Consider the following 287037-nt stretch of genomic DNA (forward strand, 5'->3'; position numbering starts at 1 on the left):
TATTCTTCTACATAGGGGCAGTATTATAGTAGCTAAATTCTTGTACATAGGGGGCAGTATTATAGTAGTTAAATTCTTCTACATAGGGGGCACTATTATAGTAGTTAAATTCTTCTACATAGGGGGCACTATTATAGTAGTTATATCCTTGTACATAGCGGGCAGTATTATAGTAGTTATATTCCTGTACATAGGGAGCAGTATTATAGTAGTTATATTCTTGTACATAGGGGCCGTATTATAGTAGTTATATTCTTGTACATAGGGGGCAGTATTAGAGTAGTTATATTCTTGTACATAGGTGACAGTATTATAGTAGTTATATTCTTGTACATAGGGGGCAGTATTATAGTAGTTATATTCTTGTACATAGGGGGCAGTATTATAGTAGTTATATTCTTGTACATAGGGGGCAGTATTATAGCAGTTATATTCTTGTACATAGGGGCAGTATTATAGTAGTTATATTCTTGTACATAGGAGCAGTATTATAGTAGTTATATTCTTGTACATAGGAGCAGTATTATAGTAGTTATATTCTAGTACATAGGGGGCAGTATTATAGTAGTTATATTCTTGTACATAAGGGGCGGTATTATAGTAGTTATATTCTTGTACATAGTGGACAGTATTATAGTAGTTATGTTCTTGTACATAGTGAGCAGTATTATAGTAGTTATATTCTTGTACATAAGGGGCAGTATTATAGTAGTTATATTCTTGTACATAGGAGCGGTATTATAGTAGTTCCTGTACATAGCAGAAAGTATTATAGTAGTTATATTCTTGTACATAGGGGGAAGTATTATAGCAGTTATATTCTTGTACATAGGGGGCAGTATTACAGTAGTTATATTCTTGTACATAGGGGGCAGTATTATAGTAGTTATATTTTTTGCACATAGGGGGCAGTATTATAGTAGTTAAAGTCATGTACATAGGAGCAGTATTATAGTAGTTATATTTTTGAACATAGGGGGCAGTATTATAGTTGTTATATTCTTATACATAGGGGGCAGTATTATAGTAGTTGTATTCTTGTACATAGGGGCAGTATTATAGTAGTTGCATTCTTGTACATAAGAGGCGGTATTATAGTAGTTATATTCTTGTACATAGTGGACAGTATTATAGTAGTTCTGTTCTTGTACATAGTGATCAGTATTATAGTAGTTCTGTTCTTGTACATAGTGATCAGTATTATAGTAGTTATATTCTTGTACATAGGGGGCAGTATTATAGTAGTTATATTCTTGTACATAGGAGGTAGTATTATAGTAGTTATATTCTTGTACATAGGAGCAGTATTATAGTAGTTCCTGTACATAGCGGGAAGTATTATAGTAGTTATATTCTTGTACATAGGGGGCAGTATTATAGTAGTTATATCCTTTTACATAGTGAGCAGTATTATAGTAGTTATATTCTTGTACATAGGAGGCAGTAGTGTAGTAGTTATATTCTTGTACATAGGGGGGGCAGTATTATAATAGTTACATAGGAGCTGCAGAATAAGTTTGCGCTATACAAATAAAGATTATTTTTATAGTTATATTCTTGTACATACTGTAGAAGCAGTATTATAGGAGTTATATTATAGTACATAGGGGGGCAGTATTATAGTAGTTATATTCCTGTACATAGGGAGCAGTATTATAGTAGTTATATTCTTGTACATAGGGGCCGTATTATAGTAGTTATATTCTTGTACATAGGGGGCAGTATTAGAGTAGTTATATTCTTGTACATAGGTGACAGTATTATAGTAGTTATATTCTTGTACATAGGGGGCAGTATTATAGTAGTTATATTCTTGTACATAGGGGGCAGTATTATAGCAGTTATATTCTTGTACATAGGGGCAGTATTATAGTAGTTATATTCTTGTACATAGGAGCAGTATTATAGTAGTTATATTCTTGTACATAGGAGCAGTATTATAGTAGTTATATTCTAGTACATAGGGGGCAGTATTATAGTAGTTATATTCTTGTACATAAGGGGCGGTATTATAGTAGTTATATTCTTGTACATAGTGGACAGTATTATAGTAGTTATGTTCTTGTACATAGTGAGCAGTATTATAGTAGTTATATTCTTGTACATAAGGGGCAGTATTATAGTAGTTATATTCTTGTACATAGGAGCGGTATTATAGTAGTTCCTGTACATAGCAGAAAGTATTATAGTAGTTATATTCTTGTACATAGGGGGAAGTATTATAGCAGTTATATTCTTGTACATAGGGGGCAGTATTACAGTAGTTATATTCTTGTACATAGGGGGCAGTATTATAGTAGTTATATTTTTTGCACATAGGGGGCAGTATTATAGTAGTTAAAGTCATGTACATAGGAGCAGTATTATAGTAGTTATATTTTTGAACATAGGGGGCAGTATTATAGTTGTTATATTCTTATACATAGGGGGCAGTATTATAGTAGTTGTATTCTTGTACATAGGGGCAGTATTATAGTAGTTGCATTCTTGTACATAAGAGGCGGTATTATAGTAGTTATATTCTTGTACATAGTGGACAGTATTATAGTAGTTCTGTTCTTGTACATAGTGATCAGTATTATAGTAGTTCTGTTCTTGTACATAGTGATCAGTATTATAGTAGTTATATTCTTGTACATAGGGGGCAGTATTATAGTAGTTATATTCTTGTACATAGGAGGTAGTATTATAGTAGTTATATTCTTGTACATAGGAGCAGTATTATAGTAGTTCCTGTACATAGCGGGAAGTATTATAGTAGTTATATTCTTGTACATAGGAGGTAGTATTATAGTAGTTATATTCTTGTACATAGGAGCAGTATTATAGTAGTTCCTGTACATAGCGGGAAGTATTATAGTAGTTATATTCTTGTACATAGGGGGCAGTATTATAGTAGTTATATCCTTTTACATAGTGAGCAGTATTATAGTAGTTATATTCTTGTACATAGGAGGCAGTAGTGTAGTAGTTATATTCTTGTACATAGGGGGGGCAGTATTATAATAGTTACATAGGAGCTGCAGAATAAGTTTGCGCTATACAAATAAAGATTATTTTTATAGTTATATTCTTGTACATACTGTAGAAGCAGTATTATAGGAGTTATATTATAGTACATAGGGGGGCAGTATTATAGTAGTTATATTTTTTGCACATGGGGCAGTATTATTGTAGTAGTAATCTTGTACATAGGGGGCAGTATTATAGTAGCTATATTCTTGTTCATAGGGGGGAGTATTGTAGTTATATTCTTTTACATAGGGGGAAGTTTTAAAGTAGTTATATTCTTGTACATAGGGGGAAGTTTTATATTAGTTATATTCTTGTACATAGGGGGCAGTATTCTAGTAGTTGTATTCTTGTACACAGGGGGCAGTATTATAGTAGTTACATTCTTGTACATAGGGGGCAGTATTATAGTAGTTATATTCTTGTACATAGGGGGCAGTATTATAGTAGTTATATTCATGTACATAGGGGGCAGTATTATAGTAGTTATATTCATGTACATAGGGGGCAGTATTATAGTAGTTATATTCATGTACATAGAGGCAGTATTATAGTAGTTCTTGCACATATGAGCAGTATTATAGTAGTTATATTCTTGTACATAGGTGGCAGTACTATAGTAGTTATATTCTTGTACATAGGAGGCAGTATTATAGTAGTTATATTCTTGTACATAGGGGGCAGTATTATAGTAGTTATAGTCTTGTACATAGGTGGCGGTATTATAGTAGTTATATTCTTGTACATAGGAGGCAGTATTATAGTAGTTATATTCCTATGCATAGGGGGCAGTATTATAGTAGTTGTATTCTTGTACATAGGGGGCAGTATTATAGTAGTTATATTCGTGTACATAGGGGGCAGTATTATAGTAGTTCTTGCACATAGGAGCAGTATTATAGTAGTTACATTCTTGTACATAGGAACAGTATTATAGTAGTTATATTCTTGTACATAGTGGGCAGTACTATAGTAGTTATATTCATGTACATAGGGGGCAGTAATATAGTAGTTATATTCTTGTACATAGGGGGAAGTATAATAGTAGTTATATTTTTGTACATAGGAGGCAGTATTATAGTAGTTATACTCTTGTACATAGGTGGCAGTATTATAGTAGTTATATTCTTGTACATAGGAGGCAGTATTATAGTAGTTATATTCTTGTACATAGGAGGCAGTATTATAGTAGTTATATTCCTATGCATAGGGGGCAGTATTATAGTAGTTGTATTCTTGTACATAGGGGGCAGTGTTATAGTAGTTATATTCGTGTACATAGGGGGCAGTATTATAGTAGTTCTTGCACATAGGAGCAGTATTATAGTAGTTATATTCTTGTACATAGGTGGCAGTACTATAGTAGTTATATTCTTGTACATAGGTGGAAGTATTATAGTAGTTATATTCTTGTACATAGAAGGCAGTATTATAGTAGTTATATTCTTGTACATAGGGTACAGTATTATAGTAGTTATATTCTCGTACATAGGGGCAGTATTATAGTAGTTATATTCTTGTACATAGGAGGCAGTATTATAGTAGTTATAGTCTTGTATATAGGTGGCGGTATTATAGTAGTTATATTCTTGTACATAGGAGGCAGTATTATAGTAGTTATATTCCTATGCATAGGGGGCAGTATTATAGTAGTTGTATTCTTGTACATAGGGGGCAGTATTATAGTAGCTATATTCGTGTACTTAGGGGGCAGTATTATAGTAGTTCGTGCACATAGGAGCAGTATTATAGTAGTTACATTCTTGTACATAGGAACAGTATTATAGTAGTTATATTCTTGTACATAGTGGGCAGTACTATAGTAGTTATATTCTTGTACATAGGGGGCAGTAATATAGTAGTTATATTCTTGTACATAGGGGGAAGTATAATAGTAGTTATATTCTTGTACATAGGGGGAAGTATAATAGTAGTTATATTCTTGTACATAGGGGGAAGTATAATAGTAGTTATATTCTTGTACATAGGAGGCAGTATTATAGTAGTTATACTCTTGTACATAGGTGGCAGTATTATAGTAGTTATATTCTTGTACATAGGAGGCAGTATTATAGTAGTTATATTCCTATGCATGGGGGCAGTATTATAGTAGTTATATTCTTGTACATAGGGGGCAGTATTATAGTAGTTATATTCTTGTACATAGGGGCAGTATTATAGTAGTTACATTCTTGTACATAGGAACAGTATTATAGTAGTTATATTCTTGTACATAGTGGGCAGTACTATAGTAGTTATATTCATGTACATAGGGGGCAGTAATATAGTAGTTATATTCTTGTACATAAGGGGAAGTATAATAGTAGTTATATTCTTGTACATAGGAGGCAGTATTAGGAAGTTCTTGTACATAGGAACAGTTTTATAGTAGTTATATTCTTGTACATAGGGGGTAGTATTATAGTAGTTATATTCTTGTACATAGGGGCAGTATTATAGTACTAATAGTCTTGTACATAGGGGGCAGTATTATAGTAGTTATATACTTATACATAGGGGGTAGTATTATAGTAGTTATATTTTTGTACATAGGGGCAGTATTATAGTACTAATAGTCTTGTACATAGGGGGCAGTATTATAGTAGTTATATACTTATACATAGGGGGTAGTATTATAGTAGTTATATTCTTGTACATAGGGGCAGTATTATAGTACTAATAGCCTTGTACATAGGAGGCAGTATTGTAGTAGTTATATTTTTTTACATAGGGGCAGTTTTATAGTAGTAATATTCTTGTACATAGGGAGCAGTATTATAGTAGTTATATTCTTGTACATAGGAGTTAGTATTATAGTCGCTATATACTTGTAAATAGGAGCAGTATTGTAGTTGTTTTTTTTTGTTGTACATAGAGGTCACTGTTGCTGTCTATCTTGCTTTTGGGCTGTCGGATATTTATTCCCCCATTTAGGCCACCAATACTTGTAGGAGGGCAACTAGTGGATGTAGGCAATTGTCCCCCTTACATCCGTCTGTCCAGATTAATTCCTTCCTCCATGCAGCTGTATTTATGTACTCAGCTTGTGTCTGTATTTATGTTATGAGCTTGGTTCTGGTACTGTATATATGCACGGAGGTTGTTTCTGCTGCTTAATTTATGTACTGGGCCTGGTTTTCGTGCTGTATAAACACGTTTCTGGTAGTATATTTTATGAGCTTGGCTCTGGTACTGTATTGATGTACTGAACTTGTTTCTGATGTTTGGTTCTGGTGTGAGTATGCTGCTATCTTAATGCTCTCTGAAAAAGCAGAATACTGTCTTTCAGTGCAATCTTTCTCTATATACACACACATATATATGCATGTATGTATATATGTATGAAATGCACAGAGTGCCATCTAGCCTACCGCCATAGGACTGTTTCTGACAGCTAATGCCTCACATTTCTGACTGATACATTTTGCTTGCAGTGATACATTTTACCAAACTTTCATATGACGCATTCAGCTCTCAGAGGATTGACTGGACTGGATACAAATGTAACATAAACTTACCTGGGATAAGGACTCATGTCCGCGGTCGGGTCGGATTTCACGTGCGGGAGCCCGCAGCGGAATCTAACCCTGCCCGCAGCCAAGGACCCTACATACTTGTGCAGGTAGGTGGCATCTGCACTGACCTCTGTACTTCCGGGTTTTCTGTACTTCGGATGGTCCGCACGGCTCACCGTCGAACATGCGAGTATTGATGTTTTTTTTTTTAAATCTCCAGCTCTCCTCCGGGAACTGCGGCCCGTCTGCAGTGTCAGCTGCAGGCCAACCGTGGATCGAACGGCTTCCACTGATTTCAATGGAAGCCGTCTATGTGGGAATCGCACTGAAATGGATCGTGCTGCGATTTATTTTGCAGACCAAAAGACCCGCAAAACAAATCCGCATGCTTTAATTCATTTGCGGATGCCCATGCTTCCCTATGGGCGGCTTGATTTGCTGATCATCCCCACAGGTGCCCCACGCGAATTCCGCAATTCAAAATCGCCCGTAGACATTGGACGTAAGTGATGGTATTAACAGGTTTTGAGCCTCTGAATGTAAACAAGAATATTCCCCTTCACTGACTGCCAGCAAATACTTTTTATATGGTGAGGAATTAAGGGAAACGTCCCACATTTATCAAAACTTTCATCATTTTAATTAGTTCCTAAGTTATTGACATACAGTATGTGGCAATAAATTTATGACTGCCCATTTCTCCTGTGATTAATCTGGCACAGCATACATCTCAACCACTACCTCGCACCTTGGATAAAATGACGGCACTTTTTCTATGTGTGCAGATTTACGACTTTTTTCAAACATTGTATTTTCATAAATGTATCTCTAAGTCCTGACGAGGCAGCGAGCCACGCCCACTTTTCACTCCATTGAATGGTGAGCATGCATGTTTCCAATGTCACTAAGACGCCCATAGGCCTGCCAATAAATGGAGATAGGATCAATGCAAGAATTGATCCAACTGATGATAATGTACTCCAGATTAGAAGATCTAACATGTCTCTCTGTAACTAGCCGAGCAGCACAGCTATAAACCAAGGAGCCATCAAGCATAGCAATTCAGACCCCCGTCACACATGTGCCCCCTTCCTCACACTGTCAAGAGCAGAGTCATTCTACACCCCCTCCTATTCTCAGGTGCCCCGTTCAGAATCAAGAACCCCTTTTTAGGTAGGGCACCAATGCTATGTGCTGACCAACCACTATGGTAATCAATACCAAAACCCAAGTACTTGCCAAAAGCAACAACCCTGAACGGATCTCTTAAAAATAAACTTTTATTAATCATATGGAAAATTTCACCTCAAAGAAACCTTAAAAAAAGAAAGAACAGATATGCTATGGCAGCCAGAAAAACTTACTGTATAGACTTAAAGATTCTGTACATATAAACTACCTGCCTCACTAAATACATTAGGTGTATATATACTTCATGAGGAACGGTGGAGCTCACTCCACCGACTCCAACGCAATGGCTTATGCGCACTGAGCCATAGAAACCAATATGACCATGTGACCTAGTGCATATATGACACTAGTCACTGACTGCTAGCAGTTGTACTAATATATAGTGAAAGCACCACAATCAGTACTAAGGAGATAAATGCCTACCGCATCGATCTGAAGCTAAAACGTAGCACTAGAGCTCCCCTGACATGTTTCACCAGACAACTGGCATCCTCAGGGCTACATGGAGCTATAGATGTAGCACCCGGCCGTAACAGACATGTATATCAGTAAGAGGCAGGATCAGTATAACTTCTATGGTGTCTACTCTGTTATATTATATATCAGTCAATGATTGAGGGCAATGCTCATACATCCAAACACTGTGATTGCTTTATGTGTCTTCCGTCTGCATTAATATACACCCCCCAGGATAGGTCATCAGTAGTTGATCAGCTGGTTCTGCCACCTAGGATATCCTCTGATCAGCTGTTCGCTAGCTTGGTGCGCTCATGTACTGACCTGATTTCTACAGGAAGCAGACAGCTGCGTTCTTACCACAGTGGCCAGGCTTAGTATTGCAAGCATGTTCACATTCACTTTAATGCCTGTAATACCAAGTCTGGCCACTGCAGTGGGAATGGAGCTATCTGCTATCTGCTATCCTACAGAAATCAGCTCAGTGTACACACATATCAACCCACAGAACAGCTTACTGGTGAGGATCCCAGCAGCAGACCTTTGCCAATTTACTATTGATGACCTATTCTGAGGATGGACCAGGAAACTTTTACAACTGCCCTTTAAAAAGCCTCTGTCATCACCTTTGAGCCCCATAAACTACATTAAGGGGCTGAAAGGTGAGGGGATGGGAATCCAGAAATCTGTTTTTTATACTCACTGCGTCCCCCATTCCAGATTTGCTCCTGAGAAATTAGGTATCACTGAAAGGACCATTCATTATAAAACAGAACTTTTAATATCCTTATTGTAAAATAGCGTGTCCACGTATAGAATTCTTCCTTTGAGTGACCGAAGCCACACACAGATTAAATGGTTCAACGACTTCTCATATGTTTTTGACCTTCAAGTTGTCAGGAAAAAACGATTTTTTATTATTTTTCTTCTTATTCATTCAGCCTGTCACGTAGTGATGCATTAATCGTCGTTACTGACACATGCAGAACACTAAGCCTGTCCTGTCATTGGTTGAGCAGCTCACATCATTCTATTACTACATTCACTTCTTGTGGAGGATCATCTCCACTTTCTAGTGATGTAGATACTGTAGGGTGGTATATTGTATATGTACTTCAGACTGTATATATATTAGCTAGAAGTACAATTGTCAGTGTATCATATAAGTTCAGTTATAAGGCTGAGTTCACACAGCGCGGATTTGCCGCGGAACTTCGCTGCGGCAGATCCGCTTGCAGCCGCTAAGCCCGGGATTAGTCAGCCAGGTGGACGAGATTTGTCAAAAATCTCATTCACACAAGGTGGACAATCCGTCGCGGCAAAGCCGGCACTGCGACGCGGATTCCCAGTGTGCAGCATGTCAATTCTTTTTTTTTCCATTGCAGCCTCACTCCTCTCCATATGGGAGAGAGAGCCAGCCGCAATGGAAAAGCATGCGGCGAAGACGCCCAAAAACCCGCGGCTAAGTGCCGGGGGCTTTGAAGCTGCACTGGAAATCTCAAGGTTTTTCGCTGCGGCAAAACCGCAAGATTTCCGTGGGAACCCAGCCTAAGAATTTGCGATTGTAGAATCAACACATTACAGCCTCTGTGGTTGTCCCACATACATTGGTGACCTCGGTCAGAATTAAAAGCCCCTCGGGTTCCCAAATTGTGTGTGGTATATGACAGTGACTTTACTTGTAGTGCCTCGGATAAAGCAGGCTATTGTGTAATATTTCGAACATTCATCTGGTCTGGAAATAATGACCATATTTTCAGACCAGAGCAGATGAGTGGTTAGAACATGAGCTCATACTTATTATTGCTCATTTATTTATGCCATGTTATCTTATACTATGACCCCCATGATATATGCATCAGATTCAATGATAGCCTTTATTGCCTCTGGGCTCTCACTATCACTTATACGTCACCTAAATATTAGACCTAGGTCTGAGCTATTCCCTATGGGGTATGTTGTGCTTGATATGTAGCCTGTATTGTCTAAGCCCTATGAAGGCTGTTACTCAATTACCTCTCTATCTCATTAGCATCAGATGTCTGTTTGTGACCCTTTCTAAACTGCCAGTTGTATCAGAGGAGCTTTGATATAATCTTTCCCAAAGGGCTCTTTCCCACGAGCGTATATCAGCTTGCTGTTTTCACGGTCGGCCGATATACGCTGTGATCTGATGCCTTGGATTCCAAGGCATCAGATCACATGGCCATATTCCCGCGACGTAAAAGCACCCGGTTGGCCAATATAGCGTTGGGTGTTTTTACGTCAGGCCCAAAAGATAGTCCTGGAACTATCTTTTGGGCCAGAATGTCAGCCGCTGCATGGCTTCCTATGGGAACCAATGACAGCGGCCGGAGAAGGGAGGTGGGAGGGAGTTTAGCAGCGTGACTGCTAAACTCCCTCCCTCTTCTCTCCTCCCCTCCGGCTGATTGCAATGGGAGGGGGCGGGACGGGGGGAAAGTTAAGCGCCACCCCATCCTGCCTCCTCCCATTGCTGGCAGCGGACAATGGTTGGGACAGGGGCGGAGCTAATCTCCTGCTCTCTTCCCGCCCCTTGTCCAAAGCCAGCAATGGGAGGAGGCAGGACGGGGCGGCACTTAGCTCTACCCCCTCCCATTGTAATCAGCCAGAGGAGGTGAGCCGGCAAGGGAGAGGGAAGGGTAAGGGGTAACGGCATGGCGGCCTCGGCGTATATGTGCCGAGGCCCATGACATCTGAACAGGCACACAAATGTTACATTTGTGCACCTGTTCACGAGTGTTTACACCTCACATCGGAGCGTATATCCGCGAGCCGTAAAAACGGCGGCCAATATACGCTTGTGTGAAAGAGGCTTCACTCCCCTTCCCCACATCATCAGTATTGAGGAATACCCCCCATCAAGCACCACAATCAGTACTGAGGAGATAAATGCCTACCACATCGATCTGAAGCTAAAACATAGAGCTCCCCCGACATGTTTCGCCAGACAACTGGCATCCTCAGGGGTACATGGAGCTATAGATGTAGCACCCGGCTGTAACAGACATGTATATCAGTAAGAAGCAGGATCAGTATCATCCCCATCATAACTTCTATGGTGTCTATATTATATATTGGCCAATGATTCAGGGCAATGCTGATACATCCAAACACTGTGATTGGTTTATGTGTCTTCCGTCTGCATTAATATACACCCCCCAGGATAGGTTATCAGTAGTTGATCAGCAGTTTCTGCTACCTAGGATATCCTCTGATCAGCTGTTCGCTAGCTTGGTGCGCTAATGTTCTGACCTGATTTCTACAGGAAGCAGACAGCTGCGCTCTTACCACAGTGGCCAGGCTTGGTATTGCAGGAAAAGTTCCCATTCACTACAATGCCTGTAATACCAGGCCTGGCCACTGCAGTGGGAATAGAGCTATCTGCTTCCTGCAGAAATCAGCTCAGTGTACACACATATCAACCCACAGAGCAGCTTACTGGTGAGGATCCCATGCAGCAGACCTTTGCCAATTTATTATTGATGACCTATCCTGAGGATAGACCATGAAACGTTTACAACTGCCCTTTAAAAAGCCTCTGTCATCACCTTTGAGCCCCATAAACTACATTAAGGGGCTCAAAGGTGAGAGTATGGGGATCCAGGAAGCTGCTTTTTATACTCACTGTGTCCCCCATTCCAGTGATTTGTTCCTGAGAAATTAGTGAATGTGCACAGCCTTGTGAAAAGAGTCACCAGGTGTGCGCACGCTGGATTGGGGCGACACAGGGAGTATGAAAAGAAACTGCCTGTTCCCTCAGCTTTGAGCCTCATAACATTGTGTATGGGGCTCAAAGGTGATGGCAGAGGCCCTTTAAAGGGGTTTTCCAGGCATTAAATGAAAATTGTGAAAATGCTAAAATTTAGAAGGCACAGCTAAGTATTGGCATCCTGTACCTGTTATCTGCTGCTCTGGGCCTTCTTCTTTGTCCAACAGACTACTACCTACAACTTCCAACATGCATAGAGCTGGTCTCCCGGCCACAGCTCCGCCCACAGCTCACAGGTCCTGCAACTTACTAGGACCAACCCCCCTCTCTCTGAGCATGCCCAAGAAAGTCTGCTGAAGCAAGCAGACCGGACATTCCTGCACTCTCAACTCTACATGGGTAATACAGTGCAGTGCTTCTGTCCTCCCATCATGCACTGCTCACAAGATGTTGATGGCTATGGACAGGGGAGAAAGTAGCAAATACAGACAAGATGTCAGAGGAAGTGGAGATAATTTTCAGGTGGAGGGTCACGTGACAGATACAAAAGGATGAAAGTAGCTAGACCCGATACAGTGACCCAATCACAAAGTGACTTATTGTCATGATGTACATTAGATTTTAAAATGTTGGTGTGTACCCAGAATACCCCTTTAGGGCGCCCACCCACTGGCGATTTTTTTTCCCTACGAAATTCGCAGCATTTTTTTCTCTGCAGGGGTCTATGGGACTTGTAATGTTAAAATCGCGATTGCGCAAAATCGCAATTTACCGCGAAATCGCGATTTTGCGCGATCGCGATTTTAACATTACAAGTCCCATAAACCCCTGCAGAGAAAAAAATGCTGCGAAATTCGCAGGGAAAAAAAAACGCCAGTGGGTGGGCGCCCTTAAGCTGTTCATACACCTTCATTAGCTATCGGTGGAACAAGCGGCCATTTCTCCGTACTCCCTCACAGACATGAACGCTCGGTTTGGCCAACGCTTCATGTGCTTTCCATGGCGGTGGCATATCTCCATAGGAACAAAAAGATCAGAAGTTGAAATTCAGTGTGCTTGATCCTTCTTTTCACCAACATCGTCTGTCGGGAAAAGTTAGGAAGCCCCCACACACATGCAGTAGTCGTTCATTCTTTTTGAAATCAGTGGGTTCAAACGACTTTTGCCTAATGTATATGAGAGGCCTTTGATTAGAACTTGCCTCAGGGGTAGCAGCTGATATCCCTTTCTCATTATACATCAGCTGCCCATTGTGTGTGTACCTTCATTTGCTATTTAGATGCTTCCCTCTGCACCATATATAATGACCCCTAGTATTGGCCCTAGTGCCTCTGCCTGCAGCATGCTGTATGTCTACCTGTCACCTGCAGCTGGCTGTCATGTTGTATTCTGTGTGCTGGCTCCTGTGTGTTCAGCCTCAATCCTCTTCATTCTAATTCTTATTTGTGTCTCCTCCTCTGCGCCCCCTCCTTACACCCCCTTTCTTGTTCTCCTCCTCTCTCCTCTCCCCTCCTCCCTTCCTCTCTCCATCTCTCTCCTCCTCTGTCACAGCTGTAGATCTCTGCTCTTCTTCTCCTGGGTTTCTGTGCTAATTATGTGAGTCCTGGGGGGTTGCTTGGTGGAGAGAAGCTCAGAGAGAAGCCAAGGCTCAGAGCATCTCAGGGACCAGGGCGGATGGGATGTGACCAGCTGGATTCTGGATACCGTGGATGGAGCCTCACACAGTGTATGTACATGGTGGGATCTGTCCAGGGGCGACGGCTGCTGTGTGCTGGGATTATCCGCTCAGGAGTTCTTTGTATAGAGGATGGAGACTTTGTTTCTATTGTTAGTGCTATAGAGAGCCAGTAGGATACATTGTACCCAGGTGTCACTTATACATTGTATCCAGGCAGGAACTACTATATGCATTGTGTCAAGGTAGGACTGATACATTGTATCCATTCAGGACTTATAAATTTATTCTGCACTTATCCAGGTGTAACGAATACATTGTATCCAGGGGTATGTTATATTATTGATATAGGATGTGTACATTGTATCCAGGGGTTGTTATGTTATTGATATACGATGTATATGTTGTACGCATGGATATCTTATCTACCGTATACATATAGGATATTCAGATTGTATCTAAGTGAATGTGTATGTTGTATTTAGGGGTATGTTATGCATATGGTATTTATACAGAATGTATACTTTGTATCCAGGTGTTATTTGCACATAATATCTAGCAGTTATACAATTTGTCAAGGTAGGACTGTGAAATGATCCCCAGCACCTATGTATTCTATCCAGGTGCACGTTATATACTTACAGTGGACATTTAGGATGCATAAATACATTGCATGCTGTATCCAAGTGTAACAAATACATTGTATCCAGGGGTTTGTTATGGTATTGATATAGGATGTATACGTTATATCCAGGGATATCTTATCCATACAGGATGCATAAATTCTGTCTAAGTGTAATGTGTATGTTGTATCTAGCGGTATGTTATGCATATGTTGTTTATACAGGATATAGACATTGTATCCAGGTGTTATTTACACATAACATCCAACAATTATACAATGTATCAGGGTAGGACTGTGCAATGATCCCCAGCACCTATGTATTCTATCCATGGGCATGTTATATACTTACAGTAGACATTTAGGATGCATACATTGCATGCTGTATCAGGTGTATATGATGTCTCTCATCCATGTAAGATACCTACATTGTATCCAGGTGTCATGTATATATTCTATTCAGCAATATACAATATATCATGCAAGGACAATGTATTCAGCACTTATACTGTGCAGCACTGATATGTTGTATCCAGGTCTCATGTGTACATGGTATCCATGTAAGGGTCATACATTATGGCCATATCCATCACATTGTATCATGCTGTCACTTGTACTTTGACATATACATTGCATTCACCTTGTTCCAGCACACCTACATAGTGTCCAGGTTTGTGCAGTTGTGTGTGCTATGTACTTACTCTGGACTGTGAGTGCAAATAGGATTATATTTACAGACGGACAAAACTGGGACACAGTACTAAATGTATTGTCCCTGTCAATAGCTGTGACACAGGAGCTTTGTATAGAAGAGAGTGCAGAACTGCAAGATGCTGTGCAGGTGGACAGTGCTGCTACTTGTTACCTGTGCAGGGGGCTCTTATTGCATGCACACAATGTTATATATAGCGCTCTGCAGTGTATTAGCTATATCGCGTGGCTTGCTAGATGCCAGGTTGTGTATGGAATCATTGCACTGGATTATATGGGGACCCTGGTATGATCTCCACCCACCCTGTATTTATATTTGTGCATGCAATACTTTGTAGATTGTCTGCAGCACATTCCCCCCACAGGTCTATGGATTATTACTCTAAGCTCCCAGGGCTGTTATATAATGTTATATCATTAATAGGCAAGTGGGCGTTTAGTCCTGACAATGTGTTATTGTGTTGTGGAGTTGTAGGGAGGTTTGCAGATTGAATGTGGATGCAAATGTGTGTTGGTGGGGTGACTGTGTGAGAAGTTCTTCGATGGTGTATATATGTGTATGTTGGGGGGGTGACACACCTATCTATGGGGATGATATATATATATATAACACAATATATATATATATATATATATATATATATATATATATATATATATATATATATAATGCATCCAGTTATGTTATTAGCTGATGTATTCTTTTGCTTATAGTCCAAATGTCAATGAGCAGAGCCATAGTCTGAGCGCAGGGCGGATATGATTTGAGGGTGTTTTCTTGTCTTTATACCTGTCATCCGGTTTACCGTGAATATATGATTCCCAGATTACCGCTAGCTCGGCTTATGTAATATACATAGCAGAGGTGAATATTGCAGGGTTGGGGGTGTACAGTTTTGGTAGGGTGTGTATTTATGGGGGTGTGGTCTTATTATGGGTTTGGGATAATTGTATGGGCTGAATGCACTTTGATGTTTACTGTATATATGTCATGTTATGCATCTCTATATGTATTTTTTTAAGCTGGTCATAGATGTACGACGATCCTTGTAATATGCATGTTCTACAGCAGAAATCTGCAGTCTGTTTGTTTGAGAGTGCTAGGGGGGAACCACAAGATTCTTTTCTGGGGTCTCCCACTTACAGAATATTATGTCATTTTGGATATAATGGCATATACTATAGCCCACAGAGCTAGCACTCTTGTCTCTCTGGGGTGATCTATTGCGGTCTTACATAAGTGCTCATGTTCTGGTATCTACCGTGTGATGTATAATGCATGAGAGACACACTGTAGATGGGGTAATCACCGGGGCCTACGAACAGGATGGAGAAATGATGGACGTGATTGAGTATTGAACTATTTGGAGTAGCTGGGATACAAGTTTGATCTACCAGACATTGATTGATTGAGCCGAGCCTACGTTGCTTGTTATCTGAAGAGTTTTGCATTGACTTATTGCAATGGATTGTCATTTAGTCACTCCTGCTGTGACCAACTGGCCCTGTCTGAGTGTGATTAAAGCTGTATCCTGTGCACCTAGCCTAGCAGCCCCGTATCCACCGTAATCACCTAGTTATATGGTAAGCTGCCCGAGCTGCTTGCTCCAATTTATATAAAATGGGATTTTTTAGTAGCTGGGCTTCAATGGCGATTTGGGACTAAATGGAATCAGAGTGTCTTCATTATAGCTAAGTGCAGTGCACCCCTAATAGAACTAAAATCGGTATACATCCACTATCACTGAAATCACTGTACCCTCAGTACCGCAACCCCACTATCCATGGAAACACTGTACCTCCAGCATAACTGAAAGTACTGCATCCCTACTATCACTGAAATCACTGTACCCTCAGTACCGCAACCCCACTATCCATGGAAACACTGTACCTCCAGCATAACTGGAAGTACTGCATCCTTACTATCACAGGAATCACTGTACCCCACTATTGCTGGCATCACTGTACCCCACTATTGCTGGCATCACTGTACCCCACTATTGCTGGCATCACTGTACCCCACTATTGCTGGCATCACTGTACCCCACTATTGCTGACATCACTGTACCCCACTATCGCTGGAACACTGTACCCCACTATTGGTGGAATCAGGTCGGTTTCACACAAGCATATTATGACTGCACTCCTGTATTCAGGAGCTCACAATCTTATCCCCCCATCACGCAGAGTGATGTGCCGTAAGGCCCATTTACACTGAAAGAATCGCTCAAAAATCACTCAAACGACAGTTTTGAGCGATCATCTTTGCATAACTCTAAGTAGCAAATTAGCTACTTAAGAGTTAATGCAGGTGGAGCAGGACACTACTGTGATAGCTCTGAGAACAAAGCAGCTGCTTTGTATATGCAAACAGCTGCATTGTTCTCAGAGCTTTCAGCTGATGTCCTGCTGAGAACTGCCAGTGGGATACCAGCAGAAAGAATATTATCAGTGCTGCCCACTGAGAAAATCAACACGCGGTGCTGATAAGAGTCATTGGTGATTTCTAGCTTGCATAGTGCATGAACAGTGCATGATTACTGCGTGTTTAGACACAACAACTATCGCTCAAAAGTTGGCTTTTGAGCAAATTTTTAGCGATAATCATTGTGTTTTCATAGGCCTTTAAATTGTCCCTGACCCCAGGAGCTCACAATCCTATCTCCCTTTCTCACACAGTATCACTCCCATCATCGCTGACCCAAGAAGCTCACAAACTAATCTCCCTTTCTCATGCAATGTATCACTCCCTTCATCCTTAAAGGGCCCACTTACACATGATTATCTCTCAAAATGTATTCCAACAAACGAATTGGAGCGATAATCGTTCAATGTAAATGCACAAAAGGAAAAAAAAATGACACTCACTTAACCTTCGCAGCTGGTTAAACTGATTTTTCAGTCAACTTAAAAAACATTGTTGGCTCCCTGGCTTCTCGTTCCATGAAAATGCTCCCTGCTCAGCGCTTCCCATAGGAGGTGAAGCGCTAAGTGAGAAGTGGATGAGAAGCCCGCGATCCAGCAGCAAGTCTCTCTGTGTAAATGCTCTGCTTGAGCGCTGACGACCTTAGCTGTGACATCCGCGCTTGTGCAGTCCTTTGAAAGACTGTTGGCCCATGTAAATGTCCATTTCCCCAGGAGCTCACAATCCAATCTCCCTATCACACAGTATGTATCACTTCCATCATCCCTGACCCCTGGAGCTCACTCTAATCTCCCTATCACACAGTATGTATCACTTCCATCATCCCTGACCGCAGGAGCTCAAACTCTAGTACCCCTATCACACAGTAAGTATCACTCCCATCATCCATGATCCCAGGAGCTCACACTCTAATCTCAATATCACACAGTATGTATCACTCCCATCATCCCTGACCCCAGGAGCTCACAATCTAATCTCCCTATCACACAGTATGTATCACTTCCATCATCCCTGACCCCAGGAGTTCACACTCTAATCTCCCTATCACACAGTATGTATCACTCCCATCATCCCTGACCCCAGGAGCTCACAATCTAACCTCCATATCTCACACAGTATGCATCACTCCCATCATCCCTGACCCCAGGAGCTCACAATCTAACAGTTTGTTTTTGGCCTATGCATGGAAACCCACAAGAACACTAGAAGAACATACAAAATCCATGTAGCTGTGGCCCCTGGTGGGCATTGAAGCCAGAACCCCAGTACTATAATACTAGCATTTCATACCGCTCATCTCTTACACCCACAGCATCTTCTGCTCACTCGTTACAATGTGTCACCTTTGTGCATCACATCAAATATAGCCCACTCATTCCTTCCACGCCCCCTGTGCCCCTCGTGCCAGCTGTTCATTTTCATGCTGACATTATTACGTAATAAGGTGACGCTGCTATATAAAGTCCGGGCCTGAGACACGCTGCTGGTACCGGGGGTGCTTAAAGGGCTATACACACTGGCATGTGTTCATCTGTAAAACGCACATGTTTTTATATAGAAAAATGGATGGAAAATAGCATTTCACAGATCCAAAGACTATAATGGGTTAAACATAGTCAAGCTATGTATACGTTTAACTCCGTTTAGCCGAGCGTACGTCTCTGCAGCTTTTTTTTGTGGGATTAGACAGCACAGCCTACTACGTTTTTCTGTCCTGCCCCCCAAAAAACGTATTCTTTCTTTTTAACATTACAGTCAATGAAAAATGGATGGAAACGCCGCCTTACCGTATGTGTTTGTATTGATGAAAAATGTATATGTGGTCCTTATAAAACAGATCAAAACACATAGTACACATAGGGTTTTAAAAACCCTATAAATGAAACGTACACGAAAGTGCCAGTGTGTACGGCCCCCTATACAGTCATGGGGGCGGCGATTCGTCAGCTCCGATTTCATTCACCAGATTGAATTTATAATGCGCAATATAGAAAACCCCTCCATAATCTGACGACAAGCGGTTTGCCATGAGGGTGCAAGAGCAGTGCCATGTTGTAGATAAGAGGGGGCGAGGGCCGAGGATGAGAGAGGTCTTTATACAGAATCATTTATTCTTTCGTCTTCGCTGCCGTACATCAAGGCTGGGGATTTGCAGGTGAAATGGAAAACGCTCCTGCTCTGCATGTCTGCCCCCCCGGGTAATGCTATTATACAACTCGGTCGCCATGTAGAAAGTGCCGGATACAATCCTCAGCGCTCCATTACAAGCTAACAGGGGACTGATCCGATACGAGGTAACAAGGTAATGAAACCAGTCACAAATCCCTAACAAGAGAGAGAGAGTTCAGCTCCTCCGCTCCATTACAAGCCACTAACGCAATAAACCACAGGAGGTAACGCTACCCTAACAGGATGATGACACAGGAGCGTCCCCCATAAATCATCTGGATCCCCATGGGAATGTATCAAGCAACACAGCTGGAAACCTTCAAGGTGGACACAGACCCCCCAATCCTTTTCTCCAATACATAGGGGCACCCCTACCATGAGGCAACCTGAGCCTACTGCCTCAGGGGGTGGGCTGCAGGGCCTCAGAGGAGCAACGGCAGGTAAGTCACTGGTCGGGCTGGTATTTTATTTAATAATTGCCAGCTATGAGGCAGCGGGGCAGCAACCCGGCAAGCATTTCACTTACTGGGTCTGTAGCTCCGGTAGGGCCACCATTGCTGTCATTAGTCTGTGACCAATGACCTCTTCCCCCAGCATCTGCGTTCCTGTGCGCAGCAAAGACGACAGGTAGAGAGATCAGGGGTCACAGACTGATAATAGCAGCAGTGCTGTTGAACTGGAGCTACAGATGGAGGAAGTGAAATGCTTGTCGGGTTGCTGACCGGCTGGAGGTCCACTAAGGGAGTCACTATTACTACTGGGGTCACTAAGGGGGGCACTTATACTACTCAGGTCACTATGGGGGAAGTCGCTATTACTATTGGAGCTATTAAGTGGGTCACTATTGCTACTGGGGCCACTAAGAAGGGCACTTAGTATTGGGGCCACTATGGGGTCACTATTACTCAGTCATTTCGGACAAGTCTATATGGTTCAAATAGGTGTTGGGTATCTTGTATATTAGCATTTTCATTGCCGTAATAGTTCTTTTTTTTTTTTTTGTGGGGGCGGAGGGGGGCACCATTTTCACACTTCAACTCAGGCTGCAGAAAGGCTTGGGGCACCCCTGCAAGTACGGTGGTTAAACCGACCAATCGCTTCTCTCCGACCGTCCCTTCCAACAAATGTGGATTATACTCTTTCCAAGACAAACGTTTAACAAGTCTCATTTTCCCAAGGGCTAAGGACTAGAGATGAGCGAACGTACTCGGTAAGGGCGATTTCGCAATCGAGCACCACGATTTTCGAGTACTTCACTACTCGGGTGAAAAGTACTCGGGTGCGCCGGGGGTGAGCGGGGGGTTGCAGCGGGGAGTGGGGGAGAGAGGGAGAGAGAGGGGTCTCCCCCCTGTTCCCCACTGCTACCCCCCACTCCCCTCTGCAACCCCCCACCCCACAGCGCACCAGAGTACTTTTCACCCGAGTAGGTAAGTACTCGAAAATCGCGGTGCTCGATTGCGAAATCGCCCTTACCGAGTACGTTCGCTCATCTCTACTAAGGACCTGTTAGCAAGATTTACAGCCTTGCGTCCCTGGAGATGGCGACCGGAGGTTTTAGGGAATTGCAATGTCAATCTGTAAAAAAAGGAGAAGAAAAAGGGAGATTACAAGGCGTTTGCATATGATGGCCTGCTGCAGGATCGCGCCCATGCTGCCTCCTGGCTCTGTCCGTTTAATCAAGCGTTTGTGTCGTCCTTTTCACTTGAATAAAGATAGCTGATTGCAAAGTGGCCAAAACAGCGGCGAGGACGCACCCGGGGACGCTGGAGCAGCTGCTTCTGAGAGGCATCTCTGCATCACCCTGGACTTCACTGCCACACGGCACAATAGCTGGTGGCAAAGAGGAGAGTGAGAACTACAGACAGCCGGGGATGTGCCGTGCCCAGAAGTCATCTGATGGAGGGGCAATAAACTAACGGCCCCTGGGACTTTTAGAGGATTCACATACCTCCTAACTTTTGAACAATGACAAGAGGGATTTGTTTTGTGGCACGCATAGCAGCAAATTGTTTTATGTTAGGCCACAACCCTTTTACTGTAATCCAAGAACTTTGTGCTCCCTCATACCATAGTAACATTACCCCTCAATGTTCCCCTCACAGTCAACATGCCCCCCCCCAGTAATAATGCGCCTCTTTGCCCCCCAGTAATTATGGCCCCCCCATGCTCCCTGCAGAAATAATGTCGCTATATATCCCCCTCAGTAATAATGTCCTTACATGCTTCCCTCAGTAATAATGCCCCCCCTCCCCGCATAACCCTCTCAGTAATAATGCCCCTGTATGTCCCCTCAGTAATAATGTCCCTACTTGCCTATATGTCCCCTCCCCAAAAATTTCCTTACTGCCCCCCAGTAATAATGCCCCCATATCCCCCTCTCAGTAATAATGTCCCAACATGCCCACTCAGTAATAGTATCCCTATATGCCTCTATCAGTAATAATGTCCTTACATGCTCCCCTCAGTAATAATAATTCCCCTCCTCCCCCACATGCCCCTTCATTAATAATGCCCTTGTATTTCCCCCCAGTAATAATGTCCCTACTTACCCCCCTCAATTATAATGCCTTTGTATTCATTCCTCAGGAATAATTTCCCTAATTGTCCCCCTCAGTAATATTGCCCCTGTATGTCCCCTTCAGTAATAATGTCCTAACATGCCCCCTCAATAATAATATAACTACATGCCTCCCTCAGCAATAATGTCCCCTTGTATTCTCTACTCAGTAATAATGCCCCAACGTTCTCCCTTCACTAATAATACCCCAACATTCTCCCTTCAGTAATAATACCCCAACACGACCCCTCAGTAATAATGTTCCTACATGTCCCCTTCAGTAATAAAGCCCCTATATGCTACACTCAGTAATAATGCCCCAATATTCCCCATCAGTAATAATGTTCCCGTTTTCCCCCCTCAGTAATAATGCCCCCTGTATGCCCCACTCAGTAATAATGCCCCAACATTCCCCCTCAGTAATAATGCCACAACATACCCCCTTCAGTAATAATACCCCAACATACCCCCTTAGTAATACTGTTCCTACATGCCTCCCTCAGTAATAATGTCCCCTGTATGCCCCCTTCAGTAATAATGCCCCAACATTCCCCTTCAGTAATAGCCTCCCAACATACCCTCTTCAGTAATAATGCCTCAACATACCCGCTGAGTAATAATGCCCCAACATTCCCCCTCAGTAATAATGTTCCTACATGCCTCCCTCAGTAATAATGCCCCAACATTCCCCTTCAGTAATAGCATCCCAACATACCCTCTTCAGTAATAATGCCTCAACATACCAGCTCAGTAATAATGCCCCCTCAGTAATAATGTTCCTACATGCCTCCCTCAGTAATAATGCCCCCTGTATGCCCCCCTCAGTGATAATGTTCCTGTTTTCCCCCTCTTCAGTAATAATGCCTTAACATACCCGCTGAGTAATAATGCCCCAACATTCCCCCTCAGTAATAATGCCCCAACATTCCCCCTCAGTAATAATGCCACCTCAGTAATAATGTTCCTACATGCCCCACTCAGTAATAATGTTCCTACATGCCCCACTCAGTAATAATGCCCCAACATTCCCCCTCAGTAATAATGTTCCTACATTCCTCCCTCAGTAATAATGCCCCCTGTATGCCCCCCTCAGTGATAATGCCCCCTGTCTGCCCCCCCCCCCGTCAGTAATAATACCCCGACATTCCCCTTCAGTAATAGTGCCCCAACATACCCTCTTTAGTAATAATGCCCCAACATGCCCCCTCAGTAATAATGTTCCTACATGCTCCCCTCAGTAATAACACCCCGACGTTGCCCCTCAGTGCCTCTGCAGTGCTCCCTCAGTAATAATACCCCCTGTATGCCTCCCTCAGTAATAATGCCCCCTGTATGCCCCCCTCAGTAATAATGCCCCGTCTGCCCCCCCCCCTCACTAATAGTGCCCCAACATACCCTCTTCAGTAATAATGTCCCAACATGTCACTTCAGTAGTAATGTTCCTACATGCTCCCCTCAGTAATAACAACCCGACATTGCCCCTCAGTGCCTCTGCGGTGCTCCCTCAGTAATAACACCCCTGCTTTGTATGCCCCCTCATTAGTAATACTGCCCTCTTTTACATTGTAAATAAAAATATGTGCCTATACTCGCCTCTTTTGCTTCCCTCGCCTCTCCATCTCTCACGCACATGTTTGCGCTACCTGGAAGTGAGGGCCCGGAGGGGCATGGACTGGAAAAAAAGGAGTATAAACTGTTTTTTATTGTACTCCATTACGGGCCACTAATGTGGAACGTGTCTCCTGCCTTCCAGGATGGTGGGACCTTCCCAGAATCCAGGACTGTCCCACTAAATCAAAGGGAAAAACACATTAGGTACTGCAATTTTACGAGGGACTTGCCTTGGGGTCAAACAGGTACATCTGTATAGGAGGTGCAGCGGTAAGCCTGGTGCCCCCCAGCCACATAGGACATGGTAAATGGGGGCCTCTTACAGCTTTGGCATTGGGACCGAGCAGTTTCATAGTACGCCTTTATGGTCATGTACATCTTCTATCCTACATAGGGTGGACAAGAAGGTTGGGTGCAGGCAGGCTCCTATTGTGGATGGGAAGGGGCAGAAGTGGTGAACAGGGGTCTTATTACTATGGGCCCCCACTTCTCTTCTGGGTACACCCCTTACATAAGCTATAGTAATACAATGGGGTTAACTGAGAACAGTACTTTCCAAAAATGGTGCAAAATTAGCGCACACAGTATATGTATCCATAAGCCGTCACTTATCTGCTGTCACATTGTGTTACTTTTGCACCAAAATAGTGTAGATAATTTGCACAACAAAGCAAAATTTGTACCCTCCCTGGCAGTAAAATCTTTACCTTCCTCTTTGCCATCCTTGTCCTGAAACCCTCTGTGCTCTGAGGCTTCATGTGCCTCACTCAGCTGATCTGCCTGGTTAGTTGGAGGTAAGTAGTAGTCACATCATTGTGCAGTAGTGGTGGTCATGGTGGGTATTGATCAGCTAGTAGCAGTGCACTAGTGCAGAGTTGTTTTTACAATCTCTGCTGCCCCCTAGTGGTTTGCAGAATAAACCAGCTTTTGGGGAGGGGGCAGCTGCATTGCACAAATGAGCAACACAGGCAGAGGACAGGGACATAGTATTTGTGGTTGCAAAGGTTGCAATTGCAGCTGGTCATCCAAGACTGTGAGGTCCACAGGGCTGGTGATGCAGAAATGAGGGGGGTGCAGAAGTGACAGTCACAACCAGCTGCTTCTGGTGGGGTCCAAAGACCACTTGCCACAGTAGTGCTGAACATATGAGGCACAGATTTACATCAAGGGCTTCAGCTGCATTTCTGCACAGCACCCCCTATTGGGCATGAGAAGTATGACTAGGAGTTGTGGAGGCTCAGTAACATATCCATGCAAAGTACAGTCATTGTCAGAACCAATCCCTCCCCTAGAAGTTATTGGATGGAATGAAACTTTCTCTGTGTGATTGTAACGTTGATATTAGTAAGTGATTACAGTATCAGAGCAAAAGGGGCATTTATTGTGGAGAACTGACCCCTTGAAAGGAGTCTAATACCCTGTTGTACCGCCTCTAGCTTAGATACAAAATGTGGTACAGGCGGGCATGAAGGCTCTAATACCCTGTTGTACCACCTCCAGCTTGGATACAAGATGTGATACAGGCAGGCATGGAGGCTGTAATACCCTGTTGTACCACCTCTAGCTTGGATACAAGATGTGATGCGGGCGGGCATACGGGCTCTAGTACCCTGATGTACCGCTTCTAGCTTGGATACAAGATGTGATACGGGCGGGCATGGAGGCTCTAGTACCCTGTTGTACCACCTCCAGCTTGGATACAAGATGCGATACTGCAGGCATGGAGGCTCTAGTACCCCTTTTGTACCACCTCTAGCTTGGATAAAAGATGTGAAACGGGCGGGCATGGAGGTTCTATTACCCTGTTGCCCCGCCCCTAGCTTAGATACAAGATGTGATACAGGTGGGCATGGAGGTTCTATTACCCTGTTGTCCCACCTCTAGCTTGGATACAAGATGTGATACAGGTGGGCATGGAGGCTCTAGTACCCTGCTGTACCACCTTGAACTTGGATACAAGATGTGATACAGGCGGGCATGGAGGCTCTAGTACCCCTTTGTACCACCTCTAGCTTGAATACAAGATGTAATATGGGGGCTTTAGTACCCTCTTGTACCACCTCTAGCTTGGATACAAGATGTGTTACAGGCATCATGGAGGCTCTAGTGCCCTGTTGCGCTGCCTCTAGCTTGAAAACAAGATGTGATACGGGCAGGTATGGAGGATATAGTACCCTGTTGTACCACCTCTAGCTTGGATACAAGATGTGTTACAGGCATTATGGAAGCTTTAGTGCCCTGTTGGGATGGCTCTAGCTTGGGTACAAGGTGTGGTACGGGCAGGTATGGAGGCTATATTACCCTGTTGTACAGCCTCTAGCTTAGATTTAAGATGTGATATGGGGGGCATAGAGGCTCTAGTACCCTGTTGTACCACCTCCAGCTTGGATACAAGATGTGATACAGGTGGGCATGGAGGTTCTAGTACTCTGTTGTACTGCCTTTAGCATGGCTACAAGATGTGATATGGGTGGGCATGGAGGTTCTAGTACCCCTTTGTACCGCCTCTGGCTTGGATACAAGATGTGAAATGGGGGCTTTAGTACCATGTTATACCATCTCTAGCTTGGATACAAGATGTGTTACAGGTATCATGGAGGCTCTAGTACCCTGTTAGGCCAGCTCTTGCTTGGATACAGGATGGGATACGAGGGCATCCTGTTGTACCACCTTTAGCTTGGATACAAGATGTAGTACGGGCAGGCACGGAGGCTCTAGTATCCTGTTGTACCGCCTCTAGCTGGGATACAAGATGTGGCATGGGTAGGCATAGAGGTTCTAGTACCGCTTTGTACTACCTCTAGCTTGTATATATGTTGTGATACGGATGTGTATGAAAGCTCCAGTACATTGTTGTACCGCCTCTATCTTGGATACAAGATGTGATACAGGGGGGCATGAAGGCTCTAGTGCTCTCTTGGGTCGGCTCTAGCATGGATACAGTATGTGATTCGGGTGGGCATAGAGGCGCTAGTAACCTGTTGTATCTCCTCTAGCTTGGATACAAGATGTGATGCAGGGGGCATGGAGGCTCTACTACCCTGTTGTACAACCTCTAGCTTGGATAGACAGGCATCATGGAGCTCTAATGCCCTGTTGGACCAGCTCTTGCTTGGATACAGGATGTGATATGGGCAGGCATGGAGCCTCTAGCACTCTGCAATGCCGCCTCTAGCTTGGATACAAGATGTGATACGGGCGGGCATGCGGGCTCTAGTACCCCGTTGTACCGCCTCTGGCTTGGATAAAAGATGTGGTACAGGCAGGTATGGAGGCTCCAGTACCCTGTTGTACAACCTCTGGCTTGGATACAAGATGTGATACAGGCGGGCATGGAGGCTCTAGTACCCTGCTGTACCACCACGAGCTTGGATACAAGATGTTGTACGTGTGGGCATGGAGGCTCTAGTACCCTGTTGTACCGCCTCTAAGTTGGAAACAAGATGTGATGCGGGTGGGCATAGAGACATACAGGTTCCTTATGATATCTTGTGGCATATCGCTCCACACTTGCTGTAACTGAGCCTCTAGATCATGCAAACTTGTAGGTTGTCAAAATCCGCATCCCAGATGGTCCCATGCATGTTCTATTGGCGATAAAAAATTCTACATTGGCCAGACTTAGTATTGCAGGCAATGAAGTGAATGGGAACTTTGCCTGTATTACCAAGCCTGGCCACTGCAATGGGAATGGAACTGTCTGCTTCCTGCAGAAATCGTCTCAGTACAGGAACACAATTGCCTGGTGAATAGCTAATCAGTGGAGATCCTGGGCCAATCGACTATTGATGCTCTATCCTGACCATAGAACATCAGTACTTTACAAGTGGACAACCGCTTTAAGGATAATATAGCCAGTAAGGTTCTGGTTGGCAGACTGAGAGGGTATTAGTGTATCTTGACGCCCCTGGAAGTACTGGTGAAGCCAAGATACGAGGTGTTTGACAGGGGGTTGACACCCCCTCTTCGTGATTGGCTGCAGACCATTGTCCCCTTTCTCGGGCTCACAGGTTCAGTTTTTTTTTCCCTGCGCTGACTGTAGCAGGCGTCACAGCCTCCCCTTTTTCGCCGTAACAGAATTTGCTGCTGGGCCAACTGTCACCTCCGCTGCCTTGGAGCCGACCGCTGTGACTCTCCCTGGCGACCCTTCCTCCACCCTTTCACGCTGTGAGTGTAGGGGAGCCGCTGGAGGACAGCAAGTGCAAAGGTGAGTATTGTTTCCTCCCCGCGCTGCGGCTGCTATCGGCGCTGCAGCTCTCACCGTTCCGTGCGTCTAAAGTCATGAGCGCTCACCGCTCAGGCCCACAGAACAGCTTTCTGAACGCTGCCGGTCACCGCTCCTACGCAGAGCAGTGCTGCAGAGTGCAGCCCGACCGCTCTCCCCTTCCTCCACAGCCTCGTCCGCTGACCACCACCGCTCATAAGTCCCGACCGCCACCTCTCAACTTCCACCACGGCGGACGGCGGTGGCTACAGGACCTGTGAGGAGTCATCCGGACAGTCAATCAGTAACAGGGGGCGTCAACCCCTTGTCAAACTCCCTGTAACTTAGCACCACCTGTACTTCTGGTGGCGTCAAGATACACTAATACCAACTGAGAGGCCACTGATATGAGTTGGAGAGATGCACTGTTTCTCCTTGTGGAGAGTGCCAGTGGACATAGTAAGTCCTATAACCCATGCATTGATCCTTGGGAAAAAGGTATGCAAACAAAGGATTGGAAATATGTCTCCACAGCGCCACCTATTGAAAGTCAGCTTCACTATATAATCATTGTCAGACCTTTTAACAAGCTTTGCAACATGACCAGAATATAAACCAAACTAGAGTTTTCTCCAGAATGAAAAGATAACCACCCACAGACAGACTATTTTAGCGTTCTTGCTCCTCATTAGTCCAGACAGGGTGTTGGTAAAAGTCCACTGATGTGAGTCAGCAGGGTATACCATTTGTCCTTGTGGAGACTGTCATTTAATATAGGGAGTCTTATAAGCCATAAAATGCTTCCTGGGAAAAAATATAGACAAAAAAGAAGATTTAAATATGCCTCCACAGTGCCACCTATTGTAAGGTAGGTTCCCTACAAAGTCAGTGTCTGGCCTAATAGACCTTGCATCACGACTAGGGATGTAAGCTAAGCCAGCATCTTCTCTGGAAAGCAAAAGGCACTCATAAAGATAGCCTTTTTGGAGTTCTTGCCCCCTCAGCAGTGCAGAATAGGGTTATGGTAGGCTGAGTAAGAGGCCATTGATGTAAGTTAGGAGGGGGGAGGGTAATGTTGCTCCTTGTAGAGACCATTAGTTGGAGTAGTGAGTCTTATAAGCCATTCAATGCTTCCTGGGAAAAAAGTTATGTAAATAGGAGATTGAAAAATGTCTACACAGCCCATCTATTGGAAGGTAGCTACCCTATAAGGTAAATGGGTTGTGCCAAGATATAAAGTTATCCCTAATGCTGTAGCCTCTATCAGTGAACATTATAGTAATAGTGACCCCCTTAGTGGCCCCAATAATAATAGTCCCCCTCTTTGTGTCCACCCCACACCACCAATCACACCATAAAGTACTTTAACTCAGTCTCTAGCTCCGGTACAACCGCTGACCCGTTCACCTGGTGTCTGTGCTGATATGCAGTAATGCAGACTCCTGGGGGAGGGGTCAGATTCTCTGATTAAATAAGCAGGGGCCGGACTAGAGCTGAAGAGTTAGTTGAAGTAGTTCATGGTGAGGTTGCTGCCTGGCCGTGTTCACTGCTAACAATTTTTACCGGCCATTAATATTGCTAATAAAAAAATAAATACTGACACCAGCCTTTGGATTTAATTACCGACTGGGAGGGTGATTTACTGACCAGGCGGCAATCTTACCAAGTAGTTGAACTCCCACCAATCATAAAGTTATACTATATCAACAGTACTTTATATCTTGGCGTGACCTCCTTAATGTCACTGTCAAGGCATATTTCCATCTTGTATTTGCCTGAAGGAAGACAAAAGCCACACTCCTGCTGCTGGTGCCGTCATCTGATGATGTCATCAGTCCTAGTCATTGGTTACAATATTTCAATCGTTCTACTTACACTATATTGAGAAAAGTATGTGGACACGCACAAAAGGTGATGAAACTGGATTTTATTCCCATTCCCGGTGTTGGGCTGCTTTTGGACTTGATGACTGCAATAACCCTTCTAGGCTGCTTTACACCAAATTCCCATAGATGTGTGGAGGGATTTGTCTCCATTTCTCGAGGAGAGCTTCAGATAGTGATGGGTCTGTTGGAGGTGCACGGATACAGCATTCTAGTTTGTCCCGCGTGAAGGGTCTGAGATGGACTTTGAGTTTGCCAATCAAGTTTGCCAATGTTCTGCTTCTCAACACTGCGTGCTGTATGACATGGTGCTCAGTCATGTTGGTAGAGACACGGAGCTGTACCTAAGTATTGCCACAAGGTTGGTGATGTCACTTTGTTCAGAGTGTCTCTGTGCCCATTGGTGTTGAGGGTGGACTTCACTATAACCAATGGCCTGAGTCCTTCCCAGCAGAAACACCCCCCACCATAACAGAACCTCCTCCAAACTTCACTGTTGGGACGATGATGTAGAAACCGCTCTCCAGGTAACCACCACACCCAAGTGCAGCCATCCGATTGGAAGATGGTGTACTGTGATTCAGCTGTCCACAACACTTGCTTCCACTCACTTACAGTCCGACGCTCCGAGCCCTATCACAGGCGCCGCTGTGCAGTCACTGCTGTGATATTGTGTGCAGCCACTCGTCCATGGTAACCCTTCACATGCAGGTCCCTACTGATGATTCTGGTGCTAATGGATGGTCCAATGTCCTGTGAGACCTCCTGACGAGGGCAGACGATGTGTGTGATGCCCTCACAGCTGGTACAAGGCTTCGTTGTCCACGTTCTGTCAGTCTACGGGGTCTCCCTAAACGTGGCTACACCGCACACACCAGAGGCCTTCCATCTCCCAATAACATGGCTAGCAGTGGACTCTGGAAGGTCCCAGAGCACTGTGATGTCCCATACTGATTGGTTGGAGACATCCCACCACGAGACCCCGTTGTCAGCTCTACACCTGGGAGCATCTGATGGTTTCTGTACTTGGATATGATGTTTGATCCTCTCCTTTATACCTAATGCTCACACATCACCGGTCTGATGGGGCCAATACAGTGTATGCGGATTGGCCTGTAGGACGTACAAACCAGTAACGATGTCTTCCTCCACGGTCTAGTGCTACACTCTTCTGACTAAATAGTTAATCATCCTGGTTAGAGCCGACCGTCAGCGTCATTAAACAACTTTCTTCAAGATCCCTGAATCAGCGACAAACTGAGAAAAAAAACATCAGGCGGAACTGTTTAGCTCATTGGTAGTCTCAGTGTGCCGGGAAATGTGTTTTGCTGGCCTTATCTGTCGTCTGTAGCTTTGGGGTCTGCCACGGGCTTAATGCATAGTGTAAATATAGATTTTGCTTCCGCTGCCTCCATATGCTGTGGAGATCTCCAGGGGGTATTCGGGATATACGGTAGGTTTCATGGCGCGGTTCTGGAGGCCTCATCATCTTCTGTAGGCTCATCTTCTGTCATAACTTTGGGGTGCGCTCTGCCGGAGAACGATCCGGACAATCTTCTGCCTTCATCGGAAATTGCAATAAATTTGCAGCTCAAACTAGAATTTTTTTTCCCGTTCCGAGAAAAACATGAAACGTCTGCAGAAGCGAACATGCGGCTCCTTAATCTTAAGAGAGGGAGAGCGGGAGGAGGGAGGGTGGTAATGGATAGAGGCATGATGAAAGGATAAAGAAGAAGAGAGACAAGGAGATGAGAATGCAATACAGGATGGAGAAGAAAAGGCCCGTGTTAGATGGACCTGCGATACAAGCGCCGTCGCAGTGAAGCGTATTCGCGCAGCCTCCAGGTGTGCGCAGCTTAATAGGATAATGTGGGATTTGTGATGCTTTGCTGGGGATGAGACCGCCATGATGTTCTCCAGATGTTCCCGACAATAATTAGGTCTTGTGGAGATAATATCCGGTCGGTCAGAAAGACGTGTGATGCGGCTAGCGGCCATTGTGATGATGAAGACGTGCTGAGATCAAACGATTGCAATGACTATGCCTGAGTGATGTGCGGCGGCGGAAATGTCTCCGGCGTTCACCTGTCACTTCTCAAATATAAAGGAATTAGGAAACCATGGCGCCTTTCTTCCAAATAAAACAGCGCCACACCTGTCCGTCTGTTATGCCTTGTATTGCAGTTCGTTTGCATTGAGATTAATGGGACTGAGCTGTAATAGCGAACACAGCCTAAACATGAATGGACTGCTATTTAATTGGCGCCGTTTACATGGCGCAATAGATTCTGGCGCGGATTCCATGCCCGAAGCTGTGCTAGTTTAGCATTCAATTGAATGCTTTGAAATTCCACGCCATAGTTCATACAGCGCCGAATTTTGCACAAGCGGATTCTGAAAGTTGCGTCATGTAAAAAAAAAAATTGACAGGTAAATTTTTGACACATTTTCTGTACAAAATCCGTGCAGAAACTGCGCCAATCACCTGCATGAAGATTTGCGTCTGAGGTTAAGGGTATGTTCACACGGTGCATTGCACCACGGAATCTTCTGTAAGGGATCCGCCTGTAAAGCTGCGGCAGATATCTGCAGACGATCTGCCATCGTTTTTGGCGCGAACTCGCCTGTGGATTTAGCCCTGTCAATGAGCAAAATTCTTGTGCCCAACTACGACACATTTCCTCACCTATCTGCATGAAAACATATCAGAAATTCTGCAAGCAGATTTCACTCGTTAATTGCGTTCCGCAGCGTGTGAGCATACCCAAAATCCGTACGTGGATCTGACTTTTCAATCCGTAGCAGAACTCTGAGGTCCAGTCGTGGATTTCTGCAACGGATTGAAGTCTCAGATCCACATCAGAAAAAATGATACCATGACAATGAAATGTAAGGGTATGCTCACATTAGGGATGTTCATACTATTTTGGCGCGTATTGTGGCCCCTAGTCTGCTCCAAACTATGTGCCGAAATACGCTTACAACAAGCGTACCATTGATCTGTAATGGGAAACGGTGTCCCTGTCTTGACGTGTATTTAAAATACGTGTCGCGGAAAAAAAGAAAGGGACACGTCACATCTATTTGTCATGTTTGGTGACGGATTTTGGCTTAACAATCAATGGAACTTCAAAATACGCGGCAAAATGAGTGTCGCCGTGTTTGAACGCATATGTTCGCCTTAAAAGCGAGAGTTCACCAGGGCGTATTTTTACATAGACCGCCATCAAATATGCCGTGTGAACAAAAATGGATTTTGTGGAGGAAAAAACTGCTGCAGAATTGCGTTGAAATCCGTATGTATTGCTTTTGGATTCTGACACAGATTTGGGTGCGAATTTCTCTCTGCGATTTGAAGAGGTGAAAAAATTGCGCTGAAAATCCCTACCACTAATTAACAGTTTGCAGATTTAAAGTCTGCACTGCCTGCCACCCCCGCTACAGGTTCCGCACACGTTTTTCTGCCTAACATGAAGAAATTTAATAAAGAGGATTTTTGATAAACAAAAAAATTGGTGCAGTGAGAGGGCGCGGTAAAAAATAAAAAAGTGAGCGGCTCCCCTACAGTGGCTGCTCTCCAGCTGGTCTCTGTTTACATTGTCTGCAGCTGTAACTTGATTGTTTACATGACAGCTGCAGCCAAAGGCCCGAAACGCGGCGTCATCAGTGATGTCTCCAAAACAAGCCGGGGCCCCTAGAACAGAAGCGCCGGTTTACGGGACATCCCTGGCTGACCGAAGGGGCCATATATTTAGCTTTATAATCCTTGTTTTATTTTCAAAAATTGCAATCAAAATTCTGCTGGTTGTTAATGGAAACAGTCAGCAAGCCTGCGGACAGACACAGCCACAACAGACTAGATGAGCTGCTACCATGCAGGAGAAGAGTTATGTTTTCCTACATCACATGATTATATACAGCCTGGTGTAAAGACAACATTTCCCAGAATGCAAATCATCATGACAAGCAGGGAATGCTGGGAGATTTTAGCTTTGAAGATGCAGAGTCGAGACTGCAACTCTATAGTATAATACAGGATGTAACTCAGGATCAATATAGGATAAGTAATGTATGTACACAGTGACTCCACCAGCAGAATAGTGAGTGCAGCTCTGGAGTATAATACAGGGTGTCACTCAGGATCAGTACAGGATAAGTAATGTATGTACACAGTGACTCCACCAGCAGAATAGTGAGTGCAGCTCTGGAGTATAATACCGGATGTAACTCAGGATCAGTACAGGATAAGTAATATATGTACACAGCGACTCCCTCCACCAGCAGAATAGTGAGTGCAGCTCTGGAGTATAATACAGGATGTAACTCAGGATCAGTACAGGATAAGTAATGTATGTACACAGTGACTCCACCAGCAGAATAGTGAGTGCAGCTCTGGAGTATAATACAGGATGTAAATCAGATTCTGCGATATGATGTATAAATCTACAAGTGAAGTGTAATACGGTAGTTATGACATAGACGTGCGACGTTCTAACTGTGAACATTGCTTCCTCCCATACGCTGATACTTTTGAGTACTCTGCAGTGTTTCTGTATCACATGGGGTCATGATGCAATGTTGCGCCACTCTCGCTCTCCGCTCTCCCTTTTTGCACCCAATGGTGGATATCTTGATGTCCCAGTCTCTCTATGTGGTCCACAAGGATGTGATATTCCTGAGACATAGGAGTGAGGTCTCCAGCAGTGTGTGATCCGGCACTGCGTATGCTAACCAGTCAGAGACTGGAAGGTTCTCCATGGGGTTAGTGTTTCTGTGCTGCAGGCTCCCTCCAGATCATCTCTCTATTCCTCCTATATCATGTGATGTAAATTTAGATTCCTGTGCCCCAGAATATCCTGTCCGCTGACAGGCGTGCGGCGCTGGAGGCGGTTCTCACAGTCGAAATATATAACGTACAGAATGTGACTAGATGAGCTGTTGTCTCCTTTCTACAAGCCGTTATCTGCAGCGTCAGCACATTCTGCCATGCCGCACCTCACATTGAAATGATTGGAAACCCCAAGTGGGGGGATTTGCATTGCGCGCCCGCAGGGGGCACGAGGGCTGCTACGTCGCCGGTTCTGCTCCTGAGGACTAGGAGCAGCACCCTGTAGATAGCCAGCAGGGTATTCACTCCAACACTGCATCTACACCGAGCGATTAGCGTTCAAACTAGCAAAACTGAACAGTAATTGTTTAGATTGAACGCGAGCCAACGACTGAACGACGAGCGAGAATCATGAGCTTCCTGTTCCTCATTCAGCTTCCGCCGGCATAAAGATCAGCGCCGGCTCGTTCACTTGTCGGGCAGTGTAAACACCGATCGTTCGCATACGGATGCAGAGCGCTGAATGATCAGTCAACAAGAACTGCATGATTCTCGTTGCAGATGGGCAGCCAGAGGGCAGGCGAGCTGCTGATGACGTCACCAGGTTGCTTGCTCGGGCAAACGAGAATCGGGAGATTCCTGGTTCGTGTAAAAGGGCCATTAAGCCCAACGTTCACAGAAGGAAAAGGGGGCGATCTTTCAATGCTGAGCCACGCCTCTAATCTCACCCAATCCTGCCCAGACCCCTTAGTGCCACCACACAGTAAAGATCCCCCCTTAGTACCTCCACCCAGAAGAAGTGGGGATACTTACAGTACAGGATAAGTAATGTATGTACACAGTGGCTCCACCAGCAGAATAGTGAGTGCAGCTCTGAAGTATAATACAGAATACGTAATGTATGTGCACGGTGACTGCACCAGCAGAATAGTGAGTGCAGCTCTGGAGCATAATACAGGATGGAACTCAGGATCAGTACAGGATAAGTAATGTATGTACAAAGTGACTCCACCAGCAGAATAGTGAGTGCAGCTCTGGAGCATAATACAGGATGGAACTCAGGATCAGAACAGGATAAGTAATGTGTGTACACAGTGACTCCACCAGCAGAATAGCGAGTGCAGCTCTGAAGTATAATACAGAATACGTAATGTATGTGCACGGTGACTGCACCAGCAGAATAGTGAGTGCAGCTCTGGAGCATAATACAGGATGGAACTCAGGATCAGTACAGGATAAGTAATGTGTGTACACAGTGACTCCATCAGCAGAATAGTGAGTGCAGCTCTGGAGTATAATACAGGATGGAACTCAGGATCAGTACAGGATAAGTAATTTATGTACACGATGACTACGCCAGCAGAATAGTGAGTGCAGCTCTGGAGATGATATCATATTTGTAAGTGATAACGTGGTGTCAGTAGGTGCAGATGCCCTTTCAGGACATGTAACAGGTGCAGTTTGACAGCACTTTACTGGGAATAATCTGCTTCTTGTCTAGAATCCTCTTCTCCTCCTTCCCTGGAGTGGATGAGTGAAGCAATCCTCTCCTGACAGTCTTGCAGAGCATAAGCCCGGTATTATTAGGCTCTCACCGTCTCAGGACAGAGCACACGTCTTCTTCAATTCTGCTTTCCTTCCATTGAGGTAAATGTCATATATTATGGATCAAGAAACAGAAAATGAATATAATTGCCACAAATGTTCGTACTGGATATAAAGCGGAGATTGTAGAAGTGTATACTGCGCGCGAGACGCCGGTCCTGCGAGGATGGTGTTGTCTGAAATGGATATCTCAGGGCTCCAGATTATTAAGTGCTGAGTTTGGGAGGATCTTTAATGCTGAGAGTGTTCCTTAGACTTTAACCCTTCATTGTTGGAGGGGTTCTATTCACTACGCATGTCATTGGAGGGGATAAGTGATAATTATGGGGTGGGAAGGATATTTTTATAGGTTATAATACACAATGCAATAGCCCCAGGAAACATAGCCCTCCTTGTAGCTATATAAACTAGGTGACAACCAATATGTCTGCCGTTACAGCTCCTACCGCAGTTGTCACATTTCCTGAAGTGCATTGCTTCAGCGTCCTTCTCTTTGCCTTTGAAATGGATGTGTTGCAAAGGTCCATCATATAATCCACTCCCCAAATGTCCATCATATAATCCACTCCCCAAATGTCCATCATATAATCCACTCCCCAAATGTCCATCATATAATCCACTCCCCAAATGTCCATCATATAATCCACTCCCCAAATGTCCATCATATAATCCACTCCCTAAATGTCCAGCATATAATCCACTCCCTAAATGTCCAACATATAATCCATCCCCCAAATATCCAACATATAATACACCTCTCCCCTTAACTGCCCAACAAATAATTCACACCAAACTGCCCAGGATGCAATCCACTCCCAGTTGCTCAGGATATAATCCACCCCGACTGCCCAGTATATAATCCACCCACCAGCTACCCAACCCCAAATCCATCCCCAAAGTGTCCACCATATAATCCACCCCTCAACAGTCCAGGATGTAATACATCGTCCAACTACCCAGAATATAATCCAGCCTCCCCAAACTACCCAGGAAAAAATACACCCCCCCCCCAACTGCCCCACCTAAAATTCATCCCCCAAATTTCCAACATACAATCTCTACCCCCACATGTCTAATATACAGTATACCCCGCAACTGCCCAGGACATAACCCCTGCTCCCACCAACTGCCCAGCGTATAAACCACACCCCAATATCTAACATATAATGCCCCACTAACTCTCTTCCTCCCTCTCACAGCGGGAAGTCACAGCACCAGGTTAAGCACCAGTGAAACTGTAGCTGCGCCCAGTCATGTCCTTCATACAGGGCTCAAGCTACCCACAATAAGGAGTTACCAGACATTTCCACACTGATAAGAGAAGATGTGGTTTTGATTGAGCGGAGGGGGGACGAGGGGTCCAACGGCATCCATTAAATTGTTTCACAAGTCTCAGAAGTCCTGTCGAATCCAAATACTGAATGCCATAAATGCTTGCTCGTCCCATTCAGTGCGTTCACTGACCTACACAGCTGCCTCCCTGCTAGTCCTTCTCCCTTTAAGATTGTCCCATATGTATGGGGTAATGTAGCAGAGCTGGGCGCCTGGCGAGGAATAGTAATCATTGCATGCAGGCTGCGTGTGGCGATAAATTTTGGAGACAGTCACTTCTGGGATGCGGGGATTCTCTACAAGCATCTGTATATCACACAGACCTAATTAGGAAGGGAAGACGGCAGCAACAAGCACTGCATACATGGAGCGAAAATCCGCACGCCAGCAACTGTGTATCACTGCACCAGGCAGAGGGACAGGGGTCATGTTGGGGGTTGTAGTACTCTGTGTATAGAGTATAATAGAAGTATATTATGGTCATGTCCAGTGGTCGGTCATGTTGGGGGTTGTAGTGCTCTGTGTATAGAGAGTAATAGAAGTGTATTAGGGTCATATCCAGTGGTCGGTCATGTTGGGGGTTGTAGTACTCTATGTATAGAGTATAATAGAAGTGTATTATGGTCATGTCCAGTGGTCGGTCATGTTGGGGGTTGTAGTACTCTGTGTATAGAGTATAATAGAAGTGTATTATGGTCATGTCCGGTGGTCGGTCATGTTGGGGGTTGTAGTACTCTATGTATAGAGTATAATAGAAGTGTATTATGGTCATGTCCAGTGGTCAGTCATGTTGGGGGTTGTAGTGCTCTGTGTATAGAGTATAATAGAAGTGTATTATGGTCATGTCCGGTGGTCGGTCATGTTGGAGGTTGTAGTACTCTGTATATAGAGTATAATAGAAGTGTATTAGGGTCATGTCCAGTGGTCGGTCATGTTGGGGGTTGTAGTTCTCTGTGTATAGAGTATAATAGAAGTGTATTATGGTCATATCCAGTGGTCGGTCATGTTGGGGGTTGTAGTTCTCTGTGTATAGAGTATAATAGAAGTGTATTATGGTCATGTCCAGTGGTCGCTCATGTTGGGGGTTGTAGTGCTCTATGTATAGAGTATAATAGAAGTGTATTGGGGCCATGTCCAGTGGTCGGCCATGTTGGGGGTTGTAGTGCTCTATGTATAGACTATAATAGAAGTGTATTATGGTCATGTCCAGTGATCGGTCATGTTGGGGGTTGTAGTACTCTGTGTATAGAGTATAATAGAAGTGTATTAGGGCCATGTCCGGTGGTCGGTCATGTTGGGGGCTGTAGTACTCTGTGTATAGAGTATAATAGAAATGTATTAGAGTCATGCTCAGTGATCAGTCATGTTGGGGGTTGTAGTGATCGATCTAGGTATAGAGTATCATAGAAGTGTATTAGGGTCATGTCCAGTGATTGGTCATGTTGGGGGTTGTAGTTCTCTGTGTATAGAGTATAATAGAAGTATATTATGGTCATGTCCAGTGGTCGGTCATGTTGGGGGTTGTAGTGCTTCATGTATAGAGTATAATAGAAGTATATTATGGTCATATCCAGTGGTCGGTCATGTTGGGGGTTGTAGTGCTCTATGTATAGAGTATAATAGAAGTGTATTATGGTCATGTCCAGTGGTCGGTCATGTTGGGGGTTGTAGTGCTCTGTGTATAGAGTATAATAGAAGTGTATTAGGGTCATGTCCAGTGGTCGCTCATGTTGGGGGTTGTAGTACTCTGTGTATAGAGTATAATAGAAGTGTATTAGGGCCATGTCCAGTGGTCGGTCATGTTGGGGGTTGTAGTACTCTGTGTATAGAGTATAAGAGAAGTGTATTATGGTCATGTCCAGTGGTCGGTCATGTTGGGGGTTGTAGTACTCTGTGTATAGAGTATCATAGAAGTGTATTAGGATCATGTCCAGTGGTCGGTCATGTTGGGGGTTGTAGTACTCTGTGTATAGAGTATCATAGAAGTGTATTAGGGTCATGTCCAGTGATCGGTCATGTTGGGGGTTGTAGTACTCTGCGTATAGAGTATAATATAAGTGTATTAGAGTCATATCCAGTGGTCAGTCATGTTGGGGGTTGTAGTTCTCTGTGTATAGAGTATAATAGAAGTGTATTAGGGTCATGTCCAGTGGGCGCTCATGTTGGGGGTTGTAGTGCTCTGTGTATAGAGTATAATAGAAGTATATTAGGGCCATGTCCTGTGGTCGGTCATGTTGGGGGTTGTAGTGCTCTATGTATAGAGTATAATAGAAGTGTATTATGGCCATGTCCAGTGGTCGGTCATGTTGGGGGTTGTAGTACTCTGTGTATAGAGTATAATAGAAGTGTATTAGGGTCATGTCCAGCGGTCGGTCATGTTGGGGGTTGTAGTTCTCTGTGTACAGTATATTGCATAATTGTATTTTAGGATCATGTCCAGCGGGGGTTGTAGTGTTTTTTAAATACAGCGCACGCAAAAGGTATCTTCTGGTCATTTGTAGCGTTGTATGTCACGAGCGGCCAGGCAATAAAATCTGGCTGATTTTTGCAAAATCAGATTAGATCATCCCGATCTGATTTTTAGTAAAAATTGCCAATATCTTGGCTCTCTGCTTTGAGCAAAAGGGACACGTTGGGGGTTGTTGGCTGCTTCCTCACAGGTTTGAATCTGATCTTTATGGGGATTTGAACCTGCGACCTCCGCACCGTAGGGCAGCAGTGCTAACCACTGGGCAGCTGCCATCGCTACATCCACTGCTTTTCAAGGAACATTTTGGAAACCAAATTAGAGAACTCAATTTTTTACTCCTATTGAATGGATGTCGGAATCGCGAGTCCTAATTCACAATTATTTCTTAAAATCGGGTCGTCCCTCCCAACCTGATTATTTAATAATCACTGAAAACCAGTCATCTTACCTCCTCTTTTAGGTCTCCGTAAATCTGATCGCAGGTTTTGACTCGCGCCCCTCCTCCTCGCTGTCGCTGCAAAGTATTTTGAACGCCATTTGTCCCCTCTCAGCCTGATTGACATTCTCAGCTCTGTTGCAGTTAGTCATTAATCAATTGGCGCTGTCAATCACCAGCCTGACACGACGGGTGCGGGAGAAGCGGCGTTCAAGCTGCCAGACAGCGTCTGTGGTTTTTCCTGGCAGCCATTAGCAACATGGGAACAACAGAAAACCGTTAGCCGTCAGCCCGATGTGTAAGTAAAGGAACATTACAGACAGGCGAATACAAGGAACTTCGCTTGTCTCCCATCGTGGACGGATTCAACCTCAGGTCTCAAGGGGGCGCTACTCATCACTTCCTTATACCATGAACTGGAACTCGTGTCATTGGGAGTAACTAATGGACCGCTCCTGTGTTATCTTAATAAAGCTTCATTATTGTACAACAAAAACTTCTGTAACTTTGTAACATATTTTAGAAGATCTCTGCTTGCTGTCAGTGAATGAAAAACATACATTATTTATATTCAGAGGCTGACCGCCTGTTCTGACCTAAACCTGCTCACACCAGTGCATGCAAAAGTGTATGGGTATTATGTAGGCAGCTATGCACCTGCTATGGAGGCACTAGAGATAGCGATAGTTACGCATACTTGCCAACATTTGTGGGATAGTCTTGAAGAGACTCTGTCAGCCCTGTAAACTAGTGTTATGAGCACCTAGAAGAAGGGGCGCTAAGTCAGAAGCGATCATTCGTATATTACCTTCCACTGTGCGCCCACAAACCTGCCACGTGCTGCGACGTGCGGCCTGCTGATCATAAAGGAGAGGACTAGTCGCCGGATGAAAGTACTAAAGTCAGGCTGCATTTACACGGATGATATTCTTATGCGCGACGCACAAATCTCGCATGGATATACAAGCTATTATTTGCAATGGCTGTATTTACAAATGCGATTTTTCTCTCACAGCGACGCAGCAAGAGAAAAAAAATCGCAGCATGGTCTATTTTTCTGGAATTCCTCTATTTTCTATGGGAGAGTTTAAAAAATCGCAGCGCACTTGTATGTTCATGCGAGTTCTATGCAATGTTTACATTTTCCTATTGCGACAACATGCGATTTTCACGCACATGAAAAACATGCATGAAAATCGTATATTCCGCAATGTGATGTGATGCGTTTTTATCGCAAAACGTGTCGCCCTCACAGGCCAAATCGCAGGGTTGAGTTTGATTTTGATCCGAAAAGCTGGCACTTGCCCGTGTAATTGCAGCCGTACACGTCCAGCTCTCGGCGCCCCCTCTCCTGTGTATCCATTATGTTAGCTTACGGAGAATCAACCTTGGATTTTCTGTGCGAACTGTCCGTCCGTAAAATCTGCAACCTTTACAGCAGCAGCAAAGGGGATGACTTAATTTCCTAAATCTCGTTCAGGAGGTGCGGAAAAAGTCATGTCCAAAATCCAGTGCAAATCCCCCCCATGGGGCCTTCTACATTACGTCCCCCGTTGCCTCATATCTTCCTCTACCAGGCCTTATGTTTGACTCTAGGGACCTCACACAGAGACCGCACATGCCGTAATGCTGTGGCAGAACATTCCAACTCATGTGAAAAGTCCATACGGCTGGTTTCACATGGGCGAGAAAATTGCGTGATTTTCTGGCGATCCGAAACACAGAATTATGAAACCCCTGCTTTTCAATGGTTTTGCGATGCGTTTTTACTAGAGATGAGCGAGCGTACTCGGAAAAGCACTACTCGCTCGAGTAATTTGCTTTATCCGAGTATCGCTGTGCTCGTCCCTGAAGATTCGGGTGCCGGCACGGAGCGGGGAGCTGCAGGGGAGAGCGGGGAGGAACGGAGGGGAGATCTTTCTCTCCCTCTCTCCCGCCCGCTCTCCCCTGCTCCCCGCTGCGACTCACCTGTCAGCCGCAGCGGCACCCGAATCTTCAGGGACGAGCACAGCGATACTCGGATAAAGCAAATTAGTCGAGCGAGTAGTGCTTTTCCGAGTACGCTCGCTCATCTCTAGTTTTTACCATTAGACACTCCTATTGTTTTTCTTGCGAGAGAATCGCAAGAAGCAGCGATGTTTTTGTCAGAAAAAACAGTGCTGATGCTCAAAAATCACAGGAAAAAAGACGCGACATTGCCGCGATTTTCTCACAGTGATATCGCAATCGCCCGTGTGAAACTAGCCTGAGGCTACATGCACACAGACAATGAAAAAGTTTCGCCTGAGATTCTCGGACTTCCCGTCTGTTATGCTGAAGACCGCACATCGACATGTGCATATAAAATTAGTTGCCAATTTCTGTCACCGATGTAAGATTTTTACCGGCGCAATTTTTTCACACAGCTACAATAGTTGCGTATATACGGCTGTGTGAATAAGGCCTGAGGGAGTGTGCAATTCACGCAGCTATTAGTTGCGCAAAAAAAATCGCAGCTAGCACTGCAGAAAATCGTCTGAACTGACCATTTTCTGCAGTGCTAGTTGCGAGGGTCAGAGCCGTTCACACGGCTAGGACTGACCGAAAAGATGCGCTGCTGGAGAGAGTCCCCGGGAAAACCTCCTTTATCTCTCTCTCTCTCTCTAGTGAAGGGAAGCCCCACCACAGAGATGAAGGGGGTTCCCCCAGGGCTTCCCTTCATCGCCAGGGAACTCCTTTCATCTCAGCGCAATGATGGGGTTCTCCTGCAGGGGAGATGGAGGGATCCCTCCATCTCCCCTCCAGGGGAACCTTGGCAGCGTGCTGCTAGGGAATCCCTTATGCTCTCTTTGCCGGCCCGCTCCCATAGTCTCCCATAAGAGCCTATGCAGGCTTCTGCCCTTTGCGCACTAAGGATAGGTCAGGTCCTATCTTTTCACACAGCACGGAATTTCAGTCGCTCATATCTTATCTTTTTAGGTACAATTTTATTATTATTATTTTTTTTTTAAAGAGCAAAAATTCTTTCATCTGAACGCCTCTATAGGAAATTACCGTATGTGAATGAGGCCTAAGGCCGCTCTCACCATGTGTTCAAAAAACGCTACATTAGAAATCACAGCATTTTACTGCAATTTTGAGCAGTATTTTTGAACACATGTTACAGCATTTGACAGCGTTTTTTTTTAATGCAACTCATCATTGTGATGGGTGATGAAGAGCGTTTAAAGTGCTAAAACGCGCAAAAAAGAGCAGACTGTGCCCGAAAACCATGGCATTAGAAACACCGCGTTTCAGTGCAAGTCTGTGAGGCCCCATTGCAATCAATGGAGGCATTTCACTACGATTTGCGCAACTTTTGAAACGCCACGCTGATCGCGATAAAATGCGGGCTTGTGGGAGCAACTTTACTCGAGCACTTGTGTAATAATACCCTAAAGCCTCATTCACATGGGCATATTATGAGCTCAACCCCATTGATTTGCATTGATTTGCATTACGTGCGTGAAAAAAAATGTCCTGATTTTGTCCGCATTATGCACTTAAATAGCCCATTAAAGTCAATGGGATTGTGTAAATGCACAGTGAATATACATGATATATGCGCATTCCCTACGGATTAATACATGTAAGGGCGGATTTAGGCGAACGTGGTTTTCTTTCATTATGTGGCATAACGGGACAAAACAAAACCACTGATATTAATAGAATTTCAGTACTTTCGTCTTCACTAGCTCTTTTCTCGGCCATTCATTGTAGAGCTGAGAACAGATCGGGCCCGCTCTATCGTTTCCGTATATAGTGAATACATCGTTTAGAAAACATCGTGCGGCCGCTATATTCCCATGTTTTTTTTCTTCAATCTCCTACGCTCTGGTGCATAGTTTGGAAAGCCAGCAAAGGGAAAAATTCCCCTCGTTCAGGCGCAACTATGCTCCGTGCCGGCGAGCGTAGTAGCGCCTGAGCTCGTCTGAAACCACCTTAAGGGCTTAAACACATGGACATGTTTTAGGTCGGTTATGGAGCATGAAAATCATGGCCGCATAACGGGCCCAAACAAAAATATTGATGGTTTTGTTTCAATGAGTGGGATCCTCGCGCGTTAAAGATAGGGCAGGACTTATCTTCCCTCATTTAAAAAAAAACTTGCACGCACTAATGCGGAGTTTGAATAGTCCGAAAAAAAAAAATACAGTTCATGCGCTAATACGCTCCATAGGGGCGAACGTACTAGCACATTCGCCCATGTGTTTTTGCCCTAAATCAATGGGGACTTCTTGCACTTTTTTTACATGCACATAAAATACGCAATGAATTCACATGCAAATAAGAGCAATACGAACAGTTTCGGCCCGTGAAAATGCTGCATATGTCACGGACCGAAACCGAATGCAGCCGTGTGAATGAGCCATATCTAACCCTCATATCTGCCCCATCCCTGCAGATGCCTCATGGCTCATTCTTACCTGTGCTTAAAGTGGACTCTCAATTGCACCTCACACTAAGAGCGTATTTGCGCTGCGCGTTGTGCGCAATACTCAGAGAATAGAATCCATTGATGTCATTCTCATTAACGTTTTTTTTTTGCACATGACTGAAATTTCAGTTGCGTGCAAAAAAATAGGACCTGCTCTATATTTCTGCGAACTTGCGCACCACAGAGCCTCATGGGCGGTACACTAATGCACGTGAAAATGCACAATACTCTGCGCAGTTACGTGGGGTGGGTCGCACGCACATATGAACAAGTCCTGCGTGCACAAAAACGTACAGTGCTATGCGCAGGCACACACGCAAATCAACCCAGTTCACTGCGCAAATATGTTACACTGAAGCAAGCGTATTTGCTCATATATCTGTCTCAAGCCGCCCTTAGGGTTCGTTCACACAGACGTATACATTTTTGCGTGGGATTAAGTGCGACATATTTGCACTATGAATTACTTTTTTTTTGCGCGTATATCAAGGTACAGAACTTTTTGCAAACGCAGGGCATGTTCATTTGTGCGCAGAAGATGGAGAGGCCATGAATTAAATGGCTATGAGTTCTAGATATGTTATTTTTTTTATGGAATTGCGCAGTATTTCACAAATCCCGTTGCACGCTGCATGTGCATTTGCACCCCCCACAGACTTCTATGGGGTCTTTTGGTGCGCAATATGTGCAGAAAGATAGAGCATGTTCTATTTCTTTGCGTGCATGTGGAACGCGTGCGCAAAATCCCTTTGACATCAATGGGTTCTACTCTCTGCGTATTGTGTGCATAAATTTTACACGCACAAATACGCCCATGTGAAGGAGTCCTTACCTGGACTTCTGTTTACCTACACCTGTGCCTCAGTGTCACATCTACTTTATGTTTGACTCTCGCCAGTGCCTCATTCTTGCATGTGCCTCAGTGTCATCATCGCCTACTAGCCAAGTTACGGTCTCAGCCACATGAGGACGGCGTTTACCGCCTGACGGAGGATGCTCGTCAGACCGTTGTGCAGTGGCGTTAGGCCCATCGCTGCGGCATGTCCGTGTACAGATACAGATCGCCCGGCGTGTTCCCAGCAGAGATCTCTACAAATGACGGAGTATCACATTTCAATTGATCCGAGGATCTCCTAACCTAACATCGATATGTGGGGGCTGTGATATCTCCAGCGGAGGCCGCCGTTCACTCACGCTCCTCGCTGGATTGACATATTAGGTACTGTGGCGGATCCGGGTCACCGCCGTAGCGAGATCGATGATTGCTTTATTGAGGACAAGCCTCTCTGGGGATGCGGGGCGGGATCGATAGCATAAGACGCAGCCTCGCCTTCCGTTGTGTGAATTGCTGATCTCTAAACTTGCCGCTTCTCTCCCACAGATAAAAGCGTAAGGTTGCCGCAGATCCGAGAGACGTCCGACCCCACAAAGTGAGGATGAGGTTGCTATGGAAACTGCTGGCGCTTCGCTGGTTCGTGTGTCTTGCAGGTAACACATCCTTTCACGTTTCGTGGTGTTCTAACCCTCAGTCCTTCACAGGGAATTCATGTCCCACTGCAGGGGCCAATTAGAGAACGGCTTGTCTCGCACTGCGCTCACTCGCTGACGTCTGTTCCCTCAGTGTGTGGGGGGGTGGATTCTGGGAGCTGACTCGTATTTCTCTGTTCATGTTTTTGCACCTCTGATCTCGTCCTGGTAATTCTGTCCTTGATGTCAGGTAGCGTCCGCAGGGACCATGCGTGATATCTGTATTGATGCTTATACCTGTAGTAAATGTAGTGGAAATCATCTCCCTGTGCACCGAAGTTCTGCAGTGCTACTACTTACAGTCAATCTGAATGAGCTGAGCTGCAGTGTAAAGTATGGGGGAAGGATTGGGTAGCAGGCTGAGCCCCTGAAGAGATAGGAAAGGAATTACTGAATAATCTGAGGCTCGAAAGTATGACTCCCAACCAGCCTTGAGATGAGGTCATTGAGGGTCAATAAAGAGCTCTATAACTGTAAGGGGGTCACTGAGGGGCACTATTACTGTGAAGGAGGCACTTTGGGGCTCTATTCTTGTGAGGGGGACACTGACGGGCACTATTACTGTGAGAGGGTTACTGAGGGGCTCTGTTGTTGTGAGGGGGTCACTAAGGGGCACTATTACTGTGAGGGGGACGCTATTCGGGACTCAATTCTTCTAAGGAGGATACGGGGGGCACTTTTGCTGTGGGAGGGTCACTGAGGAGCTCTGTTGTGAGGGAGGCACTGAGGGACGCTATTTCTGTAAGGAGGTCACTGAGGGGCACTATTAATGTGATGGCACCATAGAGAGACATTATTACTGTGACAAGGATACTTTGGCAATGCAGATAAGTTGGAGTCGAAACAGCAAACATCTTCCAGAGACAGGAACCTATATAGATGGTCAAGCTCACATCCTAACTCCTCTTTAAAGTCCCCTAGAGTTCTCGCTTCCACTCCTAAACCAGGGGAGATGATTACACCAAGTAAGGAGGCCTGTCCACGGCCGCAACAGAATATCACTAGCGATACTCGGCTGCGGGGGATGAGGGGGAGCACTGTAAGGTCTCTGCGATGAGCCTATCTAATTGATGGGCTCACCGCGGAGAATTCCGGAATGCCGCTATTTTAATCACGCAAGTGGAGAATCGCTATGATCCTCCACTCGTGGACGTCGGGCTGCGCTTTCCATAGTTATCCTTTGGAAAGCGCGTCATGCGAGCTCCGCGGGCGATTTATCACCGCGGATCTCGCTATGACATCTCGCCCGTGGACAGCCAGCCTTAGGCTGAGCCCAAGACCCCAATGCTGACCAACTGTACTTTCCTGAATATGCCCTTCAGATAAGGATTTAATGCCTATAGCCCAGACCATTTTTCTTATTTCCGCTGATACGCAGCTATAATGCATCACTCACAGTACCGACCGCAGATTTGCGCCTGATAAAAGGAATTCCAGCCGACCTCTCTAAGTAATTTGTCTGAGCTCTCAGTCTCATCCCTCCTGCTCCACTCTAATTTATTTATTACCACAAACTGGCACACAGTCAGCTGATGGGCACTGCCCAGACAGTAATACAGTCAGCAACCCGAGCTGCAGAGGAACTAATAGTCTTAATAACATTTATAATATTCAGACTTCATCCATAAGAAAATAGAGAAGAAGCGCCAGAAGCATTTGAAATAATCTATTAAAACCATATTTTATCTATACTGGCAATATTATAGGAGTCATATTCTTGTACATAGGGCGCAGTATTATAGTAGTTATATTCTTGTACATAGGAGCAGTATTATAGTAGTTATATTATCGTACATAGGAGGCAGTATTATAGTAGTTATATTCTTGTACATAGGAGCAGTGTTATAGTAGTTATATTCTTGTACATAGTGGGCAGTATTATAGTAGTTATATTCTTGTACATAGGGCGCAGTATTATAGTAGTTATATTCTTGTACATATGAGCAGTATTATAGTAGTTATATTCTTGTACATAGGGGGCAGTATTATAGTAGTTATATTCTAGTACATAGGAGGCAGTATTACAGTAGCTGTATTCTTGTACATAGGAGGCAATATTATAGTAGTTATATTCTTGTACATAGGGAGCAGTATTATAGTAGTTATATTCTTGTACATAGGAGGCAGTATTATAGTAGTCATATTATTGTACATAGGGGGCAGTATTATACTAGTTACATTCTTGTACATAGGGAGCAGTATTATAGTAGTTATATTCTTGTACATAGGGCGCAGTATTATAGTAGTTATTTTCTTGTACATAGGGAGCAGTATTATAGTAGTTGCATTCTTGTACATAGGGGGTAGTATTATATTAGTTATACTCTTGTACATAGGAGGCAGTATTATAGTAGTTATACTCTTGTACATAGGAGGCAGTATTATAGTGATTATATTCTTGTACATAGGAGGTAGTATTATAGTAGTTATATTCTTGTACATAGGGGGACAGTATTATAGTGGTTATATTCTTGTACATAGTAGGCAGTATTATAGCAGTTATACTCTTGTATATAGGAGGCAGTATTAGAGTAGTTATATTCTTGTACATAGGGGGCAATATTATAGTAGCTATATTCTTGTACATAGGGGGCAGTATTATAGCAGTTATACTCTTATATATAGGAGGCAGTATTATAGTAGTTATATTCTTGTACATAGGGGGCAATATTATAGTAGCTATATTCTTGTACATAGGGGGCAGTATTATAGTAGTTATATTTTTGGACATAGGGGGCAGTATTATAGTAGTTATATTCTTGTACTTAGGGGATAGTACTATAGTAGTTATATTCTTGTACATAGGAGGCAGTATTATAGTAGGTATATTCTTGTACATAGGGGGACAGTATTATAGTAGTTATATTTTTGTACAAAGGGGGACAGTATTATAGTAGTTATATTCTTGTGCATAGGGGGTAGTATTATAGTAGTTGTATTCTTGTACATAGGAGGCAGTATTATAGTAGTTATACTCTTGTACATAGTAGGCAGTATTATAGTAGTTATATTCTTGTACATAGGGGGCAGTAATATAGTAGTTATATTCTTGTACATAAGGGGCAGTATTATAGTAGTTATATTCTTGTACATAGGAGCAGTATTATAGTAGTTATATTCTTGTACATAGGAGGCTGTAATATAGTAGTACTATTCTTGTACATAGGTGGCAGTATTATAGTAGTTATATTCTTGTACATAGGGGGCAGTATTATAGTAGTTATATTCTTGTACATAGACACAGTATTATAGTAGTTATATTCTTGTACATAGGGGGCAGTATTACAGTAATTATACTCTTGTACATAGACACAGTATTATAGTAGTTATATTCTTGTATATAGGGGCATTATTATAGTAGTTATATTCTTGTACATAGGGGGCAGTATTATAGTAGTTATATTCTTGTACATAGGGTGCAGTATTAGTATAGTTATATTCTTGTACATAGGGAGCAATATTATAGTAGTTATATTCTTGTACATAAGGGTCAGTATTATAGTAGTTATATTCTTGTACATGGGAGCAGTATTATAGTAGTTATATTCTTGTACATAAGGGGCAGTATTATAGTAGTTATATTCTTGTACATAGGAGCAGTATTATAGAAGTAATATTCTTGTACATAAGGGGCAGTATTATAGTATTTATATTCTCGTACATAGGGGGACAGTATTATAGTAGTTATTTTCTTGTATATAAGGGGCAGTATTATAGTAGTTATATTCTTGTACATAGGGGCAGTATTATAGTAGTTATATTCTTGTACATAGGGGCATTATTATAGTAGTTATATTCTTGTATATAAGGAGCAGTATTATAGTAGTTATATTCTTGTACATAGGGGGCAGTATTATAGTAGTTATATTCTTCTACATACGGAGCAGTATTATAGTAGTTATATTCTTGGACATAGGGGGCAGTATTATAGTAGTTATATTCTTGTACATGGGGGGGCAGTATTACAGTATTTATTTTCTTGTACATAGAAGGCAGTATTATAATAGTTACATTCTTGTACATAGAAGGCAGTAGTTTACTAGTTATATTCTTGTACATACGGGGCAGAATTATAGCAGTTAATTTCTTGTGCATAGGGGCAGTATTATAGTAGTTATATTCTTGTGCATAGGGGGCACTACTATAGTAGTTAACTGTATTCTTGTACATAGGGGGCAGTATTGTAGTAGTTATATTCTTGTAAATAGGGGGCAGTATTACACTAGTTATACTCTTGTACATAGAAACAGTATTATAGTAGTTATATTCTTCTACATAGGGGACAATATTATAGTAGTTATATTCTTGTACATAGGAACATTATTACAGTAGTTGAATTCTTGTACATAGGGAGCAGTATTATACTAGTTATATTCTTGTACATAGGGGAGCAGTATTATAGTAGTTATATTCTTGTACATGGGGGGCAGTATTATAGTAGTTATATTCTTGTACATAGAGAGCAGTATTATAGTAGTTACATTCTTGTATATAGGGGGTAGTATTATAGTAGTTATATTCTTGTACATAGGAGGCAGTATTATAGTAGTTATATTCTTGTACATAGGAAGCAGTATTATAATAGTTATATTCTTGTACATAGGAGGCAGTATTATAGTGGTTATATTCTTCTACATAGGGGACAGTATTATAGTAGTTATATTCTTGTACATAGGAACATTATTACAGTAGTTGAATTCTTGTACAGAGGGGGCAGTATTATAGTAGTTATATTCTTGTACATAGGGAGCAGTATTATAGTAGTTATATTCTTGTACATTGGAGGCAGTATTATAGTAGTTATATTCTTGTACATAGGGGGTAGTATTATAGTAGTTATATCCTTGCACATAGGGGGCAGTATTATAGTAGTTATATTCTTGTACATAGGAGGCAGTATTATAGTAGTTATATTCTTGTACATAGGGGGCAGTATTATAGTAGTTATACTCTTGGACATAGGGGCAGTATTATAGTAGTTATATTCTTGTACATAGGGGGCAGTATTATAGTAGTTATATTCTTGTACATAGGGACAGTATTATAGTAGTTATATTCTTGTACATAGCGGGCAGTATTATAGTAGTTATATTCTTGTACAAAGGGGGACAGTATTATAGTAGTTATATTCTTGTGCATAGGGGGTAGTATTATAGTAGTTGTATTCTTGTACATAGGAGCAGTATTATAGTAATTATATTCTTGTACATAGCGGGCAGTATTATAGTAGTTATATTCTTGTACATAGGGGGGCAGTATTATAGTAGTTATATTCTTGTACATATTGGGCAGTTTTATATTAGCTTTATTCTTGTACATAGGGGGCAGTATTATAGTAGGTATATTTTTGCATATAATCATGATAGTGTTGAATTACATGTTGATATAACAGATGTTCTGATTTGTGCAAGGAAAAATTTGAAGCACTTGGATTGAGGTGAAGGGGAGGAGATAAAGATTAGATATTAGAAAACACTTTTTGACAGTGAGGGTGATCAATGAGTGGAACAGGTTAACACGGGAGGTGGTGAGATGTCATTCAATTGAAATCTTCAAACAGAGGCTTGACAGACATCTATCTGGGATGATTTAGTGAATACTGCACTTAGCAGGGGGTTGGACCCAATGACCCTGGAGGTCTCTTCTAATTCTTCTATTTTATGATTACATTGTGTTGTATGCTGTAGTTACATCTGGTCCTGCAGTCCAGTCACAATTCTACTGCTGTACACTTAGCCTACATGGCCTCAGTGTGGCCTCTTGCTTTTGCATTGTGGTAGAGCGGATATGGTATTGTTAAATTCCAAATAGCAGCAAGCACAATTTAAATGCAGCTCTGGATGTAACTGGAGTACAAGCTACATATGTGTGTAAAACCCATTCCTATGATGCAGTGTTGTCGGCTTGTGTATTATACAGGCCTCGCTATACAGTACTGCGGTATTAGGGGTGTAAATATGAGCAGTGCTGATGGAGATCACAAGGCAGCCATAGAATCGTGAGTGCATCTTTCGATGTGAATGAAGTATAACCTATTTATCATATACAAGATTTGATTGGAAATCAGTGCTGAGAGTGGGAATCCAGGGCATTCTGGTACTTGTACACCCGCGTAGCGTGCAGTACATGACTAATAAATTCATTATGATTCTTTAACCCCCTTTAAATAGTATTTTCCTATTTGAGATATTTTACAGGGAAATGAGGATGAAAACTATACATTTATAAGACACGTGCAATATTTAAGATATGTTACGGCAGAATCCTTCAGGGCTTAATTAATCGCCGTCCCTGACTATCGCACCGCACGGAGCGAGCCCTTTGTTTATCTCACTGGAGTTAATGGGGTTTGATGAATAATTCCCTTTTATGTGTATATTACATGGGTGAGGTAAGAGACCTGCATGTAACCCGTGTACAAGTTCCCCCATCTGCTACTACAAAGCAAATTGTCGGATTGTTCGTCGGTAATTTGCTGGCAGACGGCGCTGGTGCCCTCTATTTCAGAAAACGTTGTTATCCTGTCTGTCACATATTATCTACTGGCGACAGCCGGCTACAATTACAGAACTTGTCCACTCGCTTCATTCTATTTCATCCAGTTAGTGAATTAGATTTTATAAATCAGGTTTATTATTTGTTGCTGTTTTTTCTCTTGACTGCTGAAAAGTTACATTTTAACTTCGATGCCATTTAAAGGGACAGCGCCTTTCCATCAGATTGTAAATATCAGCATGTCCACATAAAGTTACTCAGATTTTTTTTCTGTCTCTGTAACTTTAGGTCCTCAGTTTGTCCTCTTCTCAGATTGATGCAAATGCTTTAAAGCTGGATGACACCTTTATAGTCTGGGTACTGTTCTAACTAAAACGGGCAAAGCAGAATTGCGAGAAATAAATATTAATGTACAGCGCCATAGTAATTATCTATAAGTCACCCAGATATACAGGACCATCCAGGTGCAGTGAAGCTAATTGTTTACTTCTCTGGTGGTCTCAGACAGTGTACCTGGTGATCTAGGGTAATGATAGGGTAAATACCGATATCCCAAGTGGTTTGTGCAGCTAAATGAGTTAATTCCAGGAGCTATGGTTGTATTCAACGATGGAGCAGTACCTGGTGGTCTTAGGTGGTGAAGGGGTTATTGTAAGGATCTTTGGTAGTCTATAGCAGTCTAATGCTTACAATCCATAGTGGTCTTAAGCAGTGAAGTGGTTAGTGTCAGTAAACCATGTGATCTAGAGTAATAATAGGGTTAATGTCAATATTCCAGGTGATCAAGGGAAGTAAAGGTGCAATTTCAATGTCCATGGTAGTCTTGGGTAGTGTAGGGGTTATTGTCAGAATCAATGTTTTCTATTGCAGTTTAATGGTTAATATTAAGATTCCTGGTGGTCTAGGGCAGTGATTGGAGTTCATATCAGTACACCTGGTGATTTAGTGTAATAGTAGGGTTAAGTTGGTAGTCCAGGTGGTCTTGGGCTGTAAAGAGTTTAATGTCACTATGCATGGTGGTATTGGGTTCTGAAGGGGTTATTGTAGTGATTCCTGGTGGTTTATAGCAGTCTAATGCTTGATCTTAAGATTCTTGAAGGTCCAAGGCAGTGAAGGGGTTAATATCAGTGTATTTAGTGATCTAGGTTAATGATAGGGTTAATATCAATTTTCTAGATGGTCTAAGTAAGTAAAAGTGTTAATTATGGTAGCCATGGTGGTCTTGGGCAGTGAATGGTTTAATGTCAGTATGTCTGGTGGTCTTGGGGGGTGAAGGGTATTGTAACAATTCAAATTTTCTATGGCACTCTAATTGTTGATATTAAGCTTCTTGGTGGTCTTGGGCAATGTTTGGGGTTAATATCAGTATACCTAGTAATCTAGGGTAATGATAGGGTTACTGTTAGTATTTCATGTGGTCTGGAACAGTAAGCAGGTTAATTCCAACATCCATGACGCTCTTGGGCAGTGAAGGATTTAAGCCTGTTTCACACGGGCAACAAATTGTGCGATTTTCTCACAGTGCAACAGTGCGACAAATTGCATGTATGTGAAGCCCAGCTTTCCTATGGATTCCTTCATATTAGCGATGTTGTGTAGCATGCGACATTGCGAGACAAAAAAAAATTGCGGGTTGCTAGTTATGCCTGCGACTTGCAATGTTTTGTAGCCCATGTTTCCCTATGGAGCCTTTCTGCCTGTTGCATAGCATTGCATGAAAACACAGTTTTCTTGCGGTGCGATACAACTTTTGCAGTAGGAAATCCTATTGTATAAGCCCTAAAATAAGCTGCAGCTGCATAAAAAAAATCACATACATCACCTGAGAGGCGCTGCCTAGCTCTGGCATACATCTCCTGGAGCTCCCCAACACTTGCTTGAAGTCCTCTGGCACTGCTTCCTGGTCAGGATTTTGAAAAACCCTGCCTCCAGGAAGCGCTTCCTTTGATTGGCTGAGCGCAGCGGCTCATCCAATCAGAGCCAGTGCTCCATGAACCAATAACAGCCATTCAATGAATGTCTGTTCAGTGAATGGCTGTGATTGGACAGCATGTCTTAGGTGATGTATGTGGGGGGGGGGGGGTTTCTGCGGCTAAGGCTTATTTTCGGGGTAGGGCTTATATTTCTGGCCCGCGTCCAATGAAAATCCCAACAAAAGAGCAAAGAGAGGGTTAATATCAGTACACTTGGTAATCTAGGGCAATGATAGGGTATTGCACAAACCGATAATGAAAAAAATGCAGTATTTTGAAAATTTGCAATGACTAAGGCTGGCTGATAAATCGCCCGCGGACCTCACATGACACGCTTTCCATAGCAGAACTATGGAAAGCGCAGCCCGACGTCCACGAGCGGAGAATTGCTATGATTCCGCCTCGGCCATGGACAGGGGGCCTTAGAGCCATGATTATATGGCTTGAAACATGTTAGCGTTTCTGTTTTATCCTCTGCTTGCCGCTGCATTATCTTTTAGAAGATCCTATAAAAGCTACATTTTATTTATGGGAGTGTTGGAAGTCTTGCTTTTCCTGTGGCCTGTTCACATCAATATTTCAGGTGGTCTAGAGAAGTAAAGGGGTTAATTCTGGTAGCTATTGTGGTTTAGAGCAGCAATGGGTTTAACAGTATGTTTGGTGATTTGGGGTAATTATAGGATTAAAGTTAATATTCCAGGTGGCCTGGGGCAGAAAATGGATGATTTCCATTATTCATAGTGTTCTTGGGCAGTGAAGGGTTTAATGTTAGTAAGTCTGGTGATCTTGGGCAGTGAAGGGGTTATTTTAAAATGGCAGTCTAATGGATGATATTAAAATTCCTGGTGGTATAGAGCAGTGATTAGGGTTAATATCAGTATACCTGGTGATGAAGGGTGATGATAGGGTTAAAGTGTTCTTGGGCAGTGAAAGATTTGCGGCGTCAAAAAATTGCGACCATGTGAAGAATGATTTTGGGGTGCGTAAAAAAATTGCGCTAGAAAAAAGACCATTTTCGGTCTTGCCCTATCTTTTGCTGAGATACACAGGAAGCTCCAATAGACTTCTATGGAGGTGGGAAAAAAAGGTAAGGGGAGGGAGTTTAGCTTTGTCCAACACTGGAATAAGTAGACAGCTGGCTCTATTGAAGCATTAGCAGTCATTCCAAGGATTTCTGCCGACTGTGGGATTTCTGCGCTGCAGCGTTGTTGTTTTTTTGCTGATACGCCGCAGCCGCCCCTGTGAATGAATGAGAAAACGCTAAGATCGGGACTTGATGGTTGCTATTCTTCATTAATGCAATTTTTAGTCGCGATCGGCCGAGCGTAAAAACTCATACAGTCAAAGTGAAAGAGGCCTTAAGGTCATGAATGGGCGTTCATTAGAAGGCTTGTTCACTCAGTCATTGCCCTGAGTAAACAGGACAGGGATTAGCCTGCAAATAAGCAAGCGCTCATGCTAGCAATAGGGATTAAAGGGAATGAAGAATGAACAATTGTTCATCCACCAATACAGTGTGGTTGGCCTATGTGAAGAAGAGTAAAACGAGCACAAATCTTGGCTCTTGTAAAAGCACCTTTAGTAGAGGTTGTTAATTTTGCAATACTAGATAACTCCTTTAAAATTATTATGTTGTGTGATCTCCTGATGTCATCATGGGTGTGGTCTGCTGTCATTGAGCATGATGTCATTGTGGGTGTTGTTGGAACGTTCTTGGCTGGTATCTAACACATTACTCTACACCTCTTGCGGGTCTGCTGTAATTAAGCTCCACCTCTAGCTAACTTCTACTGCCTACATGACTTCAGCCATATGAGGTAGAAAAGTGTCACTGTTCCTTTAAGACCATCTTCATTTCCTTCACATTTGTCCTGGGGTGATGGATCTAACATGGAAACACGCGGTTATAGATGAGAATATAAACCGAGAAAATCAACACAGAGAAATATTATTAAGACCATCAATCAGCAAACGAGATTAAATCCAATGAAATATTTATCATCCTCTAGCCCTTTAAATAGTATGCAAATTGATCGGGCAGGTGTCTGAATAATTGATAACTATGATAAATATTCTAAACAGCTGATTAAAGTCACAGCTTAGGAAAAGATGAGGAGTATACGGTATATACTGGTGGGATACAGGCTCATTCTTAGCACCGCTGGTACATGTGCTATAGGGGCAGTCTATGTGGCTTCTAAGGACTCCCCTAGGGATGACCATGCTCCCCTTCCTCATGGGCGGGGTGATGGCTCCTACAGATGCCTCCGCATTGCATATTTTGTATTTCAGCCGCACTTCAGTAGCGGTGAGCGATTCCAGCGACCTCATTGGTTGTTGGGTACACCCCCCCCCCCCCTTTGGAGATGTGCACGAGTGGGCGGCCCGTTAAATGAGCAGGGTCCCGTGAACTAGTACTCGTGCACATCTCCAAAGTGGGGTGTGTGCCCAACAACCAATGAGGTCGCTGGAATCGTTCAGCACTACTTCGCTACTAAAGTGCGGCTGAAATACAATATATGCCTCCGCATTAGCAAGCAGAGGAAATGGGGTACAGGCCTGGAGATCGCAGCATCCTGGGGGTGTGAAAAGGGGGACTAGTAGCACCAGGACATGGCTGTATTTTCTGTCCCCCTTTGACTACAGCCAATTCCAAATTTGGAAATAATTTTGTAAAACAGAATGCTTTCACGCAGGACAGAATATTCTGCAATGGCATTGCAGAATATGCTGTCCCAGAATTCCAAACGAAATCCGCACAACTGCATTTCAGCGCATTTTACTGTACTTTCTGTGCATCCGGGACCCTTTACATCGGACACACCCACACCATCAATGAAAAGACTATGCAGCCTAATTAGTCCCCGGTGTTAGCAATTTTTCCGCGAAATTCAGTTCATTCTACAATTTCGCAGGGGTCTGGTACGCATTTGGCATCCCCCATAGACTCCTATGCGGCCATAGGTGCACAAATGTGGACACAAATAGAGCATATTGTGGGGTAAGCGAAGGTGTAACTGCATTAATTGCAAGCAATGGGTTCTGTTCTCATAAATAAAAGTGAGCAAATGGCTTATCTGAAGCTACCCTCACTTAAATGGACAAGAAAATTGTGTGTGTATGCATTTATCGGAGCTAAAAGTTTGAAAAGTTATACAATATATTATATATAGCCCAAAACGGCGTCATTTAAAAAAATCCAAAAAAATGCGGCATCACGAAGTACCAAATTAGGCCACATCCTTAAGGGGTTAATGAATATGCCCCTCCCCCACCTGCCGTATGGGGTCCATACAACATTCCAGCCGGTGGATACAAACAAGAATGTTTCTTCTCTCTGATAATCCTGACGTGTCGCTTCCTGTGTCCATCATGTATCACTTCTTCATGCTATTAATTGCACATCCTTGCGTCGCCCTCGGATCGTCGCAGTCCGTCTCGTCCCGCCCCTCGCTGCGTTCCGGAATCCAATCGGTAATAATCATCTTGACATAAATTTTAATCAAGAAATTGCTTGTTCAGCCGAATGCAAGGACGACTCCATTTTAGGGTATTTTATACTTTGTGACCTAGAAATATCTGAAGATGGGAATTAATAAGATACTCGACCATTAGCCGAGTGAAGAACGCAGAGGACCGAAGGATTATGGGAAGAGTCTTCAAGGGTCACGAAGGTTTGGAGTAGAACATATGAATTACTGATTTAATAGCTGCGCTTCCAGTGATTGCCAGAGTTTACATCTGATGATTATTAATGCCGGCCGCATAGAACTGACCGTCGCCACTCGTAAATGGCAGCACAACATTTGCCCTTTAGGATGGAAAACGCACTTAACGGTTAATAAGTGACGTTCTGTTCCGAGCAAAATCAGGGGAAGGAAGACAAGACTATCAAAATGTTGATTAATGAAACGTCTCTCTGAATTTGGTGCCAGATTTCAAGAGTTCACATTTAAAGGGCACGTCCATTTCTGTGCGGCGAACGCAATGTTAAGACATTCTGTACAATGAATGGCCCCCATCTAGTAGCGCGTTGGACTCCTATGACCTTCAGAACCACAGCGATTCATCGTGGCATAGATTTCACTAGGTGATGAAATTGTATCGGCCCCTGCGGACAGGAAACTTCTTGTAGTTGCTGAGGATTAGATGGAGGTGCTGACATGTTCTGACCAGCTGACAGGAAGGGGTCATCGATTCATGCTGCTTGTGCCAAATTCTGACCTCCCATCAGCACGGGGCAACAGAAATCTGGATCCATCTGACCAGGTGATGTTTTTCCGCTGCTCAGTGATGCAGTTTTTGCGCTCTTTTTCCTGCTGGAGTTTCTTCTTACTGCTTCTCTTAGAGACAATGGCGCTGGAACTAGTCATCTGCCGTTATAGCCCATCTGTGCTAATGAATGGCGAGATGTGTGCTCGTACACATTAGTTTTAGCACCAGCATTGTATTCAGCTGTTCTTGACTGTGCAGCACCGGCTGGTCAGAATGATTCCGGACATCCTCCTCTGACCCCTTTCGGTAACAAATTGTTACCGTCCACAGGATCCCCTTTTGCAGAATATTTTTCCTCAATCATGCCTTTCTTGGTGTACTCTACACTCTCTTACACGAGAAAATCCTACGCGGTTGGCAGTGACATCCTGTCTAGTACCGATGACCAGGCCTTGTTGGAAGTCGCTCAATTCCTGACATCCTCCTCTGACCTCTTTCATTAACAAGTTGCTTCCATCCACAGAATCCCCTTTTGCGGGATTTTTTTCCTCTATCACACCATTCTCAGTATATTCTCAACTTTAGACTTCATTTACACGAGCGCATAAACGGCGACACATTTTTTTCACCCGACCGATATACACGACCATCTGAGGCATTGGTTTTCCTTGCATCTGTTCACATGGGCGAATATACGTTGAGTAAAAATGTCGTACCGTGAAAAATGGAACATGCACGACCAAAATACGCGCCAACGCATATACGCTGGACAAAAAGATAGTTCTGGAACTGGGAACAAAGCTTACAGGTGCCTCTATGTAGGCATTGGAAGGCATCCCGAGGATTTTTGCAGAGCGGGGGTTTTCCGGGGTGCAACGTATTTATTTGCTAAAAGTCACGCTCACAGTCGCCTGAATGGATGAGAAAACTCTGGCCGTGATTGCAGAAAATCGTCGATTCATGCCAACAAACGACGTGGACGATCTCTGCCCACCCACCAAATCAAACAAAATTGGTCTGGTGGCTTACTTATCACCATTGCTTTTTTATCTCACACACTTCCATGTAATTTTGCGCTAATCGCTGGTAGAATGCGATGGTACATTTGTTGCTGTCATATGACTGCTTGGCCCTGACGCTTTTTAAAGTGCACTGTCTATGTATTTACGAGGCGCCAGTAATACATTCTGATATACTGCGCCATTCTTCGCTGTTCTGTTCCAACCAATGAGTTCACCACAAAATTGAACAGGAGATCGTTTTCAGAAATGGTTGCTCGTTACTGATCGGTGAACCCAAAAATAATTGATCGTCGCCAACAATCCTGTGATAATCCGCCATGCCCTGCAATAATTGTTGCATATATTGCTGCATATATTATCTGTGCTGGTCCTTGGCATCCTCTCGTTGCACCAACGGCGCTTCTGTCCATCGCGGTTGACGCCAGACGTGGTACAGGTGCAGTTTTATACAGAGCGCGTTGTTCCTTTTCATGTTGTTAGAGCAAATTAGTTTGTAATTAGATTTATATAGCAGATAATCTCATTTACATATCCAATTAATTCCTTCTCTTCTAATTTGCTGAGGTTGAATTTATATTAGCGCTTAAAAAAAGATAGAAATTATGAAGAGACTAAAATTTCCGGAATCTGCTTTATTTTCGGAATCCTCATTAATTTACATTGGAGGCTTATCGGATTCTATCAGGTCACTCATTTAGCTCTTTTGGAATCCTAGTTGAACTTTAAATGAGACGTTAAACTCTGCTACATCTGTGTGTTTGCCGCACCCCTACACAGTGGATGATAGCGCCCCCTTTCCAGTGAAGGGTTGACTTCTTGAATCCATGTACAGTAGTTACAGTTCCATTTTCCTGGTCCTGTTCATGGTCTTTCCACATCAAAACAACACGTCCCAACGGTGATGGGTAGAGGTAACGCAACCTCTGGGGTGCAATTACATTCTGTGCATGCCCCAGAGAGGTGGGGGAGTTGCATCCTACACAGGTGACACTTCTCATAAATGTTGCATCAGTCTCCAGGTTACATTCTTATACCAGAACATTACATACAAAATACAGTATAATGTAAAAGATCATGTAATAAAGCAGTGTCACCAGATCATACAGTGTAGCAAATCATACAATTTAACATGTGACCAAACAATATCATATAGCACAGAGTCACCCGATCATACAATGTAGAGGATCATTCATATATAACTGACACATCAGATCATACAAAGTAGTAACGTGAGAAAATTGTACAATGTAGCAGTGTCACTGGATGATATAATGCAGATCATACAATGTAGCGGATCATTCAATATAACTGACACACCAGATCATATAAAGCAGATCATACAATGCAAGAGATCATACAATTCATTTGTGTAACCAGATATTATAATACAGCAGATCATATAACACAGATGATCATACAATGTAGCCGTGTCATGTGACCAGACAATATCCTATAGCAGAGGCACCAGATCATACAATGTAGCCGTGTCACCAGGTCATACAGTGTAACATATCACTTAGTCTAGCAAATCATACAGTTTTACATGTGACCAGACAATATCCTATAGCAGAGGCACCAGATCATACAATGTAGTAGCATCACAAAATCATAGAATGTAGCAGTGTCACCAGATCACATAATGCAGTAGATCATACAATTTAGTAGTGTCACTAAATGGCATAACGTAGTAGTGTTAACAGATCATGTAATGTAATAGACTGTACAATATGTACAATACAGTATTGTCCACAAATCATATAATGTAGCAAATCATATAATTTAACGGGGCTGCTAGGACACTAAAGGATTAAGCCAATCGGGAGCTTGGGGTTCCTGTTGTCAAACCCCTAGCTTCCGGTGGCATCAAGATACAATAATACCCGTGTAGGCTGTAGGGCAGTGGGGACACTGCAAACAAACTGCGAGGACAGCGCTGTGTGATGGTCTGGCTGGCATGGAGGGTTGGTTTCAGTGTTGGGGTTAATTCTGAAACCACCCGTAAGCGTAACTCTCCATCCCAGCATTAACTAAATCCTCACGCTGCTAGGACCTTAAAGGCTTGAGCCAATTGGGAGCGAGGGGTGTGACGGGCATTCCTGCTGTCAAACCCCTAGCTTCCGGTGGCCTCAAGATACAATAATACCATTTAACAGTGTGACCATATCAGATAACATAAATCATATGCCATGCAATGTAGCAGGGTATCACCACAAAATACAACGTAACAATTCAGACAGTACAATCTTGCAACGTCACCAGATTACACAATGTACGAGATCATACAGTATAGTACAGTGTCACCAGATCATATAATGCAGCACATGATGCAATGTAGCAGATCATGCAGTGTCACCAGATTATGCAATGTAGCAGTGTCACCAGATCATATAATACAGCAGATCATACAGTGTCACCAGATCATATAATACAGCAGATCATACAGTGTCACCAGATCATACAGTGTCACCAGATCATACAGTGTCACCAGATTATGCAATGTAGCAGTGTCACCAGATCATATAATACAGCAGATCATAATACAGCAGATCATACAGTGTCACCAGATTATGCAATGTAGCAGTGTCACCAGATCATATAATACAGCAGATCATACAATGTAGCAGTGTCACTAGATCATATAATACAGCAGATCATACAATGTAGCAGATCATATAATACAGCAGATCATACAATGTAGCAGATCATATAATACAGCAGATCATACAATGTAGCAGATGCTATCTGAATTCCATGTGTATTCCACCCCCTCCCCCCTATGGTTCTGGGCCCTGCAGCTGTCTGCACCTCTGCTTCTGTCAGTGACTTGAAATACTGTTCATCCTGAGCATTCCAACTCATATAAGACTTTATTAAAGACTGCGGGTAGAGGAGTAGGTGACAGCATGCACACAGTAATGAACTCAAGGGGTCAAAGTATCCCAGAAGCAGCTGGGCAGACCAGTGAACGGCTTCTGGGGGATAACCTGCCTATTACTTCCAAGTCATGTTTTATTCTATGGGCCCTTTAATAGCTGTTATACTTGTCAGCCGTGTTCTTGTACCATCAGGAATATTCATTCCTGGGGCATAGCTATAATGGGTGCAGAAAGTGTCATCACACCTGGGCCCCCGGAGCCTTAGGGGGCTCATAGGGTGTCTCTCCCCCCATATAAGGAGATTAGTGCTATAAGTGAGGCATTATAGTTGGGGGGCCCTTTTACAGATTTTGCACCGGGTCCCAGCAGCTACAGGCTACACCTCCCATCGTACTGCATTGTAACACAACCCTCTCTGGGTACCATTGTATCTAGCGCTGCACACACCATGCCCTATAGGATGCGATGACGTTATCTGAAGATGGGGCCCCCCCATTAACCTATCGAGTGGATGCAGCTATAGCGGGGAGCTCTGCGGCGCTCGGCTCCTTCTGTATTCATTTATTCAGCAGGACTGATACTTCAGGCCGCCTTGTTAGTAAGATGCTTTTGCATATTTATTGAGAGTTTGGCCCCATCCAGCAATCCTCTGCAGCTGCCTTGGCCTCCTCAAGATAAAGGTCAGGCCAGAGGAAACGCTTCGCCTCGTACGGTGCTGATAACAGCACCAAATACGGAAACCACTTACTGAAAATCCACTTTGGCGCGAGCGTCCTGCCCGCCGCTATATTCTGTAACTATTTACCTGAAACGCTTTCATCTATTACTTATTCATGGAGACTGGAGTGTAAATGGCACCCTGGAGTGCGCCCGCCTGACCCCTCATACCCAGCAGTAATCAAACAGACAAATTATACTCGCTTTATTGCCCTTCTAAAGAAAACTACCTCATAGAAGAGCGGGCTGTCGCATTAAAGGAATATGCACCTATAAGATCTGTGCTCGTATCCTGTCACCCAGAAGTAGTGGCTGCAGGATCCCGTCGCGTCATGGCGGCCATTCTTGTTAAACGTAACCAGTATATGGTGGAAAGCTGGAAACGGGAGATGAATTACGGAAGTGCAAACACACAGATGACAGCAGGAAATTGAATCGGTGTCTATGACGGGGGTGACATAAAGCCACTGCAAATGGGATTTATTAGCATGACATATTTTGGTCCTACAGATGTGATAATTTGGGGGGGGGATTTCATCTACACTTTTCAAAAGCCATAACTTTTTTATTTTTCCATCTACATGGCCATATGAGGGCTGTTTTTTGCTTGTTTTTTATCCAGCTGAAAAAAGCATTGTTCATCACCAATATGCTTGAGGATGGTTGGGAGAAGTTGCTCCTGGATGGTTAAGAGAAGCTGCTCCTGGACAGTTAGGAGAAGTTGCTCCTGGACGGTTAGAAGAAGTTGCTCCTGGATGGTTGAGAGAAGTTGCTCCCAGACAGTTGGGAGAAGTTGCTGCTGGACGGTTAGGAGAAGTTACTCTTGGACAGTTGGGAGAAGCCGCTCCTGGAAGGTTGAGAGAAGTTGCTCCTGGACGGTTGGGAAAAGTTGCTCCCGGATGGTTGGGAGAAGTTGCTCCCGGACGGTTGGGAGAAGTTGCTCCCGGACGGTTGGGAGAAGTTGCTCCCGGGCGGTTGGGAGAAGTTGCTCCCGGGCGGTTGGGGGAAGTTGCTCCCGGACGGTTGGGAGAAGTTGCTCCCGGACGGTTGGGGGACGTTGCTCCCGGACGGTTGGGAGAAGTTGCTCCCGGACGGTTGGGAGAAGTTGCTCCCGGACGGTTGGGAGAAGTTGCTCCCGGACGGTTGGGAGAAGTTGCTCCCGGACGGTTGGGGGACGTTGCTCCCGGACGGTTGGGGGACGTTGCTCCCGGACGGTTGGGAGAAATTGCTCCCAGGCGGTTGGGAGAAGTTGCACCCGGACGGTTGGGGAAAGTTGCTCCCGGACGGTTGGGAGAAGTTGCTCCCAGACAGTTGGGGGACGTTGCTCCCGGACGGTTGGGAGAAATTGCTCCCAGGCGGTTGGGAGAAGTTGCTCCCGGACGGTTGGGAGAAGTTGCTCCCGGACGGTTGGGGGACGTTGCTCCCGGACGGTTGGGGGACGTTGCTCCCGGACGGTTGGGGGAAGTTGCTCCCGGACGGTTGTGGGAAGTTGCTCCCGGACGGTTGTGGGAAGTTGCTCCCGGACGGTTGGGAGAAGTTGCTCCCGGACGGTTGGGGGAAGTTGCTCCCGGACGGTTGGGGGAAGTTGCTCCCGGACGGTTGGGGGAAGTTGCTCCCGGACGGTTGGGAGAAATTGCTCCCAGGCGGTTGGGAGAAGTTGCACCCGGACGGTTGGGGAAAGTTGCTCCCGGACGGTTGGGAGAAGTTGCTCCCGGACAGTTGGGGGACGTTGCTCCCGGACGGTTGGGAGAAATTGCTCCCAGGCGGTTGGGAGAAGTTGCTCCCGGACGGTTGGGAGAAGTTGCTCCCGGACAGTTGGGGGACGTTGCTCCCGGACGGTTGGGAGAAATTGCTCCCAGGCGGTTGGGAGAAGTTGCTCCCGGACTGTTGGGGGAAGTTGCTCCCGAACGGTTGGGGGAAGTTGCTCCCGGACGGTTGGGGGAAGTTGCTCCCGGACGGTTGGGGGAAGTTGCTCCCGGACGGTTGGGGGAAGTTGCTCCCGGACGGTTGGGGGAAGTTGCTCCCGGACGGTTGGGGGAAGTTGCTCCCGGACGGTTGGGAGAAGTTGCTCCCGGACGGTTGGGAGAAGTTGCTCCTGGAGGAGGTTTAGATGCCATTCTCTATTCATGGCAGTGTTCTTAGGCTGTGAGTGAGCCCACTCCCCTGGATGACAAGAGACCCCACACATGAATGGTTTCAGGATGCTTTGCTGCTGGCATGACACAGGACTCGTGGTAGCGCTCACCTTCTCTTCTCCAAACAATCATTCTTCCGGATGTCCCAAACAGTCTGAAGGGGCTTCATCAGAGAAAATACCTTTCCCCCAGACCTCCGCAGTCCGATCCCTGTACTACCTTCAGAATATCAGTCTGTCTTTGATGGGGGGTTTTTGTTGCCCTCCTTAGGGGCTCACTCACACAATCATATGTGCCCCATGTAAAACACACAGTGTGCAGCAAATATGCACGTACATGTGTATTTTACACATGCGTATGTTAAATCCCCATAACCTATACTGGGTTGTATTACACGCGTAATACACACCAAAATAGGAAATGCAGGGTTTTTTCACATCCGTGAGATGTGAGTGGCCCAATGCAAATCAATGGGCTTTTTGCACCATTAATTACATGCATGAAAAATATGTGCTTAATATGTGAGTGACATACGCCTCTGTGAACAACTGAAACCGGACAGCCTCGAAAAGCCTTCGCCTCACTGGGTGCAGGTGCACTGACACTTTCCTGCTGCCATTCCTGAGAGGGCTCTTGTCATCCAGGGGAGTGGGCTCACTCACAGCCTAAGAACACTGCCATGAATAAAGAATGGCATCTAAACCTCCTCCAAGAGCAACTTCTCCCAACCATCCAGGAGCAACTTCTCCCAACCATCCAGGAGCAACTTCTCCCAACCATCCAGGAGCAACTTCCCCCAACCATCCAGGAGCAACTTCCCCCAACCGTCCAGGAGCAACTTCCCCCAACCGTCCAGGAGCAACTTCCCCCAACCGTCCAGGAGAAACTTCTCCCAACCGTCCAGGAGCAACTTCTCCCAACCGTCCAGGAGCAACTTCTCCCAACCGTCCAGGAGCAACTTCTCCCAACCGTCCGGGAGCAACTTCTGCCAACCGTCTGGGAGCAACTTCTGCCAACCGTCCAGGAGCAACTTTTCCCAACTATCCGGGAGCAACTTCTCTCAACCGTCCGGAAACAATTTGGTGATAAACAATGCTTTTTCCAGCATGATGGAGCACTGTGTCACAAGGCAAAAGTGATAACGAAGTGGCTCAGTGAACAGAACATTAACATTTTGGCTCCAAGGCCAGAAAACTCCTCGGATCTCAGTCCCATTGTGAATCTGTGGTTAATCCTCAAAAAGCAGGCGGACAAACGAAAACGCAAAAATTGTAACTAACTCCAATCACTGATTAGGACGAATGGGCTGTCATCACTCAGGATTTGACCCAGAAGCTGATATCCAGCCTCTCAGAGCAAACCGCAGTAGGACTGAAAAATAATGGTCAACAGTGTAATTTTGGGTTTTCTATAAACTTGATGTATTTCTCAATAAATATGTAAAAACATATGAAATACTTATGATTGTTCTTCAGTAACCATAGAAACATCTGACTGAGGCTACAATCACACAGGGGCGAGGACAATGCCAGGCCGAGTTTCTCGACTATGTGCGATTTTTCACAGCGATGCGAAGAGTTTTTGATTTAAAAAAATCGCATTGCATCACTTCTGTGAAATGGCGATCCTCACGCGTGTGATAGGATCGCGAGTGTTTCCCATTGACTTCAATGGGAAACATCACATTGCACTCGCATGCACATCACACAGCATGGGAACACCATGCAATACGTTTTAACGTCCCATTAAAAACAATGGGGGAGACGTTCCGAGGGAACGCCCAAAGATGAAGCGTGCAGCGATGCTGTGAGAAAAAAATCCCCTGTGCGTGCATCTCTTAAAAAGAATGGGTGTCATGTCTGTGCAAGTCTTATATGCATTGCATCGCACAAAACTCGCGCGAGAATATTGTTCGTGTTAATAAGCCCTAAAAGAGCTAGAAACACTGAACCAGAGAAGTGCGTGAGAACCAAAATTTGCATCAGTCTCAAAATGTTTGGCCACAACTTTATATGTCACCTGTACCATGGTGATCTGGGGTGCAGATAGCGGGGCACTTGGTGATACCCCTGCAACAGGGGGGCACACTGTGCTTTATGGTTTTCTATGTGAGCGTGTACTTGGGAGTTACAGTTGTTTTTGCATTGTCTCCACAGATGAGTTGGCTCTGCAGGGTCCGGTCTTCACTCAAGAGCCGGCAAATCTCGTCTTTCCTTTAGATTCTGAGGACAGGACATTGAGGCTGGTCTGCGAGGCACATGGTCACCCGAAGCCCGCCACGCGGTAGGTGCACGAATACTGTGTGTGACAATAGAACTTCAGGCCAGCGCCACATGGCGACTTTGTACTGATGATTCATTCTTAGGTGCAAGTGGATCATGTGAGGCTACTAGTTCATATTTTGAGTCATGAGACCACCGGGGTCTCCATTCACTTCTCTTGGAGTGCTGGAGTGAGTCATCCATAGCCGCACAGAAATGTGACATCCCGATGTCTCTATGTCACAGATCTACAAAGGACAACTCATTGTATGCCTGTAGATGCTCAACACAAGCAGGCATAGAGTATCAATTCTTCACCATTTCCGGAATCTCTGCTTGCTGTTAGTAAATGGAACATTCTTCTTTCCATCCAGAGGCTAAAAACACCCTGCCTAATACTTCTCACAGCTGATGTTTTGTTACAGTGTTAGACAATCCTCTGTGGACTCCAGACTGTCACGTTTGCTGCACTGATACATTGTAACAACTATTAGGACAGGAGAGATTTGTGCTGCTGATGTGTTCATCTTACAGAAGATTGCCCAGACCGATACTTCTCAGGGTACAGATACTTCTTCTGAGGGTTTGTTACAATGTATTAGGTCTATACAGGTTTTCGATCTCTGGATAGTAAGAAAAATATTTCTATTCACTGATAGCAAGCAGAGATCATAATAGTGAAAGAGGAGTATTGATTGACCTGGATGCCAGAAATCTGACATGCAACAAAACTGCAGCTTTTTGGTAATTTACCCCGCACATACATTGGGCAGGGCCTGGCTTTATGGAGTGAGGCTGGGCGCATCTCATCACATTTACTATGATCGCCACCAGAAACTGGCATAGTTTATAGCAAGAAAGCGTGTGCTGGTCCTCCTCTGGCACACGGATGTGTCACCTGATGTCATGTATTATGAGGCTTACACTTCTCCATACATTGGCTGCTCATCGCCGGGCACTGCCTGTATGTACACCGGAGCGTGAACCGCTGATCTAAGGGAATAAGCCCCCAAGTATTTTATGGCGCATGTTGCACACGTCTCTGCTGTGTATCGGCATCTGATGTTTGTATCGGCCCCTCTCTTTGTAGGTGGAGAGTGAACGGGACGCTTCTGGATGAGGCGCAGGATTACCGCTACCGCGTGCTGGACAGAAGTTTAATCATCAGTAACCCGGATCGGGTGCGGGATGTCGGCACCTTCCAGTGTGACGCTACCAACTCTCTGGGGACCATCCTCAGCCGGGAGGCTTTCCTGCAGTTTGCTTGTGAGTCCTAAAACTAAATCCTGGTGGCATGTATATTATATGTGACATGTGTAATATGTGTCCTGGCACACATATATGTGACACATGTATGAGTGTCTTGACACATGTATAATATGTCCGGACACGTGTATAACATAACACGTGTATAATGTGTCCCCGCATTTGTATACTATATAACACATGTACAATGTGTCCTGACACCTGTATAATACGTAACACATGTATAGTACTGACATGTATATAATATGCCAAATGTGTATGTGTCCTGACATGTGTACAGTATAGCATGAGACACGTGCATACTGTATGTCCTGACATTTTTACGTGACTGATGGATAATATATGTCATGACAAGTGTATATGTCTTGTGACACGTGTATCATATTTGACACATATATAATGTGTTCTGAGATGTGTGTGTCCTAACATGTGTATGTGACATTTATATAATATGTCACATATGTATGTATCCTCACATGTGTACAGTATATGTGACACGTGTATAGTGTATCTCCTGATGTGTGACATGTATGATAGGTGTTCTGACGCTTGTATAATATGACACAAGTATTTTATTTCCTGACATGCATATGTCACATGCATGTATCGTGATATTTGACATGTTAGAAAATACAGTATACACATGTGACACGTATAATATGTGTCCTGACACTTGTATAATATGTGACACATGTAAATGCATCCTGAGATGTGACATGTTTATAATATGTGTCCTGACATGTATAATATGTAACACATATATAACGTGTCCTGCTCACATGTGCAGTGACATGGAGGAATATTACAGGAGACTAAGCCTGAAAGAGTTCTTCCATAACACAGAGGACACAGGACCTCCAAGCACACAAACACAGGAGAAATTTGGGCCAGGAAGAAGTCTGATTGGACGCCCCCTCCTGGCCGCAATCCCACTTTGGATAAATATATAGACTCCTTTAGACATGAGGTGCAATCTACTATACTGGACAAGCAGAAAAAGGCAGTATTTAATATCAATATGCAAGAAAGAAGGGCCATCTATGCACTTAAAGACAACAAGGAAATCACCATTAAACCGGCAGATAAGGGTGGTGCTATAGTCCTCATGAATATATCAGACTACACAAAAGAAGCAGACAGGCAGCTGATGGACACCAGACACTACACCAAACTGGATCAAGACCCGACTCAGAAATATGTGAGGGAATTAAGAAGGGTCATGAGAAGTCTGTGTGTGGGCTCCACAAGACTTTTGGACTTGATACCGGAGAACCCCAAGGTTGGAGTATTCTATATGCTTCCGAAACGACACAAAGCTGGCAACCCAGGAAGGCCGATTATCTCAGGGGGGGAACCCTCACTGAAAAAAATCTCAGGATAGGTGGAAGGTGTCCTCAAACCACTGGTGAGGAATACAACTAGCTACTCACAGGACACCACGGACCTACTGAACAAACTATTAACTGTAGGTCCCCTCCCAGATGGCGCAATCCTGGCCACCATGGATGTGGAATGCTTATACTCCAACATACCACATGAAGATGGACTGACTGCCTGCCAGGCACATCTTGATGCCAATAGAGTTGCCTCTGAATCGGTGTTACAACTCACAAGGTTCATCCTCACACACAATTATTTCTCCTTTGATAACGAGATATTTCTGCAACTCACGGGAACTGCCATGGGCAGTAAAATGGCACCGCAGTATACCAACCTTTTCATAGCGAAACTGCAGAGTGACTTTCTGGCCTCTTGCCCCGACAAACCATTGGCCTACTTCCGCTACATTGATGGCATCATAATCATCTGGACCAACATCGAAAAAGAACTAGTAAAATGAGAGATTCAATGCATTCCACCCCACCATAAACCTGACATTAAGCTACGTGTATACAGTAATCAACTTTTTGGACACCACCATAAAACTTTTGAACAACTCAATACAGACATCCCTATACCGAAAACCGATTGATCGGCCCACATACCTCAGATGGGACAGTTTCCATCCTAAACACATCAAAAAGTCCATTGTCTACAGCCAGACCATCAGATACAACCGGATCTGCTCCAACCCAACAGCATCTATACCATCGTAAAAGGACATTATTAAATCAGGGCTACCATCCCACCTCAATTGATGACCAAATCACCAGAGCCACCAGGATACCCAGAAATCAACTACTTCAATACAAGGAGAAGGAAAGAAACAATCGTGTGCCTCTAGTAGTGACCTACAATCCGCAACTAGAGGTACTAAGGAAAACCGCAAAGAAACTCCACCATACCCTACACAAGGATGACCGTCTGAAAACCATATTCCCGGACCCTCCGCTCATGTGTTACAGGCAACCTCCTAATTTGAGGAACTGTATAATCAGCAGTGCATTGCCCTCTGACACACAAAAAGGAACTTATCTCCGTAAGGTAAGGAGCTGCAAGACCTGCTCACATATACTGACTGCGGCCAGGATACGGATCCCCAACACACAGCAGGACTATATTCACATGTTCCACGGGACATGTTCCCAGGGACATTCACATGTTCCACATCGGATATTGTGTACCTGATCCTGTGCAGTGAATGGCCTGTTGAGGGGCTTTATATCAGGACAAAAACTGAGAGCAAGGATGAGATCTCATCGCCACTCAATTACAGAGGGAAAGACTGAACTATCTGTGCAAAACATTTTTGTGGTCATGGACACAGCATAGAGCAAATCAGCGTTATCAAACTAAAGGGCAATTTCAAGTCGCAGCATCACAGAAGAATTTGGGAGTACAAATTTATGGCCATGTTTGATACCCTCAAGAATGTAATGAACTTCAGCCTGATATTCTTGCATAAGTGGAAAGTATGAAAGGTCTGAAGGAGGACAAGAGGGATGTCTTCCTCCAAATCATTATTTTAAACTTCATAAAAATTCAGAACTTGACTTGTAATAATGTTGCCATCCAATGGGTGGTGCTGCATCTCCTTCCATGTGCAGGTTGAAGGAGAGATAAGACACATCATAAAACTGTCACATTCCTGAGCTCAGTGGACTGATTAAGTATTTATGTCTCAGCTCAGTTTGTCTGTTTTAAGTTTTGAGTGCAAAACAGTCTCAAATTTCTGTGTGTGATCATTTGTATTTCAATCCAGAGGGGTGTCCTCTCTGCATTTGTGTATTATATACATGCCCCATCCAAACCAGTTCTATTTTAGCTAGAGGAAGGATTGATAGAAGATCCGAAAGCTTGCTGTAACATCATGTCTTTTTGTTAGCCATTAAAAGGTATCATATCTACAAGATTACTTGGTTTCTCTCACTCAGAGCAATAACACTCTGCTCACATGTGTGATATGATGTTGTGGAAACAAACTAGATAAGTCACATAAATTTTCTTATCTCTACCCCTCTGAGTGTCAATTTAAAAACAAGTTGAGCTTCTCTTGATCATAATGTATGCTGTAGTCACATCCAGAGCTGCATTCATAAATCTGCTGGTTTCCAATTGAATTCAGGCTGCAGAACGTCATATACCACCACTACCTCCTGCTGGTTCAGTGTCTGCACAGGACATGTTCTACTGCAGTGTATTGTGGGAGATAGAATGTTTAATGCTAAGCACTGAAAACTATTGTAGAATACATCCCATAATGCAGTGCAGCCGTGTGCAGCGCATAATGAGATCTCAGCTAAGCTGTTTGTGGTATGTTTGGTTGCACAGAACTGGTGCCAGCTAGTAAGACTGTGGCTGCAGCTCTGGATGTGACTGGAGAATAAGCCATTCATTAGCCAAGTACATAGGAATGAAGCCGGTGAATGAGGATGGCTGAGGAGTCGGATTGTTGCGGCATTTGTCTCCTCGCTGCCAGAACAGGAGTTGCTAGGAGACCTGTAAGAAGTCCGCGATTACTCCGTGCCCCCCCCCCCCACTCCTGCGCTCCTTCCGCCACCCCCTCTGGATTGGTGCTAATTAAATGATCAGCGTGTTTTTGTGTTCGGGTCAATTAATTAGAAAGCTTTTGTTACAGTGACAATCACACTACATTGTGGCATCATTTAACATCAACAGATCAAGTGAGAAGGACATGGCGGCCTCTGTCCTCTCCCGCTGCGACACCACGCCGGCGCCCCCAAAACTAGCCCACCCCAACCTGCACCCCTCTGTCACAAGTGAGATGTCACATCGGGAGAGACTGCGACCTAACATGACGTAGATGGCAGGATGCAGCGTGACAGCTGGTGAGACCGCCAAAGAGACATCAGCACATAGAGTACAAGGAAGAGTTGGCAGGACACAGAGTGAGAGGCAGAGACATCAGCACATAGAGCGCAAGAAAGAGACAGCAGAGCATAGAGTGACTGCTAGAGGTACCACTAAAGAGACATCAGCTCATAGAACACAAGGAAGAGATGGCAGAGCACAGAGTGACAGCTAGAGATACTGCCAAAGAGACACCTGCACATAGAGCACCAGAAAGAGATGGCAGAGTTTGGAGTGACAGCTGGAAATACTGCCAAAGAGACATCAGCACACAGAACACAAGAAAGAGACAGCAGAGCATAAAGTGACAGCTGGAGATGCCATAGAAACCAATCACAGCACAGCTTTCATTTTACTTCAGCAGTATAAGAAATTAAAGCTGAGCTCTGATTGGTTGCTAATGCTTATACTGCTGAGGTAAAATGAAAGCTGCACTGTGATTGGTTGCTAGGGGCAACAAAGGCAGATTTTCATTTAGACAGCTTTCATAGGGGTGTGGTGCTGAGCTAATTTTCCATGGCCCATCCTGTATAGGAGCCTAGTATATAGAATGTATATAGAGACTGCAGACATTGTGAGTGTATATATGAGGAGAAAGTGCAGTGTATAGAGGCAGCAGACATGACTATATATGACCATAGTATATACGACGTATACGGAAACAGTAGGCATATAGCTGTGTATGTGAGAAGAGATTGCAGTATATAGAGACAGAAGACATATGCTTGTATATAAGAGCACCGTACATAGAGACAGCAAACATATGACTATACTGTATATGGCACTGTATATAAAATGTATATTGAGACAGCAGTCATGTGACATATAAACTATATATGAGCCAAGTATATAGAAAATATATAGCACTGTATATAGAGGCAGCAGATATGACTATATATATATATGTATGTATATATATATATATGAGAAGAGAGTACAGTATATAGGATGTATATAGAGAGAGTTACTTATGACTGTATATGTAAGTGTAGTATGTAGAGACAGCAGATGTGACTGTATATATAATTATAAGCACAGTATATAGACAGCAGGCATATGACTATATATGATTGCAGTAAATGGAGACAGCAGAAATGACTGTAAATATAAATGCAGTATAGAGAGACAGCAGACGTGACAGTATATATAATTATAATTACAGTATATAGAAAGCAGGCATATAACTATATAGGCTTGCAGTACATGGAGACAGCAGATGTGACTGTATATAAAAGCGCAGTATATAGACAGCAGGCATATGACTATATGACAGCAGATGTGACTGTATATATAAGCGCAGTTTATAGACAGCAGGCATATGACTATATATGACAGCAAACGTGACTGTATATAACAGCACAGTATATAGACAGCAGGCATATTACTATATATGACAGCAGACGTGACTGTATATAAAAGCGCAGTATATAGACAGCAGGCATATGACTATATATGACAGCAAACGTGACTGTATATAAAAGCACAGTATATAGACAGCAGGCATATGACTATATATGACAGCAAACGTGACTGTATATAACAGCACAGTATATAGACAGCAGGCATATGACTATATATGACAGCAAATGTGACTGTATATAAAAGCACAGTATATAGACAGCAGGCATATGACTATATATGACAGCAGACGTGACTGTATATATAAGCGCAGTATATAGACAGCAGGCATATGACTATATATGACAGCAAACATGACTGTATATAACAGCACAGTATATAGACAGCAGGCATGTGACTATATATGACAGCAAACATGACTGTATATAACAGCACAGTATATAGACAGCAGGCATATGACTATATATGACAGCAAACATGACTGTATATAACAGCACAGTATATAGACAGCAGGCATATGACTATATATGACAGCAGACGTGACTGTATATAAAAGCACAGTATATAGACAGCAGGCATATGACTATATATGACAGCAGACGTGACTGTATATAAAAGCACAGTATATAGACAGCAGGCATATTACTATATATGACAGCAAACGTGACTGTATATAACAGCACAGTATATAGACAGCAGGCATATGACTATATAGGACAGCAGACGTGACTGTATATAAAAGCGCAGTATATAGACAGCAGGCATATTACTATATATGACAGCAGACGTGACTGTATATAAAAGCACAGTATATAGACAGCAGGCATATGACTATATATGACAGCAGACGTGGCTGTATATAAAAGCGCAGTATATAGACAGCAGGCATATGACTATATGACAGCAGATGTGACTGTATATATAAGCGCAGTATATAGACAGCAGGCATATGACTATATATGACAGCAAACATGACTGTATATAACAGCACAGTATATAGACAGCAGGCATATGACTATATATGACAGCAAACATGACTGTATATAACAGCACAGTATATAGACAGCAGGCATATGACTATATATGACAGCAGACGTGACTGTATATAAAAGCACAGTATATAGACAGCAGGCATATGACTATATATGACAGCAGACGTGACTGTATATAAAAGCACAGTATATAGACAGCAGGCATATGACTATATATGACAGCAGACGTGACTGTATATAAAAGCACAGTATATAGACAGCAGGCATATGACTATATATGACAGCAGACGTGACTGTATATATAAGCGCAGTATATAGACAGCAGGCATATGACTTTATATGACAGCAAACGTGACTGTATATAAAAGCACAGTATATAGACGGCAGGCATATGACTATATATGACAGCAGATGTGACTGTATATATAAGCGCAGTATATAGACAGCAGGCATATGACTATATATGACAGCAGACGTGACTGTATATATAAGCGCAGTATATAGACAGCAGCCATATGACTATATATGACAGCAGACGTGACTGTATATAAAAGCACAGTATATAGACAGCAGGCATATGACTATATATGACAGCAGACGTGACTGTATATATAAGCACAGTATATAGACAGCAGGCATATGACTATATATGACAGCAAACGTGACTGTATATAAAAGCACAGTATATAGACAGCAGGCATATGACTATATATGACAGCAGACGTGACTGTATATAAAAGCACAGTATATAGACAGCAGGCATATGACTATATATGACAGCAGACGTGACTGTATATAAAAGCACAGTATATAGACAGCAGGCATATGACTATATATGACAGCAGACGTGACTGTATATAAAAGCGCAGTATATAGACAGCAGGCATATGACTATATATGACAGCAGACGTGACTGTATATATAAGCGCAGTATATAGACAGCAGGTATATGACTTTATATGACAGCAAACGTGACTGTATATAAAAGCACAGTATATAGACGGCAGGCATATGACTATATATGACAGCAGATGTGACTGTATATATAAGCGCAGTATATAGACAGCAGGCATATGACTATATATGACAGCAAACGTGACTATATATAAAAGCACAGTATATAGACAGCAGGCATATGACTATATATGACAGCAGACGTGACTGTATATAAAAGCGCAGTATATAGACAGCAGGCATATGACTATATATGACAGCAGACGTGACTGTATATAAAAGCGCAGTATATAGACAGCAGGCATATGACTATATATGACAGCAGATGTGACTGTATATATAAGCGCAGTATATAGACAGCAGGCATATGACTATATATGACAGCAGACGTGACTGTATATATAAGCGCAGTATATAGACAGCAGGCATATGACTATATATGACAGCAGACGTGACTGTATATATAAGCACAGTATATAGACAGCAGGCATATGACTATATATGACAGCAAACGTGACTGTATATAAAAGCGCAGTATATAGACGGCAGGCATATGACTATATATGACAGCAGACGTGACTGTATATATAAGCGCAGTATATAGACAGCAGGCATATGACTATATATGACAGCAGACGTGACTGTATATATAAGCGCAGTATATAGACAGCAGGCATATGACTATATATGACAGCAGACGTGACTGTATATATAAGCGCAGTATATAGACAGCAGGCATATGACTATATATGACAGCAGACGTGACTGTATACCGGTATATAAGCGCAGTATATAGACATCATGCATAAGACTAGATCTGGACTAGATCTACATGGAGACAGCAGGTGCAGCAGGACGCCCAGAGGTTGTAATTTCGGAGCGATCCCGCTGACATTGCATTGTTCCTCATTAAATATACATATAATAAATGTAAAGGTCGGAGGGGGCGGTGTTCCCCGTCGCCTCATTCCTCATGGCGGCGTCACCTGTGTGCTCCTCGTGTATTAGCGCATAAGTCATTACAATTCTGTGTCATCAGTCCCGTCCACGAATCCCGTCCGTCTCCCACGGATGATTACCCCCACCGCGGCTCCCACCACAATCATGTTTCACATTGAGCCTGGAGCCATTTCGGCCCCAACACAGATTGTGAGACCAGAAAACGCAGTGCAGCCCGGCAGTCTCCTAATCTGATGGAAGTCTATATGCGTTGCGTCGTCACTCATAAGTTACCGTGACCTGCAGATCGCAAATACCCCAACCTTGTACCACCATAATACTGCCCCCTATGGAGAAGAATCTGAACAGTTAGGTGGAGGTTGTTATCCTTTGACATGAGTCCACCATGTAATGGTATGATGTCCGCCGTCCGTGTTCTCTACGTCCTGCACATGTGATGCTCATCGTGTCACCATTTAACCCCTAAATCTGTGAATGTTTCCTTCCACAGATCTTGATTCATTCCAGACCAGACCCCGCAGTACGGTGTATGTACGGGAGGGACAGGGGATGGTGCTGCTGTGCGGACCACCTGCTCATTCTGGAGGTGACTATTATATTCGTTACTTATGGGAAACTGCCCTCTGCTGGTCATTCTTTGAATTATCGACTGTCACAGGCAGAGCCGCATCTTCAAGCTGCAGCTGCACAGAGCCACCAGCTTCCTGATGTCTAGTCTGAAGGCTAAGCCTGCTATTACACAATCACTAGCACTCACGCTTTCCCCACAATTGCTGGGATGGAAGCACAAGTGCGGCCTGGCAATTAGGGTGCGGGCAGACGAGCGTAGGGGTATTTACGTTCGCACGAGCGCAACGTATAATCGCCCGAGCGATCGTTTTTCACCGATCACGACCAGAGCTAGAAAGCGTATTTTCGTTTGTTCCTACTTTGCAAACGGTCTTTTCGGCGATCGAATATGCGTTGGCGCGTAATTCTGGTCGCATATGTTCCGTTTTTTTTCGAATTGCCGTTTTTACGCGCCGTAAAATCGCCCATGTGAACGAATACATTCGAAACCATTGCCTCAGATGGTCACGTATATACGTTTGGTCGCAAAAACGCGCCGTTTATGCGCTCGTCTGCCCGCACCCTTAGCGCTACAACATGAGCATTAACGGCACTCCTTTAATAGCAGCCGTAAGGTGGGACTGATATCAAGTGGTTCGAATTATACTCTCTCATGCCTATAAAACGCCCTAATCTATAGTCAACTCCCTCGTTTACTTAGAGCTTCAGGTTCTCACTGCTTTTTAAGATCTCTGCTTGCCTGTTTGTTACAATGTATCAGTGCAGGTAACATGTATCAGTGTGGAGTCCAATAGATTATGTAGACTGGATACAATTGTAGCAAACCCTCAGCTGTGAAAAGTATTGGGTCTGTCTGGGTTTTCACACCGTGGATATGAAGATTAAAGTTCTGATGGACTGACAACAAGCAGAGATCTTGAATGATATATTAGAAACTACACAAATCTTTCTCAGGTCCTGATAGTTTATTACAATGTATAAATGCAGGTCACAGTATCAGTCTACAGAGGATTGTCTAGACGGGATACATTGTAGTAAGCTATGAGCCAGACAAGGTTTTTGACCTATTGATGTAAAAAAAAAATGCATTCACTGACAGCAAGCAGGGATGTTGAAAATTTGTCAACAAGTTCCTGAATTCAGCTTCACTTGCATTGCACTCCTGAGATCGTCATATTATGTGCGTAGCAGCTGCACTGTGTCTATGGTGGTGTTATGTAATATATGGGGCCTGCATTGTGTCACTGGTAGTATGATGTTATATATGGGCTTACATTGTCTCACTGGTAGTAAGATATTATACATGGGGCCTACACTGTGCCTATGGTGGTGTTATGTTATATATGGGGCCTGCATTGTGTCACTGGCAGCATGATGTTATATATGGACCTACATTGTCTCACTGGTAGTATGATGTTATATATGGGGCCTGTATTGTGTCACTGGTAGTATGATATTATATATGGGGCCTGCATTGTGTCATTGGTAGCATGATGTTATATATGGACCTACATTGTCCCACTGGTAGCATGATGTTATATATGGGGCCTACATTGTGTCATTGGTAGTATGATATTATATATGGGGCCTGCATTGTGTCATTGGTAGCATGATGTTATATATGGACCTACATTGTCCCACTGGTAGTATGATGTTATATATGGGGCCTGTATTGTGTCATTGGTAGCATGATGTTATATATGGACCTACATTGTGTCACTGGTAGTATGATGTTATATATGGGGCCTGTATTGTGTCATTGGTAGTATGATGTTATAGATGGACCTACATTGTGTCACTGGTAGTATGATGTTATATATGGGGCCTACACTGTGCCTATGGTGGTGTTATGTAATATATGGGGCCTGCATTGTGTCACTGGTAGTATGATGTTATATATGGGCTTACATTGTCTCACTGGTAGTAAGATATTATACATGGGGCCTACACTGTGCCTATGGTGGTGTTATGTTATATATGGGGCCTGCATTGTGTCACTGGTAGTATGATGTTATATACGGGCTTACATTGTCTCACTTGTAGTATGATGTTATATATGGGGCCTGCATTGTGTCACTGGTAGTATGATGTTATATACGGGCTTACATTGTCTCACTTGTAGTATGATGTTATATATGGGGCCTGCATTGTCTCACTGGTAGTATGATGTTATATATGGGGCCTGCATTGTCTCACTGGTAGTATGATGTTATATATGGGGCCTGCATTGTTTCACTGGTAGTATGATGTTATATATGGGGCCTGCATTGTTTCACTGGTAGTATGATGTTTTATATGGGGCCTGCATTGTCTCACTGGTAGTATGATGTTATATATGGGCCTGCATTGTCTCACTGGTAGTATGATGTTATATATGGGGCCTGTATTGTCTCACTGGTAGTATGATGTTATATATGGGGCCTGTATTGTCTCACTGGTAGTATGATGTTATATATGGGGCCTGTATTGTCTCACTGGTAGTATGATGTTATATATGGGCCTGCATTGTCTCACTGGTAGTATGATGTTATATATGGGGCCTGCATTGTCTCACTGGTAGTATGATGTTATATATGGGGCCTGCATTGTCTCACTGGTAGTATGATGTTATATATGGGGCCTGCATTGTCTCACTGGTAGTATGATGTTATATATGGGGCCTGCATTGTCTCACTGGTAGTATGATGTTATATATGGGGCCTGCATTGTCTCACTTGTAGTATGATGTTATATATGGGCTTACATTGTCTCACTGGTAGTATGATGTTATATATGGGCCTGCATTGTGTCAGTGGTAGTATGATGTTATATATGGGCCTGCATTGTGTCACTGGTAGTATGATGTTATATATGGGCCTGCATTGTGTCACTGGTAGTATGATGTTATATATGGGCCTGCATTGTGTCACTGGTAGTATGATGTTATATATGGGCCTGCATTGTGTCACTGGTAGTATGATGTTATATATGGGCCTGCATTGTGTCACTGGTAGTATGATGTTATATATGGGCTTACATTGTCTCACTGATAGTATGATATTATATATGGGGCCTGCACTGTGCCTATGGTGGTGTTATGTTATTTATGGGGCCTGCATTGTGTCACTGGTAGCATGATGTTATATATGGGCTTACATTGTCTCACTAGTAGTATGATGTTATATATGGACCTACATTGTCTCACTGGTAGTATGATGTTATATATGGGGCCTGCATTGTGTCACTGGTAGTATGATGTTATATATGGGGCCTGCATTGTGTCACTGGTAGTATGATGTTATATATGGGGCCTGTATTGTGTCACTGGTAGCATGATGTTATATATGGGCTTACATTGTCTCACTAGTAGTATGATGTTATATATGGACCTACATTGTCTCACTGGTAGTATGATGTTATATATGGGGCCTGCATTGTCTCACTGGTAGTATGATGTTATATATGGGCATACATTGTCTCACTGGTAGTATGATGTTATATATGGGGCCTGCATTGTGCCTATGGTGGTGGTGTTATATATGGGTCCTGCATTGCGTCACTGGTACGGTAGTATGATATTATATATGGGGCCTGCATTGTGCCACTGGTAGTATGATGTTATATATGGAACTACATTGTCTCACTGGTAGTATGATGTTATATATGGGCCTGCATTGTGTCACTGGCAGTACGATATTATACATGGTGCCTGCATTGTTCTCCTGGTGGTGCCATAGTATTATATATGGCACCTGCATTGTGTCCCTAGTCATGCCATGTTAGGTAAGGTACCTGTATTACGCCCCTGGTAATGCCATGGTATATATGGTGCCTGTATTCTGCCCCTGGTAGTATGATGTTATATATAGCACCTGAATTGTACATATAGTGGCATCAAGTTATATTCGTTGCCTGCTTTGTACTCCTGGCAGTGCCACATTAGTATATACATAACACCTGTATTGAGGTTATTACCAGTATTCTCTTCTTGGCACAGAGCTGGTCTACGCCTGGATCTTTAATGAGTACCCACCCTTCGTACAGCAAGACAACCGTAGATTCGTGTCACAAGTCACCGGGAATCTCTACATCGCCAAGGTGGAACCACCTGATGCGGGAAATTACACCTGTGTGGTGACAAACACAGTGACGAACACACGAGAGCTAGGACCGAGCACACCACTAACACTCCGGACTGACGGTACATGACAAGAAGCAGTCAGCTCAAAATGGCATAAAGAATCTTTTAATTCTGCTTTATCCCTTAAAGGCGGTGTCCAGTGCAAAGGGGTCTGTTACCCAGGATCTCCACCCATCAGCTGTTTACCGGTCAGTGCAGTCATACTTCAGTGGCCAGACTTGGTATTGCAGGCCATCCACTTCAGTGGGAACTTTGCCTGTAATACCAAGCCCGGCCACTGCAGTGGGAACAGAGCTGTCTGGTTTCTGCAAAATTCAGCTCAGTGTATGAGTGCACTGGCCCAGTGAACAGCTCATCAGCAGAGGACCCTAACGGCAGACCCCCACTGATCTGCAATTGATGGGCCATCCTAAGGCTAGTCCATCAGTAGTTTACAACTCAACAACCACTTTAAGTTTTGACTGTAAGTAGTAAGTTGTGACTTGGTGAATCACTGTCTTCTTGTGTTCCTCCTACAGGAGTGATGGGGGAATATGAGCCGAAAATCGAAGTGCATTTTCCCGAATCTGTCGCCTCAGCAAAGGGCTCCACTGTCAAGCTAGAATGTTTCGCTCTGGGGAAGTAAGTCACAATGTATCCAAGTCACAATGTATCCAAGTCACAATGTATCCAAGTCACAATGTATCCAAGTCACAATGTATCCAAGTCACTGTATGCAAGTTACAATGTATCCAAGTTGCAAGGTATCCAAAACTTGCAAATTCTGTGCGATTACAAGATGTATTGTTTTCAATATTTTGATTTGCACGAGCCGCACCTGGCAGTCTCAGGCACAACTTGTTATCGGCCATATAACTATGGCCTCACAATGTATCCGGGCTGTGATTACATTGTAATCTGAGCAATTTTGAAATTTGAATCTTAAAGAAATGTAAATCGGGAGCAGGAGGGGAGGAGTTCTTCACCTGTCTCTTAATCTACACTGACTGGCTCTTTTATTAGAGTCCCCAAGTCCTTTGTTAGAGCCCCTGGTCATTTCACAATTTGCGCTTCCCTGTATGGAAATTCTCCCCGTAACCCTGGAGCGCAGCATAAAATCACGTGACAAGTTTTCCGTGGATCAGTTTCAGTCCGAATCCACATTAGATGGGAAAATCCAGCGATCTGTGCGACTTCTAACGAGGTCTAGGCATCGCTGCTAGGGGATTTCTGCTTGGGGATTTCTCATGTAACAGTGCAGAGAATTAATCGAGAATGAAGTGACTGCGGAAAGACATCCAGCGAAAAGGGATCCTGTTGACGGAAACAACTTGTCACTGAAAGGGGTCAGAGGAGGATGTCAGGAATCACTCTGATGAACAGGCACTTCACAGTCAGGAGCAGCTGAAAACAACACTGGTGCCCCAACTAACATGTTCAAATGTACAACTCAACGTTCTTTAGTATGGATGGGCTATAATGACAAGACCAGTTCCACCGCCATTGTGTCTAGGAGAAAGAGAAAGGTGAGAGTCCAGCGGGCAAAAGAGCGCAAATCTTGTATCACTGAGAAGCGGAAAAACATCACCTGGTCAGATGGATCCAGATTTCTGTTGCACCGTGCTGATGGGAGGTCAGAATTTGGCACAAGCAGCATGAATCGATGACCCCTTCCTGTCAGCTGGTCAGAACATGTCATCACCTCCATCTAATCTGCAGCAACTTCAAGAAGCTTCCTGTCCGCAGGGGCCGATATTCGTACAGAACGATTTAATCACCTATTGGAATCTATGCCACTATGAATTGCTGCAGTTCTGAAGGCCAGCGGAGGTCCAACGTGCTACTAGATGGGGGCCAGCAGTTTAACAGATGACGCTGCAGCACACCGGCTTTCCGTAGATCCTGCATGGTATTTACATGCATATCATTCTAAAGCAAGACCCTCTTTATATACTGTTCCTACTATGTTAAGGAGTGTCAGTCTCCACTGCAGTTTTGGTATTATATTCATGAACCAAAAAACTCAGGCTGTGCACAGGAACATCATTATAGAGTACTGAGCATGAATGGATGTTCGGTTCGAGTGTCAGTTGACAACTTGTTTTCCACTTATCACTCTGCAGATTGCACAAAGAAACTTCCAGTAATCGCAGGAAACAGAATGGATTCTCACTGCTGATAAGTTCAGCTGCTGGCTCCAACCTAAGTGAAACATGAAATCGCCTCGAGCTGAAAAACGGAAAATGTCACCAGATGTTTACTGTTTTCTTCACTGTTAAATTCATTTCTGTGTTTTGGGGTCCAATCAGTCATTTTCTTCACGTTTATAGTAACAAGACGCAAAATCCGTAAATAAGTTTTGTCTGTTCCGGAGAAAGCTAAGTGGCAACCAACATGGCTGCCATTTCAGCTTCCGCAGGAGTTGTCCGCTCTCGTCAAGAGTGAAATCGCCACATTATGGTGTTTCCCAAATCACTGAGCATTTGCTATCAGGATTCGGGAAAGTTGGGTGACACTTTGTGGTGTAGTGGTCGTCCTATTGGCTGTCACCTGTATCTTCGTCTGTAATGTCAACTTTATACCTTTTCTCCCATAGTCCAGTCCCAACAATCACCTGGAGGAGGGCGGACGGTAAAGCCATATCCCGTAAAGTGCGACGCCATCGTTCCAGCGGCGTTCTGGAGATCCCTAACTTCCAGCAGGAAGACGCAGGACCATATGAGTGTGTGGCGGAGAATACGCGGGGGAAGAACATGGTGCGAGGGCAGCTCACATACTTTGGTATGATGGGGGCATAATAGCAGAATCTGCACCGTCGCGACACGTTATCTACTGACCGATCACCGTATATAGCGTCCTGGAGTCATCCTCTACTGGGCTTAGAATGCCATCTATTCCTGGAAAAGATGGGGGACAACCAAAATGGTCACCAAAAGAGTTATCACCCAACTTTTCCAGATGTGGGAATGGTAAATCTTGTGGTGATAGTAGGGACATGACACGGAATAAGGACATATTTAGAGAACAAGGAGTTAATGGCCACCGTATCCACTGTCACCCACTTTCCCAAAAGGCCAATATAATGGGCAAATAGCGGATGATGACTCAAGAATGCTGGGAGATTTCCTCAGTGGTTTCCACCATATCAGGAGGGTTTGGGGGATCTGAGAATTCTGGGGGATACTGGGAGGTTCTAGGGGTTCTATGGATAGTGAGAATTCTTGGGGTCCCTGGTGTTTTAGAAGGTATGTAAATTGTCAAGATTCTGGGAGTCCCTGGAATTTTGGGGGTTCTGTGGTTTGTAGAGATTGTGAGGATTCTGTGGATTGTTAGGGTTCTAGTTGTCCCAAGGACTGTGGTCAATTGTGGGGATTCTGGGGATCCCAGGAATTGTGTGAGTTCTGTGGATTGTGAGAATTCCAAGGGTCCCAGGGATCTGTGGATTGTGTGGATTTTAGGGTTTCTGTGGATTGTTAGGGTTATCTGAATTTGGGGAATTTTGAGAGTTCTAGTGGTCCCAGGGATTTGGGGGTTCTGTGGATTGTGGGGATTTGGGGGTTCTGTGGATTGTGTGGATCTGGGTGGTTCTGTGGATTGTCTGGGTTCTGTGGATTGTGGGGATTTTGAGAGTTCTGAGGGTACCAGGAATTGTGAGGGTCCTGTGGATTGTGGGAATTTTGTGGATTCTGGGGGTGTTGAGGATTTCTGGAGGTTCAGTGGATTGTTGGGATTAGGTGTCTGTCGATTGTTGGAGTTATGTGGGTAGTAGGGTACTCGTAGATTATAGGGATTCTGAGGGTGCCAGGAATTTTGGGGGGTTATGTGAATTATGGCGGTTCTGTTGATAGTGCGGATTCTGGGGGTCCCGGGAATTTTAGGAAGTTCTGTAGATTGCAGTGATTTTTGGCACTTTGTGGATTAAGGTGGGTCTGGTGGTCCCGGGGATTCTGGGTATTGTGTGGATTGCGGGGGATCTCACAGATACATTTTTTGGTTGAAATGAAAATAAATGTTTATTTGTGACACCGCTGTAAACCAGTACCTTTTTTCTGCAGCTCCTCCCGCTTGGGTTCAAAAAATCAACGACGCTCATATTGCAATTGAAGAAAATGTACTACTAGAATGTAAAGCCAGCGGGCGTCCAAAACCAACATACGCCTGGCTGAAAAACGGACAACGTCTGCAGAGTAAGGTAAGGACTGGGAGCAAGGGAGAGTAGACTGTATCATAAACAGTATCATAGACTTAGATACAGTATCAGCAAGGATTAAGGCCCATTAGATAGGACGCATGTCGGACAAACGATGCCTGACACTCATTCCTGTGTGTGTCCCCACTCTCGTGTTGTCGCACGGGAGCTAGAAGTGCTGGCTCGCTTACAGAGCGGCCAGCAGGGGGGCAGGTAGGCTGCAGGAGATTTCACTCCTCTCGTTCCCCCGCCCCTCTCCATTGACTTAACATAGCGGCTTCACAATACTGAACAGCTGCTATTTACACTGAACGATCATCATTCAGCTCATCATCCGTCATTTATGCAGCATTAAAGATGGACGATGAGCTCATTGTTCAGTGTAAATAGCGGCCGTTCAGTATTGAATGGCCACTATGTTAAGTCAACGGAGAGGGGCGGGGGAAAAATGTGGGAGGAAATCTTCTGCAGCCGCCCCACTGTGAGCCTGCGATACTAGCTCCCGTGCAGCAGCACGGGAGCGAGTATGTGCAGGGACGAGTGTCGGGCATTGTTTGCCCAACAGTCGTCCCGTCTAAATGGGCAATTAGATACAACAGCTCAGAAGACAATATCCCCTAAAATAGGATTAGATACAGCGGTTCAGCAGACAGTATCACACAGGACAGTATTAGATACAGCAGCTCAGTAGAGAGTATCACACATGATAGGATTAGGCCGCTTTCATATCTGTGTCAGAACCTATGGCTGGAGGTTCTATCACAGACGCAACTGAAAATACCAGAAGAAAGAGTGCTACATGCAGTGCTTGTTCTTCCGACCAAAAGCCAGACAGCTTGGCGGAAAATGGATGGTCCCATTATAGTCAATGGGGTCCGCCTGGAGCTGTTTGGTTCTGTCCAGAGACTGATTCATTCAGCCGCGGGAAATCTCCTTTCCTGCTCCCCAAATAGAGCAGGAAATCAGAATCCCGAATGCAGATGTGAAAACACCCTTAGATACAGTGGCTCAGCAGACAGTATCACACATGGTAAGATTAGATATACAGCTCAGCAGACAGTATCACACAGGATAGGCTTAGATCTAGTGTCTCAGCTTACAGTATACTGTTGCTCAGTCTTCTTTCTTCCTCAGGGCCGTCTTCAGATTGAGCACGGGGGTCTCACCATCACCTCTGTGAACAGCTCAGACTCAGGAATGTATCAGTGCTTGGCAGAAAACAAACATGGGACCATTTACTCCAGCGCCGAGCTGCGGGTGATCGGTGAGGACACGTCATATGTGGCATGGATTACAAATAATAGGACTTGTTCCATATCGGAACCCTTCCGACAAGCGTCCCATAATAATCTGTTTGGGCTAAGAAGGGACTGTAATGGGGTTCTGGGTCAGGCCTCTGCCAGCTCCACATCACTTCCTGCATTCTACAAAGTTTTCAACAGTATATGATGAGCAATGGAAGCTGCGGACCACAAAAGAGTAGGGGGAGCCACTCTGGTGCACTGGTCACAGGAGGTTAAGAATTGCTGGGGTCTGAAAATTCCCCAAAGCCTCACCTAAGCTACCTTTTATGGTTTGCAGGTGCAAAGTAGTGAAGTCCTTTGCTGGCATTGCAATGGAGGGAACTTTGCATAAGTTTAAACATCTCCAACCTGAGCTGGAGATCATGGCTTCATGTGCCCCATAACACCACCATCGGCTGCCACCGTGATATCTGTACCCCTGATTTAGCCCCTACAACCTTGTATCTTCTCATTTCAGCGGTCAGTCCGGACTTCTCTTCCGCCTTTGTTAGAAGAGTGACCTTAGGTAAAGTCGGGGGCTTCGTCCTCATCGAGTGCAAACCTAGAGCTTCCCCTAAACCCACCATCAGCTGGAAGAAAGGAAGGGACATGGTACGGCTAAGCTCCAGGTGAGTGCAGTGATGACTGGATGATACATTGTACCCTATTTGATTTTTTTTAACCCCCTCTACCAAATACCAGACTCCGCTATAAGATCACCATGAATGTGGCTGCCCATAAAAGACTGGTGAATGGTTCTCATGAAGTGAACATTTAGAAAGCTGCTGGTGCCCTGGAAGTCCTGGACCTCTTTCAACCTATACGAGAAGTAACTTCTATCTCTGGTGGCTTCCATAATTTTCTGCAATGAAGTAGGCAAGGAGCCTCAGTGCACAGGATGCCGTCCATGCTCCACCGTCAGCAGACACCCACATGGTTCACTTACTTTCTCATGACTTTTCTTCTCTCGCTCTTTTCTCCAGTTTCCAGCTCAGAGGTCATTGCTCAACTTTCTCTTGATTTTCTAGAATTTCGATGTTCACTTGTAACTTGCTTTGTGCCATCTGCTGCTTTAATGTTACCATCTGCTGCAACAAGTCTGCAAATATCTGCACAGGAGCCACATCTCAGAGGCTTCATCACTGTATAACATCCTCTCCTCAGCCGCCCTTCAGATATGGGCCCCATCCAATGGATATCAGCTCCACAACCCAAAGTCACCGCAGGTCAGGACATTATGTGCTTTCAGAAGTAGACGTACAACCCTCATCTGTGAGCTCCAGTGATCTGGGGGAGCCACCCCCACCCTCCCAAAATAAATCCCAGTATATAAAGTATAAGCACTAAAAATCCTACTCAGTGCTTAAAAAAAGTATTCACCCCTCTGACTTGTTAAATTTTATAATGACCTCGAATCACAGTGGACTTCATTTGACTTTTTCCTGACTTTATTCAACATTCGTGACTGTTATTAAACACCAAATCACCAAATGCAAAAGTATTCATCCCCTTCAACTCAATGTTTAGTAGAAGCCTCTACGGCTTGTCATGTTTTATAATGATAGTGACTGACAGTGGACTGCTTTTATGGACTGCATTTAACTCTCTTTGACATTGATCAACAGTCATGGCTATTATTAAGCACAAAACACCTAAAGGCAAAAGTATTCATCCCCTTCAACTCAATATTTGGAAGAAATATCGTTGTGTAATTACCTTGACTGGAATTGGACATCATTTGACTCTCCTGCATATTCTCTGCATATTCTTACAGCTCCCATAGACTCGAGCGGTTTCGGTCTATAATATGGACCAAAATAGGACCTGCTGCAATTTTTGAATACCCCAATGCAAGCCTATGGGGCTTCAGCACTGCGTATTATGCGCACAAAATACACTCACGTCAGTGTGCCCTCATTGAACATAAAATGCAAAAGTATCCACCCATTTGCCATGTTTGTTTCTATAATGACAATAGACAATACACAGTGGACGTCAGTCCATGACTATTTTAAGCACCAAGTTTGAACTTTTTTGTTTCTTTAATAAATTGGACTCTCTCTGACACTGATCACTTTGATTAAACACCAAGTAACTGAGTGCAAATGTATTCACCCCCTCCAGCTCAATATGTAATAGAGGCATCTGTGGCTGTAAAGGCCCTTTTGCATGCAACGAACATCGCTCCAAATTCATTCAATCGCCCACAGATGAGCGATAATCATTGCGTGTAAACGTGCACTTTTTGCCTGAACAACGATTTTATGGTGAGCTTAAAATCCATCGTTCAGCAGCAGAAAGATAAAGCATCTCTCAACAGCCCGCATGCTGTGTTCTCATCAGGAGCCAGGAGATTACATTGTATTCTGCCAGCAGCCCCAACCAGAACAATGGAACGGTGTGGGGAGCCCAGCCCAAATGCTGGGCTCTGCAAACAGCTCCCAGAGGCCCTTTTGCATGCAAATGAAGATGATTAAGTAGTAATGGAGATTAGTGTCCATTAACACTTTATGCAAAATGATCACTAAAACTTTAAATCTTTCAATCGTTTGAAAGATTGTCTTTGCGTGTAAACAGGCCTTAAAGTGCTAAAGGGGTTCTGGGTTAGAAAATCTAATGCCAAATCCCTTATGGAGAATACAAGGTTAATATGAAGGGGGGGGGTCCTGTTTAGAACAGAGAGCAGCAACAAAGACCGTCTTTTACTGGAGGATACAAAACCTTTGTGCATTACAGAGATAGCCCATTGATTACAATGGGAATTGTGCAATTCTTCATCTCTCCTGTGGGGGCGCTGCAGGGAAATTGAACACCTGCTCTCATAGTCCCACACAGATCACAACTGATCACTGGACAATACAAAAGCAAATGGAAGAGGATGGACTACTTTGAATGTCGGCCACATAAGCAGAGATTGCTCTGATTTTGGAGTCTCATACAAGTTGTTTTGTTTCACCGTAGCGAATGAACGCCGCAAGACGAGAGATTGGAAAAGACAGAAATAAAATGGAATAAAAAACAGCGATTTCCCATCTGATACGCAGCGTCTGGAGCCATCCGAGTCTGACGAGGACATATTATCCGCAGATGATACAGGATTTCATACTCAGGAAGAAATTGCGTGCTTTCGCCAGGAACTTAATGGCGTTTATTTACAAGCGGTCCGCAGCTGTGACATGGAATAGAGTCGGCGCAGCCGCTGCTGGGATTTGGCCGGGAATGAATGTCGCCTAATGTCTGTCTTTTTAACGCAGCTATTTCAGGCTCATTAGAGGCTCTCAGAGAATGTTAGTTTAAAGCGCATTTCCTGAAGCTCCTCGCCAAACGAATCCAACGCCGTCCGTAACTCTTATCAACCAAATGAGTGACTGAATGTTCATAGACTGCGCAGTTAATGAAAACGTAAGGGCGCTGGCCTGTACTTCAAGCACAGTGCTCAACGGGCTCTGCTGCTTGAGAATGAACATATCATGCTGGTTTTGGCGTGAATCGTCACACTTAAAGTGAACAGTGCCTAATTATCGGATCTCAGATTCTGCTGATTAGTGATGATGTGTCTTTATAAGTGGCGGAGCACCATTCTTCTGATACACAGCTCCAAATCCTCTGCGAGATGCATGATAAAATTCTGTCTATCTACCACCACCACTAGGGGGAGCTTACAGTTAGGAGATTTATACAGTCACCGCTATGGGGAGCTCACTGTATGCAGATACATACAGCTATCTTTAGAGATCGTTCACTGTATACAGAATATATACAGTCACCACTAGGACGAGCTCACCGTATACAGTATATACCATCACTACTAGCAAGAGCTCATTGTATACAGATATATACAGTCAGAACTAGTGGTAAATCACTGTATATAGCTTTATACAAGCACCACTTGGGGAGATCAATTTTAACAGATATATACAGCCACCACTAGGGGGAGCTCACTGTATACAAAAATACACAGTCACTACTAGGGGGGCTCAGTGTATACAGTTATATACAGCCACCACCAGTGAGAGCTCATAGTATACACATATATACAGCCACCACTGGGGAGAGCTCCCTGTATGTAGATAGATACAGCCACCACTAGAGAGAGTTCACTGTATACAGAATATATACAGTCACCACTAGGAGGAGCTAACTGTATACAGATCTATATAGCCACCATTGGTGGAGAACACTGTATACAGACATATACAGCCACCACTAGGGAGAGCTCACTGAATACAGATATATACAGCCACCACTAGGAGGAGCTCACTGTATACAGATATATACAGCTACTACTAGGAGGAGCTTACTGTATACAGATATATACAGCCACCACTAGGAGGAGCTCACTATATACAGCCACCACTAGAGAGAGTTCACTGTATACAAAATATATATACAGTCACCACTAGGAGCATCTCACTGTATACAGATATATACAACCGCCATTGTTGAACAACACTGTATACAAATATATACAGCCACCACTAGGGAGAACTCACTACATAAAGATATATACAGCCACCACTAGGAGGAGCTCTCTATATACAGCAACCATTGGTGGAGAATACTATATAAAGATACATACAGCCGCCACTAGGGAGAGCTCACAGTTCACAGATATATACAATCATTACTAGGGAGAACTCATTGCATGCATATATATACAGCTACTACTAGTGGGAACTCACTGTATATATATTTATACAGCTACCACTAGGTGGAGCTCATTGTATATAAATATATACAGGCAGCACTAGGGGAGCTCAATGTATACAGATATATACAGCCACCACTAGGGGGAGCTCAGTGTATACAGAAATACAAAGTCACCGCTATGGGAAGCCCAGTGTATACAGGTATATACAGTCAACATTAGAGGGAGTTCACTGTATACAGATATATAAAGCCACCACTAGTGGAAACTTACTGCATATAGATATATACAGCTACCACAAAGGAGAGCTCATTGTATATAGATATACACAGGCACAACTAGGGGGAGCTTGTTGTATACAGATATTTATACACAGCCACCACTAGGAGGAGCTAAATTTATACAGATATATACAGCCACCACTAGGGGGTGCTCACTGCATATAGAAATAAACAGTCACCACTAGGGGGAGCTCAGTGTGTGTGTGTATATATATATATATATATAGCCACCACTAGGGAGAGCTCACTGTATGCACATATATACAGCCACTACTAGGGAGAGCTACCTGTACGTAGATATATACAGCCACCACTAGACAGAGTTCACTGTATACAGAATATATACAGGCACCACTAGGATGAGCTCACTGTATACAGATATATACAGCCACCACTAGGGAGAGTTCACAGCACACAGATATATACAATGACTACTAGGGAGCGCACATTGTATGCAGATATATAAAGCTACCACTAGTGGGAACTCGCTGTATATAGATTTATACAGCTACCACTAGGTGAAGCTCATTGTATATAGATATGTACAGGAACCACTAGAGGGAGCTCAATGTATACAGATATATACAGCCACCACTAAGGGAAGCTCACTGTCCACAGAAATACACAGTCACCACTATGGGAAGCTCAGTGTATACAGGTATATACAGCCAACATTAGAAAGAAGTTCACTGTAATCAGATATATACAAGTACCACTATGGAGAGCTTACTGTATACAGATATATACAGCCACCACTAGTGGAAACTCACTGTATATAGATATATACAGCTACCACTAGGGGGAGCTTATTGTATATAGATGTATACAGGCACAACTAGGGGGTGCTCCTTGTATATAGATATTTATGCACAGCCACCACTAGGGGGAGCTGACTGTATACAGATATATACAGCCACCAGTAGGAGACTTCGCAGCAAATGCAAACATCATACAGTACAAATTTGTATACAGCGAGCTCCCCCTAGTGGTGGCTGCAGGCTAACAGAATGTTATACATTGATCTGACCTTGGTAAACCCACATCAGAGCAGTCTCGTGGCTCTGGACACCACATCTGGACAGTCACTTTCAGGCTCACATTTGTCTGTTCTTGTAGGATCTCAGTCTTGGATGACGGCAGCTTGAAGATTTCCAACCTCACCAAAGCAGATGCTGGGAGTTATACTTGTACGGCCACCAACCACTTCGGGACCGCCAGCAGCACCGGGACTCTGGTGGTGAAGGGTAAGCGACATTTTACTTTTTTTCATACCTTTTGGCTGAATTCACACGGCCGTCTGCGGTTCATATATCTGTTTCCCATGTCCGTTAAATGCAGGTCAGAAGCAGTAGATGGCGCTGTAGAGGTATTTTTCCATCTTTCTTAATTTCGATAAAATCAAGCGCTCGCTGGAGTGACGCTACTTGCTGGTTTGTCCATTCTGACTGTCTGCACTGCTTAGGTTGATTTCAGACAGATAGTTAACCCCTTAGTGACACGGCCTATTTTGGACCTAATGACACAACAATTTTGGGGGGATTTTCATCTCCATTTTTCAAAAGCCGTAACTTTTTGTATTTTTCCATCGGCATGGCCGCATGAGGGCTTGTTTTTTGCATTACGAGCTGTAAATGTTATTGGTACCATTTTTGGTAAACCTGTTGTATTGCATAAGTTTTATTAATTTTCTTGGACACCAGTTAAAGAAAACACATACATTTTGCCATTGTTTTTTATGGTTAATTGTGCAGCATAAATTATGTGATAATTTTTTTTCTGCAAGTTAGTAGGATTACAACAATACCAAAAAATTTTAGGTTTTTCCACTTTTGTGCAAAAATAATTCCTTTTTATTACCATATTTTTCGGCGTATAAGACGACCTCTTAACCCTGAAAAATCTGCTCTGCTGTCGGGGGTCATCTTTTCCGCCAGGTATACAGTGTCCCAAAAGAAAAGAAAAAAAACAATACTCACCTCCCACGGCGCTGCTGCAGGCTGTCGCTCCCTCGTGCACTCTGGCAGAGCATTGCTTTCTGCAAGCGTGGCTTGAATGCCCCGCCTCCAGAAAGCTAATGCTCTGATTGGCTAACTTTATCATTATCGCTTATCATAGCAATCCCAGGCCATAGCAGACCCGGTTGCCATTGTCTGGTGTCCAATTGCCCTCCATGGCTATATTGCGGAGAGCCGTTGGTGTCACAGAGGGAGCATTGACTTCATTCACCGCGTATTATGCACGGTCATGGACATGAGCCCCAACAGTGGGGATCAGTGTTTTCACCAATCCCCGCTGTTGCAGTGGGAAACCATCTGTCAGTCACAGCCATCTCCCGCTGCAGATGGTGCAAGTTTAGCTTGTATGTCCATTCACAGCAACTGCCTCTCATCCAGGACGTACATTTATGTCCTGGGGAAGGAAGGGGTTAAAAACTCTTATGCGTCATGCTCGCAGATAAAGGATATTTTTTCCATCGTCCTGCGTTCTGTGTGGTGCACATATGCGTTCTGTTTTTTTCTTGTTTCATTTTCATACATCATCAGCTTTTTGGTATGTCTGCATGAAAAAAAACGGGTGCGTGAATCGGCACATTATGGGTCGGCGCGATGTCAGGGTGTAGTGCGCTGTAGACTCATACAGACTGAAAATACGCTCGTGGGAATTCAGCTTTTGGTGTTGCTATTTATTGTCATTATTAAGACGTAAAGGGGCTGTCCACTTTGGACATCTCTATTTGAAGAGTCCTCCCATTGATCCAAGGCTGTCCTGCTGCAGGGACCCTCAGAGATCAGCTCTACTCTCTGGGAGAATCCAGCAACGATCTCCCTGCAGCCCCCCCAAAGGTGAAATTCAGTATTGCACAGTTTGCATTGAAACCAATAGTCTGTCCATGTAATGCTCGAGAGTGTCAGGTCCTCCAAAGCAAGAGACGCTCTTTGTAGCCACTCTTCACTCCGCCTCCACAGTCTCCCGTGACATTGCTGTCTCTGTCTGTTCCTCAGATCCCACGCAGGTTTTGGTGCCTCCTTCCAGCATGGATGTCACCGTAGGAGAGAGCATTGTTCTGCCTTGTCAGGTCTCCCACGACCATTCGCTGGACATCTCCTTCTCCTGGGTCTTCAATGGACAACTTATTGACTTCCAGAAAGACGGAGAACATTTTGAACGAGTCGGAGGAGTAAGTATGACTCCATCCAAAATTGTCAGTGACCCACCCACATTGTGTGCTGTGGTCTCTGAGAATGTGTGGCCGAGATAGTTCACCTCTCATCACTTCTGCGCAGTAGTTGTGGCCTTAGAGACGTTTTCGACTGTCTTTGATGTTCTTAAATCGCTCTTATCATTTCCTTCTTGTTTTCTACCTTTCCACAGCAAGACTCCGCCGGTGACTTAATGATAAGGAGCATCCAACTGAAGCATGCTGGGAAATACATCTGTCTGGTCCACACCAGTGTAGATAAACTGTCTGCAGGAGCGGATCTCATTGTCAGAGGTACATGCAGCGTTCACTTGCTATGGACAGTCAATGTAACTACTTTTAAAGGGGAACTCCACCCAGAAATCAAACACTCAACTTTGTTCAGACTTTTCAGTTCTCTCTTGTTCCCTCCACCATTCTTATAGTATATTCAGGGGTCCCCTACACAGCTGAAATCTGGGAGTTAATAGCCTGAATCTGCATACTTTGCAGGACCCCCAGGACCACCAGATGCTCTCACAGTGGAGGAGATCACAGACACCACAGCTCAGTTATCCTGGATGCCGGGAGTGGACAATCACAGCCCCATCACCATGTATGTCGTACAGGCTCGGACCCCATTCTCAGTGGGATGGCAGGCGGTCAGCACAGGTGAGGGGGCACTTCCTGAATACCTTGTGTCTGTGATGCCCCTGATTAACGGACCTATGTCATTATGAATTACTTGTGATTATGTAAAGAGCCACTCACTCTAAGGGCTTATTCAGATGACCGTATATCGGCCAGGTTTTCACGCCCGGCCGATATACGGTGTCCCTCTCTGCAGGGGGAAGAGGCTGGAAGAGTCGGGAGCAGTGCTCTGAGCTCCCGCCCCTATTCGCCCCTCGGCACTATTTGCAATAGAAGGGGGCTGGGCGGAGCTAAGGTCTGCGGCTTAGCCCCGCGTCCTCCCATTGCAACTAGCGCCGAGGTGCGGAGAGGGGGCGGGAGCTCAGTGCACTGCTCTCGGCTCTTCCAGCCTCTTACCCCTGCAGAGAGGGACACCGTATATCGGCCGGGCGTGAAAACCCAGCCGATATACGGTCGTCTGAAGCCAGCCTATAGTCCAGAGCTTATAATAGTGCAGTTCTATTATAAGGCTAAGTTCACACAGAGCGGATTTGCCGTGTAAGTCTCGTGGTTTTGCCGCAACAAAAAAAGTGAGATTTCTGTGGGATAAGCGCAGCTCCAAAACCCGCGGCACTTAGCCGTGTGTTTTGGAGTGGCTTCGCCGCATGTTTTTTCGGCTGGCTCTCTCAAAGAGAGGAGCGAGACCGCAACGAGAAAAAAAAAAGAATGGACATGCTGCGTCCCGGAAATGCGCGCCGGCTTTGCCGCGATGGATTGTCTGCCCCGTGTTGATGAGATTTTGGACAACTCTCGTCCACATGGCTGCCTAATCAGGGAATCCTGTGTGAACCCAGCCTAATAGGAGCGACTGATATAACACATATAATGTAAATATCTCTGGAGGTTATAGCAGTGCTGAACACACGTTTTAGGCAGCTGTGTTAAAAATGCTGCAGAGAAAGAATGCTTTCACAAATAGAAGTGCTATATTTTATTTTTGTCCATTAACAAAATGCAAAGTGACCGAACCAAAAGAGAAATGTCAATCCCGTCAACATTTTGGGTGAGCACCTGTACCTTCAGGACAGCATCAGTTCTTCTGGGTACAGTTGCACATAGGTTTTCCTAGGATTATAGTCAGATGTATGATTAACCAATTCTACCAAGCAGGTGATAATGATCATCACTTTCCTATGTAGGTTGAATCACAGTCATTAACTAAAAAGAGACGAGAAGGGGTAGGGGTGGAGCTCCTGTAGCTTATAGGGTTAATATTCCTTATAAGAAATGGAGGGAGGTGCTACCTGTCCACTAACGCCAACCATATACATAGAGCATAGTGTGTAGACTGAGAGGAGGAAGAAAAAATGTGGACTTGATTGGTGCAACTTTCCCAAATATTTCAATGAGTATTATAAAAACCATATCTAAAATATCGAAAAATGTACAGAACCTTTAGTGTATGAGTTTTCCTATAATAAATACAAGAGATATTCTATTCCTTGAATAAATAAAAAATATTTTAGATATGTTTTTTATCAATAATGTAATCTATTAATAATTATTACACATCTTTCCCTTTGTAGTATTTTCAGACCTATGCATTTTACCCTATCCACATCATGCTGGCTCTGTTTTTATATCAGGCTGTTTATACTGTTCCCTACTAGTTGTGTTAATTGTCTTTTATAATGACTTTTGATTTTCTTTTACATTCATTTTATATTTACATATCCAAAGTTATATGTCATTTTTGCTTTGTCTTTTTTTCCTGCTATATATCATACTCTTACCTAGTTCTTACTTGTATAACTATATTCAGTGCTCCTCAATCATTTCTGAAGAAGGGATGTATTCCCAGAAAGCGTTATATTGGCTTTTTTTTACATTTATTCATAAAAGAAGAACCAGGTATAATACTCATTGAAATATTTGTGAGAGTTACGCCAATCAAGTCCACAATTTTTTTTCTTCATCCTCCCAGTCATTAACTGAAACAGAAACAGCTTTATAGAAAGCTTAAAACTGAGTGAGGAACAGGCAGACTCTGCTACAAAGGTGAGGTTGTGGAAGACCGTTTCACTTCACAGATCTTACACCGTGGCAGGATGGAGCCCAGCAACAAGATACAAGGTAGATATACTGCATCAGCAAGTTCTCTCCCAAGCAAAGATTTCACAGAAGACTGGGGTTTCAGGATGTGCTGCTCAAGATCTTTTGAAGAAACACAAAGACATTGGCAACTTTGAGGACCATAAATGTAGTGGTAATCTAAGGAAACTGTGCAGCAGATGAGACACGTCATGCTTACTTCTCTTTTGAAATCAGAAGATATCCAGCAGTGCCATGAGCTCAGAACCAGCAGAAACCAGTAAGACCCGGGTACATCCATGTACTGTTCGGAGGAGTATGGCCAGAAGTGGTTGTCATGGAAGAATTGCATCCAAAAAGCCAAACCTTCCACGTAGAAACAAGGCCAATGCCTCAGCTATGCATGCATAGAACTGGAGTACAGAAAAATGTCAGCAGGTGCTCCGGACTGACGAGTCACAATGTGAAAATTTTTTCCTGAAGGGCTGGAGAGCAGTGCAATAATGAGTGTTTGCAGGCAGTAGGTAAGCATGGTGGCAAGCGGTACAATGAGTGTCTACGGGTAGCAGGGAAGCATGGTGGAGAGCGTTACAATAATGAGTGTCTGCGGGCAGCAGGGAAATATGGTGGAGAGAGGTACAATAATGAATGTCTGCAGGAAACAGTGAAGCATGGTAGAGAGCGGTACAATAATGAGTGTCTGCAGGCAGCAGTGAAGCATGGTGGAGAGCAGTACAATAATGAGTGTCTGCAGGCAGCAGTGAAGCATGGTGGAGAGCGGTACAATAATGAGTGTCTGCAAGCAGCAGTGAAGCATGGTGGAGAGCTGTACAATAATGAGTGTCTGTAGGCAGCAGTGAAGCATGGTGGAGAGCAGTACAATGAGTGTCTGTAGGCAGCGGGGAAGCATGGTACAATAATGAGTGTCCTCTATGCTGAGAAATACAGGCAAATACTTACCCACCATGTAATACCATCAGGGAGGCGTCTGATTGGCCCCAAATTTATTCTGCAGCAGGACAACGACCCCAAACATCCAGCCAATGTCAATCAGTACTATCTTCAGTGTAAAGAAGAACAAAGGAGCCCTGGAAGTGATGATATGGTTCCCCCACAGAGCCCTGATCTCAACATCATCCAGCCTGTCTGGGATTACATGAAGAATCAGAAGGATCTGAGAAGGTCGACATCCACAGAAAATCTGTCCTTAGTTCTACATGATGTTGGGAATTATGTGCAAGTGTACCTAGAAGAACTGATATGGTCCTAAACGTAAAATACTGATGGGATTACATTTCTCTTTTGTTCAGTCACTTTGTATCTTGTTAATTGACTAAAATAAACTATTAACTCTTCTATTTCTGGAAGCATTCTTACTGCGCAGCATTTTTTCCACACCTGCCTAAAACATTTGCACAGTGCTTTATATCAGTACTGGAGCATTATAAGAGGAGTGGCTGATATCAGGGAACAATAGATTAAATCACTTTCATCTAGGATATGTCTATGTGTTATTTTAGTGCCGGAGATTGTGGACGGACGATCCTTCACAGCCACAGTGGTCGGTCTGAGTCCGTGGGTGGAGTATGAGTTCCGTGTTATCGCCATCAACCAGATTGGTATCGGAGAGCCAAGCCCCCCCTCTGACAAGCGGAGAACAGAAGAAGCTCGTGAGTAATCTTACATTACAAGCAGTAGATGAGCAGTGCAGGATGTTGTTTCCCACTGGTCACGGACTACACGGGTTCATTATAGGAGTATAATTGACGGCTACATAGCAAATGCACATTGTGTAATGCCAGAGGCTGCTGATGCATGCTGGGAACTGTCCATTCCTGGCAGACAGTGAGCCACAGGTCAATTCAAGCCGGTCTGGAGTTTGTCTTTGATGTCTGTCTAAATGTAGCGCCACAATGGAGGCGATGACCTTAGAGCAGGCGGTAACATCTGCAGATCTATAAGAAATTGCTCCAACTGAAATACCGAAACACTGTGCTCCTCACCTCTGCTTAATCTGCATCATTGCTACATCCTTGCAGATTTCCACTGTTGTTTATGGTACGTGTCTCTTGCCTAGATTGAATATTGTGCATATTTTGTGCATCTTTGGTGCACTTTCCCCCATTCAGTATCATCCCCCACTTCTATGTCCAGTTTTGTTCACTGTTGTTTATGTAAGCGAGCCATAAAACCTCTGGGCAGGTCACTGGCTAGTTACTTAATGAACCTAATTAAACTAGTCCCTCCCAGCTGTTGGCTGTTGCGTGGTTTTAAAAGTAGTTTTTATTCACTGACACGCATGTGTTCCTGGATGAAGTGTGATCGGGATCAAGTATACTTTTATGCAGTTCGACATGGCAGTTCAACAGGGCAAGAAGCAGGTATGCCGTATACATTGTCCAAAAACTCTGCATTTTCTGACCACCACTAGTACTGTAGTCTCTATGCTTATATTTACTGTTTTCTACCAAACCTACCTCCAACACCCTCCACTGGTGCATTCTATCCATATCAGCTGCTCTCTCCTTTCTTCACCCATGCACAGCACACACACACTCTTTACTTTTCTAAGACACCTCAACCCCCCTGAAGCCACAGTGAAACATAACAATCGCCCTCATAAATCCCCTACCCACCTGCTCACCCTCGCTATCCCGCTGCTACTAGCAGCAGGGGACATTTCTCCCAATCCGGACCCACCCTCCAGTGCCCCTAACTATTACTCCCCACCTGCCCCACTGAGACATCCTTCTAGCCCAACCAATAGCCCCTGCATTTCCTCCCCGGTTTCCTTTCAATGTGCGCTCTGGAACTGCCAGTCAGCATGCAACAAGCTCCCCACCATCTATGACTTTTTCACTGGCAAATCCCTAAACCTGCTAGCTCTAACAGAAACGTGGATACAGCAGTCCGACGTGGCCTCTTACAATGGCTTGCAGGCCCCCCCCCCCCTTCCCCCAAGACAGGTATGGTAGAGGAGTAGGTGCTTTTCTCCCCCGCAATGCACCTTCCAGCTTTCCTCGCCCGGTACCCTCACTCACTTTACCATCATTCAAAGTACATGCCTTTCCGTCCGCTGTCCATGCAAGTAGCCGTTATCTACCGCCCCCCAGGTGCTCCCCGCCTGTTTCTGGATCACTTTGCCGCCTGCCTCCCCCACTTCCTCTCCTGTGAAATCCCAACCCTCACCCTATAAGGCTTTAACATCCCCACCAAGGACCCCATCTCCCCATCTGCCTCTTAGCTTCTATCGCTCACCTCCTCACTTGGTCTCTCACAACGCACAGCCTCTCTAACTCACAGGGATGGAAACACTCTTGATCTGGTCTTCCTCTGTCTCTGCTCTACTTCCAACTTCACTAACTCCCCTCTTCTGCTCTCGGACCATAACCTCCTCTCTTTCTCTGTCAAGCTTCCTAGTATCTCCCCAGACCTACTACCTACCCTACTTACAGGAACCATCAAGCTGTTTACACCCAGGACTTTGCTGAGTCCCTACACTCTTCTCTGTCCCCTATCTCTCTCCTTTCCTGCCCCAATCGGTTGCCGCACATTACAACACCACTTTCAAACATGCCCTGGATGAAGCGACACCAGCCATGACCCAAGCCATCCAGTGCAGACCGCGGCAACCATGGCTCACGCCTCAATCGTGCTTCATTCAGCAGTGCTCTAGATGTGCTGAACGGCTGTGGAAAAGGTCACAAATGTCCGCAGACTTTCTCCACTTCAAATTCGTGCTCAGAACCTACAACCTAACCCTCCACCATGCCACACAAGTCTACTTCACCTCTGTCGTCTCCTCACTATCCCACAACCCTAAAACACTCTTCTCAGCCCAAAATTGCAGCCCCAGTGATGGATCTCAGTGCTGAAGAGCTGTCTGCTTACTTAAAAAAAAAATCTACAACATCCGTAAGGAAACAACCTCCCAATCCCAGACTAGCCCTGACCCTAGTCTCCTCAATACTGCATCTAGCCCCTGCTCACTGTCTGTACTCAGACCAACAACAGAGGAAGAAGTCTCCAGATTGCTTTCCTCTGCTTGCCCCACCACCTGCGCTAGCGACCCTCTCCCCTCACACCTCCTCAGGTCCCTCTCCCTGGTAGTTATCTCCAACCTCATCACTATGCTCAACCTCTCTTTGACCTCTGGCATCTTTTCTTCCTCATTCAAACATGCTATCATATCCCCACTGCTAAATAAACCAACTTGACTCGACTGATGCTTCCAACTACCAACCCATCTGACATCTCCCCTTCATCTTCAAACTACTAGATCACCTGGTTTACTCCCGCCTTGTAAGCTATCTATCAGAAAACTCTCTTCCTGATCCCCTACAGTCCAGTTTCTGCCCCCTACACTCGACAGAAACCGCCTTGACTAAAGTGTCAAATGACCTCCTGAAGGTAAAATCGAGGGAGTACTACACCCTACTGATCCTGCTCGATCTCTCTGCAGCATTTGACACTGTTGACCACAAACTCTATTGGACTAAAGGACACTGCTCTCACCTGGTTCTCCTCCTACCTTTCTGACCGCTCTTTCAGCGTCTCCTTTGCTAAATCTACCTCCCCTCCTCTTCCCCTTGCTGTTGGGGTCCGCCAGGGCTCGGTCCTCATCCCCCTCCTCTTCTTCATCTACACAGCCCCTATTGGACAGACCATCAGGAGATTTGGCTTTCATTACCACCTCTATGCTGAGGACACCTAGCTATACACCTCTTCCCGTGACATCACAACACCATTCCTTCAGAACGCCATCGACTGTCTGTCTGCTGTCTCTAACACTATATCCTCTCTCTACCTAAAACTAAACCTCTCTAAAACTAAACTACTGGTGTTTCCACCCTCCACCAACGGACCTCATCTTGACATCTCCATCTCCGTGTGTAGCACCACCATAACTCCCAGACGGCACGCCCGCTGCCTTAGGGTCATATTCGATTGCAATCTCTCCCCCTATATCCAATCTGTGGCCCAAACATGTCAGCTGCACCTCAAGAACATCACAAGAATCCACCCGTTTCTCACCGTGGACACGCTAAAAACGCTACCTGTTGCCCTCATCCACTCTCGGCTTGATTATTGCAACTTGCTGCTGATCGGCCTCCCCTGCACCAGACTCTACCCTCTCCAATCTATCCTGAAAGCGGCAGCCAGGCTCATCTTCCTGTCCAGCCGCTACTCGGACGCCTCTGCCCTGTGGCTGTCACTGCATTGGCTGCAAGTTAAATACAGAATTCAATTAAAACTCAGCACCTTCATCCACAAAGCCCTCCACAGCACTGGGCCGCCCTATATTGCCTCCCTCATCTCAATCGATCACCCAGCCCGTGTCCTCCGCTCTGCAAACAAAATCAGACTAATTCCCCTTTTAATTCAAACCTCTCTTTCCCGCCTCCAAGACTTCTCCAGAGCAGCACCAGTCCTCTGGAACGCGCTACCCCAAGCTATCTGGGCAATCTATGACACACAAAACTTCAGGCGTGCTTTATAAACGCACCTCTTCAAGGAGGCATACCGTATCTCCTAAACCAAACCCCTCTGTACTCCACCTGATAACATGCTCCTTGTCCTACTGACTGCAATCCCTGCTAGCCGTAATCAACCACCCCCTGCAGTCATACTGATTCAGCCACTATATGGCCTGACCGTTGTCTATGTGTATAGAGTCCCTCACTCTCCACCTCGCCATACCGTGCACATCTCCAGCCCCTTTACCTTCTGTATCACCCCATTACTTGTAGTATGTAAGCTTGTTGGAGCAGAACCCTTACACCTACTGTTTCCATCAATTGATTATTTCATATAACCATGGTTTTGCTTTTATGACTTGTAAGCCCTGCGGAATATGTTGGCGCTATATAAATAAAGTTTATTCTTAATAAATCACTGAACATGGTGAAACCCGCTGACGTTCTCCTTGCACAACACAAAGCAGGTGTGAATGCAAAAGTCTAGATACCTGTGCTATTACAAAGTAAACACCTCACCCCCAGGACAATTCTGAGAATAGTTCATTGTACACAGAAGGGACTGCAGCACAAACCAATAAATAAAGCAGTGGCCGCAATATCAGATCTGACCACAAGATGGCAACCACGTTTAATCATATATATATATATATATATATATATATATATATATATATATATATATATATATATATATATATATATATATATATATATATATATAATATAATATAAAAGCGAAGGCCCTCACGCACTCGCCACTAATGTTCTAGCTTCCCGGGGTCGTATAAACATGCAATTTGGCACGAGCATTCTTTAGGTCCAAAATCGGAAAAGTAAAGGGGTCACAACTGGATTATTCAATGCTATGTGCAACAGTAAGTGCACCCCTATGTAATGTAACTTCCCAGTGTCGTACAATCGTAAAATTTGGCACAACAATCTAAATGACCTCTATGTATATATACTGAGGAGAATATACTGAAAGGCTGTAAAGTACATAAGGAAGCGGCCATAGACTGCAGGGATGGAGCATGTCTTTAAGGCTAAGAAGGGGCTGCAACTTCTAGTCTGAGATTAAATTTGAATAAGAAGGGGTATTACCTTTAAGGGTAAAAAGTGAGGATAGTGGGAGGGGTGGCACATTCTGCAGAGGGACATCGGTACATGCAGTCTGAGGAGAATCTAATTCTCCTCAATGTGTATACATATTTTATTCCTCGGTTTCCCTGAAGTAACCATGACTTCATGAAAATTTTCCATGCGAACAACAGGTAAACACCTGGACCAAATTAACTCGATATCAGCTAGTATATCTATAAAGTAGTGCTGAGCAAATTTAGAACAGATTTTGTTAAAAGTTTAGTTCAACATGATCCTGAACCTTGCGCAGTTTGTTCTCCTTATTTCTTTTCCTTTTTTCTTATTTTAGTTGGTTCTGCCAAAACAAACAAGGGAAAAGAATCTTTTCCTTCTTATTTTCCTTCTTCTTTTCTTCATTTTCTTTCCTTCCTCTTCTTCCTCCTAGATGACCTAAGAGTCTTTTATGGGTCTTGCATACAGTTATATACCAGTTTTAGGTGTATTGATGACATTCTGGTCCAGTTCAAACTAAATCGGACCGACCTGAACCTTTTTCCGAAATTTGGTGAACCAGCTGAACCGAACTTTTCAGAAGTTCACTCATGACTATCTATACATGTAATAGGCACAGCTGCTCCAGGAACAAGGGGACTCCCAGAGGGGACCTGAGATCTACTGCAGCCACAATGCAATTCACCTTTTCACTGCAGCTAAAATGAAGTTTGAAAGGCACCGGCTAAAAACTGCAAACGCCCAATAGTTTCATTAGAAGTCAATGATCCCTAATATTGCTTGTGGTTGAAAGATGGTCCTGGCTGTGAGACCCAATCAAAATCCCTACTATACTCTCACAGGCAGAATGTAGTACAGTGCCGTGAATAAAGTATTTGCCCCCTTCCTGGTGCTCTTTGCTTGCAGATCTGCCACACTGTATGGGTGTCATTATGAACCCATATCGCACAGAACATACAAAGGAGATGTAATATTATTCAGGCTGTGGCCACTGTACTATAACTCTCATTCTCACTTGTCCTGCTCTTTCCTCCCTGACAGTTCCTGAGGTGACGCCAGCTAACGTCAGCGGTGGTGGCGGGAGTAAGAGTGAACTGGTCATCACATGGGAGGTGAGGGATGTCTTCTGATCTGTTAGTTTGGAGTCAGTTTGTACCTGAGATTTAGATGCAGTGACCCCCCTATTTATCTGAGTGCCATATGGTTTTATACTGGAGGCGAATTACAAGGACAAAAAGTGGATCCCTCCAGTTGCCACCTTGGACCCTGGCACTGTGATGGTCTATTGCTAGCAGGCTGATATGCATAGACAGTTCCTATAAATGTTAGGCATTCCCATGAATAACACATCCCAGTATTCACACATCATACCCTATATTCCCCTAAGCCCCATATTCCCGCCATATATTTCCTCTGGGACCCGTATTGTCCGAGATATTACCCCTGAGGCCTATATGTCCCCCATATATTCCTCCTGGAACCCATATTCCCCCATATATTTTCTGTGGTGCCCATATTCTACCATTTATCATTGGGGTACATATTCCCTTCCATATTCCCTCGACATATTTGCCCTAATGCCCATATTCCCACCATATATTCCCCCTGAAGACTATATTTCTCCCATATATTCCCAATGAGGCCCATATTTCCCTCATATATTCCGCCTGAGGCACATATTCCCAAAATGTATTTCCCTGGAACCCATATATCCCCTACATATTTAATCTGGGGCACATATACTATGAATTATTATAGTTCTGAGTGCATCTATAGACTGACCTGTGGAGCAGGATCTGAGGTTTTGTACACATTACTCCATGTTATCTGACCATAACTTTCCAGCCTGTACCAGAAGAATTCCAGAATGGTGGAGGGTTTGGCTACGTGGTGGCGTTCCGGCCTTTTGGAACGATTAGCTGGATGCAGACAGTGGTGGCGTCAGCAGATTCCTCCCGCTACACTTATCGGAACGAGAGTCTTCCGTCTTTCTCTCCTTATGAAGTGAAGGTTGGAGTGTTCAACAACAGAGGAGAGGGACCCTTCAGCCCCCTGACCGTGGTGTACACAGCTGAGGAAGGTAGGAGCCTGGACATATGGCGAGAGCTGCTCTGTGATTGGGGGACTGCTGCTGGGTGTATCGTTATATTATATCAGTTACAGCATGCTGAATTATACTATATATGCTGTACACTCATTGTCAGTAACATCCCTCTCCTAGGAGTGTGTGTAATATATATATATATATATATACCTATTGTCAAAAAAAGTCAAGCCCCTAGAAGAAGTTGGCGGAGTGGAATGAAACTTTCTCTGTGTGATTGTAACGTTGATATAAGTGATTACAATATCGGCAAAAGGGTCATTTATTGTGGAAAACTGACCCGTTTTAAGGAGGCTCTAGTACCCTGTTGAACCGCCCCTAGCTTGAATACAAGATGTGATACGGGTGGGCATGGAGGCTCTAGTACCCTGTTGTACCGCCTCTAGCTTGGATACAAGATGTGATACGGGCGGGCATGAAGGCTCTAGTACCCTGTTGTACCTCCTCTAGCTTGGATACAAGTTGTGATACGGGGAGGGTGTTTGAAACCCTGTTGTACCGCCTCTAGCATGGATACTTGGATAGAAGATGTGATACAGGGGGCAGGGAGGCTCTAATACCCTGTTGTACTGCCTCTAGCTTGGATATAAGATGTGATACAGGTCGGCATGGAGGCTCTAGTACCCTGTTGTACAGCCTCTAGCTTGGATACAAGATGTGATAAGGGCGGGCATGGAGACATACAGGTTCTGTATGGTATCCTGCGCCATATTGCTCCACATTTGCTGCAACTGAGCCTGTAGATTGTGCAAACTCATAAGCTGTAGAAGTCGGCATCCCAGATGGCCCCATAAATATTCTTTCGGTAATAAATCTGGTGATCGGGCAGCCACGGAGGTGTGACAATGTTGTCAAGGCATTCCTGTGACGTCCTTGTGTGTGCGGCCGAGCATTATCCTGCTGGAAATGCCTCTTGGAAGCCATGAGAGGAACACATGTGGCTGCAGGATGTCCTGAACATATCACTGAGCTGTTATTGTCCCTCGTACCACTACTAGGGGTGACCGACTGTCGTATGCGATGCCCCCCCAGACCATCACACTGGCAGTGGGGGCAGGATTGAAGTGCTCACCCCTGGGTTTGCAGACATGAACACGACCATCATCAGCATCCAAACTAAACCTGGATTCATTGCAGAAGACAACTTGGCTCCACTCTGTAGTAATCCGATTTCATCATTCACGGCTCCACTGCAATCAGAGACGATGGTGGGCGTCAAAGGCTGTACATGTTATGGGAGCTGGGAGACCAAATGTCCTTCAGCCAAGTGCCTGGAAATGGTTTCAACAGACACAGGGCTGTAATGACTGTGCCACCTGTCTTTGGATAGCGGACAACAAAACAGTTGGAGCTGCTGGTGCTGGTCGGGCAATCAGATGATCCTCTCTACTGGTGGTCTGTCGGGGGTCCTGAGCCCGGTCACCTTGTGTGCCCTCACCCATCCACTGGTCCCAATATCTCCTAACAGTCTGGACAGAACAGCCCAGTGGGGGACAATTCATCGATACGACCATTCAGCTTCTCACATCCCAATAATGCGCCCCTCTCAGACTCTGGTAACGGGGTGACATCTCTTCTCTGCGTTGTAGAGGTGTCTAGTGGCCAACAAGCTCTACACAAGCTGAAGAAGAGGTCACTACACACAAGGAGCCTCCGAGAGCCTTTTATAGGCCAAGGGGGAACCACTTTTAGGGCCTCAGGTGACAAGACCGTTGATCTAATCACCACAACTCTAATCACTTGTACATCTGCCTGAGATGGAACTGCAGGATGAGTTTTGCTGCAAAACAGCAACTTCTAGGGTGGTGATTGTTTTTGACAAAGAGCGTGTAGTAACCCGGAACCACAGTTTGAAAACTGTCTAAAAGGAAATCTCTTTTTGTTGCCAACCAATCACAGCGCAGCTTTCATTTCTTATATTGCAGAGGTAAAATGAAAACTGCGCTGTGATTGGTTGCTATGAGCAACGAACAGATTTTCTTTTAGACAGCTTTTATAGGAGTGTGGTGCTGGGCTAATTTTTCGTGGCCATCCTGTATTATTGCTTATGTCATATTAGAATCTAATATTGTAATACATTATATTATATCATTAAACACTGAATGGCCCTTTTTAGAGCCCCTGGTTCTCTCACAATTGGCGCTTCCATGTATGGAAATTATCCCTGTGACCTCGTAGTGCGGCATAAAATCACGTGACACGTTTTCCATGGATCAGTTTCAGTGTGAATCCACATTAGATGGGAAAATCCAGCGATTTGGGCGACTTCCAACGAGGCCTGGTCATCGGGGCTAGACTAGCTGGGCTTCACTGCCAACCTTGTGGGGTTTTCTCTTGAAACAGCAGTGTGGAGAGTATACAGACAATGGCATCATCGAGGAAAGGGGATTCAGAAAAAGAGGATCATATGGATGGAAACAACTCATCACCAAAAAAGGGCAGAGGAGGATGTCAGGAATCGTTCTGACCAACAGGCACTGTACAGTCAGCCAAATAGTTGGAGCGTTCCAATGTACCGAATGCACAACTTGCCGTTCCCTGTCACAGATGGGCTATAACCACAGATGACCAGTTCCAGCACCATTGTGTGCAAGAGAAACAGAAAGATGAGACCCCAGCGGGCAAAAGAGCGCAAAACTTGTATCACTGAGCAGCAGAAAAACATTTCCTGGTCAGATGGATCCAGATTTCTGTTGCATCGTGCTGATGGGAAGGAATTTGGCACAAGCAGCATGAATTAATGACCCCTCCCTATCAGCTGGTCAGAACATGTCAGCACCTCCACCTAATCTGCACCAGCTGCAAGAAGCTTCCTGTCCACAGGGGCCGATATTTCTGCAGAACGATTTTCTCACGTAGTGGAACCAATCATGACAAGTTTACTACAGTTCTGAATGTAAAGAGAAGCCCAAAGCGCTATTAGATGGGGGGCTCTAATAAAGGGGCCGTTCAGTGTATCTTGCATTGTATTATTATATGGCTATGCTATAATATATCTTCTGCACCACAGAGCCAGGTCGGGCCCCGGCCGGTGTCTTCGCTCGGAGTCTCACCGCTTGGGACATTGAGGTTTCTTGGATTGGGGTACCTGGGACTCTCAGCAAGGGCAGGATACAGGGTTATGAGGTGAGGATTTGCCACCTTACATTATACAGTCAGTAAATAAATTGTTGCTTTGTGTTATCGTTATCATTTGTGTTTTAGGTTCGTTACTGGAAACAAAACGAGAAAGAACAAAGTGCCCGTAAACTGCGGACTCTGGGGAACCAAACCTCAACCAAACTGACGCATCTACAAGGGCACACATTGTATTACCTGAATGTACGGGCATACAACAGCGCGGGCACCGGCCCCGCCAGTCCTACGGTTAATGTGACAACCAGGAAGCCACGTGAGTGCCCATCCTCATAGTGACATATAACTTGTACAGTGTTGCTCCATGTGTAACGCCATTATTACCGCCTGCGGTCTTTGATTGCGCTCGCCATGCTGACTTCTCGTCTTCTCACTTTAGCTCCAAGTCAACCTCCGGGAAACATCACGTGGAACTCATCAAACTCCAAGATCATCCTGAACTGGGACCAGGTGACAGCGCAGGAGGACGAGTCTGAGGTTAAGGGGTACAGGGTGAGTGTCGAGCTCAGCGCCGTCCTCTCCGTTGTTGGAACGAATGTTCAGTGCATGACATATCCATCTATCTGCAGGTTTTCTACCGGTGGAACAGACAGGGAGGAGCCGCCCTAATCGAGACCAATCAGACGTCTGTCGAGCTGTCGTTGCCGTATGACGAAGATTACATCATCGAGATCCGACCAATCAGTGATGGAGGAGAAGGCAGCAGCAGCGAGCCGATCCGTATCCCTCGGATATCCAGTGAGTGGGCGGTGAGAACTAAAACACAATAACGATTAGGACAAGTAAACCCAAAGCTGAAGTCCAATCCCTCCCCTACTCACCTCTTGTCAGAATGTAAAGGTCACAGATTTTGGCGCATTCTTTTTTTGTGCAAAAATTTGTGGCTTTTTCATTTTTAGGGTATATTCACACGGGCGGGTTTTTTTCTTGCTCGCACTATTCATCCTATTTAAAAAATTGCATGTGTGAATAAAACCATTTAAAATACTATGCTGAATTTCCATCCTATTTTTTTTTCTTTTTTGTTTCAAAAATTGGATGAAAAAAATAGTTTGTGTGAATATACCCCTACTTGACATTTTTCCCCAAAAGTGGGTGGGGTTTCCTGAGAAGGCGTGTCCCACCATTGGCCAACTGATTAATTATTATTTTCACCACAAATTGGCACAATTCTACACCAAATAATAGTTGATGTAGACTTGATTGTCTGTCGCACAGACTGGTAAAAGATTTGCCAGATTTATTAAGTGACCGCATGCAAACAGCGCACTGATCCGTTACAGTCAATGCGCCTGTACAGATTTCTTTTTTTACACAGACCGTAATCGCAGCATGTCCTATTCCCATTCAAGTTAATGGGTGGGGGGAAAAATGGAACACATATGGAGAACATCCTCCTTTTATCACTGATTGTTGCTAAGGAATTCTAAATTAAATATACTGGGTCTCCTTCAGTTTTTTTTTGCGCATGGGAAAAAGAAAACTGAAGATACACCGAAGACACAAGAAACATATAGATGTTACACAGAAATTCACGAACCAGAATTAGACATGCTTGTGTGAATAAGGTTTCAGCTCCGTTTTAGAACAGGGACACTGGGATTCAAATCAACCAATTAGATGTCTTTTTCATTGTCTCACCGAAGCTCTAAAAATAAAAGCTGGTTCCTGATTAGTTACTATGAAGCTCAATGAACTTATGATAGAGGAGTGCTGCAAAGGAAGGCACTGTTGTCACGTGGATTCAGAGATGGACATTCCTCTCACAGGAGACATTAATGGTTCTTTTACATGGGCCAAATTCTCAGAGAGATGTACCATAGATTAGCTCCGATGAAGGTGGAGTCATACCTGAACCAGATGACAAATCAAGTTCTGACTTTGAAGATGATACAAGACCAAACTTTTTTTTTTAGGAGGAGATGAATGATTTGGTAAGAGACTTGAATCTTCCCAAAGATGCCGCTGAGTTACTCGGTTCAAGTCTCAAAAGTAGGAAATTATTATTGCCATGAGTGTCTTTTTCATGGTTCAGACATCATGAAAAGGAGTTCGTTCCTTACTTTGCCCAGGAGAACAAGTTGGTTTATTGCATCAATGTCGAAGGTTTGATGGGTCAATTCAAAATTCAATATGATTCAACGCAATGGCGTCTTTTCATAGATTCTTCAAAAAGAAGTCTCAAAGCAGTTTTGCTCCACAACGGCGTTTTTTACGCTTCCATCCCTTTAGCTCATTCCGTACACTTGAAGGAAACCTACAAGAACTTGGAATTGGTTCTTCGTGAACTTAAATATGAAGACCATGGTTGGCAAGTGTGTGGGGATTTAAAGGTCTTGTGCATGCTGCTCAGGCAACAAGCTGGATATACCACATACCCTTGTTTTCTGTGCCTATGGGACAGTCGAGACTGACAAAATCACTGGACCAAGAAGAGTTGGCAGCCGAGGGTGCTCACAGTCGGTCAAAAAAATGTCCTCCGATAAACTTTGGTACCTCCACATAAAGTTCTTCTACCACCTCTCCATATACAATTGGGATTGATGAAGCAATTCGTGAAATCATTTCCAAGAGATGAAGAATGCTTCATATATTTGGTCACCAAGTTTCCAGGCCTCTCGGAGGCAAAATTGAAGGAAGGTGTGTTACTGGGACCATACATTAGAAGGCTTATAGCTGATCAAGAGTTTGTCAATACCATGACGGATTCTCAAAAAGAAGGTGGATTGCATTTAAAGAGATCGTAGAGAAATGTTTAGGCAATAAGAAAGATCCTAACTACAAAAAGAACGTCGGATGAATGGTGAAAGCATTTCAAGCTTTAGGTTGCCTGATGAGTTTGAAAGTGCATTTCCTTCAATCCCACCTTGACTACTTTCCTGAAAATTTTGGAGCTGTCAGTGAAGAACAAGGTGAACGATTTCACCAGGACATTAAAGAGATGGAAAGAAGACACCAGGAAAAATGGGGCATTACAATGATGGCAGACCACTGCTGGAGGCTTCAGAGAGACATTCCAGATGCTACTCACAAGCGTAAATGTACCAAGAGAAGCCTCACAGGGATGAAGGAACCATTTTAGTGTGTTTTAGTGGCTCATTTCAGTTCAAAAATGATTTTCATGTAAAATTTGTAATTAAAAACTAATTGTATAAGTCTATTTTCATTTATTTTGAGGTATTGCCTTATTTAATATAGATAACTAAATTGTCAGGAAACGTGATATCCTATCACAAAACGAAGGTCATTTTCGGATTCAGCGTACCGAAAAATATAAAAATTATGTGGAAAAACCAAAACAGCTCTTAAAAATTTTTTTTTTGCAGACCTATGTAATTAGACCTTGTATACTAAGGGCTTCTTCACACACGTGTTCAGTTTCGGTCCACAAAATACACGGTGTTTTCACGGACCAAACGTGTATATTCCCTGCGTTTTGCAGGTTTTTTGTGCGCATGTTCACTGCATTTTTCAGACATGCAAAAAAAACCCAAGAAGGTAGCATTGATTTCATTGATATTATTGTCTGATTCATATTCACTGCGTATTTACGCAGTCCCATTGATTGTAATTGGCTGTTTCGGTCCATAATAGGGACCAGAACAGGACATGCTGTGATTATTATGCTCATGGAAAACGCTAGCAAATCAACGGTGTTTCAGCAATCCTTATCACATGCATAACAAATATGCACGTAATACAGAGGATATGTACGCCAGTGTAAATTAGCTCTTATCGGGATGCGCATACTTCTCAATAAATTAAGCACATCACTGGCCGCACCGTGTCAGTTTCAGCCGAATCCGCACCTATTACCTTCTGGCATGGATATATTTTATGTCAGTTTCTGGTATAAATTATAGTGAAAGTGCTGGTCTGTGACTGGCCATGCCCCCCTACCATTAAGCTCCACCCATATCACAGGAACTTTCCTACAAAATGGGTAGAGCTTAATGGTAGGGGGCATGGCCATCCACAGAGGTGGTGTAAAACCTCAAAAGTTGCAGAACTGATGCACAAAGATTGCAACTTTTTGATGACACAATAGAGGCGCAAGTCAATTTATGAATTCCCTCACCACCCACCAAAGTGTCACAAAATGCCTAAAGCACATAATAAATGTGGTTTAAAGCCCATAAGATAGTTTTTCGCTGCATCTGCAATAATACATTTGTCCGTTATGTTAGTAAAGCTTTAATCATCCTCTTCAGGTCCTCACCCATTTGCCCCTCTTGTTTTTCTGTTTCCAGATGCCTACGCGCAGGGATCAGGTGCTTCCACGTCAAACGCCTGCACCTTATCCGCCATCAGCACCTTAATGATCTCCCTCACTGCGCGCTCCAGCTTATGACCTCGAGCTTCTTAAGACTCCTAGAGACTCACATCTGAGTCTCATACAGTGGACCAGGAATATCCTCCACAGACGATGGCTCCTTATGGAATATCCTGAGATTGCCCTCAGCTTTTGAGCTTCCTCCTCTCCCTACGGGGAGGATTTTATGCACTGACGACATCTGGAATACGATGTTACCAAAGCAGTTTACATGCCGTATATGCATATTTTTTATTCTTAATATCTAGTGTTTTATAGAGTTTTTTAAGGTTAACATGATGTAGATATCTACGTTTTTTGCTGTAAAATGCTGCAGGTGTCTCATACAACTCTCTTCTCTCCTTCCTTCATCACCCAGGACTAGAATATTTTATATACTGTCTCTTTATATTTCACATCTCCTTGATCCAAGGCGTCATGACCATAAAGCGACGCCTGCTCACGGATCAGACCCAGTGGGCTGCAGAACATCATGGGGGTCAAAGCTTGTCAGTAAAATGGTTTCTCCCAGGCAAAAAGTTACAAATCGTTACTTATAGCTGGATATATAATAAACCAGGACCATGGAAAACCTTTAGTGTCAGCCATTCCATCACTTTGGCTGCACAAGATACAGGTTTTGAGTTATGTAGGAATATTTCTTCAGATAAGTGCCCGGTTTCCAAAACTTGATAAATAGGATGGTACAAAAAGACAGAGAGCAAAAGGCCTTGATGAAAAGCAGACTATAGAGGGGAAACAGCTGTTCTCACCTTGGTGGACGGGGATTAAGCAGTTACAGACACCTCAAGACAATCTGGTTAAGGGGGTAGAAAGAGTTCAAGGTCTTCGAGAGAAGGTGCAACCTGATTTGTTATTTAGCATGACTACATTATGGATGGTGGGAAGGGTTCCTGAACTTCTTTAGAAGCAAGATCCTCTTTGGTTATTAATAATGAGTAAATATTCAGATTATGGATGGTGGGAATTGTTTCCAGTCTTCTAGAGAAGGTGGATTATCCATGGTTATGGATCATGAGCTAGATTCAGATTACCGATGGTGGGAAGAGTTTCCTATCTACTAAATAAGGTGGATCATCACTGATTAAGGAGATTGGATAGATATGGTATTCAGAATTTAGATGGTGGAAAGAGTTTCTAATCACCTTTAGAAGGTGGACCATCTTTGGTTATGGATAATGAGTAGATATTCAGATTATGGATGGAGCGAAAAGTTTCTGGACTCAGAAAAAATGGTTCATCTTTCATTTTGGATCATAAGTAATATTTAAATTATGGATGGTAAAAAGAGTTTTCGAACTAGTTTAGAAGGTGGATCATTTTTAGTTAAGGGTATTGGATAGATAGAGTATGTATAGTATAGATGGTGGAAAGAGTTTTCCGTCAGTTATAGAAGGTGGTCATCTTCGGTTACGGGTAATGAGTAGATATTCAGAATATGAATGGTGAGACGAGTTCCTGCACTTCTATAGAAGTTGAACCATCCATAGTTAAGGGTATTGGATAAATATTCCGATTAGATGAGAAGAGTTTCCAGGCTCCTACAGAAGGTGGAACCTTGTTGGTTATGGATGAGTAGATATTCAGATTATGTCTGGTGGGAAGAGTTCTTGGTCTGCTGTCAAAGGTGGATCCTCTTTGGTTAAGTGGATTGTATAGTCATATTATACATGGTGGAAAGAGCCTCCTGTAGGACGATCATCTTTGGTTATGAACAATGAGTAGATATTCAGATTATGGATGGTTAGAATGTTTTGCAGTCTCCTATGGACGATGGATAGTCTTTGGTTATGGATGTTAGAAAGAGTTTACGATCTACTGTTGAAGGTGGATCATCTTTGGTTAAGGAGATCAGATAGCTATGGTATGTAGAGTGTAGATGGTGAAAAGAATTTCTGGTCAGTTATAGAGGGTGGTCATTTTTGGTTATGGATAATAAGTAGATAATTCAGATTATGGCTGGTGAGACGAGTTCCTGCACTCCTATAGAAGGTGGATCCTTTTTGGTTAAGGAGATTAGATAAATATTCAGATTATAGGTGGTGGAAAGAATCTCCTATAGGAGGCGGATCATGTTATGGATTGTGGGGCATGTTTCTGGTTACTTATATAGAAGGTGGATCATCCTGTTACATTCATGCAGGTCGTGAAACAGCAAACTACACAGACACATCTCAAATAAGGGCTGAAAAGGAAAAAATATGCACTTGAACGCACACCAACAAAATACATAAACTGAACATGCATACAAACAACTACAAAGACAACAAATGACAAAATACTTACCAAAGTGCTACAACACCCAGACAGATGGAAATATCTAATAAGTTAGTATGTCCAAGGTATTGGTTTGTATTTTGGACAGAATACGTAAGCTCACAAGCCCACGTCAAGAGTCCTCATTGGCTTGTGAGTCCCTACTCTAACAAGACAACTAAAACCACAAAAAGGAAACCCTGCCTACAAGCAGGGCGATCGTCCCAATAGAGATTGACCCACACTGGAACCCAGGGGCCTGGCTCACCCTAGAAAGTAACAGGCACGAACACCAGTCAGTGGAAATATAACATACACACTGAAACAGGACAGTTCACACCTAGTGTAGTCAACAGCTACAGACATACACAGAACAAGACCCTATTCACAACAAGTGTAGTCCACACCTTCAGATGTACACTGAACAGGACCTTTTTCACACCAAGTGTAGTTCACACCTTCAGATATACACTGAACAAGTCATTTATCACACCTAGTGTAGTCCACACCTTCAGACATACACTGAACAAGTCATTGTTAACACCTAGTGTTGTCCACATCTTCAGACATACACAGAACAGGACTTTGTTCACACCTGAAGTATGCTTCACCTCATTGACAGAGGGAAAACCCCACTTAGAACCTCATGCATGCATAAAAAACAGCGAGAAAAGTTAAAGGGTAAACCCCACAAACCGAGAACGGGTAAAGAGCGTCAGACATCATTTAAATGTAAAATAAACATTTTGTCAGATATCAGCAACTTGACAATGTACAGGACATCAAATATCTGGAGGCCGCACCTGATAAAAGGGAAGGGAGAAGGGGCCCGCAGAACATGCAGACAGGGAGATCAGGTGTCTAGACCATCTTTAGGGAAGGTGGGGAAAGCAACTCAAAGTACAACGTGAATGACACCAAACACTGAGAGAGAATGAGATAATAGATAAATGACCAGCACCCTCTAGTAAGAAGGGATGGTATTTATGTCCACAGGCCGATGGCAATTGGCTGACTGAAAAACTCCACACCATCAGCCAGCCACATCAACCACACCTACAGCAGTGTGCTCCTGGAAACCCATAGAACTACAGGTCCCAGGAGCACAAGCTGACACATCTGTAGTTAAGGGTATTGGATAAATATTCAGATTATGAATGGTGAGAAGAGTTCCTGCACTCCTATAAAAGTGGATCCTCTTTGGTTATGGATGCATAGATATTAGGATTATGGATGGTGAGAAGAGCTCACAGGCTCCTATGGAAAGTGGATCCTCTTTGGAAATAGATAAATAGATATTCAGATTATGCTTAGTGGGAAGAATTCCTGGTCTGCTGTCACAGGTAATTCCTCTTTGATTAAGCGGATTGGATAGTTGTATAATAGATGGTGGAAAAGGTCTGCTATAGAAGGTGGAGCAACTTTGGTTATGGATTGTGAGAGATAAGATTTCAGTAGAATCCTTGATTATGGTTTGTAGGAAATGTTATGGATCCCATATAGAAGACAGGCGATTTCTATCTAGAGTGCCTGATCCCTTGTGGACAGTCAGTCCTCATATTTTTTGGACAAAAACTAGATATTCTACTTATTTGAGAGTGGAAGAGGCCCTGAAACCCTAAAGAAATTGGACACTCTATTCTTGAGTAGATATTCTCATTTATGGATGGTAGAAAGTGTTCCTGACCAACTATGGAAGGTCAGCCCTCTTCTGCCTTGGATAATAAGTAGACATGGGAAGAAGTCTTGATCTCCTATAGAAGATGCATTCTCTTCTTTTATGGTCAGTGAATATGACTGGTGAGAACAGTTCCCAAGGCGTACAGTCCTGCATCGAAACTAAGTAGATATTCCGAAGAATAAAAAGTCCTGCTGGACAATTAGTAGACATTCCAATATTTTAGGACCTTTGATTAGATATTGAAGCTTCTTTGGGCAATGAATGGAGAATAATTCCTAGCTGTAGCTTCGAAGCAAAGATTCCAATCTTTATAGAGTTTGGGAACAAGGGTTCAACTCCTAGCATTGACAATGAGTAGACAGGACCTCCACCATAAGCATTGGTCATCTGCAGCTCTGACCAGCCACGGGAACCATATACAATGTCATTACTATCAGCTACTTCCAGCACTGTATGTTGGGTTTAGACTAACCAATATGACACCACTTGACTGACGTGGAGAGTACTTTATGTTTTATGACGAACAAAAAAAATTGACCTGCCTACAAAGAGACAACGGGGTGCAGAGCCTCCAGTATGTTTATATAATACCTTAAGTTATGAATGTTCTTAATTATCTAAGTGGAAAAAAATAATCTATAAATATATATATATATATTGCAGAGAGTGTATAAAGCTTCCTACAGGGACTATGATGTATGATATACCTAGAACGTTCTCATAGGATACCTAGAACTTATACAGAAATGACTGTACCTAGATCTATTTTTAGCAATCATACGAAGAGGGTGAACGTATAATATGGAGAGTGCCTGGTCAGCCCATTGATACCATTTCATATCATCAAATTTAAAGAACACTGAAAACTCAGGGTCTTTTGTTATGAGCAGAAGTAGTGCCGGAAACGGGCGGAGCTGGGTGGCAGCTGCGTCGTCTTCCGCTGGCACCATTATCATTGTATCACCTATTATGATCTAGATCTAGGTGCAGGGTGATTGTAAGATGATAAATGACAGAGATTAAATGTGAAATGTATTTTTTTTGCCTTTTTTGAGTGCGGTTTAGGTTATGGTCTACAGGCTGCTGCAGACAAGTGTCTTAGTTGTGGTTTTCTAAGCTCAATGCAATCAGTTGGAAGATCCGGGAAGTTTACCAAGAACTGAACAGATCGTGGGATACAGTAACCATAAGAAATGTCCTTACATGAGCAAGGACTCTGTACATTTAGTAAGTGACCATCTAAGGGTTGAGGAGCAACTGGATCGATGGGTGATCAACGACGATGGACGCAAAGTGGCACAGATGAAAATAAGCTTTTTTTCTTAAATTCTGTCTTTCATTTCTAAAGTTGCACTTAAAGAAACATCTGACACATCCGAACCATCTATGGGATTTCAAAAATATACTTGACCGGATGGTAGAATAATTCTGAAGAAACGATTACTGGCCAAGGTCCATGCACTTTTTTGATAATTTCAAAGATGTTCTTATGTTCATTGGAAGTAATTAATAAATTGTTTGGCTGCCTTCACTGAACCGCGGCTGAGGTGTCCATGAGCAAAGACCCCAGTTATTACAGTGCACCTGTTACCAATGGAACTGAAGGCGGGCACATTTTTGGCAACTTTGGTTCAAAAAGGTGGCCTTTTCTGCTTGTATGTAACAGGTGTGTATTCAGATGTTGTACATCAAGGGGATTGTATGGCACTTGGCTCCATCAAGGGTACAGTTGCATTGACCCAGAGTCATAAGCAGACAATCCCCCCTTCCAGTTTTCTTCCTTTTTGGTTGGGTGCTCTGCCCCCTTCCCTTCCAACCCATCAACCTGGGGTCCTGTAGCACCTGAATACGTCCCGCTCTCTTGGGGGCATATATCACAGGAGGCTGTTGTATATTCCATCTTTGCAATAGGACTTTGTTTCACGTAGTTTGTAATCTTGATTCAGCGGCTTATCAGAGGAATCTTCAGAGCAGAGATTTCCTCTGTCTGTCTCCTGTCCGCTCGGAGGGATACAGCGAGAGGCGAGTTCTGAATGTGCGTTTCAGCTGACATTACGTTACTGCTGTGAGGAGCCTTGTCATACATTTGTGGATACTGAACTGTGGAGATACAGGGTTGCAATAAACTCTGTGGGAAAGGCTAGGGGTTGTTCTATATATAATACAATATAAAGCACATACTAATTAAAGGCACTTTATTTTTTTACCTCTGATCTCGCGCTCTGGAGATTCGTCTTCTGACACAATTTTGCTTTTTTTTGTGATTCTGTTTACAAATATCCAGTATGCAACTTTTTTCTTAAGGTATCTGTACAGAACCATGTCTGCCATGCGGTTAATTAAAATTCTGTTCCTAAGGCTCTGTGTCACACAAAGTAATTGGTGATTTATTTCCTGTCTGTCGACACAAATCAAAATGTGGTATCCTTAAAAGGGCATCAACTGTAAGCAGAGTCCAGAGACTGGGTGGTTACATCTTCGCACACATCATGGAAAGTGACTTTAAGGGGTGCATTTACACCCAGCAACTGCTATTGAGCGCTGCCGCCGCTGGTCAAGTGCTGTGGAGGTGGTCTGCCTGTCACAGGGGCAAAGATGGCAGCGCTCAGTAGCAGTTGCTGGTATCGGTGTTCGCTGCGTTCTTGGTGCTGTCAGGGAGTGCTCAGGATTTGGAGGTGAGAGAGTGTCGTTATGTGCAGGTAGAAATCAGCGGTGAATCTGCAGCTGAATCCAAGTCAAAATCCTCACAAATTGTGCAGATTTTGATGCAGAAATGCTGTGGATTTTCAACCATTGATAATTCACACTATTTCTGCTATGTGTGAACGTAGCCCAAGTCTGGTTCATGGTCACTCTATTTTTGCTGCACCTGTGTTTGCTACAGTTTACCGGTAAATGACCGGCCCATTCGGTATTCATGTCTGGAGGTCATTGCTCGTAATTCTAATGTCTGGAATTTTGCTTTTGGGTACGTTCTCAGCTTAGATACAATAAACCACTGTACTGACCAATGAGAATACAGCATACTAATTCCATCCTATATCATTGATGCAAGGGCTTATCTCATTGGATGACTAACCATGCTTCCAGTAGTAATATTGACTCTGGTAGGGGTCCTAGGATTAATAGTGACCCCCATAGCAGCTCTTATAGTAATAGTGACCCCCATACTGGACCTCTAGCTAGGCAGCAACCCCACAAGGAGTGCATTCACTCTGCCCACAGCTCTGGTTGGGCAGCCGCTTCATTGTCATCAGAGGCTGTGAGCTATCTGTGTGCAGGAATATATCAGTCTGGAGTCCGGGATGTTACAAAGTATCAGTGCAGGTAACATGTATCAGTGTGGAGTCCGGGATGTTACAATGTATCAGTGCAGGTAACATGTATCAGTGTGGAGTCCGGGATGTTACAATGTATCAGTGCAGGTAACATGTATCAGTTTGGAGTCCGGGATGTTACAATGTATCAGTGCAGGTAACATGTATCAGTGTGGAGTCCGGGATGTTACAATGTATCAGTGCAGGTAACATGTATCAGTGTGGAGTCAGGATGTTACAATGTATCAGTGCAGGTAACATGTATCAGTGTGGAGTCCGGGATGTTACAATGTATCAGTGCAGGTAACATGTATCAGTGTGGAGTCCAGGATGTTATAATGTATCAGTGCAGGTAACATGTATTAGTGTGGAGTCCGGGATGTTACAATGTATCAGTGCAGGTAACATGTATTAGTGTGGAGTCCGGGATGTTACAATGTATCAGTGCAGGTAACATGTATTAGTGTGGAGTCCGGGATGTTACAATGTATCAGTGCAGGTAACATGTATCAGTGTGGAGTCCGGGATGTTACAATGTATCAGTGCAGGTGACATGTATCAGTGTGGAGTCTGGGATGTTACAATGTATCAGTGCAGGTAACATGTATCAGTGTGGAGTCCGGGATGTTACAATGTATCAGTGCAGGTAACATGTATCAGTGTGGACTCCGGGATGTTACAATGTATCAGTGCAGGTAACATGTATCAGTGTGGAGTCTGGGATGTTACAATGTATCAGTGCAGGTAACATGTATCAGTGTGGAGTCCGGGATGTTATAATGTATCAGTGCAGGTAACATGTATCAGTGTGGAGTCCGGGATGTTACAATGTATCAGTGCAGGTAACATGTATCAGTGTGGAGTCCTGGATGTTACAATGTATCAGTGCAGGTAACATGTATCAGTGTGGGGTCCAGGATGTTACAATGTATCAGTGCAGGTAACATGTTTCAGTGTGGAGTCCGGGATGTTACAATGTATCAGTGCAGGTAACATGTATCAGTATGGAATCCGGGATGTTACAATGTATCAGTGTGGAGTCCGGGATGTTACAATGTATCAGTGCAGGTTACATGTATCAGTGTGGAGTCCGGGATGTTACAATGTATCAGTGCAGGTAACATGTATCAGTGTGGAGTCCGGGATGTTACAATGTATCAGTGCAGGTAACATGTATCAGGGTGAAGTCCGGGATGTTACAATGTATCAGTGCAGGTAACATGTATCAGTGTGGAGTCCGGGATGTTACAATGTATCAGTGCAGGTAACATGTATCAGTGTGGAGTCCGGGATGTTACAATGTATCAGTGCAGGTAACATGTATCAGTGTGGAGTACAGGATGTTACAATGTATCAGTGCAGGTAACATGTTTCAGTGTGGAGTCCGGGCTGTTACAATGTATCAGTGTGGAGTCCGGGATGTTACAATGTATCAGTGCAGGTAACCTGTATCAGTGTGGAGTCCGGGATGTTACAATGTATCAGGGCAGGTAACATGTATCAGTCCGGGATGTTACAATGTATCAGTGCAGGTAACATGTATCAGTGTGGAGTCTGGGATGTTACAATGTATCAGTGCAGGTAACATGTATCAGTGTGGAATCCGGGATGTTACAATGTATCAGTGCAGGTAACATGTATCAGTGTGGAGTCCGGGATGTTACAGTGTATCAGTGCAGGTAACATGTATCAGTGTGGAGTCCGGGATGTTACAGTGTATCAGTGCAGGTAACATGTATCAGTGTGGAGTCCGGGATGTTACAATGTATCAGTGCAGGTAACATGTATCAGTGTGGAGTCTGGGATGTTACAATGTATCAGTGCAGGTAACATGTATCAGTGTGGAGTCCAGGATGTTACAATGTATCAGTGCAGGTAACTTGTATCAGTGTGGAGTCCGGGATGTTACAATGTATCAGTGCAGGTAACATGTATCAGTGTGGAGTCCGGGATGTTATAATGTATCAGTGCAGGTAACATGTATCTGTGTGGAGTCCGGGATGTTACAATGTATCAGTGCAGGTAACATGTATCAGTGTGGAGTCTGGGATGTTACAATGTATCAGTGCAGGTAACATGTATCAGTGTGAGGTCCAGTATTAGAGGATTGCCTGCCTCAGTTTTAATCTTTATTTATACAATGAGAAATAGAAAAAGCACAAAATTTACATAGAAAAAAAATACACAATACAACTACAAGAAACTCATAATAAGAGCACAGCTGATAAAACACCACAGATTTGTGCTCCCGTCACAGCTTGTTATGATTTTCATGGCTTCTATATTTTTTTTTTTCATTCCGAAAATGTTTTGTAATTTAGTTGCAACGAAAGATGAGCCAGAACATCATCGGTTGCCAGGACAGGCACGTGAAGAGGGCTCAGGAGCCAAGTCTGCTTTATACATGGAGGGTGTCAGCTATGTGAAACAGTTGACGTCTTCCTTCAACGGCTTTGATCATAGCCATCTCGAATCGTGGCTGTTTAACCACTTAGATGCAGCACTCCATGCTGAGCAGAGTATCTAAGCCGTCATCTAGGGTCTTTATTGCTTCATCATCTCCCACGGTATATGACTGTGGAGTGCCGATGGGTTTTTATGGCAACCAGGGACCTAGCGATGGCCCCCAGGCTGGCCATGTAACATAGTCACATAGTATGTTAGGCTGAATGACTAATGTCCATCTAGTTCAGCCTGTTTCAACCCCCCCCCCCAATCCCTTTCCCTGTTGTTCCAGAGGAAGGCAAAAAAACCCAAGCAGCCATTTAGCTCATTTGAAGTAAAAAAAATTCCTTCTTGACTCCACGATGGCAGCCAGAGTAATCCCTGGGTCAATATTTGAGATCAACAACCCCACTGGTGACCTAATGTCCATATCCTGTAATATCATAGCGCTCTAGAAAGGCATCTAGTCCCTCTTAAATTCTTCTACTGTTTTTGCCATCACTACATCCTCGGGAAGAGAGTTCCACAGTCTCTCTGCTCTTAGAGTAAAGAACCCCCTTCTGTGTTGGTGATGAAACCTGCTTTCTTCTAGACGTAGCGGATGCCCTCTTGTTACCGTCGCAGTCCTGGGTATAAACAGATCATGGCAGAGATCCTTGTATTGTCCCCTAATGCATTTATACATAGTTATTCGGTCGCCTCTTAACCATCTTTTTTTCCAGGGTAAATAATCCCAATTTTGATAGCCTCTCTGGGTATTCTAGTCCTCTCATTCCGTTTATTAATTTAGTTGCCCGTCTTTGAACCCCCTCAAGCACTGCAATGTCTTTCCTGAGCACCAGTGTCCAGAACTGTGCGCAGTATTCCATGTGAGGCCTGACAAGTGTCTTATATAATGGAAGGATAATGTTCTCGTCCCTCGCCCCTATACCTCTTTTAATGCACCCCAAGACTTTATGTGCTTTTGCAGCAGCTGATTGGCATTGGTTGCTCCAGTTAAGCCTACAGTCCACTAGTACCCCCAAGTCTTTTTCCATATCACATTTCCCTAGCAGTACCCCATTTAGTGTATATTGGTGACATCCGTTTCTCCTGCCCATGTGCATAACCTTACATTTATCAACATTGAACTTCATTTGCCATTTTTCTGCCCAAGCCCCCCAGCTTATCCAGGTCCGTTTGTAGCCGCACATTGTCCTCTTTTGTATTAATTGTCTTATATAATTTTGTGTCATCTGCAAATATTGATATTTTACTGTGCAGCCCCTCTATCAGGTCGGTGATAAATATATTGAACAGAATGGGGCCTAATACTGAACCCTGTGGCACCCCACTAGTGACTGTGGTCCATTTATTACCACCCTCTGCTTTCTATCTCTGAGTCAGTTCTTTACCCACTTACACACGTTTTCACCCAATCCGAGCTGTCTCATTTTATATATCAGCCTATTATGGGGCACGGTGTCAAATGCTTTAGAGAAGTCCAGATATACAAGATCAATAGACTCTCCCAGGTCCAGCCTAGAGCTTACTTCATCGTAGAGGCTGATCAGATTAGTCTCACGTGATCGACCCCTCATGAACCCATGCTGGTGCGGAGTTACTCCGTTGTTCTCCATGAGGTATTCTAGGATGGCGTCTCTCAGAAACCCCTCAAATAATTTTCCAATTATTGAAGTGATGCCTCTTGTAAATGTATTGATGCCTCTTAAAGACTTTGTGTTATAAGGTTATCCCCTATCCTCAAGATGGGAGGTAACTTTAGGATCAATGGGGTCCAACCTCCAGAATCCTTATTGATCCTGACAATGGAGGTCCCAAAGGTCCCCACATGAACTTAGCTATAGCCACATTGTGTATGTGTGCTGCCACTCCATTCATATAAACAGCAGCATCAGAAATTGCTGAGTATGAACGCCTGGCAATCTGCAGCCCTCTTATTGAAATGAATGGAGTGGCGTCATGCATGCATGGGGACCTGCAGAACACATGTTCAAAGGATTGGTAGGGATCCCACTTTTATCTCTGGAGCCATTTAAAGCCCCTTGTGTATGCGGAAAAAATACACAATATGGTTCACCTGTAACTGCTAATTGTATAGTGCTGTGAAGAAATGTCATCTGCAGTTCTTCAGCGTGTTCATGAAAACTTGATGAAACATTTAACCATATTCATCTGTCAGAATGGTGGAGACATCGAACACATCATGTAAGGCACTTTGTGAAGCCTTCCCTCGCTTAACTCCTAGACAAATAAAGATAGGGCAAAACTGACACTTCTGAATTAATTCTAGCCAAAATGGATACATCACACTTGTTTGCTATTGGTATAACGTGAGCTGAATTTAACTTGATGGAGTTCAAAATGGCTGCCGAAAAAGTCTCCTCCACGAAAAAAATGCAGTCCCCCCCCCAATTAATACTTGGACACCTTAGAAGTCAATTACACCAGTAAAACTTCATGTGTCCAGTATTGCTGTATGATGTGCAAGCAATCACAAGTTCAAGTTCCCTATGCGACTGAAAAAAACCCATAATTTTTAAAAATATAAAGTAAAAACAAACTTAAAAACTAAAACAAATTTGGTATCACTGTGTCCGTAAAAGTTTAAACTATTAAAACATTGCACTTTTTACCCCATACAGTGAACATAAAATAAATAAAAATACACAATTGTGGAATTGCAAGTTTTGGGGTCTCCTTGTCCCCTAAGAAAATTTAATAAAACATGAATAAAAAATGAAAAAAAAACTCATATGTATCCTAAAATCACACCAATAGAAAGTACAGCTCACCTCATGAAAGAACAAGCCTACACAGCACTATCAATGGAAGAATAATAAAGCTTTGGGGATCAGAAGATGTCGGCAGAAAGCAAATTTTTTTAGGGGAAAAGGGTTTAACAAACAAATGCATTTTACTCGCAGCAGTGGGACCAGAAATCACTATATTAAAATGTTACCTTCAATACTGTAATAAGATTAAAACTCAATGTAATAAAGTGCATCTACAGGAAATGACACCAGATATCAAAACCCGAGCAAGTAGCCAATGTGTAAATGTCACAAATAAATAGCAAATCTAATAAATATGTCACAACATTGGAATGTTTTACAGTGGACGGTTAGCCATCGAGAGGTGGGGTCGCTCTTTTCAGAGCGGGTGCTCTACACGTAGGCAGTGCGAAGTAGGCTAAGACTAGCAAGAGAGCAACTGACTGACAGTCACTCTAAAGCATTGATGCAGCTAAGCCGTGAATAGTAGTACAGTCCCCTGGATGCTGGTATCCTGTGTCTATTATCATTGCATTTTCCCCGAATATCTGTTGTTTGCTATTTAGTATTCCTATGTTGTGGCATAGTTATTAGATTTGCTATTTCGCAGTTTGTGTTGAGACATTTATCACGTTGGCTCTTTGGTCTGGTTTTGCCATCTGGTGTTCTTTCCTAAATAAGCATTTTTTTACGTTGAGTTTTAAACATCTGCTTATGAAAGGTTACCTTTTCATATAGGGATTTTCGGTCATGCTGCTGCTAGTAATATTCTATAAGTACCAAAGCAGAGGTAAAACTTCTAAATTCTGTTTTTGTACTGACCCATTGGCCTCATGCCCACGGCCGGGTCGGTTTCTGACTGGAATCAGACCTGGTACCCTCCACAGACCCTATACTCACCCCCCTGGATCCATTGCGAGTGCCTTGGCTTGCGGGCCGGTGCACAATGCAGCACATTACGTGCCGGTGCTGGGCAGTGATGTGGATTCTGGTGACACTTCCGCGGTGCTCACAGCAGAAGTATCACGGGACAGACAGCGTCTATTGACTGCAATGGAAGCCGTTCGCGGATTTTATGCACAAATTAGAACATGCTGCGATTCTCCCCCACAGGGGTAAATCGCAGTTGATTTCCGCTTGTGGGCAGGAAAGAATCGTTTAGCATGGCATGTCTAGGGATGGACATTGCAGCGGAATTCACAGCGGTTGCCTGATCGCCAATTACGCAGCAATAATCCGTCCGTGGGCATTCGGCCATAGAATAAGGTGTCCATGCCGCTTTTACCACAACGCTGTACAACTAAACCTAAACAATGGCACAATTGCAGGTTTTTTTCCATTTTACCCCATTTTATGTAAAAATGAAAAAAATATCACATTATACTGTACATTAAATGTTACAATTGAAAACTACAACTTGTCCCGCAAAACAAACAAACCAACAATCGCTATGTTGATGGAAAAGTAGAAAAAAAATTATGGCTCTTGGAAGTCAGGAATGAAAAAACTGAAACGAGAAACCAAAAAATGTTAGATCCTCAAGGGGTTAAGTCACAAATTTCCCAGTGTATGAACTTAGTCTGTAACATGACAATTTTCTAGTCACTTATCCACTGGGGGCGCTGCTGAAGCACAATTTAGTTCCATGCCAGCTGCTCCACCACTGCAGCTCCTGGCATCGCCTCAGTGCACCCAGACTATTTTTGACTGGCGCAGCGTGTCAGGATCCAAAATCATAGAGGTTTATGAGATCCGCTGGAGGAATAATCTCCGAGGTGTCCATAATCGGAGCACGTCTTATACTTGTCTGGCTCTACCACCTCCTCGATGTAACTGATGATTTCTTCGTTGCTCCAGGAGCTGCAGTGCATCAGAGCCTGGAAGACAGAACAGAAGAGACAGGTCAATGTAAAAGCCTTGGTAACCAATTAGTGGGGTCGTCACATGAACCCCTTCTCCTATTTAAGCCCGCCTCACGATCACATGATCGGCCAGTTACCCTGCAGCGGGCATGACAGAGGAAAATCTCCTGCAGTGTCACTCTGCTTTCCCAGACCCCTGAGCAGTGCAACACGCTACAATGTAACAGAAGAGCAGATATACAGTATATTACACTGACTGATACCTGGCTCTGCACATTCTGGAAAGCCTCCTTCAGATCATTCTTGGGTTTTGGAATCTGTGGAAATATATGTCCCCAAAACCTGCGAGAAGAAAAGTGATTAAGTCATATGAAGCGCCTTACATCAATAGTATATGATTAGAGTAAAGAGTGACGGCTCTCAAAGCAAACCCCAAATACACAGCTGACTAAAAAAAACAATATAAAATAAAAATATATTTCATTAAAATACCAGAAAAAACTAACACTGGAGTCGTAACCACCGCGGGGCCATCGCTGGACACACAACATCCGGCATCTAGGCGTCATTGGAACATAGAGTATTTTGTACATATGTATTATGACACAAATAGATGCCAGAGGTTTCTGCTCTCGGCTTGAATGCCCCGCTTCCAGAAAGCTAATGCTATGATTAGCTAACTTAGTCTGGCGTTAGCCAATCACAGCCATTCAATGACGTCATGAAGGTCTTTCCTGATAGAAACGTTGTCTGGCTGCAGCATATGCTCTATACCCTCTATGTACCGCTCAGCATTGATAGCGGTTTTCGAGATGGTTAAGCTGCCCATACAGTAGGCACTAATACAACCCCATGCCAACAAAGATGCAGGCTTTTGAACTGTACGCTGATAACAAGCTGAATGTTCCCTCTCCCCCTGAGTCCACAGGACACGGCATCCATGTTTTTTAAGAAGAATTTCCAATTATGATTCATCTGACCACAGACCAGTTTTTCATTTTGCCTCCGTCTATTGTAAATGAGCTTTGGCCCAGAGAAGACGCCGGCGTTCCTCGATTGTATTGATATATGGCTTCTTCTTTGCATGATACAGCTTTAGCTTGCATTTGTGCATTGGCGAACTGTGTCCGCACACAATGATTTCTGGGAGTATTCCTGAGCCCATACAGTGATTTGCATTACAGAATCAAGCCTGTTTATAATGCAGTGATACCTGAGGGCTGTAGATCTTGAGCATCCAATGTTGACCATCTGCCTTGTCCCTTGTGCACATGAAGGTCTCCAGCTTCTCTGAATCCTTTGATTATATTATGTACTGTAGATGGTGGGATATTGAAAGTCTACATAATTTTACATCGAGGAGCATTTATCTGAAATTGTTCAACAATTTTCAGATGCAGTTTTTCCCAGATTGGCGACCCTCTGACCATCTTTGCTTCTGAGAGACTCTGCCTCTCTAACATGCTCTTTTTAAACACGGTCACATGACTTAGTAAAAAACTGACCCTCCAGCTGTTTTCATTAGCACCACCTACTTTTGCAGCCTTTTGTTACCCTGTCCCAGCTTTTCTGAGATGTGTTGCTGCCATCAATTTCTAAATGAGTAATGAATAAAATAAAACAATTTCTACCTTTCCCCTTCGTATATGTTCTATTGTCAATAAAATATGGTTAGATGAGATTTTCAAATCATTACATTCTTTTTTCATTTAGAATTTACACGGCGGCCCTCATTTTAAGCTGCTGTGTATAAAAATATATGGTATAACTGGGTCTGATATAATTTCACGGTACTATTATAGCCTCTCCCAGCCTCTCCCACTGACATGGATGGCAATACTCTCGATCTGGTCTTCCTCCGACTCTGCTCTGCTCCGCTCTCCAGCTTTCTGACTATAACCTCCTCTCTTTCTCTGTCACGTTCCCTAACATCTCTCCAGACCCACCTACCTACCGTACCTACAGGAACCTTAAGGCTATTCACACCCAGGACTTTGCTGTGTCCCCTATCTCTTTCCTCTCCTGCCCCTCCTGGCTGCCGCTCACTACAGCACTGCTCTCAAACATGCCCTGGATGAAGCAGCACCCCTGTGACCCAAGCCATCCAATGTAGACCGTGGCAACCTTGGCTCACACCTCAAACTCGTTTTATCCGGCGGTGCTCGAGAAGTGCTGAACGGCTGTGGAGAAAGTCGCAAACGTCCGCGGACTTTCTCCACTACAAATGCATGCTCAGAGCCTACAACCTCGCCCTCCACCATGCCAAACAAGTCTACTTCACCTCTCTCATTTCCTCACTATCGCACAACCCTAAACGGCTCTTTGATACTTTTCACTCCCTTCTCAACCCTAAACCGCAGCCCCCGGTGACGGATCTCAGTGCTGAAGAGCTGGCTGCTTACTTCAAAAAGAAAATTGATGACATCTGTCAGGAAATAACTTCCCAATCCCAGACTAGCCCTGACCCTAGTCTTGTCAGCACTGCATCTAGCTCCTGCTCACTGTCTGTACTCAGACCAACGACAGAGTAAGAAGTCTCCAAATTGCTTTCCTCTGCTCGCCCCACCACCTGCGCTAGTGACCCTCTCCCCAGTGGTTATCTCCCATCTCACCACTATATTCAATCTCTCTCTGACCTCTGGCATCTTTCCACCTTCTTTTAAACACTCCATCATATCCCCACTGCTAAAGAAGTCGACTCTTGACGCAACCGATGCTGCCAACTACCAACCCATCTCTAATCTCCCCTTCATCTCCAAACTACTAGAATGCCTGATTTACTCTTACCTTGTAAGCTATATATCAGAAAACTTTCTTCTTGGCCCTCTACAGTCTGGTTTCTGACCCCTACACTCGACACAAACTGCCCTTACAAGGGTGTCAAACGACCTCCTGACAGCCAAATCGAGTGGCGATTACTCCCTACTGATCCTCCTCGACTTCTCTGCAGCATTCAACACTGTTGACCACAAACTCCTCCTCGGTATGCTTCGCTCCATCGGCCTAAAGGACACTGCCCTCTCCTGGTTTTCTTCCTACCTATCTGACTGCTCCTTCAGAGTCTGCTTTGCTGGCTCTACCTCCCCTCCTCTTCCCTTTGCTGTTGGGGTCTCCCAGGGATCGGTCCTCGGCCCCCTCCTTTTCTTCATCTCACAGCCCCTATTGGACCAACCATCAGGAGATTTGGCCTCCAATACCACCTCTACGCTGACTACACCCAGCTATATACCTCTTCCTGTGACATCTCTTCACCTTTCCTCCAAAACATCACCGACTGTCTGTCCGATGTCTTTAACACTATGTCCTCTCTCTACCTAAAATTAAACCTCTCTAAAACTGACCTACTGGTGTTTCCGCCCTCCACTAACCAACCTCCTCCTGACATCTCCATCTCAGTGTGTGGCGCCACCATAACTCCTATACAGCATGCCCGCTGCCTTGGGGTCATATTCCACGCCAATCTCTTCTTTATCCCCTACATCCAATCTCTGGCCTGAACATGTCAGCTGCATCTCAAAAGCATCGCAAGAATCTGCTCTTTTCTCACCATGGACACGCTAAAAATGCTCACTGTTGCCACTCTTGTGCCTCTGCCATGTGCCGGTCACTGCACTGGCTGCCAGTTAAATACAGAATTCAATTTAAATTGACTACCTTCATCCATAAAGTGCCACCCTACATTGCCTCCCTCATCTCAATCCATCACCCAGCCTGGGTCCTCCACTCTGCTAACGAAACCAGATTGAGCACCCTTTCAATTTGAGCCTCTCATTCCCGCCTTCAAGAGTTCTCCAGAGCAGCACCGGTCCTCTGTAACGCACTACCAAAGGCTATCCGGGCAATCATGGACTTACAAAACTTCAGGTGTGTTCTAAAAACGTACCCCTCAGGGAGGCATACCATATTCCCTAAACAAACCCCTCTGTACTCCGCCTGATAACATGCTCCCTGACCTATTGACTGCAATCCCTGCTAGCCACCATCAACTGCCCCAGGAGTCATACCGATCCTGCCGTCACACGGCTAAATGTCTGACCTAGGGTTGGGACATCGACACAAAAATATCGATAGTCGATAGTATCAACTATTGCTGAACAAACTATCGATTAATGTAAAATATCGGTGGAAAACTATCGATATTTTGATATATCGACTTTTTTAAATGCTGTATAAAAATAAAACAGGTCTAGGCTTAATAAAGCAACAATCAACAAAATTATAGTTTTCTTTAAAAACTTTAAACTGTTGAATGTATTATTAACTTATAACTATTAATAACAGGAAAATATATTAAAGATACAAATAAAAATAAAAAATTACAGATGAAACATATAATAAAATTAGGTCTATGAAAAGAAGATTTTTATAATTGGCCCCAATAATCGTTATCTAATGAGCCAGGAAATATTAATTTGCTGGCATGCTCTCCCTTCGAAATGCTCCTTCGAGCAGACAGAATTTCACCAGCTTTTGAAAACATTCTTTCTGCAGGAACCGAAGTAGCAACTACAGAAAGATGTTTTCTACCAAGCTGGTACAAATTGGAGTAGGGTGGACATATTTCCCTCCATATTTTATGGTTCAATATATATTTTATTGAATATACATCAAAAATACAGAATACTGCAAAATTGAATTACGGATATCTCTATCAACAGGACAAAGAGTAAACGGATTCAAAAGGGCACCTTAAGGTGTCCGGTGATTCTTATCATCTTTCGTTTGAACATCAACAGCTCTCCTTTCTGGGAAATCCCAGAACGGCTTCAGACAATGAGTGTCTTAGGCGTTGTTGGCAAATTAAAACTAGGTACCAAACTCTTATTTTCTTGTGCCTGAATGTATGTCTCAGGTACGGGGGGATCAAAAAGATAAGTCCACCCGAGTCCCGAGACACATATCTTGTCAATACTGCTACCTTGTTTGGTGCACAGAGAGGAGAGAAGAGGAGAGAAAGAGAAGCGAAGAAAAAGAGGAAGATAAGATGAGAGAGAGGGAAAGGGAGGTAGGGCACTGGAGGTGGAGAGGGGGGTTAGGGTATGTGTTAGGTAGGAACAGGGAACAAGGGGGGACCACTAACGGCTCTTGAGAAGGAAAAAAGAAAAAAAAAATAGGGCTTTTCAGCCCGGGGGTGGCGACCCAAGTGTGGGCTTCATCCAAGGTAGTGTCACAAATTGATTGTATTTATTGTATTTAAGGCGGTATTACGCCATTCACCAACCACGAGTCGAAAATAGCAGAGGAACAAAAGTTAATCCAAGTCGCCCATGTAGAGTAGTGGCTAGCAAATTTAGTGTAGTCTCTAGCTCTCAGTTCTTCCATATATCTAATGTCGTCCATGGCTTTTACCCACATTAAACGCGTAGGGGTCGTCGTAGTGTTCCACAACTGTGGTATCACCTGTCTCACTGCTAGGAGAAAGAATCTAAGCAGCCCCTTCTTGATCGAGGCTATAGGGCCTGGAATGGCGGAAAGGAGGGCAATCTCTGGGGAGAAAGAGACCTCCACAGCGGAAAGTTTGTTATATAGTGTGTTTACCTCGTTCCATAAAGGGCAGGACCACCAGATGTGTAACATCGATCCTAGGTTATTTAGGCATCTCCAGCAAGCACTACTAACATTTGGATACATCTTGGCTAGGTGTGCCGGAGTGCAATACCACCTAGATAGGATTTTGTAGTTCAGTTCATGGTGTCTGCCTGAGATGGACATCTTATGAGCCAAGACAAGAGATCTGGACCAGTCGCTTTCTTCAAGGTGCCGGTCCAGCTCCCTCTCCCAGCTTCTCTTAAAACTCACCCCGCCGTCTAGCGCCTCCCCGGTCACCAATATGTCATAGACCGGGGAGATCTACCCTTTCATTTCAGGGGATGTAGCGCACATATCCTCAAAAGTGGTGGACTGTCGCGTGACCTCCGAGAGCCGGTCTTGTCAGTGGATAAAGTGGCTTAGCTGTAAATATTGGAACCACACATCGGCTACTGGTCCCCCCTCTCCCAACAGTGTTTCCAGTGGTTTAATTCCACCCATTGTGGTGACGTCTCTAATTCTGGGGACGGGAATCCCGGTCCTGCCTAAGAGGGGCAGGCCTTGTGAACCCAATGGGAAGTCCGGGTTACCTACCAGAGGTGTCTAGGGGCCGGGCACCGAGATTCGGCCTTCTTTTACTGCGAAGCCATCCCATTACTTCAGGATAGTCTCCAGGAACAGGGAAACCACAATCCCTCGTTGTCCGAGGCCCGTCTTAGCCAAAACACGCCTTGCACTTTAAAAGGGCTGAGTCTTGCTCAAGTTTCACCCATCGTTTCGATGATCTCCTGAGCATTAAGTCCAGTACGCACTTACTCAATGCTGATCTATGGTATTTAGCGAGGTCGGGAAGCCCCACCCCTCCCACCCTTTTTTGGGGGGGGGTTAAGATTTTATAGCTCAGCCTGGATCTTGTTCTATTCCATACAAATTTCACTACAGCTCTTCGAAGGCGTGTGAAAAAGCTTTTTGGTGCCTGAATCGGTAAGGTCTGGAATAGATAGAGAAACCTGGGAAGGGTGTTCATTTTTATCGCGTTAATCCTGCCAAACCACGACAGGGTCAGGGATCGCCACTTCACCAGGTCCCTCCCCAACGAGGAGCAGAGGGGCCCGTGGTTTAGACTGAACAAGTCCTCCAACTTGGTGGAGATATTGATACCCAGGTATTTGATATGGTTGTCTTTCCATTTCAGAGGGAATCTAGATTTTGGGAGGGTGACTTCCGGGGCAGGAAGGGTTCTATTTAGAATTTCTAATTTGTTTATGTTTATTTTAAAGTTGGTAAATTGGCTATATGTTTTGAATTCCTGTAATATAGCTGGGAGGCTAGTTTGGGGGCTAGTCAGGTAAACGAGTAGGTCGTCCGCGAACGACGCTATTTTGTGCTCTGAGCATGGAGTTGGGAAGCCTTTTATGTCTGGATTCTGTTTTATGGCGTTTGCAAGGGACTCCATGACTAAGACATAAAGGGTGGGTGACAGGGGGAAACCCTGCCTCGTGCCATTGCCAATGTCTGTCGGGGATGAAAGTCTGCCATTGACTTGTATTCGTGCGGTGGGGCCATTATACAGTGCCAAAATCCAACTTCATAGCCCAAGCCCCAGACCCACTTTTTGGAGGTTGGCATTTAAGAGGTTCCAGTCCACTCGATCAGATTCCTTTTCGGCATCCACCGAAAGAAGGCATAGGGGAGTTCCCTCCCGCTGGGCCCTTCCAATCAGCGACAAGGTCTTTATGGTATTGTCACGCGCCTCTCGGCCCGAGACAAACCCCACTTGATCTCTATGAATTAGCCCTGGCACAAGGGGTTGCAATCAGGAAGCGATGATTTTTGCAAAGATTTTGGTGTCTGCCCTCCATATTTTAAAGGAATAGTCCCCTAAACGACCTGGGGGTGGGGCATATTTAAGTACAAAGAAAGTTTTGATGGTATGTGGGCATGATCTGTGTGTGTGTGTTTGTGGGGCTGCGTGACTTGCATTTTTTAAAGTTGCCGCTGAGGGACCAACGGTCTCCATGGCAACTTGTAAACAATGCAGGGCCTGGTAACGCGAACGCAGTGCCCCGAACGCAATTGTAATTGCATTAGATGGGTCTCCTATCTTTTTTATGGGCACTGCGTTCGCATTAGATGCTGAACACACGACATGTCGTGTCTCCTTTTCTGGATGCAACCTTCGTGCGTTCAGCGCAGCCCACTTAGAAAGCATTGCCCACAGCCATCGCGTTAGACGCAAGCGTTCAGAGCCTGCGTCTAACGCGATGAACAAACAAATGTGGAAAAGGCGCCTAAGACCCCACTTCTTCTGAGAGTCATTCTGCCTGGAGCAAACCTCATTGGTGACAAAGAGTCACCTCACACTTCCCAAAAGTTTCTAGAACTTGTTTATAAGTTCATTAGTGCCGCGAGCAAAACTACATCCTGTACCAACAGAAAGGGAAGGGCGAAATGTAAAGAAAGAACATCTGGTCACCGGACAACAAGACACGTTACTACTAGAGATGAGCGAACACCAAAATGTTCGGGTGTTCGTTATTCGTAACGAACTTCCCGTGATGCTCGAGGGTTCGTTTCGAACAACGAACCCCATTGAAGTCAATGGGCGACCGGAACATTTTTGTATTTCGCCGATGCTCGCTAAGGTTTTCATGTGTGAAAATCTGGGCAATTCAGGAAAGTGATGGGAATGACACAGTGACGGATAGGGCAGGCGAGGGGCTACATGGTGGGCTGCATCTCAAGTTCACAGGTCCCACTATTAAGCCACAATAGCGGCAAGAGTGCCCCCCCCCCCCCCCCCCCCACTGTCAGCATAAAGATCGTCCTCCTCTGGCACAGCTGTAACAGCTGTAGCAGAGAAGAACGATGTTTGCCCATTGAATTCAATGGAACCGGCAATACAGCCGACTCCACTGAATGCAATGGGCTGCCGGCGATCGCAGGATGAATGGTCGGAAAGGGGTTAAATATATAACCCCTTTCCTGCAATTCATCCAGAAATGTGTTACACTAAAAATATATACCGGCGTATAAGGCGACCGGGCGTATAAGACGACCCCCCAACTGTCACCTTATACGCCGGTAATACAGTGGAGCAAAGAATAAAAAGCATTACTTACGTTTTTAGATGATCTGCGGCGCTCCTGCAGGCTGTCACTCCCTCCTGGTCCACGGCAGACAAGCTTTCTCCACGAAAGACTTTAAATCCCTGCCTCCAGAAGCACATGTGCCTTCAGCCAATCACAGCCAATGACAATGATGTCATTGAATGGCTGTGATTGGCTGTGTTTCTGGAGGCGGGGATTTCAAGCCTTGAAATCCCCGCCTCCAGAAACACAGCCAATCACAGCCATTCAATGACATCATTGTCATTGGCTGTGATTGGCTGAAGGCACATGTGCTTCTGGAGGCAGGGATTTAAAGTCTTTCGTGGAGAAAGCTTGTCTGCCGTGGACCAGGAGGGAGTGACAGCCTGCAGGAGCACCGCAGATCATCTAAAAACGTAAGTAATGCTTTTTATTCTTTGCTCCACTGTATTACCGGCGTATAAGGTGACAGTTGGGGGGTCGTCTTATACGCCCCGTCGCCTTAAACGCCGGTATATATTTTTAGTGTAACACATTTCTGGATGAATTGCAGGAAAGGGGTTATATATTTAACCCCTTTCCGACCATTCATCCTGCGATCGCCGGCAGCCCATTGCATTCAGTGGAGTCGGCTGTATTGCCGGTTCCATTGAATTCAATGGGCAAACATCGTTCTTCTCTGCTACAGCTGTTACAGCTGTGCCAGAGAAGAAGGATTTGTCTTCTATATGTTCTCAATGGGGTCAGCGCTGCTGCCGCTGGCCCCATTGAGCGCATATAGAATGCATCCATAGCGAGCAGCGGGAGGGGCAGACTTTCATATCAGGCGGACACCTTATCTCCCCAGCCACTCACAGCAGGGGGGTGGTATAGGGCTTAAACGTTGCAGGGGGAAGTTGTAATGCCTTCCCTGTCTTTATATTGGCCAAAAAAAAGCGCTAACGTCTCAGGGAAGAAAGTTTAATTTACCAGAACACCGCATGGTGTTCGTTACGAATAACGAACATCCCGAACACCCTAATATTCGCACGAATAGCAAGCTCGGACGAACGCGTTCGCTCATCTCTAGTTACTACTTTACAAAAATCGGTATTATATCGCCTTAAACTATCGATGTTACCGATATATCGGACTTAACAATATCGATGAAAAGTATCGCCAAATCATTAGCGATATATCGTTATTTCGATATATTGGTTTTCGATGTCCCAACCATATCTGACTATTGTCTATGTGTATAACATCGCTCACTCTCCACCTCGCCATACCGTGCACATCTCCAGCCCCTTTACCTTCTGTATCACCCCATTACTTGTAGTATGTAAGCTCGTTGGAGCAGGACCCGCACCCCTATTGTTTCCATTAACCGATTACTATGTAACCGCGGTTCTGTAATTTTTGTATTTTTTGTCTTTCTGTATTCCCCCCTGTCTATGTAAGCGCTGCGGAAGATGTTGGCGTTATACAAATAAAGTTATTATTATTATAGCACATTATTATGATCATTATTATTCTACAGGTATATCTACTTACCTAACACACAGAAGAAATACAATGATGCATGTAACAATGACACAGACTGACACAATGATCCCAAGATAATCACTGCTGTCAATACCTAAGGGAATCAGAAAAAACTTGATATTACTTTGAGTTTTCGTGGCTGTGGTATGCTTACACTAGTTCAATAGGGGTTCACTAGCAATATGCTTTTTTTATATACTTTATTAAGCAATATGATTGCCATAAAAGATTACACGTTTCATATCAAGAAGCTGCTTATCACAGACTTCTAATATCTTACTGTTATCTATGATCCTTATACCTTCCCCAATCTGTATAATTTCCGTCCACTGACTACGTTTGTCAGGCCAACATGGCTTCTGTCCAACTGCTCTCACACGGACGAGCTGTGTACTAGACACTTTATGCAGGTCCTCATTTATGTAGCTGGTATTCACTATTGTAACCTGCCACGAAAATCAGAAAAAAAGATTATTACACGCTTTGTATTATGCCATTTCTGTTTTAATAAACTATTTGTAATTTTAAAGAACAAAATTAGACCACTAAATACTAGAATATAACTACTATAATACTGCCTCCTATGTACAAGAATATAGTTACTATAATACTGCCCCCTATGTAAAGGAATTTAACTACTATAATACTGCCCCTATGTACAAGAATATAACTGCTATAATACTGCTCTCTATGTACAAGAATATAACTACTATAATATTGCCCCTACGTACAAGAATATAACTACTATAATACTGCTCCCTATGTATAAGAATATAACTACTATAATACTGTCCCCAATGTACAAGAATATAACTACTATAATACTGCTCCCTATGTACAAGAATATAACTACTATATTACTGCCCCTATGTACAGGAATATAACTAATATAATACTGCCCCCTATGTATAAGAATAGAACTACTATAATACTGCCTCCCCAATGTACAAGAATATAACTACTATAATACTGCTCCCTATGTACAAGAATATAACTACTATATTACTGCCCCTATGTACAGGAATATAACTAATATAATACTGCCCCCTATGTATAAGAATAGAACTACTATAATACTGCCTCCCCAATGTACAAGAATATAACTACTATAATACTACCCTCTATGTAAAAGAATATAACTACTATAATACTGCTCCTAAGTACAAGAATATAACTACTATAATACTGCTCCTATCTACAAGAATATAACTACTATAATACTGCCCCCTATGTACAAGAATATAACTACTATAATACTGCTTCCTATCTACAAGAATACAACTACTATAATACTGCCTCCTATGTACAAGAATATAACTACTATAATACTGCTCCTATGTACAGGAATATAACTACTATAATACTGCCTCCTATGTACAAGAATATAACTACTATAATACTACTCCTATGTACAGGAATATAACTACTATAATACTGCCTTCTATGTACAATAATATAACTACTATAATACTGCCCCTATGTACAAGAATATAACTACTATAATACCGCTCCCTATGTATAAGAATATAACTACTATAATACTGTCCCCTATGTACAAGAATATAACTACTATAATACTGTCCCCAACGTACAAGAATATAACTACTATAATACTGCTCCCTATGTACAAGAATATAACTACTATATTACTGCCCCTATGTACAGGAATATAACTACTATAATACTGCTCCTAAGTACAAGAATATAACTACTATAATACTGCTCCTATCTACAAGAATATAACTACTATAATACTGCCCCCTATGTACAAGAATATAACTACTATAATACTGCTTCCTATCTACAAGAATACAACTACTATAATACTGCCTCCTATGTACAAGAATATAACTACTATAATACTGCTCCTATGTACAAGAATATAACTACTATAATACTGTCCCCCATGTACAAGAATATAACTACTATAATACTGCTTCCTATCTACAAGAATATAACTACTATAATACTGCCTCCTATGTACAGGAATATAACTACTATAATACTGCTCCTATGTACAGGAATATAACTACTATAATACTGCCTCCTATGTACAAGAATATAACTACTATAATACTACTCCTATGTACAGGAATATAACTACTATAATACTGCCTCCTATGTACAATAATATAACTACCATAATACTGCCCCCTATGTACAAGAATATAACTACTATAATACTGCCCCATATGTACAAGAATATAACTACTATAATACCGCTCCCTATGTATAAGAACATAACTACTATAATACTGTCCCCTATGTACAAGAATATAACTACTATAATACTGTCCCCAATGTACAAGAATATAACTACTATAATACTGCTCCCTATGTACAAGAATATAACTACTATATTACTGCCCCTATGTACAGGAATATAACTAATATAATACTGCCCCCTATGTATAAGAATATAACTACTATAATACTGTCCCCTATGTACAAGAATATAACTACTATAATACTACTCCTATGTACAGGAATATAACTACTATAATACTGCCTCCTATGTACAATAATATAACTACTATAATACTGCCCCCTATGTACAAGAATATAACTACTATATTACTGCCCCTATGTACAGGAATATAACTAATATAATACTGCCCCCTATGTATAAGAATAGAACTACTATAATACTGCCTCCCCAATGTACAAGAATATAACTACTATAATACTGCTCCCTATGTACAAGAATATAACTACTATATTACTGCCCCTATGTACAGGAATATAACTAATATAATACTGCCCCCTATGTATAAGAATAGAACTACTATAATACTGCCTCCCCAATGTACAAGAATATAACTACTATAATACTACCCTCTATGTAAAAGAATATAACTACTATAATACTGCTCCTAAGTACAAGAATATAACTACTATAATACTGCTCCTATCTACAAGAATATAACTACTATAATACTGCCCCCTATGTACAAGAATATAACTACTATAATACTGCTTCCTATCTACAAGAATACAACTACTATAATACTGCCTCCTATGTACAAGAATATAACTACTATAATACTGCTCCTATGTACAGGAATATAACTACTATAATACTGCCTCCTATGTACAAGAATATAACTACTATAATACTACTCCTATGTACAGGAATATAACTACTATAATACTGCCTTCTATGTACAATAATATAACTACTATAATACTGCCCCTATGTACAAGAATATAACTACTATAATACCGCTCCCTATGTATAAGAATATAACTACTATAATACTGTCCCCTATGTACAAGAATATAACTACTATAATACTGTCCCCAACGTACAAGAATATAACTACTATAATACTGCTCCCTATGTACAAGAATATAACTACTATATTACTGCCCCTATGTACAGGAATATAACTACTATAATACTGCTCCTAAGTACAAGAATATAACTACTATAATACTGCTCCTATCTACAAGAATATAACTACTATAATACTGCCCCCTATGTACAAGAATATAACTACTATAATACTGCTTCCTATCTACAAGAATACAACTACTATAATACTGCCTCCTATGTACAAGAATATAACTACTATAATACTGCTCCTATGTACAAGAATATAACTACTATAATACTGTCCCCCATGTACAAGAATATAACTACTATAATACTGCTTCCTATCTACAAGAATATAACTACTATAATACTGCCTCCTATGTACAGGAATATAACTACTATAATACTGCTCCTATGTACAGGAATATAACTACTATAATACTGCCTCCTATGTACAAGAATATAACTACTATAATACTACTCCTATGTACAGGAATATAACTACTATAATACTGCCTCCTATGTACAATAATATAACTACCATAATACTGCCCCCTATGTACAAGAATATAACTACTATAATACTGCCCCATATGTACAAGAATATAACTACTATAATACCGCTCCCTATGTATAAGAACATAACTACTATAATACTGTCCCCTATGTACAAGAATATAACTACTATAATACTGTCCCCAATGTACAAGAATATAACTACTATAATACTGCTCCCTATGTACAAGAATATAACTACTATATTACTGCCCCTATGTACAGGAATATAACTACTATAATACTGCCCCCTATGTATAAGAATATAACTACTATAATACTGTCCCCTATGTACAAGAATATAACTACTATAATACTACTCCTATGTACAGGAATATAACTACTATAATACTGCCTCCTATGTACAATAATATAACTACTATAATACTGCCCCCTATGTACAAGAATATAACTACTATAATACTGCCCCATATGTACAAGAATATAACTACTATAATACCGCTCCCTATGTATAAGAATATAACTACTATAATACTGTCCCCTATGTACAAGAATATAACTACTATAATACTGTCCCCAATGTACAAGAATATAACTACTATAATACTGCTCCCTATGTACAAGAATATAACTACTATATTACTGCCCCTATGTACAAGAATATAACTACTATAATACCGCTCCCTATGTATAAGAATATAACTACTATAATACTGTCCCCTATGTACAAGAATATAACTACTATAATACTGTCCCCAATGTACAAGAATATAACTACTATAATACTGCTCCCTATGTACAAGAATATAACTACTATATTACTGCCCCTATGTACAGGAATATAACTAATATAATACTGCCCCCTATGTATAAGAATAGAACTACTATAATACTGCCTCCCCAATGTACAAGAATATAACTACTATAATACTACCCTCTATGTACAAGAATATAACTACTATAATACTGCTCCTAAGTACAAGAATATAACTACTATAATACTGCTCCTATCTACAAGAATATAACTACTATAATACTGCCCCCTATGTACAAGAATATAACTACTATAATACTGCTTCCTATCTACAAGAATACAACTACTATAATACTGCCTCCTATGTACAAGAATATAACTGCTATAATACTGCTCCTATGTACAAGAATATAACTACTATAATACTGCCCCCCATGTACAAGAATATAACTACTATAATACTGCTTCCTATCTACAAGAATATAACTACTATAATACTGCCTCCTATGTACAGGAATATAACTACTATAATACTGCTCCTATGTACAGGAATATAACTACAATAATACTGCCTCCTATGTACAAGAATATAACTACTATAATACTACTCCTATGTACAGGAATATAACTACTATAATACTGCCTCCTATGTACAATAATATAACTACTATAATACTGCCCCCTATGTACAAGAATATAACTACTATAATACTGCCCCATATGTACAAGAATATAACTACTATAATACCGCTCCCTATGTATAAGAGTATAACTACTATAATACTGTCCCCTATGTACAAGAATATAACTACTATAATACTGTCCCCAATGTACAAGAATATAACTACTATAATACTGCTCCCTATGTACAAGAATATAACTACTATATTACTGCCCCTATGTACAGGAATATAACTAATATAATACTGCCCCATATGTATAAGAATAGAACTACTATAATACTGCCTCCCCGATGTACAAGAATATAACTACTATAATACTACCCTCTATGTACAAGAATATAACTACTATAATACTGCTCCTAAGTACAAGAATATAACTACTATAATACTGCTCCTATCTACAAGAATATAACTACTATAATACTGCCCCCTATGTACAAGAATATAACTACTATAATACTGCTTCCTATCTACAAGAATACAACTACTATAATACTGCCTCCTATGTACAAGAATATAACTACTATAATACTGCTCCTATGTACAAGAATATAACTACTATAATACTGCCCCCCATGTACAAGAATATAACTACTATAATACTGCTTCCTATCTACAAGAATATAACTACTATAATACTGCCTCCTATGTACAAGAATATAACTACTATAATACTACTCCTATGTACAGGAATATAACTACTATAATACTGCCTCCTATGTACAATAATATAACTACTATAATACTGCCCCTATGTACAAGAATATAACTACTATAATACCGCTCCCTATGTATAAGAATATAACTACTATAATACTGTCCCCTATGTACAAGAATATAACTACTATAATACTGTCCCCAATGTACAAGAATATAACTACTATAATACTGCTCCCTATGTACAAGAATATAACTACTATATTACTGCCCCTATGTACAGGAATATAACTAATATAATACTGCCCCCTATGTATAAGAATAGAACTACTATAATACTGCCTCCCCAATGTACAAGAATATAACTACTATAATACTACCCTCTATGTACAAGAATATAACTACTATAATACTGCTCCTAAGTACAAGAATATAACTACTATAATACTGCTCCTATCTACAAGAATATAACTACTATAATACTGCCCCCTATGTACAAGAATATAACTACTATAATACTGCTTCCTATCTACAAGAATACAACTACTATAATACTGCCTCCTATGTACAAGAATATAACTACTATAATACTGCTCCTATGTACAAGAATATAACTACTATAATACTGCCCCCCATGTACAAGAATATAACTACTATAATACTGCTTCCTATCTACAAGAATATAACTACTATAATACTGTCCCATATGTTTAAGAATATAACTACTATAATACTGCCTCCTATGTACAAGAATATAACTACTATAATACTGCATCTATGTACAAGGATATAACTACTATAATACTGCCTACTACGTACAAGAATATAACTACTATAATACTGCCCCTATGTACAAGAATATAACTACTATAATACTGTCCCCTAAGTACAAGAATATATCTACTATAATACTGCCTACTAAGTACAAGAATATAACTACTATAATACTGCTCCTATGTACAAGAATATAACTACTATAATACTGCCCCTATGTACAAGAATATAACTACTATAATACTGCCCCCTATGTACAAGAATATATCTACTATAATACTGCCCCCTATGTACAAGAAAGTAACTACTATAATACTGCCCCCTATGTACAAGAATATAACTACTATAATACTGCCCCCTATGTACAAGAATATAACTACTATAATACTGCTGCTATGTACAAGAATATAACTACTATAATACTGCTCCTATGTCCAAGAATATAACTACTTTAATACTTCCCCCTATATACAAGAATATATTCTATAATACTGCCTCCTATGTACAAAAATATAACTGTTATAATACTGCTCCTTTGTACAACTTTAATATTTCCATGTTATTCGCCAGCTTTGATTTTTTTAAAAATATACCGTATAATTTCTGCTCTTGGACTGGATATTGACTTCGTACTGGAAGCATATGTCTGACAATATCTGGATGGGCTTTATCCAGTGTAAGCCGTTGACGCCCAGTGTCAGGTTCTGGACGGGTGGCACGATTTCTGGAATGAGAAGAGATTTTGAATTACGTGACGCTAGTGTCACTTCCGTCTCTTGGGATCTGTGATACAACAGATGATCTCATTCTCTCTTTGTATGTTGTGTGAGCAGGTTCTGTGTTTGGTTGCTGCAAGAAAGGTTTATGTCTTGTGGTTTTGTTTGGTTGTGTCGCTGGACTCCTGGTTAGTGTAGGGACTAGCGGTATAGTCTGGAGCCATGAAGTGGCCCGCTAGCTTCCATATTTTGATCAAAATGTCAACTAATACCTGGTATTTATTGCATTAACATCTGCTATTGGTTTTAGGGTCTTGTCTATCTGTCTGATCCCCCTGTCCACTGGTTGTTGGATGCCCGGTTCTTGTTCTGTATGTCTAACCATCCGCTGGTGTGCAGACGGTCGATCTGTAGCCTGTCCCCTTTGTCCATGGTAGGTGGATTTTAGGGCTTTGTTTTGTCAGTTTGTTCCTTGGTTGCAGTACTCTGGTTCCCCTCGGACCCCTGTCCAGTCCTCGCGGAAGATAGTGGGGTCGTCCCTTTGGAGACGAGTGCTTCGCTGCGAGGTGGGCTCAGTCTGAAGGATTCAGACTGCCCTGCTCTGTCCAAGTCGTGTTCGCAGTTTACCTTTTGTTTCGGTTCCCTGTGTGTATGTACCTGTGTTTTAGGCTTTCTCCTGCTGTATGTCCTGTACTAGGCCCATATGGATAAGTCCTATGAGACGTTGTGTCAGTAGGGAGGGTTGCCATCTTTTCTCCTCTGGGCTTGTGCACTTTTCCTTGCAGACTTCTGTGACTGAGGCCGGTTGTGTAAGGCGCAGTGGACCTGTTTATAGGTGCACCATTTGTTACTCATCCCTATTTGCCATTTTTGCCTCGGTGTCGGGTCCTTTTTAGATAAATCCTGTACACGTGCGTTGTTTGGAGGAGTTGCAAAACTTTTTTATGCCTTAGGGGTCCAGTGGCCCCCTTTTTTTTTAAAGGGTAGGTACTGTTAGGGTTGTGCTGTGCTGGAATCTGTTTCCCTCAGTGTATCTAGCAGCACAGCTCCACAGGTGGTTAATTTAGCTGGCTGGGTGTGGTTTGCTCAGGTTAGCCAATCCCCAGGGTCTATGCTCATATATATACACCAGCTCCTTTCAGTGTCTGCTGAGTGTCCAGGGTGAGAAGTCATGTTTCCTTGGCTATGCTGCCTTCTGTGTAAATTGTGTCTTGTTGCCTTTTCTCTGCAGCTTTTGGTGTGATTGGTGTATCATAGGTATGCAAATCTCGCTTTAGTTGTCTTGGTAGTGTAGGGACCCACTCAACAACGTGGAGCCTTGCAGTGGCTTGCGGGTTTAAGTATCTTGGCCAGTATATGAACCAATAACTCATACTTATTATAGCAATTCCATCTGCTTATGCATGTGGGGATGCTTGGTGAGCGTCTTAGTTATTGTCAGTCTCTGTTAGGTCCGTGATCACTTACCTTTCGAGAAGATAGGGAGAGGTGCTAATCTGTGATAGTTCACCTGGTGCTCCCTATCAATCTGGGTCACGTTCATGTAGGCCCGATACTCACTTGCCTATGCGAACGTAACATAGTGCTCCCCAGTTTTTAAAGAGGGGCATTATGTTGTATGGTATGTTGCACTATGTTGTATGGTATGTTGCATTGTGTTGCACTGTGTTGCATTATGTTGTATGGTGTGTTGCACTGTGTTGCACTATGTTGTATGGTATGTTGCACTATGTTGCATTGTGTTGCACTATGTTGCATGGTATGTTGCATTGTGTTGCACTATGTTGCATGGTATGTTGCATTGTGTTGCACTATGTTGCATGGTATGTTGCATTGTGTTGCACTATGTTGCATTGTGTTGAACTATGTTGCATGGTATGTTGCATTGTGTTACACTATATTGCATTGTATTGAACTATGTTGCATTATGTTGTATGGTATGTTGCATTATGTTGTACGGTATGTTGCATTGTGTTGCATTATATTGTACGGTAAGTTGCATTGTGTTGCATTATATTGTACGGTAAGTTGCATTGTGTTGCACTAAGTTGCATTATGCTGTGTTGCACTATGTTGTATGGTATGTTGCATTGTGTTGCACTGTGTTGCACTATGTTGTATGGTATGTTGCATTGTGTTGCATTATATTGTACGGTAAGTTGCATTGTGTTGCATTATATTGTACGGTAAGTTGCATTGTGTTGCACTAAGTTGCATTATGCTGTGTTGCACTATGTTGTATGGTATGTTGCATTGTGTTGCACTGTGTTGCACTATGTTGTATGGTATGTTGCATTGTGTTGCACTGTGTTGCATTATGTTGTATGGTGTGTTGCACTGTGTTGCATTATGTTGTATGGTATGTTGCATTATATTGTACGGTAAGTTGCATTGTGTTGCATTATATTGTACGGTAAGTTGCATTGTGTTGCACTAAGTTGCATTATGCTGTGTTGCACTATGTTGCATTGTGTTGCACTGTGTTGCACTATGTTGTATGGTATGTTGCATTGTGTTGCACTGTGTTGCATTATGTTGTATGGTGTGTTGCACTGTGTTGCATTATGTTGTATGGTATGTTGCATTATATTGTACGGTAAGTTGCATTGTGTTGCATTATATTGTACGGTAAGTTGCATTGTGTTGCACTAAGTTGCATTATGCTGTGTTGCACTATGTTGTATGGTATGTTGCATTGTGTTGCACTGTGTTGCACTATGTTGTATGGTATGTTGCATTGTGTTGCACTGTGTTGCATTATGTTGTATGGTGTGTTGCACTGTGTTGCATTATGTTGTATGGTATGTTGCATTATATTGTACGGTAAGTTGCATTGTGTTGCATTATATTGTACGGTAAGTTGCATTGTGTTGCACTAAGTTGCATTATGCTGTGTTGCACTATGTTGTATGGTATGTTGCATTGTGTTGCATTGTGTTGCACTGTGTTGCACTATGTTGTATGGTATGTTGCATTGTGTTGCACTGTGTTGCATTATGTTGTATGGTGTGTTGCACTGTGTTGCACTATGTTGTATGGTATGTTGCATTGTGTTGCACTGTGTTGCATTATGTTGTATGGTGTGTTGCACTAAGTTGCATCATGTTGTATGGTATGTTGCATTATATTGTACGGTAAGTTGCATTGTGTTGCACTATGTTGCATGGTATGTTGCATTGTGTTGCACTATGTTGCATTGTGTTGCACTATGTTGCATTATGTTGTATGGTATGTTGCATTGTGTTGCACTATGTTGCATTGTGTTGCACTATGTTGCATTGTGTTGCACTATATTGCATTGTATTGAACTATGTTGCATTATGTTGTATGGTATGTTGCATTATGTTGTACGGTATGTTGCATTGTGTTGCATTATATTGTACGGTAAGTTGCATTGTGTTGCATTATATTGTACGGTAAGTTGCATTATGCTGTGTTGCACTATGTTGTATGGTATGTTGCATTGTGTTGCACTGTGTTGCATTATGTTGTATGGTGTGTTGCATTATATTGTACGGTAAGTTGCATTGTGTTGCACTATGTTGTATGGTATGTTGCATTGTGTTGCACTATGGTGCATTGTTGTATGGTATGTTGCATTGTGTTGTATGTAGAGATGAGCGAACGTGTTCGGCTCCGCCCCTTTTCGCCCGAACACCGAACTTTGCGAGCAATTCCGTGCTCGGGCGAAAAAAGTTCGGGGGTCGCCGTGGCAGCGCGGGGGGGTGCGGCGGGGAGTGGGGGGAGAGGGAGAGAGAGAGGGCTCCCCCCTGTTCCTCGCTGCTGCCGCCCGCGCCGCCGCGCCTCTCCCCGCCCCCCGGCGCCCCTCGAATCTTTACGCGCGGACACTGAGGTCCTCGGTAAAGCCGGTGTCCGGGTGCGTAAGTGTTCGTTAAGAACACGTTCGCTCATCTCTAGTTGTATGGTATGTTGCATTGTGTTGTATCGTATGTTGCATTGTGTCCATTGGTAGGCAGACATTAGGGTTTTGCTTGGTCTGTTCTGTTCCTATGCTATTCACAGTATGGTTCTGTTCTGTCCGTAAGTCCTGTTCGCAGTTTACCTTTTGCTTTGGTTTCCTGTGTGTATGTACCTGTGTTTTAGACCCTCTACTTCTCTACGTCCTGTACTGTCAGGGAGCTGGAGTCCGGGTAACTGGAAGTCCCTGAAACTACCTGCAACCCCTGTCGCTACCTACTTGCCCCCCTAGGCTAGGCCCTAGGACGACAACTGGGCGACAGTCTCTAGACTCGCTAGGGATGCGGGGCAAGAGTCAGACACACAGACAAATACAGGTAAACACAAAGGCAGGTCAGGAAATCCGAGTTGGCAACAGAAGAGAACGAGGTACAAGGGGTCAGGCGAAGGCAAAGTCAGGTCTGAAGCAAGCCAGTCCAAAACAGGGAATCTAATACAGGTAACGCAGGTGTAGCTGGAGACCAAACATACACTGGCAAGGTCAGAAGGAAACTGAGCAGTTTAAATGCTGTCAGAAATCCCACCTCAGCAACTGATTGGGGCGGGGAGCCTGACAGCAGCAGGACCCAATCAAGGACGCCAGGAGTGAACAGTCCCCAGTGCCAGCTAAAGTCAGGCAGCGACAGAAGGAATGTGCCCGGTTGTCATAGCAATGGAGAAGCGGTGTGGGTCGGTAATCCGCTGCGTTACCAGCAACCCAGCTAATTAGGCGCACAGGAGCGCGAGCCCAGAGCTGGTGTACTGGATCACAGCGGCCAGGAGAGGTCTCCTCTGCGCCGCACCCCCGTAGCCCGGGTAATAGGACCAGTGGTGCGGGCAAGGAGACCCCCAAAGCTGCCGGACCTGACATGTACTAGGCCCATATCAATAAGTCCTATGCAGCGTTGTGTCAGTAGGGATGGTTGCCATCTTTTCCCCTCTGGGCTGTGCACTCTTTTTGCAGACTTCTGTGACTAAGGCCGTTCTGTAAGGCCCCTTTTTAAAAGGGGCAGTATTGTCATGTCTGTCTCCTGGGGTCTGTGGTACTAGAAATGATCTGCAGCTTTCCTGCTCAGGTGTGGGGGATTGCACTGGCTAGTTGTGTGTCAGCCAGCTAGCCAATCACTCTGGATCAGTACACATAAGAGCTGTCTTCCCAGGTGTGGTCAGCTAGCTCTGTTCCCATTCTCTCTGTGTGTGCGCGGTGTGAGCAGGTTCTGTGTTTGGTTGGTTGTGTCTGGACTCCTGATTAGTGTAGGGACTAGCAGTATAGCCAAGAGGTCGTAATGTGGCCCGCTAGCTTCCAAATTTTTATCAAAATGTCAACTAATGCTTGGCATTTATAGCTTTAACATCTGCTATTAGTGTTTGCGAATTTACTGCTGTATGGTGTGGTTTTGGCTCTGTGTGTTTTCTTATTCTGTCCAGTAGTCTCTGTCGGTGGTGGCATGTGTTTATGTCATATCCAGGGTGCGTGGGTTCCTAGGAGCAGCTAGGGCCCAGATCCGAAGACCGCTGTTAGGGTGATGTTCCCGCTCAAGTAGGTTTGTGTCACTAGTAGAAGATGGGGAGAGGTGCTAATCTGTGGTAGTTCACCCGCTGTTCCCTATCCTTCTGGAACACGTTCATGTGGGCCCAGTGCTCACTTGCCCGCATGAACATAACAGCTAGCTGGTCACATGATCTCCTCTATAGATCTGAGGATGTACAGGTTTGAGGACAGGATTAGCAGCTGCATGTTGGGCTTTATGTTTGTATGTGCAGTGTGGCTCCCCGGTCTGTGTCGAATTTTGTACTCATTTCTCACCTATGGCAGTCTTGTCGAATATCTTCTCCATTGCTTTAATCTTTTGGCTCTTGCTTGTCCCATTGATGTGCACCAGAATATTTTGGGCGCTGGTAATGGAGATAGCACTGGAGAGAATGTGGCACCCGGTTTCTCTCCGCCCCCCGGGTTCTATGGTGTAGTTCTGGCATCTCTCAACCACGCCTTCAAATCTGCACAAGACCAAGCAGTATAATGTCACAAACACGGAAAAGAATGTGTCCCCTTACATAATTCTCTGGTCTGTGTGTCATGTCTGTTCTCTCAGAATATTTGTAAGACTCCCAGAAATGGAAGACGGGCATCGTTATGAGGGTAGTATGGTGCAGATGTCACTATTAGGAGTGAACGGTGGCTGGCACTGGTATCAAGACCCCACTGTATTTCTGTCACTGTTATTGTGGCACTGTGGCAGGCACGGTTCATGAGGATCCTGAATTTGTCACTGTTTTGGGTCCACTTTGGCTGTCACTGTTATGGGACTACTATCACTTTTCACATATGGAGATACTGCTGCTGGTATTGTTATGAGGGCACTGTTAAGGGACTACTATCACTATGGAAGACACTATTACTGCTAGGACCACTATGGCAGACACTTATGCGGTGCCTGAACGGAGGCTGGCCATTGCAGGTGAGACCTTGGGCTTCTCAAGGTGGTTGTCATGGGTGGCTCTGTGATCTTTCCCCAACAATGGTGGAATGTGACCCAGCTCGGTCGCGCAGCGCAAAAAGAACAGGCAGATGTAAACGATAGTGAACAGTTCTTACAGTGTTGTCACGTGATGCCAGTACCTCTTTTTAAGTAAATGGTTACTCGCTGTTAAATGAAAGAGCCCACAGACAAAGACAGTTTTTTAAAACCAGAGGTACACGGTGTTCTTTACTAGCAGAATCCAACCTTTGATTTTCCAGCAACAAAGCAAATGGACGGTTTCAGACATAACACTTCTGGCAGGCTTCTTTCTGATTCCCTTCTGTTACATACACACACTTTTCTCTAGGAGGCACTTTCCTTCCCGATTCTAGGTGCCCTCAGTCCAAGTTATCTGATAGCAGGAGCCATCACACCAGAGGGGAGATATCCCATGGCAAATGAGATAGGCCCACGGCTCTGCACAGGCAGAAGCAAAACCAAGCTTCAGCCCTCCTGCTGACACGTCCTCCTCCACCGATTACATCTCTGCCCACTCCTTCTCTCTCTCTAGACTCTGCCTCCCAACTACTCCTAAACTCCCACGAGACCACACACAAATTAGGTGAGACAGGGTTGCCACGACACAGCTTGTTAGCACCTACATAGAACACAGATACACACAAGACAGTTTACGCAAAACGGACCTACACCTACTCTAAAGACGCCCCAACTCTGGGCCACTACACTTATCACTGGTGACACTATGGGGGACACTATTAGTACTGGGGACAGTATTCATACTGGGATCACTATAAGGGTCATTATAAATACTTTGGTCCCTGTGTGGGACACTTTTACTTCTGGAGCCACAAGAAGGGTCATTAATAATACTTGGACTACGATGTGGGGGACTGTTACTATTGTGGCCATTATGGGGGACACTATTACTATTGTGGCCACTGGGGGAATAATTATTAAAACTGGGACCATTACGGGGATCATTATAAATAGTGGAGCCACTATGAGGAAAGGAGGGTTGGACTATTACTACTGGGGCCACTATGGGAGTCACTATTAATACTGGGACCACTAAGGTGGGCAATATTACTACTAGAGTTGGGCAAACGTACTCTTCTGAGCTTGATGCTCGTTCAAATATTAGCATACTCGATTGTGCTCGCTACTCGAGCGAGCATCACACCGTGTTCGACCCCGCCTCAGGTTTTGGCCCCTCCCCGCTGTGACGTGTCAGCTTTTGCCCCTCCCCGCTGCGACGCAGTGCACGTAAACGGCAATTTTTTTGGCTGGCAGGCAGAGGGGGAGATAGGGGGAGAGAGAGAGACGAACTTAAAAAAAAGAAAAGAAAAGCTCGGGACCCGGCGTCCCACATACAAAAATGCTTGAGTCTCCCATTGTAGTTAATGGGGTTAGTTACTCGAGTAGAGCTTTCGAATTTTACGAAAAGCTTGACTCGAATAACGAGGACCCGAGCATTTGGGTGCTCGCTCATCTCTAATTACTACTTGGGTTACGATTACTACTGAGGCCGCTATAGGGACAGTATTATTACTATTGGACATTGTACCGCACTACCCGCACCTCAGGGCACTGCTCTATTCTCTAATATACATGTTTAGTTTTGCAACTTTATTTCTGTAGATTTGTATCCAGTGACTACAATCCCCAACATCTAATCACAGCTGATGGGACTGCTGTGTACCTGTAATATAGGTTATACTCTGTGTCCGCTGGAGCCGCGTTCCCAGGGACCCAATTACAGCTGAGCAAACTTTTTTCTAACGCCCAAAACTCGATCTGACAGGATACATTGGAGGCTGCTGTTCCTTCAGCTCCTGAAAAGCAAATTACAGACATCATCACATGCTAGGAGAAGGAGGGGCCACTGTCTTAACCCCTTCAAGCCAGAGATTTTTCATTTTTTTATCTTATTTTTTTTTGTCCCCACCTTCCAAGAGTCATAATGTTTTAGCTTTTCCATTGACATAACTGTCTGAGGGCTCGTTTTTTGCAGGACGAGTTATATTTATGGTGGTACAATGTAATGTACCATATAATATGCAGAAAAACTTTAGCAAATTTTTTTAGTGGGCAGCAATTAAGAAAAATGCAATTGCAACATTTTATTTGGGTGGGGGTGGGTGAGGTTAGTTTTTACAGCGTTCACGGTGCCATGAAAATGACATATGAATTTTCTTCTATGGATCAGTACGATTACCGTGACACCAAATTTATATGGTTTTCTAATATTTTATAAAGTTTTTGTCTATTTTCAAAAAGTAAATAACAGTTTTCCTTAAACAATTGTTTTCCATCACCATATTCTGAGACCCGTAACTTTTTTTTTTTTGATTGGGCTGTGTAAGGGCCCGATATTTTGCAGGCTAAGCTGTAGTTATTATTATTACCATTTCTGGAAAGATACAACCTTTTGATTGCTTATCACCTTAATATTTTGGGACCCGGTATATCAAAAAAAAAAAAAAAATTATAGAAATCGCCATTCTGGCATTCCATCTTTTTATTTAACTTTTATGGCCTTTACTAGGCGGAATAAATATTATGAAGTTTTAATAGTTTTGACTTTTGTGTACACAGCATTACCAAATATGTGGGGCTTTTACCAGTTTAGTTTTTTTATGGGAAAGGATTTGTTTTTACTTTTTAATGTTTTTTATTTTTTTAATTGGAAAAAACTTTCTTAAATCTTTTTTGACACTTTTGGGGTTCCCACAGCAAACTTACTTGCGATTATTTGATCGTTTGTACTATATATTGCAGTACTTCAGTATTGTAGCTTCTAGTGATTTTTGGTGTCGCTTGCCATCGGCAGGGCTTAATAGCCATCTATCTGTGGCAGCCCTAGGAGCCTTCAGTAGGCTGCAGGCTGCCATGCTAGCCAATCGACACTCCTCAATCACACTGCGAGGTCCATCCCCTCCCGCTGACTGTTTAGACGTGCCTAGACCCTTAACTGCCATGATCAGAGCTAACTCTGATCACAGCGGTTACCAATGGCTGTCAGCTGTCAGTAATATCTGACAGGCACCAGGTATGAAACGGACTCAGCTCCCGAGCTCGCTCAACACACACTTCAGGAACGCAGGATAGTTTATGCGTTTGGAGATCCTGAAGAGGTTAAATGACATTAGCAATATTTTATGTCAAACACTTTGTGCTGCAGCAAAATATGCAACCAATTTGCAACTGTAGTCATAGGATGTTTAGAACAGATTTTAGCCACCGAAACCCTGCATCTTTTACACATGGAAAATGTGATTGTTACCAGCAAGAGAAACCAAGTCATCTTGTGGATATGATACCTTTTAATGGCTAACAAAAATACATGATGTTATAGCGAGCTTGCAAACTAATGCAGGGTTCTTCTTCAGGCTTAAATGAAATAGATCCGAAGAGGCATGAATATTTACATACACTTATAATGCACATACTTATGACAAGGCACAGTATTACATAAGTATGTGTGTCATAAGTGTGTGTGTATATATATATATATATATACACACACACACACACATGCACATGCCTCTTCGCATCTATTTCATTTAAGCCACACTTTGCTCTACTCCACGGAAAATTCTCTTCTCATTCTCTTTCAAACCGGGTACATATTGATCATGTGTTGACTATTGCTACTCACCTGAATACGGCAGGAGAGATACAGATGACCGATTGAGCTCACTAGCTTTTGGAAAATCACTGTCTTCAGGGTCATCTATATATGAAGCCACATGAGCGGTGAAACCTCCGTGCAACTCCACCATAAATTGCGTGTAATTCTTATGAGTCTACAAGATAACAGGCAAGTACAAGAGTAAGTGTTAGGCGCCCTGTCCACGGGCGAGGCGCTGGGGAGTAGAGGGGAGAACTATCAGTTTTCAGTGGTGAGCCGATTATCTGACAGATAGGCTCACCATGGAGAATTGCAGCATGCCACGATTTGAGTCCTGCGAGCAATGCTAGGGAAAGCATGCACTGTGTTACTCGCGGGCGGATTTTCACTGTGAGTAATGCAATGCACTATCGCCCGTTGACAGGAGCCCTAACTAACCAGTCATTTATATGTGACTAGGTATAACCTGGGTATACTCTATATGTACAGCTGGTATAAGTTACACATCTCCTGTATATAGTGATATGGAGCATGCTGGTATAACCTGGGTATCTGCTATATGTACAGCTGGTATAAGTTACACATCACCTGTATATAGAGATATGGAGCATGCTGGTATAACCTGGGTTTTTCCTGCATATAATACATACAGTTGGTATGAATCTCACCTCAAAATTCTCTGACTTTTCCGAAGTGTTGTAGGATATGTTGTATTTTATGGATTTGTTTTGAGGGGCGATTTGGTGTTTCCAGGTTAGAAGAACGTCACCCAGTATGGGGACAGCAATGTGCAAATTCTCTGGTGGCTGAATCTCATCTAAAAATTAGAAATAGATGTTCAGTACAAGCCCTGACAGACAGAGGGCAGCAGAAGGTTTATATGTGTCCCTTACACAACCCCCCTGTAGTCTATGACCCAATTTGGACATTAAACATACAATCCATATTGAATCCACAGCAGATTTTGGTGCAGAAATGCTGCAGATTTGTCACGTATTTGCATTGCAAAGGTTGAAATATGCAGCATAAATTGACATACTGCATAGCATCGCAGGTTCAAGTCCCCAACAGCGACATCATTTTTTTAGTTTTTTTTAAATAATTAAAGAAAAACTTGTGTACTTTTTCCCCCTTTGTTTAAAACAAGTGAATTAAAAAAATGTGTTTTGCATCGCCAAATCCATAATGACCCGCGCAATAAATTGAACACATCTTTTATTCCTCAAACCAAACGTTAATAATAAAGGATCCAAAATGTGTATTTTTCATTATGCCTCACATAAAAACACAATAAAAGTTATCAAGAAAGTGTTATGTACCCCAAAATGGTACCAATAAAAACTACAACTCATCACGCAAAAAGCAAGCCCTCGGACAGCTCCAGCCATTAAAAAATAAAGTTCAGTGTTTTAAAAAATTATATATAATTTTGGCATAGTCGTAATGCTCTACCAAAAAATTAATAAAATTTATGCAATACATTATATGTACCCTAAAACAATACCCATAAAAACTACAGCTCAGCACGTAAACAAAATCCCTCACACAGGTAAGTTGACGGAAAAACACTAAAAAATTATGGCTTTTGAAAAGTAGAGATGAAAATCTCCAAAAATTGTCGCATCCCTAGTAGAGATGAGCGAACGTACTCGGTAAGGGCGATTTCGCAATCGCGCACCGCGATTTTCGAGTACTTTACTACTCGGGTGAAAAGTACTCGGGGTCGCCGGGGGCAGGGGGAGGCGCGGCGGAGTGGGAGGTAGCAGTGGGGAACAGGGGGGAGCCCTCTCTCTCTCTCCCTCTCCCCCACACTCCCCTCTGCAACCCCCCGCTCACCCACAGCGCACCCGAGTAGTGAAGTACTCGAAAATCGCGGTGCTCGGTTGCGAAATCTCCCTTACCGAGTACGTTCACTCATCTCTAATCCCTAGGTCTAAATTAGGCCACATCACTAGGAGGTTAGTGTGGGTTGCGATCCCTGGACTAGACTAAATGTTAAAAAAAAGTAAAATAGGGGTGTGGCATGGCGGATGGAGAGAGAGGACATGTTGCTCCTGAGCTCTGCACCCCCTCAGGCCTATCCCTCTGTAATCAAAGGCATCCATCAGCGATTTCAGCCCATACAAGCAGCATAGGGAAGAAAAGAAGAGGCACCATCAATAGCAAAGCCAAAGAGGATGAATCCGGCCCCCTGGACTGTTATATTACAGCCAGCAGTGGCCACAGTATACAGCATGGAAGAGACAGGAAGATGTACTCCACACCACAGGCAGAGGGCAGGAGGAACAGGAGACCTCAGGGGACGGAGGAGTCCGAAGATTTTGACAGGGAGCTCAGCCCCAGGACCCTGACACTCACCTGCAATCATCCAGCGGGCCCACGTGGTGAAGGCTAGATGGCACCGAAGAGGTGGGAATACTGGGACCGCGAGACTGGATATCTGGAGAGCTCCCGCTTGCAGCTGCTACCACCGGAGGACCATCCGCCGACGCAGGCAAGCTGGAGCCTTGTGTCGGGGACACAGTGGATCATGGCGACGGAGGTATCACAGAGGAGGCCGGCTTCACAGGAAGTGCAGGTCCTGTCACCATCGCTACCAGCCGAGGGGGGGGGGCGAACAATCTTTTTGCTTACAGAATGTAGCCAATTGGGAGCTAGGGGAGTGACAGGGGCATTCCGCCATCCAAGTCCTGTCAAGCCCCTAGCTTCTGGTGGTGACAAGATACAATAATACCTATAGTGATATGGAGCATGGCAGTATAACCTGGATATTTCCTGTTTAGAATTATATATGTGCAGAGAGTGAGGACACACTGTCTCTGTGCTCTAGAGCCATAGAGGATTTATATCAACTTTTGGCATTTCCAGGCCAGCAGTCGTCCATCACTTCAGCCTAATCACTTTCCCTGCAGGGTGAGGAACAAACCGAGAGGTTCCCCAATGATATTACCAAGGAGGAACATTGGGGCCCACTTTCCCGCACGGAGCCGCGGCCTAAATTACAACGCCGACCCGGGAGGCAGCGCCCGGAAGCAGCTAACCAAGCGGCCAGAAGACAACAGCGGACCCTCCCCAGAGAACCTCCGATAGTGGTGGGGACAGAGAGGAACCAGAGTGAGTCCCGCGGACACACGGTGACAGTAAGAAGCGCCGGCACAGTCGGAAAAGCGAACGGAAGCGGAGGAGCGGGAGCGCCCGGCATGGAGGTGTCCCCGCGGCCACAGCTGAGAGTGGTGAGTGTCGGGGACCCAGAGTGCCCACGTATATAGCGACCTAAACCATCTGAACCCCGGTTGCAGCTTGTACATCTTACCTCCCGGCTGGCCACCTTCAGACCTGCTTTCCCGCCAGTTCTCGCCGCAATTCCTCCCCCCCCCAGCCTCACAACTGAGAGGGAAGAGGAGACAACTCAACAGAAAGACTTTGCTAGCTTTGAGAGAAAGGATCTCTGAGGGCATAGCCCTAATTTTTTCGGATCTGGCTTGTCCAGATCCACAATAAACACAATTTTTTGGTACTTCAGAGTGTAAGTCTACTCTCACCACAACCACATAATTTTTTCAGAGTGCCAGCGTAACTCCACTTATTCATGAGTAGCTGATAGACTACACAGATGGCAGATTGAACCCCTATAGTGTGGAGGAGAGCACCTCTCAGCTCACGGTGCGTGAATTCACTGAAATACCTAAAGACCACCATATTACAAGGTTTCTCTTACAAACAATCTGTCAGGGCTCGGGGTCCGGGAAACTGGAGGTCCCTGAAAATACCCGCAACCCCTGTCCCTACCTACTTGCCCCCCTGGGCTAAGCCCCAGGGCGACAACTGGGCGACGGTCCCTACACTCACTAAGGAAGGGGGACACGGGGACTAATGAACAGACAGACACTGAAACAAACAACAGCAAGGAGAGTCAGGCAATCCGGGTCAGCAACAAGAGGATACGCGGTACAAGAGGGTCAGGCAAAGGCAACGTCAGGTCCAAAGGCAGAAGGTCAGTAACAGGAGTCAGGAGTCAGGAGTCAGGAGTCAGAAGTATGCAGTACACTGGTGTAGCAGGAAATCCAAATCTAACACTGGCAATGCTAGAGAGAAACAGGCAGGTTTAAATGCTGTCAGAACTCCCGCCCCAGCAGCTGATTGGGGCGGGGAGTCTGCCAGCAGCCAGACCTAGGCAAAAGGCAGCGAGTGCAGATCCCAGACATGCAGCAGCAAGTGCAGATGCTGCTAGTCCTAACAGTACCCCCCCTTCTACGGGGGGACACTGGACCCCCAAGACCCGGAGCGGGCTTAAGAGGGAGGGCCCTGTGGAATAATCGGACCGGACGTGGGGCATGAACATCTCTGGCAGGAACCCAAGTCCGTCCATCAGGGCCAAACCCTCTCCAGTGGACCAGATACTGTATAGAGCGCCGAAGCCGCCTGGGGTCAACAATACTTTCCACCTCAAATTCAAATTCTCCTTGCACCAGCGTAGGAGAGGGCGGGTCACGGGTGGGCAAAACTGGAGTCACATATCTTTTTAGCAAGCTTTTATGAAAAACATTATGAATCTTCCAAGCCCCAGGAAGAGATAATCTATAAACCAGTGGGTTAATAACCTGCAAAATAGAAAAAGGACCAATAAACCGCGGTGCAAGTTTTAAAGACGGAACCTTCCGTCTCAAATTCTTAGAAGACAATAAAACTTGCTCCCCAACCAAAAAAGCTGCAGTGATAGGCAGTCTAATAAGAAACGCACTAAGTACCTTCTCCTGGGAACCCTGAAGGTTCTTATGAACCTGGGCCCAAACTGTGCACAGTTCATCAATAGCAGTATTAGCGGGTGGAGTGTTCAAAACAGGAGGAGTAGAGAGTGCAAATTGAGGATGGAAACCATAATTACAGAGAAACGGCAAAACTTGGGAAGACGAATTGTCATGAATATTGAATGCAAATTCGGCGGATTCTGCAGGTTCCGGGGTACAAAAACTCCTAGACAAGGCATCTGCTTTAACATTCTTTGAACCAGTTCTGTAAGTCACTGCACAATTGAACCGTGAAAAGAACCCAGCCCAGTGGGCTTGTCGAGCATTCAACCTCTTGGCGGAGTCTAGATACATGAGGCTTTTGTGGTCTGTAAGTACAGTGATTTGATGGAGGGCCCCTTGCAGGACGTGCCTCCATTCCTCAAAAGCCCATTTAATAGCTAGTAACTCCCGGTTACCTACGTCGTAATTACGCTCTGTAGAGGAGAATTTTCTGGAAAAGTAGGCACAAGGCCTAAGGTTTGTGAGTGTGGAGGTACCTTGGGACAGTACCGCTCCTACTCCAAACTCGGAGGCGTCTACCTCCACCACGAACGGACTGGATAGATCAGGTTGGATGAGGACGGGTGGTGAAGAGAGAGCAGCCTTCAGGGTGGTGAAGGCTGCAAGTGCATCTGGCGACCAATTACTCACATCCGCCCCCTTTCCGGTGAGATCCGTTAAAGGCTTAGCCACCACGGAGAAGTTCTTGATGAACTTACGATAATACTCAGCAAACCCCAGGAAGCGCTGCAGGGCCTTTAGGGTAACTGGCTGAGCCCATTCCGTGATAGCCTTCACCCTAATGGGATCCATCTGACTATCACATGGTGTAGTGATATATCCCTTTGTCAAACTGTCCTGAATATTGTCCTTTCTGGACTCTCTCTCAGGAACAGTTACATTGTAGATCCGACCCTTTGGGAGTTTAACACCTGGGATCAGATCAATTTCACAGTCAAATTCTCTAAGAGGAGGCAATCCTTCAGAGAGTTGTTTGGAGAAAGCATCAGAAAACTCATTAATATAGTCTGGTAACTCGACCCCCTCCAAAACAGAAGTATCCAGGTGCACTGGATTCATGTGATTAGTACAGTGGGACCCCCACTTGACCAGCTCCAGCGTGTTCCAATTAATAATGGGATTGTGTTCTCTTAACCAAGGGAGCCCTAAGACTATGTCCACCGACAAGTCTTTCATAACGAGGAAAGTGCAAGTCTCAGTATGCTGGGCTCCTATGGTGAATGTCAACTCTGGGGTAACCAGATTGACGAGGCCGGCATGCAAGGGAGTGGAGTCTACCCCTGCAATCCGAATAGGAGGATCTAAATGTAGCAAGGAACCAAAAATCTGAGCCACAAAATCAAAGTTCACAAAGTTTGCTGCTGCCCCAGAATCAACAAAGGCTTGTCCTGCACGAGAGAAGGAATGGAGCTTCAAAACACAGGGCAAGAACATTTTAGACACAACAGGGGGTACCTGAGCCCCTAGACAGTCCTCCTGACAACTGCCTAGGAGCGGAAGTTTCTCCTGCCGAGGTTTTTTTCCGCAGGTAGCGATGCGATGACCAGATTCTCCGCAATATAAACAAAGGTTCTTCTTTAACCGATATTCCCTTCGCTGTTTAGGTGACATCGTCCCCAGTTCCATGGGTTCAGCGGGGGGAGGTGAGGTTGTTGGTCTTGCCGCAGAAGTGGCCGGGAAGGCCGGATGGAACAGACTGGGCCGAGCAGATAGTCTGGCCCTCAGGCGCCGGTCGGCTCGGATGGCTAATGACATTGCTTGTTCCAGGGTACCAGGCTCCGGCTGGGCCACCAGCAGCTCCTTTAGGTCCTCAGATAGACCAGTCAAGAACAAGTCCTTGAGGGCTGAGTCGTTCCATCCCGACTCAGTGCAGTGCTGTCTGAATTGGGAACAATAATCTTCTGCCCCCTTCTGACCCTGTCGCAAGGACAACAGTTTAGCGACAGCGTAGGCAGCACGGTCGGGTTCGTCATAGATCTGGCCCAAAGCAGCAAAAAAGGCGTCTAGTGACTGTCGGGTGGGGGAGTCAGCTGGTAAGGAGAAGGCCCAAATTTGGGGTTCTCCCCTCAGGCGAGTTATCACGAAACCCACTTTCTGGTACTCTGTGCCAGAGGTGTGGGGTCGGAGGTCAAAATAAAGCTTGCAGCCTTCTCTGAACACAAAAAACTGACTTCTCTCACCAGAAAAGAAGTCAGGAGGTGTTGCTCGGGGTTCAGAAACCGTACCAGGAGTGGCAGGGAGCTGCATCATATTAGAAGCCCCACGCTGCTCCTGAAGCTGCAGGCGAGCAGTCAAGTCCTGGACCAGGTCCGTCAGAATCTGTACCTGGTTGGCTAAAGCCGCCACAGCCTCCATAGTGGGTTTCAAGGTTGCTGGTCGGATGTAGGGACCCGACTTCCGTTCGGCCAGTGTTACTGTCAGGGCTCGGGGTCCGGGAAACTGGAGGTCCCTGAAAATACCCGCAACCCCTGTCCCTACCTACTTGCCCCCCTGGGCTAAGCCCCAGGGCGACAACTGGGCGACGGTCCCTACACTCACTAAGGAAGGGGGACACGGGGACTAATGAACAGACAGACACTGGAACAAACAACAGCAAGGAGAGTCAGGCAATCCGGGTCAGCAACAAGAGGGTACGCGGTACAAGAGGGTCAGGCAAAGGCAACGTCAGGTCCAAAGGCAGAAGGTCAGTAACAGGAGTCAGGAGTCAGGAGTCAGAAGTCAGAAGTCTGCAGTCTGCAGTCTGCAGTCTGCAGTCTGCAGTCTGCAGTCTGCAGTCTGCAGTCTGCAGTCTGCAGTCTGCAGTACACTGGTGTAGCAGGAAATCCAAATCTAACACTGGCAATGCTAGAGAGAAACAGGCAGGTTTAAATGCTGTCAGAACTCCCGCCCCAGCAGCTGATTGGGGCGGGGAGTCTGCCAGCAGCCAGACCTAGGCAAAAGGCAGCGAGTGCAGATCCCAGACATGCAGCAGCAAGTGCAGATGCTGCTAGTCCTAACACAATCACAACCCAGTTCACAAATATCAATAGAATAAAATGGTTAAAGGCGCAAGAGAAAGGAGCTGTGAGCCGCCAGAGACACCAAGATGACAAAAAAACCAAGCTGATATGCAGAAATTCCTAAAAAAAAAAAAGCTCCCAATCTCCCGGCGTTACTGCGAAACCACCTCCATCACAAAATGCACCACACCTCGTGTCCCAAGACTCAGAACCAGACAGCGAAATGGAAGAGGACGAATACGACCTTAGTGCTCAAATCTCTAAATCCTTTCTGCAGAAAGCCCTTATTAAAGTGACTCAACCAATAATGTCAGAGCTGGCCGACATCAAATCGGAATTAAAACAAATTGGCCACAGGGTGGAGGATTTAGAGGAATCATGTTCCGCCATTATCAAACACGCAAAAGCCACTTCGCAAGTAATAGAGACCCACCGCTCATATCTGGACAGAGCCCTCACACTAATCGAGGATCAAGAGAATCGCAGCAGACGTTGCAGTATTTGAATAAAAGGTCTCCCCGAATCTTGGGCAACGGAGTCCTTACGCAAGGTCACTGGTGAGATCTTCACAGATCTTCTGGGCGAAGAGCGGGCAGCACAAACCCAAATAGAAAGAATCCACAGAGCTATCAGACCTAAACCCAAAGCAGAAGAACCACCAAGAGACGTCATTTGCGGCCTACTCTCTTACACAGATACAAATGCTATACTAAATGCCGCAAGAACTCACCCTCAACTTAAATACAATGACTCCCCAATTCAACTATTCCAGGACATTGCGCCCTCTACTCTACTCTAGCAAAAAGGCGCCTGATGCGACCACTACTAAGTGCTGAAATCAAAAGGGATCCAATACGCCTGGTTATTTCCATTTGGTCTGGCGATCAACGACTCCGGACGCAGATTGACAGTTAGAACCCCTGAGGACCTCGGCGCAATCTGGCAACACCTGAAAATCAATCCGATTGAAATACCCTCCTGGCTGCCTACCCAATATGATCTTGACATCCCTTCCCTTCCAGAAGGAGAACCTTGGAAAATAGCCTTGAAGTTCAAATCCCCTAAAAGCAAGAAGTATGCTACTAAACATGCGTCTTAAGGCAATCAAATTGACTCTTCTCACATCGAAAAATATGTCCGGGAGGGCAGCGCACCAGACCTACTAGAGAGAGGCAATGTGACGAAACGCATTGAATTATTGACTTAAACCCCACCCATTTATCACCTGGTTTGGCTGTAATACAGAGACTCAATACAATACTCGGAAGACCTACAGAAGTCACGAAACTTACAAGGGGTCTTCAACTAGACGGGACACCATACACCGTCATCATACCACGGTGGCGAAAGAAGCATCCAGTTTGCGGAGGCACTTTCAAAGAGACTCCCGTGTGACCCCGATAGAGAGCCTTAACCAAGCTACATACCCTACCAACAGGGAACTAGACTTTCAGACTAAAATAAACCTTGCTTAGGCGGGGGGAGGACTGGGGTGGGGTGGAGGCCCGGGGGTCGTACGAGGGTCGGCCCCCCGGGTCCACCTGCCGGGGGACAGCATGGGTAATTTTTCAAGTTAGAGAGGTATATCACCTCTCCTTTAGTGAAATAATATAGTTTAAAGCAAGGAGAGACTTTGCCAGTTTTATTGTTGGCTCTGTTATAGGCTTCCATTCTTCCCCTCCTCCTCCATGTTTTGCCTCTCTCTTCTATTTTATTCTACTATAGATAGGTCAAGGAGCCGCGGCTCACAAGGTGCAATGCTGAACTCTCCCATAAGGACATTAAAGAACCCCAGGACGGTGTAGAAGGGGTCACAAAAACCAAGGGACCTCGCACCGCCTAAGAAAACTTCACACGTGAGTGAATCAACACTATGCAAAACACAAACGCTACACCTCACTGGAAGGCAATAATTAGATGAGAAAGACACCGACAATAGAACCCGCTCCGTGGGATTGTCGGGGTGCTTCTGATCCTCCCACTCTTACCTTCCTAAGTTTTAAACAGCAGTCTGGGCACTCTTCCCGGGACTGCAAGTTAACATTTAATACAAACTATTAGTTAATCCCCTCACACCTCTCACCCCCCCCCCCCCCCTACCACACACCAGTTTGTACGGAAACTATCCGCCACGAAACATGACGACTAGTCTCGCACCAAGTGCTAATACACCTCATTGCTCTCGAAAAAACATCCCCCCAGAGCCAAAAACCCAGCTCCCTCAAACAAGTCAAACAGGAAAAAACATTATCACCACCTTTAACACCAAATGGCTAAACACACCAAACAAAAGACATCACACGATTTGGTTATTGAAGAAAAGCAAAACTAAAATAGCATTTCTTCAAGAAACCCATTTTTAAAAGTAACAAAATCCCAGCTCTCCCCAGAAACTACTTCACACAGTGGTTCCATAGCTGTAACCCAACCTCGGCATCCAAAGGAGTATCAATAGCCATCCATAAAGAGCTCCCCTTTCAAAGTGATAACCACCTCGCAGACTCGGAGGGACGTTATATTTTCGTAAAGGGGGCAATAAATGGCTCTCATTACACTTTAGCCAATATCTACGCACCTAACACTAACCAAACTAAGTGATTGACAGACACATTACTCACATTAAAATCCTTTGCAGCTGGACACATAATCTTGGGCGGAGATTTTAATATTACACTTAATCCCCTCCAGGACTCCTCAAGGGGAAGGTCCCAGGTCTCGCAGAGAGCTCTAGAAAGAGTCCACTTAGCCCTACAGGAGTTGAACCTGATTGATTCTTGGCGATACAAACACCCTACAGAAAAAGACTTCACCTTTTACTCACATGTCTACACATCATACCAGAGACTCGACTACGTCTTTTTACCAACTAGATTATTAAAAGCTATTCAGCATTCAAAAATAGGTAGTATTACAATTTCTGATCACGCACCAATGCACACCTGTATAAACCTACTCTCAAATAACCTCGGGGAATGGAGATGGCACCTAAGTGAAGCGATACTAAGAGAGGAGGAACACAAACAAGAGTTGGTCAAGGACTTAACTGAATTCTTTGAAATAAACTCTAAAGATAACACAAACACGCCCATGATTTGGGAAACACATAAAGCTTATGTGAGGGGCCTCTTCATCTCCTTGGGTTCAAAACTCAAGAAACAGAAACAAAAAAAAAATAGACAACATATTAACAAAAATAGCAACGCTAGAACAAAAAAGGAAACTATCATCATTAAGAAAAGCACAAAATGAAATTAACTCATTAAGAGACCAACTAAAGTCACTACTTGACAAAAAATTCACCAAAGCGTCCATTAACTACAGACAAAAACTCTATGCACATGGAGACAAGGGTGGTAAACTGATGTCAGCCCTCATAAAAAAGGCCAGAGAGAAGACACACATTAAAGAAATAAAAAACACCACAGGGAAAAGCACCACTTCCACCCGAGGAATTGCAAAGAAATTTTACTCCTACTATACTAACCACTACAACCTTGATGAAAAACTGCCGCAAGTTACCCGAGAAGAAAAATACAAAAACATGGGCACATTCTTAGAAAACCTTACACTCCCTACAATTAACTCGGAGGAAGCCTCTGACCTCCTCGCCCTAGTGAGCCAGGAAGAACTAGTAGAGATCATCAATAGCTTCCCCAATGGAAAGAGCCCAGGACCTGACGGTCTTACAACAAGTTACTACAAAACACTACAACACATATTAGAACCCCACCTGAGAACGACTCTAAATGCATTAATGAAAGGAGCACCCCTGCCCAAACAATCACAAGAAGCGCACATCACCCTAATACACAAAGAGGGCAAAAATCCAACCCAATGTAATAACTATAGACCAATCTCTCTACTAAACGTAGATATAAAAATCTGGGCCAAATTAATTGCCCGTCGCCTGAGTGGAATTATCCCCAAATTAATCTCTGATGAGCAAACAGGATTTGTTAAGGGCAGAGAAGGAAAGGACAACTCCGCAGTGCTCCTGCACTCCATACAATACGCCCAAAGAAGGAATTACCCACTTATATTTTTAGGAATTGACGCGGAAAAAGCGTTTGACCGAGTAGACTGGAATTTCATGAGAGCGGTTCTCCACAAATTCAAATTCCCTCCACAACTTATTGAAGCCATTTTCTCGTTATACGCACAACCCTATGCAAGAATAACAGTTAACGACACGTTATCTCAACCCTTCAATATCACAAACGGTACTCGCCAGGGCTGCCCATTCTCCCCTACTCTATCCATCCTTACACTAGAAATACTCCTCCAGAGGGTCAGACAAAATCTGGGGATCAAGGGCTTGGAAATCGGAGAGGAGTGCATACAATCCGCAGCATTCGCAGACGATGTGCTTTTCCTCATTACAAACCCTACACAAGGCCTGACCAAATTAAATCCCCCACTAGACCTCTTTGGCAGCTTTTCAAATCTAAAAGTGAATAAAAACAAATCAGTCATATTAAACATTACTCTGCCACCGCATAGAGTAGCTGAAGTCAAGAAATCCTCCCCATACTCCTGGGCAGACCAGTACGTAGATTACCTAGGCATCAAGATTACAAATAATCTAACAAAACTCTACGAGAGCAACCTGAAACCCCTACTAACAGAAATATCCACACTATTATTATCATATAACCTCCCTATAATCTTGTGGTTTGGGAGAAAAAATTTAATCAAAACATACATACTTCCCAAAATCCTCTATAAACTACAAATGCTGCCAATTCATATCCCCAAATCATTCTTTAAAAAAATTAGCACTCTGCTCACGTTTCTTCTGGAAATATAAACGTCCCAGACTAGCCTACACACTAATGTCGAAAAGGAAATGCTGTGGGGGTCAGGGCCTCCCTGATGTACTTGAATATTACAAACCAATCAACCTAAATAGATGGCTTGAACTAATGTCCCCATTAAAAAAACCACAAACTGAGGAAAATTTCGCAAGCGAACTACGGGGTCAATTTCCAGAGAGACATGTGGCTCCCCAGACCTAAAATTTATAGGGCTAAGGACTTCAACATTTTACTGAGGGGCATCTGCGAGACCTGGGACTCCCTTTCACATGAACTGGCACCCACTCCATCACCTAAGACACCTTTAAGCTTACTACCGCATATCATGAAGAAACCCAAGCCCTGGATCCCAGAGAACCTATGGAACATTTTTGATGGTCTAACAATCCGCGACCTACTATCTAACATTCACAAAGAACCTGAATCTATAATAAACACCTTAACACCACAAAAGAAGCTGCAGGATCTACAGATAGCGAACGCATTTTCAAACTTTAAACTAGAATACCCCTCCTCAAGACCATTGACAGGCTTCGAAAAATTAATGGGAACCCAAAATAAAGAACACAGGAAAATCTCCTCCTCCCTAACTAAAAACTTCCCAGCACCCAGAACTTGGGCTAGACCAACATTTATCTCATCTTGGGAAAAAGAGCTAAACATAAACATCTCGGATGCAGAACTTAAAATAATATTGGAATCACCTTATGGGGTTTCCCAATGTGTCCACCTACAGGAAAACCACTACAAACTCTTATCTAGATGGTCCAAAACCCCTGAATGGCTTTTCAATTATAAATTGTCGGACACAGACAGTTGCTGGAGATACCAGGAAGGCACAGGCTCTTACCTGCATATCTGGTGGAACTGCAAAAAAAATCAAACCTTTCTGGTCAGAAATTAATAAAGCAATCACAATAATACTTAAAAAAAACATTTCAATTCACCCCGGATGTAGTAATACTATGCAGACCAAACAAAACATTCAACCCCAGAAAAGACAAACTGATCTCTTTTATGATAGCAGCAGCAAAAGCACTAATAGCCCTCCATTGGGGGAGCTCAACATCCCCATCAATAAAGATGTGGAAAACAAAAATTAACCAAATTCATCAATTCGAAGAGATTTCCAGTTGGTCGAACTCGACATATACCTCATTCCTAGGGACTTGGTATCCATGGGTGAGCTATTCGTCAAATTCCACAACAGACCCCAGACCTCCCCATGGAAAGGATTCCTTGGTGGGGGGGTGAGAGTCCCTAGCTAGCCCCTGGTCAACACAGATTAACCGGCTATACCATACACATTACTCCCTATCACACTGACACACCAGGTGACTGAAAACACCCTCATCTTATCTCACCATATACCTCCACACACCCCACCCATAATACTATACAAGCAGACCCAATCCAACCATTATGACATCCCCACACCAAGAAAGATATTACGTACACTCTTTAAATGTTTGGGCAAGACGGCGCTCCGCTCTCCCTGGCTGGGCCTTTGCGACTCTCCCGGCACTGACCCGCCCTGAGTGGACGCAAACCAATCGCTCTCACGGGTGGCCGCCCCTCTGTTCTCCCCCGGAGGAGGGACGGTAACCCATCTACTTCCTCTAGAGTACCCCTGCTTAGACAAGACACAATATAAAGTCTAAGAGAGACAATGAGAACGCCCGGACGGCGGGCACACCCTGGAGAGTACAAAGTCGTTAAGCTCAGCTTTCTTAACTAGTCAACTCATGTTTAACCCCTCCACCCCTTTCCTCCTCCCTCCATTGTTACTATTCTGTTAACAACTTATAAGTTTTACAAGATTCCAAGGTACATAATCTATATTCATGTGGAGATCGCCTCCGCTCACTCCAAACCTGAGAATAAAGCCTCTAAGCACAAGTGTAGTGTTCTGGGGGGCGGTCGCGATCAATATTTGAACTCAACCACTATGTACTGTCAAGTATACATAAAAAATGTAGTTCCTAAACAATTTTGCTTTGATCTAAGTTAGCCGTCAACCGGCATAAAGCACATTCTATTTTGTTATTACATTACTGCAGCGACGCATGGCTGTGAAGACGTTAGTCGATTGATAGCTGACTCACTGTTGTGGAGTTAAAGATTGCTTTGTTTCATGTTTAATGTTGAAGTATGTTACCCCTGTCTTCCCTCCCCTTCTACCCTTTCATTTCTTCCCTCCTACCTACCACTCCAAGTTGCGCTCTGGGGGACACGACCGTCCTGTGACACAGGTCCTCTAAAAGCTCAATACACCAAATTGGTGGTATGGCTCCAATAATAATCTGTTCCTTTAACGCAAAGGGGCTCAATAGCCCTAACAAACTAAACCAAGTGCTTTACAGGCTCCACAAAAAACGTATCATTATCGCTATGCTGCAGGAGACGCATTTCCCACGCACCGGATATCCGGATTGTGGTAGGAATAAGTTTTACCCTCTGTGGTTCCATTCCACCCATCCTGAAAATAAAACGCGGGCTCTCCAGGCATATATTGTTCTGATACCTAAGCCAGGCAGGGACCCCCTGTCATGTGGCAACTACCGCCCGATCTCACTCATTAATTGTGATCTCAAAATATTCTCAAAAATTCTGGCAAATAGATGGAACCTCTTGGTCCCCACATATTATACATAGAGACCAGGTGGGATTTGTCCCAGGCAGGGAGGCAAGGGATAACACCATTAAGACCTTATCTCTGATAGCTCAGGCACGCAGAGAAAAACATCCCTTATGTCTGTTGTCCGTTTACACAGAAAAAGCGTTTGATAGAATCAACTGGAGATTCCTTGAGGTGACCCTCTTGAAACTGTGCCTCAGGCTCAGGGCGCTGTCCTGGATTATGACATTGTATTGCGGCCCCTCTGCACAGGTCAGGGTTAATGGCAAATTATCCACCCCCTTTTGAGATCAAGAATGGCGCACGACAGGGGTGTCCCTTGTCGCCAACCCTGTACATTTTAGTGATGAAGGCGTTGGCTAACGCTATTAGAAGTAACCCTTCTATACAGGGGGTACAGGTTGGGGAGATGGAACACAAAATCTCAGTTTTTGCAGACGATCTCCTGATATATTTCCCCAACCCCCGAGTCATAGTTCGGTTGAATGAGTGCGATCAAGATGGATGCCCTTCTGAAGTTGTTATATATTTTCCAGACTGCACCGTGCTGTCCAACAGGGGTCTTTTTTAATAGATTGCGAGGCATGATACTTCAATTTATTTGGAAGGGAGGATCTAGAAGCCTTAGCTATAAGAATCTGACTAAGCGGGGCGGACTGGGCCTTCCTGATCTCCGATTGTATCATAAGGTGGCAATAGGAACTTGTATATTGGATCTGTTCCATCATGGATCAGATAAATTATGGGTGTCCATAGAAAGGGAGAGTAACCCCTTCGAGACGTGGGGGGCTTTTTGGATCCCAGGGAAAGTCAACTGGGAGAGAATGGAGGCCTCGGCCATGATGGTCACTCTACTCAGAGCCTCGCGGTGGGGTTGCAGGACCTCAATCCCCAGGCCTCTCACTCCTTTAGTGGGGAATTCACTGCTCCCGTCTATGTTGGACTTACGCAGCCTGGGGTTTATGCCAGGTGGGTTGGAGGCCAGGGTGGGGGAGTTGATGGGACCGGGGGGCTTGTGACCTCTTGTGAAGCGAGGGAAATGCCCCCGGGCTCATGGATGCAATATCTCCAGATACACCGTTTGGGGAAAATAAGAAAACAAAGATGGAACATATAAAATTTGGTATTGTCGTAATCATATAGACCCACAGAATAAGGAGCGCATGTCTTTTTCACCACACTATAAACACTGTAAAATCAAATCCCACCCCCAATTATGGTGCAATTGAGAGGGTGTGGGGATTACCATTTTAGCTGTCTTGGAATTTTTAAAAATGTTTTCCAATATGTTATACGGTACTTGACATTTGTAATATGGAGCATTAAATCCCCATTGACTTGCATTGGGGGAATTCAGACCTGCATATTTACATGCATGAAAAAAAAATACAGCGTGTCCTATATTGGTCCGCATAACAGACCGAAATAGCCCAATGGAGACAATGGGACTGCGCAAATACGCAGCGAATACACATGATACGTGCATATTGACTGCGCACTTACACATAGAATCAATGGGACCTGCTTCCATTTTTTGTGAGTGTAAATAAGTATCAATTATGCTTGCAAAAAACACAAGAAGGGCCAAAATACCTACAAAAATACACAGCATATTCACGGACCCAAACTAAATACGCCGGTATGAATGAGCCCTGAGTGAGAGATTAGGACTGCGTTCTGCTGCCTTAACACTCTGGAAGTTTTATGTTCCCTGACACTGGCGTAACTATAGGGGATGCGGTTGCACCCGGGCCCAGAAGCCTTAGGGGGCCCATAAGGCCTCTCTTCTCCATATAGGCAGCCCAGTACTATGAATAAAGCATTATAGTTGAGGGGCTCTGTTACAGGTTTTGTATTGGGACCCAGGGGCTTTAAGTTACGCCTCTGTTTCCTGATTTAGTGTTGGGGGGTTATGGGGTGGTCACCAGGCCAGCAGTGTTATCTCTGCTGTAGATGTCTCATACTCACCACCCACGCATGAACCCTCGTGAAGAATTTGGGAATATAACTTCATAACAATTTTTGACACTTTTAACCCCTTCCTGCCCCTGGAGCGTTGGGGTATGTATGCAGAGCGGTCGCAAGGCTCTGCATACAGCGTGGGCGTCAGCTGTTTACTACAGCTGACACCTACGGGCAATAGCCGCGATTGGCCATTCGGGTTTTCATGTGTGGGTGGTGAGTATGAGTCATCTACAGCAGAGATAACACTGCTGGCCTGGTGACCACCCCCAAACCCCCTCCTCCCCAACACTAATTCAGGGACCATAAAATTTTCACTCCCTTATCAGTGACCTTAGTGGACTCCTTTGTTACTAATCCTTAAAAATCCCCCAAATCCACTGCACATTTTCTTACTGGAAGTTTTTGGTCACATATCTTACTTTGAACTTAATTTCTCAAAGTCGGAGCTTCTCCGTGTAAATATTGATGCAAGGACGCGTCTGCAGTCACTAGAATTCCCCCTTTTGAAAGCCTTAGCCGACATCTAACCTGTCGAGGGGTGAACATTTCCCACACATTTTCCAATCTCTATGAGTTACATTTTACACTCCTATTAGGGAGGATAGAAAAAAATGTAACCGCATGGAAATCTCTGCAATTTACGTCGTTTAGTAGGAAAAGTATAATACGTTCCTTATTACAGACTCTGCCCACAGAAGTCCCCGAGACCTTCTTTATTAAAGTGTCTTCTAACAAGATTCCTATGGCAGGACAAGGGCGAGGGCTCACTCACACGGGCGTACCTGTCCTGCGTATTAAAGCGCACTCACATGGGCGTGTTTTTGTCCTGCTATGTGCCCGTAGCGGCGAGCGTAATTGCGCATACAGCAATGTGAAGCTGCCCTTACACACAGATTTTTCATGGGCATAAAATTCTGAAACGGGGAAAAAACGTCAACATGCTGTATTTTTCTCCCGATTCAGCTGACCTGCCTACCAAGTAGGTGATACTGCCTACTCCAAAATGGCGCTGCTGGGACCGCGCTGATGTAAGCATTCTCGGCAGTGCAAAAAAGTAAGTATAAAAAAAAGTACAGTAAAATGCGGTGATGCGGTCACAAGAGCACGCGCTCCTGCACCCTGCATAGCGCATTTACGTCCCGCAATAGCGAGCGCATATGCGCTTACGCTCGTGAGGCCACCCTAATATACAACCAAATAGGACATGCTGCATTTTTTTCTTGTGTGCGAGTGGCCCAATAGAAATCAACGTGCTTTTAGCAAGCATACGTGAAAAATACGCACAACATTCGCCCGTGCGAGTGAGCCCTTACATACACAACTTTAACTGAGCCAAAGAAGTCTCCCAGATTTAGAATTATATAGGAATGCTATAATCTGATGTCATCAATCGTCTGATCGAGCCGCTCACGAGATCGTAAACTATTGGTTGACCTGGAAGTCTATGTCGTAGGGCTTATTCAGACTGACACAGGCGCAAGTACGCTCACCGGCATAGTTGCACCTGAATGAGGGGAAGCAAAGCCATTGATTGTAATAGTTTCGCATTCATAGCTGTTTCTCGTGTGAAATTACTACACGTCATGTTCAAGGCGCGAAACTCAGGTCCTAACCTAGTTTTGGGAGCATGCGCGCAAAAAAAATGAAGATGTACTTATTGCCATCAACGGGTTCTATTCTCTGCGTGCAAATACGCCAATGTAAAGGAGCCCTTAATCCACATTTTTTTCACGTGAGTAATACGGCGCACTGAATCTGCATTGATTTGAATTGGGATATTGACATACGTATATATCTGCGTGAAAAAAAACACACAATGTCCAATTTCGGTGCGTATTGCAGACCAAAATAGTCAATTGACGACAAATACGCACTGAATATGCACGAAACATCATTTACTGCGTACCAGCGCATAAAATCAGTGGCAGCTGGTTGTGGTTTTTCGCACACGTAAATACACAGCGATTATGTGCTGGAAAATACGCAATTGTTTGGGTCCATAAATACGCGCGTGTTCACCGACCGAAACCAAATACTGTTGAATGAGCCCCTATTGTAAGAGAAGGGTGCAGCTAGACCCCGATCACCGCTGAGCTGCAGGTATGCGGTCAGCTGGTTCTCTAATCTGGGTGTCATGTGCAATAGTTACAGAAATTTTGCGCAGGTCACTGCCCATGGCGCCCCCCGGAGTCATATCTCTACAGCGGGTGAATTTAGTGTGAGACCCTGGAAAGAGAGATCAGAAGTAATGAGAAGCAGAGAGCAGAGACATCAGCCAAACAGTCCAACGAGATACGATGCCAGATCCCCGGCGGCTGCTGCACTCGCATTCGCTGGAAGCAGCAGGGAGAATAGGCCGCTTCTGCAGCCTACACCCACGGTCTGGCGGCCAAGAAGGGCGCCAAAAATCCCATCATAGTGAAACTTCTAGCAAGATAACAATTCTTACACAGCTATTCCAGGAATCCTCGCCAATGTCAGCCAATGATGTGAGTTACTAACAAAGAGAAAACACATCAAGGCTGTAGTGGTGTTCATCCAGAGCCGCCTGATTCAGGCATGTGATACACTGACGTCACCAATGGGCCATTTACACGAGATAATTATCACTCAAAGTTCGTTCAAATGAACAACTTTTAGTGATAATCGTTCTGTGTAAATGCAATAAAATAGTTTACTATTAGTTCACTTCTCGTTATCGCTGACTTTGACTTAAAAAACATTGCTGGCTCGCGGGATTGTCATTACGTGTAAACACTCCCCACTCAGTGCTTCACATAGAAGGTGAGAAGAAAACGAGAAGCCTGCAATCCAGCGGCGCTCTGTACGAGCGCTAATGACCTTAGCGGTGACGTCAGCACTAGCGCAGTAGTTTAGACGCCTGTTCTCTGGTCCATATAGGATATTATTCAGGCACAGTACAAATTGAACTGCGGTGTGGATTTTAGGGCTCCTTTACACGAACATATTCGCAAATGCGCACTCTTCAGTGCAACGTATTTCTGCTATGAACGAGGTAGATTTGCGCACGTATCAGCGCATTTTAATGTACTTTTTGCACATGGGGCACAACCACGGCCTGATTTAAAAGAGGCCCAGATGTGTTATTTTTTCACAGAATTGCGCAGCTCATTGTGAGTCTACCATTAAGTGTGCATTTGCACACCCCCATAGATTTCTATGAGGACCTTTGATGCCTCCAGCCTACCACCAAGGCTGGAGCTGCTGCCAGATCCTCATTGTTTGTTACTTTTATGAGTTGCTGACCTCTCTGCAAAGCCGGACTACTGGTGATTAGTACCAGCGTCTGAGCATAGAAAGGGACTTAGGTTATTTACCGATACCCTGACAGATCAGGTAGATTTGCAACCTTAGAAATCTAGGGGCAAGATCTAGTGAATTAGGCTAGAAAATCGCCTAGCATTCTGACGGATTGTTGTCAGTTTGCAAAAAGAGCCTCAGATTTATTTTCTGGCAGCACATTGGTTTGTCTAGAAATAGACACCATTGTACGTGCAGCATAGCTGTAACCTAATTTAGGGGATCATTGTAGATGACCCTTTGGTTACTGAGCGTTGTTAACTCCCCAGTTATTAACGAGTGTGCAGACGCTAGCTACTTTTAAGATTGTCAATTTTTTGCACTCTGTACAATTAATTCCATCGGTGATCAAAAACCCATGGAATTAAGGTACATATAAGTATAGAGTTGCTGATCCTGGCCGTGTCATCTGGTTCTAAACGCTCGGTGACAATGCTCCTGAAGAATCCCGTAAGCGAGGAAACGCGTTGAGCACCATATAGAAAGAACGAGCACTATATAGAGAGAACAGAACCGAAAAAGAGATTATTTATCTCTTAGTGGTAAAATCTAATATTTTTCCAAAGGATCATGTTTTTTGGTATTATATCCTTGTATATCGACAAACTAACACAGGTGATCGCATAAATACCAGTTTATGCGCTCACGTGCATGAGATCTAAAATAGTCTGCAAAACACATTGCAGCAGACCGTCTTGAATAAAAACTTGAATGAAGTGTTCTATGAGATATACAGAGGATAACGAATCACATCATCTGCATACAAAGTTCCTTTATGAAAGCCTATGTGTCCGTCTAGGATTTTAGAATATATTACTGAATTAAAAGTTAAGTTTTACAAATAAATTAAACTAGGATTACAGTCTGTGACAAAAGTTAAGGTATACACTGGTCCTCTGCAGCGGTGATTTTTAAGTGTGCATTTGCACACCCCCATACATTTCTATGAGGACCTTTGATGCGTAAGGCCTCTTTCACACGGGTATGGTTTTAGAGCAGTATACTCTAAAGCTCTACTACACTAAAAAGCGCGTGAACAGGCAATTTTTCACGAGCTTCATGCGCATGAAAATCGTGCATTCACTGCAGCAGTGTGTTGCTTTTCAGGAGGAAAGAGAGATGAAGCTCTGCAGGGCTTCGGGAGTTCCCCATAGCAGGGAGAGAGAGCGGAGCTATGGGGGATTAACCCATATCCATAACCCATGCTTTCTGTCCCTGCTATGGGTTAATTTTCCAAAGCCCTGCTCTCTCTCACCTTGCTCTGGGGATCCCTGAGGGATATCCCCATAAGTGCAGAGAGTGAGGGGGCAGGGCTGGAGGGGATTCCCAGGGGATATCCCCATAGCAAAGAGAGAGAGGCCGAGGCTAGAGGGCTTCTCCCAGATATTCCCGCATAGCAAGTTGAGAGGAGCGGGGCTAGGGGCAGGGCTATAGGGCTGATCCCTCTATTCCCGCCCCCTGCTCGCAGGGAAGCCCTCTAACCCCACCCCCTCTCTCTCCCCGCTATGGGGACATCCCTTGGAAAACCAATGCTGGGGAGAGAGTTGGAGGGAGTCCCCCGCTGCCCCCTGCTGCTGCGGAATTGCCCAGCAGCGGGGCTGGAGGAATTCCCTGCTGTTTACATCGGGCCTTTTTAAACTTGCTGCCCAGAAGCACATTTTAAATATCCCACTGTAAACTCCTGTTCATCTCCACGGGAATTAAAGGAACCCTCGGGGGGATGAATGGAGCCCTCGGGGCTTCCCTTCATCCCTGCGGGAACTAACAGGAGTTTATAGTGGGTTATTTAAAATGTGCATCTGAAATCCTCCTAATGACTTGTAATCTTATTTTCCGAGCATCAGACACAGCTAAACTCCAGCTCCCATAGGAGTCTGTGGAGACTCCGGCACATCACGCACCAAGATAGGTCAGGTCCTATGGTTTCTCACAGCACGGACCTTAGATGCATGCATTGTAGCCACGCCTGTCCTATCTTTTGAAGGTGTGAGTTTTTTGTGCATCTAAAATTCCTTCATCTAAACGTTTCTTTAGAAAACAAGTGGTTCTAATAGACGCAATTTTTTTCACACGCCTATTCTGCGTGAAAACGATGCATGTGTGAATGAGGCCTAAATGTACAGAAATGATAGAGCAATTTTGTTTCGTGCACACGGGCACAAAAAAAGGAAATGTGAACAAACACATTGATATCAATGGGTTCTATTTTCTAGATATTGCGCACACAATTTTTGGGAAGTGCCAATGTAGTGGCCCAGTACATCATCCTAGTCCCATACATGTTTGTCTTATGTAGATGCACTGTGCAAAACTGTCTTGTCATATCCAGTGTGTGTGTTGCACAGCTGAGGCACTTGAAAGGTTAATTCTAATAAAATCTTTGCCTGCCTGTAAATGTATCAGTCTCTCATGTCATGTGGTATGAGAGAAGTCATAAATAGGAGTGCATGAGAGTGATAAAAGCAGTTCCATCTTCAGTGTGAGTCCACCTTCTGGAGTGGAGGTCAGAGTCTAACACCTTCAGCTTCCATGTAGTGAAGATGGAAGCAGAGGAGAGATTTCCCATGATGTCTGGATGCTGGATGTGAGTGGAGTAAGCCCCAATAGAGAGAGAGCAATTGTAAGTATTTCTTCAGAAAAGGCCAGTGCAGAGGTACTAATCACTCCTTTAATTGTCTAATTTTCCTACGCAGTCGTCCAGAGCCAGGATCACCGTGTAAAGGTACACCCTTTACTATCACACCCACGCATCTCCAGGTCGGGGTGGAGGTACTGCAAGAAAATCATCTTTATTACGTTTGAAAGTCATTTGCCTGCACTGTAAAAAAAACAAACAGATCAAACTGCCTTGTATAATCTGTTCAAGTTTACAAGTAAAAGTTTATGCCAGGCCCTAAACGCTCCAAGGGAAACGTGATACTCAAAGACTGTCTCTGACTATGATTATTCAATGCCGAAGTTCATTGCGGTGTGTAGGAACGGTGGCGTCGCCCGTGAGAACTAATTCCCCAATTTGCCTGTGTATTGGCATTCCCTATTCTAGGGGTGTCTTCGGTGGTCTGCATTTACACTCCGGCCTTGGCTGCCTGTATCCGTTCGGGAAAGGAGTTCGGTAAGTGCTACCATGACAAGCCATCACATACCCCTCCGAACTCCCCACGTATGTCAGGTGTCCAGGGTCTTCCTAATGGATGCTGCACCAACGTTGCAACGCTTGCTGGCACTGTGTGGCAGTACCCTCTGCTGGCCTTAGCCACGACCAGAGAAGAAAGAGGTTGAGCTATGAAGGGTGCAAAGCGTCATGGTACAAGTGCTGGATGCCGCCATTCTGTAGAACCTTCCTAGAGGCTGTGTGAGTGGAGAAGGACCTTTGAGTACGCCCTCTCCATAGAAAGTAGTGAAGGGCTAAGTCCTCCTCCAGCTCACAGGGCCTACACGGTCACTAGAAGGCCTGCAGGACTGTAAATACATTTGTAGCGTATACGTTTGTGAGGTGAGGTAGCAGACTAGAGAAGCCAACGTAGTGAATGAGGCCTCAAAGCACATGGTGACAGCCATTCAGAGCTGTGACCAGAGCGCTGTCCCCATGCTGGGGAAGCAGAACTAGAGGAGGCCAGTGGAATAGTCCTGGTGGTCAGAGGGCAGATGCTGAGGGCACCGAAGGGACGTGATGACTGGGGCCAAAGGAGAATAGCACAGACTGCAGGGAAGGAGTACCAAAGGACTCAGTACCAAAGTAGATGATGGTGAAATGTATCCAGAACATTGAAAGCTGCCAGAGATGTGAGGCCTCATATGATTAAGGCCCGATGTCCACAGCCGGATCTGATTTGTGGGCCGCTATTAAAGCCACCCATAGGAATATATGGGCGTCCGCAAGTGAGATAAAGCATGCGGATTTCGTTTGCGGACCCTTGGTTCCGGAAAAAAAAATCGCAGCATGCTCCATTTCATTGTGGATTCCACACGGACAGCTTCTATTGAAGTCAATGGAAGTCATCCGATCGGTGGCCTGTCCCCAACTGAATTGCGGACGGGCTGTGGATTCTGCGGGAAACCAGGAGATTTTTTTTAACTCTCGACTGCGCACACATCCGCAGTGAAGACCCGGACAGGTAAGCAGTGTCCTCAGCCACGAGCAGGGTCTATTTCCGCTGCGGGCTCTCGCATGCGGAATCTGACCTACCCGTTGTCATGAAGCCTAAGTCTGCACACACTAGGGATACTTGACAAGACTGTGACGGACATACATGACAGGTTAGAATAGTTGCTGTATGTTAGTATATAGGACTAGTTATGCAAGGGTTAATGCTTTGTATGTATCGGTACTTCATAGAGGCGACATGAGAGAAAAATTGCAGCAAGTCTTATTTTTGGTCAATGCTGTTAAAGAATTGCCCATTCTTCCCTATGCGAGCAGGAAAAAAAATTGCACTTTGTTCACATGTACATGTGAGCTTCATGCAAGTGCGATGCGATTTTTTTTTCTATAGAGAATTACGGACGATTTTCATGTGTAAATAGGCGTTTTTTCATGAAATTCGCGGGTGTAATTTTCTCGTGAAACATATCACACTTGCATAAAACCCAGGGGTTTGCAAATGGTATATTGTTTCCAATGAGGGGGTGAGATATATGGGAATCTGCAACATGTGACTTATCTCTAGGGCAGAGCTGTAGTCGGTGACCTATTGTACTCGGGCTGCGGTTTTGCTCCCTACAGACGATCTGTAATTACACAGCTGCCTTTATTGAGAAAAATTAAGCAAAGCAAACTCATGGATGTGATGCATCATGCTTGGGCGTGTCCATAAATACGCTGCGCCATGTGGCTCCACTACAAAAGTCTCATATTGTCTCTTCAGTGGAAAATAGCAACAACTTGTACAGCAATCTACATAGCTAGAGCGTGACACTGAGGCATCTACCATTCTGACATTACAACCCCAGCATCTGCCTAGCAACTATTGCGCAAAAACACGGCATAACATGTAAGACGAATGACACTACTGCTTACAAAACTAAAAAGGATTTAATATACATTGACGTGCCAGAAGTCCTGGGATAGCGGTATGCACACGATGATGAAGTGGCGTTACCGCAGGATGGCTCAGGAGCGCCCACACCTGGATAAGTTGTGAGGTGTCATATTGTGAGTGAGGTTAAACACTGGCCAGTGTGCTCATGGCGAGATGATGTGAATTATCGGACGAGGCGTAATCGTGGGTGCCAGATGGACAGGACTATCTATTTCCAAAGTTGTCCAATTATTTACCATTCCTCGCTCCACAGTGTGACATGTGACATGTATACTGTGAATATGTCATAGAGGGCATTACCGCCCACTGTGGGCAGCGCAGTGGTTACCTACGGGTGCTTACGACCAGCGGCGTCTGGCTAGAATTGTCCATGTGAAGAGACAAGCGACTGCGGGAGAAATCCACATTCACTGCAGGAGGCCACACGCGTATATCCCGCAGGTCAGCACAGCGTTCTTAACCTTCCATGGGATAGACCCATCAGAGCACCTCTGTTACCACCACGACACCAGACACAGCACCTCCCCTGAGCTCCTCAGATTACTAACGTGACTCTAGAGAACTGATAATATGTGGTGAGGTCTGATGAGTCACGGTACCAATAGCTTCAGGCTAATGGTCTGGTTCGTATTTGGTGCAGACCCCATAAAGCCATAGATTCCAGTTGTCAACCCTCCACTGTGGAGGCTGATGGTGGCTCCAGATTGGGTGTTTCATGACATGGATTGGGTCCAGTGGTCAGCCTAAATACGTAATTGACCTGCAACCGCCACATTTCACTGCTTGGTGCCCATTTACAGCCCTTCATGGACTTCATGCCCTCCCAACAATGATGGGATATTCTAGTAGGATAATGCACTACGCCATGGACCCAAGTTGTCCAGAATTGGTTGGAGGAGCATTCTGGAGAGTTCCTAGAAATGGCACGGCCAGCACATTCATCTAACATGAGCCCGATCCAGCATTTATGGGATCTGGTGGAGAGGTCCATTCACCCCTGAGATCTGCACCTACAAATACCCTGGAGCTGTAGGGGCTATCCAGATGCCTCCAGATGTCTCCTGTCCACTTGTAGAGTCAATACCACATAGAGTTGCTGCACTTCACCAGGCTGGATGGGTTCAACATGATATTAGTTCCTGTCCCGTGATTTCTGGCATGTCAGTGTATTATGTACAAGTGCACTCTAGTAATGGCCTGGAAATGTCAGATTAGGGATTTAATGCTCTTGAAAAACATCCCAAGGTTACACAATTCGTCATCCTATGTACTGCCTGTGGCTGACACGGTGTCCCACAGTGCACTGGCCTCCTGCTGTTTGTGTAACCCTGTGCTGACAGAGGACTCTGCACCCTGCAGTGTAGTGTCCCAGAACGTCATCCTGGACCCCCCTCCCGTATTTGTCATACATGTATTGTCTTATGTGGATGCGCTGTGCAAAACTGTCATGTCTATTTTCTGCATGTGAGTTGCACAGCTGCAGCGTCTGAAGGCTTAACTCCCTTAAAAAAAATCCTTGCCTGTCAGCTCCGCTGCATGCTTAATGTATCTATCCTACTGTGTCATGTGGTACAAGTGAGGTGATAAAAGTGAGGTGATCAAGATCTGTGAAGGTTGAAACGCGTCCTCAGGACGTTTGTATTTTTCTTGTTATGATGGGCACATACTGAATAAAGAGAGAAGAAAGCTTTTATCTCTATGCATCCAAGCTCCTATCATTTAAAAGCACTTGTGTCAAGAAACCGCCTAGGATCGAGCGGTATGGATGAGAGACTGTTTTCTTCATGCTGAAAAGAGGACACAGCAAGAAATATAAGACGGGAGCTAACATAACCTGCTACATAGGTGAGATCATTACCTTTATTTGAAGATAAAAGTGAGGGTCTGAGTGCGAGAAGCTGTCTTCTTCTTTCTGTGTTGGAGCAGGGTTCCATCTTACCTGCTGCTCGGAGCTAACACAGAGACGCATGGGAGCACCTTTAGCTTCCATGTTGGCGAAGATAGAGGAAGAGGAACGACATCCCGTAGCATATGGAGTGTGGATGTAGAGGAGTGAGCACCGTCCCGAGAACCAGGTACCCGTTCATTTTGCGGCAGATATTTTTCCTGTGTGGCCATCCGCCAAGGGGATCACCACACAGAGGTACGTGGTTGTGCATTTAAAATAAGTCTTCTGCTAAGTAATTCTGTCTTACCAGAGAGTATTTGGAGAGGATCATGTCCTTTAGCCTCCTCCAAAGTATATTTCATGTCCAGGACCGGTGACCTATATATAACGTGGACTATAGGGCTGTATTGTTCCTGTGTATTTTTGCCTCCCAACCTCTGAGCTCCTGCCTGTGACTGCTGCTGTGAATGTACCTGTAATTACCTGTTTTGCAAAGTTAAACTATGTAAAGTTTTACCGGGCCTCAACCGTTCCTGAGGACCCAAGGTCTGACACACTTGTCCAGTGCTTGTTAATCCGCCATGTATGAATTCCGGTGTGTGAAATGGTGGCGTCATGAACTGACGACTACTACTCCCCTAATCCTGAGGACTACTGGCCCTATCCTTTGCTGTGGTAACTCCCTCTGGGACCAGGAGTTGGCAAGGGCCACCATGACAGATCCATGCACTACACCCTCCCAACTCCAGCCGTATGCTTGGGTAGCAAGTCTTTGCCTGCAGTATCCCATGCCTGGGTGTTGCATGAGTTGGTGTCTCACAGCACACCACAAATATTTGGCATCTCAAACAGCTCATTACGCAGCACCCTGAGCTCTGTCACCAGCAGTGTCCCTACATCCTCAGTGACAAGTCTCTGGTCGAGAGAACCTTAAACTGGATCCTCACCGCTTCCCTTCTTGTAGCGCAGATTAGTGGGCCCCGGATGTGGGACTGAGGACCAGACACCGCATATCAGTCAGCTACCACCTCAGGGATTGATCAACACTGAAAGAACAGAGAAGAGTCATCACTCCTCTACTTATCCTATATTGTAACTCAGAGCTGCGCTCTCAATTCCACAGGCATCAGAGCTGGAATCTTTCTACATTCTCTGCTTGTTCATTGTCTGCATAGAGCTGGTTCTAGTGACTAATGCTCTGCACTCCTAGGACCTTACTTTTTCCTATAACAACCTGCAGAATTTCGAATGTATCTCTGAATCATAATATGGACCCCCCCCCCCTATAAAAAGGATAGTTACATTAGATGACTGTACAGCCAAAACACCCCAGCATGCAAATCAGTAGTAAGTATAATACAGGATGTAACTCAGGACCTGTACAGGATAAGTAATGTATGTACACAGTGACTCCACCAGCAGAATAGTGAGTGCAGCTCTGGAGTATAATACAGCATTGAACTCAGGATCAGTATAGGATAAGTAATGTATGTACACATTGACTCCACCAGCAAAATAGTAAGTGTAGCTCTGGAGTATAATACAGTATGTGACTCAGGATCAGTACAGGATAAGTAATGTATGTATACACTAACTCCACCAGCAGAATAGTGAGTGAAGCTCTGGAGTATAATACAGCGTTCCACGAAACAGTTTAACTACCCGGTGAATTCAAAGCCAGGATTAGTTCAGCGGCCATCTTTAACTTTCATCCAACACCTGCATCATACACTTCCAGTAAGCCCACCAGCTAAACAAAACTGAGTAACCTCTAGGAGAATAGAGAGAGAGAGTGTTGAAGCATCGTGTTGTGTAAAGTGCAAAAATCTACTGTTTTAATGTGATATACCACTGTATCATTGTCGGCTCTGCTATATCCTTGTTGCTGCAAAGTTTAGCTGAATTTCATTTGTTAACACTAAAGCTTCAGTAAACCTGTGTGCTCCCAGTTTACTAAAACAAGCTACTGGACTCGTCTCGTTATTCTGACATCATTAGACTTGTGAGTTCAGATTGGAGTACTGGCATCACCTGTGACAAAACAATTGTTAATTTCAGATGTATCATTATACGTTATTATTGCCACTGTGCAACAGCTGAGCAGAGCACTATTATTGCCACTGTCGGGAGGGATTACAGAGCCACTCGTGACACACATCTTACAATTCCCGTAGTCTCACCCACTTTGGCGTGCTCATCTCAGCTGTTGCATACTTGCTAGCCTTGGCGTCACAAACAGGATAAAGCCACCTTGTTGCCGCCTACACGTAATGCAGAAAACCTCATTTGCAACCACTACTTTCACAATTTTGTAAAACTCCATGTAATCCTTCCTCAAAATGTCGGATAATGGAGATAACCCGGCTGGAATCCAGCCAGTTGTCGCAGATGTTCCAGTTGTCCCTCCGGATTCAGCGCCAGTTGTCATAGCGCCTGCAGATGCTGCCCCTGCAGTTACTAGTCCCTCTAGTTTTGCACCTCTAACCATGCCATACTGTGTAGGAGCACCGTGGGTACAGAGCCCCAGACTGCTGAGGGGGAGGAGCCTAAACAGGAGATGAACCTACTGGGTGACGATCAACTGTCCTGCCCTCATAAGCGTGACGTGTACAGATAGGCTGAGCAATCCAGCGATGATACATCTACACTAGAGATGAGCGAATATACTCATTTCGAGTAATTACTCGATCGAGCACCACGATTTTCGAGTACTTCCGTACTCGGGTGAAAAGATTCGGGGGGCGCCGGGGGGCGGGGGGAGGCGTGGCGGAGCGGGGGGTAGCAGCGGGGAACAGGGGGGAGCTCTCTCTCTCTCCTTCTCCCCCCCACTCCCCGCTGCAACCCCCCACTCACCCACGGCGCCCCCCGAATCTTTTCACCCAAGTAGGGAAGTACTTGAAAATCGCGGCACTCGGGCGAAAAAGGGGAGTGTCCGAGTAGGTTCGCTCATCTCTAATCTACACAGCTATTGGAGATGCAACAACAGATGACTGAACTGACTCGCAGTGTCGCCGCTTTCTGTAAAAAAGTTAGTGAGATGGACAGTCCATCTCAGCCCTCTCTGCCCGAGCACAGGCTACCGCCTGGACCGCCTTGGTCGACCGGAAGTTATGCGCTTCCCTTGTGGCTATTTTGTGAACATTGCCGCCAATATGGACAAGAAATTAATTCATGCTACCATTTAACCCCTTAGTGACCAGCCCATAATGTTTTTACGTCCTGCCCAAGTGGGCTTTAATCCCTGAGGTCGTAAAAACATGCTTCCTGCAGGGATTAAAGCCACGTGGGCTATGGATGTGACAGCTCCATGCTGTCGGTGCCCGCAGGTAGCTGACAGCATGGAGCTGTCATCCCGGGCTGCGGGGAGTCCCCCCCGGTAATGCGATTGGCGCTATCCATTGGATATCGCATTAAAGTGCAGAAAAGGGGCAGCTGAGAATACTCACCCCGGTCCTCCGTGATGTCCCCCGCTGATCTGGTCCTTCGGGACCAGATGCCAGCCTTTTGCGCATGTGCGCAAGGAGGCATTAAATCGGCCGCATGCGCAGAAGGCTCGGAGCTGAGGGAAATTTGAAATCTGGCAGGAGATGTCACCGGGGACCTGGGTAAGTATTTTGACCTCCCCTCATGGATCCGATCCATGAGGGGAGGTGAAACTTTAACTTTTTTTCACTTTTTTTACACTTTCCGTGATCGTCATTATCCATTGGATAACGGTGATCATGGAAAGTTAAAAAGTTAAAAAAGAAAAGTTTGAAAAGCTAAGGTTTCATCTCCCCTTATGGAACGTATTTGTGAGGGGAGATGAAATTACATAACTAAGGCCCCTGGATTTGTCCCCCGATGGGATCTATATCCGTGGACCTTATCCCGGTTTCGACGCATGTGCCCATCAGCATCATGGCAGACGCATTCGCAAAAGTCCAGGAATGCCTGCGAAATTTAAAATCTCCCTGTACCTGGCTACCAAAGAGAGCTTAGAGATGTCGCAGGGGGGCGCGGTATGTGGTTACTGGTCACGTTATTGCCATTATCCAATGGATAATGGCGATCATGTAAAAGTTTCATCTCCCCTCACAGATGCGATTGGTGAGAGGAGATGAAACTTCTTACCGGAAGCCTCGACTTTTGAACCCCAATGCGATCCTCCTCCATGGACCTCCCCGGCTTCTGCGCGTGCGCCTGCCAGCAAAATACCGGACACATACGTGGAAGTTGGGGAGCCCAGAAAATGTTAAATCTTCTTGCTCCTGGCTACCAATGGTCGCCGAGAGCCTGGAGCAGTGACCGGTGGTCTCATTGAGCGGTGTCTGGACCCATGATAAAAAGGTAGCGATCTACCTTAGGCCGGTCTCACATGACCGGATAGAAATTGTGGTTTCTGCATGCATTTGTTCTGCTGTAATCCGCGGATCAATCAAATACTTTGGATTACACAATTCCGCTCACATTAGCAGGTCGGAATTACGTAATCCACTCGCAGAAAACAGAACACAGCATGTTCTATTTTACCGCGAATATCTGTAACATAGAGCCCATTGTGCTATATGGCCGCAGATATACCCGCAGCCCATACGTAACTCCATTGTGTATGGGCTGCGGGTACCCGCGTCATCGCTAAGCGACAGCGCGGGAAATATAAACAAAAGTGCACTGTGCATGACCGCCTGTTTGAGTATGCAGTTATGTGCAGTACATTATGTGGCCGTACGCAGGGCCACGGCCAGGCTCACAGCTGGGATCTGCTGCGGGCCTCCGTAAGCGGATTCCACATTCCACATCCGCTGCCTGTAATACGTAATTTACAAGAAGCCCCGGGAACGCTCGCCTTCCTGCAGTTCCAGGAGCAGCTTGTTGAGCGCCTCCTGCGTAAGACCCCCACACCTCAGCGAACTTACTAAGCCTCACAGAACACCACTTTACACCCCATCCCTGCCACTGGGGTCAAGAAATACCCCCCCAAAAAAGCATGAGAGTAGGAGGGATACCCGATTTTATTGCGCCATGTGCCCATTCCAACCAGCCTCTGTAATTACCCCTGTCTTCGGACATACCAAACAGTTTACATTATTACTTTTATCGAAGATTTGGGGAATGGCAAAAAATGGGTATGGGGGAGGATTATTTTTAGGGAGTCGATTTTTTTCTGCACAAGTGAGCAATGGGGCCTGAAATCTTTTCAGTTGTGCCCTGAAATCCAACGGGTGTTCCCTCCATTATAGGCCTAGCCATGTGTCCTGTAAGTAGATTAGGGACACAATGTGTATATTTCTGAACACGGAAAAAACAGGGGGATCCATTTTGGGGTGACCGTCTTCATTCCTATGTACACTGTACAAAAAAATGTTTTTAAAATGACACAATTGCCAAAAAATTAAAATCGTAATTTTTGCTTCTGCTATGCTTAGATTCATTCAAAAACTGTGGAGTCAAAATACGCAGTACACACCTAGATGAATTGATTAAGGGGTCTAGTTTTTAAAATGGGGTCATTTGTGGGGGTTCTATATTGTTTTCGCCACTCAAGGGCTCTACAAGTGGGCAATGGGGCCTGAAACACCTTCAAGCAAAATGTCTGTTCTGAAAGCCACCGGCTGCTCCTTTCGGTTTGGGCCCCTTTGTGCATACAAACATAATGTTAGGGCCAAAAGGGGTACGTTTCTAAACACGGGACAAACAAGGGTATCCATTTTGGGGTGTAAATTCTCATTTTCATATGCACTCTAGAAAAAAAACTGCCTTTAAAATGACATATTTGCAAAAATATGAAATTTTATTTTTTTCTCCTCTAAATTGCATTAATTCCTGAAAAAAACAGTGGGGTCAAAATACTCCTGACCCCCTCAGTGAATACACTAAGGGGTGTAGTATCTACAATAGGGTCATTTTCGGGGTATCTATCATTCTGACACCTATGAGCCTTTGCAATCTTGGCTTGGTGCAGGAAAACAAAGCGTTCCTCAAGATGTTGATAATCAATGTTAAATTTGTACGTCTCCTAAATGGTTAGAAAAACCAAAAGCTTTTCAAATGTGCATCCAGAATAAAGTAAACAGATGGAAATATATACCTTGTAAAAAATTTGTACAGTATATTTACACATATTTGATATATTACAATTGCAAATGTGAAAAAATGAAAATTTTTCAACATTTTCCCAATTTTGGCGCTTTTAATAAATATACACAAATTCTATCAGACTAATTTTACCACCTAAATGAAGTACAATATGTGGCAAAAAAACAATGTCAGAATCACTTAGATATGCAAACCTTTACGGAGCTATTCTATATTAAAGTGACACGTCAGATTTCCAAAATTTGGCCTGGTCAACAGGCTTCGTCACTAAGGGGGTTAAACGGGAAACTCCTGGGAAGAAGGACCGTGCCCCAGGAGGACAAAGAATAAGGGATCTCTAAGTAGGTCGGCCCCCGTCTAGAAATAATAATATATGTGGACGGTGTGCCATTGCCCGCCTTGCTTAATACAGGATCACAGGTGACCACCATCAGAAAATGTGAGATTGAAAAGTACAGGTCCCCTAAAGTCCTCAGCTGCCCACCAAAGCAGCTCATTAATGTTGTAGCAAGTCATAGTTTCCCCATACCAACTCTACCATCAAGGAATTCAAGTGGTAGACGTTCTAGATAAAAATGCACCAGTCATAACCCTGAGCATGAATATCCTCAGAAACAGCTACGCAGAAATGCTGGAGGCTCTCCAGAGTCATATCCCTGCTGCATCCCAGGCTCAGTGCGCTGTCCTAAAAACAGCAATTAAAGTGCTCACACCCGTGTAAAAGACATCAGAAAGGTTTTAGTGCCACTGGAATCTGAATTCATTCTATGGTGCCAAACATGTCTGGGCTACTTGGTCGCGAGTTCGAGGCCTTCATCGAGCCTATCCTTATTGATGGTCACCCCTTCTTAATAGATGCCCGAAGACTGGCCACTGTAAAAAAAGGTAAAGTGCTGATCCGCTTAATCAATATTGGGAATGTTCCTGTGCAGTTAAAGAAATATACTCATAAACTGGTAGAGTTGGAAGGGACCTCCAGGGTCATCTGGTCTAACCCCCTGCTCAGTACAGGATCACTAAATCATCCCAGACAGAAATTTGTCCAGCCTTTGTTTGAAGACTTCCATTGAAGGAGAACTCACCACCTCCCGTGGCAATCTGTTCAACTTATTGATCACCCTCACTGTCTAATATCTAATCTGTGTCTCCTCCCTTTCAGTTTCATCCCATTGCTTCTAGTCTTTCCTTGTACAAATGAGAATAGGGCTGATCCCTCTGCACTGTGACAGCCCTTCAGATACAGTATTTGTAGACAGATATTAAGTCTCCTCTCAGCCTTCTTTTTTGCAAGCTAAACATTCCCAAATCCTATAACTGTTTCTCATAGGACATGATTTGCAGACTGCTCACAATCTTGGAAACTCTTCTCTGAACTTGCTCCAGGTTGGCTGTCTTTTTTAAAGTGGGGTGCCCAGAACTGGACACAGTATTCCAGATTAGATGTGCTGTAGCTCAGGTATCTCTACTATCACCTGACTGTGTACTCGAAAAAGAGACTAACAGTGTCCTACAGAGTGCACAGTCCACACAGCCAGATTCTACCAAGCTCCCTTCCTGGCTTACTGACCTTCACATTGGTGATGCACAGACCTCTGCTGACCAGATACAGGGGGTAAAAGATGTAGCTGTAGAAAAACAGGACACCTTTAGTCAGCATAGTTTGGACCTTGGCAGAGTTAGAGACATTTACCACTCTATTCCCACTAACGGCCACGCTCCCATAAAGGAAAGATATAGGCCCATTCCACCTTCCTCCTATCAACAAGTAAAAAATATGATTAAGGAAATGAAAGATAATCAAATCATCAAGGAAAGTCATAGCCCCTGGGCCACTCCAAATGTCCTAGTTAAAAAGAAAGATGGAGGTATCTGCTCCTTCGTGGATTACTGCAAGCTCAACAGTGTCACACATAAAGATGCTTACCATTACCCCACATTGAAGAATCTCTAACTGTCCTAGGTACTGCCACCTATTTCTCCACCTTGGATCTGACCAGTAGCTATTGGCAGGTGTCCATGAGTAAATTAGACCGAGAGAAGACTGCATTCACCATCCCCATGGGAATATTTGAATTTAACTGCATGCCCTTCGGTTTCTGTAACGCCCCAGACACGTTTCAACGTCTGATAGAGAAATGTTTAGGTCACAGAAACTTTTAATCGGTCCTACTGTGTCTAGACTACATCATAGTATATTCAAAGAATTATACAGAGCATCGCCAACACCTCAGAGAAGTATTCTAAATCCTCATTGATCATGGCCTGAAAATCAGACCATCCAAATGCCATTTGCTGGAAACCAGAGGACGCTATCTGGGACATATTGTTAGTGCAGAAGGAGTGTATCCCAATCCAGACAAAGTTGCTGCGGTACACAACTGGCCTACCCCCAAAACACTCAAGGACATTACGAGCTTCCTAGGATTTGTGGGGTACTACAGAAGATTTATCCTCAAATTTGCACAAATTGCAGCCCCTCCCCAAGAAGTTTTGCGAGGACAGCCTAAAGAAAATCATAAAAGACCACTGTCCATTAACTGAGAAAAGGAACAAAACTCACAGAAAAAGAAGCCAGATACAGGATATATACTACAGGAAAGACTCAATCGCCGTTTAACCTGGTAGCATGCAGCAAGCCAGACTGCAATATAGAGGAGCCAAAGTGGTCATGTGCAGACTGATTGAGAAGCCACTCAACTCAACCTAGGGTAGGGGGGACTGCTAACAAACCCAGTCTGCACAATATGAACCGATACGAAGATGACCGCCATAGAAAGGTGTGCCACACATTTTTGCTCCTCTATATTGCAATCTGGCTTGCTGCATGCTACCTGGTTAAACGGCGATCAAGCCTTTCCTGTAGTATATATCCTGTATCTGGCATCTTTTTCTGTGAGTTATGTCTTTTAGCATTTTTTCTCATCTCCGTGATTTTTATTTAGGGAAAAGGAACAAGAGCAAGCATTTCAGACGTTAAAAGAAAAACTGACAACCCCTCCTATACTTGCTTACCCAGATTATGCACTCCCATTCAATCTATACACAGACGCCAGCTTCAAAGGTTTAGGTGCTGTAGTCAGCCAAATACAAGACTTCAAGGTAAAGAAAGAGTCATTGCATATGCCAGCCAGTCAATAAAAGGTTCAGAAAGGAATGACCAAAACTATAGTTCTTTCAACCTGGAACTACTTGCATTAGCTTAGGCAGTCATGGAAAAATTTAAGGACTGTTTGGCTGATGCAACCTTCACTGACTACACAGATAACAGCCCAGTTGCCTATTTAAACTCAGCCAAACCAGGAGCATTAGAACAAAGATGGATCTCAAGACTAGCAAATTTCAACTTCCAAATATAATACCGTACGGAAAAAAGCTATTCCAATACTGACGCTCTCTCTATAGGTTACTAGACTTAATTGATCCTTTCCCTGAAGATGACCTATGAGAAGACATTGAAATACCAGACTTCATAACTCACCAATTTCAACAAAATTGCTAGACTGTATCCAATAATTCTAATTCCTTCCTAGAAACTTCTGATGCTCTACAAAGATGGTTTCTCTTACAGCAGGACATTTGGAGACTTGCAAGACTATGTAACCATAGGAACCATTCCTAAAGTAAGCTTACTTAAATCCATGGACCCTGAATTACAACGCTTGTGGAAAAAAAGGAAAAGACTTTCTAAAAAATAATCTAATTTTCACAAGTTCTATTGATTCAGCCTCTGGAAACCGCCTACACCAAATATTAATTCCCCAAAGAGATGCCAATCAAGTTCTACTCGCAAACCATGACCAATCTGGACACTTCAGAGTACATAAGACAGAGGCAATCATCAGACAACGCTTTTATTGGATAGGAATGTGTAATGATATTGAAAGATGGTTCCAAGAATGTACAATTTGTGAAACTCGCAGGAGAGCCAAAAATGACCAGAAAGCCGCTTTACATCCTATTGTTTCCACTAAACCACTTGAACGTTTAGCCATTGACCACTTGAAAATTGAAACCAGTAAGTCTGGGTTTAGTTATGTGCTCAGTCTTACTGATCATTACACCAATTTCACTGTTGCCATACCAGTAAAAGACTTGACCGCAAAAACTACAGCCGCCATTGTATGGAAACATTTTATCCTAAATTATGGTTGCCCCAATCAAATTCTATCTGACAGAGGACCCGCATTTGAATCTCAGTTATTTCAAGAACTATGTGACACATAACTGCAAGAAGCTCAGAATCACTGCATATCATCCACTAGGAAATAGACTATGTAAAAAAGCAAACCAAATAATTCTAGAACTACTAAGAACTAGTTAACCCAAGCAGAAAGCTCATTGGCCCACCTTATTGCCAGAACTCATTTACACCTCTAATAACACTCCTCATTGTTCTACACGATATACTCCTTACTACCTTATGTTTGGATGTCTAGGAAAATTGCCTGCAGACCTCAGACTAGGAATTCAAGTTTTTGACAACACTAATCCTTTGCCCAAAACAGAATGGATCCAAGATCACCAAAGATGTTTGAAAGAAGCCCATTGGCACCTGTCTAACTGGAGTAACAGAAAAACAAGCAAGAGATTTTGACAAAAATGCCCGAGCATCAGATCTACAAATAGGAGACCAAGTATGGTTACATAAAGAACATTGCACCGGAAAATTAGATACTCATTAGGAACTTCAGCCCTATACTGTCATTACCATTATCTCTCATGAGAAAGGACTATACCATATTGCATATCCAGAAGGAAAAATCTAAGTAGTCCACAGAAACCACCTAAAGATTTGTCTAGCCCAAACTTCATCAGATTCAGGTACTGAAGAAATAGACTGTGATTCAGACACTGAAATAACAGAAAAACCAAGTACCGACTACCCTTCTCCATTTGATCTTGAAAATCAAATATTGTTGTACCAGAACACATTTGCCCGCCTAGTGTATCAATCAACAGCACTGGTACCACCTTCACCAAGTTCTGCATTGCCCTCAGATCCAGTAAATTCAGCTCCACAATCATCAGCCCCTTCGCCAGTTGTCTCACCTACGTCAAGGAGAAGACTTTCTGGACTACCAATTGTTCCCAGAGGATCCACCAGATCTACTCATGGACAACTGCCTTTGAGACTTCAAGACTAACTGTATTATACAAAGAACCTTTATTAATCCAATGGATTATTTAAGAGTTTGATTTATTGTAACATTCACAAGTTCACCAAGTTTTGTGCCCTGAAAGACTTCCCAGTGTGTTCTCCAAGTTCTGTAACGTTCAAGCTTTGCACCTCAAGAGACTACTTGATGAGTTATACAAGCTATTATTACTGTTTTTGTGTTTTATGCTCATCCTCACTTTAACCTCTTTCAGAGAGGCTTGATTGAGAACCCCGCACTACTGCATCATGGATTCTGGTTTTCTATGATCATACTTATGGACTCATACCTATCCTGATGGTAAGGCAGCAACCTTCCCAAAAGGTTTGTCAAGAAAAGAAAACTACTGTCTTTTATTGCATGCTTTTCATTTACAGGTTCTACATGCACATATGGACTTTTGCACAAGACTATGTGCACTATAACTACAAGTTGTGTGACTGTTGCCTTTCTAATGAATTCCTCTCCTAACAGGTTGCCTACTCTACAGTGCATTTCTTGAAAAATGTAATTTACTGTTTGCATTTATATTTATGCATATTCTGTTTGTCTGTGGGGAGAAGAGCAATGTAGGTGCCCCATAGCTAGCTGGGACCTAAGTTTAAGTCTTATCCCAACATATTTCTAAAAAAAATTGCAAGTACACTAAAACTCTGAAATTTTGTGCTGTCACACACTTAGGTACACCTATCCACCCCTCACAGCTCAGTACTGCGAAAGGCGGATGTGGTTTTAAGTAGGGGGAAACTGTAGTGGCCTGGAGGGTCCTCCAGAATAGTCACATCAACTTTTGTCCTGTCACATCTGTCTATGCGCTTCTCTTAGGCATAGAAGGTGCCGCACGTCAGAGAAACCCTGTTTCTCCCCTTCCTAAGCTGTGAGCTTAGTGTTGGAAAATAGCTGGTTACCTATTGGCTGTTTGTCACGACCCCACTGATTGGCGGGTGAGTCCAGGATGGGAAACCCTAACAAGATTCCCCATGCAGAGTGGGCCTGGAGGAGAAGAAAAAACAGGAACAAGATGAGGAAGGAGAGGAGGAGTTAGGAGGAGAGAAGTCGGAGGAGAAGGAGTGTGTAGCAAGACGTGGTCAGAGAGGAGGAGTGTTAGCAGTTTAGCCATGTGAGCAGTATCTTCAACAAGTCAGCAAGGGTAGCGAGGTCCCTTTCCGCTCCCTTGTCAGGCCTGCAGTGAGGAGATTAGAGTTGGAGGCCAGCGTTCCATGAAACAGTGAGTTTAACTACCCTTTGAATTGAAAGCCAGGATTAGTTCAGCGGCCATCTTTACCTTTCATCCAACAACTGCATTTTACACTTCCAGTAAGCCCACCAGCTAAACAAAACTGAGTAACCTCTGGGAGAATAGAGAGAGAGAGCGATAAAGCATCGTGGTGTGTAAAGTGCAAAAATCTACTGTTTTAACGTGATATACCACTGTATCATTGTCGGCTCTGCTACATTGTTGTTGCTGCAAAGTTCAACTGAATTTCATTTGTTATCACTAAAGCTTCAGTAAACCTGCCTGCTCCCAGTTTACTAAAACAAGCTACTGGACTAGTCTCAAGTTATTCCGCCTTCATTAGACTTGTGAGTTACGATTGGAGTATTGGTGTCACCCATAACAAAACAATTGTTAATTTCAGACGTATCCTTATATGTTATTATTGCCACTGTGCAACAGCTAAGCAGAGCACCGTTGTCGCCACTGTCAGGAGGGATTACAGAGACAACCGTGATAACCATTTTATAATCCCTGTAGTCTCACCCAATTTGGAGCACTCAGCTCGTCCGTTGCAATTCCACCAGCAGAATAGTGAGTGCAGCGCTGGAGTGTAATACAAGATGTAACTCAGGAGCAGTACAAGATAAGTAATGTAGGTACATAGTGACTCCACCAGCAGAATAGTGAGTGCAGCTCTGGAGTATAATACAGGATGTAACTCAGGATCAGTACAGGATAAGTAATGTATGTACTCAGTGATTCCACCAGCAGAATAGTGAGTGCAGCTCTGGAGTATAATACAGGATGTAACTCAGGATCAGTACAGGATAAGTAATGTATGTACTCAGTGATTCCACCAGCAGAACAGTGAGTGCAGCTCTGGAGTATAATACAGGATGTAACTCAGGATCAGTACGGGATACGTAATGTATGTACACAGTGACTCCACAAGCAGAATAGTGAGTGCAGCTCTGGAGTATAATATAGGATGTAACTCAGGATCAGTACAGGATAAGTAATGTATGTACACAGTGACTCCACAAGCAGAATAGTGAGCGAAGCTCTGGAGTATAATACAAGATGTAACTCAGGATCAGTACAGGATAAGTAATGTATGTATACAGTGACTCCACCAGCAGAATAGTGAGTGCAGTTCTGGAGTATAATACAGGATGTAACTCAGGATCAGTACAGGATAAGTAATGTATGTACACAGTGACTCCACAAGCAGAATAGTGAACGCAGCTCTGGAGTATATGTATATATTCATCTTTATGAGTATACGTGAAAAAACATAATATGTACATCTCACACAGAGCTTAGTGTTTTGATTCCACTGTGGATTCTTAATAAAGGTTCTGTGGATTATACAAAGAACCTTTATTAATCCAATGGATTATTTAAGAGTTTGATTTATTGTAATGTTCACAAGTTCACCAAGTCTTGTGCCCTGGAAGACTTCCCAGTGTGTTCTCCAAGTTCTGTAACGTTCAAGCTTTGCCCCTCAAGAGACTACTTGATGAGTTACACAAGTTATTATTATTACTGTTTTTGTGTTTTATGCTCAACCTCACTTTAACCATGGATTTATGACACATAATAGCTTTATATTAGCTTTATGAGACGTGCACCTCATGTCTTCAACATGTACTCACAAATAATGATTGTTTTTAGCTTTCCTCTGGTGCTGGAGTACACCTACTGTTTTTGGTCTTGCATTACATCTTCGCCCACAAAGCATCATCCTCTGTGCATCATGCCCTACCCGGTTCTTCCATGTGCCCTACGGCTGTGGGCTGATTGATAAATCCCCTGTAGTTTTATGTATCGCATTTCAGGAATGGATGAGTGTAATATAAAGTCCTTGGGACGAGGGACATTTCTGTGAAAACAACCAGGCGCTCTGCTCTTCATTATGAGTCATTGTTCATCACCTCAAACCGCAGTGTAACTTACCGAGACCCTGCGCTCGATTTCAGCTTCCTTCCCAGAACTTCAAAGAATTTCACCTAGAACTGTCTCTACCTAGAAGTTACAATCTGGACGCATCTAATCACCGCTGCCCACAAGCCTCATGCCGGCTCTATCTCTCCATGTAGATTGAAATAGAAGAGACCAAAGAAAAGTAATACACAATTTACTTGCGAGTGCGATGCAATGTTTTTTCCGTCCTATAAGGAGTAACGATTCTTAAGCAGTCGCCCAAAAATAGATATGCAGCCCTTTTTTCAATCTTGTACTATCGGTGAGAGTGAAAACAGCTCATATAAATGAACCCATTGAAAGACATATCACAATCGGACAGTACTCGCACGGGAAAAATTGGTTATTTTGATGCACCCTAAGGGCTCCTTCACGGGAATATGCGTTTTTGCGCATGGCTCAGCACGTCGTATTTGTACCGTGAACGGGTCTATTTTATGCACGTTTCAGCATATTTCAATGTACTCTTTGCGTCTGCAGGGCATATTTATTTGCGCGCAGCAGATGAACACGCCCCAATTTAAATGCTTATCTAGCCTAATTAGTTCCAGATGTGTTCTTTTACCTGCAGAATTGTTAAACGCATTGCCCATCTCCTCACATATTGTGTGCACATTTGCACCCCACCATAGGCTTCTATGGACACCTTTCTTGTGCAAATGTGCACAAAAGTAGAGCATGCTGTTTGTTTTATTGTGCATACTAAATGCGCATGCAAAAAAAAGGAAGTGTCAACTTAAGGCCCATTTACACGAGCCGATGAGCCCTCAAAGATCACTCAAACGACAGTTTGAGTGACTGCTTTGAGCGATCATTTTGCATAAACTATTAAGTAGCTACTCTGCTACCTAAGAGCAATTAAGTGTGCAAATGAAGCCTTCCCTAAAAGCAAATAATAGCCCCAGGGGTCTTATCTGTGTTCAGATTCTTTGTTCTCCAGCGGGAAACAATGCTATCAGCACGAACCAGAGGAGAACTGCTGATAAGGCTGAAGGACGATTTTTAGGTTGGATTGAATTCAACGATCAGCTAACAGTGCATGAAAAGTGCACGATGGCCGTGCTTTTAGACACAGCGATTATCGCGAAAACAATCGCCTTTTAACATATTAAAATCAAGGGGGTTTATTCTTTCTGTATTGTGTGAGCAAATGTAGAACACCCAAAACACTCACAAATATGTCTTTGTGAAGAAGCACTTAGAAGGCATTGGGCACTTGGGCACGTTCCTCCAATTGCTATATTGACGCAATGCACATGGGAAAAAAAAATAACCCATTGATTTCAGTATGTCTATTCACATGAGCATTTTTCTCTCGCACTGGGATAGTTTGAAATTGAAGAATCAAATTTCAAAATGGGGTCATTTGTGGGGGTTCTCCATCGTTTTGGCCGCTGAAGGGCTCTACATGCGTTCAATTAAGCCTAAATCACCTTCCAGCAAAATGTCTATTCTGAAAGTTATCGGCTGCTCCTTTAGTTTTTGGCCCCGTTGTGCATACAACATAAGATTAGGGCCACAATGGGCATTTCTGAACACAAGACAAACAGGGGTATCCATTTTAGGCCTTAGTCAGACGGGCGTTTTTTCGCGCGATTTGCGCATCGCATGTCGCATGCGCATGCGCAAATCGCGTGACCGGAGGCGAAAAATCGCCAGAAAAATCTGCACCTAGCCGCGTTTATCGTCGCTGCAAAACACCCGTCTGACCGGAGAAAAATCGCCGTGCGCATCAAAATGCGCATGAAACTTAGACTGACCGGCGAACAAAAAGATTTTGGTGCGCACATAAAACGCCGAACGCAGATAGGCACGATCTGCGAATTGTCGTGTCCTATAATTTATCGCATATCCGCATAAAAAGCGGACATGTGACCGATACCATAGCGAACCATTGGTTCTATATATGCGCGAATCGCATGCGCATTGCGCGAAAAAACGCCCGTCTGACTAAGGCCTTAGGGTGCAAATGCTCATTTTCATGTGCACTATCGAAAAAAACTGTCTTTAAATTAACATATTTGCAAAAATATGACATTTTAATTTTTTCTCCTTTAAATTGCATTAAAAAATGTGGGGTCAAAATACTTATGACAACCTTCAGTGAATCTCTTCAAGGGTGTATTTTCTTTACAGTGGGGTCATTTGTGGGGGTATCTTTCATCTATGAGTCTTTGCAATCTAACCAAAATGTTCCTCGTAATAATTAATGTTAAATTTGTACGTCTCTTAAATGGTTAAAAAATAAAAAAGTTTTTCAAATGTGTTTCCATAATAAAGTAAACAGATGGAAATATATATCTCATCTAAAATGTGTATGGTATGTTAGCACATATTTGACATATCTTAGTTGAGAATGTGAAAAAAATGACAATTTTTTCCAAATTTTCCCAATTTTGGGACTTTTACTAAATGTACACAAATTGTAGTGCATTTTTACCTGCAAATGAAGTAAAATATGTGGAGAAAAGACAATGCCGGAATTACTCGGATATGCAAAACCCTTACGGAGTTATTATATGTTAAAGGGAAAGATGTCAGATTCCCAAAATTTGGCCTAGGGTGCAAACAGGTTTGGTCACTAAGGGGTTAAAGGGGTTGTCTCGCGGCAGCAAGTGGGGTTCAGCACTTCTGTATGGCCATATTAATGCACTTTGTAATATACATTGTGCATTAAATATGAGCCATACAGAAGTTATTCACTTACCTGCTCCGTTGCTAGCGTCCCCGTTGCCATGGTTCCGTCTAACTTCGGTGTCTTCTTGCTTTTTTAGACGCGCTTGCGCAGATGCATCTTCTCCCTTCGGCTGGTCTTGGAAGCATCGGCGTTTTGGCTCCGCCCCCTTGTACGCATCATCGCGTAGCTCCGCCCCATGACGTGTGCCGGTTCCAGCCTCCTGATTGGCTGGAATCGGCACATGACGGGGGCGGAGCTACGCGATGACGCGAAAAGGGGGCGGAGCCAAAACGCCGATGCTTCCAAGACCAGCCGAAGGGAGAAGATCCATCTGCGCAAGCACGTCTAAAAAAGCAAGAAGACACCGAAGTTACACGGAACCATGGCAACGGGGACGCTAGCAACGGAGCAGGTAAGTGAATAACTTCTGTATGGCTCATATTTAATGCACGATGTATATTACAAAGTGCATTAATATGGCCATACAGAAGTGTATAGACCCACTTGCTTTCGCGAGACAACCCCTTTAAGGCTGAGCTCACTTGCTCACTCAGCAGTTTTTGCACATGTAATATGCAGTAGCAAAATCCCATAGACTCTAATTATGCACTATCTTGGTGTGTATTACGTATGCTTACATGCCAAGATAGTGTATGGGGATTGGATACTCATGTTATTGTGTACTTGCTCACAAGAGATACATGCATGGCACCCCGGATACTAAAAATATGCTAATAAATAAAAACAGTAGCATGATACGAAATAAAAACAATATTAATAACAATAATATACTAATAACAACATAGAAAAATATCGGTATTGAAATTCTATTATTTGTGCTCTTATTACTGGCAGTCTATTGGGATTAGTGTATTACTAGTTGCTAATATTATACACTCACTACATTGTATTTCATGCTATAATAATATCTTCCTAATTTTTGCCTATAATGAAACAGAAAACTGCAATATGAAATACATATAATAGCTGTTTCCATATTATTCTATAATTCTATTATACTATCTATATGATACTATTCTATAGGAAATAACTATTTTCTTATTATATATGTTGCTATTGTTGTTTTTGCTTAACTGATTGTTGCTTTTCTTTTTTTGTGTTTAGCAATTTTTTTGCCTGTTTGTTTTTTACAAGACGTCTCCCCACTTATAATAAGATAATACTGACCCACTGACTACATAGATGTTAAATATAGATCATATCACATAATGTACAAATATGTCCAACATATACGTAGATATCATACACGATGCAAAGTGCCTCCATAGACCTGCGCACAACTTACCATGGGCAAACACCTGGAAATATGACAAGAGTAAGAGAAGAATGGCGGCTCCAGACATGACCTGCGGAGGAGAAAAGCCAGAGCTGTCACTATGAAATTAGATGTCTTATTTATATACCTAGAAGGACGCCCCAACTACAATCTGTGTGCGGTTTGTAGGGAAGTGAAACCATCTACACAACTACAAAGAGCTGCTACAACACAGATACACTTAGATCTTAGATACACTTAGATCTTAGATACACAGATACACTTAGATGCACATATACTGACACAGATACTTGATGATGGTATAGATGATATTCTTCAGTAGTCTGCCATCACCTTGGTATCAGCTTTGATATTAGTAGCTAGCTTTTGACTCCAGGCTTTCTCTCTACCAATATCTTGAGGAAACATTTCTACCGGTTTTGTAGGAGTTCTCCTATATGCAGAGGACTTATTAGCGGCTTGTTCTCAGGGGTTCCCCAAGCCTTTATACTGCCTGAGGAAAAAAGTGAAATGGCGCCCCCCTCCGCAAAAGAAAAAAACAAAACACTCATTTTACAGGCATTGAAAATGCCAATACACAAGATACCCAACCCATATTTGAATCATTGAGACTTACTTGAAGTGACAGAGTAATAGTGGCTCAATAAGTAAGTGCCCACCTCAGTGGCTCGAATAGTAATAGTGACTCCACTAATGACCCCAGTAGTAATACTGAGCACGTTAGTGGCCCCAGAAGTAATAGCACCCCATTAGTGGCCCCAGTAGTAATAGCGCTCCTATTAGGGGCCAGAAGTTTGGAAAAGTGTAAATGTTGTTCCTAAATTCAAAAAAGGGAAGCAGGTGGATCCAGGAAACTACAAGCCCGTGAGCCGGACTTTTATACCAGAAAAGATCTTTGAACAAATTATTAAACAGCAGGTATGCAAGTACTTGAGAATGGAGTAATAAACCAGAGTCAGCATGGGTTTGTAACAAACAACTCATGTCAGGCAAATCTTATTTCCTTCTACAGTATGACAGAATCACTGACTGGGTTGATCAGGGAAATGCAGTAGATATAGTATAGCTCAACTTTAGTAAAGCATTTGACAAAGTATCTCATACCATCCTTATTGAAAAAATGACCAAATATGGGATCAACAAGGCAACTGATCATACTAAAAAAGTAGTCAGAAATTGCTGCACATCCAATTGGAAGAATGTCTCAAGCGGGGTACCCCAAGGCTCTGTCCTAGGCCCAGTGTTGTTAATTTTTATAAATTAACTAGATGAGTGAATTGAGAAGAAACTGATCAAATTTGCTGACTACACAAAGCTAGGGGGGGTAGCTAACATTAGAGGAGAGAGAAGATTCAAAAGATCTAGACAAGCTTGCACAGTGGGCAGCAACTAACAGAATGGTATTTAACAGGGAGAAATGCAACATCCTACATCTGGGCAAGAAAAATTAAAAAAGCACATACAGAATGGGAGAAACTGGACTAAGCCACAGCACATGTAAAAAGACTTGTGTATACTAAAAGATCACACTGAACATGAATCAATATTGTGATGCAGCAGCAAATAAGGCAAACACAATTCTGGGATGTATTAAGAGAAGCATAGAGTCTAGATCATGTGAGATAATTACCCCCCTCTACCCTTCCTTAGTCAGACCTCATTAGGAATATTGTGTCCAGTTCTGGGCACCCCACTTTAAAAATACATAGACAAACTGGAGAAAGTTCAAAGAAGAGTTACCAACATGGTGAACGGTCTGCAAATCATGTCCTATGAGGAACGGTTAAAGGATCTGAGAATATTTAGCTTGCAAAAAAGAAGGCTGAGAGGAGACTTAATAGCGGTCTACAATTATCTGAAGGGCTGTCACCGTGCAGAGGGAACAGCCATATTCTCATTTGTACAAGGAAAGACTTGAAGCAATGGGATGAAACTGAAAGGGAGGAGACACAGATTAGATATTAAAAAAAACTTTCTGACAGTGAGGGTAATCAATGAGTGGAACAGGTTACCACGGGAGGTGGTGAGTTCTCCTTCAATAGAAGTGTTCAAACAAAGGCTGGACAGACATCTGTCTGGGATGATTTAGTGAATCCTGCACTCAGCAGGGGATGCCAAACTGAAAAGAACAGTTTGGGGCTTTTTTAGATGGATCAATTAAATGGATTCGCTCAATATGGAAACAATAACATCTGTGTGCATCAGTTTGTGTCTTTTTGCATCCATCTTAACGGATCTATTTTTTTTTATGGAATTTTTTTCTAGTTTCTTTCTGAGCATGTGCAGAAGAAAAAAATAACAAATAACAGATATAAATGAAAGGCTTTCCATTCACATCTATTCTCCATTGACAACCATGTGAAAGAAAACAGAAGGCTGCTTTCCATCCGGTTTCTTTTTTTTGGAAAATAGTGCAGCAGATTACATTTTTGTTTCCACGAAGAAGAAAAAAAGAAATCTGACGAAATGGACATGAATGAGACAAACACAGAGATCTAAAAGCCCAGTGAAATCAAGTCAGTGGGAAATGAAACAAAGTGTTGGTTTCAACACTTCTTAGTCTTGATGACAAAACAGAAGAACATAAACTGTGAATACGGATTTGAGCTGAGGCTCAGGTCTAGGTTAGTTAGGTGACTGTGGAGGTTGGTTCATCTCATGGAGCTGCTACTACTGTAGTTTCCTTCATAGACTGATGGATGCAGAATACTACTGTAGTCATGCTTGTTACAGGTGTACCATCAATTCTGAACAGCAAAGAGACCCTACCCTCACTGCCACCATCACAGTCTTGCCTAATGGTGGGAAGCAGACATCATCCACTTTTCTCCTCTGAATCTCACAAAAGCTGCAGAAATTGGAACCAAGAATCTCAAATTTGGATGACTCAGATCAAACAACTGGTCTTACGTCTATCCACTGTGTCCCTGAGGCCAGCTTCACATGGCCATGTTGTAACACCCTGTAATACAGACATGTTGCAGATGACATGACAACATACATCATCGGTATGTCATCACTGCTGGATCTGTATTAGACCAATAGAATATAATACCAATGAATGCAAATATGAAAGCAAAAATGGACAAAAGTAGCGCAGGTTACATTTTTAAAACATGGCCATGAAAAATATGGCCATATGAACAGATATATTGACAGGAACAGACGAATACAACGCTGGCGCTCCAACCAATGTGTCCGAATGCACAACTCGCCGTTCCTTAGCAGGGATGGGCTATAACAGCAGATGACCAGTTCCAGACCCATTTAAAGCAGTGAGACAATTGGGCAAAAGAGCGCAGAAACTGCACCACTGAGCAGCGGAAAAGCATCACCTGGTCAGATGGATCCAGATTTCTGTTGCCCCGTGCTGATGGGAGGTCAGAATTTAGCACAAGCAGCATGAATTGATGACCCCTTCCTGTCAGCTGATCAGAACATGTCAGCACCCCTATCTAATCCGCAGCAGCTACAAGAAGCTTCCTGTCCGCAGGGGCCGATATTCCTGCAGAACGATTTCATCACCTGGTGAAATCTACACCACCCGGAATTACTGCGGTTCTGAAGGCCAAATAAGTCCAACGCGCTACCAAATGGGGGTCTAATAAAGAGGCCGTTCAATATTTATGTGTATATGTACACATTGTATATTTATATTATGAAATGTGGACGACTCAGCAGTGCCATACCTTCTATCATTCCTCCGTATCTCGCATTGTATTTCTCCGTCCTTTCTTGCGGTGTGCAGACATGAATTCTGAGATCCTCCGGATATTCTGACATTACAGGTTATTTATGAACAGCAGCTCTGTGTCACATCCTGTTGGCGGCACAAGTCAGTGCACCGCTATATCTTGCTTCTTGCTGTGTATCATGTCATGTTTGTTATATTCATAGGAACCTTCCAGGGATGGATATCAGAAATATCAGCTTATCTGATTACAGCTATGAGCAGGTCACTGGAGCGATGAGTCTAAAGCGAGTACTGGAGCCGCACCGCAAATGTCAACCCCAGGTGTCCCCAAGGCTAGGAGCAGTCAGCATTGCTCAGGCATCTGCATGGTGCACTGTGCTCTGCCGACTACCGCCAGCCACGGCTAGTAGTAGCTCATGCCATAGCTTGGATTCAAGAGACCAAGGGGCAGGGGGTTGCTAACTTACAGCTCAGCCATATGGTGCAGGCAGAGGAGGGGGATTGTACTGCCCAAAAGTTATAATACTCAGCCACTTTGTCAGGTGCCAGCTATAGTGCCACTTTAACAGAGCCTGCCAAAGTGGCTAAACGGACCTAAAGACACAGAAGATTCTGCACCGAAATCTGCAGACTACCTGTGGATTTTGATGCGGAATTGAAAATGCAACAACCTGCCTCCTTCACACGACCGTATGCATTTTTACGTTCCCCCGTACACGCCGTATAGTTACATGAATGAAGATTTGGCACGATCAAATCGCGATCTTTATGCGTGTATTTCATGCCATTCACACGGAGAGCTGCTGCATATAGGCAAAAAAATACGCTGAAGCGTCAAAGAGCAGCGATCAGCAGAAATCCTTAGAATGACCAATAATGCTTAATTCGGGACAGTTGTCTTCTTTTCCCAACATTGTACGCAGGGTAACTCCCTCCCCCTCCCTTTTTTCCAGCTTACATAGAAGTCTATGGGAGCTTGTGGCATATTTTGGCAAAAGATAGGATAAGACTCATCTTTTCACACCATGTATAAAACCTGCGACCAAAAATGGTTGCGTATGTGCTATTTTTCCTGGCAAGATTTCTTTTTGTGGCAAAAAAATTGTTAATCTAAATGGCGTTATTGGCGGTTTTTGGCAGATTTTTTTAAGCAGGAAATACGGTTATCTGAAAAAACCCTGAGCCCTGCATATTTTGGTGTGGAATTCTGCGGCTGCAGATTAGAGTGTGTTCTGCAGGCTATAATTCTGGCCTGTATGACAGTATCCTTAGGGCTCCTTCACGCAGGCATATTTGTTTTTGCGCATGCCTCAGCTCAACATATTTGCACTATTTACGAGGCATTTATGTGCGTGTATTTTACTGTACTTTTTGCGCACGCAGGGCATGTTTATTTAAATGGCTATTTAGCTTAACGAGTTATTTTTTTAGGGAATTGCACCAAGTATTGGGCATCTGTGCGCCCATTGCACACGCATTTGCACACCTCCTATAGACCTCTATAGGGACCCTGGGTGGGCAGATGCGCACAAAATCAGAGCAGGTCCTGTTTTTTTGCACGCACAAAAAGGAAATGAGAAAGCATTGTAATGAACAGATACTATTCTCTGCGTATTGCGCACGTAAATCTGCCACGCACAAAACCGCTTGCAAATACGCCCCCCTGTGATGGAGCCCTTAAGTGTGTGTTGCAGAAATATTCTGCACGTTTGGAAGGTCCCTAAGGCCACCTTCCCACACGCAGTAACCAATGCGAAATTGCAGCTAGCGGAATTGCTGCAGAAATTCTGGACAAGCCATGTGGAGGGAATTTTTTTTTTAAAAATCCAAAAAATATGACATTTGAGAAACGCTGCGGCTTACAAATCTGCAGCATGTCTATGTATGTTGCAGAAACTGTACGTGCGGATTCTCTCTATAGAGATCCATGGGTGACATAAAATCCACAGATAGATTTTAAAGAAATGCACTAAATCTGCTTGAAATTCTTTGTTTGCTGATGTTCGAAAATACAGTTTTCCAGTCTGACCTCCGTGCAGGAACCACCGCATCACATCACGGAAACACAACACGTTCCACGGCGGAAAAAAAACTAAAGTACATGAACAAATTCTGAAAGAAAACGCAGTCAATTCCGCAAAGCTCATTAACTCCGGCCATCTGCAGAAACACAACAGAAATTGTGCAGCAGAATTTCCGCAGCCCAGACACCGTGTGTGAATGCAGCCCAACCGTGCCATCTGCAGAGCCAGCCCTGATTGTACGCCTACTCGTTCTCACGCTTCCCCGCCTGGAGACAGTTTCCATGTAAATCCTCATATAACGGTGCCCACAGCCTGCGTGATAAATGAGACAAACATCTGTAATATTTCCAGTATGAGCTGATGTGGAGAAGTTAGGAAAGGGTTACTCACTTCCGCAAATCCCTGCTGGCCCCATATTGGCAAATGCTGCAGCCACATTCAAGGAAGAGGTGAAAACATTTGCAAGAAATTAAGTTATTTTAATCTGGAGAACTTTCCAGGAGATATTGTCCCAGTGGCGGTGTACATATTACCCACGCTGTAAGATAACCCCCGCCCCGGCCCACATGATACTGAAGAATATAAAGACACAAGATAGAAACCAGTAACTCCGACCACACACCTGCTTACTGTGCGGGAGGGGCAGGGGTGACAATCTGTATACAGAAGGATTACAGCAGATTATTAGTTACAGCCCCCTTTAAAAAAATATGAAATATGTGATCAGTATTTCCCAAATTCCCCAGGATGCATAGCACCGCGTCTGGCCTTCATGGCAGATGATATGGATTGCGGACATATTAAACGTACGAGGTCCTTATTAATACTAATGAACACGCTGTACATTCACGGTGATTTACAGAGAACGGGTAAAAAACAAGCAAAAATGAATTGAAGTTCAGTTATACGTAACTTGTGCCTATATGCTGTACTATATGCGCCTATTCACTGTAGTATATGTGCCTATACACCACACTATAGTTGCTTATAGACAGCACTATAGGTGCCTATACTCCTAACGATATATATCTATACAATGCATATATGTACCTATACACTACACGATATGTGCCCATACACTACATGATATGTGCCTATACACTGCATGATACCGGTATGTGTCTATACACTGCACGATATGTGCCCATACACTGCACGATATGTGCCCATACACTGCTTGATACCAGTATGTGCCCATACACTACACAATATGTGCCTATACACTGCCTATATAGCTGCATACGTCTCACAGACTCGCAATTGAAGTAGGTTTCTGGGACCAAGCTATTGATGAGCTATCATTAGGATAGGTCATTAATATTGGATCAGTGGGGGTCCACTGCTCAGGATTCCCAAAGATCAGCTGATTAAAGAGGCCATGGTGCTGAAGTAAATGCCACGGCCTCTTCTCAGGTCTGTGATGTCTCGTTCATCAGTCATGTGGTCTGAAGGGAGCTCAATGCTTGAACTTTCTCCCCCAGCAACTAAAACTTTTGACATGTCTCTATGATATATCAGAAGTTATAAAACACAGTTGCACTTTAAAAAAAATAATTAAAGGGCTACTCCAGAGATTTATTCAATCATTATGGAGCTATTCTTCAGTACATACATTAAGATGAAATAAACTTTGGTGGGTAGGATTAGATGAACGTTCTTGTCACCTGAGGCCCTAAAAGTTGCTCCCCCCTTGGCCTATAAAGGCTCTTGGAGGCTCCTTATGTGTAATGACCTCTTCTTCCGCTTGTGTAGAGCTTGTTGGCCACTAGACGCCTCTATGACGCAGAGAAGAGATGTCACCCCGTTTCCAGAGTCTGAGAGGGGTGCATTATTACACTGGACTGTTAGGAGGTGTTGGGACCAGTGGATGTGTGAGGACACACAAGTCAACACTGCTCAGGATGCCGTCGACAGACCACCAGTAGAGAGGATTGTCTGATTATCCGGCAAGCACCAGCCGCTCCAACTATTTAGTTGTCCAAACAGTTGATCTGAGGGAGTGGCAGACAAAACAGTAGTGGGAATACTATGAAGAATTTCGTCATTGTTTAGCCACTATTTGGACACTCAACCAGATGTAGGTTGAGTGTCCAAATTCTCCTACAAATACTTATTCTTATAAAATGGGTGCAACTATGGTAGTGGGTGCTTCACGGCTCCTGCAGATTGCTTCAGGAGATATGTGTGATCTAATTAATTGAAATATGACTCTTAGCACTATTATTTAAGTCTTTTCCACTAAACAATCTTTTTCAATCCTCCTAGGCCTTGTGTGCAGCTTATCAGCCTTTCTTTAATTGTATTTTTTGGGCAGCATGACAGGCCCATATGGACAAGGGGATTCCAGTCAGCAGGCTTGGTGTAGAGAAGTATAAGGGTTCTTCAATGGTTCATTGTGTTTATGAAGGTGGTTTCTGTGACTACATTTTTCAGTGAGCCAGCAGTGCTTCTCTTATGTGTCGGTGACAGTACCTTATATTCAATGCACTGTCCTAGTTAATTGCTACTTTATGTTCAAACTTTGTGCTAAAATCCTAAAATGATTAAAGTCTGGGCCTGTCTCTAGTTATGGGACAGTACTCTACTACACACAAGCCAAGAGAACTGTGGACATTCGACTGGATAACACAGTATGGTACTGTCCCTGACTAGCAGGCCTGCTTGCTATCTAACACCAGTTGTCTATGTATGCAGATTCGGTTTTTATAGAGGCCCGTCCTCACTCACAACCTCTGTTCCGTTGTGGGGGTGATGAGGCTTTCGAAGTCCCTCCACTGTCTCTGATCTGGGAGATTATTAAATATGTCCTCCTTTGTGGTGGTCCCTCTGTTGTAGGCTTTGGGAATCTGCAACATAAAATTCTGTAGCAGAGCTCTCAGTAGTCCTTCCTGACGCAGGGTTAGTGCTGGCAGCAGTATACAGTCCACTTGGTCACTCAGTTGTTGCCCCACTCAGGCAGTCACACCAAATCCCCAGCTGCCCTCTACTTGGAGAGTATCAGACATGAAAACTTGCACCAGTTCTGGGGACAGAGTCTCTCTTATCGTGGTAACAAAAAATTCGGCTGTGTAAATAAACGTTCGCGAGGGCGTACATATTTTCACAAATGCATTCGCATCCATGGCCCCTCTCTACACTGGTCTGGTCACATATTGTACTCAAGTCACTCTTCCAGGGTGCTCAGTAATAGAAAGAGCAAGGCATATACTGAATGCCAGTATATCTCACCATGGGTGAAAGAAGGAGTTGTAGTCCAGCACGCACAAGGAGAATAACTGTTCCTTGCTATGATCAGATATTGAGTTAAACATCTAACCAGGTCTGCAAGATGTACTGACCAGGCGCTGCTTATAGTTAGAGGGCTTGGCAGTCTTGTTGGGAGGGGACAGCTTTGCCTGGACAACAAGTTGTCATTGATCATCAAGGACGTGAGCAGCCAGGAAAAGCTTGGCCGGCATCCATGATGACTAATGGCCTCTAGTATTTCTAATATGACTGAAGCACTCAGAAAGGCCTCAAAATTTCTGTTTCCTGCCCTTTGCTAAATAAAGCTGTGGTTGACACTCACCCCCCTTTGTTCACTTAGTAAAGACAAACACATGTCCATGCTTTAATTAATAATGTGGTATGAAAATGAGTGGAGGGGCCGGAGTGAGTTTAGAAGGCGCGCCAAGTCCAGATGAAACAGAAGCATTTGGCCTGATTCCTGTCAACAGTGGCTTCCCATGCCCCGAGCCACCGCAGACGACTGACACGAGCTAAAAGGGCTTAAACATCTGGAGTTTGAGAAATATTTTCTCTTTTTTTTCTTACTGTCGTCAAATTAAAATGTGCATGCGTTGTATATGCTGAACGGCCCCTTTATTAGAGCCTCAGGTTCTTTATTAGAACACTAAGTCCCTTTATTAGAGCCACTGGTTCTTTATTAGAACCCCATATTAGAACCCCCAGCCCTTTCAAGGTTGGCTCCTTTCTGTATAGAAAATACATACTATTTTTATTTGTATGAAAATCGCTTGTTCAGCGATGCGATTTTCTCACAAATCACAACACACTTGTAGTGAACATCACAATTTTACAGGCGCGTATCAGTATGACTTTCTCCTGATATCGCTCTTGCCTGTGTGAATACAGCCTTAGGGCTCATTAACATGGGCGCGGTATTCACGCAGCTATTAGCTGCGCAAAAAAAAGATCGCAACTTTAGCTGCAGAAAAATCATCTGAACAAACGACTTTTCCACGCTGAAGTCCTGAGCTTCAGCCACAATCTTTTCATGCCCAACGGGAGGATCTGAAAATATGCGCTGCTGGAGAGAGAGATGAAGAGGTTACGCTGGGCCTTCCCTTCATCGCCCGGGACTCCCTTCATCTCAGCATGAATGGAGGGGTTCTCTTGCTCTCTCCATACCCCTGCGGATGAACCCCTCCATCTGCGCTGCATGGGGAATCCCTCCATCTCTCCTACAGGGGAACTCCTCAATCTGCACTGCTGGGGAATCCCTCCATCTCTTCTACAGGGGAACCCCTGTGATAGGGGTCAATCATATTTTTAATAACCTAACATTAGAAAGATAAGGAAACAGTGTAATAAATCTGACATTAGTTATTTGGTTATATAATGTTATGTATTATGAAAATGAAAAATATGTGAAACATTCCGGAAGTTGCTAATAGAATTTGGATATAGAATCATATGTAAAAATGTATATTCAAGCGTTTATTTGAATATTGATTTTAAAATACTAAATGTATGATTAATTAGATTTTATTCAGCTATCTTACAAGTCTGAACCCTTGACCAGGTACTGAATACTAAGTAGGTGGCTGAACCACTTTTTATGTGTAAACTAGAAACAATGCCCCCTCTTTTGATGTGCAAATTGTTGAAGATTACATTCTGGTTTGGGAAGAAATGTAATTAAGAATGTACTCAGACAGTATGGAGTCAATCTTTATTATCATATGTAACTGTTTGATGTTCACTTCAAACCGTTTTGCTGATACCTTTTGTTTAGAAGGCTTTTGATTTACAGCCATGTTGTAATCTGTTGGAATGTGGACTTGGTCACCAAAGTAGATTGAAACTAAGTATCAGGTAACATTTGGAAACGCCTTCTTTCCATCTTGCATAAAAACTACCAAACATTCAAAAATAAACTAGAACTCATTCTGATTTACTAGACTGTCTGTGTGTAGTGGCTTATTATGGTTCTCACCTATGAGTACTCAATATAATATTTCCTCTTAATTTGGACTCAGGCAACATTCGCATTTGGCCTCCGTTGACAGACCCCCAACACCCTGCATCTGCACTGCTGGGGGATCCCTTCATTTCCCTTTGCTGGCAGGCTCGTACAGTCTCCCATAGGAGTCTATGGAGGCTTCTGCGCTTTGTGCACTAAAGATAGGTCAGGACCTATTTTTTTGTGCAGCAGGGAATTTTAGTTGCTGATGTCCTGTCTTTTTAGATGCGTTTATTTTTTTGCGTGGCTAAAATTCCTTAATCTGAATGTTTCCATAGGAAACCATTGGTTCTAACAGTCGCATTTTTTTTACACATGTAAGTTAGCTGCGCAAATTCCCTCGTGTGAATGAGCCCTGCTGAAGGGGATACCAGGGTACAGTGACCAGTGGGGGTCCTAGCAGTCAGACATCCACTTATCTAAGGGCTCAGTCACACAGGTGCCAATCCGTCCGTGCTTCTGCATGATAAGACCACTGCACTACAGGTGCGGATTACTCTCCACACCGGCCGGAAGAAAGAACACATGGCCCGCAATGGAGCCGGTCATGCAGACAGTCGTCTGCACGTGGTGCGGCCGTCTTATCGTGCAGAAACACGGGCGGATCGGCACCCGTGTGACTGAGCCCTAAGGGTGCATTCATACAGGCGACAGTGAGTCAACATTCTCGGGAACGATATCCCATCCGTGTGCTTTGCAATCCGGAGGAGAACGCTCATCTGAATGTACTGTTCTAGAAACAGAAATGAGAACAATCTGCGATTTTCCATCTCAGAGCGAGAGAAAAACCACCCATGTAAACAGACCCATTGCAAAGAATGCATTCTATTTTCGTGCGAGTTTTGTGCGTCTAGCAACGTCCAAAACTCACATGGTTTTCTTACTGTGAGATTTGTGACACCGTGGGAAAGAGAAACTGCCTGTGCTGCTCCTAGCAACCAATCAGAGCACAGCTTTCATTTCCAAAGAGCTGGATACTAAATAAAAGCGGCGCTGTGATTGGTTGCTGTGGGCAGCAGAGGGTCCTAATTCGTCCTTTATAGCTTGTATATTACAACAGTCTTCCACCTACACTATTAGTCTGATTGACGCAAATTAGACCAAGAAAGATCTTTGAACAAATTATTAAACAGCATGTATGCAAGTACTTGGATGAAAATGGAGTAATTAACCAGAGCGAGCATGGGTTTGTAACAAACAAGTCATGCCAGACGAATCTAATTTCCTTCTATGATAGTATCACCGACTGGGTTGATCAGGGAAATGCGGTGGATATCGTATATCTTGACCTTAGTAAAGCATTTGACAAAGTATCTCATACTATGCTTATTGAAAGAATGACCAAATATGGGATTGACAAGGCAACTGTTAGGTGGGTTCACAACTGTCTAAGTGATCATACTCAGAGTGGTCATAAATGGCTGCACATCCAAGTGGAAGAATGTATCAAGTGGGGTAACACAAGGCTCTGTCCTAGGCCCAGTGTTGTTCATCATTTTTATAAATGATCTGGAGAAGGGAATTGATGGGAAACTGATCAAATTTGCCGATGACACAAAGCTAGGAGGGATAGCTAACACTAGGGAAGAGAGAGGGAGAGTATTCAAAAAGATCTAGAAAAGCTTGCACAGCGGGCAGTGACTAACAGAATGGTATTTAAGAGTGTTATTCCGCAGCTGTTTCTGTCTTGCAATGTTCACACTGCGGAATTCTACTACGAATTTCTGCAGCGTGAAAGAAATCTCGGCACGTTCTATTTTCCACATAAAAACTCACTGCCAGCTTCCATTGACGTCAATAGAAAACAGCTGTCCTGCGAAACTTACGCTGTGAGCACAATGGAAGTATCACAAGTATACGTGTCACCGCCCACCGCCAGCGCGTCATGTGCTGCATTGCGCATGCACACTGGATTGCCGAACGGGACTCTCGCGGCGGATCTGGAGAGGTGAGTATGGGGTCTTTGTGGAGTGCCGTGTCAGTCTCCACCAGTCATTAGGACTAACAAGGAGAAATGCAAAGTTCTACATCTGGGCAAGAAAAATTAAAAAAGCACATACAGAATGGAAGGAATTGGGCTAAGCAGCAGCATCTGTGAAAAAGACTTGGGTATACTGATAGATCATAGACTAAACATGAGTCATGTGATGTAGCAGCCAAAAAGGCAAACACAACTCTGGGATGTATTAAGAGAAGCATAGAGTCTAGATCATTTGAGGTAATTTTCCCCCTCTACTCTTCTTTAGTCAGACCTCATCTGGAATACTGTGTCCAGTTCTGGGCACCCCACTTTAAAAAAGACATAGGCAAACTGGAGGAAGTTCAGAGAAGAGTTACCAAGATGGTGAACGGTCTGCAAATCATGTCCTATGAGGAACGGTTAAAGGATCTGGGAATGTTTAGCTTGCAACAAAATAAGCTGAGAGGAGCCTTAATAGCTGTCTACAAATATCTGAAGGGCTGTCGCAGTGCAGAGGGATCAGCCCTATTCTCATTTGCACAAGGAAAGACTAGGAGCAATGGGATGAAACTGAAAGAGAGGAGACAAATTAGATATTAGACACTGAGGATAATCAGTGAGTGGAACAAGTTACCACGGGAGGTGGTGAGTTCTCCAATGGAAGTGTTCAAACAAAGGCTGTACAAATATCTGTCTGTGATGATTTAGTGATCCTGCACTGAGCAGGGGTTGGACCAGATAACCCTGGAGGTCCCTTCCAACTCTACCAATCTATGATTCTATGAATCCGGAAACGTCACAGCAACAGTAATAGAATGATAATACAGACGAGAGCAGTGGGTTCATTAGACTGGAGTCTACTCGGTAATGTTGTGTATTATATGCAGATTCACACCAGGGTATTTGAGCAGTGTATTATGTAGTGAATATGTGCGCATTTTTTCACGTGATGTTCAGTCGTGTGATAAAAGAAATAGAGCGTGTCCTATTTTAGTATTACGCATTGAAGCAAATGGGCTGGCAGGAACACACAGGAGTTATTCATGGCATATTTGCGTGGCAAATCAATGGGCCCTTCACCTTTTTTTTTTGCATGTGTAAATACACAGTGCATTTACTCACCCAAAACCCGCAGGAATGCCCAAGAAACACAGGTGATTGCGATTTTCAGGCACGTAAATACGCACATACTAAAACATGAACACACCCGTGTGAACAAGCTCTTACAATAAGGCTGTTGTATATGGCTGCCCACTTGTTCGCTGGCGTGTTTCAGCCCACAGAATCGTAAATCCTGTCTGGGAAAGCTGGGTGACAAACAACATGGCCGCTATCACAGCTCACACTGAGGTTGCCACCCAACCAGGAGGAGTACCTGAATCATCTGATCTTTAGATTTGCCTGTCAGGAATATAGGAAAGCTGGGTGATATATTGAAACCATTGTGGTCCTACAACCCAGAGTGGGTGACCTCCATTCCCCCAGAACTCCTATACATACCTGTCAGCCTGCAATGGGGCTCATGCAGCAGTCTGTCTACAGTAGAGCCTGAGTACTTACATATAGATAGATAGATAGATAGATAGATAGATAGATAGATAGATAGATAGATAGATAGATAGATAGATAGATAGATAGATAGACACTCCGTATTACAGACCCCATCTAGTAGCACATTGGGCTCTTTTGGTCTTAATATCTACAGTAATTCCTCGTGACGTGGATTCCACTAGATGAAGAAATCGTTCTGCAGGAATATCGGCCCCTGCAGACAGGAAGCTTCTTGTAGTTGCTGCAGACTAGATGGAGGTGCTGGCATGTTCTGACCAGCTGACAGGAAGGGAGCATCAACATGGCTGACCTTACCTCCGTGTGACCTGTGTAGTTGCAGACAGTTCCGGGCAATAGCTTGTAGAGAGAACACAAGCAGATGTAGTTTTGGGATTATCACCCCCCTTAGTACTGAGCTTGGATCATGCTGCATTTATGAGTTTGGCTCTGTATTCATGTACCAAGCTTGGCTTTGGTGCTGTATTCCTGTACTGCAGTATTCATGTACTGAGCTTGGCTCTGGTGCTGTATTCATGTACACAGATTGGCTCTGGTGCTGTATTCATTTACTGAGCTTGGCTCTGGTGCTTTATCCATGTACACAGCTTGGCTCTGGTGCTGTATTCATGTACACAGTTTGGTTCTGGTGCTGTATTCATGTACTGAGCTTGGCTGTGATGCTGTATTCATGTACTGAGCTTGTCTCTGGTGTTGTATTCATATACAGAGCTTGGCTCTGGTGCTGTATTCATGTACTGCTGTATTCATGTACTGAGCTTAGCTGTGGTGCTGTATTCATGTACCAAGCTCAGTCCTCGTGCTGTATTTATGTTACCAGCTTGGTTCTGGTGCTATGTTTATTCCATGATCTGTTCTGGTGTGAGTTTGCTGCTATCTTGCTACTTTCTGCACAAGCAGAATACAGGCAGACTATTGTTTTTTTCTTATGGGTGGGGCGCCAAAAGAATATCCTGCACATGGGGCCATCTAATGTAAGGCCGACATTGGTGAAGGATTCATGCTGCTTGCACCAAATTTTGACCTTGACTACAACTGACTATTGGCGCCCCTCTGACCATCTGCTTCTAAGGTAGGTAAAATGTGATTGTTCCCAGCAAGAGAACGTGCTTGTAGATATAATACCTTTTAATAGCTAACCAAAAAAGCCATTAAAAGGTATCCTATCTACAAGATTACGTGATTTCTCTTGATGGGAACAATCACATTTTACTCTACTAGCTAACACCGTACCAAACGTTTGTCTTCATTAAGGTAGGTAAAGCGCAGGCATCAGCAGTGGCCGCTATGATGGTAATTGTAGTCCTGGTCTTGATACGTGACATCTGTTGCATCCACAATATTGAACCCGCTCGTCCCTGAATTGTGTATTTTTGGTATTTCATGGCCCCTCCTCTTTTGCAGATGTTAAGTGCCCCTTGAGGGTTTATGATTCTTTTTTCTTCCTGACCTTGAAAAACATATGCTATTAATTAAAATAATTGACTTTCACTTTCACTTGTTTGAGGTTTTTCAGGAAGCCACAATGTTCAGCAGAGAAGAATGCCAAGCCCTCTGCTGACAAGATGCGAAACCTTCTATTCAGCCCCTTCTTACTTATCTGGCTCTAGGTGACAACCAATGTGCCCGCTAGCACGGATTTCACAGGGTTTGTCACACAACTTTCCTAGGCATCGGAATGGTAAATTAACCCAGTTATAAAGGGATATGGAAGTAGGGGGTCAACATGAGAGTCCAACCAAAAACTTGCCCTAGTACCGCCGATGTCCCAGTGCCTACTAAATCTACCATGTAATACCAAATAGCAGAACAATATGTGAAAACACATTTCCGTAGGCGCAGCTATGTTCGGTGGCACGGAGTGTAGTTGCGCTTGAACGAGGGAAATTTCTTCTCCTTCAACGGCTTTTCAGGACGCAGGAGTTTGAAAATAACCGTGGGAAGACAGGTGCCACTGGTTCTTCCCGGCACAATGTATCACTTACCTGCAGGGAACATAGGGCTTGTCCTATCATTTCTCGGCCATAGTATTCACGGTGAAAACTAAAACACTGAACTCCTATTGTCCTGTTATACGGCCGTGATAATCATGGCAGTATAAGGCGACAAGAACACGCTCATGCGTTTAGGTCCTCACAGGTAGAGCGGTCTGCACTGCGGCAACAGCAAAAATCCATGTGAGTTGGGACAAGCTGCAACCCACAGTGCTGCGATCCAAAATAGCTTAATGAGAAATCTATTTGCAGTACTCACCGGAAATGGGAATTGAAACAGCCTTTTGACCAAAATTCAGGATATTACAAAGGAGGTCGGAGAAAGTGCAGCAGGTGCGAAGCCAGAGGAACCCCATACATACGGTAAACGACTGCAGCTTGAGGCGGATTCAGATGAGCGTGCTTGTCTCCCCCGATAATCACAGCATAACGGAATAAAACTAAACCAGTGATTTCAGTAGGATTTCAGTGGTTTCATTTTCAGTTTTGGGATTCTTGCCCGTTACTTGTACAGCTGGGACAATAATATAAATAATAATAATCTTTATTTGTATAGCGCCACTTATTCTAAACACAGGGGAGCAGAGACCACACAACAGTTCCATGTAGTACTCAGTTAGTAGTGAACAGTAGGGGTGGGGGGCTCACCAACGAGCTTACACGCAACCAGGAGAGGGTGATGCAGGAGATACAGGGGTGGGAGATGTACACGGTAGGCAAAGTGGAGAGTGTGGGGTGCTGTTGGTAGACAATAGTCCAGGTGTGCAGTTGGAGGTACAGGGGGCATGTTGGAGGGGGTGAGCGAGGGGACTAGAATCAGGAGGTTTGGTATGCTTCTTTGAAGAGGTGCGTTTAAGATGCGTCTGAAGTTCTGTGCATCGGGGATTGTTCGGATGCCTTGGGGTAAAGCGTTCCAGAGGATCGGTGATGCTCTGGTAAAGTCCTGGAGGCAAGCGTGTGAGGATCGTACTAGAGGGGTGTTTAGTCTGAATGTGTTAGCAGAGCAGAGCGCGCAGGTGAGTGATGTATGGACAGGAGAGAGGCGATATAGAGTGGCATGGCACCATGGAGGGCTTTGTGGGTGAGGAGTTTGAATTTAGTTCTATAATGGATGGACAGCCAATGCAGCGACTGGCATAGCGCGGAGGCATCTGAGAAGCGGCTGGATTGGAAGATGAGTCTAGCTGCCGCATTAAGTATGGATTGGAGAGTCCGATACAGGGAAGGCTACTGAGCAGCGAGTTGCAGTAGTCGAGTCGGGAATGGATGAGAGTGATGAGTGTCTTTAGCGTGTCTATGGTGAGAAACATACGGATTTTAGCAATATTCCTAAGGTGCAGGTGGCATGTTTCAGGCCAGAGATTGGATGTAAGTGGTACAAGACAGGTCAGAATCCAGTGTGACCCCAAGGCAGAGGGCATGCTATCTGGGGAATATGATGGTGCCACACACTGATATGGAGATGTTGGGGGAGGTAGGCTGGTTGAGGGTGGAAAGACGAGAAAGTTGGTTTTTGAGAGGTTAAGTCTGAGAAAAAGGGAGGACTTGGTGTTAGAGACAGCAAACAGACAGTCGGTGATGTTTTGTAGGAACGGTGCTGTAATGTTACGGGTAGAGGTGTATAACTGGGTGTCATAAGCATAGAGGTGGTATTGGAGGCCAAATCTGCGGATGGTTTGTCTAATAGGGGCTGTGTAGAAAGTGAAGAGGAGGGGGCCGAGGACCGAGCCCTGGGGGACCCCAACAGCAAGAGGAAGTGGAGAGGAGAGAGAGCCAGAGAAGGAGACGCTGAAGGAGTGGTTAGAGAGGTAGGAGGAAAACCAGGAGAGCAGTGTCCTTTAGGCCGATGGAGTGAAGCATAGCGAGAAAAGATAGGAACTGCCTTATCTTTCCCACATGTAGTTAAACTACGTGCGGGGAACATCGAGTGGCACCTATCTTCCCACGGTTCTTTTTGAACTCCTGCATTCTGGCGCAGTTTGAAAAGCCGGGCGAAGGGGAAGAGATTTCCCTTGTTCAAGCACAGCTATGCTCGAACAGTCTGAATAAGCTCTTATCTGTAAATTTTCTCCACCTGCTTTGTAATGCTTTCTATGTTGGATTAAAAGAATAATATAGTGCGCACAAGACACTGTCACAAAATGCCTACATAATACTGCCATACATTATCTGCATAATACTGACAGAGTCTATATAATACTGTCATACAGTGTCTATATAATACTGTCATACCATGTTTGTATAATACTGCCACACAGTATCCACATAATACTGACAGAGTCTATATAATACTGTCATACAGTGTCTATATAATACTGTCATACCATGTTTGTATAATACTGCCACACAGTATCCACATAATACTGACAGAGTCTATATAATACTGTCATACAGTGTCTATATAATACTGTCATACCATGTTTGTATAATACTGCCACACAGTATCCACATAATACTGACAGAGTCTATATAATACTGTCATACAGTGTCTATATAATACTGTCATACCATGCTTGTATAATACTGCCATACAGTATCCACATAATACTGCCATACAGTGTCTATATAATTATGACATACCATGCATGTATAATGTTGCTATACAGTGTCTATATAATAGTGCCATAAAGTCATTTTACATGGGAGGACTACTTTTACACAGGAGCCTTAGTTGCTCTGTGGATGGAGGTGGAGTGTGCTGCAGATCGCTCCAACCGCTCGCCTCTATTCACAGTAAACAGGCAGTCACTCAATGATTGAGTGACTCCTGTTTACGGGGCAGACAGTTGCTTGCTTTTTAGTTGAGCTAAAAACCAAATGACTCCGACAAGTGGGAGATTTGTCACTCAGTGCTCTTTCAGCGGCCACTTGTACACAAAACAACTATCGCCTAAATTTGCTGATTCCAGCGATTATTCGGTCGGTAATTGCCCCATGTAAAGATATCTATAAAGGAGAAAAGTTGGCTCCTTAAAAATCACTTCTTTTATTCAAAAAAATACATAAAATTACTAATGGTAGCTACCATGTAACACCATATCTATCACAGCTGTGGTCAAGAATGAAGTGTTTTTGTAACTTGTCTGAGGTTAGACATGGTGTTACCCGGTACCTACTACTTGTAATTTTATGGGAAATAAGTGTTTTTAAGGAGCCGGCGTTTCTTCTTTGCTGTTGCTATTTAAGTCGTTTGACTGGCAGTAAGCCTGAGCACCTAAATACCTTCTGGTTATTCTAACCAGATTAGGATAACGTTGTGTTTAAAGTTACCTATACTCATACTCTGTCCACATAATACACACATACAATTTTATATAATATTGCCATACTGTGCATGTATAATGCTACTATACAATGTCCACATAATACTGCCATATATTCCCTATATACTAATTCCATACTATGCATGTACAATGCTGCCATACAGGGTCTATATAATAATGCCATACTGTGCATGTATACTACCATACAATATCCACATAATACTGTAATATCCCCTTACATGACCCATGGTATAGGCGCATAGATTAGCCTCCAAACATCCATAATTTCTCACAGGCATATATATATATATACACCCAAAGTCCCCCAAGAGGATACCCTTTCTATTTAATTAATTAGATCAACATAATAATATTCGGTCCCAAGGAGAGATAGCCAAGAAAAAATCTTAATATCAGAAGCTCCATGACAATGTGGAAAGTTTTCTTTGTAACAGTGGTCAATATCATAACATGGATTATAGCTTCTATGTATTTGTGGCGCTGACAGCATGTGCCCATTCAGCTGATCGGTCGGGGTCCCGAGTGATGGACGCCAGCCAATCAACTATTGATGACCTATCCCGATGATAGTGCAGGTCATCAATAGTGTTTTCCCTGGAAAATGCCTATAAGTCCAAAATCTAAAGAAAGGATTAAATATCTTTTACAGGCAGGCATAACATTACTCATCCCTAAGAAACTGCTAATGCATTTGCCTCATATTACTCTTCTTTAAATAATGTAAAAGAAGATACAACTACGCACCAACCCCAAGTGATGGAAATTTTCACATTTTCTCCAGAACATTAATCTTTTGTGCTTGTCACCTGACTAATTAGCCTCTCTTTCTACGCCAATCTCTAGGTCTGAAGTACTAGAAGCCATCAAAATGTTAAAACCTCTCAAATTTCCAGGCCCAGATGGCTTCTCTAATGGTTATTAGAAAAATATTCTTCCCTTCCTGCCCCCTATCTGGTGATAGTGCTTAATGAGATAATGGATAAAGGCCCATTTAGACACAATGATATCACGCAAAATTTGCTCAAAATCATCTTTTGAGCAACAATCATTGTGTCTAAACACGCGCCCCTCGTGCATTGTTCATGCCCTTTTCGTTCATCACTAACTTTTAGCAAGCTAAAAATTAATGATGAGCCTAATCAACACCGCGTGCTTAGTTCTCAGCAGGATAGCGCTGATAGTATCGTTCCAGCTGGTATCCAAGAACACAACAGAAGTATGCAGAAGACAAGCGCTCCAGCTGTCTTCTGCATACCCCGCTCAGAGCGCTCAGCTGGATACCAGCTGAGCACTGCGAGAACACAGCAGCTGTATATAGAGACAGCGCTCCAGCTGTCTTCTGCATACCCTGCTTGCAGCATTCAGCTAGCTACCAGCTGAGTGTTCCGAGAACACAGCAGCTGTATACAGAAGACAGCTGGAGCGCTGTCCTCTGCATACCCTGCTTGGAGCGATCAGCTGGGTACAGCAGCTGTATACAGAAGACAGCGCTCCCACTGTCTTCTGCATACAGTGGGAGCCTTCATTTACACACTAATAAGCTCTTAAGTAGCTAATTAGCTACTTAAGAGCTTATGCAAAGTGAACACTCAAAACTGTCACTCAAACAGTCATTTCAGCGAATTTTGAGCAATCATCCTTCTGTGTGAATACACACAACGATTATCACTCAAAAGATTGCTTTTGAGCGAATTTTGAGCGATAATCATTGTGTCGAAATGGGCCTTAAGGCTTCCTGTCCCTCAGAAATGTTTGAGGCTCTTATTGTCACTTTAGCCAAGCTGGCAAAAAGCTACTTCCCCAGCTAATTTCCCTCCTATTTTCCAATTGAATACTGATGTAAAAATGTATTCTAAGATCTTCTACCAACGTTGATTTCTGCAGGTCAAGTAGGTTTTGTCCCACAGAGACAGGCTCCCGATGGAAGCCACTGGTTCCTGAATTTCATTAAGGCCTTATTCACATGATCGTATGTGTTTTTATGCTTGTGGCATCACGGTAATAATTATGTGATTAACAAAAACGTGAAAAAGTCCTTACTAGAGATGAGCGAACGTACTCGGATAAGCACTACTCATCCGAGTAATGTGCCTTATCCGAGTATCGCTGTACTCGTTTTGAAAGATTCGGGGAGCGCCGCTGCTGACAGGTGAGTTGCGGCGGGGAGCAGGGGAGAGCGGGCGGGAGAGAAGGAGAGAAAGATCTTACCTCCGTTCCTCCCCGCTCTCCCCTGCAGCTCCCCGCTCCGCGGCGCTCCCCGAATCTTTCAAGACGAGTACAGCGATACTCGGATAAGGCACATTACTCGGACGAGTAGTGCTTATCCGAGTACGTTCGCTCATCTCTAGTCCTTACACAAATTAGGGTTTTCTCGTTGATTCACATGGCCGGCTGTGAAATTTGTGCCGATAAGCTGCAGCCGACCATGTGAATGAACGAGAAAACGCTAATTTGTATGGGGACTTGTTTACGGCTTTTTTTTTATTACATAATTTTTGCTGAAGATCTTAGAATACATTTTTACTTTTGCTCTCGGCTTTAGAGGAAATGCTCTCTAACCATGTTTTCCGTGAAGCTTCTCCTTCACCTTCCTCTGTTCTGCAGTGGAACGTTTTCTCGTTCATTCACATGGGCGTCTGCGGTGTATCAGCAAAAATATACGCTGCAGCTCAGAGATCTCTCAGTCAGCATAAATCCTCGGAATGGCTTCAATTGATTAAATAGAACCAGCTGTGATCTTTTCGCAGCGCTGGACGCAGGTGAACTCCATCCCCCTCCCTTTTTTTCAGCTCCCATAGAAGCCTATGGGATCCTACAGCGTATCTCATCAAAAGATAAGACAAGACCTATCTTTTCACGCACCGTATAAAATCGGTCACTGTTTTTGGTCACCAATGTCCTGTTATTTCCGGCGCGATGGCTGCTTAGCCAATCAATGCAGCCCTCGATGAACCAACCACAGCCATCGCATTGTAGGTGAGATTTATGAATTGGCTGGCCACAGCTCAGCCAATTCATAAATCCCGCATCCACAGCGTGATAACTGTTGATTTGTTCTTCAACCGCTGCTCAGCCAATCAATGCGGCACTTGATGAACCAATCCCAGCTATCGCATTGGCTCATCGAAGCTGCATTAATTGGCTGAGCAGCGGTCAAAGAACCAATCACAACCATTGCTTCCTGGAGGCAGAATTTATGAATCCATTAACCAGGAAGTAATGTTGTATGAGCAGCCAAGGACTGCAGGAACCGCGCCCGAGCTATTAATGTATTCCTTTTTTTTAAATGTTATGTGGATAGGGCTTATTTTCAGGGTAGGGCCTATATTTCAAGCCTCCCTGAAAATCTTGAAAAAGTCAACTAGGGCTTATTTTTGGGATAGGGGTTATTTTTGTGGAAACTCAGTATGTACGCTCTGTCACAAAGAGCCTTTATCTTTTACCAAAGTGTCTTCTATGTGAACATATCAGCCAATAAGTTCTTCCCATTCCATTTGCAAATGAGCTAAGGACTATTCGATGGGCACTCCACCTCTGACAATGGTTCAGGCTCTCTTCAAGCCTTTTCTACTATAAACTGCTCCTTTCTTGCTAAGTGACTCTTCCTGCCGGAGAAGAGATGCATTCCACCGCCAATGCACTCGACACAATCTGAAAAGGAGGTCCACTAAATACAGAGAGCCTCTGAGAGCATATTTATAGGCCAAGGGTGGAACTACTTTTAGGGCCTCAGGTGACAAGACCGTTCATCTAATCACCACAACTCTCATCATTTGTATATCTGCCTGAGTTGTTACTGCAAAAGACATGATATATATGACTGATATCAGCCGCTCCTCTTATAACGCTCCAGTGTTGATACAACCTCCAGAGACATGATATATGTGACTGATATCAGCTGCTCCTCTTATAACTCTCCAGTACTGATATAACCTCCAGAGACATAATATATATGAGTGATACCTGCAGCTTCTCTTATAACTCTTCAGTACTGATACAACCTCTGGAGACAGCATTCGGGAGGACCTATAACTCTGTTCATTCTGAGCTCTATGATGCATAAATAGCATTCCACAACTACAGTGAAGACGGACACACAGGCAAAGCAAAGAGAGAATGAGAAGTCATAATGGCAGCTGTATATCTATGCAGACCTATGCAATGTTCAGGATCTGTGGATGAACACCACTAGGGGCGCTGTAATGGGAGCTGGCATTTACGTATGGGTCTGATATCTCCAGCTACTTTTTGACTTCAGATGCATATGGGGACATATACAGGAATGCAGATGGTGAAGGGCTAGATGTCGGGGCTGTCCCGGAAATCAGGGGTGCAGGTGACAAGCCCAATCCCCACAGTGCACAGGATAGAGCCATTTCACAGCCGCAGGATGCAAATATCTCAACACCCCACAACCACAAGACACTGCAGAACAGAGGAAGGTGAAGAGCGAGGCACCAGAAACCTCACAGAAAATATGGTTAGAGAGCATTTCCTCTAAAACCAAGAGCAGCTTAAAATAGTGACCATGGCTACATGACCTGCAGTGCACCACACCAAGATGTATGCCAGCTGCAAGCCAGTGGAGGTCTGAGATATAACTTACATAAATTATAACAAGGAGAAATGCAAAGTCCTACATCTGGGCAAGAAAAATAAAGAAAATACATACAAAATGGGAGGAATTGAGCTAAACAGCAGCACATGTGAAAAAGACTTGGGTAGACTAATAGATCATAGACTGAACATGAGTCAACAATGTGATGCAGCAGCCAAAAAGGCAAACACAATTCAGAGATGTATTAAAAGAAGCATAAAGTCTAGATCACGTGAAATAATTATCCCCCTCTACTCTTCTGGTATGATTGTATTATGTCTCCACGCCAAGTGTGGGTGGAGACGTGGTGATGGGCTGTATCCGCCCAGTGTACACCCACACATTTCTGATTGGGTGGCTGCTGCAATGTGCTAGCAGCGTGGGGACAGAGTTTTGCCTGGGATGGAGGGTTAGGGTTAGTTTAAGTGTTAGGATTACATTTTTAGCTGGAAACATTTACAGCTAATATATAAGCCTAACACTGAAACTAAGAATAACTCTCCATCCCAGGCAAAACTCTGTCCCCACGCTGCTAGCACCTTGCCACCCACCTCACGTCATCTCCCCTGCAGCCTCTAATCCCCTCTCCCCCCCCACCGCCGCTGCCAACCTGGTACCGGGGCCACGGCCCTCCGTCCTGCCATGCAGACAGTGGCCCCCCTTTCAGCAGCGCTGGAGGAGCAGCTCCAGCTGTGCAGAGTCACAATGCAGAGGGTGAGTGGCAGGACCTGAGAGAGCAAAGGCGCCGGCGTCAAAGATGAGAGCCAGGAGCCCAGGGAGGCTGAACACCACTGGAGCCATGAGGGAAGAGAGGAGGACCCAACACCAACTAACACCGGCAGCCTCACTCACAGCAGCCACCGGGGACAACTTTTAGCAGCCCAGCAGAAGACACAGTGGTGGAAGGGTGACTGCAGACAATCAGCGTCAGAGGGGTGAGTTCACCCAATCACGAATTGGGGGCGTCACCGGGCTGCCAAGCAGCCTAACACTTGACGACACCCACCAATTCCGGTGTGGACAAGATAAAACAGTACCTACTCTTCCTTAGTCAGACCTAATCTGGAATACTGTGTCCAGTTCTGGGCACCCCACTTTAAAAAAGACATAGACAAACTAGAGCAAGTTCAGAGAAGAGTTACCAGGATGGTGAGCTATCTGCAAATCATCTCCTATGAGGAATGGTTAAAGGATCTGGGAATGTTTAGCTTGCAAAAAAGAAAGCTGAGAGGAGACTTAATAGCGGTCTACAAATATATGAAGGGTTTTCACACTGCAGAGGGATCAGCCCTATTCTCATTTGTACAAGGAAAGACTAGAAGCAATGGGATGAAACTGAAAGGGGGGAGACACAGATTAGATATTAGACAGTGAGGGTGATCAATGAGTGGAACAGGTTACCACAGGAGGTGGTGAGTTCTTCAATGGAAGTGTTCAAACAAAGGCTGGACAAATATCTGTCTGGGATGATTTAGTGAATCCTGCATTGAGCAGGGGGTTGGACCAGATGACCCTGGAGTTCCCTTCCAACTCTACCGTTCTATGATTCTAGTAAATCTGATTGGCTGTGTGTGGCTCCGCCCCTAGGTGCCATGTTATTGTGGGCCAGCGGATCACGTCAAAAAATTCCAAATTTGGCTTTTGCGTAAAATTTGTGATTTTTTGCCACCCGTGTTCTATACTAAACCATAAAATACATACGCTCCATTGTGCTTCATTATCCATCATTTACAAAATCTCTGCTTACTGTAATTGAATGAGAATTTTCTTGTTTACACCCCAAAACAGAACAGCTGTTCAGTTTTGGGATCATATTTCTCACAGTTGAAGGGTTGTTACAATTGTATCCACTGTAGAGGTAAACACATAAGCAGCTCAAATCTCTGTTTTCTCCTGTTAGTTTGTTACAATGTATCAGTGTGGAGTCCGGGATGTTACAATGTATCAGTGTGGAGTCCGGGATGTTACAATGTATCAGTGCAGGTAACATATATCAGTCTGGAGTCCTGGATGTTACAATGTATCAGTTCCGGTAATATGTATCAGTGTGGAGTCCAGGATGTTACAATGTATCAGTGCAGATAACATGTATCAGTGTGGAGTCCGGGATGTTACAATGTATCAGTGCAGATAACATGTATCAGTGTGGAGTCCGGGATGTTACAATGTATCAGTGCAGGTAACATGTATCAGTGTGGAGTCCGGGATGTTACAATGTATCAGTGCAGGTAACATGTATCAGTGTGGAGTCCGGGATGTTACAATGTATCAGTGCAGGTAACATGTATCAGTGTGGAGTCCGGGATGTTACAATGTATCAGTGCAGGTAACATGTATTAGTCTGGAGTCCAGGATGTTGCAATGTATCAGTGCAGGTAACACGTATCAGTGTGGAGTCCGGGATGTTACAATGTATCAGTGCAGGTAACATGTATCAGTGTGGAGTCTAGGATGTTGCAATGTATCAGTGCAGGTAACATGTATCCGTGTGGAGTCTGGGATGTTACAATGTATCAGTGCAGATAACATAAATCAGTGTGGAGTCCGGGATGTTACAATGTATCAGTGCAGGTAACATGTATCAGTGTGAAGTCCAGGATGTTACAATGTATCAGTGCAGGTAACATGTATCAGTGTGGAGTCCGGGATGTTACAATGTATCAGTGCAGGTAACATGTATCAGTGTGGAGTCCGGGATGTTACAATTTATCTGTACAGGTAACATGTATCAGTGTGGAGTCCGGGATGTTACAATGTATGAGTGCAGGTAACGTGTATCAGTGTGGAGTCCAGGATGTTACAATGTATCAGTGCAGGTAACATGTATCAGTGTGGAGTCCGGGATGTTACAATGTATCAGTGCAGGTAACATGTATCAGTGTGGAGTCCAGGATGTTACTATGTATCAGTGCAGGTAACATGTATCAGTGTGGAGTCTGGGATGTTACAATGTATCAGTGCAGGTAACATGTATCAGTGTGGAGTCCAGGATGTTACTATGTATCAGTGCAGGTAACATGTATCAGTGTGGAGTCTGGGATGTTACAATGTATCAGAGCAGGTAACATGTATCAGTGTGGAGTCCGGGATGTTACAATGTATCAGTGCAGGTAACATGTATCAGTGTGGAGTCCGGGATGTTACAATGTATCAGTGCAGGTAACATGTATCAGTGTGGAGTCTGGAATGTTACAATGTATCAGTGCAGGTAACATGTATCAGTGTGGAGTCCAGGATGTTACAATGTATCAGTGCAGGTAACATGTATCAGTGTGGAGTCCAGGATGTTACAATTTATCTGTACAGGTAACATGTATCCGTGTGGAGTCCGGGATGTTACAATGTATCAGTGCAGGTAACATGTATCAGTGTGGAGTCTGGGATGTTACAATGTATCAGTGCAGGTAACATGTATCAGTGTGGAGTCCAGGATGTTACAATTTATCTGTACAGGTAACATGTATCAGTGTGGAGTCCGGGATGTTACAATGTATCAGTGCAGGTAACATGTATCAGTGTGGAGTCCAGGATGTTACAATTTATCTGTACAGGTAACATGTATCAGTGTGGAGTCCGGGATGTTACAATGTATCAGTGCAGGTAACATGTATCAGTGTGGAGTCCGGGATGTTACAATGTATCAGTGCAGGTAACATGTATCAGTGTGGAGTCCGGGATGTTACAATATATCAGTGCAGGAAACATGTATCAGTGCGGAGTCCGGGATGTTACAATGTATCAGTGCAGGTAACATGTATCAGTGTGGAGTCCGGGATGTTACAATATATCAGTGCAGGAAACATGTATCAGTGTGGAGTCCGGGATGTTACAGTGTATCAGTGCAGGTAACATGTATCAGTGTGGAGTCCAGGATGTTACAATGTATCAGTGCAGGTAACATGTATCAGTGTGGAGTCCGGGATGTTACAATGTATCAGTGCAGGTAACATGTATCAGTGTGGAGTCCGGGATGTTACAATGTATCAGTGCAGGTAACATGTATCAGTGTGGAGTCCAGGATGTTACAATGTATCAGTGCAGGTAACATGTATCAGTGTGGAGTCCGGGATGTTACAATGTATCAGTGCAGGTAACATGTATCAGTGTGGAGTCTGGGATGTTACAATGTATCAGTGTGGAGTCCGGGATGTTACAATGTATCAGTGCATGTAACATGTATCAGTGTGGAGTCCGGGATGTTATAATGTATCAGTGCAGGTAACATGTATCAGTGTGGAGTCCGGGATGTTACAATGTATCAGTGCAGGTAACATGTATCCGTGTGGGGTCCGGGATGTTACAATGTATCAGTGCAGGTAACATGTATCAGTGTGGAGTCCGGGATGTTACAATGTATCAGTGCAGGTAACGTGTATCAGTGTGGAGTCCGGGATGTTTATATCACACAGGATTGTCTAGACTGCATACAACTGGAACAAATCATCAGCTGTTAAGCCAAGTTTAGACGGAATGATTATCGTTCAGAAAATCATTCAAATGAGCAAAATTAAACAAATCGTTTAGATTAAATGTAGACAAACAACTAATTATCGTTCAGTTTCTGTCGGCATAAAAAACAGCTCCGGCTCGGGCACTTCTCGTTTCTACACTGATCATTCAGTGTTTCTCATAGGAATGTGAAAGACTGAATGGTAAGTGTCTGAAGACTGCATTATTCTCTCCCTCTGTTGTCCGTGGTGTTACATAGGACTACAGGTCACATCCACTACATTATCTGTACTCAGAGAGTTATCACTGTGTTATCTGTAGTGTTACATAGGACTGCAGGTCACATCTACTACATTGTTTGTTCTCAGAGAGCTGTTACTGTGTTATTAGTGGGGTTTCTGATCTATCATGGATGTGTTCTCCTCTGTTATCCTCCAGTGTTTCCCATGTGGCTCCCTCCATATCTCACCTCTTTGATATCATCAGATGTCCCTGCTCTCCTCCTGGTTCTTGCTTCTCCGCTGATCTTCTGTCTATTTGGTTTGAGTAGCAGTATTACTGAGAGGTGATCATTACCCAACTAACAAATAACAGATTGTGAAACATTCCCATCTGTCACAACTACTGCTCCCTGCCAGGTCCGTGCACTGAGCATGAGAAGCACAGCCTCTGTATTACAGTATATGACTCCACGAGTAATGCTAAATATAACTGTCCCCTATATGTACTGTATAATGTAAATCTGTGTATGTGTACCATCACTATCTGCAGTATCTGAAAGTGACACTTTACTATTATACACGGTACGGTAATACCATAGTGTACAGACACCATTAGAATTACTGCCATGGAGCAATGTTATAGCTCTGAACATAGGGGGCAGAATTATAGTAGTTATATTCTTGTATATAAGAGGCAGTATTATAGTAGTTATATTCTTGTACATAGGAGGCAGTATTATAGTAGTTATATTCTTGTACATAGGGGGCAGTATTATAGTAGTTATATTCTTGTACATAGGGGGCAGTATTATAGTAGTTATATTCTTGTACATAGGGGCAGTATTATAGTAGTTATATTCTTTTACGTAGGAGGCAGTATTATAGTAGTTATATTCTTTTACATAGGAGGCAGTATTAAAGAAGTTATATTTTTGTACATCGGGAGCAATATTATAGTAGGTATGCTCTTGTACATAGGGGACAGTATTATAGTAGTTATATTCTTGTACATAGGGAGCAGTATTATAGTAGTTATATTCTTGTACATAGGAGGTAGTATTATATTAATTATATTCATGTACATACAGGGGCAGTATTATAGCAGTTACATTCTTGTGCATAGGAGGCAGTATTATAGTAGTTATATTCTTGTACATAGAGGGCAGTATTATAGTAGTTATATTCTTGTACATAGGGGGCAGTATTATAGTAGTTATATTCTTGTACATAGGGGGCAGTATTATAGTAGTTATATTCTTGTACATAGGGGAAAGTATTATAGTAGTTATATTCTTGTACATAGGGGAAAGTATTATAGTAGTTATATTCTTGTACATAGGAGCAGTATTATAGTAGTTATATTCTTGTACATAGGGGGCAGTATTATAGTAGTTATATTCTTGTACATAGGGGGCAGTATTATACCGTAGTAGTTATATTCTTGTACATAGGAAGCAGTATTATAGTAGTTATATTCTTGTACATAGGAGGCAGTATTATAGTAGTTATATTCTTGTACATAGGGGGCAGTATTATAGTAGTTGTATTCTTGTACATCGGGGACAGTATTATAGTAGTTATATTCTTGTACATAGAGAGCAGTATTATAGTAGTTATATTCCTGTACATATGAGGCAGTATTATAGTAGTTATATTATTGTACATAGGGAGCAGTATTATAGTAGTTATATTCTTGTATATAGGAGGCAGTATTATAGTAGTTATATTCTTGTTCATAAGAGGCGGTGTTTAGTAGTTATATTCCTGTACATAGGAGCAGCATTATAGGAGTTATATTCTTGTACATAGAGACCAGTATTGTAGTAGTTATATTGTTGTACATAGGGGGCAGTATTATAGTAGTTTTATTCTTGTACATAGGGAGCAGTATTATACTAGGTTTACTCTTGTACATAGGGGACAGTATTATAGTAGTTATATTCTTGTACATAGTGGGCAGTTTTATAGAAGCTATATTTTTGTACATAGGGGGCAGTATTATAGTAGTTATATTCTTGTACATAGGGGGCAGTAGAATAGTAGTTATATTCTTGTATATAGCAGGCAGTACTACAGTAGTTATATTCTTCTACATAGGGGGCAGTATTATAGTAGTTATATTGTTGTACATAGGGGCAGTATTATAGTAGTTATATTCTTTTACGTAGGAGGCAGTATTATAGTAGTTATATTCTTTTACATAGGAGGCAGTATTAAAGAAGTTATATTTTTGTACATCGGGAGCAATATTATAGTAGGTATGCTCTTGTACATAGGGGACAGTATTATAGTAGTTATATTCTTGTACATAGGGAGCAGTATTATAGTAGTTATATTCTTGTACATAGGGAGCAGTATTATAGTAGTTATATTCTTGTACATAGGAGGTAGTATTATATTAATTATATTCATGTACATACAGGGGCAGTATTATAGCAGTTACATTCTTGTGCATAGGAGGCAGTATTATAGTAGTTATATTCTTGTACATAGAGGGCAGTATTATAGTAGTTATATTCTTGTACATAGGGGGCAGTATTATAGTAGTTATATTCTTGTACATAGGGGGCAGTATTATAGTAGTTATATTCTTGTACATAGGGGAAAGTATTATAGTAGTTATATTCTTGTACATAGGGGAAAGTATTATAGTAGTTATATTCTTGTACATAGGAGCAGTATTATAGTAGTTATATTCTTGTACATAGGGGGCAGTATTATAGTAGTTATATTCTTGTACATAGGGGGCAGTATTATACCGTAGTAGTTATATTCTTGTACATAGGAAGCAGTATTATAGTAGTTATATTCTTGTACATAGGAGGCAGTATTATAGTAGTTATATTCTTGTACATAGGGGGCAGTATTATAGTAGTTGTATTCTTGTACATCGGGGACAGTATTATAGTAGTTATATTCTTGTACATAGAGAGCAGTATTATAGTAGTTATATTCCTGTACATATGAGGCAGTATTATAGTAGTTATATTATTGTACATAGGGAGCAGTATTATAGTAGTTATATTCTTGTATATAGGAGGCAGTATTATAGTAGTTATATTCTTGTTCATAAGAGGCGGTTATAGTAGTTATATTCCTGTACATAGGAGCAGTATTATAGGAGTTATATTCTTGTACATAGAGACCAGTATTGTAGTAGTTATATTGTTGTACATAGGGGGCAGTATTATAGTAGTTTTATTCTTGTACATAGGGAGCAGTATTATACTAGGTTTACTCTTGTACATAGGGGACAGTATTATAGTAGTTATATTCTTGTACATAGTGGGCAGTTTTATAGAAGCTATATTTTTGTACATAGGGGGCAGTATTATAGTAGTTATATTCTTGTACATAGGGGGCAGTAGAATAGTAGTTATATTCTTGTATATAGCAGGCAGTACTACAGTAGTTATATTCTTCTACATAGGGGGCAGTATTATAGTAGTTATATTGTTGTACATAGGGGCAGTATTATAGTAGTTATATTCTTTTACGTAGGAGGCAGTATTATAGTAGTTATATTCTTTTACATAGGAGGCAGTATTAAAGAAGTTATATTTTTGTACATCGGGAGCAATATTATAGTAGGTATGCTCTTGTACATAGGGGACAGTATTATAGTAGTTATATTCTTGTACATAGGGAGCAGTATTATAGTAGTTATATTCTTGTACATAGGGAGCAGTATTATAGTAGTTATATTCTTGTACATAGGAGGTAGTATTATATTAATTATATTCATGTACATACAGGGGCAGTATTATAGCAGATGTACATTCTTGTGCATAGGAGGCAGTATTATAGTAGTTATATTCTTGTACATAGAGGGCAGTATTATAGTAGTTATATTCTTGTACATAGGGGGCAGTATTATAGTAGTTATATTCTTGTACATAGGGGGCAGTATTATAGTAGTTATATTCTTGTACATAGGGGAAAGTATTATAGTAGTTATATTCTTGTACATAGGGGAAAGTATTATAGTAGTTATATTCTTGTACATAGGAGCAGTATTATAGTAGTTATATTCTTGTACATAGGGGGCAGTATTATAGTAGTTATATTCTTGTACATAGGGGGCAGTATTATACCGTAGTAGTTATATTCTTGTACATAGGAAGCAGTATTATAGTAGTTATATTCTTGTACATAGGAGGCAGTATTATAGTAGTTATATTCTTGTACATAGGGGGCAGTATTATAGTAGTTGTATTCTTGTACATCGGGGACAGTATTATAGTAGTTATATTCTTGTACATAGAGAGCAGTATTATAGTAGTTATATTCCTGTACATATGAGGCAGTATTATAGTAGTTATATTATTGTACATAGGGAGCAGTATTATAGTAGTTATATTCTTGTATATAGGAGGCAGTATTATAGTAGTTATATTCTTGTTCATAAGAGGCGGTTATAGTAGTTATATTCCTGTACATAGGAGCAGTATTATAGGAGTTATATTCTTGTACATAGAGACCAGTATTGTAGTAGTTATATTGTTGTACATAGGGGGCAGTATTATAGTAGTTTTATTCTTGTACATAGGGAGCAGTATTATACTAGGTTTACTCTTGTACATAGGGGACAGTATTATAGTAGTTATATTCTTGTACATAGTGGGCAGTTTTATAGAAGCTATATTTTTGTACATAGGGGGCAGTATTATAGTAGTTATATTCTTGTACATAGGGGGCAGTAGAATAGTAGTTATATTCTTGTATATAGCAGGCAGTACTACAGTAGTTATATTCTTCTACATAGGGGGCAGTATTATAGTAGTTATATTGTTGTACATAGGGGCAGTATTATAGTAGTTATATTCTTTTACGTAGGAGGCAGTATTATAGTAGTTATATTCTTTTACATAGGAGGCAGTATTAAAGAAGTTATATTTTTGTACATCGGGAGCAATATTATAGTAGGTATGCTCTTGTACATAGGGGACAGTATTATAGTAGTTATATTCTTGTACATAGGGAGCAGTATTATAGTAGTTATATTCTTGTACATAGGAGGTAGTATTATATTAATTATATTCATGTACATACAGGGGCAGTATTATAGCAGTTACATTCTTGTGCATAGGAGGCAGTATTATAGTAGTTATATTCTTGTACATAGAGGGCAGTATTATAGTAGCTATATTCTTGTACATAGGGGGCAGCATTATAGTAGTTATATTCTTGTACATAGGGGGCAGTATTATAGTAGTTATATTCTTGTACATAGGGGCAGTATTATAGTAGTTATATTCTTGTACATAGGAGGCAGTATTCTAGTAGTTATATTCTTGCACATAGGGGGCAGTATTATAGTAGTTATATTCTTATAAATAGGAGGCAGTATTATAGTAGTTTTATTCTTGTACATCGGGGGCAGTATTATAGCCGTTATATTCTTGTACATAGGAGGCAGTATTATAGTAGTTATATTCTTGTACATAGAGGGCAGTATTATAGTAGTTATATTCGTGTACATAGGGGGAAGTATTATGGTAGTTATATTCTTGTACACAGGAGGCAGTATTATAGTAGTTATATTCTTGTACATAGGGGCAGTATTATATTAGTTATATTCTTGTACATAGGAGTAGTATTATAGTAGTTATATTCTTGCACATAGGGGGCAGTATTATAGTAGTTATATTCTTGTACATAGGGAGCAGTATTATAGTAGTTATATTCTTGTGCATAGAAGGCAGTATTATAGTATTTATATTCTTGTACATAGAGGGCAGTATTATAGTAGTTATATTCGTGTACATAGGGGGCAGTATTATAGTAGTTATATTCTTGTACATAGGGGGCAGTATTATAGTAGTTATATTCTTGTACATAGGAGGCAGTATTATAGTAGTTATATTCTTGTACATAGGAGGCAGTATTAAAGTAGTTATATTCTTGTACATAGGAGCAGTATTATAGTAGTTATATTCTTGCACATAGGGGGCAGTATTACAGTAGTTATATTCTTGTACATAGGGAGCAGTATTATAGTAGTTATATTCTTGTGCATAGGAGGCAGTATTATAGTAGTTATATTCTTGTACATAGGAGCAGTATTATAGTAGTTATATTCTTGTACATAGGAGCAGTATTCTAATAGTTATAGTCTTGTACATAGGAGCAGTATTATAGTAGTTATAGTCTTGTACATAGCAGGCAGTATTATAGTAGTTATATTCTTGCACATAGGGGGCAGTATTATAGTAGTTATATTCTTGTACATAGGGTGCAGTATTATAGTAGTTTTATTCTTGTACATAGGAGCAGTATTATAGTAGTTATACTCTTGTATATAGGGGGTCAGTATTATAGTAGTTATATTCTTGTACATCGGGGGCAGTATTATAGCCGTTATATTCTTGTACATAGGGGGCAGTATTATAGTAGTTATATTCTTGTACGTTGGGGGTAGTATTATAGTAGTTATATTCTTGGACATAGAGAGCAGTATTATAGTAGTTATATTCTTGTACTTAGGAGGCAGTATTATAGTAGCTATTTTCTTGTACTTAGGGGGCAGTATTATAGTAGTTATATTCTTGTATATAGGGGTCAGTATTATAGTAGTTATATTCTTGTATATAGAGGGCAGTATTATAGTAGTTATATTCTTGTACATAGGGAGCAGTATTATAGTAGTTATATTCTTGTATATAGGGGGCAGTATTATAGTAGTTATATTCTTGTACATAGGGGGCAGTATTATAGTAATTATATTCTTATACATAGGAGGTAGTATTATAGTAGTTATATTCTTGTACATAGGGAGCAGTAGTATAGTAGTTATATTCTTGTTCGTTGGGGGTAGTATTATAGTAGTTATATTCTTGTACATAGTAGTAGCATTATAGTAGTTATATTTTAATATAAAGGGGTAGTGTTATGCAGTTGTATTCATATAATCAGTACATTTTGGGGCTCTTGTAAAATTCAGTACAGTACACTTGTTTTTATCTTCTTATTTTTGGGATGGTTTACGCTTTGTGTAAGAAAGTGTCTCTTCCTCTTCTGCTTTGATCAGATTATTTGAGGTTCTGTTTTTTTTGCAGAAATCTGCAGCATGATATATGAGGAACTATATGCGATTATATGTAGGCATCTGTAAGGGTCTGACCGCGGTTCCTTCTTTATGATATTTTGTGTGCGGGATCGTTTTTTGTGGAGTGAGTTGCACTTTTAATTATTAGCATTTTGGTTTGCATACATCTTTTTAGTTACTTTTAATCAAGTTGTAATTCCCTTTATTTTTTACAGCTTTCACTATGTGGGAGATTATTGTAAGATTTTAACATTTTAGACTTTCATATTCTATGTTTTAGTAAATATTTGGTGTTTTTCAATTGCTTAGTTTGTGTTTATTAGGAAAAATAAAGGCTCATTTACACGGAGCAATGATCGCTCAAATGACAGTTTAAGTGACTGCTTTGAGCGATCATTTTGCATAAACTATTAAGTTGCTACTCAGCTACTTAATAACTATTTAGCGTGCAAATGAAGCCTTTAGCTGAATGCAGTTATAGCCCTACGGCTCTTATTTACTTTCAGATCCTTTGTTCTCCACGGGGAAACAATGCTATCAGCACCCTCCACGGAGAACTCCTGGTACGGCCGAAGGCCGATTTTTAGGTTGGCCTCAATTTAACGATCAGCTAGCAGTGCACGATGGCCGCGCGTTTAGACAGAACAATGAGCGTTCAAACGAATGCTTCCCTAATCTGGAAAGAGGTTATGGCCTGCTCCACCTCCACCCACAGTTTAGACCCGGAGTTTGGACATTTGTCTATGATGCAGTTACCAATGGTGACCCTGTGGTATACCTCCAGGTGGGACAATGCCGCTTCCCCCATGCATTTATGCCTTGTTAGGATTTTATAGCTGATGCACTGTGGGGCATTGCGCCAGACAAATTTAGTCACTAGTTTCCTTAGCTTCATGAAATAGTATCTAGTTATATCCCAAGGGATAATTTGGAACATGCATAAGATTTTTGGTTAAATGTCCATTTTTAGCACATTGATCCTACCAAACCACGAAAGTGGTAGATTTTGCCATTTCTTTAGTTCTGTCTCAAGTAGGGAAATGAAAGGTGTATAGTTTAACTCGAAGGTTTGTTATCGGTCAGCCGGGAGTTGGAACCCTACGTATTTTATCGTGGAGTTCCTCCATTTAAAGGGAGGGGGGTTCCACTTTGTCTGCTGGGATAGATATATTTAGTATTTCAGATTTTTGAATATTAATCTTGAAGTTGGTAATACTGCTATATCTAGAGAATTCTTGTAGGAGCACGGGGATATCTACTCTCGGGGATGTAATATAAAGCAGCATGTCATCTGCGTATAAAGCTAATTTGTGGGTCTGGTTACCAAGATGAATCCCTTTAATGGAAGGGTTATTCCTGATGGCATTTGCCAGTGACTCCATTACCAATAGATAGAGGTAGGGAGAGAGTGGACAGCCCTGTTGCATCCCATTCTTGATTTTGTATGGGGCCCAACAGTCGCCCATTTAACCGCACCCATGCCAAGGGGCCGTGGTAAAGTGACATAAACCAAGTGGTTAACCTGGGTCCTAAGCCTATTTTTTCTAATGTCGCCTCCATGAATTCCCATCTAACCCTGTTGAATGCCTTTTCTGCATCTATTGAGATTAGACACAGAGGATCTCCTAACCTATGGGACCTTGTAATCAGTGCCATTGTCCTGATGGTGTTGTCTCTGGCCTCTCTTCCAGGGACAAATCCAACCTATTGCCTATTGCTCAATTGGGGCATAAATGGATTTATTCTCATTGTTATCATCTTAGAAAACAATTTAATATTGTTATTAATTGATGAAATAGGGCGATAACTACCACATGATGACAGATCTTTACCCGGCTTCGGGATCACAGTTAGGGGTGGTGGAGGGATGGGGCAGCCCCTGGAAACAGCATTGAATATGTTCAGTAATATGACGGATAGTTTTTCTCCAATTGTCTTATAAAATCTAGGGGTAAATCCATCTGGCCTGGGCTCTTGCCCATTTTTAATGTCTGTAGGACCTGTTTAAGCTCTTCTTCCGCAAAATCCTAATTAAGGGCTTCTGTTCTTCTAGTGGGATAGGTTTAGGAGAATTAGCTTCTAAGTATGCAATAATATCTTCCTATGTACTACCCTCCCTCTGAGTAGCATGGGCTTGTACGTTATATAGCTTACTGTAATAGGAGCAAAACTCCTCTAGGATTTCCCGGGGTGAGTGTACCATCCTGGCTGTGGGGGAATTTATAGAAAATATGTGTGGCATGGATGTACTAGGATGTATCGTCCTTGCCAACCATTTTCTACACTTATCACTTGGCTCTCATTTTGTCTCTGTAACAGTGTTTTCTGATCCAAATTTTTCTTAATCTCATTTCTAAGAATGGAAATCTCTGCCAGCAATGTGTTGGATGGGTGCGATTTGTTGGCTACCTCTTTAGACCCCAGCTCTGTAAATAGTTGCGATAGCCTGTACTCTCTAGCTTTCTTTAATCTCGCTCCATGGGAGATAAATATCCCTCCCTATACACACTTCAGTGCTTCCCGTTACATGGGTGCTGGTGTGATGTCCGCCTGATGGTCTTCTATGAAATTAGTGATACCATTGGGAAAGTCAGAGACAAAAAAAATTGTCATTCAAGCGCCATGATCCAAACACGGGTGCATGATCTGACCATAGGAATGTATCTATAGAACATTCTGGATCGTTGTCTAATAGGCTTTGTGAAATAAATATATGATCTAGTCTGCTGTATGTGTTGTCGGCTAGAGAGTGGAAGCATTAGTCCCTTTCCTTCAGGTGAAGTGCGTCACATGTAAATCAGCTGTAGACTCACCAAAGCTTTTTTAACCTGCGTACCTCTGCATAATAATGAGCGGCCTGACGAAGCATCCATTACTGGCCTGAATGTCATTTAAAGTTACCACCCAGTATAATCTTGAAACCCTGTGAGTTGCAGTCCCTAAGAGAATCTGCTCCTGATTTGGGGAAGTAAAAGTTAGCAATAATGTAAATTGAATTAGAAATGTGAATCTTCAGGAAGAGAAATCTACCGTTTTCATGTATGTTTGACGATGGAACCACTGGGTTAAAAGAGTTATAAAAAGCCACGGAAACTCCATAAACCTTGTGAACTGGGTGTGGGGCATGAAATCATGTATGGTAGATCTGTTTTGGCAGTGGGGATTCCCAGAGGCCACAAAGTGAGTCTCCTGAAACACCGCAATAAGATTCTTTTTTTTTTGGAGTATATAAAATTTGCGACCGCTTCTCGGGTTTGTTGAGCCCTCTGGTGTTATACATACGGAACATTAGTAAGCCCATTTTATTATATGCAGCAGATGGACTTCATAAAGATTTGATCTATGCTCCAGGGAAGGGGGGGGGGGGGGGTAAAAAACATAACAAATAAGAGGAAAAAGAGGAGAGAAAAATAGACAAGAAGAAAAGAGATTGTGCAACACAACTCAACAAACAGAGTTACATATACATATATATACAGCTATGCAACTTCTCGAACCTAACATTTGACTTGTGTCATTACAACGCTTCATGTTATAAGGCTTATGTGGGGAGAGCCAATAGCCGGTGGAGCGGGATGCCTCCCCATGGCCGATTTGTTCTTATCTGGCAAACAAAGTGAGCCTAAATGCATCCCCGGCGAGGCGCCTCCCCTTAGGATTTCAAAGCATTCAGCAACGCCGACCAACTATCAACATGACTAAACCATATGGGAATTCAGTAGCTATCAAAGAGACACTATCTGCAGCAGAACATTACTATTAGGTGCCTACTAGTGATGAGCGAGCATACTCGCTAAGGGCAATTGCTCAAGCGAGCGTTGCCCTTAGCGAATACCTGCCCGCTTGAGAGAAAAGGTTCGGGTGCCGGCGGCGGGCAGGGAGCTGCGGGGGAGGGGGGGGGGAACGGAGGGGAGATCTCTCTCTCCCTCTCTCCCCCCCTTCCCCCTGCTGACTGCCGCAACTCACCGCTCCCCCGCGCCGGCACCCGAACCTTTATTTCGAGCGGGCAGGTACTCGCTAAGGGCAATGCTCACTCAAGCAATTACCCTTAGCGAGTATGCTCGCTCATCTCTAGTGCCTACCCACTAGCGTTTTTTCTTTGCTGCGAATTCGCTGCGTTTTTTTTCCAATTGTCAATGGGACTTTCTAATGTTAAAAACGTAATGCACCAAAATGCAAGTTGCGTTGCGTTGCGTGTTTAACATTAGAAAGTCCCATTGACAATTGGAAAAAAAATGCAGCAAATTTGCAGTGGAAAAAAAACCCGCTAGTGGGTAGTCACCCTTAAAGGGGTTGTCCCGTGAAAGCAAGTGGGGTTATACACTTCTGTACGGCCATATTAATGCACTTTGTAATATACATCGTGCATTAAATATTGGCCATACAGAAGTTATACACTTACCCCCTCTGGTGTTGGCGTCCTCGTCCCCATGGGACGACCAAAGCCTTCTTCTGCCTGGATTAGACGCGCTTGCGCAGTCTGTCCTCTTCTGTCCGGCTCCAGCGTGCTCGCGCCGCAGAGGTCTTCTGCGCACCTGTGCGGCGCGAGCACGCCGGAGCGGCCCCATTCAACGGGACAGAAGAGCAGACTGCGCAAGCACGTCTAATCGAGGGAGAAGAAGGCTTTGGTCGTCCCATGGAGACGGGGACGCCAGCACCGGAGGGGTAAGTGTATAACTTCTGTATGGCCAATATTTAATGCACAATGTATATTACAAAGTGCATTAATATGGCCATACAGAAGTGCTTAACCCAACTTGCTTTCGCGGGACAACCCCTTTAATCTGAAACAGTATTATGTCTCATTTTTGGACAAATTACATAGTCCCTGTACAAACATGTAGATGCATAAAGTGGAAGCTTCACGTCCGCGTGCATCCAGCAATTATGATCTTCTAATTGCTTCGGTGGTCGTGGGTCACACTGCTGACCAGCTCTCTCTTGGTGACGGCAAAGGGGGAATGGACAGTCTTGGCCACTCTGGTAGGGAGACCAGAGGAAGGTCAAGCCTGAGTAAAATTTTACGAAGGCCTCCCAATCCCTTGAAGGCTACCAATCTACCGCCGTGGCTTGCAATCAGCCGAAAGGGATATCCACATCTATAAGGAATGGCATTTTCCTTCAGGACTGCAAGTAAAGGGTGCAATGCTTTTTGATGCTGTAGGGTTCCCCTGGCAAGGTCAGGAAGGATGATGAGCTCAGTACCTTTGTATGTAAAAGGCCCCGATCTCTTCTTTATCCTTGAAGAAATAAATTCTGCAAATCACATCCCTTGCACGTTTGGGGTCCTCCGACCTTGGGCCTGTGGATTCTGTCTATTTCCACTAGTCTGTCTGTCGGATGTTTTAGCAGAGTTTCAAAGCATTTTTGAATCTAATTAAGCAAGTGCGCATGTTCTACCCTTTTATCTAGTCCCCTGATATGGAGGTTGTTACGCCTATTCCAATTCTCCAAGATGTGTTAGGACGTCTGCTATTTGGTTCGAGTGTTCATGCAAGTTGGAGTGATTGGTGTCAATATGTTTAAAAATCTGCTCTTGGGTTTCCTCCACCTCAGCCAACCGCCCCCCAATCTGCTGAATCTCCTTTTGCACTGACGCCATAATCTGCCTTTGTAATGCTACAAAATGTGTAAAAAGCTCAGTGATCTCCATTTTGGTGGGGATGGCTTTTACATGAGCATTCCAATCCCAGGAATCTGTTTCGGAATCATTAGTGTCTGATTGTGTGCGTACTGCTCTTCTGAGGGCATACAAGATGGTGACTGGCCCGTCAGAGGAGGAGGGTGGCACAAGGATCCCCGTTGTGTCTCCACATGCCCAGTGGCACCCTTCTAAGCACAGTGGGTCGCTCACCTGTCATGTTCATCTGGAGGGATTTTTGTAACTTTGTGCAAATGTACCTCTGCCTGCGAGGAGGCTGCAGAGGAGCCTTGTGCGCGACCCCTTTCTGTTTTGGAGGGTGAGGGGTTTCTCTTTTGGTTCCCTCCCTATTGCCAGGTGTCTCTGGGTGAGATGTGAGTATGGGGGTGAGGGGCTCAGCTGACTCACCCTGCTGCTCTCCCTATCCGGCTGGCCGCTGATCAGGAGGCTTCCTCTGAGCATCAGCCAGCTTCTCCCCTTCTCTCGCTGGGGACTCCTGGCAAGGGACTCTCCTCCTCCAGTCCCGTTGGTGTAGTGGGGCACACTCCCACTGTGTCAGCCGGGGGTTGCGGCGGCTCCACTCTCTGCTTCGAGCACCAGGAGAGATGAGCGCTCAGCTGTTCCTGCACTTTCACCCCACTCAACCAATGCCGCATCTGAGAATGCTGACGGTGCCATTTCGGATCCCTTAAGATCCCATTGTGGGACCGCAATGCCGAGTAAAAGCGCTGAAGTACTGTGCTATACCCTCCTGCTCATCGTCCTACTGCACCGCCGCTGCAAAGGGTCATCTTTATCTCCCCACCTGCTGTTTCGAGTCAGTAGGTTGCCTGAAATACTCTTTTTTAGGCCAGGGTTTCCAGGAGCTCCTTTGTCCTGCTTGCTACCTGGCCACTAACTAGGTCACACCTCCTTGTATAAAGGGTCCCTCCTGCTGCTGACTGTTTAGATGCTCAATCAGCTTTGCCCACGGCATCTAAACAGTTGGCTGCTGCGATCAGAGCTAACTCTGATTGTGGCAGTTACCGGCGGATATAGCTGCCAGGTATGGAGTAGATTCAGCTTCTGAGCCTGCTCCATACACACTTCAGATCCACAGGATGTTTATAGCCATTTGGTGGTCCTGAAGTGGTTATGATTGCCTTCAAATCCCTTTGAAGGCAATCATAATGAATGAAGTGACCCTGGGGGAAAATAACTTTAACAGCCCTGCTCTACAATCTTGTAAACAGATGCCAAAGTGAAACTAATTGAAACAAACTTTCTGTCTTTTGGTAGATCACTTAGATAGATCTGTCCTCATCTCCCACTCCCCCCCCCCCCCCCACACACACACAAAAGAAACAATTAGCCTCCATCTATATCAGTTTGGCATTAGAGATGAGCGAACACCAAAATGCTCGGGTGCTCGTTACTCGGCACGAAATTTTCGCAATGCTCGAGGGTTCGTTTCGAGTAACGAACCCCATTGAAGTCAATGGGCGACCGGAGCATTTTTGTATTTCGCCGATGCTCGCTAAGGTTTTCATGTGTGAAAATCTGGGCAATTCAAGAAAGTGATGGGAACGACACAGCAACGGATAGGGCAGGCGAGGGGCTACATGTTGGGCTGCATCTCAAGTTCACAGGTCCCACTATTAAGCCACAATAGCGGCAAGAGTTTCCCCCCCCCCCCGCACTGTCAGCGTAAAGATCGTTCTCCTCTGGCACAGCTGTAACAGCTGTAGCAGAGAAGAACGATGTTTGCCCATTGAATTCAATGGAACCAGCAATACAGCAGGTTCCACTGAATGCAATGGGCTGCCGGCGATCGCAGGATGAATGGTCGGGAAGGGGTTAAATATATAACCCCTTCCCTGCAATTCATCCAGAAATGTGATACACTAAAAATATATACCGGCGTATAAGGCGACGGGGCGTATAAGACGACACCCCAACTGTCACCTTATACGCCGGCAATACACTGGAGCAAAGAATAAGAAGCATTACTCACTTCTTCAGACGATCTGCGCCGCTCCTGCAGACTGTCACTCCTTCCTGGTGTTCTGCGGTGCTCCTGCAGGCTGTCGCTCCCTCCTGGTTCCCGGCAGAGCATTGCTTTCTCTACGAAAGGCTTTAAATCCACGCCTCCAGAAACACACGTGCCTTCAGCCAATCACAGCCAATGACAGTGATGTCATTGAATTGCTGTGATTGGCTGTGTTTCTGGAGGCGGGGATTTCAAGCCTTTCATAGAGAAAGCTTTAGTCCGTGGACCAGGAAGGAGTGACAGTCTGCAGGAGCGGCGCAGATCGTCTGAAGAAGTAAGTAATGCTTTTTATTCTTTGCTCCACTGTATTGCCGGCGTATAAGGTGACAGTTGGGGGGTCGTCTTATACGCCCCGTCGCCTTATACGCCGGTATATATTTTTAGTGTATCACATTTCTGGATGAATTGCAGGGAAGGGGTTATATATTTAACCCCTTCCCGACCATTCATCCTGCGATCGCCGGCAGCCCATTGCATTCAGTGGAACCTGCTGTATTGCTGGTTCCATTGAATTCAATGGGCAAACATCATTCTTCTCTGCTACAGCTGTTACAGCTGTGGCAGAAAAGAAGGATTTGTCTTCTATATGTTCTCAATGGGGTCGGCGCTGCTGCCGCCGGCCCCACTGAGCGCATATAGAGACGATTTATGGCCTTTAGAAGGACCGTTGGGGTTCTTGAAGCCTACAATACACCTAACACTCTCCCTATAGTAGCTCCAACACGATAGCACTTTCCCTGAACTAATGTCAGAATACATCCGTAGCGAGCCGCGGGAAGGGCAGATTTCAATACTCGGGTGACACCTTATCTCCCCAGCCACTCACAGCAGGGGGGTGGTATAGGGCTTGAACGTCACAGGGGGAAGTTGTAATGCCTTCCCTGTCTTTCAATTGGCCAGAAAAGCGCGCTAACGTCTCACAGAGGAAAGTGAAAGTAACCCGAACACCGCGTGGTGCTCGTTAAGAGTAACGAGCATCGCGAACACCCTAATATTCGCACGAATATCAAGCTCGGACGAGTACGTTCGCTCATCTCTATTTGGCATCCATTTGCATCCATTTTAACAGATTTAGGCTTTTTTAGGGCAAATAGTTTTTTTTTTCTTTCTCTTTTTTCCTTCAGAGCCCGCGCAGAAGAAAAACGTATCCAATAAATGGAACAAATAACGGACACAAATGGAAGACTTTAAAAAAAATTTTTTTAAATCGCATTGTACTGGTATTAAGGCGTATGCACATCCAATTGTGATGCCATTTTATTTAATTTTTTTACTTACCCTATCCGAAACAATAGGCGAATCTTCTGCGGAATTGCAGAAAATTAGAAGATGTTGCGATCTGCTATCTTGCAGCAGCGCAGCAAGAGAAGAATCATTCATGTAAATAGACCCATTACAATTCATGGGTTGTAGTTCCATGCAGGCTTTGTGCACCTAAAACTCCTGAGAGAATATCAGCCGATTAAATATGGCCTCAAACAGAAATGTCCCTATGACAGAACAGAAGAATGGAAACCTCAAACAGCGATGTGAACAGAGCCTTAGCTGTGCGGTTCATGAATGTTGCCCATGTTTTGTATGCGTATCGCTTTTTATTGATCCGCGGTGTCTCTTTATTGCTTCCCCGTGCTTCTGGTCTTGTAAGATTCTTGCAATTTTGCACTCTACGTATCCTGGACTATCGTAATTTCTGGACTGACAGACGCGCCATTAAAGGGATTCTGCCAGACTTAATCCTGATAATGATTTGCTATCAGAACTCTCATCGGGCTCGGGGTGAATCCATCAGTCAGTAACAAGCTGTCATTCACAGTAATAATGTGTCAGTAATCACGTTACAATGTATCACACGCAGTAATAACGTGTCACTCAGTAATGATGTACACAACCCGTAGATACATTATATCAGCACCAAGCTTCTGCTTCTATCATTGTGCAAGTCCTCATCTTATCAGGAGTCGTTATCTCTGACAACTGAGAAACACATCTTATCTTAAAACCAAAAGGAGATCAGTAAGAAGAAGTAAATATATCTTGCACAAGTTGTTGATTCACTCAAGTATTGCAGTCATGGTACAGATGGGCATTCAAGTTGTCATCAAAAAGCCCTGGGCTTCTGATGGTATAATGGGGTTCAGTGCAATGAGGGTGAGCAGAAGACAAAGTCACCTGTTTGTCCTCACTAGTGTTGGGCGAACTGGAACAGCCAAACCCTGTTTTAGCTCTAAAAGTTCGGCACGAAACTGAACCTCTGGCGGTTTGTCTCAGGCGAACCCACTAAAATGGTATCTGCCATATAGAGAAAGGAGAAGGAGGAAGGATCACATGACTTTAGAGTAGACCATAAAGCCTTGCAAACAGCTCTACCAGCCAATCAGGAGGCAGTATTAGGATGAGGTCAAGGCTTGCCACAAGCATGTATGACCGGGGGGCATTCTCCGCTCCCCACTGAGTCAATGCTCCACCGCCTTTGCCCGCACTACTGCTCCAACATGTAGCAGCCATAGTCCCTTCAATTTGGAGGACATGATGACCAACTTTTTACATAAAATATGACGACCTAAATCCCATCGTCATCACCAAAGGGATGTTCACCACCACATGAACAACCAGGTTCAGGTATATCTGGATTGTGCCTTGTCAGCCGCAGATACCCTGACCCAGACCCCATGGACTTCTCGGTCAGCAGACTGGAACATTGGCAAGAACTGGGACATGGGTATACTACCCTGTTTCCCCGAAAATAAGACGTGTCTTATATTAATTTTTGCTCCCAAATATGCGCTACGTCTTATTTTCAGGGGGTGTCTTATTTTGCCGCGGCAAATCCGTCTGTGGCCGCTAATCCCTCAATTGGCCAGCTTTGTGGACGAAATTTCTCAGAAATCTCGTCCACATGGGACAGCAAATCTGTCACGGCAAAGCTGGGAGAAGCCGGTGTTGTGGTGCGGATACACCGGCCACAGAAACGGAAAAGCGTGCAGCCAGGTCGCTTCAAAACAAGCGGCTGAGTGCCATGGATTTTGAAGCAGCGCTTTCCCGGCGGAAATCTCGCTGTTTATCACTGTGGCCAAACTGCGAGATATCCGCTGGAAATACGCTCTGTGAGAACCCAGCCTTAAGAATCACACACAGGGTGCCTGACTCACACACAGAGTCATAAAAAAATAAGGGCTGTAAAGTAATGTACCTGTCTGCAGACAGAAGGTCCTGGACCACTTGTAAGCAGGGATGGTATTGCAGTTTCCAGCCACCAGGGGGAGCTCATCACAGCAGAGAGGTACAGCAGGAACAGAACGTACAGTATGGAATTTTCCAGCCAGCAAGGGGAGCTTACAACAGCACACTCGTACAGCACAGCAGGGACAGGATAACAGCAGGCTGTCTGCAGATCTACCTATACATCTGGAGGTAGGAGACAACAGGGATGGCAGCAGGGGACTTGCCTGCACACTTTACTATGCCTTACTATTGCGGGTGCCTTATATTTGGGACTTCTGCAAATTTCAGGAGGTGCCTTATTTTCAGGGGGTGCCTTATTTTCGGGGGAAACACGTAATGTTGTTCACCTTCCAGAGTAGCATCAGAGAGAGTATTCAGCACAGTGGGTGGCGTCGTCAGCCCTAAGCAAACAAGATTGTCCGCCAAAAGCTTGGGAAAACTCATGTTTATGAAAGTGAATCAGTCATGAATTGCTGGGGATATTAAGCCGCCCTGACGGATGCCGCTGATTAGATCTGCCATTGCTGCACTCAACTCACTGCTACTACTACTACTACCACCACTCCTGCCGTTGACTCATTACTACCACCAGTTCACCACACCTGGAGCCACCAACTACGACCAGACCAGGTGTGTAAAACTGCAGATCTCCGGTCTTGTTTATTGTTTAACCCCTTGACACTTTGGGGTGTACATGTTGGGGTTTGGCTTAGGTTTGGGGTTTGTATGGAGCAGGATTGGGAGCCAATAGCACTACATACAGGGCGGGTGCTAGGTGTTTCTGACAGCTGACACCCGTCGGCAACAGCCACAATCATTGTGAAAGTTGATCACCCCTATTAACCCTTTAAATGCCAATTCTAACAGCGGCAGTTAAATGCCTCAGTTGCAGTTTGAGGGTCCCGAATTACCCCACCCGCAATGAGCTTATGAGGTGCAGTTCATGGCTGGGTTCACACGGGGCGGATTTTCGTCAGAAATCTCGCGGTTTGGCCGCAGCAAAGACCGCGAGATTTCCGCCGGGAGAACCGCCGCGGTTTAAGCAGCGGCGGCTTTGAAGCGGCCCGGCCGCTCGCTCTTTCGCTGCGGCCGGCGCTCCCATAGAGGAGAGCGTGGCCGCAGCGGAATGAAAAAAAGAATGGACATGCTGCTTCTTTTGAAACCGCAGCAGATTAGCCGTCCCGTGTGGACGAGATTTCTGAGAAATCTCATCCACATGGCTGGCTAATCCCGGGATTAGCGGCCGCGGGCGGTTTTGCCGCGGGCGGATCTGCTGCGGCAAAACCGTGGCAAATCCGCCCTGTGTGACCCTAGCCTAAGAGCTGGGAGCCTTCTGAAGGCTCAATATGATAGGTGATAAAAGTCTGAGCAGTGGTGGTTTCACTATTAAGACCCCCACCAATACGGAGAATAGGAGTCCTGTGTCCCCTTCTTCTCAATACTGCGGCATTCTGCAGCCAGCCACAGGAACATAGAGATTGAGTGGAGCAGCGGTCGCACATGTGCGGTGCTGCTCTATTCATTTCAATGGGGTTGACAGAAATACAGTAGCAAAGTGCAAGAGCTTAGTTATCTCAGGCAGTCTCATTGAAAATGAATGGAGCAACACCGTATATGAGCGACCGCCGCTCTATTTCATCTCCTGGTTGTGGAGGTGCAGTAAGCATGCAGTGAGGAGAGAGGGACACGGGGACTGCCACCGATCAGACTTTTATCACCTATCTTATAGCTAGGTCCTGAAAGTTTATTGCGCTATAACTCCTTTAAAAGGGCTTTACCTCTAAAGACATTCATCCCCTTTATCTCCATTGCAGAGGTCATAAATGTTTGATCAGTGGGGTCTGATTGCTGGGACCTCAGTGATCCCAAGAACAGCAGCCACCAAATGTCCCATATAAATGAAGTGGTGGTGCTCATGTGTGACTACCGCTCCATTCACTGTTATGGGACAGGTGAAGATCAATGCACTCGTCAGTTTCCCTCTATCCCATAGAAGTAAATAAAATGGTGGTTGAGCATGCGCATCGCCAATCATTCACATGGAGCATTTGGGAGGGATATTCTCAGGATCAATGGGGGTCCCAGAAATCCAGTGATCAGACATTTATCCCCTACCCTGTAGATAGGGGATAAATGTTTTTGGTGTTAAAACCCCTTTAATGTGATGCTTGGTTTCAATGATGGGACCCTCCACAATCAGCGGTTATATCTGGGGTGCAGTCACAGGTGCCCCATTATGCTGTCTGAGGCGAAGTGTGAAATGGCGCCCCCAACCTTCACATGCAAAACCCCCACTAATTTTACAAGCATTGAACACATATTTGAACCACTGAGACCTTTCTGAAGTGACAAAGCAACAGTGCCTCCAGCCCCAGTAGTGGCCTCAATAGTAAGTACTGCCCTAAATGACCCCAATAATAATACTGACCCCATTAATGGCTCCAGTATTCATAGTGCCCCTGTTAGTGGTCCCATTAGTAAAAATTACTGTTAGTAGCCCCAATATAATACAGTAGAAATAGTGACCCCCCCCCCTTAGTGTCCCCTGTAATATTTGTGACCCCGTTAGTGGCCCCAGTAGTAATAGTGGGACCCAGTAGTAATAGTGTCTATGGACCATTGGGCTGGCAGCAACCCAACAGACATTTCACTCACACAGTATGCAGCTCCCCTCCAGCTACCACCGCTGATGAGTCTGAGATCCCTGACATCTCCCCTCTGCGCTCAGAAATGTATGCAAAAGTTGGAGGGGGGGGGGGCAGGGGCGATGGCTGGAGTGAAGCTGTGGACTGTGTGACTGAAATGCCAGCTCACAGTGGCCACTATGTTTTACCAGCCATTAAATTGCCGGTAAAAAATAATTACTGGCCAGATGGTAACCTACTGCCCTTCCTGAGGTCCTGCGGACAGCCCCTTGAGGCAGCAGTCTCAGGTCTCCTTATGGTAGGGGCACCCTGGCTGCAGTAAATGATTATTTTCTTTGCATTGCCACCAGCATTTAAATCAGTGGTTCTGGAGTATCCACATATCGCATCCTATGGTGATGGCCATATAGGTTGTCACTCAACTTTATCAATGGGAATTTTTTGATTGCAGGGGAAATCTTAAAAACCAGAAGTAACAAATAAGTCATAATGAGAGGGCGACAAATTTCATAAGCCTCAGGAATTCCCTCCACATTACTTGTAGATGATCGTTTTACTTCTAGCACTTGTCATTGTGACTCATTAAGTTGCTGTGACAAAAAAGGGGAAGTCGAGTGGAGACATCTAACTTTCTAAGTAAATAAAAAGGAATTCTAATCAGACCCGACTGACTCAGATGGCAATTTTTTATATATACCCACTATAGTACATCAATGTGTATAGCTGATCTGCAACCCGCAGCTCCTAGAGAACATGGACATGAGTCATGCAATTGTTCCAAGCCAACAACATCCTACTGCAGCATTCAGATCAAGCAGTTGTGCCACACAATTAAGAGTAGGAATACCGCTACCCCCCAATATTTAAACCCTTGTGTACAACAATGTGTAGAACTGAAAATAAAGGGAGGGCTCTTTATAATTATCACAGTGATGTCCTGTGCCAGTGGTGGCGAACCTATGGCGCACGTGCCAGAGGCGGCACTCAGAGCCCTCCCTGCTGGCACGCACCACCGTCGACTGCTCACCACATTAGTGAATACGGACAGGGGCCACGGCTCCCCTGATCCCGGCACACACTGTGACGTCAGTGTGCAGCCAGGATCCTCCTCCCCCCTCCCCTGACGTCTCCTCTTAGGGTCTGCAAGAGCAGGGGGAGGAGGTGTCCGTCAGCACAATGACATCACAGTGTGCACCTGGGATCAGCGCCAGCAGCGGCGGTGCTTCCACGAGGAGGAGGGGATAAGTATAAGGGTCTCAGGGGGCACTATCACTACTGGGGCCACTGTGGGATGTCACTATTACTACTTGTGGCCTCTGTGGGATGTCACTATTACTACTGGGGCCGCTGTGGGGTGTCTCTGTCACCGTTGGGACTGCCGTGGCGGGTCACTATTACCGCTGGGGTATGTTTACACGTGGCAGAAATGTTGCAGAATGTCCTCAGCGGAAATTTCCGTGGCAAATTCTACAGGATTTCTGCATCCAAAAAGCCATCTATTTTGAAGCGGCTCTGTCCTCTTTATAACGACGGAGGTAAAAATCATACGTCGTGATAAGCCCCACTCCCCGATGTGTTGGCACTTTGGGATAAATAAGTTGGCTTTGGGTTGCAGTTTGGGCACTCGGTCTCTGAAACGTTCGCCATCACTGTCTTATGCTGTGACCCAACCTACAAGGGGAAGACGCTCCAGGATCCATTGTCTTCTCATGTGTAATGCAGATCACAAAAATGGACCAAAATAAATATTATTGACAGGCCAACAGACCGGGTCGCTTATTGGCCCACTTAGCAAAGACACAGTCAAAAAACAAACCTATATTGTCCCTCACTGACCCTACAACAAATCTCACAACCTCAAACCAAGAGAAACAGGAAAATATCTTATCTGATTATTTCGGAGATTGATGCAAAGTTCCCCCCCCCCCCCTCATGGATATAACCAAAATTCAGGGATGGCAAGACTCTCTTATATTGCCTAAACTCACAGTTGAACAAACAGCCTTTTTAGAGGAACCATTCTCTGAAACAGAGATAAGAGAAGTGATCATGACATCACCTAGCAATAAAACCCCTGGCCCAGATGGATATGGAAACGAATATTATAAACTGTTGCCACCTGATGTAATCCCAGTCCTAACCAGACTATGCAATGAGATTTATGCTCAGAATAGACAAGTAGTCACATTACAAGACTCAAGAATGATCATAATATTAAAGCCAAACAACCCAACCCAAACACAATCATACCGTCCAAGTTCCCTATTAAACTGACAAAACCATTAGCTAGTCAACTTCCGCACCCCTCCCAGAGGGCTTTACGAATAATAGACACTCTACCAAAAACGTCTGGGCAGCGATAGCCGCGACTGTCAAGGCCAAATGCTCACAAGCCCCACAAGCACTATTGCTGAGCCTAGATGCGGAGAAAGCATTCGACAAAGTGACCTGGCCCTTCCTATAACTTTCCCTATAAAAAAGGCACTTTGCCTAAATTTCTGTAATTTTATTGATTATGTCCGAACCAATGCTTTGACCACCCTGACGATAAATGGACACAACGTACAACCCATAGATATGTTCAGCGGCACCACACAGGGCTGCCCCCTTTCGCCCCTTCTCTTTAAACTCTCTTTAGATCCCTTACTGTACCATCAACCAGTCCTACTTGATATGCAGGCCGGCTCACACCACCCTAATATCTCTATAACTGCATTTGCTGATGATGCGCTCCTATGTATAAAGGAAATTCTCCATGCTCTCCAAAATCTAGGCCCACTTTCAGTATATACTCTCAATTTAGAAAAAACAGAGGCTCTATTAACAAGAGGTTCGGGAAGGCCACACTGGACCCACCAATACCCCTTTCGATGGTGAACACACTTTATCACCTATCTGGGAATTCGTATACCTAAAAACCTGCATGAAATATATATTAATATCAAACCATATATAACAGCCCTAGAGCTGACTCTATTAAAGTGGAGAAGACTCACACTCTCATATGTGGGCAGATGCCATCTATTTAAGGTCTCCTGCAGACGGCCAGGTCGAATCCCGCTGCGAGAATGCGAGTCGTGCCCCTGCAGTGACCCGGCGCTCACCTCCTCCTGGCGTCTTGCCCTGCGCCAGCTGTCGCACAGCCATGCATGCGCAGACCAGAGTCGGTGCGTCACAAGTGACGTTTCTGTGCGAGCCTCAGAAATAGGACATGCTGCGATTTGTTTACTGTGTGAGTTTTAATGCGCACAAATCGCAGCTGTCTGCATAGGATTGCATTATCTAATGCAATCCTATGGCAGCGGACACGGGCGGAAATTCTGCAGGAAATTCCGCACTGTGTGCATTTGGTCTAAGATGGTAGAATTCCCTCATCTCCTATATATACCTCACACCCTCCCAGTGTATCTCACCCCTGAAGATGAAAAAAAGATAGATTATCTCGAGAACATTCATCTAGAGGGGAGGCAGATGTAGGACCCCCTTTAACATCCTTAGACAACTGCAGAATAACGGAGGGATAAATCTCCCTAATATAAGAACATATAATAAAAGAAAAAACCTTTATCCGCTGCGCTACACCCGTACCCTGAGCAAGAAATGGGAATAAGCTCCTAGGAATCAGCGTCCATAGTAAGCTTACTATGGACGCTGATTCCTAGGAGCTTATTCCCATTTCTTGCTCAGGGTACGGGTGTAGCGCAGCGGATAAAGGTTTTTTCTTTTATTATCTGTTTTTTCCCCACCTGTTATATGGTGGGGCACTTCTTTTAAGCTGCTGCTCTCCAGAAAGACTATGATGGATGATAAATTGTGCATCTAAAAGTTTTTTTGGATAAGACCAAAAGACCCTCTGGAAAAGAAATTTGTGAGAAGTGAACTTGGATTCCTGGTGCAGGCGGAACACAATGTTCATTTGTTGCTCCGCCTGACACCTGGTAAGTAGATTTTTCTACGGTTGTTATTTTTTCCTCCTTATGGCTATGGCGCCATCCCTAATTCTTATTTCTAATATAAGAACATACAACATGGCGGCATTAACCAGAATAACAATAGATTGGGTGCAACAGACATCACTTTTTACGGACACTCAGGTGAAGCAGAAACTTGTGCCCCAAATAGCGCTCCCCAACTTACTACATTTAACATTCCAAATGAGCACAGAGAAAACCCCCTACTAATGTCAACGGGGCAAGCGTGGCAGAAATTCCGCAAAATAACTACCTTACACCCAAACTTCTCACCTTATCTAACATTACCAAATAACCCGTACTTCCAGGCGAATTCCTCACACGGCGAATTCCGTCACTAGCGTGAAGGGCAAATAGTCAACATTGAATCTTTATTACACCGAAACAGACATAAAATGCCGTCACTGTAAATACTCACAAATTCACTTTACTTTTTTCCCGTACCTACAGGCCAAAAGCTATATAGACAGAGTATTGCTGAAAATGCCCGTAAATGAGTGGCTGGGACTGAACCAGTTGCAACTGAACCCCCCCCCCCCTCCCCCCGGTGCATGACGCCATATAACGAGAACCTACCCATTTCTAAACATCCCGATAGACCATGATATTTCAAAAACAGCGCTTTCCAGGTGGTCCATAGACATACATGAACTATCAGTACCACTGCTCTTAAAAGCATTACGATATAGTATAGTCTCCCTCCCATCAAGTAGGTATATAGAGATGACTCTGCAGCTATATCACAGAGCGCATGTCACCCTATAGCGAGGCTACAAGATGGGAATATATAATAATGACAGATGCTTCAGATGTGGGAAGTGGGGGGCGGGCCTCCGTCATTGTCTGTGGGACTGCGTGGTGGTCCGGAGTTTCTGGACCAGAGTACACCGCTTCACCATAACTAACCTGACTTCAGCAGTCCCACTGGACCCGGTCTGGGCAATCTTTGGATATATAAATCCAGATGAACAAGGATGTACCCCGGCAAGCCGTAAGCTTCTGTTTATGGTGGCCATGGCAAGGGTCAAAACAGTGTTTACCGACATGGATTGACGCGGTGTCCCCACTTCAAACTCTTCTTGGAGAAGGTCTCCTTTCTCATGCGTATGGACTGGGTTTAGGACTCTCTCCAAAGGGAGACACAGGTAGAGGGATTCTTCACGATATGGGAAAGTTTATTGATATCCTACCGCACAGAGTAAAAAGAGCAATACATGAGTCTTTCAGAATGACTACATGGGATATGACGAGGTCTATGATGGAAGACCCCCCCCCAATTGGCGGGGTGTTACTGACACGAGGGGCGTGATGAGGGCACACATGTACCAGAGCGCATGTACATTTCCGGGACAGACAATCTGTATCTGCTTGGGACTCTATGGAGGAGAAGAGACGCAGAAGGCAAATTAAAGAAATTTACGGTGCCAATTCAGTTTAGGATTAGTTGGATTGTTTAAATATGTTGAAGGATTTTAACCCAGAATGTGCTTCCAATCCCCCCCCCCCCCTCTCTTTTCCTGACCTCCCTACAAAATGAAATAGCCGGAAAATCATATTTAGTTAATAGTGATCGAATTTATTGACAATGATAAAGGTCTTGTTTTCCTAGAAGATAAATATATACATGTTTCTATACAATTATAGAAGTTACAAGTTATACAATTACAAGTATATTTATCATTATAAGCTTGATGAAAGTACGGAAACCTTGTCTAAGGCCGCCTGCAGACGGCCGGGTCAGATCTGGCAGCGAGAATTCTCGCCGCAGGACCCGACCCAAGGGCCTGCAGAGAGCAGCGCGTACTCACCCGCGCCCCGCAGCTCCGGATCTTTCATGTGCCAGCTGCCGGGCACCCGGTGCATGAGCAGACCGGAGTTGGCGGCCGGTGAGTGACGTTTCTGTGCGGGGCTCTGCGACCCCCGCACAGAAATATAACATGCTGCGGTTTGTTTGCCGCGCGAGATTTCGCGCGGACAAACCACAGCCGTCTGCCTAGGATTGTGTTTGCTAACGCAATCCTATGGCAGCTTCCAAGGGCGGAAATTCCGCCGCAGAATTTCCGCCCGTCTGCAGGCGGCCTAATGCAAAAATGTTTAATAAAAACAAGTTGATTAAAATATTTGGCTTTATGAAGGGAATGTCTATACCAGACAACATGTAACATATTACATATCAAAAAGGCTAAATCCACAATGAATTCCAACACATGATGTATCCTTTACTGATTGTATTGACTGTATTATACTCCAGAGCTGCACTCACTCTTCTGCTGGTGGAACCACTGTAACATAGTATATAAGGCCGAGAAAAAACATAAGTTCATCCCGTTCAGCCAATTACCCCCCCCCCCCCCAATGTTGATCCAAAGGACGGCAAGAAACCCCAATGAGGTAAAAGCCAATTTTCACCATTAGAAGGGGTTATGTCATTAAAAAAAAAAATTCTATATGTACCTATTCCTCCCCCGTCAGTCTACTTACCAAATCTTCTCTTCGCTGATCTTCTCCTGTCTCCTGCAGTGCTGGGGGGTCACTTCACCTCTAGCTGGCTGATTCCTCTGCTTCCTGTGATGTTACCTACATTCACAGGCAGTCTCTTTCCTGTCGGCAATGTACGTTATGTCACAGTTCACAGTCTGGTAGGAAGTGCTGAGCTATTGCAGACTGCTCATGCATGCTGTCTCGGCAATAGATCAGCATTCCTTCCTATCCAGTGAAGGCTACGTCATAGTGATGTGATCTTCACTGAAAAATGTGAGGAATGCTGGCTTCATAACAAGCCAGGCTAGAGGAGATGTGACCAGGGTGACTGCAGAAGCTCAGGGAGGAGAAGATGCCGTAAGTGGACTGCACGTGATGGAATAGGTGAGTATAGAATTTATTTTTTTTTTAATGACAAAACCCCTTTAAGGGAAAACTTTCTTCCTGACTCCAATCTGGCAAGTGGAATAATCCCTGGATCACCGACCCTTGAAGTTATTAATGATTATAACATATAATATTGTATTGATCAAGAACGGCGTCCAGGTCCCTCTTGTACTGTTTTAGTGAACTTCCCATCACCACGTCCTCAGACAGAGAGCTCCAGAGTCTCGCTGCTCTTACAGTAAAGAACCCCCTTTTATGTTGGTGTAGAAGCCTTCTTTCCTCTAGACGCAGAGGGCGCCCCCTCGTTACTTTAACAGTCCTGGGTATAAACAGATCATGGGAGAGATTTCTGTTCTGACCCTTAATATATATATATATATATATATATATATATATATATATATACACACATAGTTATTAGGTCGCCCCTCAGCCGTCTTTTTTTCTAGACTAAATAACCCCAATTTTGATAACCTCTCCAAGTATTGTAGTTCATTCATTCCATTTATTACTTTAATTGCTCACCTTTATACCTGCCCCAAAACTGCCCACAATATTCCATGTGTGGTCTGATCAGTGACTTGTAAAAAGGAAGAACAATGTTCTCGTCATGTGCCTCTAGACCTCTGTTGATGCAGCGCATGATCCTTTTTGCCTTGGCAGCAGCTGCCTGACACTGGTTGCTCCAGTTAAGCTTACAGTTAACTAAAATCCCCAAGTCCTTTTCCATGTCAGTGTTTCCCATTTAGTGTGTAATGGTGACATGTATTTCCTCTGCCCATGTGCAAAACCTTACATTTATCAGTGTTACACCTCATTTGCCACTTTTCTGCCCCCAACTTATCCAGATGCTCTTGCAATCTCCTTGCGTCCTCTCTAGTGTTAATTTATTTGCATCGTTTTGTGTCATCTGAAAATATTGATATTTTACTGCACAATCCTTCTATCAGGTCATTAATAAATATATTAAAAAGACTAGGGCCCCAAACCAACCCCTGTGGTAGCCCACTAGTAACGGTGACCCAATCAGAGTATGAACCATTTATAACAACCCTCTGCTTTCTAACACTAACCAGTTACTGACCCACTTGCACACATTCTCACTCAGACCAAGCATTCTCATGTTATATACCAACCTGGAAAAAGTCCAGATACACAAGATCCAGTATACATACATTACTTATCCTGTCTTATACTCCAGAGCTGCACTCACTATTCTGCTGGTGGAGTCACTGTGTACATACATTACTTATCCTGTACTGATCCTGAGTTATATCCTGTATTTTACTCCAGAGCTGCACTCACTATTCTGCAGGTGGAGTCACTGTGTGCATACATTACTTATCCTGTACTGATCCTGAGTTACATCCTGTATTTTACTCCAGAGCTGCACTCACTATTCTGCAGGTGGAGTCACTGTGTACATACATTACTTATCCTGTACTGATCCTGAGTTACATCCTGTATTTTACTCCAGAGCTGCACTCACTATTCTGCTGGTGGAGTCACTGTGTACCTACATTACATATCATGTACTGATCCTGAGTTACATCCTGTATTATACTCCAGAGCTGCACTCACTGTTCTGCTGGTGGAGTCACTGTGTGCATACATTACTTATCCTGTACTGATCCTGAGTTACATCCTGTATTATACTCCAGAGCTGCACTCACTATTCTGCAGGTGGAGTCACTGTGTACATACATTACTTATCCTGTACTGATCCTGAGTTACATCCTGTATTATACTCCAGAGCTGCACTCCCCATACTGCCTAGGCCTCATTCGCACAGCACATGCAGATTCTACATCCGGATTTTCACCACGGATGACCTGCGAGTCAATGCGTTTTTCCACATGGATTTACGCGGATGCACAGGGGATCATCCGCACAGATCATCCCACCTCCCTGCATGGTCCCCTAACAACCTGAGAAGTATCTGCCTACAAATCCGCAATGCATCTGCAATGTAATTGCGGATCGAACGCTTACATAGAGATGAATGGAGGCCGTCCACGCAGAATCTGGGCTAAAATGGAACATGCTGCAATTTATTTTCCACTCATGGAATCTGCAAATCAAATCCGCTGTGTGCGTGGAGCTGAGGACGCTACTTGCTCTTCTAGGGCGACTTGAACATCTGATCTCCAGCATGGGTGCTGCTGATCGTGGATTTCGCAATTCAAATCCACCCATGTGGGTGAAGCCATAGTTACATAAGTCTTCATTTGCAGAAGATTCTGTTTTGAAATGTGCTTGTGAAACTATAGAGGAAGTTATCAAAGTCCTTAATTATTTCACCTTCTTGCAGCGGCTTTGCACCAATAAATGTAGAAATATTATAAGTACATAGAGATATCTTCAGCCCTGAAACATTGTCTCTGGGAAAGCTGAGTGACAAATAACGCTCTCACAGGCGTTATAATCCAGCTGTCCTACCTCCCGATTGGCAAATCTTCTAAGCTCAGAGCTGCTTGTATGGAAAATGGTCCCAGGGCAATAAGCAAAGTAGGGTCTCTTCCCCCAGTTGGCTATTATTAGACAGGTTTATCTTTTCATTTCAGCCCATATAATACCGCCATATATCGCTGATACAGTACTATAAGTCATACACTGAATGGCCCCTTTATTAGAGCCCCCCATCTAGTAGCACGTGGGACCTCCTTTAGCTTTCAGATCCACAGAATTATATCGGCCCCTGCGGACAGGAAGCTTCTTGTAGTTGCTGCAGATTATATGGAGGGGTTGACATGTTCTGACCAGCTGACAGGAAGGGGTCATCGGTTCATGCTGCTTGTGACAAATTCTGACCTGCCATCAGCACTGTGCAACAGAAATCTGGGTCCATCTGACAGGGCAATGTTTTCCTGGTGCTCAGTGATACAAGTTTTGTGCTCTTTTACCTGCTACAATCTTATCTTTCTTGCGCTGGAACTGGTTGTCTGCTGTTATATCCCATCGTATGTTTGGACACGTTAGTTGGAGCACCAGCGTTGTATTCGTCTGACTGTGCAACGCCTTTTGGTCACAACGATTCTTGACATCCTCCTCTGACCCCTTTTGGTGACGAAATGCTCCTATCCACAGGATCCCCTTCCGCTGGATGTTTTCCTCAATCACACCATTTTCGGTATACTCTCCACAACTTTACACAAGAAAACCCTGTGCAGTTGGCAGTGACATCCTGGCCCGGCTGGTCTAGCACCGATGAACAGGCCTCGTTGGAAGTCGCTCAGATCGCTGGATTTTCCCATCTAATGTGGATTCACACTGAAACTGATCCACGGAAAACTTGTCACGTGATTTTATGCTGCACTCCGGGGTCATAGGGATAATTTTTCATAATGGGAAGCACAAATCATGATATGACTATGGGTTCTAATACTGGGCCAGGGAACTCTAATATAGGGGCCATTGAGTCTATAGTACCGCCGTATAGTGCCCAACTAATGTGCAGCACCCTAATATTACTCCCTTACAGAACCCACATACTATAATATCGTCCTATAGTTTATACTAATTCCCAAATAATACCACCGTCCATCACTAAACAATACTAAGCGGTTACAATTTGTCCTTGGGGCTCCATCCTGGACCATGTTCTGGTTTAGTAGCCCATGGCCCAGTTATATGGTGGTAGGCAGGTGCAGTTCCTGAGTCTGGGGAAGCTGGGTGACCCCAGAGTGTAATGGTGGAGATTTTGGTTGTCATCCAGCTTTCCCAGAAATAAGTATAAGTAAAAAAACTACAAGCTCTTTGATTTGGGGAGAAATGGCCTTTAAGGCCGCCCTGCACTGACGGATCCTCATGGCGCTGGAGAGGACCAGATGTAGTTCTGAGTTCATCTCTGTCACAGTCATTTTCTTCAATGGATAACATCCCGACTCCAGGGACCACAGCGCTATGTAAATGTCGCTTCTTGTAAGTTGCTTCCCCTTAATTGGCTTTTGCTCATTTGCATACAATTATGCTGTAATCCTGCTGAGTTGAGAAGGACTCGCGCTGACTGTGAGGTCTCACCCCTAATGATATTTACCATTTCCAAGCTCATCTCATTAATTAATTCCCATATTACACCAGCGGATATCCCCTGGTGACTGAGCGGGGGCCAGTCATAAATATTTGCTGCAATCGCACAGAGGACACGACAGCCAGCTCGACCTTGGGAACCTCAACAGCTCCCTCTAGTGTTTGATTGTGGAAGTTCAACCTCACAACAATTTCAGCGACAATTAAACTTTTACCCTGCGTGATCTTTTGTCTACCCCTGAAGAAATAATGTAAGTGAGCCAAACTCTGCATCAAAATAAATGAGAGCCCCCCGATCTATGTTTTATAGTGCATCCTATCATAGCTAAATCAGTCTTATTAATCATTGTTACCTAATCACTGCATTAGGAACAGCGAGCCTGTGATCAGTAACGCGGTACCAGGCTCTGCTCTCATATAATGTGCTGATCTCTCCTCTGTGCAGAAGAAGACAATATTTGGCATTCATGGGTAAAGGTGGTGACTTCAGTGACTTTGACCACAGGCAGACTGTTGGGGCCTGTATTTTTGGAAAAGCACACTGGTTGGCTGTTCCCAAACCGCGGTATCAAGAGTGTACCAAGACGGGTTGAACTGTGGACGGACATCCGACAGAAGATCACACAGTGGCAGGACATGTGTGGTTGATCCTAGAGGCAAGAGTCAGGTGGCACGTCTGGCATCTCAGCAACAACGTGCTACAGTGGACCAGCTGACCCAGCAGTATAACAGTTGGGTAGGTAGACAAATTTCCACAATGGCCATTCGGCTCGACTGGGGTTCGATAGCTGAAGACCAACAAGGGTGTTCCTAATGACCCTACATCATCACAAACAACACCTTGCATGGGGCCTGGAAAGAGGTTAGTTGACCTCAGACACATGGCAGTAGGTCGTCGGAAGTGATGAGGCCTGTTTTATGCTGAACCATACAGATGGCCGGGTCCACATTTGGCATAAACAGAAATGAAGCCTTATCCCATGGGTGCACTGCTGGGGTTCAGCAGGCTGGTGGTGACGGTACCATGGTCTCGGGGCAATTTCCTGGCATGGCCTAGGATTGTTGGTCATCATACACAATCCATGAATGGTGAACACTGCAGGGACCTGTTAGCGGACCATCTGCACCCATATCTGCAGAATGTCTTCTCCGACCACAGCGCCATCTTTCACCGGGACAACCCTCCATATCATCGAGCTCAGATCACCAGGGAGCGGTTGGAGGAACATGACAGTGAATTCTCCACACTGCCTTGGCTCCCAAACTCACCGGACTGTAACCCCATAAAATATGTTTGGGATCTGCTGGAAAGAACGGTGAGATCTTATCTGCAAAATGTGCGCTCAATGCAATGAGCTGCTGCAGTGGGCATGGGGCGACCGAGTATGGAGGATGTTCGCTAACTTGTAGAATCGGTTCCCAGAGCTCTAAAAGCTGTGATCGCCCAAAAAGGTAGACTAACTCATTATTGAGTTGGGGTTCTCAACTCAATGTAAATTAATGCCAGTTAAAGTATTGCTAAATATAGTACAAGTGATCCAATAATCACAAGTTCAAGTCCCCTGTGGGGACTAAATAAAAGTGTAAAAAAAATAGACGTAATAAAAAGTTTTTTTTGCAGTAAAAAAAAATCTCCCTTTTCTTGTTTTCCCCATAAAAAATATGGCACAATTGCATTTTTTAAAATTTCACCCCACTAAAATTCTTTTTAAGTTTTCCGTAGATTATATGGTACCATCAAAAAGTTATGGCTTGATGCCTATCATAATATTTGCATTGTACAATGTTTGTATGCATAAAGTCTCTAATAAAAAGAAATTTTCAACAAAAAAGTAATAGCTCTTGGTAGGTGGGGGTGAAAAAAACTAAAAAAAAAAAACCTCTGGTCCTGAAAGGGTTAAAGTGCAGAGTGAACTAGCGCCGCACATCGGCCACCATAATAGAAACCAGATGAACTGCATTATAATCAGCTAGATCCGGTCTGAGCCGTTCATAAGACTTATCCTTTTGGAAAGAGGATTTTGTTTTCCTGCTCCCATAATGGTGGTGTGAATGAGTCCTAAGAGACCCTCCTCTTTAAGATGATACATTGTATAGAGATGATACATTGGGTATTTACATAAAAATATAAAAGTGGCGAAATTACAAACTGAAAACATGGCCGCCTGCGCTATATCATTACTGGCGCTTCAGATAAGGGTCATTGGTATTTTGAGAACCAAATATGGGTCGCGTTTAAGTCCTAAGGTCTACTGATTTCTTCTTGGGAATAGAGCAGATAGAAACATGGGACACAGTCTAGAAAAGTGTTCCCCAACTCCAGTCCTCACACCTCCCCAACAGGTCATATTTTCAGGATTTCCTAAGTGTTGCACAGGTGATGTAATTATTGTCAGTGCCTCAGACATTGCCACAGGTGTTCTTACTATTGGATATCCTGAAAACATGACCTGTTGGTGGTCCCTGAAGACTGGAGTTGGGGACCCCTGCTCTAGAAGACGCCGGCATTCTTCGAGGATGGCAGACGTCAGCATCGTCCGGTGCACAGAACCCACGTAACAGCGCCTGGTGTTAGAAATGTTCTCAATGCTTAAAATGGCGACATTCACGTTCCAAGAACAGCGTATAATCATCCGTTTTCTTCACTTGCGTGGAATGACACCCATTGACATTCATTGTCAGTTGAGTGAGACGTGCGGTGAAGGCGTCATTGATGTGAAAAATGTATATTTGTGGGTGCGACAGTTCAAAAAAGGCCAAACGTTGTGTAAGAATGAACCAAGGACTCCTCGGCCACGCACCACTAGTCCGACAACATAAATGTGTGAGTGCAGCAAGTGGTTATACCTGACCGCCAACTGACTGTGGAAGAGATTGCCTGCAAAGCCAGCATTTCCGTAGGATCTGTACACCCCACCCTACATGAAGGTCTGCAGGTTTCCTCCAGGTGGGTGCCTCAAGGCAACGCTCCTGCTCATCGGGCGGCCAATGCTCAGGGGTTTCTTCATAGCAACAACTTTGAAGGGGTTCCTCATGTTCTCCCCACTCACCCCGCTTTTACTTCAGTGATTTTCCAGTGGGGAAAACAGACCCCTAAAAAAGTGTTTGCAGCCACCATGCTATCATGGCGTCAATGTTGTGAAAAAATGTGTAAGTCAAGGCCAGTGTTTCCCAACTCTGAACTCTCCTTTATCCCTGATATCCGAATTAACTCAAACCTCTCTTTCCCGCCTCCAAGACTTCTCCAGAGCAGCACCAGTCCTCTGGAACGCGCTACCTAAATCTATCTGGGCAATCACTGACACACTAAACTTCAGGCGTGCTCTAAAAACGCACCTCTTCAGGAAGGCATACCACATCATCTGAACCAAACTCCTCCGCACTCCGCCTGATGACATGCTCCCTGACTTACTGACTGCAACCCTGCTAGCCGCAATCAACTACCCCCTGCAGTCATACCTATTTAGCCACCACGCGGCTTACTGTCTGACCATTGTCTATGTGTATATCACCCCTCACTCTCCACCTGGCCATACCACGCACATCTCCAGCCCTTTACCTTCTGTATCACCCCATTACTTGTAGTATGTAAGCTCATTGCAGGACCCTCACCCCTATTGTCTCCATCAACTGATTACTTCATGTAACCGTGGTCTTGCATCTTTATTTCTTTTATCTGTTCCCCCGCTCTTGTATGCGCTGCGGAATATGTTGGCGCTATATAAAGATTATTATTATTAACTCCAGTCCTCACAGCCCCCAACAGCTGATGTTTTCACGATTTTCTCACTATCGCTATAGGAGATCCTGAAAACATGACCCGTTGGTGGTCCCTGAGGACTGGGAAACACTGATCAAGAGGGAGATGGTGCTGAGAAGGGACAATACTTTCTGGGGTGCGTAGGTTTATAGAAAACAATTAGGCCTCCTGTCCATGGGCGATATTTCACTGTTACCCGCGGCGATAATCTGCATGTGGGTAACACAATGAACGCTTTCCATAGGATAACTATGGAAAGCGCAGCCCGATGTACATGAGCGGAAAATCAGGGCGATTTACCTCTTGCATATAAAAATCGCAACATGCCGCAATCCCCCTATCATTAAGATAGTATATTGGGGTGACTAGTGCTCCCCTGCGGTGGCTCCCGCGGCGGTATATTGCAATGTAGAGCGCACTGACCACGGCCATTCAACTAAGGCCTGTACATGCGGCGCACCACTGCAGCGGGCGAGGTCACCGCATGTGGTCACTCATTACTACTCACCCTGTCCTTGTACGCAGGCACATTCCTGGGGAGATTGTGGAATCGGTCATTGTTGTCTGCATCAACCAATCACGATGGCCTTAGAAATGATAAGGAAACAAGGAGTTTAGTTACTAATAGCAACAAGCGTTTCTCTGCCTGATATCGCGCTCAGCGCATTCAGACAGCCGAGTGCAAGTTGTGGCGGCCTCCCATCAGACGGCACACGGACTGCCGATGAGAGACGGAACGCGGCACACAACCTTTTTCCTTCTACATGGATCAGTCGGTGGAAAGAAAATGTGCGAGTCTGAAGCCCCCCGGAGTTTACAGTATGTTCCATACCGCAGTACTGGCTCTAGCCAGCAGATGGCACCATTGTATAATGGCAGAAAGAGAAAGCCCCCTTAGGAAACCCTGAATCCAAAATTGGATTGCAAAGGGTTAATGGGTTAAAATAAGTTGGGAGACCCATTTAATGTCAAAACAGCCTGGGTGCTGACAGGGTTAATTATACGCACAAGGAGACCCCTAAGACCCCCTTTGTGTCCTCGCAGTTGTTCTGGCAGGGATGACATCTAGAAAAGTGATAATAATAAACTAGCTGTTTATAAACAGATGGCGTCACATTATGGAAGCCGCTAGAGAACCATACAGACAGCGGTCCTCGTACAGAACAAGTGCAGACGTGAGGACGGCGGCCCCCGAGCCGCTGCACGCCTCTTTCAGTTGGGATGATGAATTACGTCCCAGTGAGGCTGCAAAGAAAAGCCTCCAAAACTCCTCCCACAATTGTGCCTGATCACATGACCAGACATCATGAAAGGTCCTTCAGTTCCTCCAATAAGTGGGCAGGTTAATGAAACTATCTCGGTTGCCCGTAGCAACCAATCACAGCGCGGCTTTCTTTTGCCAGGACAGGAATATAAATTGAAAGCCGCGCTGTGATTGGTTGCTAGGGGCCACTGGGACAGTGTCATCAGTCAGCCATGCTTTAGAGTATGACTCTTCCCACACACGTGGGTTATCACGTGGTCATGACATCACCGCAGGTCCTTTTTCCTCTAGGATGTGACCCGTGCGCTGCAGGAGGAGGATGATGTCCTAGCGCCGATGTTCCACCTGCTCCTCTCCCACAGCCGCCGCCTGTCCACCATGACGGTGCGCAGCCCGCAGTTCCAGGCGCTCTTCACGGAGGGCCTCAAAACCCTGACAGGTGAGATGTTGTAGAGAGCGTTGTATGGAGGTGACGGTATATATAGAGATGGTGACAGGAGGTGCCAGTATATGAGGGGAGGGCAATGGAAAGTGGCGGCATATACAGGGGGGTGTCAGACAGAAGGTGACGGGACGTACGGTGGGGGGCTGAGAGAAGGTGACGGTACGTAAAGTGGGGGGTCTGAAGAAAGGTGACGGCACGTACGATTGGGGGGGGGCTGAGGGAAGGCGACGGCGCGTACGGTGGGGGGCTGGAGGAAGGCGACGGGACGTCCGATTGGGGGGGCTGGAGGAAGGCGACGGGACGTCCGATTGGGGGGGCTGGAGGAAGGCGACGGGACGTCCGATTGGGGGGGCTGGAGGAAGGCGACGGGACGTCCGATTGGGGGGGCTGGAGGAAGGCGACGGGACGTCCGATTGGGGGGGCTGGAGGAAGGCGACGGGACGTCCGATTGGGGGGGCTGGAGGAAGGCGACGGGACGTCCGATTGGGGGGGCTGGAGGAAGGCGACGGGACGTCCGATTGGGGGGGCTGGAGGAAGGCGACGGGACGTCCGATTGGGGGGCTGGAGGAAGGCGACGGGACGTCCGATTGGGGGGGCTGGAGGAAGGCGACGGGACGTCCGATTGGGGGGGCTGGAGGAAGGCGACGGGACGTCCGATTGGGGGGGCTGGAGGAAGGCGACGGGACGTCCGATTGGGGGGGCTGGAGGAAGGCGACGGGACGTCCGATTGGGGGGGCTGGAGGAAGGCGACGGGACGTCCGATTGGGGGGGCTGGAGGAAGGCGACGGGACGTCCGATTGGGGGGGCTGGAGGAAGGCGACGGGACGTCCGATTGGGGGGGCTGGAGGAAGGCGACGGGACGTCCGATTGGGGGGGCTGGAGGAAGGCGACGGGACGTCCGATTGGGGGGGCTGGAGGAAGGCGACGGGACGTCCGATTGGGGGGGCTGGAGGAAGGCGACGGGACGTCCGATTGGGGGGGCTGGAGGAAGGCGACGGGACGTCCGATTGGGGGGGCTGGAGGAAGGCGACGGGACGTCCGATTGGGGGGGCTGGAGGAAGGCGACGGGACGTCCGATTGGGGGGGCTGGAGGAAGGCGACGGGACGTCCGATTGGGGGGGCTGGAGGAAGGCGACGGGACGTCCGATTGGGGGGGCTGGAGGAAGGCGACGGGACGTCCGATTGGGGGGGCTGGAGGAAGGCGACGGGACGTCCGATTGGGGGGGCTGGAGGAAGGCGACGGGACGTCCGATTGGGGGGGCTGGAGGAAGGCGACGGGACGTCCGATTGGGGGGGCTGGAGGAAGGCGACGGGACGTCCGATTGGGGGGGCTGGAGGAAGGCGACGGGACGTCCGATTGGGGGGGCTGGAGGAAGGCGACGGGACGTCCGATTGGGGGGGCTGGAGGAAGGCGACGGGACGTCCGATTGGGGGGGCTGGAGGAAGGCGACGGGACGTCCGATTGGGGGGGCTGGAGGAAGGCGACGGGACGTCCGATTGGGGGGGCTGGAGGAAGGCGACGGGACGTCCGATTGGGGGGGCTGGAGGAAGGCGACGGGACGTCCGATTGGGGGGGCTGGAGGAAGGCGACGGGACGTCCGATTGGGGGGGCTGGAGGAAGGCGACGGGACGTCCGATTGGGGGGGCTGGAGGAAGGCGACGGGACGTCCGATTGGGGGGGCTGGAGGAAGGCGACGGGACGTCCGATTGGGGGGGCTGGAGGAAGGCGACGGGACGTCCGATTGGGGGGGGCTGGAGGAAGGCGACGGGACGTCCGATTGGGGGGGCTGGAGGAAGGCGACGGGACGTCCGATTGGGGGGGCTGGAGGAAGGCGACGGGACGTCCGATTGGGGGGGCTGGAGGAAGGCGACGGGACGTCCGATTGGGGGGGCTGGAGGAAGGCGACGGGACGTCCGATTGGGGGGGGCTGGAGGAAGGCGACGGGACGTCCGATTGGGGGGGCTGGAGGAAGGCGACGGGACGTCCGATTGGGGGGGCTGGAGGAAGGCGACGGGACGTCCGATTGGGGGGGGCTGGAGGAAGGCGACGGGACGTCCGATTGGGGGGGCTGGAGGAAGGCGACGGGACGTCCGATTGGGGGGGCTGGAGGAAGGCGACGGGACGTCCGATTGGGGGGGGCTGGAGGAAGGCGACGGGACGTCCGATTGGGGGGGGCTGGAGGAAGGCGACGGGACGTCCGATTGGGGGGGGCTGGAGGAAGGCGACGGGACGTCCGATTGGGGGGGGCTGGAGGAAGGCGACGGGACGTCCGATTGGGGGGGGCTGGAGGAAGGCGACGGGACGTCCGATTGGGGGGGGCTGGAGGAAGGCGACGGGACGTCCGATTGGGGGGGGCTGGAGGAAGGCGACGGGACGTCCGATTGGGGGGGGCTGGAGGAAGGCGACGGGACGTCCGATTGGGGGGGGCTGGAGGAAGGCGACGGGACGTCCGATTGGGGGGGGCTGGAGGAAGGCGACGGGACGTCCGATTGGGGGGGGCTGGAGGAAGGCGACGGGACGTCCGATTGGGGGGGGCTGGAGGAAGGCGACGGGACGTCCGATTGGGGGGGGCTGGAGGAAGGCGACGGGACGTCCGATTGGGGGGGGCTGGAGGAAGGCGACGGGACGTCCGATTGGGGGGGGCTGGAGGAAGGCGACGGGACGTCCGATTGGGGGGGGCTGGAGGAAGGCGACGGGACGTCCGATTGGGGGGGGCTGGAGGAAGGCGACGGGACGTCCGATTGGGGGGGGCTGGAGGAAGGCGACGGGACGTCCGATTGGGGGGGGCTGGAGGAAGGCGACGGGACGTCCGATTGGGGGGGGCTGGAGGAAGGCGACGGGACGTCCGATTGGGGGGGGCTGGAGGAAGGCGACGGGACGTCCGATTGGGGGGGGCTGGAGGAAGGCGACGGGACGTCCGATTGGGGGGGGCTGGAGGAAGGCGACGGGACGTCCGATTGGGGGGGGCTGGAGGAAGGCGACGGGACGTCCGATTGGGGGGGGCTGGAGGAAGGCGACGGGACGTCCGATTGGGGGGGGCTGGAGGAAGGCGACGGGACGTCCGATTGGGGGGGGCTGGAGGAAGGCGACGGGACGTCCGATTGGGGGGGGCTGGAGGAAGGCGACGGGACGTCCGATTGGGGGGGGCTGGAGGAAGGCGACGGGACGTCCGATTGGGGGGGGCTGGAGGAAGGCGACGGGACGTCCGATTGGGGGGGGCTGGAGGAAGGCGACGGGACGTCCGATTGGGGGGGGCTGGAGGAAGGCGACGGGACGTCCGATTGGGGGGGGCTGGAGGAAGGCGACGGGACGTCCGATTGGGGGGGGCTGGAGGAAGGCGACGGGACGTCCGATTGGGGGGGGCTGGAGGAAGGCGACGGGACGTCCGATTGGGGGGGGCTGGAGGAAGGCGACGGGACGTCCGATTGGGGGGGGCTGGAGGAAGGCGACGGGACGTCCGATTGGGGGGGGCTGGAGGAAGGCGACGGGACGTCCGATTGGGGGGGGCTGGAGGAAGGCGACGGGACGTCCGATTGGGGGGGGCTGGAGGAAGGCGACGGGACGTCCGATTGGGGGGGGCTGGAGGAAGGCGACGGGACGTCCGATTGGGGGGGGCTGGAGGAAGGCGACGGGACGTCCGATTGGGGGGGGCTGGAGGAAGGCGACGGGACGTCCGATTGGGGGGGGCTGGAGGAAGGCGACGGGACGTCCGATTGGGGGGGGCTGGAGGAAGGCGACGGGACGTCCGATTGGGGGGGGCTGGAGGAAGGCGACGGGACGTCCGATTGGGGGGGGCTGGAGGAAGGCGACGGGACGTCCGATTGGGGGGGGCTGGAGGAAGGCGACGGGACGTCCGATTGGGGGGGGCTGGAGGAAGGCGACGGGACGTCCGATTGGGGGGGGCTGGAGGAAGGCGACGGGACGTCCGATTGGGGGGGCTGGAGGAAGGCGACGGGACGTCCGATTGGGGGGGGCTGGAGGAAGGCGACGGGACGTCCGATTGGGGGGGCTGGAGGAAGGCGACGGGACGTCCGATTGGGGGGGGCTGGAGGAAGGCGACGGGACGTCCGATTGGGGGGGGCTGGAGGAAGGCGACGGGACGTCCGATTGGGGGGGGCTGGAGGAAGGCGACGGGACGTCCGATTGGGGGGGGCTGGAGGAAGGCGACGGGACGTCCGATTGGGGGGGGCTGGAGGAAGGCGACGGGACGTCCGATTGGGGGGGGCTGGAGGAAGGCGACGGGACGTCCGATTGGGGGGGGCTGGAGGAAGGCGACGGGACGTCCGATTGGGGGGGGCTGGAGGAAGGCGACGGGACGTCCGATTGGGGGGGGCTGGAGGAAGGCGACGGGACGTCCGATTGGGGGGGGCTGGAGGAAGGCGACGGGACGTCCGATTGGGGGGGGCTGGAGGAAGGCGACGGGACGTCCGATTGGGGGGGGCTGGAGGAAGGCGACGGGACGTCCGATTGGGGGGGGCTGGAGGAAGGCGACGGGACGTCCGATTGGGGGGGCTGGAGGAAGGCGACGGGACGTCCGATTGGGGGGGGCTGGAGGAAGGCGACGGGACGTCCGATTGGGGGGGGCTGGAGGAAGGCGACGGGACGTCCGATTGGGGGGGGCTGGAGGAAGGCGACGGGACGTCCGATTGGGGGGGGCTGGAGGAAGGCGACGGGACGTCCGATTGGGGGGGGCTGGAGGAAGGCGACGGGACGTCCGATTGGGGGGGCTGGAGGAAGGCGACGGGACGTCCGATTGGGGGGGGCTGGAGGAAGGCGACGGGACGTCCGATTGGGGGGGGCTGGAGGAAGGCGACGGGACGTCCGATTGGGGGGGGCTGGAGGAAGGCGACGGGACGTCCGATTGGGGGGGGCTGGAGGAAGGCGACGGGACGTCCGATTGGGGGGGGCTGGAGGAAGGCGACGGGACGTCCGATTGGGGGGGGCTGGAGGAAGGCGACGGGACGTCCGATTGGGGGGGGCTGGAGGAAGGCGACGGGACGTCCGATTGGGGGGGGCTGGAGGAAGGCGACGGGACGTCCGATTGGGGGGGGCTGGAGGAAGGCGACGGGACGTCCGATTGGGGGGGGCTGGAGGAAGGCGACGGGACGTCCGATTGGGGGGGGCTGGAGGAAGGCGACGGGACGTCCGATTGGGGGGGGCTGGAGGAAGGCGACGGGACGTCCGATTGGGGGGGGCTGGAGGAAGGCGACGGGACGTCCGATTGGGGGGGGCTGGAGGAAGGCGACGGGACGTCCGATTGGGGGGGGCTGGAGGAAGGCGACGGGACGTCCGATTGGGGGGGGCTGGAGGAAGGCGACGGGACGTCCGATTGGGGGGGGCTGGAGGAAGGCGACGGGACGTCCGATTGGGGGGGCTGGAGGAAGGCGACGGGACGTCCGATTGGGGGGGGCTGGAGGAAGGCGACGGGACGTCCGATTGGGGGGGGCTGGAGGAAGGCGACGGGACGTCCGATTGGGGGGGGCTGGAGGAAGGCGACGGGACGTCCGATTGGGGGGGGCTGGAGGAAGGCGACGGGACGTCCGATTGGGGGGGGCTGGAGGAAGGCGACGGGACGTCCGATTGGGGGGGCTGGAGGAAGGCGACGGGACGTCCGATTGGGGGGGGCTGGAGGAAGGCGACGGGACGTCCGATTGGGGGGGGCTGGAGGAAGGCGACGGGACGTCCGATTGGGGGGGGCTGGAGGAAGGCGACGGGACGTCCGATTGGGGGGGCTGGAGGAAGGCGACGGGACGTCCGATTGGGGGGGGCTGGAGGAAGGCGACGGGACGTCCGATTTGGGGGGGGCTGGAGGAAGGCGACGGGACGTCCGATTGGGGGGGGCTGGAGGAAGGCGACGGGACGTCCGATTGGGGGGGGCCTGGAGGAAGGCGACGGGACGTCCGATTGGGGGGGGCTGGAGGAAGGCGACGGGACGTCCGATTGGGGGGGGCTGGAGGAAGGCGACGGGACGTCCGATTGGGGGGGGCTGGAGGAAGGCGACGGGACGTCCGATTGGGGGGGCTGGAGGAAGGCGACGGGACGTCCGATTGGGGGGGCTGGAGGAAGGCGACGGGACGTCCGATTGGGGGGGCTGGAGGAAGGCGACGGGACGTCCGATTGGGGGGGGCTGGAGGAAGGCGACGGGACGTCCGATTGGGGGGGCTGGAGGAAGGCGACGGGACGTCCGATTGGGGGGGGCTGGAGGAAGGCGACGGGACGTCCGATTGGGGGGGGCTGGAGGAAGGCGACGGGACGTCCGATTGGGGGGGGCTGGAGGAAGGCGACGGGACGTCCGATTGGGGGGGGCTGGAGGAAGGCGACGGGACGTCCGATTGGGGGGGGCTGGAGGAAGGCGACGGGACGTCCGATTGGGGGGGGCTGGAGGAAGGCGACGGGACGTCCGATTGGGGGGGCTGGAGGAAGGCGACGGGACGTCCGATTGGGGGGGGCTGGAGGAAGGCGACGGGACGTCCGATTGGGGGGGCTGGAGGAAGGCGACGGGACGTCCGATTGGGGGGGCTGGAGGAAGGCGACGGGACGTCCGATTGGGGGGGGCTGGAGGAAGGCGACGGGACGTCCGATTGGGGGGGCTGGAGGAAGGCGACGGGACGTCCGATTGGGGGGGGCTGGAGGAAGGCGACGGGACGTCCGATTGGGGGGGGCTGGAGGAAGGCGACGGGACGTCCGATTGGGGGGGGCTGGAGGAAGGCGACGGGACGTCCGATTGGGGGGGGCTGGAGGAAGGCGACGGGACGTCCGATTGGGGGGGCTGGAGGAAGGCGACGGGACGTCCGATTGGGGGGGGCTGGAGGAAGGCGACGGGACGTCCGATTGGGGGGGGCTGGAGGAAGGCGACGGGACGTCCGATTGGGGGGGGCTGGAGGAAGGCGACGGGACGTCCGATTGGGGGGGGCTGGAGGAAGGCGACGGGACGTCCGATTGGGGGGGGCTGGAGGAAGGCGACGGGACGTCCGATTGGGGGGGGCTGGAGGAAGGCGACGGGACGTCCGATTGGGGGGGGCTGGAGGAAGGCGACGGGACGTCCGATTGGGGGGGCTGGAGGAAGGCGACGGGACGTCCGATTGGGGGGGGCTGGAGGAAGGCGACGGGACGTCCGATTGGGGGGGGCTGGAGGAAGGCGACGGGACGTCCGATTGGGGGGGGCTGGAGGAAGGCGACGGGACGTCCGATTGGGGGGGGCTGGAGGAAGGCGACGGGACGTCCGATTGGGGGGGGCTGGAGGAAGGCGACGGGACGTCCGATTGGGGGGGGCTGGAGGAAGGCGACGGGACGTCCGATTGGGGGGGGCTGGAGGAAGGCGACGGGACGTCCGATTGGGGGGGGCTGGAGGAAGGCGACGGGACGTCCGATTGGGGGGGGCTGGAGGAAGGCGACGGGACGTCCGATTGGGGGGGGCTGGAGGAAGGCGACGGGACGTCCGATTGGGGGGGGCTGGAGGAAGGCGACGGGACGTCCGATTGGGGGGGGCTGGAGGAAGGCGACGGGACGTCCGATTGGGGGGGGCTGGAGGAAGGCGACGGGACGTCCGATTGGGGGGGGCTGGAGGAAGGCGACGGGACGTCCGATTGGGGGGGCTGGAGGAAGGCGACGGGACGTCCGATTGGGGGGGGCTGGAGGAAGGCGACGGACGTCCGATTGGGGGGGGCTGGAGGAAGGCGACGGGACGTCCGATTGGGGGGGCTGGAGGAAGGCGACGGGACGTCCGATTGGGGGGGGCTGGAGGAAGGCGACGGGACGTCCGATTGGGGGGGGCTGGAGGAAGGCGACGGGACGTCGATTGGGGGGGGCTGGAGGAAGGCGACGGGACGTCCGATTGGGGGGGCTGGAGGAAGGCGACGGGACGTCCGATTGGGGGGGGCTGGAGGAAGGCGACGGGACGTCCGATTGGGGGGGGCTGGAGGAAGGCGACGGGACGTCCGATTGGGGGGGCTGGAGGAAGGCGACGGGACGTCCGATTGGGGGGGCTGGAGGAAGGCGACGGGACGTCCGATTGGGGGGGGCTGGAGGAAGGCGACGGGACGTCCGATTGGGGGGGGCTGGAGGAAGGCGACGGGACGTCCGATTGGGGGGGCTGGAGGAAGGCGACGGGACGTCCGATTGGGGGGGGCTGGAACGATTGGGGGGGGCTGGAGGAAGGCGACGGGACGTCCGATTGGGGGGGGCTGGAGGAAGGCGACGGGACGTCCGATTGGGGGGGGCTGGAGGAAGGCGACGGGACGTCCGATTGGGGGGGGCTGGAGGAAGGCGACGGGACGTCCGATTGGGGGGGGCTGGAGGAAGGCGACGGGACGTCCGATTGGGGGGGGGCTGGAGGAAGGCGACGGGACGTCCGATTGGGGGGGGGGGCTGGAGGAAGGCGACGGGACGTCCGATTGGGGGGGGGGGCTGGAGGAAGGCGACGGGGCGTCCGATTGGGGGGGGGGGCTGGAGGAAGGCGACGGGGCGTCCGATTGGGGGGGGGGGCTGGAGGAAGGCGACGGGGCGTCCGATTGGGGGGGGGGGCTGGAGGAAGGCGACGGGGCGTCCGATTGGGGGGGGGGGCTGGAGGAAGGCGACGGGGCGTCCGATTGGGGGGGGGGCTGGAGGAAGGCGACGGGGCGTCCGATTGGGGGGGGGGGCTGGAGGAAGGCGACGGGACGTCCGATTGGGGGGGGGGGCTGGAGGAAGGCGACGGGACGTCCGATTGGGGGGGGGGGCTGGAGGAAGGCGACGGGACGTCCGATTGGGGGGGGGGGCTGGAGGAAGGCGACGGGACGTCCGATTGGGGGGGGGGGCTGGAGGAAGGCGACGGGACGTCCGATTGGGGGGGGGGGGCTGGAGGAAGGCGACGGGACGTCCGATTGGGGGGGGGGGCTGGAGGAAGGCGACGGGACGTCCGATTGGGGGGGGGGGCTGGAGGAAGGCGACGGGACGTCCGATTGGGGGGGGGGGCTGGAGGAAGGCGACGGGACGTCCGATTGGGGGGGGGGGCTGGAGGAAGGCGACGGGACGTCCGATTGGGGGGGGGGGCTGGAGGAAGGCGACGGGACGTCCGATTGGGGGGGGGGGCTGGAGGAAGGCGACGGGACGTCCGATTGGGGGGGGGGCTGGAGGAAGGCGACGGGACGTCCGATTGGGGGGGGGGGGCTGGAGGAAGGCGACGGGACGTCCGATTGGGGGGGGGGGCTGGAGGAAGGCGACGGGACGTCCGATTGGGGGGGGGGGCTGGAGGAAGGCGACGGGACGTCCGATTGGGGGGGGGGGCTGGAGGAAGGCGACGGGACGTCCGATTGGGGGGGGGGGCTGGAGGAAGGCGACGGGACGTCCGATTGGGGGGGGGGGCTGGAGGAAGGCGACGGGACGTCCGATTGGGGGGGGGGGCTGGAGGAAGGCGACGGGACGTCCGATTGGGGGGGGGGGCTGGAGGAAGGCGACGGGACGTCCGATTGGGGGGGGGGGCTGGAGGAAGGCGACGGGACGTCCGATTGGGGGGGGGGGCTGGAGGAAGGCGACGGGACGTCCGATTGGGGGGGGGGGCTGGAGGAAGGCGACGGGACGTCCGATTGGGGGGGGGGGCTGGAGGAAGGCGACGGGACGTCCGATTGGGGGGGGGGGCTGGAGGAAGGCGACGGGACGTCCGATTGGGGGGGGGGGCTGGAGGAAGGCGACGGGACGTCCGATTGGGGGGGGGGGCTGGAGGAAGGCGACGGGACGTCCGATTGGGGGGGGGGGCTGGAGGAAGGCGACGGGACGTCCGATTGGGGGGGGGGGCTGGAGGAAGGCGACGGGACGTCCGATTGGGGGGGGGGGCTGGAGGAAGGCGACGGGACGTCCGATTGGGGGGGGGGGCTGGAGGAAGGCGACGGGACGTCCGATTGGGGGGGGGGGCTGGAGGAAGGCGACGGGACGTCCGATTGGGGGGGGGGGCTGGAGGAAGGCGACGGGACGTCCGATTGGGGGGGGGGGCTGGAGGAAGGCGACGGGACGTCCGATTGGGGGGGGGGGCTGGAGGAAGGCGACGGGACGTCCGATTGGGGGGGGGGGCTGGAGGAAGGCGACGGGACGTCCGATTGGGGGGGGGGGCTGGGGGAAGGCGACGGGACGTCCGATTGGGGGGGGGGGCTGGGGGAAGGCGACGGGACGTCCGATTGGGGGGGGGGGCTGGGGGAAGGCGACGGGACGTCCGGTGGGGGGGGGGGGGGGCTGGGGGAAGGCGACGGGACGTCCGGTGGGGGGGGGGGGGGGCTGGGGGAAGGCGACGGGACGTCCGGTGGGGGGGGGGGGGGGCTGGGGGAAGGCGACGGGACGTCCGGTGGGGGGGGGGGGCTGGGGGAAGGCGACGGGACGTACGGTGGGGGGGGGGGGGGGGCTGAGACGGAAAGTGGGGGTGGGGGGGCTAGACAACAGTATTTCCCGGGAAGAGGCATGGGGGTGCGGCAGGTGACGGTACATAGCAGGAGGGCAGCGGTGTAGACTGAGGGTGACGGTGTATACGGGACAGTATAGGTAGGAGAGGCGATTGGAGGTGACGGTATATACAGGAGTGGCGGTGTGAGTTGACGTGTGTACAGGAGTGGTCATGGTATAGATAGCGCCAATTAAGGGAGGTGATGGTATAGATAGGGGCAGCAGCAGGAGATGGCATTAGGCGGTGACTGTATATAGAAGGGTGGCGATGGGAGGTGACTGTATATACAGGGGTGACGGCAGGAGGTGATGGTGTATGTTGATGTGACGATGGGAAGTGATTGTATAGACGGGGTTTGATGAGGGGTGATGACAGGGCTGGCAGTGTTAAACAGGTAATAACGCGCGGGGATGATACACGCTGGTGACGATATGTTCACTTCTGTTGCTGCAGATTTGTTTGTGCGGGAGAAGTACGAGTTGCGAATCGCAGGAGGTGCCGTCCGCGACCTTCTTGCAGGGAAGCAGCCGCACGATGTGGACTTTGCCACCACCGCCACCCCCGATCAGATGAAGGAGCTCTTCCTCAAGGAGGGGATTCGGCTTATTAACAACAAGGGAGAGAAACATGGCACCGTGACGGCGAGGGTGAGGCACATCAGTCAGCAGGCGGGCACTCTTCTAGACGCCATGCTGTGCCAGTGTACTCATTACACCACCTGTCTCATGGGGTCTCCTGAGGTTGGAGGAGGGCGGCTCATAAATAGGGGCGGAGATACGGGTGTGCTTTCTCCAGGCGGTGACGGGTGGTATTTTACCTCCATGTTCTTCTTACTCCTTCCCTTCCCCGTCTGCATTTTATTGTCTCCTCAGATAAATGATCAGAACTTTGAAATCACGACACTGAGAATCGACCTGCGGACAGACGGACGCCACGCGGAGGTGGAGTTTACAACGGACTGGGAACTGGACGCAGAGAGGCGCGATCTCACCATCAACTCCATGTTTCTGGGTACTTGGAGAAGCTCATTACCTTTCTTACCTGCGTAGACTCGCCATTTGAGAAAGTGCATGATGACTCGTACAGAAGCCATAATAGCGGTCCTGTCAGCTTCCACTTGGCTGTTCCAGAAAAGAAGCCAAATTACCAATAAATAGGGAGTTGGGGTTAATTTACACTTTTCGGCCACGTGAATACGCTGAGTATTTACACAACTGATATGCGCATACGTTCGTGTTCTTTACCCGACCCTGTTGGTTTTTATGCACGTGAATATACAGACGGACTCATGTATTTGCGCCGACCCATTGTCTCCAATGGCCTATTGTACTGCGTAATGGACATGTTGGGTATTTTTTCACACAATTGAACACCGTGCGAAAAACTACGCTCATGCGTACAAAGCCACTGAAATCAGTAGGTTCTGTTAACTGCATAATGCGCTGCGCAAATACGCCTGTGTGAAAGAGCTCTTAAGGCGCTGCAAAATGCATAGCGGATATTGATTAGTCCTGTCTACTCGGTATGGATGTACTCTGTCCACTCAGAGCAGACATGGTTAATCGATCCCGCAGGACGCTCGCAGAAACGGCTCCTCCCCCACACGGCAGTTGTGTCTCCCAATATCAGCACCGTCGGGGTGCACTTACATCTTTATTTATCATTTCCTCAGGATTTGATGGCACGCTCTATGATTACTTCAATGGTCACGAGGATTTAAAGAATCGGCGCATTAGATTTGTGGGCGATCCATCCAAACGGATCCAGGAGGATTATCTGCGGATTCTGCGCTACCTCAGGTGAATGGAAACTCTCTAGATGCCCTAAGCGCAGCCCCTAACCTGCGGGGTGGAGAGTGACTACAAGCAAGGGCCTTGCTCTGGAGGACTCCTCACTATACAAATATCTCACATGGTATCTTGTATTATACTTAGAGATGAGCGAGCATACTCGCTAAGAGCAATTACTCGAGCGAGCATTGCCCTTAGCGAGTACCTGCCCGCTCGGAAGAAAAGATTCGGGTGCCGGCGGGGGGGAACGGAGGGGAGATCCCGTGGGTCACATGGCCTGAGAGCATTCAAGTGGATGGGACTGAGCTGCCATACCAGGCACCACCATTATACCATGTACAGTGCTGTGCCTTGTATGCACTTAAGTGATGGCACTGATAACTTGACTGCCACTCTATCTTTAAGCAGTGGAAACCCACCGATCAACTATTGATGACCTATCCTGAGGATAGGCCATAAGTCCCAGAAAACCGCTTTCACTTAAAGGGTCCTTTGATGTTTCGCAGGTTTTATGGAAGGATAGCTGAGAAATCCGGAAACCACAGTCCATCCACTCTGGAAGCAATACGAGAAAACGCGCCTGGACTGGGTGGGATCTCGGGGGAAAGAATCTGGGTGGAACTGAAGAAAATCTTGGAGGGAAATCACATCAATCCCCTCATGCAACTGATCTATCAGCTGGGAGTTGCTCCTTATGTTGGTGGGTGTACCCTTCATGATGCTGCCCCTTCCCACACGCCCTCAACTTTTGTTCCACCCCCACTTCAAAAAATCATAACTTTTTTCTTATTTTTCCAACAACGTAGTTGTTCGTTTTTTCTTTCTTCTTTTTTTTACTGAACAGGTTGTATTTTTTTTTCAACGGTACTGTTTAACCCCGTAAGGACCAAGCACCGTAAATTTACAGCGCTTGGTCCTGGGCTTTAATCCCAGTTGATAGTTAAAATATGGTGCAGGATTAAAGCTCCTGCAATCTAGAAGGATCAGGTCGGGCTCTTCGGTGGTTAGTCACAGCTGAGGACACTGAGGAGAAGGTAGAAGTGTTTTTAACTGCTGCTGCCGCGCTCAATGAGTGAAATGTCACAGAGCACCCCTGTTCCCCCAGTAAGACGTCAGGTCTGACCGATGACAGGGGGCGCTCTTGTGTCTGTCAGTTGGTTTAGTTCTCATCTTAGTTTGCATTCCAGGATTACCAGAGAATGGAAATCTAGAGGAGTTTTCTCGCGTCTGCTCTCAGGCCGCGCACTTGTCTCCTAAACCCACCACCCTTCTGACTGCATTGTTCTCACACCCTGATGGCATCCAAAAACTGGACCTGAGACTGAAGATATCGAAGGAGGAGAAGGGGCTGGCCTTGTTCTTACTGAAAGAGCGGAGAGAGCTGACGGCAGATCACATGGACCGGGAACCTCTGAAGCCATATCAGGACTATGTGATCGATGTGAGTAGCGCAGGGGTAATGTCAAAAACCGGATCTGAGACTGTGTCTGACTGTAGAATATACACTGTACCAGATATTAGACCATTGGAGCAGCAGACCTTTATCTCCTTATATACAGAGTAGGGGGTAAATGTCTGATCGCTGGGGTCCGACTGCTTAAACACAAGTGATCCCAGGACTGGTGCACCCGAATGCTCTATGAATAGAGCTACTAAATACTACTTCATTCACTTCTATGGGAGATCGTTGTCCTCTGTGATCTCCCTCCAACACATAGAGGTGAATGGAGTGCTGGTCACACTTGTGCATCACTGCACAAGTGCTTTCATATGGGGCATTTGGGTGTGCCGGTCTGGGAATAATCAAGCTGCCCATAGGGATGCATGGGCAGCTGCAAAGCCATGAGATTAAAAAAAAAATGCAAAAAAAACCCCACTGTGCACACGTCTGCCACGCTGAAGAAAGAAGATCCGGCCGCGGCAGAGGAGACCCGTGCTGGATCTGGAGAGGTAAAAAACGGTCTAATATATATAATTACACATTACACTATCCTACAGTCTAGATGTAACTAAAATATATAAACTTTATTAATGATAATTTTAAAATTGAGGGCTGAAACACAAACATGCGGACAGATGCTATATAGGGAGCATGGAAAATCCACTAGCGAAGAGTGGAAATGTACACCAATACGGATACAGGTTCCCTAGACGAACAAACACTACACAGATTAGTATGACTGAGGCCGGGTCAGCGTGCAGCGATAGGCTAACCTAATCACCGTCAGCACCCCGCCGAGGAGTTCAAGAGGTTCAGTGAGTGAGTGCTTAAATGATGCACTCCACTGACTGCCAGGTGTCTGAGTGCAGACAATAACCATGCCTCCTATGGACCTGGAACCAGAGAGCCGCACACTCAGTGATAACTGGACTGAGTGGGTGACTGATATATTGCATTGGGTTCATATATTACCAAGATATGTCCAAGGTACTATAATCCAGATAGTGCGTGGCATGTTATAGAGTCCACTACAATAAGTGCTCGATCTGAAGGTAAAGCATACTCCTAAATGATGGATTCTAAGAAGTTCAAATAGTTGAATTGTGATAGATTCAAAATGATGAATTCTAGTAGGTTCAGGTTTGACGTGTTTCCCTGTCTGTATAGACCGTTCATCAGGGACTTTTTAGCTATTACTCTGGATAGAGAAAAGGAGATACAAAAAGGAATATACTAGTCGGTAAGACTGGCTGACAGATGGAACGTGAACTAGACAGAGAGTCTTGTAAGGCAGAACTAGGAAAGTCTAGGTCTATAAGAGAAGGGAGCAGAAAGAATATCCTATCTGCAGCTAGAGGGAGGTATGTAAGGTTACCCCTGTACATCGTCAACAGATCGACAGAGAGAGCAAAGCTAGGCTAATTAATGAAAGAATCCCATGCAGCATAGATTTGGAGTAGCAGTAAACTATTTGGATCAGCAGCTAGTCATTCGCCTGGGATTCTGTGTGCCTACTTATTCTCACTCCTCATTAAAGATGAGCGAATATACTTGTTTTGAGTAATTACTCGATCGAGCACCGCGATTTTCGAGTACTTCCGTACTCGGGTGAAAAGATTCAGGGGGGGGGGGGGGCGGAGGGAGGCGTGGCGGAGCGGGGAGTAGCAGCGGGGAACAGGGGGGAGCCCTCTCTCTCCCACTCACCCACGGTGCCCCCCCCCCCCCCCCCCCGAATCTTTTCGCCCGAGTAGGGAAGTACTCGAAAATCACGGCGCTTGGGCGAAAAAGGGGCGTGGCCGAGTAGGTTCGCTCATCTATTTCTCAGGAACCATCTCACTGCAATATCGTACAAGTCCTACCTAGAATGTATCTGGAATTCAAAGAGTATAGCAATAAGACCATTCTGTCTCTGAGATAATAATAAAACAAACCCCAATAAAATGCTGTGCTGTAGCCTGCGGCCCTGATGGCGGACCACAAGCATATTTAAAAAAAAAAAAATCTTTCATGTAAAGATTTAACAGCAGCGATTGGTTGGTGTTCATCGGGGATCCTGTGCAACAAACTCCCGCTGATCAACTATTGATGACCTTTCTCGAGCATAGGTCATCAATCGTAGATGCCCAGAATACACCTTTAAGACGGCTGCAGTGTGCCACCATTCCATCTGAGAGGCAATGATACTTATACTATTTACTGCAGTACTTCAGTATTGCAGTATATAGTGATTATTATTTTATTTTTATTTTCTTATGTTTCTACAGGCAAGGCTTGTTAGGCCTCTATGTACAGTATGGCAGCCCTGGGAGCCTTCCATAGGTTCTGGACTGCCATGCTACCCTAGGCGCCCCCCCTAGTCATGCTGTGGGGAAGACTATGTGGCGCAGGAACGAGTTGCCCCTCCCCTCCTCCTTCCCCCTCCCACTAACTGTCTAGACATCTAGTCACTTTTGACTGCAGCATCTAAACAGTTCACTGCTGCAAGTTAGTCAGCTCTATACACCTTTTATGACCGCCTGATGTAAATTTTCCATGGTAGGTGTGAAGGGGTAAACCTCCCACTCCTCTGTAGCCTGTGCCCTAGTCTGCACAGCAAAGCTATAAAGTGAGCTGCAATAGCCAGAAAATGTCAGACTACTGTGTGTTCGTTCAAGTGGTCAGTGTGAGAACTGCAATATTTCAGGATTCGCTTCTTACAAAGGATGTGGTGAATATATTATGGTGCCTGCGCCATTTTACATGAGGATTTTCCCTCCTTCATAGTCTGCCTTTTCCACTGTTCTCTTTCAGTCCCGAGAGACGGATGCCCATAAGAAGGTGTGCGAACTGCTCAAGTATCAGGGTGAAGAACGACTCTTGCGACAGATGGAACAGTGGACCTTGCCCCGCTTCCCTGTCAGTGGACACGACCTGCGACGGATGGGCATTTCCTCAGGAAAGGAGATTGGGAGAATCTTGCAGGAACTGCGAGAACGCTGGAAGGAAAGTGACTACCGGGCCGACAAAGAGGAACTTCTGAGTGGTCTGTCCGGGAGCGAAGGCACGCAATAAAGTGGGATACCAACGTCTGATCAAACCATTCTTGGATCTGGTGAACATAGAAGGTCCACTGTAGATTCCCCCAGTGAAACATAATGGGATCCTCTCCTGGTGCGTCAAAAGTCAAGAACAACCAAGACGTCTATAAGATGCAAAACTGGTCTTGGCGTTCCCTCGAGCCTGCTGCCCTCTTGGATTACGACATTAAGGGATTTTTATGTAATTGGGCTGAATTGTCGAATAATGAAAAGTTCTGCAACTTTCTAATATTCTTTAGTGATTCAATTCCTCACCGGTTTCAAAATCTCTGCTTCCTTTCAGAAAACTGAAACCGTCAGACAAACGATCATTCAACTGACAGCTGTTTCCCCCAACTTCCCCCTGGCCATGAATGTTTGGTTTGGCCAAGCATTTGTGTTTAGGGAGGTAAGCTGCAGCCCCAGAACTTTGTGCCAGCTTATCTCCCAGGGAACAAAAAGATCAGGTGCTGAAATTCAAAATGAGCCTCCACCCCATCCACATTAGAAAGTCCCTGCCCTTATCTGTGAGTTAAAAGAACTAAACTCTTAAGTGTATTAGAGCCTAGGGGCTATTTTACACAGAACAATAAATCGTTTAGATCACTGCAGCCAGTGGGAATTTGAAAAATTACCGTTCAGTGTAAAGGCATGCCCCGACTTAATGATGAACAAGAATTTGTTCAGTTTGTGCATGCGTAAAAGTGAACAACTATGAATGACTGCCTGCCTACTGTGAATGGAGGCGAGCAGGCTAGAACCTTTGGTATGGTTCTCTTCCCATTTACAACTATCGCTGGGACGACCGGTCGGGCATCTGCGCCCAATAGGTAGTCCCGTGTAAAAGCACCCTCAAGTCATTGAAAAAAAAAATTCTGAACACCGTCAAAAACAATGTACAAGTCTAACTCTTTTCGCCTCGAGTGTCAATCGTTTTACATCCCTGCACTGTCATAGTCTTCCTTCATACAGGAATCGCAACACAACTGTGAACAGAGCCGGATGGACGCTGGGTTTATGGCGTTTGTGTGGGTTTTTTCCATTATAGACCCCCGCCCGCTGGTCAGATATTACTATAGTAAAATTTTTTAAAAAGCGCTATAAACAAAGTTGGTAAAATTAGCATAAGTATGAATTCCCTAAAGTGGGTGTGGCTTAGCAAAATTGGTGTGACCTCACAGGCCTATAATTTGCCTGAAACTGGTGTAAATGTTTAGCAGCTTGTGGCGGGCGTAGAACTGGCCAGCTGTACCACGTTTAAGAGGCGCGCTGCAGTTGGGCCTCATGTCCACGGGGAAAATAAGAATTAAAACCCGCAGCGTTTTTCCCGCACGCGGATCCGCGCCCCAGAGGAATGCATCAACCACCCGCGGGTAGATAAATACCCATGGATGGTAATTAAAAAATTTCTGGGACATGCTCCATTTTAGTGCGGATCACGCGTGCGGGGGCTCATAGAGCACATAGCTCAATTGATCTCCTGCATGAAAAATAAAAGACAATTACAGTGCATCCGCAGCCCAAATCTG

At 44.9% G+C, this 287037-nt stretch overlaps 3 protein-coding genes across 5 annotated transcripts; 2 read left to right on the top strand and 1 right to left on the bottom strand.

Annotated features, from left to right (window-relative positions):
- Positions 1-13523: 13523 nt before the first annotated feature.
- Positions 13524-121293, top strand: LOC136621450 (contactin-4-like). Its single transcript, XM_066596950.1, has 23 exons — positions 13524-13630; positions 46270-46376; positions 68005-68131; positions 69200-69375; positions 78382-78477; positions 82438-82641; positions 83100-83202; positions 85157-85341; positions 86616-86752; positions 87884-88013; positions 88511-88661; positions 94078-94205; positions 95964-96139; positions 96334-96454; positions 96653-96811; positions 100381-100530; positions 106474-106544; positions 107278-107512; positions 110547-110662; positions 110741-110927; positions 111051-111163; positions 111241-111409; positions 114922-121293. Exons 2-23 carry the CDS (start codon positions 46325-46327, stop codon positions 115020-115022), a joined length of 3087 nt encoding a protein of 1028 aa, XP_066453047.1. The 5' UTR covers positions 13524-13630; positions 46270-46324; the 3' UTR covers positions 115023-121293.
- Positions 121294-127384: 6091 nt separating this feature from the next.
- IL5RA (interleukin 5 receptor subunit alpha) lies at positions 127385-232235 on the bottom strand. 3 transcript variants are annotated; one of them, XM_066596952.1, is made up of 12 exons: positions 232139-232186; positions 211302-211417; positions 202863-202923; positions 157637-157785; positions 156996-157143; positions 155037-155169; positions 152662-152852; positions 146775-146905; positions 139783-139927; positions 139491-139575; positions 129603-129681; positions 127385-129354 (listed from the first exon to the last, which is right to left on the bottom strand). In XM_066596952.1, exons 3-12 carry the CDS (start codon positions 202918-202920, stop codon positions 129211-129213), a joined length of 1263 nt encoding a protein of 420 aa, XP_066453049.1. In that variant the 5' UTR covers positions 202921-202923; positions 211302-211417; positions 232139-232186; the 3' UTR covers positions 127385-129210. The 3 variants fall into 3 exon arrangements, with proteins under 3 accessions (XP_066453049.1, XP_066453048.1, XP_066453050.1); XM_066596951.1 differs by lacking the exon at positions 211302-211417 and having other exon boundaries at positions 232139-232235; XM_066596953.1 differs by lacking the exons at positions 211302-211417; positions 232139-232186 and adding an exon at positions 219599-219682.
- A 36401-nt stretch (positions 232236-268636) lies between these two features.
- Positions 268637-285758, top strand: TRNT1 (tRNA nucleotidyl transferase 1). Its single transcript, XM_066596956.1, has 7 exons — positions 268637-268806; positions 279675-279868; positions 280094-280232; positions 280894-281020; positions 281518-281711; positions 282199-282452; positions 285243-285758. Exons 1-7 carry the CDS (start codon positions 268704-268706, stop codon positions 285501-285503), a joined length of 1272 nt encoding a protein of 423 aa, XP_066453053.1. The 5' UTR covers positions 268637-268703; the 3' UTR covers positions 285504-285758.
- Positions 285759-287037: the final 1279 nt, after the last annotated feature.

The sequence above is a fragment of the Eleutherodactylus coqui genome, chromosome 3 (assembly GCF_035609145.1).
Source record: "Eleutherodactylus coqui strain aEleCoq1 chromosome 3, aEleCoq1.hap1, whole genome shotgun sequence".
NCBI lineage: Eukaryota > Metazoa > Chordata > Amphibia > Anura > Eleutherodactylidae > Eleutherodactylus > Eleutherodactylus coqui.

What these genes read in the sequence shown, in the direction of transcription:
- LOC136621450 (XM_066596950.1), top strand. Translation starts at nt 46,325, where the DNA reads ATGAGGTTGCTATGGAAACTGCTGGCGCTTCGCTGGTTCGTGTGTCTT. An exon ending in ACTAACACTCCGGACTGACG is followed by an intron (nt 82,642 to 83,099) that starts GTACATGACAAG and finishes TTCCTCCTACAG; the next exon opens with GAGTGATGGGGGAATATGAG. An exon ending in GAATGTTTCGCTCTGGGGAA is followed by an intron (nt 83,203 to 85,156) that starts GTAAGTCACAAT and finishes TTTCTCCCATAG; the next exon opens with TCCAGTCCCAACAATCACCT.
- TRNT1 (XM_066596956.1), top strand. Translation starts at nt 268,704, where the DNA reads ATGTTCCACCTGCTCCTCTCCCACAGCCGCCGCCTGTCCACCATGACG. An exon ending in CGGATTCTGCGCTACCTCAG is followed by an intron (nt 281,021 to 281,517) that starts GTGAATGGAAAC and finishes GATGTTTCGCAG; the next exon opens with GTTTTATGGAAGGATAGCTG. An exon ending in GGGAGTTGCTCCTTATGTTG is followed by an intron (nt 281,712 to 282,198) that starts GTGGGTGTACCC and finishes TTTGCATTCCAG; the next exon opens with GATTACCAGAGAATGGAAAT.
- IL5RA (XM_066596951.1), bottom strand. Translation starts at nt 202,920, where the DNA reads ATGTCTGGAGCCGCCATTCTTCTCTTACTCTTGTCATATTTCCAGGTG. An exon ending in TTTCCAGGTGTTTGCCCATG is followed by an intron (nt 157,786 to 202,862) that starts GTAAGTTGTGCG and finishes TCTAATTTTTAG; the next exon opens with ATGAGATTCAGCCACCAGAG. An exon ending in ATCTCTCCTGCCGTATTCAG is followed by an intron (nt 155,170 to 156,995) that starts GTGAGTAGCAAT and finishes TTTGCTTTTCAG; the next exon opens with GAGCTGAAGGAACAGCAGCC.